At 49.6% G+C, this 279059-nt stretch overlaps 14 protein-coding genes and 3 non-coding genes across 36 annotated transcripts in view; 8 read left to right on the forward strand and 9 right to left on the reverse strand.

Moving 5' to 3' along the window:
- Nucleotides 1-335: 335 nt before the first annotated feature.
- Nucleotides 336-7190, reverse strand: LOC128750914 (SEC14-like protein 1). 3 transcript variants are annotated; one of them, XM_053851547.1, is made up of 16 exons: nt 6992-7190; nt 6825-6895; nt 4336-4485; nt 4089-4220; nt 3736-3864; nt 3497-3677; nt 3321-3430; nt 3071-3260; nt 2916-3004; nt 2745-2815; nt 2512-2683; nt 2316-2450; nt 2110-2244; nt 1803-2045; nt 1586-1740; nt 345-1149 (listed from the first exon to the last, which is right to left on the reverse strand). In XM_053851547.1, exons 2-16 carry the CDS (start codon nt 6885-6887, stop codon nt 1044-1046), a joined length of 2061 nt encoding a protein of 686 aa, XP_053707522.1. In that variant the 5' UTR covers nt 6888-6895; nt 6992-7190; the 3' UTR covers nt 345-1043. The 3 variants fall into 3 exon arrangements, with proteins under 3 accessions (XP_053707521.1, XP_053707520.1, XP_053707522.1); XM_053851546.1 differs by having other exon boundaries at nt 336-1149; nt 3071-3430; XM_053851545.1 differs by having other exon boundaries at nt 337-1149; nt 3321-3677.
- A 3600-nt stretch (nt 7191-10790) lies between these two features.
- LOC128751513 (alpha-1,6-mannosylglycoprotein 6-beta-N-acetylglucosaminyltransferase B-like) lies at nt 10791-35702 on the reverse strand. The gene is made up of 18 exons (XM_053852580.1): nt 35367-35702; nt 33828-33940; nt 27510-27654; nt 24929-25038; nt 24014-24087; nt 23622-23789; nt 23007-23171; nt 21706-21875; nt 16785-16916; nt 15595-15728; nt 14790-14920; nt 14259-14264; nt 14008-14163; nt 13791-13937; nt 13571-13687; nt 12526-12600; nt 11536-11807; nt 10791-11166 (listed from the first exon to the last, which is right to left on the reverse strand). The coding sequence occupies exons 1-18, from the start codon at nt 35429-35431 to the stop codon at nt 10968-10970; spliced, it is 2379 nt and encodes a 792-aa protein (XP_053708555.1). The 5' UTR covers nt 35432-35702; the 3' UTR covers nt 10791-10967.
- A 1859-nt stretch (nt 35703-37561) lies between these two features.
- On the forward strand, nt 37562-39135 carry LOC128751492 (uncharacterized). The gene is made up of 4 exons (XM_053852539.1): nt 37562-37609; nt 37667-37736; nt 37911-38216; nt 38495-39135. Exons 1-4 carry the CDS (start codon nt 37562-37564, stop codon nt 38839-38841), a joined length of 771 nt encoding a protein of 256 aa, XP_053708514.1. The 3' UTR covers nt 38842-39135.
- A 3981-nt stretch (nt 39136-43116) lies between these two features.
- On the forward strand, nt 43117-43728 carry rasd4 (rasd family member 4). Its single transcript, XM_053852325.1, has one exon. It carries the CDS (start codon nt 43117-43119, stop codon nt 43726-43728), a length of 612 nt encoding a protein of 203 aa, XP_053708300.1.
- Nucleotides 43729-44759: 1031 nt separating this feature from the next.
- LOC128751539 (phosphoribosyl pyrophosphate synthase-associated protein 1) lies at nt 44760-50086 on the reverse strand. Of its 3 annotated transcripts, XM_053852627.1 has the most exons (12): nt 49962-50086; nt 49709-49905; nt 49460-49512; nt 49011-49077; nt 48742-48914; nt 48557-48672; nt 48434-48489; nt 48181-48326; nt 47609-47650; nt 46201-46271; nt 45809-45955; nt 44767-45678 (listed from the first exon to the last, which is right to left on the reverse strand). In XM_053852627.1, exons 2-12 carry the CDS (start codon nt 49789-49791, stop codon nt 45520-45522), a joined length of 1113 nt encoding a protein of 370 aa, XP_053708602.1. In that variant the 5' UTR covers nt 49792-49905; nt 49962-50086; the 3' UTR covers nt 44767-45519. The 3 variants fall into 3 exon arrangements, with proteins under 3 accessions (XP_053708604.1, XP_053708602.1, XP_053708603.1); XM_053852628.1 differs by lacking the exon at nt 47609-47650 and having other exon boundaries at nt 44789-45678; XM_053852629.1 differs by lacking the exons at nt 49709-49905; nt 49962-50086 and having other exon boundaries at nt 44760-45678; nt 49007-49077; nt 49460-49511.
- Nucleotides 50087-50988: 902 nt separating this feature from the next.
- On the forward strand, nt 50989-55299 carry LOC128751540 (cytoglobin-1-like). Its single transcript, XM_053852630.1, has 4 exons — nt 50989-51044; nt 51108-51250; nt 53658-53886; nt 54881-55299. Exons 1-4 carry the CDS (start codon nt 51030-51032, stop codon nt 55043-55045), a joined length of 552 nt encoding a protein of 183 aa, XP_053708605.1. The 5' UTR covers nt 50989-51029; the 3' UTR covers nt 55046-55299.
- Nucleotides 55300-57855: 2556 nt separating this feature from the next.
- LOC128751108 (fas-binding factor 1 homolog) lies at nt 57856-65087 on the forward strand. 3 transcript variants are annotated; one of them, XM_053851916.1, is made up of 27 exons: nt 57858-58878; nt 58986-59016; nt 59330-59357; nt 59432-59501; nt 59568-59618; nt 59691-59790; nt 59858-59923; nt 60077-60193; nt 60249-60381; nt 60544-60674; nt 60735-60810; nt 60875-61255; nt 61326-61385; nt 61450-61496; nt 61767-61819; nt 61960-62058; nt 62132-62232; nt 62293-62499; nt 62572-62679; nt 62778-62917; nt 62983-63101; nt 63333-63455; nt 63514-63690; nt 63754-63930; nt 63997-64134; nt 64201-64413; nt 64648-65087. In XM_053851916.1, the coding sequence occupies exons 1-27, from the start codon at nt 58852-58854 to the stop codon at nt 64741-64743; spliced, it is 3069 nt and encodes a 1022-aa protein (XP_053707891.1). In that variant the 5' UTR covers nt 57858-58851; the 3' UTR covers nt 64744-65087. The 3 variants fall into 3 exon arrangements, with proteins under 3 accessions (XP_053707890.1, XP_053707891.1, XP_053707889.1); XM_053851915.1 differs by having other exon boundaries at nt 57856-58878; nt 62983-63455; XM_053851914.1 differs by having other exon boundaries at nt 57861-58878; nt 60541-60674; nt 62983-63455; nt 64648-65085.
- Nucleotides 65088-65251: 164 nt separating this feature from the next.
- Nucleotides 65252-65320, reverse strand: LOC128751712 (small nucleolar RNA R38). Its single transcript, XR_008413289.1, has one exon. It is a non-coding gene; the product is annotated as a small nucleolar RNA R38 (small nucleolar RNA).
- A 150-nt stretch (nt 65321-65470) lies between these two features.
- Nucleotides 65471-65542, reverse strand: LOC128751699 (small nucleolar RNA SNORD49). The gene has a single exon (XR_008413276.1). It is a non-coding gene; the product is annotated as a small nucleolar RNA SNORD49 (small nucleolar RNA).
- Nucleotides 65543-65713: 171 nt separating this feature from the next.
- On the reverse strand, nt 65714-65785 carry LOC128751700 (small nucleolar RNA SNORD49). The gene has a single exon (XR_008413277.1). It is a non-coding gene; the product is annotated as a small nucleolar RNA SNORD49 (small nucleolar RNA).
- Nucleotides 65786-67085: 1300 nt separating this feature from the next.
- LOC128751109 (sphingosine kinase 1-like) lies at nt 67086-75137 on the forward strand. 2 transcript variants are annotated; one of them, XM_053851917.1, is made up of 5 exons: nt 67086-67580; nt 71546-71695; nt 72925-73019; nt 73331-73446; nt 73741-75137. In XM_053851917.1, the coding sequence occupies exons 1-5, from the start codon at nt 67142-67144 to the stop codon at nt 74576-74578; spliced, it is 1638 nt and encodes a 545-aa protein (XP_053707892.1). In that variant the 5' UTR covers nt 67086-67141; the 3' UTR covers nt 74579-75137. The 2 variants fall into 2 exon arrangements, with proteins under 2 accessions (XP_053707892.1, XP_053707893.1); XM_053851918.1 differs by lacking the exon at nt 71546-71695.
- A 4459-nt stretch (nt 75138-79596) lies between these two features.
- Nucleotides 79597-90212, reverse strand: LOC128751653 (protein FAM83G-like). Of its 3 annotated transcripts, XM_053852845.1 has the most exons (6): nt 89421-90211; nt 87324-87491; nt 84417-84541; nt 81643-83908; nt 81506-81538; nt 80707-80837 (listed from the first exon to the last, which is right to left on the reverse strand). In XM_053852845.1, the coding sequence occupies exons 1-5, from the start codon at nt 89871-89873 to the stop codon at nt 81509-81511; spliced, it is 3042 nt and encodes a 1013-aa protein (XP_053708820.1). In that variant the 5' UTR covers nt 89874-90211; the 3' UTR covers nt 80707-80837; nt 81506-81508. The 3 variants fall into 3 exon arrangements, with proteins under 3 accessions (XP_053708818.1, XP_053708819.1, XP_053708820.1); XM_053852843.1 differs by lacking the exon at nt 81506-81538 and having other exon boundaries at nt 79597-80837; nt 89421-90212; XM_053852844.1 differs by having other exon boundaries at nt 80688-81538.
- Nucleotides 90213-91753: 1541 nt separating this feature from the next.
- On the reverse strand, nt 91754-105934 carry grapa (GRB2 related adaptor protein a). Its single transcript, XM_053852731.1, has 5 exons — nt 105619-105934; nt 103198-103295; nt 102010-102129; nt 96501-96669; nt 91754-92561 (listed from the first exon to the last, which is right to left on the reverse strand). Exons 1-5 carry the CDS (start codon nt 105694-105696, stop codon nt 92376-92378), a joined length of 651 nt encoding a protein of 216 aa, XP_053708706.1. The 5' UTR covers nt 105697-105934; the 3' UTR covers nt 91754-92375.
- Nucleotides 105935-108803: 2869 nt separating this feature from the next.
- Nucleotides 108804-122939, forward strand: epn2 (epsin 2). Of its 4 annotated transcripts, none has more exons than XM_053851905.1 (10): nt 108804-108877; nt 115082-115769; nt 116218-116372; nt 118346-118458; nt 118663-118767; nt 118914-119031; nt 119426-119578; nt 119766-119858; nt 120588-120815; nt 121024-122939. In XM_053851905.1, exons 2-10 carry the CDS (start codon nt 115339-115341, stop codon nt 121326-121328), a joined length of 1701 nt encoding a protein of 566 aa, XP_053707880.1. In that variant the 5' UTR covers nt 108804-108877; nt 115082-115338; the 3' UTR covers nt 121329-122939. The 4 variants fall into 4 exon arrangements, with proteins under 4 accessions (XP_053707880.1, XP_053707879.1, XP_053707881.1 ...); XM_053851904.1 differs by lacking the exon at nt 108804-108877 and adding an exon at nt 109839-110020; XM_053851906.1 differs by lacking the exon at nt 108804-108877 and adding an exon at nt 109840-110020 and having other exon boundaries at nt 119766-119795.
- Nucleotides 122940-123063: 124 nt separating this feature from the next.
- Nucleotides 123064-124442, reverse strand: b9d1 (B9 protein domain 1). 2 transcript variants are annotated; one of them, XM_053851909.1, is made up of 7 exons: nt 124221-124441; nt 124079-124147; nt 123877-123988; nt 123711-123807; nt 123568-123630; nt 123421-123488; nt 123064-123321 (listed from the first exon to the last, which is right to left on the reverse strand). In XM_053851909.1, the coding sequence occupies exons 1-7, from the start codon at nt 124281-124283 to the stop codon at nt 123182-123184; spliced, it is 612 nt and encodes a 203-aa protein (XP_053707884.1). In that variant the 5' UTR covers nt 124284-124441; the 3' UTR covers nt 123064-123181. The 2 variants fall into 2 exon arrangements, with proteins under 2 accessions (XP_053707884.1, XP_053707883.1); XM_053851908.1 differs by having other exon boundaries at nt 123711-123988; nt 124221-124442.
- Nucleotides 124443-143333: 18891 nt separating this feature from the next.
- Nucleotides 143334-197560, forward strand: cacna1ha (calcium channel, voltage-dependent, T type, alpha 1H subunit a). Of its 6 annotated transcripts, XM_053852800.1 has the most exons (39): nt 143334-143793; nt 144310-144552; nt 145369-145816; nt 171046-171158; nt 171755-171888; nt 172374-172471; nt 173812-173971; nt 174403-174709; nt 176287-176379; nt 177867-178105; nt 178215-178696; nt 179952-180118; nt 180206-180397; nt 180984-181135; nt 181772-181957; nt 182031-182148; nt 182387-182542; nt 183203-183290; nt 183357-183640; nt 184232-184594; nt 184974-185077; nt 185172-185307; nt 185522-185590; nt 185666-185850; nt 185915-186041; nt 186345-186470; nt 186755-186844; nt 187277-187490; nt 188679-188830; nt 188902-189011; nt 189274-189407; nt 189468-189538; nt 189686-189764; nt 190612-190733; nt 191105-191260; nt 191625-191765; nt 191850-192018; nt 193126-193283; nt 193343-197560. In XM_053852800.1, the coding sequence occupies exons 3-39, from the start codon at nt 145393-145395 to the stop codon at nt 194459-194461; spliced, it is 7218 nt and encodes a 2405-aa protein (XP_053708775.1). In that variant the 5' UTR covers nt 143334-143793; nt 144310-144552; nt 145369-145392; the 3' UTR covers nt 194462-197560. The 6 variants fall into 6 exon arrangements, with proteins under 6 accessions (XP_053708775.1, XP_053708773.1, XP_053708776.1 ...); XM_053852798.1 differs by lacking the exon at nt 144310-144552; XM_053852801.1 differs by lacking the exon at nt 144310-144552 and having other exon boundaries at nt 193129-193283.
- A 4428-nt stretch (nt 197561-201988) lies between these two features.
- Nucleotides 201989-279059, forward strand: part of grin2aa (glutamate receptor, ionotropic, N-methyl D-aspartate 2A, a) — a 92077-nt gene continuing 15006 nt past the window's right edge. The window contains exons 1-11 of one of the 2 annotated variants that reach the window (XM_053850663.1): nt 201989-202333; nt 209893-210378; nt 259675-259841; nt 260960-261388; nt 266889-267003; nt 272144-272346; nt 274477-274648; nt 275459-275612; nt 276220-276345; nt 276427-276656; nt 278270-278430. In XM_053850663.1, coding sequence (XP_053706638.1) covers nt 209896-210378; nt 259675-259841; nt 260960-261388; nt 266889-267003; nt 272144-272346; nt 274477-274648; nt 275459-275612; nt 276220-276345; nt 276427-276656; nt 278270-278430 — 2240 coding nt within the window. In that variant the 5' untranslated portion in view covers nt 201989-202333; nt 209893-209895. Of the gene's footprint in view, nt 202334-209886; nt 210379-259674; nt 259842-260959; nt 261389-266888; nt 267004-272143; nt 272347-274476; nt 274649-275458; nt 275613-276219; nt 276346-276426; nt 276657-278269; nt 278431-279059 lie in introns of those variants that run through there. The other variant, XM_053850662.1, reaches the window with a different exon arrangement.

The following is a 279059-nucleotide window of genomic DNA, read 5'->3' on the forward strand; positions in this document are numbered from 1 at the left end:
GAGCAGCTCGGACCGAGGCGTCAGAGGAAGCTAATGAAACCCTGAAGCAACTGAGGACAAATGGTCTCCTCGAAGCTTCGCTTACACAAAGAATAGGAAACACCGCCGTCATCCCATTCCTCCACCACGTGGGTGGTCCTGCTGAAGCTACTGGTGGCACCATGAGGAGCTGGATTTAGGCTTCCCCCAGGAGCCAGACCTGAACCACATTGGTCTGACCCAGTTACATGCTGAGGCACCGTCAGCAGTTCTCACGGATGTGGTGCAGCTCCGCAGGGGCCATCAAATCCAGTAGACTTCCACAACAGAGATCAACATGGTGAAGTCTCACAAGGAGGTGGGCAGCCACGCTCTCAGATCTCCCACTGAAGAGAGCCATGTCGGCGAGAGGCGGCCTGGAGGGGAGTGGTGACGTGATGACCCGGTGCTGATGCAGCCAGAGGTCAGCGGCATCAGCGGGACGGAGGACTGGGCTGGACCAGACCGAGGACCAGGACTCTGAGCAGAGCTCCACTCTTAGGCTTTCATGACGACCACAGTGCACTGCAATAGTCAAAGCGCTCGGTGCTTCTGGCAAAGCCACCGGGCAGAAACATGCACGGCTCAGGGGAGTTCAACTGCTGCCATTACCACAGAACAGCTCCATGGAAATGGGCTGTTGGTGAGAGTCCCAGTGTCTCCGCTACACTCCAGTCCTCGCGCTCCACCGCGCAAGGAAACAGTCCACAAAGATCCGAGGGACGAGAAGAGTCAGAACACGCTCGAAACCGTTCTTTAATACTTCACCCAACAGGATTCCAGAAACAACAGAGGGAGGACACTGACATCTGGCGGTCAGCTGGTGTAATTACGGCACCGCCCTCAGACGAGCAGTTGATCATCCTGAACATGATTACGGACTAACACGTCACACGCCGTTACTTTGCCGCTGGCACGTCAGATTCACTTGATGCTTCCTGGTCAGAAGGCACGCGGTGCAGCGAGAGGGCGCCCCTTGTGGCCGAGGTGCGTGGTGGCCATTCGGGAAGCCAATTGAGCCGATGCTACCGTGAGATGGTGGAGCTGCTCTGGGAGTGGACGGAGGAGGTGGTGGCCGAGCTGAGTTGGGAGAAGCCGCTGTGACTGGACCCCAGGCTGCTCACCGAGCCCCTGCAAACACACCACAGTCAGCTGCGTGCACTGACCAGAAGCCGGTCCTGCTTCTACAGCTCCCCCCTCACACCGTCACTGCCTTCACCCACTCCACGACCCTCAGCACCGCCGCTTCGCTGGGCCACTCATAACCCTGACTAACTGGTGAGGAGCTGGCAAAGTGAACTCTGTAGAATGTCTGCTCCTCAGCACTAGATGGCACAAGCCAGAGCACTGCGCCCTCACATGGACAGAAGATGTTTGTGTCAGTACACTAGCAGCTTCACACTTGGTGAAACAGTAAAGGTGCACAGGCTCAGTCTAGCTTCCACATGAAGGAAGGAAGAGAGCGGATGCAGGTCTGTGTTAGGAGACCGAGTCTCCTCCGTTGCCATGGTAACGACCCCCCGCTATTGAAAATGAAACACAGGGCAAGAAGGGCAGCAGAACTGACCTGAAGTCATGAGAGGCCAACACCTCGGTGTAGTACATGACCTTGCACTTGTGGAAGGAGGCCTGCAGCGAGGCCAGCACATCATCCAGACCGGAGGCGCAGCTGAAGCTCCACTGGAGGATGTAGAAGCCGGGCCAGCGAGTGACGTGCGAGCCCTGATCCGGGACACAGATTTCAGACGGAGGTGACTGGAGAAGACCGGCTTTCAGAGTGGCACCTGAACGCTCTCGCCGTCCTTGCACGCCAGCGCCCGCTCCACCATGCTGTAGTCCTGGCCCAGCACCCAGCTCCGCTCGATCAGCGGCACGTTGAGGCTCCCCCCGATGGACGCCACCGTCGCCTCTCTCCTGGGAGACTGTGGGGCTCTTCTGGAGTGGTAGATCTTAAACATCACGTCGCCTTTAGACACGTCAAAGTCCCAGGTGATGACAGAGGAGGCTTCTGTGATGTGGATCAGCATCTGCAGGGCAGCAGACCAGCCATAGGGGGGCAGTGTAAGACTCTTAGCGAGGGGCAGGTCTTACCTCAAAAGGGGAGCCCTTGAAGACGCTGGCACTTTTGTAAATGGAGTCAGTCAGCAGGCGGTTCTCCTGGCTCTCCAGCTCCTCAGCTGTCCTGTACTGACACTTGGGAACCGTTCCACCCTCCGGGATGTCGCACTGCAGGGGGCGCCACACCAAGCATCGGTAACTCCAGAGCCATGCTGCGAGCATGAGTGCCGACGCCTCACCATGCTGTCTCCGCCCAGGAAGTCCGGGATGATGGCTCTGTCTATGTAGTTCTCCAGACCTCCAGGACCCTGGTAGTCGTTCCCAGCAAAGACTAGGAACTTCTTGCGGGTGTTCTCGTCGATCAGGGGACTGACCTGGAGAAGGAGAGGTCAACAACATGGCGTCTCTGGCGAGCACCACGTCTGACGGCCTCACCAGGGTCCACAGGACAGGGAAGACCCTCGGTGCCCGCAGGATGAGCAGGCGGCCAAGCGTCTCAGGGTAGTTGGCTTCCACCACCTCTATGATTCTCAGCAGAGCCTTCACCCCCGGTCTCCACAGGTGCCTCATGTTCAGACCCTCCAGGTCCAGCAGGCAGGTCCAACAGCTGCTCACCAGAGAGACGGCACGTCACAGAGGCAACAGGGAGGGGGGATGAGGGGGGCTACCTAATGGGTCGCCCGAAGACTCTGGTGTTTTCTTCACACCGCTGCAGCCCCTCCTCGATGATGGTCAGAACCTGAGCCACAGAAGGAGTCAGGGACTGGGGCTCTGACTATGAGTCTCACACACGCATGCGCATGCGCATGCACACGCACACACACACACACTCACTCCACCTGTCTCAGCAGCACCTCCTCGGTCAGAGCTCGCAGCAAACCCTTGGTGTCCATCTGGCCCAGACGCAGGACGTACAGAGGACGTCCATCTGGAGGCAAACAAACACGGTCAGGACCTGAACTGGAGCTGCAAGCACACAAGCGGCGCCACCTGCCTCGGTCGTGGTGGTGCCAGCCTCCAGAGTAGTAGTCCTGGAGCAGCTGCGGCCGCTCCCAGGAGTCCAGCAGGAAATCCACCTGGTGCTGCTTCCTCCAGGTCAGGGACTGGCACAGGAGCTCCCGGGCCTTGTCCAGGTGGAAATCCCTGGCGCTTAGGAAGCGCAGGACATGCTGATCTTTGGGAATCTGCGGAAGCAGACGGGTGAGAGAGCGCCGACAGGCCACGCCGCACCAGTGCAGCCTGACCTTGCCCTTGTGGGTCTCCTGCAGCCAGAGGCGCAGGCGGATCAGGCAGCTCTCCTGCAGAGGCGTCAGGTCACCCAGGTACCGTCGGATGTAATCCGCATCCAACTTGTCTGCAGAGCGAAACACAGCGATCACACACGGGTGTGTCAGTGAGGAGGGAGAGCACTGACACTGACCGTCGGGGGAACCGGCCAAACCCTCCGGGGTCCCCTCGCCATGGCCCCGAATGGCCGGGACGGCCCTCGCTGCTGTGGGGGCCGGGATGGCCCTCACTGCTGAGGGGGCCGTCCAGCGAGGAAGGTGCGTCACGCCCTCCTCCTCCAGCTCCCTGAGGTAGAACTCGATGATCTCCTTGCCCTGAGGAAAGCAGCTCGGTGACTTCAGGAGCACGAAAGAAGCCGCTGGAGCTGCAAACCTTCTTGATGCTGCTGGCGTACTGCTTCATGGCAATCTTCTCCGCTGTGCTCTCAAAGCCAAAGAAGGACTTGATGTCCAGACTGGCGGTCTGTTCGAAGCAGGTCCAGTCTTCGTTCTCCGGGTGAACCTGCGTCGCAGTCAATACAACCATGGGGATGGTTTCATGATGGAGCAGAGGGTGCAGCGCTGGCAGTGGCCAGTAGCAGAGCAGTACACAGTACACAATACTGCACTCATGTGTCAGCCATCCCAAACCGTGTATCACCTGGCTGAGGTGGCTGCGGACGTGTCACCTGCAGCTACAGACACCTGATTCTTCAGCACACGACGAGCAAGAGGCGACACACTCACCGTGTAGTTGCAGCACTCGTGCACCACCACTCTGCTGGAGAAGGTCTCGTTGCGCACCTCGATGTGCAGCGTCCTGTCGCGTCGGTTGAGCGTGTTCTTCTGGATGAAGTAGAGGTGGTCCACCCCTGCAATCTGCCAGCGTCAACAGCCAACAGCAGTTTCACTTCACATGGAGGAACCAGGACTGAAAGAGCTCCAACGAACTGGTGTGTCACTGTCCCAGCAACAAGTCGCAAAAATGACGCACCCGCTTGAGAAGGCGCGGCGCTTCGATGTCAATGGTGCAGCGCCGCTCCGTCACCAGGGTGGATCCGTCTGGACTCTGCTTCTCACTGATGACCTCACTGTCCACAAACACTGGGATCAAGTGGCACCTGGGGAACCGCCGCACGTAGGCCTGCAACACACGCACACACAACTCAGCTTCTGACTCACTTCATGGGGTGCTGGGGCTAGTCCCAGTTACCCGGGGTACTGGGTGCAAGCAATGATCGGATTGGTGCTCAGTTGTGATGCAGTCTGAGGCAGCCAACGCGTGACGCCCCCCCCGGGCACAGCAGCCGTCTGCTGGGGAAAAGTGATGTGTCAATATCGGCTGAGGCGCTGCAGAGTCTGGGCGACACGCCCGTTGAGCGCGGTTTTAAAAGCATGTCCAACTTATCGAAGCTGAAATCAACACGAAACAGGCTTGTTCTTCAGCTCCACCAGTCAATAAGCCTTTCACATCTTGGTGAACAAGCAGCATCGACTGCGTTTGGACGACAAGCAGCTACTGATTACAGAGAGACACAGAGCGTTCAACGTGCTCCCCTTGGCTCCTGAGGGCCAGGTCCAGAGGGCTGGCTCCAGACCAGCTCCTGATACAGGCTTCGGAGGGCCGGCTACAGAGGACTGGGTCCAGAGGGCTGGGTCCGGAGGGCCGGCTACAGAGGGCCAGATCCAGAGGGTAGGCTCCGGAGGGCCGGGTCCCTACTGAGAATAGCTCAGTGTTCACATCAGACAGAGGGTGGGAGCAGAAAGCCGCAGCTCCAGCGGTGAATAATATTTGGGGATGTTACATCACTGTCAGAATGGTGGCGCTAATGGCATCACCTGCAGGCCAATCCATCACCAGCAGCAGCACTACAGAGACTGGGTTTTCTCCCAGAAAACCCAAGTGGTTTCCAGAGAGTTTTGGTCTTTAACCTGCAGCAGGGACGTTACATAAGACTTTGGGTTTAATGTATAACCCGGCGAGAGACGGCCAACACCCGATGCTGCTTGTGTCAGCAGACTCAGGCATATTTGCTCAGCTTTGGTGCTCCAGCCGCTCCTGCTTCTCAGAGTCCACATTGCAAATCGAAGCACCATAATGGCGTTGACCGAGGACCGTCTGTCGCACCATTTGAAGTGCGTGTGTGTTGGATGAACAGGACAGCGAGAGAGCTTCAGTCTGACAGGAGCCTCACACTGCAACATCACATGGCTTCAGAAGGCCTCCACTCCACACACAGCCTGAGTTTATCCTCCAGCTGCAGCGTCTCACAGATGACGGCACATTCACCTGGACAGAACCCGCTGCACGTGACACCTACATCCATCCACATGTGCAGCTTTAGACGCTCCCGTAATGTCATGGCCCGCTTTAATTTAGTCTGGCGTCTTCCTGTTGTCTCCCTGATTGGGTCATGGCTCCCACCTGTAACCAATGAGCGATGGAGATGGCTGCGGAACAGCCTGCTGTTCCAGGTCCCCTTCGCTGCCATGCTGGTGACTTGGCCTCTCACTGGCTCCTCTTCCTCCTCTGTCTTCTGGTGCTTCAGCTCTTTTCCCTGAGCTGCTTCCACTGTTGTGCGTTTTCTGTCTCTCGTACTCAGCTGTGCATGAGTTGGACCTTTCTATATTATTGCGCTTTGTGTTTGCTAGAGTATTTAGTATTTTCCACGAGCCTGTATCTTTTCTGACTCTCATTTGCATTCTGTTTTCCCATCTCGTCCTTGGTTCGGTGACGCCCGCCGTTCTCCTGTCTTTGTCCGTGTATTTGTGGTATTAATAATCTGGTAAATTGTAACCTTGAGTCCGAGTCTCCTTGTAATCCAGAAATTACCACTTGATTCCTCATAACTTATCAACCAAAGTCTTCATACTTCATGATCCTTCTGCCACAAATACGATGGCAAACAAGGGTTGCTTATAGGTAATGTTTTCCAATAGAAAAAGAATAAACGTATGAGGAACTTTGTTCAGCGTTTGGCTCAAAACAACATGTTGGAAGATGATGACTCTCACTTCCCCGACCCGGTCAGGTGTCGGGGAAACAATGGCCTTTCAGTGCAGAAATAAAAACGCCACAGAAAACCTGCTTTAGATGTCAATAGAAATCTGTCGAAATGACTCACTGACCAGAGTGTCCAGCTCTCATGCAGTAAACATCTGAGTTAGCGCTTGTAGAAGACACTTTCAAAGAGAGATGTAAAAGTAGTGCGTGTTGTGATGATGTGCATTTCTACAGTACATACTTAGATGGTCATTCTACTGCAACGGTACCAGGGAATAGACCGGTACCAAACACTCATAAACACCAGGGAGTCATCATCTTGGTTTACAGTCCAAGTTTTGTTAGTTTGAACTTGAAAGTAGTCGAGTTTATTTGGGAGACGTGCGACTCCATCACCACGCTGTCGATGATCTTAAGAGTGAGTGATGTGACTTGTTTACAGAAGTGATCCCCAAACAAACAAGAAGCAGCGCACTCACCGCCATTATTAACTCAAAGGGCCGCTTGTAGACGCGCACCGGAGACTGGTACTCCTGCACCATGGCGGCCGCTTCAACGGTCGAGGAAACATGCAGAGAAAGAGTAACATCACGCGCTCAGTCGGCCGACAGCAATGACATAACACCGATAGCGGAACCCGACTCACATCGAGTCCAAGGATCTGCGCGAGAAGAGAAAAGGGCCCAATGCAGTTCGCTTCGCTGAGTGGAGAAGTGCACGGCTTCGTTGCCACGGGACCAACGTGTCGCTAAAGCCTTCGCCTGCTGTCCATCCTGACACCAGGGAGAAGAACCAAAAGTTTTCTTCTTGACAACTGTCCAAGAACAGATCAGCTGACGTCTATGTGTGACGTAAGCTCCGCCGCAGTTCTACAAACAGGAAGTGGGTAATTCAACATTAAAGCCTGAGCAAAAACGCCGTTCTCCGTTTGTGTTTATTTATAATTGAATCTTAGACAGAGGTAATCAGTCATTTGCAAACTGGAGTTTGTTTACGTGCTTGTGTTCATCGAGGACAGTTGTTAATATGAGACAGGAAGTGCCACTTTTCAGGCCAACATTTATAACTTTATTGACACATCAGGATTTTCGTGGTTTTATTTCCGCATACGTTCCTGTTCTTCCGTCGTTGCTACAAAAAGCACCATCATTTAAATCAGAAAGAGGTTATTACGCGTTTATTAATCGATTAATTTGGTCGTGTTGAGTAAAGTTTGCGTTGAAAATAGACGAGAGTTTTTTTCTACGTGGCTCAAAACGTCCTAAAAGGACGCGATCTTTATGGTTGGTTTCATTCCTGTATTGCCTGTGATACAAACCGTTTTCTCATTAAGGATCCTCTCAGCACATTCATTTAATCATGTCTCATAACGACTGAAGCCAAATGGATATTTCTCCGCGTGAATGAGGCCCAGGATTCATAATTGCTCCTCAGGCATGATGAAAATGAAAAGCTCTTTGGATCCGTTTCAGGAAAATTACCAGGCCACCATTGATTCACGAGTCATATGAAGCAGCAGAACTCGATCATTTAAATATCATCTTCAACAAGACGGGATATAAAGCTGTGGCGGATCATAACCACGGCCCAACTACTGTCTGCCTTGGCGCAAAATGAAGCTGCTTTTTGGCACATTCTCTGCTCGTCTGTCATAGGTTCTGGTGTCAGAATGATTTTAACGCCCCTGCTATGGATCATCCTGATAAGATAAAAGATAATAACCACCTTCATTGGACATGAAAAAGAATGACGTACGTGTATTGTTCGTGTTTTCCAATACTACTAAAATACGTCACTTTCACTGCGTTTAAAATTTTTCCAAAGTGTCTTAACTAAACTCTCCACACGAGGTCCTCAGTTGACCAAAACCACTGCCTCAAACTCCCGTCGGGTTCCATTGTGCGAATTCAACTCACGATGCAGCTATTTACACACCAGAATCACGAATTAACGGGAGTCATTCATAACCCTCCAGGTTAATCTGAGGGACCAGTCCCATCACGCCACCGTCTGGTGATGGATCAGGTATCAGCCGGGAGAGAGACAGAAGCTTGGGAGGTGTTTGGACCTCTCGGTGAGTGGACTCGGTCCTGTGGGGCCCGTGTCACTGTCCCCGACTGTAGCAAGTACAGACGTGTTCCGCAACTCTGCAGACACACAACTCAAGTGTCGCTCTGTCCGTCACCCACACCCTCTGACGACTCTCCTGCCTCGTAAGACCCGAGTCAGGCGTCCGAGTCTTCCCTGTTATGCCCGCGATCCGTCACTAGAGGGCGCGCTCCAGCGCGTTGAGTGGGTTCGTGGAGTATTTCTGTCTGACGTGTAACAATGAAATAGCCAACAGTGCAAAAGTGGACCGCGCCTGGAAAACAAAAACGTGGAGCCCAAGCAGCTTCCGCGTGGATGATGGAGTTTTCGGGTTTTTTTCGGGACATGCGTCCCGAATCAGCAGCTGCAACTGAGCTCCTCTGATGTCAGAGCCAGACAGAAAATCATGTTTCAGCCCAGAAGCGGGAAAATAATTAGAGCGGAGATAAATAGATTCTGGAGTCGACGTTAAGAGTTGCAGAGCCTGAAGATGATGAAAATCTCTCTCTGCTCTCAGCCTTTGGTCTCAACACACAGCCGCCTGTCGAACATATCCACTTAGACAACGCTGCTTTGATTCCAACCTTCCTTTCATGCGCTCGCACTCTTGAGCCTCTGTTCTCTTGGCCTGTCGACAGAGGGGTGAGACCTGAGGAGGCGCTGCAGCACCAGGACCTGCTGCGACTGCCCTTCGCTCTCAGGCCGAGGCAGAGCGGAGAGCAATGTTGTGCTAGTGGCTACATTAGCCAAATACAGCTTATGACTCATTCTGATTCTTTAAATTGGTTCAGGAACCTTTAAGCAAAGACTCTTCAAACTCTAGTTCCCACGCCCTGGCTTCCCTCAACGCGTCGATGAGTTGGCTAGCACGATAGCATCCACCTCAAAGACCTGATGAGTTCACCAGAACCCGCGACAAGGATCAGTGAGCTAGCTCTGGCTTGATAGCAGCCGCAGGAGCTGGACGCCCCGCTCCAGTGTCTGTCAGCATGCGACATGTTGCTGACCTCCGTTGGCTCTTCCACAGGGACTGTCCGGACTCGCTCTCGTCTCCACCCACCTGCCTCCATGCTCCCTCATTAGTAAGAAAGCAAGTAGCCTCTGTAGTTGCGCCACTAATATCCTGCTGACAAGCCGCACGCCCTGTTCTCTGCCTGAAATAATTGGAGGAATCCTGGAAGCAAATCCCCCTCTTCCCTGTCAGCGTCCGCCGCCGTGCTTGTCTAATTTGAAGACATCAAAGAGCGGCGAGGTCAGCAGACCCAGCACCACAGCTCCACGCTCCAATGAGGCCGGATGAATGAGCAGAACCTCCCGCGCGACGTTCCCACCTGAAGCCCTTCAGAGGAAGACGCTCTTTAGTCAGAGTCCACATCGTCATGACTCAGCAGACCGGGACACGAGACACATGGAGGGGTGAGACTGTCGTCTTCACGTCCGAGTGCTCAGCTTCCACCACTGCACTGCAGCGTGTCGCATGTCTTCTTTTCTCATCTGGACGAAACGATAATTGGATTCTGTCCTGTAATCATCAGCAGCTGCCCGACGTGAAGCTTCATCCAAGTTTGATTATGTCATTCCAGAGGCTGGAGCAAATGGAATTAGACTGAGGAGCTAAAAGCTGATCATGAAGTGGAGCACAGAAAAGTCAAACAAGCTTTTAGCTTTGCTAAGCTTTTAGCACTTCCTCCCGTTCCCAACACACAGGAAGTTCAACGTTAGCTGTAAGAAAAGATGGGAGGGTTGTGACAAGGACCTGGTGGGTGTGATGGCTGGCTCGGCGTGAGCCGTCAGGTCGACCTGCCGTGGCGTTCCCTCCACTTCCCAGGTGCTTGAGAGCGTCCCCTCCTTTGCTCTGTTCGCTGCGATTCCAGGGTCTTGTTTGTGTGAGGACTCACTTCCTGTTAGCTTCGTCTGTCAACACACCCACAGAGGGCGCTAGCACTGCTCCTCGAGTGGACTTCACTGTCCATTCTGGGTTTGTTTGGTATTCTATTTTCTTTTTATGTATTTCTTTGTTCTTTATTTTATTTCAAAATTTGGACTATTTTTCCGTTTCAACAGTGTTGTCCTAGTTTCTACAGTGATGATGAAGTGGTTCCTTTGTCTTTAGTGTTCAATGTTTATCTGTAATATTGAGGGAAGAATAAAGGCGTTGAATTGACCCTGGGGTGGCGCGGCATGTCCGGTGCAGAGTCTGTACCAGGGGGAGCTGAGGCTGTGGAACCCCTTGCTCGCTCCTCGCTCAACGTGAGCACAACGTTGGCTCACTGCTTCGCCCACATTTGAGTCTGGATTCATTTGACAGTTGAGAGCAGCAAACACAGATGGAAGTCGCGTCCTGTCTGAATGTTTTATTAAACAACACTTCTGTACAAGGTTTTCAGGCCAAATATAAACATGGGAACGTTTTGGTATTGGCAGCAACGACAGCGAAACCTTGGAACTCACCCACGAGAGTCATGCAGGTCCCTGAGAGGCGGCCCACCCCAGGAGGCTCTGCAGGGAACGGCCCGTCCAGCAGGCGGCGCTGGTCATAGGCAGTCTCTGCACAGCGCCACCTGGCCTTGGCGATAGTCTCTGCAGGGGCAAAGCCGGCGGTGCCTGGCGCCGGCCCCAGCGCAGCTAAACAGCAGCGGATCTTGCTGTAGGCCACACTCGCTGTGTTCTGCTGAAAAGGCAGGAAAGAGATGATTCATCTCCCACTCCAGCTCTTCACACTGGAAGCTCAGCCTTGGACGCAGAAGAGAGAGAGGAGAGAGAGCAACAGGAAGCTTGAGACAAATTCATCCAGGATCAGCACCAAGGTTGCCTTCACCTCCTCTACTGAATATGAATGATGCACAAGCTCCTTGGACTCTTCCTCAAGTCACGTTAATATTCATGTAGCTGCCTCCCTGAGAGCCCAGTGTGGACCGTCGTGACCCGAGAGAGGTCATGTGACCAGCCCATCTGCCTTGACAAAGCTGTCTGCTCGCCTCTCAACTTTCCTTCACGCTGAGTCTGCTCTTGGTCAGAAGATTTGTCTCCATCTACTCTAGGCCTGAGCTCCATGATGAAGATCCGCGGAGAGGAAAGAGCTGCTGCTGAAAAGCCACTTACACACTGAAGGCTTCTTTCACGTTGATGAATCTGAAGAAGGCGGGTTCACAGATGAGTCCGGCGCTGTGGCACGCCGTCACGCACGACTGGCCCCGGTCGGACGCCAGGAAGTGCAGAGCGCTGAGGGGGGGCCACGAGGGAAGGTGGCTGACATCGGGCGCCCACGTGAGGACGGAGGAGTTGGGCGTCCGGACGAAGGGCCCAGCCGCACCACTCCACCAGCCGCCGGACACGTTGCCCGGAGGAAACGGAGCCTCCGGAGAGCAGAAGTCCTGCAACCAGAGAGACGACATCATCATTGCTGCAGCCGAGAGCAGGTGATGACACAGTTATGAAACAGGCAATATCTGGGCCCGGCGCCGACGTGCTGCCGCACACCACATTAAACAACATGTTGACTCTGGCTTTAATATTGGGATCATAACAGGTTCAGACGGGAGGCAGAACCGAGTCAAGTGTGTCAGGCAGCGGTCGCACGTGGCGGACAGTGGCAGCTCACTCAAAGCTCACACATCTGAAATGTGGGCCTTCCGAGGAGACACGACACCTTCCGTCTCCTTCAGACGCTCCACTCGACTGACCACGTCCATCCAGACGTGGCACTGAGATCCCGATCTCGGTCTGAGTCGGCACATTTCTCCAGACGTCAGCGAGCCATGTTCCCCACATCAGGGACGAAGCTGCACCAGAAGCACAGCCAAGGAAGCAAAGGTCGTCTGGACATTCCCAGGAGCGTCTTGAGTTCCAGCAGGAGATTCACGGGAAATTACATTTTGCTGACTGCGTGCTTTATTTTGGAGGGCAAGCGCTGACTCTGGTGGAAGGGAACTTGTTCTGTGTGACGCCAGGTGAACATTTAGTTTCTCAATGAGAATAAGAGATCAGTCTAACAGGTGGAGAAGTGGAGGCCCTTCTCAATGAGGAGCAAGAAATCTCAAGGGAGGGACGAAGGAGGAGCAGCGGACGAGGATCTGGATCAGGGAGACTCACTTGGTTCTGGATGTAGGCGTGCACTCGCTCCAGCATCCCCTCACAGGTGTACTCGTACGGCAGGAAGGGCTCCACCTGCACACAAACACAGACAGCCACTCAACACTCATGGATGTCGGGTTCTTCTGGTCGAGTAACAGCTCTCATCTGAAGAACCGCCCTCCTGGTCTCAAGTGGATGGAATCACACGCGTGTCACAAAGCCACACTCCAGCTCCTGTCTCGCTGCCAGACACGCACAAATGCTGGCATTGCTATCCCTATGGGGACATTGTGAGGTTTCTCCTAGCCGTCACCCTTTCCCCGCCCTCTCAACCTGAATCTAACCCTCCAAAACGCATGGCTCACCTGAACCAGGACTCTTCATTCTGAAATTGATGTTTGGACCTGTGGGGACCAGGCAAAGACATAAGGTCCCCACAGGGATAGAGTGTTGTCAAGATTTGGTCTCCATGAGGCAGTATAAACAAGCACACAGCGTCACCTGCGGTGCACACAAACAGCCAGCGAGATGAAACAGTGGTGTTCCGTCTTCATGTGACTGTTGTTGCCATGGCGCTGGGAGAAAGTGAGGAGGACCACCACAGACTCCTCACCACCGAGGGAGGAAGCCCTGGACACGTGACGTCAGGACATAAACAGCCCCGCTTCACATTCACTGTCAGCACCACTGGACCACCAGGTTGTGGAGATCAGCAGTCGGCACACGTGAGACCAGCTCAGGAGATGAAGCCTGGCGCATTATGCCAGAGTCAGCAGGAAACCGGAGACCTTGTTAACTGGACTGGCTGGTGGGCGCACAGCAGCGTCTCATCAGAACCAGGTCCGAAGCTGTCAGATTAGCTCGGAGCGGGCCAGAAATATGATGTGCTCAAAGGCTTCTGGGGAGCTGCGTCGCCGGCAGGTGTGAGCACGGCCTGCAATTAGCCGAGCGCCAGCGCAGAGAAAGAGCCAACTCAGCGCTTTGTTAGGAAGGAGTGTGTGATGGAAATGGGTCAAAGCCAAACGTGACGGGACTGGAGAAGTTAGGGGAGAGCGGAACCTACATCGCTCTTCATGATGTGGCGCACGGCGGCTTCAAACTCCTCGCTGTTGTTGTAGTCCACAGTGAGGACGTGCGGCCGGCCGATGTTCAGCTCAGCATAGGGGTGCTGAGAGGACACCTGGGGGCGGAGGAAAGGGACGACATCAACTGTGGAGCAACAGAACGGTGCATGCTCTTCAGCAGCTCCTTCCACAGCCCTGGGCCTGGTGCTTCTCCTTCACCTTCCTGGACGTGGGTTTCCCTCTGAAGAAGTCGTGGTTGAGAGAGCTGCGTGGAGGACTGAACTTGGGCTGCAGGAAGACGCAGCCGTTGGCGATGGCCTCCAGCGGCGCCGGACCCTCGTACGGGAAGCCGAACCCCATGAAGAGCTGGACAGGAGGAGGAGGAGGTTTGAGCCATACAGGATCACAGTAAGAAAACTCTCAGCCCCAGGACGACCTTGGCCTTCCTGAGCAGCTGCTGCAGCTCCTGCTGAGGAAGAAGGCCGTGGTTGTGGACAAAGAGCGGCACCTCCGGAGGCCGGTGGCTCTCGTAGTAGACGGTCCCGTGGATGTCCATGTAGCGGTGAAGGATCTTCAGCAGCTTGTCTTTGTTCTTCAACACAGAAGAGAAGCTTGACATCACAACCACAATTCCAACTGCCGGCTGTGCTGCTTTTCTTTTTCTCAACAGAGGTCAGACTTGTTTACCTGAATCTGTCCTTCCATGTCGTACAAGTAGGTCCACAGGGAGGTCCACAGGTTGAGAGCGAGACAAAGAGGACAACGTGATTCTTTGGTTCATTCATCACATCATGCCTACACATTCACACTGTAATACACATTTCTTTGTCAATTTTAATGCATTGAAGCAGCAGCCCAACTTGAGCAGGAATCCTGTGATAAATGCAGCAGTGCTGGGGCAAGAAAGAAAGAAAGAGCAGCATATTGGTTTCAACACAGTCAAACAATTCTCATCCACAATGTGGAAAAACCAATCCAAAAGATTAATGATAAAAAGAAACCACACATTTCTATTGCACAAACTGTTTAAACAATAACAAATGTCATCATTTCAAATTCCAAATTATGAACCTAAATTCATTACAACAATAATAACTACCTGCAAATCCAGCATGTTCTTGCTGCTCATCCTTTACACGGACCGTTTCATGAGCTCACAGTGAGCTGCTGTGTCTCCAGTGATGGAGTGAAAATGACGGCGAGAGGAGGGGAACCCACCTTCCACATGTTGGCCTCCTTTCCGTACATGACCGCCATGTTGTGGACTTTCTCCCTCTGGATGCTCCGTCTCTCCGTCTCGTTCAGTTCCTCTGCCACGAAGCCCATGAAAGAGTTATCCGGCGTATGAGCTGTCGAGGACACAGACACTTCCAAATGTGACCAGGGTGAACCGGACTGGCTGTCACTGGCAGTGAGAGTGGCCGGCGCTGCCGCAGCATTTGGCGAGTCTCGTTCAGGGACTTGCTCAGCCACAGCAACAGGTCCACCCTGCGCCTTGTGTGGCGCTCATCCTTTGTAGGATTTGAAATAACAATGATAGCAATGAGCTGCAAGGGACAGCAGGTGGCAATAGCGCTCCCAAACGTGGTCGAGATGTTGTTATGAACAGACAGTACACTGGCAGGCCCGGATCACGGCTCCACTTCAGTTCTGTGCGGACATATCTGCTCCACAATGTTGTGATCTCCTTCTTGCTGCAATGTAAGTTTCCCCGAGGAGTTATGCCAAAGATAGATTCCACTTAATCTACAAACGGAGCCGGCATCTCAGCGCCGCGAGTCTCCACCTCCAGCTCCAGCACATAGTCACTTCTGATCACACCACAACAGCACATCTGTTCTGCCTCCATTTGAAGAGCGTTAAGGTAGCCTGGCTGTTCTCCCTCCACCCTCCAAGACCTGCGCCGCGCCAAAACCTGCCATTTTTATGGAGAAGGGACACAGTTTTCCTCCGCACCCCACTTCATACAGGGTGCTCGCTCCGAGTCACATGTCTGGACCAAGAGTGGGAGGGGCGTACTCACGGAACATAGTCATGAACTGCGCGCTGCGAAGGTTCCAGTAGCCCCAGTGGGTTCGGTAGGCATGCAGCGCTGCATACTCCTCGTGGTTGTACGCCGGCTCTGTGCCGAACGTGTCGATGACTCGGATGTGGCACCTGCAGAGGTGATGGAGAACACGTGTCACTGGCCGTGCAGGGACGCGACACAAGGCCAGGGCAACTTGCCTTCATGCAAAGAGGGAGGTTCACGTTCCTTGTGTTCATGCGCAGAGCTGGAGGTCAAACAGAAGCAACATCACGGCGCCAAGTGCTTTATGATGGCAAGTCATTTATCAGCGCAGCACATCTCTCACCAGCAGATGAGAGAGAGACACAGCGCTGTCTCTGCGTCTGACCTTGGATGGATTCTGAATCAAACAGCAGGGAAGGATCTGTGCCTCCTGAAGTTGAATCATGTGCAACGCTTGCTCTCCACGGAGGGAGAAGGGTCAATAGAAACAAGTGGGATCCAGGCTCAAACAAGCAGTGGCTCACCTTTGTCTAGTGCCACTCTGTCTGCCATCACTCAGTCACTCAACACTGACTGGTCTCTGACGTGTCCACATTCTGTATGGACTGCTCCGCGTCACTGCTCTGAGGCTGAGCCCAGAGTGAAGGCTGATGCATCATGCTGCCCTGCCTCCAGACCCTGTTTTCATTGCACACATTGCTCTGAGATGTAAGGCTCTGGAAACACAGCCTGACCTCTGTGGCTCAGACTCGCTGAGATTCACTCGCTGCAGCCCGACACATCGGCCCATTGGCGAGCGGAGGCGTGGAGCTAACGGAGTGCTAGCGCTGTGTAGCATGTGTAGTGCTTGTCAACACACTAGCTAACGCATGCTCGCTAGCATGTCGGACTGTTCTCTGGCGCATGGCTCTTCATTACACAGCTGGAGGATGGCGATTATTGGACGCTTTGTCTCTGACTAACTAGTGAGCATCAGCCAGGTTCAGGTGGAAAAGACACGTGGCCTGGGACCATCTGGGGAGCGGTTAGGAAGGTCCTTGGGTGAAAGGAGCAGGAGATTAGAGGGCGGAGTCAAGAGGAGTGAGGCATCAGTTGGCCCAGCTCACACACACACACCTGCACTGAGGAGTGTGGGACGAACGACTCCAGCCTTGTGTGTTTCAACAAACAACAGCAACAGTTGACAAAGATAAAGTCCTTACTTGTGCTTCTTCATCGACAGCCCCATGTGCTGCTTCATCTGCTGCAGGCCGTGGTAGTCTGTGTAGATCAGGTCAAAGGGCAGAGGTCCTGTCAGAGGGCAGCTTCCTCTTCCTGGAGGGACGCCCAGAAACCTGAAGAGCCGAGGTGCAGGCTGAGGGTCAGTGGCTCAGCACAGAGACATGCAGCCTCCACAGGAGCAGAGACACAGTCACATATTCATGAAACACTTGGCAGATGTTGGAGTGAAGCTCTGGCTGTGAGGGCCGGATCTGGAGGTTGTGTTCTTCAGGCATTAGGTCTTCAGAGAAGCAAAGCCAGGATGGTGCGGCAGCAGCACGGTGCGACGCTGCCAGTGGATGAGGCAGTCACCAGGAAGTGCATCCAGAGGCGGCCCTCTGTGACGGTGCTAGTTCAGCTGTAGTTCAACACAAGGACCTTCTCTGGCGAGGGACGCCACAAACATTGAAGTTGGACTGAAGAGAACAGCCACGGCCCGAATTGATTTAACCAGACGCCGAAACCAAATGGAATAAAAGCCTGTTTGCTGAAGAGACCACTTGTAATCTGCCTGTGTCTCCTGGTGGATGCAGCAGATCACAGTGCCACGTTTGAGGTCAAAACAAATCCACAATGAGATGAGATCAACAAGGCGACTTGTGAACAAGACGGAGCCTCAAGCCGTGCTCTCCAGAGGAAGAACTGTCCAGCGCAGTGGGAGAAAACTCTCCAATGACCTTGGGCCTGACTCAGCTGCGGTCGCAGCTGCTTTCTCTTGTTAGGTGTTGTTAGTTTTCATCCAAGGCTCTGTAAACGTCGTCACTCAGTCTTTGCAAGGTGAAGCTGCTTTTCAACGGTGAGAACTTTGACCAGACTGTCTTTAATCACAGCTTTGTACTCCTTGTATGAAAGGTCCAGCGAAGCCACAGGTTCAATGATCTTGGTGAAGAAGCACGCCGCATGACGGCTTTAAAAGCCCAGTCACTTTTCCAATGATTTCCAGCTCTCATGACCCCGATGAGGAAAGCAGCTTGTGCCCTTTCCTCTAGACCAACCCATCACATTCACGTGAAAGTTTCAGAAGCTTCTGGGTCTAGCTGGAACAGCTGACTGCGCATCCTTTTCTCCTAGAGGGAGTGAGTTCTCTTGCTGGCAGACATGACCTCCTTCAACATGGAGGGAAACCTCCTCATCTGCATGGACAGGTTCTCCAGCATGATCATGCCACACCCACACACACACTGGCACACACAGACCGTCCATGGTGAGGTGGACACAGCATCTAGTCTGCACTACAGGATCGCAGCTGGGCAGCAGGTTCCCCTGCAGTCGGCGGGATAATGAGCACCAGAGCGTCAGACTTTGGGGTCATCAGTCAAACGTGACAGAGGAGGCTATGAAGCCACTCAGAAGAGGATGCAGGTTCACACCCTCCTTCCACGAGACCACAAGAGAGTTTCCCTACTGGCAGGAGCTCGCCTCTTTGGTTGGAATAAGTCAGTTGCTAAGTTTTCACAGACACATGACCCTGGCTTCATGGGGACATCTTCACCCCGGCAGAGGTACACACACACACCCACTCACCTCAGACCCTGGTCTGTTTGCCAAATGGATGGCATGGAGGTGCCGAGCTCCAGCGGAGGCTGGGCAGCAGTCATGAACACTGCTCTGTTACACAGTCATTGCATAGATGGAAATCCAGGCGACTGAAACAGCGCAGCAGATGAGAGCACGCTACGGCGAGTGGGGTGCAGGCGCACACCTCTCTTCTTCCTCCTCACACTCCAGATGAAGGGATAGACTGGCATTATTGAGATTGTCCATCACACAGCAAATCCCTGGGGTGAATTCAGATGAGCGGTTCAGCGCTCGCTGCTCCACTTGACAACATGATAACATGACACGTGCCTTCAGAGCGCTCGGACCGATGCAATAAAGAAGCGTGGCTGTGAACAACAGATTGTTGTTTCTGTTGTTTCAGGTGAAGTGTTGGTCACCTTTGTTCTTAAAAACTGGAACGTGTTCTGCGCTGACACACAGCAGGAGCGCACAAACAGGAGGCTGGAGCTGATCCACCTGAGCTGATCCAGCAGATCATCTGCACCATGGCAAGACCTCCTAGCCTCAGCTCCCGCAGCTCCAACCACGTCTGCATGGGGTGCAGCCACCAGCTCAGGTGGCCGCAGCCTCCACAGCCTTCACAAGACTCCTGGATGGAGACGGAGATTCAGGTTCCTTGTCCCAGGAGAAACACCTCCTGAACAGGTCTCTCTGAAGGCCGACGGTCACATGACTGCCTCCGCACAGCCGCGGGATTCTGCTGCTCTCAGCGTTTGCCAGGCCCCATTCATCAGACTGCTGCCAGCCACGCTGGCCCCGAGAGGCACGTTTGTCTAATCATTTGAGATGTTCTGCAGATGTCACCGACTCCTGATCAAGATCAGCGCCAGGGACTAGGCAACATCACCTGGACACTCATCATTTGCTCTGTCAACTTCCCCACCGAGGCTCACCAGACATAAACAGATCAAAACAAACGCTGGCACACTGCCAGTCAGTCGGCAGGAATGTGATGTGATAGTGTTCCTGAGGAGGTAAATGTTGAGCACGGGGAGAGGGAGGTTGTTATATTAGCAGAGTAGAGCAGCGCCGTCGCAGCACGTTGGTACATGAGGACTTCAGCCTGGTGAGACAAGTCAGGAGCAGCTCATGTGATGCAGCCATGCCACTATGGGAGGGAGGGGCAGCACCAGTGACAGCTCTGGCACCCTGCTGTGACAGGAGTGATGTGACATGGTCCACGGGCCTGACACAGTGACAGGAGACTGCACCTCGCCCCTCGATGCCGCAGCCACACAGTCCCTCGGAAGGGTCCAGCAACAAGCGTCGAGCTGCGGGAGCAAGTCACACTCGGAGGAAGAGCCGGTTATCAGCAAAACTCTGTTTAGCCGGAGGCCAGGTGCACATGGTCCTGTCCCCTGCTCACTCCACTCAAGTCAGCGAGGACATGCTCTGCCTGTACCCATGTTCAGAGGGAGGAAACCAAGGCTCCCACTTGTTCAACTGGACCTTACTCCTCTGTAAATGCAGCTGAACTCCTCATGAAATCACCATGAAACAGAGCTGCTGTTGCTTTTCTATAGTCTCCTCTCCCAGAGTTGACGTGGAGTTCAGCCTCTGCAGGAGGATGCACACAGACACCAGGAGGCGGGAGACGTTCAGGGCCGCTGCTGTGGATTTCACACGCATCATCCACTCAACTGGCTGCGACTGAGCGCATTGACTTTGGAGGGAAAATGATTCCAATACACAAAACAGAATATGGCAATTAAATTAGGGGATGAGCACGTTGGCAGTTCAGAAACAAGGATGTGGCTAATCCGTCCATCGAAAAACCCTCAGGCATCTCAACAAAGCCACAGCAAGCTCTCGCCTGATAAGCTGCTTCCTCAAAACCCTGGGAGGAGGAGTCGCAGATGCAAATAGATACGAGGAGTCTGAGGGAGTCAGAGCAGAGGGAGTCTGGAGGAATCTGAGGTCTGAGGGAGGCAGATCAGAGGGAGTCTGGAGGATTCTGAGGTCTGAGGGAGTCAGAGGTCTGAGGGAGTCTGAGGTCTGAGGGAGTCAGAGAGAGTTGGATGGAGTCTGAGAGAGTCAGAGGGAGCCAGAGAGAGTCTGAGGGAGTCAGAATAAGAGGAAGTCTGACGGAGTCTGAGGGAGTCGGAGGGAATCTGAGCAGGACGTGTGAAACCATCGGTCAATTTAATGGCATGTGGGGAAGTGATGCTGAGGGATGGAGGGATGAGTTTGACTTTTCTATTGTTGTAAAGTCATGAGAAACTGATTTATCTAGGTTCATGGTTCAGGCCATTAAAGGGCCAATTTAAAAATGGCATCGGAGGAAAGGCAGATGCAGCTGAGAGCAAGTGCAGGTCTAATGAATCCACTGGGTTCAACCCCAGAGTCTCATTATATTTTCTATCATGCAGGACATTTCATTTCCCTGCTCACATCATCCAACATCCAGCCCAACAGCATTTTAATGGGCGCCGACGTGTACACGCCGGCAAAGTCTGGGCTCACATCAGTCAGAGCAACTTCCAAACCAGACTGTGGCAGCAGCTCCCCGTCCATGTTGAGCGCCCCGTGCCTGTCACCTGCCAGTGTCCAGTCCTTCATGTTGAGCGCCCCCTGCCTGTCACCAGCCACTGTCCAGTCCTTCATGCTGAGCGCCCCCTACCTGTCATCCGCCACTGTCCCATCCTTCATGTTGAGCACCCCCTACCTGTTACTCGCCACTGTCCAGTCCTTCATGTTGAGCGCCCCCTACCTGTCACCCGCCACTGTCCCTTCCTTCATGCTGTCTTTGGAACAAACTAGCAGATCTGAGTTCAGTTTGTTCTCGACTGCTTAGTATGTCCTGATTCACTTTGACTCTGGTGTTATTCATGGTATCCACTTCCTGTTGCCGTGACTCGGTGAGCTTGGATGGGCCTGCGCTGCCACGCTGTGGCTTTGTTGTGGAGCCCACCAGCTGCTCCCTCTGACTTCCGGAGTAAGAAGGTTTTGTGCAATATAATAAAAGAGAGCAACCTTGCCACATGCCCCAGTGGATTGCTGCTCAATAACTGATCTCTTGTACAATGGAGTCGTCAGGTCTGTGCTGAGCATCCTCCAGCGCCACCCGCTGCTGCTCGCTATGCTGCGCGACAAGCCGCTGACGGCCCAGAACTCAGGGAAGGAGATGCTGTGGAGGCTCCTGGACTGCAGCCGCTCACACTGCTTGCACACACACTGATAAGAACAGCAAAGTGGGAGGCAGGAGTGTGTGGGCAGGAGAGCAGCCTCCAGGTTGTTGGGAACTTGAGAGTGAAGCTCTTCATTTCGGCTCAACATTAAGGAGACTCCAGGCTTTGGACTTACCCATGCAGCTCCTTCAGGGAGACGGAGAATTTCAGGCTGTGTCCCAGCACATAGAGGGCGCTCACGATGTCGGCCCACTGCACCATCTCACCCAAGGGACCACCTTTCAGAACCTTTGGGCTGAAGACATCTCCGGACTCTTCAGTCAGGAAGCCCACGTGGACCAGAATCTGGGAGGGGAAAGACAATCTTTGGCGGAAAGCACAACCCCAGGCCTCCTGATGTCAACTGACTGAAAGATTCTGAAGTCACATTGCTTCAGAATAAAAGTCTGACTTTCTCTGTGCCTCAGGAACACGTCAACTCAAGATAAAAACTTTGTAACGTAATGGCGAGCAGCGAGTCGAACAGTTGCCAGCGTGGCGACAGTGACAGATCACATGACGGAACATGAAATGAATGCACAACAGATGGCTTGATAGGATCATATCATGGCAGCCGCCAAGCGGAGACATCCATCCACTCAGCTGCCAGATGTTCCAGTTAGCACAAGCTTCATCAGAATTGAAGAGCTGTCATTAAAACAAAGCGTCTTGGCGTAACAAGGCTCACTTCTTTCCCTAATGAAAATGGAGGGTGAGATACTGTGCTGCACATGATTCACCCCAAACAAACAAGGAGCCCTTTCCACTGAGCAGCAGGCAGCACTGGGGACGTGGTGTCCAGCTTGTGGCGAGTGAAGCAGGCCTTCAAATCTTAATGTGATCTTCCACTATAAATCAACTCTATCAAGTCTATTTCTGGGGCTCCATCTCACAGCTGCTGGGAGGGAGCACAACAGTAAAAGCAGACTTGTGGGGCTCCCAGGGTCCGGTCCCTCCGCTCAGAGTAGAGTATACGCACAGCGACACAGGCAGTGGAGGGAGCAGGAAGGTAACAGGTGGGCCGGAGAAAAACATCTCTTCTCACCAGGCCTGTGTTCAGCCTGGCGCCCACACTCTGTCATGTGACTCCTCACTCCCGCCTGAGTCAGCACATGCCAGCAGAGCCGTGGTAGCATGCCGATGCTAACAGGAAGTGAGTGTACAGTCTCACAGTGCAGCTGAAGTGAAGACAAATGCTCACAACCCTGAAACCCTGGATGACAAATGCCATCGGATTTCCATCATGCACCGTGTTCTGCTCTCTGCTCTCTGTGTAAATGTCAGTGGAGGAGGTGCAGCGCAGCCAAATCAATGGCAGCTCTCCATCATTATCTCCTCATGTACCGGACTTGAGGGTTCTGAGGGATCCTTGGCAGCACAGTCAGGTCTAACTGACAAGAAACAGGATCATCTGGAGTCGTGCAGAAGTGTCATTACCCTCTTCCTCTCCCTCCAGTGGTCATGGAGCTTGTCGTCCAGGCGCCGCGCCGCCGTGGCCCAGTGGGCCGCCAGCCTGCTGATGCGTCTCGTCATGAAGTTGAGAGATTCCTTCCCAGTTCCCACCTGATCCAGCAGCGGCCCCACGTCCCTACGGAAGGCAGCCTGAGCGGAAGACGGCAGACAGTGGGACACGTGGACTCATGAATAATGTCTTTACTGACTAAAACCACCAGCCGACTCCAGAGGGACCAGCACAGTGGGAAGAGCCCGAGGAAAACACACAGAATCAGCAGCTACTCAAAACACATACTCAATTTGAAACTATCGATTTTCAGCACATGATTTTGTTCCAGTCTGCTTTTACTCTCCAAATGTAGGTTAATCCTGTCTCTCAAGAGAGTCTTTTGTCAACAACTGCAAAGCGCAGGGAGGCCCTGGGATTAGCCTCCACGGAAACACAGGAGACAGAGAGGGAGCAGGCGGGTCACAGAGGTGAGTGACGGGGCACGTGCTGCAGGAGCCTCACAGCCGTTCACAGGTGAGCACCAGCTCCCGGCTAGGCTCCGCTCGCACGGCCCTCCCTGCGAGACACGGAGACACCAACTCTCTTACTTGTTCCTTGGGCGGTGGCCTCACGGTGGGGGCAGCCGTCTGGTTCCTCCAGGGCAGCGGTGGGCAGAACCACTCCACCTCGCTCAGGTAGATCAGGAAGGAGCAGTCTGAGCCGTCCACGCCGTAAAAGGCGTAGCAGGGGTCGGACGTCCAGCGAACACGCATCCACTGTGAAGGATGACACGCCGTTACCAGAGTCCACTGAGCAAGGATGTCCGGGATGAGACGGCGCAACTGGGCTGTCAATCAAGAGCTAAACTCATTGGGACAGGGACTTGATGTAGAGTGACTGGCTTCAGTCCAGTCCAGTCCCGGCCTGGGCTGAGCCTGAAGCCATCGCCCGGCAACGTTGTGGTTCTGCCGTCACATGCTCACCAGGCACAGAGACTTACATTCATCTTACTGGCACAGTCGGGGTAACGAGGATCTTTGGGGGTTTCACACGGCCCCGACGCTCCGTCTCGGACTGTGGAGGGAAGAAAGGAGCACATTTACTGAAGCCAGTGGAGATTTCAGTGACCTCCACTGCTACCATGTATCGTGACGCCATGGTGCAGAGGCAGTGGGGATTTGCCCAAGCAGGAAACATGCCCTCCACATGAGCAGCTGCCTGCAGGTACACACACCTCACAGCCATGTCGAGGAGATTGGCTCGGCCAATTCAAAGACTGTGGTAGAGTCACTTCTGTTTGAAATAATTCAAGGGCCTTTAACGCTGGTGGGACGGTCTCATGCTCTGACTCGTGCTCTGACTGAGCTGCATTCAATGACGCTGCCTGCGAACACGTGCTCCCATCAGTCAAGCGTCCGGAGACGCTGCGGCGTACAGCACAGGTTTCACTCAGAACAAAGCTTTCTTCACTGTGCTGCCCCGCTGACTCTCATCTGTTTTTGAGGCTGGTGAGAGGAGCAGTTGCAGCTCCTCCACCAGCTACCTGCCAAGCCTCGGCACAAGCACAGACCGTCCATCTGATGAGCATCAGAACGACATGATGAAAAGTTTGTGCAGAGTCAAGCCTTCGTCTGCGCCGGTCCATCTTATTGGAACAACAACAGACAGTGACTGGAGCAAGGTTCTTCACGCTGGCAGTTCAACACACACGTGTCTGACCAAGGCTGCGCCCGGCCCGATCTGCCGCCATGACACTAACATGAGCGGCCAATAAGGCGTGTCGTGTTCTGCCTCCTACTGCAGGTCTGACAGGGATCGTGGGATTAAACGGACTGAGAGTAGAGTGTTTGCAAATCCACCAGATTAGAGGACAACGTGAGAAGCGCTCCGGAGAGACTCCCGTTTTTTTCCTCACCTTTGTTGCCGGCGAGTGTGCGCTGCAGAATCTGCTCCACCCTCAGCGCCATGTCCGACATGTTCTGAGCGATAGCCTGGATTCGCTCCACCAGACCCACAGGCTGAATCCTGGAAGAAACAAAACGGGGAGCTGAACAGCTCACAAATCTCTGTTCCCCATGCAGGAGCTCCACCCCAGCGTCTTCTTCACAGCTCCTGTCTGTTAGGCCGTGCACTGGAGGAGCATGAACCTCTCAGGGCTCTACAGGCCTCCTCATGTCTAGTTTTTAAACGCGAGCCTCTCGTTGTTGAGTTGTCACTTTGTGATGGAAAATGCTCTTTAGATGAGAAGGTTGGGGTTGAACGGCTGCGTCCTCTGCTCAGGTGGTGAGGTGCGAGCATGCGATTGGCTTCCCTGGAATTTGTCTGCTGATGGACAACAGGAAGTGGAAGGTCACACTCTCATCTGCCCGCAGAGAGGAACAGAACAGCGACGGAGGCACCATTCCACTCTGCGGTGATATGAATAGCTCTCATTTCCCTGATAGCCTCCACAGTGTTTGTTCCAAACATCTAACTGTCATTGTTTTCAGACTTGGAATGGAAGAAGCTTTTGAACACTGACAGATCATTGATTGGTCGGGATGGAAGAGGTGAGTGCAGATATTAAAGTGGTGCCACGAGGGAGATTCATATAAAAGACCATTAGGTTGTTAAACAAAAGAGTTGACTGCTCTTCTCCTCTGGGGATGAAAGCTGCTGCTGCCAGAGCCCCACCCTCACTCAAGAACATGACTGAGTGGATCATGTTTGAACAATCCACGACTCCGTGTTTTATTCCAAGCACCACTCAGCCAGTCCTGGAGGTGATGAGCAAGGCTGGGGCTGGACATACTGGAGCCCTCACCCGTGGAACCCTCACCCCTGGAGCCCTCACCCGTGGAGCCTTCACTCCTGGAGCCCTCTCACCTGGAACCCTCACCACTGGAACCCTCACCACTGGAACCCTCACCACTGGAGCCCTCACCGCTGGAGCCCTCACCCGTGGAACCCTCACCCCTGGAGCCCTCACTCCTGGAGCCCTCACCCCTGGAGCCCTCACCCCTGGAATCCTCACTTCTGGAGCCCTCACCCCTGGAGCCCTCACCCGTGGAACCGTCACCCCTGGAGCCCTCACTCCTGGAGCCCTCACCCCTGGAGCCCTCACCCCTGGAATCCTCACTTCTGGAGCCCTCACCCCTGGAGCCCTCACCCGTGGAACCGTCACCCCTGGAGCCCTCACCCCTGGAGCCCTCACTCCTGGAGCCCTCACCCCTGGAATCCTCACTTCTGGAGCCCTCACCCCTGGAGCCCTCACCCGTGGAACCGTCGCCCCTGGAGCCCTCACTCCTGGAGCCCTCACCCCTGGAGCCCTCACCCGTGGAACCGTCACCCCTGGAGCTCTCACCCCTGGAGCCCTCACTCCTGGAGCCCTCACTCCTGGAGCCCTCACCCCTGGAATCCTCACTTCTGGAGCCCTCACTCCTGGAGCCCTCACTCTCTACTGCCCCATGGCCTCTCATGGTCCACAACATCTAGCCCAGAACACACAGTGTCAAGGATGTCGTCTTTTGCTTCTCCGTTTTTAGAAAGCAGCATTTTGGAAAGGGTATTTTGGACCAGTGGAAGCAGCGGGGCAGCAGCATCTCACCTTCCCAGGGACTTCTGGAGAGCAGGAGGACAAGATAATTACTTTTTTATCTTATATCATGGGCAGTCTGGCGGGTCAGAATTGATTTTGGCCATTCTCACTTTATTAATCACCTGGGTTAGGTAAAGTGGAAGCTCAGCATGAACGCAGCCGCGGATACGCTGTCTTCGCTCAGATCCTTCAAAACACTTTGGCTACTGGAACATTTCCAACGTCTCTGAGGAGCCAATTAAACGACAAGTTTAGAACTCATGTCCAAGAGAGCCACTTTTTAGTGTGAATAAAAGCGGTGAAAAAACAATCCATGGCGGCGGGTCTCTGGAGAGAGTCAGCTGAGGTGAGGTGAGTCGGCCTTGCTGACTTGGCAGCAGCTTTACAGTGGCCGTGAATATCACAGCGTTATTACTGCTTCATACTGCGAGAGATGACTGTGTTACTTCTATGACAGGGAATGTCCGAAGAGACGCTCACGAGGGTGATGTCCGCAAGGGAAGTGGGCATCAGGCAGAGCAAGCCTCTGATGTGAGGTAAACAGCTGCATCTCCTCCAACCACCTCTGCTCCACTTCCCTTCACCTTTACCCCCACCCAGCCCTCTGGTTCAGAGCCTCTGGTTCGTCCTGACATTTCCCTCCACAGGCTGCCTGAATCTTGACTCCAGTTCCTGATCTCCTGACCCCATCTTTTGCCTGTTTGAAGTGCTCAATTGGACTACTGACTGCGTGGCTTCCATGCATGTCCTTCTAAAGGAGCGCCACTTCATGGAACCTACAAACCTTTCAACTGCTGTGTCGCAGCCTTGCTGAGCGCTTCCACTCGCCCGAGAGCACACTCAGCCCGTCAGGCATGTGGACCTTCCCCTGTTCACCCTGCCCGTCCACACTCCGCCAGTCGCAGCACTCGTCCTGTACCTGTCCAGAGCCGAGCTGAGCTCCTCCAGCTTGTGGGCGTCGCTGGCGTTCCCCAGTCTGGACAGAGCATCCATCCTCTTCATGATGACCTCCAGCATGTCACTTATTTTCCGAAGAACCCCTCGCGATTCTGGTCCACCCATGACTGTGGGGCAATCACCAAGAGAAACAAGTCACAACTGAGGCTGTTCTGTCTGGAGAAGATTCCACGTGTGTCCACAGATGTCCCACAGTGGAACAGACTGCTGACTCCTGCAAACTCAACGGACTCTTAAAGCAGCAGTGGTCACAGCATGAAGAGAATTTGAACCTGCATAAAAGCTCCTCATTGGTGACTATAAGCCACTGCATTCCTCGGGCAGCAGCCTAAACTCATTCCCTCACTGCAGAGAGCTAGGAACCTGCCATTGCGTCTGATAGTATTGGTTTGCCTTGTTGCCCGGCTGCTGCTGCACCCAAACAGAGCTGTTGGAAAACAGGTTCAGCCGAGGTCTTGGATTCTGGCTGTGAGTCGAAGAAGATTGGGATCTTGTTGTTGCTGTTGTTCTGGCAGAAAAATAGGTGTTCCTGTGAAGCAGTGCAGCTGAACCGAGAGGGATCAAATTGGCACACCCCTCCTCCGGCCCAAGACGCTCAGAACTGCTCTGGACCTGCTCTGCTCATGTAGCCCTGACTCCAGAGGACCGGTGGACCCTTGCTCATTATGGAAGCCCCCAGCTCTTCTGCAGGGCGGCCTTTACGCAGAGTCTGCACGACCCGTGGAGCTCTCCAGCGACGAGCACGCACGAGACGCCGCCATTGGAAGACTGTCTCTTGGTTTTCTCGTAGGTGTTTTACACAGTTGGAGCGACTGAAGAATACAGATGGTTTTAATGGCCACCAGAGAGTCGACATCCTGCGTCACCCTGGAACGCAGCCGCCTGGACTCTGGCGGTTCAGAGCGGCACCAACACTGATCAAGCACAGAAGAGGAAGTCGGCCTGCCTGTGCCCAAGCGGAGAGAGCGTCTGCTTCACCTGCAGACCACACAGTGCTGCTCCAGAACCTGGACTGGGGAAGCATCACCGTAAACTCTTGATCAGATTTGATAAGACAAAGGAAACGACTCCAAAAGTGAATTGGATCATGAACAAGCTTAAAATGTCTGACAAATGAAACAGCCTCTTCCAAGGTGAAATACGGTAAAGAGTCCTGACGACAGCTGCAAGGAAGGGTGGAGTTGGAGAGCCATATTGCTTTTCTGTGCCTGCAGAGTTCAGAGGTCACCGCCGCTCAGGATGACGCAGAGCTGCTGGTAGGGCTTGGGAACATGGGCCTCAGACTCGTGCTGCGCTTGGTCTACACTGAGCCTCTGGGCTGTGGTGTGGGAAGAAAACCTCTCAGTTCTTCACAGGAAACACATGGAGCTGGTGAATCACCATGACCGCTGAGGGAGGGCCCTGCCTACACGCCACATTTTTAGAAATGACTTTCATACATGTTTGCAATGGTGCAGAGTCACAAGCTGCATAAGCTGATCTGGGACACCTTGGTTCAGGGGCTCTTCTGAGGACACGCTGTTGAGTGGTCTCACTCGCAACCTGCCGCCACATCTGCTGGCCAATATAGAAAACTATTCTGCAGCAGCTCATCTTTGCTCACGACTCAATGTAGGACCTCTAACAGGGATGGATGTTCAGAGCTCATTCCATCCGGCGGCCTTCTGCCGTGTCACCTCAACAGAAGCACTCTGCCTTTCATGGATGGCTGATCTTCAGTCATCTGGAGTGGCAGTCACAGAGGGGAGTTCCATAACCACTGAGACTCACAGGGCCCAGTCTGTAATGGGCCCCATGAGAGCCAGCTGGGAGTTGAATCCAACACCGATTCAATGTGAAGGAAAAAATAAAACAATCACTCAGCAGTGCTTCCACAGACGATGGATTATTATTGGACATGTGGGAGCTGCAGTCGGTGGTGAACCGGGACTCCGCTAGCTGAGACTGCACTCTTCTCAAAGGTTTGGTTGTGGCCTCAGCCTGCTGCAGCTGTGTGTTTGCTGGCCTCCAGCAAATGAATCTCACCTGGTTCTGCTCCTTATCGTAGCTTCAAGCTCACAAAACCAAATCCCCATCGCTGAGAGTTGAGAGACGCACCCTTAGGATGTGACAGCAAGAGTATAAACGCTAAAACACCACAATCATATTTGACAACTCACACCCACACACGCTCGCGCGACGTGACTGGTGTGCAGTCCTGACCCCACCGCTGTGTCACAAAACACAGCTTGTCCACGTCCCCCCGGTTCCTGCCTTCAGCTAGTCCAGCAGCTCAAGCTGAAGGACGGAAGATGGCTGCCATTGCTCCATGACTCAGCCTCAGATGCACCTGACAGCGCCGCTGAAACCTTAGTTCCTTCAGCCCCTCTAGAACCAGAGCCGAGCATTAACAACTGAGCAACTGACTCCCGACACTGCGGTGTCGTCCTCTTCCTCTTTCTCTCCAGCGCCACCCTCTCTGGCTCCCAGCAGCAGCATCAGCAGCTTGTGAGCTTCTGCTCGCTCTCAGCTCAAACGGGTCTCGGGGGGGTTTATGTCATTTGGAGGCAGTGACTGGACTCACATGCTGCTCTGTGGTGAAATGGTTTCTGTCAGAACAGGCCAAAATCTTTTCATCGCTCAGCTCGTGTTGAGAGCATCAGAAGTCGCCTGTTTCCAGGTGTGCCACGCCCAGCCTCCCCTTCCCTTCCCTGCTGCCTCTCTGCTGCTCCACTGACAGTTTGCTTTAGATGGGACAAGATTGCTTTTCCACCTGTCACGCACCGCCACTCTCCTGCCCGTCACACTCTGTTCACTGCTGAAACAGATCGACTTTCGGAGATAATCTCTTCCTGCATCCCTCAGGAAGACGCCGGAGCCGAGTGTTGACGCAGGAAATGAATGTGTGTAAGTGTCCGTGCAACTGTAACCAGGGCCGCTGCTTTTATTGATCACAGTCTTTATTCTTCATCTCTGCCACTGCCTCCGTTGCTGCCTGCGGCGTGTCGCGGCGCGAGCTGGCCCGGGAACCTCCAGGCATCCTCCCCTCGGAGCGTTTCTGAGTCGGTACCGGGGTCACATGCTCCACCAGACACCTCACCATTTCCTCGCACCTGTGTGGCAGCAGCGCCGGGGTGCAGCACCGTCACCAGCCGCCCAAAGACACTTTGATTCACCATCCAAACCCACAACACAACACACCCTGCCAGACCGAGTTTTCCCGGTGAGAGAGTGCGGTTTCAGACTCCATCTCACCTGTCAGCAGGAGAGACGCTGGCTGCCTCTCAAGCTCAAATATTCATCATGCAGGAAGGAAGCGGCTCTGAGAGGGAGGGGTCCAGGTCCAGGAGTGGAGCTTCTCCTCACCTCTCATGCAGCGCTCACTATGTCTGACAGCCTGTTTGAAAACGTCTTTCCTCACGCACTGGACTGGTACAGGAGGACCAGCCACAGCTGTGGTGCTCCTCCAGGGCTCACTTGCTCCCCCTGCTGACGGCCTGTGACGGTCAACCATACAGCCTTCCATCATCAGCCCAACATGCTGTGGCCTCGTGTGGGTCGAGCCCGACTCTCACACTCCGGACCTCATTAATCCACCGTGTTCTGCTTTGGTTTTGGACTTCCTGTTCCTGGGAGCGTCAGTCACAGCAGATCAACACACCTGCTCTGCTCTTCAGCAGGTCCAGGCCTGGACCTCAGATAAGCTGCATTTCGTCTTTGTTTCAGCCTGATGTTACAGTCTACTGTGCGGTACTCGCTAACCACCTGGTGTTGTGTAAGTGCTTTATAAATGGGCACGACATGGTGAGTCCTGCTCTTGTGCCTGAGGCTCGCCGTGCTGTCTCTGAGAGGGCTTCCTGTTTCTCCCCTGGTGTGTGTTGGACCCGGTGCTCGACCGTTTGCTCTGGCTCTTCAGTTTCTCTTCTCCACCTTCACGTTGTCTCCTGCTCTACTCCTACACTCCTGCTGTGAGCATTGACATGTGTCTGTGAGCAGAGATGTTTTAGATGAGGACCTCCATGGTCAAGAGTCTCCACTGCACCCTAAGGTGTGGTGCTTGTGTGGGCCCCCGACACTGAGGCCTCTGGCCCTGCTTACACTCAGGATGCAGCTTGACTCAGTGAGTCCTCCAAACTTGACCGAAGCATGTGAGTGAGGCAGCAGCAGCATGTCTTCTTGCTTCTCCTCAGCTGCTGCCGCCTGCAGCTTCCATCCTTCCAATCTAGCTGCACAGAACTAATGAGAGAGGCTCTTCAGTGACATTGAATCACTCCTTAAAGCTGCTTTATTAGTTTGGCCGGTTTCTGTGCAGCGATATGCTCCCACCTAAACACGTTACACAGCTCATTTACACAAACGGCTGCAATTAAAGCTGCGGTCGTTTGTTTCCTGCTGAAGTCCCCAGAAGGCAATTTCATCAAAGAGGAAAGCCACGACAACCAAGTGAGAGGAGCAGAGCAGAGCCAGACACTCTCACCCGGGTGGCCTGACTCAGCGCCGGGGGAACGGGTGAACGGTCTTGCTTTTATTTTTGTTTCTGGTTTTTGTGTGTTTCTCTTTCCTGTCTCTTCTCCTGCTGTCTTTGCGCTTGACGTTATGAAGTGTTGTCCCAATTCTGGGCGACATCAATCACGTCACTTTGTCGTAGTGGAGGGCACTTCATAGTGGAGGGTGCTCAGAACCAAGTGCTAGTGTTAGTGGGAGGAGAAGGACACTGCCTTAATTCGCCTGTGTTCTGTTTCCAGGTTTTACCCCACTCTATTCGTGTCTCCTTCGCTCCACGTTTGGTGTCAACTCTTTTGGTTCATTGTTCCTGTTTGTCTATTGTTTATCGTATTTTCATATTAAATCATTGTTAAACCTGCTCTCGCTCTCCAGAGTCATCTGTGAGCCGCCAACAGTTCAGCGACTGGGTCCGATTCTGAGCAGCCACAGGTGAATATTGAGTCCAAAACATCAGCGGCTTATATTAGAACCATGGTGCGACACGGCTCCAGCACTCCATGTTAGCCGATGTCGGTGGTGGCTCTTCTCTGGTGCTCAGGTTACAGTCCAGCAACAGGGACAGCTGCAGGACACTGCTGGGCGGCAAAGTCACCAGCTCCCCTCCTCAGGCTGCGGAGGCAGTTTAGCCCGTGGAATCCTCCCAGTGACATGTTCAACACAGACGGAGTCGTGCTCCCAGTGCTGGTCTTCACACAGCTGATTAGAAAGCTCCAGTGCACCTCTGGAGCCTTTCAGATACCTGGGATCAAACAGCTCCGCCATCCATGCGCTCCGCTCACAGCTTTTCCACATCATTAGTTTCCTGTACCTTCAAGGGGAAGCAATGGTGGAATGCCATGCATTTTAAATCTGACTCCTGGATCCAAATGCAGCCTGATGCTCAGTGACTCTCTGAATGATGCATCCACCACATGATAATCGATCCCTGAAACCAAGAGTAGCCGATAGGGAGCCGCTGCAGCTTGGACAAAAATAAAGTGAGAAGAGAGAGGTGGCGAGAGGAAACCGCCGGCGAGGAGACAAGTCCATGTTGACTGATCTCATGAGGCTCCATCGGCCCCTCGACCTGCACTCACCAGGGCCGGCTCTGTCCCTCACTGAGTCAGCCAGCTCCTGCAGAACGTTCATGTGCTGCACTTGAGTTGCAGCTGCAGCTCAGTCTCCAGGGCAGAGGCCTGAGGCGCCAACAGTCAGCTCCACCAACCGAGCAATGGGGGGAAGTTCCACTCAGCTGCTCAGAAACATCCTCTAAACCTCCACAGCCAGTCGGAGACACAACTTGCTGACTTCCAACTGAAGAAGAGCAAGTGACTTGGTTCAATTCCAAACTTCTGCTCTGGTTCTGGTGTCACCATCACCAGTAACATCCAACCCACAGACACATGTTGGCTGCGCCTCTGGGGATGAAACCCTGGAACAACACTGCGCCCGGGAGCAGTGGAGGAGCAGACAGAAGGTGTTGCGTCTTGATCTATGAGATGATCCGACATTCTGTTTACTTTGGACTGAAATACTATCTGTCACAAATGACTGATGCCAACAATTAATTACAGACTAAATGAAGTGGTGGAAACGAAGCAAGAGTCATGTGTCGTCTGAACCAGGGGTGGCTGCAGAGGTGAGGTGCAGAGGTGACTTTTATGAGTTGAGGTCCAGCTGAGGCTTGTGCACGTCTACAGTGCAGGGATGAGCCAATGAGAAGACTCCTGTGGAGCAGCCCTGCCGGCAGGCCTGCGGCCTGAGGTCCCGCCCCTTCCTGCATGTTCACGATCGGAGTGTGTGGCTGAGGACTCACCTTCTGCATGGACGGTGAACGGCGAGTCGCCTGGCCGCTTGGCGGAGAACTGGCCCCCGAGAGAGGTCATTAGGAAACCCACACTGAAGAAGCCGATCCCCACCACAAACATCCTGCAGCACAGAGACACAGCGTTACAGCGAGCGCGTCCAGCTGTTGCACTCCTGAGCAGCGGCTGAGCTCTGCCCCCGACTGCATCACTGCAAATGAACCCTGCCATGGATCAGGCCGAGCGCACACGCCCCAGGTGAAAGCAAGAACTCTCCGGTAAGTGGTTGCAGTTTGCAGAGCAGCAAACCAAGAACAGACTAAATGGACGAATATATTCAAGCCAGCAGCTGGTAAACAGGCAGCAAGCGCCGGATCAGGACTGAAGTTCAGCGTCTGCACAACAGAGCATTTTCCCACACAGATGGAGCTGAAGGTTTCAAATGGAGATATCTCTCAGCATCAGTGGAATTAAGAGCGTCTGCACGGAGCACTGGGAAGGGAGCGACCATGACTGGCCCATCAAACCCGCTCACACCTGTCGCAGAGACCTCATAAATCCCACCCTCCCGCTCTGTTACGCCTCTGAATCGGCTCTAAAACAGAGAAGCCTTTCACTGAATGATGTTACCAGTCAATGCCAAGCTGCCAGGCATGAGGCGACACACACCATGGGCCACAGTCACACCGTGCCACTCAGTCACAGGCAGCCTGTATACCATTATAAACCGACGCCCTGAAGGAGCCCAACGTCCTGAAGGAAGGCGACACCCTGAAGGAAGTTCGAGGCCCTGAAGGAACCCAACGCCCTGAAGAAGCCCGACACCTTGAAGGAGGTCGACACCCTGAAGGAACCCGACGCCCTGAAGGAACCCGATGCCCTGGAGGAAGTCGACACCCTGAAGAAACCGACACCCTGAAGGAAGCACCCTTAGAACGAGTATCCATCTGGACCGGTGCTGGATCATCTCAGATGTTCGACACCCTGCTGTGATTTGGGTTTGGTGAAAGCATGACCATGCCAGGAGGGGGCGCTGTGCCACTTTGATGAGAGTCTGGTGAAGATCTCTGCGCCCCAAGGTCAACGATGCGACACACTGATGGATGGAATCAGAATATGATTCTAGCTTTTAGACATATTTATTGATTGATTTTGTAATGTCTTCAACATACCGTGGCAAGCGCAGGGACAGCGCCCCCTGTTGACAGCGCCGCCACCAACATGTGGGGTTCAGGTTAGCCGCGGCACATATGAGACAGCGGAACGAAGGCATTGAGGGGACGCTCGTATGTGGCCCCCGAGCCGCTGCTTGCAGGCTCGCAGCTCTGCACACGACTTCACCTTGAACTTAGGTTACATGTTCTTTCTCCAAGAGCACTGGAAACTAGCGCTTTAACCATGATCAGCGCTGATGATTCTCACCAGTCAACTTAGCTGGAGAAGGCACACGGTGAGTTGGCAGAAATATACATTTCCGAAACACTTCCGAAACACACTGCACTATTGACTGGCCACATTAAAGTCAAGAGGCGAGGCTCAGCGTGTCTTACCTGAAGGGTTTGACAGTGAGCAAACATCTCCTCAGCATCGTGGACAGCTCGCCGCTGGTCATCATCACTGCCCGCACCAGTTCAAGCCCGCGCCTCGTCCAAACATCGCGAAGCCAAGCTGGGGGAGACGCATAACTTTCGCGCGAGTCCCGACGGCGTCCACGGGGCTGCGTGGCTTCTCTCCCCGCCGCGCGGCAGCTGTTGGCGGGAGGAGGAGGACGGAAGCCCGTGCAGCTTGTGGATGCGGAGTCAGCGACTTGCTCCGCTGAATATTCCCACCCCAACACCGCTGAGTGCGGAGCCGCAAGAGCAGAAGCCAGGCAACACCTCAGCCTGTAGCAGACTGGCTGCCAGTCCGAGAGCAGTCTTCGCAGAGCGCCATCCAGTGGTGGAAACTCGGTAGTAACAGCAGAGACACGTTCTTATTGTTCTGGGTGTTTATTATTATTATTATTATTATTATTATTATTATTATTATTATTATTATTATTATTATTATTATTATTCGCGTCAGTAAAACCCGCCACAACGCGAGCCGAGCATTCTTTCTTTGCCCCGTCTCGTAGTTAGTGCTGCCAAAATCCGGTGGGAGATTGTTTGATGTTTGGCTTGAACATTAGCAGTGAAGAGGTCATGTCAGTGAGGCGTCCTTCTCCAGCCAGAGTGGGGAAGACAGGGAAGCTTTGTTTCAGCACAATGGACAGCGCAGCCCCGCGGCAGCTCAGCAGCAGCTCCAGCTGGACGAAAAGCAAAGTACAGCTCCGAGTTTGTGCCGCTGATGGAAGGAATGACGGCTCTTCGCCCCGTGGCTGCCACAGACCTCCCTCGTACACCTGCAGGACCCGGAGAGACCTCTCTGGATAAGGGCTCTGGACTGCACCAGAGACAATGCTTCACACCCTCGCAGGAGAGTTGGACCCCACAGGGTCAGGTGATCCGCTGTGGAGCCGCGACGCCCTCTCTAGACCTGCGGACAGTTCTGGGCACCTGTGAGAGAGTGAAGGGGCCCGAGGGACCTGCTGGCTGTGGGGTCTCATGCCTGCTGAAGTTGCAGCACCGGCGAGCGAACGCTCTGTTGCCATGCCAACACAAGACGATCGTTTGATTGACTGATCAGCAGCGTGTGCTGACGCGCAGGTGTGTGTCCCGCCCAGCTCGGTTCTGCTGGCTCAGTCCAGATGAGGCCAGACGTGAGTGAAGGACGCGCACCTCCACTGAGGTCTTGTTCCTCTCCTGTGTCCACCACGTGGTCCCGCCGTTCCTCCCTCTCTGGCTAGGTCTTTCCTCCAGAGTGCTGGCTTCCTCTGCAGCGCCGCTCCCTCCCACCCTCCCTCCCAGTGTTTGGTCTGATTCCCCGAGCTTCAGCAGGATTCACAGGAGAAAATGCCCAAGGACAGAGAGAGAGAACTCTGGAAAGTGATTCCTTGAAAGTGAAGCGCGTTTGAGTCAGACACAGCGACACTCACCTGAGGTGGGCCTGTGTGAGAGCAAGTCCATGATGAAATCACTCTGCAAAACATCTGAGGGGACACGTGCTCTGTGATCAGGTGGCGGGAGACTAGCCTCGATGAACACCTCACTTGTGAAATCCTGTGTTTCAGTCAAGTGTCTGACTCTTCCGCAGCAGAGGACAGAAGGCGGTCGCGGAGGTGTGAAGACGAGGGACGACCAAAGTGACGAGAGTCTGTGGCAGCAGTGCGGAGGAGCCCACGGTGTCATGAAAGAGTGAAAGCATAAAGCTCAAGACAGAGTCATGACACAAGTCGTGAGTCTTTAGACGTGGTGCACAGAATCCCTTTCACATCCATCAGCGCCAATGGCTCCATGAGCCTTTTAAAGCAGGTGAAGCAGCAGATTCTCACTGACTGAGATCTGATACACACCAGTGGCTTCAACTCTTATCTTCCACCTTTGTCAAGAGCATGAAGAACCTTGGCAGGTCCGGTGAACAGCAAAGCATCTCCAGGCCTCTGACTCCATGTTTTTGGGAGCTCAGCCACTTGCACATGTTCCAACAAACAGCGCTCACTGGTTGAGTAAAGGAGAGGAGGCGAGGCCTTGTCTGAACCCACATGTTGGATGAAGTGCTGAGGAGTGAAAGTGCATTTGACCGGCAGGAATGTGCTTCCCCTGGTAGGAAGCAGGTCTGATCTTGTCTGGAGAAACCCCGCCCACACACACAGAAGAGCAGGAGAATGTTTGCGCAACTCTGTCTGCTGACAACACACTGTGGGCTGACGATGGTGAGTGCGGACTAATTCCTGAAGTGTCGACCTCTGATCTGATCCCTGTGTGCACAGATGCGCCCAGGAGAGAGGACACCACGGAGCGGGCTGCTCCTCCTGCTGGCCTGGGCCTTCTCAAGTGCAGGTGAGCAGCATGAGTGATGTCACATGCTCCAGCCAAGCACACGGGTGTGACCAGAGCAGGGCCGGCAGACGGACCTTCTGTCATCCACGCCTTCCTTCCTTACCTTCCCATCATGGAAGACAGCCAGAGCTCCTGGGGTTTGTGACTCACCTCCACCTTCTCTCCGTCTGTCAGTCAGTAAAGAGGTGCAGCTGGACGCCCCCACAGAGGTGGAGGCCAGGTGCGGAGAGAACCTGAAGCTGACATGTAACACCTCCACTGAGGTCAGCGACATGAAGCTGTTCACCTGGTCAGCAAAGGACCAAGTGTCATGTGACCGAGAGAAACAGACTGACGTGTGCCAGATGCGGAGCGACGATGGCCTCCAAACGCTCTCCATGACCATCACCAACATCAGCACCAGTGACTTTGGGAAGTACCTGTGCAAGCTGCACACCCGCTTTGACACCTTGTCCAGGATGACCCAGCTCACGGTCACAGGTGAGACGACCTTCTTCCCCGTCTCTCTGTGGGGCAGGAGGTTGTGAATACCAGGAAGTGCTGAGTGGTTTCCTTCTCTTCAGTCAGAAACACATGGATCTCAATGCTCAAATCTGACATCAGGAAAAAGCTCTTTCATGCTCAGTCAGTTGCATGTATTTATTTAATTTAATTTCCCTCCTTCAGTTCATGTTGCTGTGGGTGTGAGTGAGTGCGGGGCGGACGGGTGCCCCCCGTAGTTGACCTTGGAAGAACTTGATCTCCACTCTGCTCCACAGACTGTGCGGTAAAAAAGCGCTCCCACATCAACGCCACCTTCGCGGTGTGTCAATTCTCAGACGTTAAAATGCACCCCGAGGTCCACTGGTTCGTGGATGGGAAGAACCTGACCGGGTCCGCCAGTGAGGACCTGACGCGCCAGGACAGCGGGTTCTTCGACATCACCAGCTCCATCATGCAGACGCAACTCCGACGGCGCCACAAATGCATGCTGTGGAGCGTCCCGGAGGGGCGCTACCTGGAAGGCCAGACCATGATCCTCGGCTCCTCGTCCGCGGGCGGCAGGGTCACCGCCCACTGGGCCTGGCTGCAGCTGAGCCTCGCGCTGCTGACGCTCCGAGTGTGACGGCTGAACCAGGTTGCAGTACCTGCTGAGGACCAGGCGGGGGCAGTCGTGCCACACTGTTCTTCTGCGAGAGAACGACGACGAGCTGAGAGTTGATGGCTGGACTTGGGACTGAAGCGGAACAGATTGATTTCAAACGCATTTACTGAGAGATCTGCCTGAGGCAGCTTCATTAGGCTCACGGCGCTGTTTTGTTCCTTTATGCTGTGCAGCCTGGTGCAAAAGTCTCATTTGAAAATAATTGCTTGAGACATGAATTCAGATTGTCATATGAGGTTAAACAGTGTATATTATATTTTGATGTGAATAAAGACTGTCTGTTGTTAAGACTTGTTCAGACTCCTGCTTCAGGCGCACTTCACCGTCAGAAGTTGCTTAATGTCAAAAACATTTACCTTGGGCTGTCAGGGATGATGATCCATCAGAGGTTAGCCTGCAGACTTGAGGCAAGTTAGAACACTGTAACCTCACAGGCTTCATCATCGGCTCCACCCCTCCTCCTCCACCATACGGTTGAGTCGCAGAGATTTGACTTGATGCCAAGGACGGACATGCAGAGAAACGTCTCGAGCAGCGTGTCACTGCAGGAGGACTCTTGCTCAACCACCTGAATTCACTTGGGCTTCACTGGTGGTCACAGGTGTCTGAGTGAGTGCACACATCCAGCACAGGAACACATGCAAGATGTCACGTCTCCAAGGTTTTGTAATCTCTGTGCTTGGCTCCTTCAACTCCAGGCGGTGGCAGTTTGCTCTTCTGGGTGAGTTGAAGAAGGCTTCGGTCTGTGGCAGTCAAGAGCCCTCCCTGCAGCCACACACGTCCTGAAGCAGAGACACCTGGACCCAGCTGGCCACCTCAACTCATCTTAATAAGTTGTCCCCGTGTTCAGGCCGCCGTCTCCCTCCTGAGGACCAACCTTGCAGGCAGGATTCATATTTATCAACAAGGCGAAGTAAGGGTGAACAGAGCTGCTCTGCAGATCAAACACTGATGTTTGCGCGGGCGAGCCGCGGCGACCTCAGGAGACCCAGCTGAGAGCAGGTGCACGCCACTGATGAGCGGCCTGATCTGCTCCTGGAGATCTGCGTGCATGATCAATCTCAAATGACAGATGAGCCTTGGTTGCTCCTCTTCAGTGTGAGGAACACGGGACTCACAGCTCTGCTTCTCCTTTCAAAGTAGAACATCTACTGAGCATTAATGGGACCCAAGGTGCGCGAGGGAGGAGGGAAGATGCACCGACAGCAGGAGGTCCGTCCACACGGTGGCTCACAGGAAGTGACATGAGGCCAAGAGGAAACCAAACGGCCTCTGTCCTGGAGCTGCAGACGTGAAGTGGTGCCGGTCAGGGTGTCACCGTGGCAGCATCCAGCACCTGGCATGAGGGTGTGGACAGGATCTCCGATCAGAGGCACGAGACAAGCAGACAGAATCCCTTGTGTTTGAGTGATTCCCAGACTTCAGCCTCTCTGGTTCTCTGGTTCTGCTGCAGGGCGACGCACATGCAGATCTTTAGGCCGGAGTTTGTCGTCCGGTCAGCTGGAACACTTGAGTGGCAACATTAGTTTTATGGCAGCAGGAACAAGTGACACCGAACTTATGTCGGAGACCGCAGCTGCTCCTTCTGTGGCGCTGCCCTCACTTTCTCGGCCTTTGTTTGCCCTGTCTGGCACCATCATGGAGACGCTCTCCACCACGTTTACAGACACGCACGCAAGTCACACCATGCCAACCTTCAGTCCCCTAATCTGCTGGTGACAACAGACACATCAGGTTTCCAGTTTGATTTAATTGCTGTGTTTTGCTTTTCAGGGAGGCAGTGCCAAGTGTTTCCATAGCCTCAACAGATTTCACGTCGTGACTTGAATGACAGGTTCAGATTGCAACATATATTTCAGACTCCGCTGTCCCTGCCTGCCTCGCACACCTTCCTCCTATCTATCAAGCTTGACCTGGAGACGCCACACATCTGGAGCTGCCTTGGTGATGAGTGGCTGATGCACTCGCAGCTTCTCCATCCTCTGGTCGCTCTTTGTTGCTGCTTCAATGATCTGCTCTGATGGAGTCAGACCCTGCTGTCCCGCCGCGTCTCATGTCTTCTCCATGTTTTCTGCCAGGCTTGTGCTGATTTTCTCCCCCTTCCCCGTGTGAGGCTCTCGGACGGTTTTCCACCAGTGTGTGGTTGATCTTCGGTGTGTTGATCATCGGTGCTCCCAACATTCTTGTTTCTCATTTCTGTGGATTTTGCGCCTGAATAGATTGTTAACTCTTGCTGATGGTCACTACAAACACACTCACACACACACACACACATACTGGCCCTCTCTGACAAAGAAGGCGTGTCGGCTGAGCTGCAGTGGAGGAGTGAGACGTGTGACCCTGTGACCCTGCGCTGGCCACGATGGCTGGTCTCCAGTCATCATCTGGACCTGGCGCTAGTGAGCTCTGCTCCCAACAGCACGTGGCGGTCTCTTGGCCATTTATGGAGGCGGAGCTTCGTTTCTCTGTATTGAACCTCTTCAGAGCTGCTGGGATCGTGTTGAGTGAATTGCCATCGATAATAAGGTCAGCTTGAGACTCTGGCGGACTCAGGTCCCTCTTGTGTAAGGAGAGCTGCCACGCCTCTCGCTCTCCAGGACATGATGTTCCAGGGCCCCGCTGGCAGCTGTCATAAATCCTGATGACAAAGGTCCATGTGTGGAGAGAGTGTAGGCACTCGTGTTCCAGCGAAATCTCCTTCCTCGCCTGTTCACCTGGCTGGGACTGGGTTCAGCAGCAGACTCTGAGCTCGTCCCTCCTCTGCAGCCATGATCCTGTGGAGCGCCGTGCTGCTGTGCTGTTTGCTCGCTGCACTCCAGCCCTGCCTGGTCATTTCCCTGAACGGTGCCATAAACACGTCGACGCTCTGACACGGCATCAGATAAGGCCACCTGATCACTGAAAACATGAGGTCACATGACCTTGCTTCTCTGGATGAACCCTGGGATTAGTCAGAGCAAACATTGCCCCCACCCCTCTCTACCTGGCGTGACAACCAGCACCAGATGAAGAGAGTGGCCGGTCATTTGATCATGTTCCCCTTTCCTGGTGACAACAGAGCTGATGCTGACAGAACAGCCTGTTCTTCCATCCTCACACCTCTCACAGGTGGAGCCGAGCGTCAGGTCCGTGTCAAGTCCGAGACAGCGGACTGAACAAGATGATTCCTCATGGGTGTCAGGAACCATGACCTGAAATGCTAAGGTCAACACTGGAAATAAGAAGTGAGTTTTGTTTCTGCTGAGGACGGTGCTGCACTGACATGTTCCTCAGCCAGAGTCAGTGGAAGCTCGCTCCCAGCACCGGAGCTTTCACTTTGACAGGAAGATTTCAGAAGGCAGAAGACGAAGCTTCACCCATCAATCTCTCTTGCGTGAGCTGCTGCTGCGAGCCACATCTGGGATGGATTATGAGTCAGATGATGTCCATGATGAAGCTCATACTGTAAACCAAGACACTGGTCCACTTATAAATCTCCCGTCAGAGGTTCCGCGCAAGTCGTTGGGTGGCAAGGCTGCGACAGCTCCTCTGAACCTCCTGTCTTCCCACTGCCAGCATTGTTTTGCACATCATCTGGGTGTCAGCTCTGAACTGCAACACAATAATGAAGCGGAGATAAATACTGCCATCCATTCCCCACGACTTGTCTGTGATGAGTGGCAGCGACTCCTCCTGGCTGCTGTCTCGGCAACAAGCCGCACATGTTTCTGCTCTTCTTCAAGTCCTCCTGTGAACATGAGGGCTCCTCTGACTGAGATTCACATTTGCCACAGCCAGCGTCTGACCATTCCTGGAGGGAGAATAAAAGCCTGGCTGTGGTCGACCTGAGGCTGTTGGGTCGCTGGAGGACTTCTGTCCCCGATCATGGGGACCAGATCACCATCCACTCTGGCGTCCAAACACTGGGTCTCATTTTAAATTTCTGTCAGCGAGTGAAAGCCTCCTGACTCATGGGCCCCAGGACAGATTCAGACAGGGAGAGGCAAAGCCAGGGTCGGACCTGTAGGCAGTGAGTTGGGAAGAAACAAGCTGGAAAAGTGATGAAGAAAACGCTGGACAAAGCACGGTCTGGCCACCTGGGTCCAGCTGCCTCTGTGCTGCCAGGATGGAACCGCTGTGATTTGTGAGTCCAGAGTGGGAAAAGCAGCCTGGTGATTGGCTGCAAGAGGAAGGGGCAGGGAAGAGTGAGGCCATAAATACAGAGGCAGCAAGTGTCTCCTCCGCCGAGAGCTCAACATGGCTGCTGAAGAGCAGAAGAGAGCAGAGGTCAGGCTGGTGGTCCTAGGAGCGGCCGGAGTGGGGAAGACGGCTCTGATCCAACGTTTCCTCAAGGACACGTTTGAGGCCAAACACCGGCGGACGGTGGAGGAGCTTCACAGGCAGGAGTGCGAGGTGGGCGGCGTAACAGTCACCATCAACATCATGGACACCAGTGGCAGCTACTCCTTCCCCGCCATGAGGAAGCTCTCCATCCAGAACAGCGATGCCTTCGCTCTGGTCTACGCCATCAACGACCCACAGTCCTTGGAGGCGGTGAAGAGTCTGCGCCGGGAGATCCTGGAGGTGAAGGAGGACAAGTTCACACCCATCGTGGTCATCGGGAACAAGATCGACTGCCACAGCGAGCGACAGGTGTCCAGCCAAGACGTGCTGTCGACGGTGGAACGGGACTGGAACCACAGCTTCGTCGAGTCGTCAGCCAAAGACGACATCAACGTGCTGGAAGCCTTCAGCGAGCTTCTCCAGCAGGCCAATCTGCCCGGTCGCCTCAGCCTGGCTCTCGTCCGCCGGCCAGAGAAACACAAGCACCGGCGCATCGGCACAGCCAAGAGCTGCGCAGTCTCCTGACACACCAGACTTGGGTGGGAAAATTCACACGTGCGCACGTGTCGGGGAAGACCCAGGTCGTCCTCTGTTGTCATTCTTGCTCAACTTCGTGTTCATAAGAAAATAAAGGCACTTTTTCTGCTCAGCAAAAGTGTGTTGCCTCCTCAGAAGTGATCAGGGCCTGACTCAAATGCTGAGGTTTCAGATTGCTGAGCCAGTGAATTCGCACATTCTGGAGAGAGGTGGCCGAATAAAACACTTCCCTTTGGCCCTTTACTACTACCTATAGGTCACAAGACGTACTGCAGCAGTATCATTAATGGTTTGATTCCAGGAGAAACGCAATTAAAATTCTGTGTTACACGAATTTTTCCATTAAATATCAAATATAACAGATATATAATCCAAAATTATGTAACATTAGACAATATGTGTCCATATATTAGAAGCAACACATTTTGATATGGTAATAATTTCACAAAATATAACCAAATAAAATATGCTTGATCCATGAAATCATCAAAAGTCACTGATAAAGTCTCACGCCGTATCATCTTTAAACCTCAGCCCTTTATTTGGTCAGTTTGTTATTCCAACTAAACGGTCTTACACGTTGTCTACATGACAAATTGGAGGGTAGTGGAATGTAAAACTACAAGTGCAAGTCTGAACTGTTCTTTGTCAGCAGCGTCGCACGTCGGATGGATCTCGTCCCAGGTGTTACGCTTGGCTCCTGCTGCACCAGGCACTTCTTCCTCTTTTCAGAACCGCTCAGTCAAAGTGTTCAGTTTCCCCACCTCAGACGAGGAAGTGAGCCCAGAGTTCTGGTTCCGCTTTGCACCACCTTAAAACTGGCAGCTGGCCCAGGCTGGCAGCATTACCCGGACCTGTGTGGACCATTGGGCTCCTCCGCACGCTCGGCTCTGCTCCCAGACTTGGTCAAAGCTCCTCAGAGCTGGAAGGAAACCTGAGAAGCCTTGAACAAGTTTTGGAACTGGGACGGAAACCTCCCGCCAGCTCTCGTGTTGGTCGGTGACACGAGCTCACGGCCCGTCAGCAGGGTGGGTTCTTCTGTCCAGGCAAGTGAGCAGCCACGCATTCACTTGTTGATCTGTTCTGCCAAATATATGAAACATGTTTTTCCTTTAAGTGATGTGTCGTGGTGCACACGGTGTTTGGTACATGGTAAAATCCAACTTGAGCGAGGTGGGATCGCCGCCTCACCACCCTTTCCTCGGCCTTCCGAGCTGAGCCAGGCCTCTTCTGTAGACAACAGCAGTGAAGGCCAGACACAGTCGGAGCAGACAGTTTTATTTTGGAACACACAGCGACAGACAGACAGACGGATGGACGGACGCACGGCTGCACTCGCACTCAGCATTTTGCATGTCACTCTGTGCCACAGACATCCAGCATGGTGGTGAGGACAGTGCAGTGGGAGTCGCCACCGTCAGGAAGACGTGGCTTCAACAGGACCTTGGCCTGAGCAGACACACTCACACACTTGGATCTGTCACTCCTGCTACACTTTCACGCTGGCTATTTTGCTTACTTAACAGAGAACAATAGCGATGTACACAACCATGTCACACACCAAACCAAATGTCACCTCAACCTCCAAGAAGATCAGCCAATCAGAGGCCAGCGGCTCATCTGAGCTGCCACCCACATGACCAGGGAGGTGCAGGAGGAGGAAGCAGGAGGTTCCAGCGCATGGCGAGGGGTCTCTCCAAACTAGTCCGGGTGGTCGGGGCGTGCAAAGGGCATTTTCAAAAAGCAAGCAGCTGCCGTCCTGAGGCGGGAGGAGCGCGATCAGTCGTCCACCGTGATGTTGCGGAACAAGTAAGCCATGGATTCTCCGTTGTGGATGCGGCGGATGGCCTCGGCCAGGATCATGCTGACGTCCACCGTCTTGATTTTAGGACACTGGAGCTTCTGCACCTCGTGTGGAACCGTGTTGGTGACCACCACCTGGAGCAGACGGAGACACATGGGCGTCACCATCGCTCTCCACTTCTCTCCAGGTTCCAGCTCAGGCAGAGGGACTGGCGGTCGCCGATAAAACCTTGATAAAACCTTGAAGCCTTGAAAGCGGACTGACCTCGTCGATGGCCGACTCCTCGATGAGGCGCGGGGCGTCGGCCGACAGCAGTCCATGCGTGGCCATGACGTAGATCTTGTAGGCTCCTCGCTCTTTGAGGAGCTCAGCAGCTGCGACAAAGTCCCCCACATCATCGACGATGTCATCCTGGGGATCAAGCACAGGTGTGAGCAACACACGTGGCTCCCTCTTCACCCTCAACACTCTTGGTGCAACACTGTCTCTGCTCTCCCAACTCAGTAACTGGGACTGGCTCTGCCTCCCTGCAGAGCACTACCTCATCAGAAAACAAAGTGGATGCTGCTTCCCTTCACCCTGAATAAACAGTGGCTTCCACGCGAGACGGTCCAGTGAGCACCTTCAGAGGGGAACTACATGGAAAGTCTCCTCACCACAATGATGGCGATCCTCCCGCCCACATCTCCCACCACGGTAATGGGAGGCTTCTCCTTGGCCATCATCACTGCGAGAGCAAAGCAGACCATTAGCAGTCAGCCTCCACTTCACTGCCCCCCCCACCCCACCGAGTGGAAACACCTCAGTAGATTGGGTAAAATGGGTTGAGAAAGAGTTTGGCGTGAGAATGGCAACACTGTCAGTCACTCACGGTCCAATAAGGCGAGGTTTCATTGGATCAACTCCTCCCCCCATTCTACCTCATCTACCACACCAGATTGGATCAGGATGCCAAACAGAGTGGAGAGCACATGCCATGCAACCATCAGAAAGCGGGGCCCAGGATACCCAATCACAGCACTGTCACCGGGGCGGCGGCAGCACATGGCTGTCCGCTTCACACAGGCTGTCCTCGGTCACCGCGGCCTACGTTTACATGCACGCAACCCACACGCCGGGCGGAGAATGGAATAACCTGCACCGTGAGGCGCACGGTGGCGCGCCGTGTCACGTAAAGCACGGGCACAAATGAAGTGAGGAGGTTAAACTGTGCTGGTATTACATTAGATGAGGCTTTATTTCAGTGAAATACCATGGAAATGCCTTTTCTTCTGGGACGTCCTGGAAGCAGAAGCGGCTAAATAAGATGTGAGGGCTGCTACAGCAGATTAGCTTTCCCCTCTGCCCTCCAGTTGAAACAGTGTGCGTGTGTGTGTGTGTGTGTGTGTGTGTGTGGGCGTGTGTGTGTGCGTGTGGGTGCGTGAAAGACGTTGGGCCTGGAGGGGCCTGTGGGACGACGTGGCAGCCGACACTCAGTGGAGAGCCTGGAAGGAATTGCTGTGCATGTAAATGTAGTCATCACACAACCAGCCAAACAAGGCCATTGTGAAGGGAGACAGTTGGAAAGCAGAGAGGAAGCATGCCCAGGACGACGCACCACACCACCAGTGGTACGGCATGGGAAACTCCTGCAGACGTGCTCAGAAGAGCCACACACCAAACCCAGTCTGCCTGAGGAACTACTGTGTTAGTGGTCCTCCATGAGCAGGGTAAGACCGAGGCACCGTAGCGGCCATGATTGCTGAGTCAAAAATGTCTCGTCATGCTTTGTTGCAGAGCTCACATGCAGAAACAGATGCTACATCTGAAGAGCAGGATCAATGCTGGATTGGCAAGATGAGTCCGTCAACACACATCAGAGAGGCGCTTGTATTGTCAAGTCAGGAGACAGGAAACAATAAAGGGCTGAGGTCATGCTGGAGAAACAGCAGTCTGGGAGCAGCACCAGCCTCCAGACTGCTGCGTTCCACACTGCACACAGCCTTTATCCACGCATGCAGCAAAATGGCACCACTGGTTCAGGAGACTTGAGATGTCAGGTGGAGGTTAAGTTTACGCTCGTACTTGGTAGCTCTATGCCGGGGAACGGAGCTTGCTGTTTGCCTGCTATCGCCAACAAATAAACACCACGTTAACACAGATGCACAGGAATTTCACAAACACATGAAGCCCAGACGTGGAAAACCCCCTCCTGGTTCGGCAAGAGGATTTTACAGTCCGGAGTAACGGCACACGCACAAACCTATGCTGGTAAAGCAAAGAGACAAAGGTGAGTCCTGTAAACGCTTGGAGGCCTCGCCGGAGGGTGACTGAGGTTGGAGGCCTCGCCATGGATGACATGGTGACGGTGCAGGGTCCGTCACCATGCACCTTCATTGAGACCGTGGATGAGGCACGAGCGCAGGATAGCAAAACAACTACGGCTAGCAAAAACAAAAAGCGCATTAGCTTGGAGGCACGATTACAAATGAGGCGGTGAGTAACTGAAGCGAAGGAGTAATGGGCAGAAACTTGCTCCCAGGCTGTGGCTGATAAGAGGATGAACTGTGAGTCAGGTCTTACTGCTGTTACGATGCACTTCAGGACCGCTGACTCAAAATGTCACAAGCACAGTGGCCAACGTGAGTTTCTCTTACCAGGCAGCTCCAGTCCCGTGTGTCCCGTTGTGTTTCGCACGCAGGGCGGCGAGTGACGTCCGTCGGCCATGTCCGACTCCGAGCACTGAGCTTCGCCGTGAATCACGGCCAGACCCAGACGCAAGCGCTCGGCGTAGGACTGGGCCCTGAGCAGAGAGGAGTCAGGTCAGCAGCAGCGCTCCGCTCTTTGCCACTCTCACTCGCAACACAACTATTTCCACGGCCACCACAGAAGGAGGTGCGGCGCCATTACCTTTTGGCAGCCGAAGGCGACTTTGCTACAATGATGGCGTTTCGGTAATCTGGAATCTGATTGGACAGAGAGAGAAGATGAGCAACTGTTGCATCTCCAGCTACCCCACCTGCAGTGCAGCACCTCCTCCTGAATGTACTGGATTAAGAACGGGGAGGCGCGAAGGTTGTCCACCGGGAAGCTGAAGAAGCCCTGGATCTCCTTCTGATGCAGGTCCATGGTGATGATATGGGTGAGCCCTTGAGAGCAGGCGACAGATGAGCAGCGTGATGTGGGATGGGGTGGGGTGGGGTGGCAGCGCGCCTCACCTGCTTTAGCGAGCATGGACGCCAGCAGCTTGCTGACGATGGAGCCTCGCTTCCTCATCTTGCACTGCTTGCTGTAGGGGAAGTAGGGAATGACTCCGATGATGTTCTTTGCACACGAGGTCTTGAGGGCGTAGGCCATGACCAGCAGCTCCATGATAGCTGTGTTGACGTCCCTGATGTCAAAGGAAGGAGAGCGCCGCAGCGTTAGCGGCGTGACCAGCCTGACCAGGTGACCTGCGTCTGCAGCTAGCCACACCCATTTCACCTGCCTTGGTATGGTCTGAATGATGAATATGGTTTGCCCACGAACAGACTCTTTCACGTCCACTCTTGTTTCTGAAAAAGCCAAACACATGAGTGACTTGGGGCGGCTTGGATTGCTGAGACAAGTCTGAAAATAAAAAGCATCACTTCTTTTAGGGCTTGGAGGGAGAAAGCTCAGTCTCTGAAACCACCAGATACTTGATCATGTTTACTACAACGCTGCAGCAAAGACTGTTACCTAAGCCAGCAGGATCACTATAGATGAAAAAGGGAAGGAGTAGAGAGTAACTGTGGATGCACTGGAATTACAGGTGAAATGTTGGTTTGAGACTGTTGAGTTTAGACCTTGTCATTCGGAGGGGCTCCAACACAAACCAGCGCTGCCATTGTGGGCGTGTGGTAAACGCTTGTTCAAGGATTAGGAAGCGTTTATCAGGAAGGCACAAGAGCTCACCTCTGTTGGACTCCTGAAACACGACAGACTTGCCCAGCTCTACTCCCAAGCGCCTGCGAGTGGACAAACACAGCAGAATAAAGGGGGGCACAGTTCGATGCGTCAGAACAGAGACGATCGATCAAGTCTCGATGGTGGGATTCTAACGTTAACCCCGTGTTTCAATACGATCCAGGATCGTTCGAGTCCACCATGACGCTGAGATAGTGGGACACTGGTGCAATAACACGATGGAAGGAAGCCACTCACTCCGTTATCCTCTTGGCCAGTTCTGTACACGCTGCGGAGGAATTGGCGGAAAACACCCGGTATCCACTTTTAGCCACGTTCATCGTCGCTGCGTTGGGGATGTTTCTTCGACACAGACAAACCACCTCGATCAGCACGTCTCGTTATGACGACGTCGTTAGCAAACTCGCTCGCTCCCCACACACCGCGACGCTCAGCTGAAAAGAAGCGGCTGTCAGTGTCAGTGTAATCCAAACACCGAGGCGGGAGCTACCTGTCCGGAGGCTGCTCTGTTTTCTTACTGCCGTGGCAACATTTGGAAGTACGGTAATCGGGTAGGCTCAAATTTAAGAGGCGACAGATGTTCTTCTTCTTTGCTTTTTTAAATTCTAACACTACTGCTCCCTATTGGCAAAAATGAGAACTGCAGTGCGTCGATCTCGTTATATTCCAAGTATACGATACATTTTTTTAACGTTGAATGTTGTTAGACAATGGCATTAGCAGATGACTCCTCCCTCATGTGACATACCGTTTGTCAAACTGAAATGACGTATTCACAGGAACAATGTCACACTTTGCTCCACAGGCTCATCGTGTGTTGTTATTGTCCTCTCCTGGTGTAATGCGCTCAAGTGGAGTGCGCGTTACCAGTAACACTACTCCCAGTGTCCGTTAGATGTCGTGGTTTACGTAGCGCTGTGAAGTGCATGGCTGAAGTGGGTTAGAGGTCAAACGCAGTCTTGCCTTCCAAGCGGTTGAACGATGAGTCTCCACAGTTGACCGCCGTGGCCTGGAGCGGTGCAACTGTTTCCACAGCAGGTGAAGGCTTTGGCTTCTTTCGTTCACCCTTGTGAAGTCGTGCTGTTGAGCCTCATTCTGTTCTGTGATTTAATCTGCTTGGAAACAGCTGCATGTCAATGATTAACATGTGGCTCACACCTCTCGGTCACGGCTCCGATATGAGCAACTGTCTGCACTTGCCCAGTAGACCCGTGGCATGAGAATCTTTTCCAGCCACCAGTGACACCTGTCCTGTGTCGGCGGAGGTCGGACGGGCTGATAACACCATGCAGCATGTTCATCCCTGAGCACCCGTCTGGGGCAGAATGTGGAGATAGGTCGGCCTGTTGCACCAGTGACCCTGAGGTGTCAGGTACAGTTGCAGGGGAAAGATCAAACCAGGAGAGAGAGGCGGTGAGAGAGAGAGAGAGAGAGAGGCTCCTCCTCACTTGCTGCGTGTCTGTCTCGTGTTTTTGCAGCCTGGTCTTCACTCACACTCTCTGTGAGCTGAGATTCAGAGGCGGAGAGCGCAGACAGCCACTGGTGGAATCAAGCCGTCATGAGCCAGTCGCAGGTAGCCCTGCCTCTCTTGTTTGGTCTGAGCTTTCTGCACGTGCTTCCTCTCCTGTCCTCCTAGATGGAGACGGTGCCGGGCGAGGGAGAGTTGGAGCACCCGGAGAGACCCGCTCCACTGACCAACTCAGAGAAGCAGCTGATCCAGGACTCCTGGTCAATCGTCCTGCCGGACCATGAGAAGGTCGGAGTGGCCATTCTGATCAGGTGAGACTCCTGCAGCCTCTCGTCTGCTACCCTGGTCCAACGCTCATCATCCATGATGATGGTTGGGCTTGGTCTGGTTCTGTTCAAGGGTTCTGAAGCCAGGGTGACGGAGGGAGGGGTTGAAGGGGCTGTGTGGGCTCCACTGACCCAACTATTGCTCAGCCTGGTCACGGGTGTGGACACACCAAAGAGCACAATGAGTTCCCACTGCCCGCTGAAGAGGTCAGGGCCTCACATCCAGTCTCATCTTGAAGACTTGAATTGGTGCAGAATGGACCAATCGGGCGGTGTGACTCAGGGCAGTGGAACTCAAGGGGCCAAAATGGCTCCTGGGACAGAAAGCCAGAGTGGAAACTGAGGGACATCAGCCTGGGCTTGAACAGGACACAGGAAAGTGAGGACCTGGGGGCGAGGTGGGGGGTGGGGGTGTTGGTGGGGGGTGGGGGGTGGGGGGGAGGACGAGGAGGAGGAGGAGGAGGGGGTGAGGACTGGGACCAGAGTTTCGGTCGTCAGGCCCAAACTTGCCTGCACTAAGTACATGTTTTCAATTCAGAGTTGATTATATGGTTCGCACCTCTCTCAGGGCTATTTACCTGAAGTTGCAGTTTAGATGCCAGGTTTCACAGCTAAAGGTAGTTTTATGATGCAACCAAAGTGTTGGGACTTAAGCAACCGCAATTGTCCTTTGAAGGGTCACGCAAGCCTCCGATGCAACAGCTAATGAAAACACGAGGAGAAGCTCAGGCCTTTCACATGATTGTCCAAACATGACACCAAGCCCGGCATCTGCCTGACCACCAGCGTCACTGACCGCCAGCTGTGGGCCACAGTCAACTTTAGATGTTGCCAGTCAGCGTGGTGCCTTGTGGGTCGGAGCGCGGAGGGTCAGTCCGCCGTGTTTTCATCAGTCCCTTGCAGTCCGCAGCGGAGCCGCTCCATCAAAGTTGTTTTTCTTCCAATCAAAGTGCGTCTCGGAAGTGTTTGATAAATATTTGCCAGTGATGTCTAAACAGTTGACGTACCTCAGCCGGCGCTCTGCGCTGCTCCTCTCACAGTCACTGGCTGCCAGAACCTGACGTCTGTCAGTGAAGCGAGGTGTGAGGTCTCCTCAGTCACGTGTGTGATGTCGAGGAAGTGATGGTGCTGCGTACACATTCCTTCATGCTGCCCCTGTGGCCTTCAGGAATCTGAAGAATGGTGGTGGATCAATAAGCATGAGCGTTCCTGACTCCCCTGCTCTCTCTTGGCTGCTGACTGGCTGCGTCCAGCTGTGTAGCTGACGCAAATGATGAGTCGAAAGACTCGAACGCTTTTTGAGGGGAAGATAAGGTGAGGCTGATCACCAAAGTCAGTCTTAATGAGGCTATTTATATGCAACCATGGGTGATGACAGAGAGGAAGAGCACGGTGGCTCTCAGGGCGCCACCGTCGTTCACAGGCGTGAGTCCCACATGACTCCCCAACATGGTCATTGCTCACAGCTGTTTGGCCTCAGTTAGGGATGACACAGGCGCAGCCAGAGTCAAGACAGAGCCCCAGCTCTTCAACTTTCTGTGTCATTCTTGGGCAGTGACCCTCAGCTCCGGAGCTACGTCTTGATCAACCACAACAAACTCTGGAGACTCTCTGTCTGTCTGAGGCTGGGTCTCCACTCCCAGTCTGTTTCAGGTCATCTCAGGGTCGGCCACGGGCCTATGAAGGAGCCGTCTCAACCTGCCGCTCCTGAAATCCCAGGTTCAGCGTCTGTCTCACAGTCTTGAATGACAGGCGAGGTGGCGACAGTGCTTTGGCTCCACGCCTTGATGTCAGAAGACGGAGCGCTCTACTCTCCACCCCCGCCTCCAAGCACGTCGCGGATGAGCTCGCGAGGCAGGCCACTGGAAACACAGTCTGTCCAGCGGTCAGCCATTTACAGCCAAAGACGGAGGAGGAACCAGAGATGGGGCTTCTCACAGGCCTTGGTCCCCATCCAAGCCAGTGGGTGGGAGCGGTTCTCTCACCTCTCGTATCAAGCAAACATGCTCTACCCTCCGCCGGTGGCCACACACACCATCGCTCTGATGATATGATCCAGATCAGGATCCAGGAACTTCCTGGACGGAGAGGACCAGTTTTGTTTTGGTTTGGAAGGGAGCTGTGCTGGTGGTCTGCCTGCTTTTCCAGATACACCTGGGAATTATTTTCAGTTTTTAAACTCTCAATATAAAAATGTTGCCTCAGAAAAAAAAACTTTTTTGGGAGAAACCAGGAATTTCTGAATTAAAATATTGATTTTATTTACAAAAGTAAAAGTAGATCTTATTGCTTTTGAGACTCAAATATTGTTAGCTGAAAAATATTTTCCGTATGAAAAGATATGGAGTGAATTCATAAAAGAAATACTCTGTCACCCTTCACTTGTCTTCAGGTTCTTTCGCAGCTGCCCTCCATCCAAAAAGTTCTTCCGATTCCAGCATATGGATGATCTGGCGAAGCTGGAGGCCTCCAGCGAGCTTGCCACACACGCAGGCGGAGTCATGAAGGCCATCGACGCGCTGGTGCAGAACATGGACAACGCAGACAAAACGGTGGCCAAGCTGAAGCAGCTGTCCAAGTCCCACGCCCTGAAGCACAAGGTGGACCCGGTCTACTTCAGGGTGAGCCGCCCGTCTCAGCCCGCTGCCAATGTGTGTCAGCGTCACTTACATAAACCTTCATATACATGAGGAGGCACCAACAATGGCTTCACAGCGAGAAAGATAAAAAATAAACCCAGCAAACAAACAAAAACACCCACTCATTGATCCAGAAAGATGCACACTCCCACACACACACACAACTCACATTCACAAATGCTCTCACACATTACGCAAGGAAGTTGGAGAGACAACACGCATCATGTCTCTGCCATGAGTCCAGTGATCACCCCTGGACCACCCTTTTGTCTTGGTAAGAAGTGGCCTGGATGTGGACCCTGTGATGAAGCCGCTGAATATGTCAGTACTAGATGCATTTCTCTTTCTTCAGCTTTCTTCAGTTGAATGTAAAACAATGAAAATAAGACTTCCTGATACCTATTTGAATTACGTGTATATTTCTACCAAGCTGAAGGCCAAATTTATTTAGTAAATTATTTATTTAGTTAATTTATTATTTAGTTTGGAAGCTAAATATATTATTATATTGACTCTAAAACCACTGATCACCATAAATGGCATTAGTTTTTTAACATTAAATTGTTCGAATTTCACCAAAGCCTCTAAAAAATCCTCCAGACTGAAATTGAGAAGCTGGAACAGATGTATTGCATTTATGGAAACAAAAGAAACCTTGAGTGACCTTTAACCTTCCAGGGCTTGTGTTGAAAGGCTCTCATTCCTTACCTATTCAACTCTTCCAGTGTGGGAGCAGCTCATTCTCTAGATACTATCGATGTTGCGTGTGCTTCATGAACCAGTTGTGCAACCTGCAGTAGGGGACATACACGACTGACTCCTGCTCTCCCTCCACATGTGCTCCAGAGTCCTCCTGACTCAGTGGCACAGTGAGCGGGAGAGACGGTGTTTCTCACCCTGCTCCCCAAACAAAGCCTTTCTTCATGTGAGGCCATGGTCCCTGCTCTGGAATCTAAAGGCTGCGTGTGTTTCACAGATCCTCAACGCTGTCATAGTGGAGGTCCTGACTGACAAATGCGGCGAGGCGATGACCCGTGAGGCGGGAGCTGGCTGGACCAAACTCCTGGCCACCGTCTACTTCCATTTGACGGCTTTGTACGAGGAGCTGGGCTGGTCCAAGCTCGCCACCTCCTCTGGCTGAGGCGTGTCTTGGAGGGGACGCCAGCCCAGGGAAACATGCTTGCTGTGCTAGCTAACGGTGACAGTTGCAGACCGCTCCTCATCTTTCTACTGGTGATGATTTACTGGGTGAAAACTGGAACAAGCGGCCACATTTGACACAAATGTGCCTTTAAACCAATGTGTAACTCCTGATTCTACCATGTCTGTGGCTCCTTTTTGAATCAATATCACATGATCAGTCAAGCTGGGACGGGGGACACCTGTACGTTTCTCTCCTCATCGCTCACATTTCTACCTTTTGCAATAAAACATGAACTGGACCTGGTGTGTTTGTGTGTGTGCTTCCTCCGTCAGAGGGACGACGGTCATTTTCCCACAAATCACCTCACATTTGGTTTGCCTTTCCAACCCGCCATCTTTCCTCACACATATTTTGGGTGTGTAAAAGTCTCAGCGTCTGCTGACGATTTCCAGTATTATTCCAATCTTTCAGCCCCACTTGGCTCATGTGGCAGACAAACGTGGATTCATGCAGTGTCATTGCAACTGAATGAAATCCAACCAAATCCAACCATTTCCAGTTCAGTAACGTAACAACTGATGCTGTAACCTGCGTGCGCTGACTCGCTGTGTTAGTGGGATTAAACCTTCTAATCTGCCAAGTGTCCTGCTAATGATGTCCATCGATCGTGGTTTTATTGAGGTCCTCCAGGGGCTTTCACGCACCCCCAATCTCTGCCTTTATTTTGAGAACTAGTCAGCGATGACTTTGATGTGTACAGTGCTCACAGCAGGCTGTGTTTACCAGCCAGAGCCAGCCCTCCTTCTTTATCCCCGCTAATCCCCCAGCTAATCTTCTTCATCATGAGTGGGCTGCAGCAGGAGCCACAGGAACACTCCTCAATGGGAAGAGAGCAGGTCCGGGTGAAGTGACTGCAGGGAGCAGAACCTCGGGCTGGGACCATGTGTACCACCATGATGGTCCTCACCACCTTCGCTCTTCTGCTTCGGCACCGATTTGCCAACAAAATCTGGCCGTGAGTACTGATGCGCGGCGGCCGTGACTAGTGATGCAACCCTCCACAGACCCCTCACCTGTGGGCCGTGGGATGAGGGCAGAGTGGTGTGGACCGGCGGGTAAATGAACAGCAAGGCTCAGGCAGACCCGGCTAGTTAGCCGCCAGGCTCCAAGCTAGCCGGCCTGTGAGGACTTAGCAGCAGCAGAGAAAGGTTTCCTGGTGGACAGCAGAGGTCTGAAGGATTCCTCTGGCTGGAGCCAATGATGCTGTGGTTGTAGTCAGTGGTCAGAACCTTCCCTCCAGGTCTCTGGTTGGAAGGTGGCCTGAGGGGACTGAGGTAACTGACGCTGTCAATGTGGCTCCTCCTCTGTTGATGACAAATGGCGCTGAAATCTTCTCCAAGTCATCTGAAGTTTCGTTGAGATTGACGTGTTGGAATGTGTCGGTACTTTCTCATGCTTATGTTCACAGGCAGAACGAGGCCATCGAAAAAGAGGCCCCAGGGGAGCAGATGTCCCCAAACGACAACGTTCCAGGGTAAGTGCCCTGCCTTGTTTTCTGCTGACATAACTGTCAAAGCATCCCACTGCTGCAGCATGCCAAGTGCACTGCTCTGACTTGATCTGAACCTACAGCAAGTTCAACTCACACAACGACCAGGTGAGAGTGCACTGAGTCAGGAGAGTGGTGGTTAGCAGGGATGACCTTCAGCCCAGGGTCGCCAGGCTTCATGTAACACCTCACGACTTCCTGCAATACAGCCTCCGAGTGGACACGAGACTGCACTTTGAGAAGGTGGTTTCGAGGTTGAGACAGTATCTTGTCAGGGAAACAGACCCAGAGGAAAAGAGGATCTGATTTCCCTGGATCAGGACCAGCCCAATGATGGCACCAGTGGTCGTGGCGAAGGGAAATGTATGTCAGCACGTGTGGGTCTGAGGATGGGGGTGTCTCAGACAAGTGGAGCGATGGAGCATGTTCCAGAGGCACAGATGCATGAAGAGCCTGTCCCACATTCAGCTCTGGAGATGTGGATCTGCTAATGATAAATCATTCAACAATCTATCTCTTCGATGCCTTGTTGTGAATACACCACCTGACTTTGTTGCAGAGACAAACTGCAGTGAGCCAGTGACCGGCCCGAACAACAAGTCAGAGATGAGAAGGTAGGATCACCTGGGGACCCTCAGGTGAGGATGATGGACTGGTGACGTTCCTCAAACACACTCACACAGTTCTCCCGTCTTGTGTCTGCTTCTCAGCTTGATCTTCAATCTTCGTGAAGGAGATTTAAGAGGCCAGCGCTGTGGTGGAGGCCTTTGATCGTGCTGTGGTCGGCTCACTTTGAGACTGCAGACATGGGCTGCAGTGGAAGGTCTCGCTGACTCGTCATTTTATTCTCAATAAAAGTCCATTCGAAGTCACTGAACGCAAGTGCTGGCATCCATCAAACACAGCTGTCAGTGATCCAATATTTTATAAACTTGAAAGTAGCAGTGCCTATTTCTGAGTGAAAACAAAAAACTGTCACAGAAAAATGTAATTCTGTTTTTCATTGAAATAAAAGGCTGAGAAAATGTTGCCGTTCATTTTGAGCGTAGCGTTGAGACAGACACCAAGACACCAAGAGGCCAGTCCGAGGTCCAAGCCCACTCACCTTTGGCCTGCTCGCCTGACTTATCTTGTCACCTGAGGGACCTCAGATTCCAGCCTTTGTAGCTGCAGTGAGCCAAACAGACACGCACACTAGTTTACACAAACACTAGTTTGTGTAAACTAGTGTGGATCTCAGGGTTCTTCCCCGGTACATGAGCCTGACGCCTTGGTGACGTGCACGTTGTCGACATTAGCTTCCGCAACTTTATCCACCCGCACCATGTTGCGAGGTTAGACTCGAGATTTAGAGGAAAGGTCGTGCTGTGAAATAAAACAATGTTCTGACGTGACACGTACAGCTCAGGCCTGGATTAAATTTAGATGAGAGCTTTATAATTCATGGCGCGCAAACATCGCCTTAGAAGCCGACCTGAACTGCCACCTGGCGGTGAGTAGCGGATTCTCCCGCTCAGACACGTGTTCACCGTCCCTGTTGACGCGAGGCGGCTCAACAGGAGCATCGACCCGGGATGGTGAAGCAGCGGGTCCGCAGGTCATCACGCTGCTGTCGGACCCTTGCGCTTGATATGCCAGTACTTGTGTTCAAACCAGTTAATAGCAAGTTTATTGTACGATCTTGAGCGTGAGAATCGCTTTTCCCTCATGTCAGAGTCGTATTCGAAGTGCTGTGTTGCGCCGCACTCGCCAGTCTAACTAGTCATAACTGAGCCGCTGCTTTGGGAATTTGCACCTGTAAAAGGTTGACGGTGTAAACAAGCACAGCTGACACGCCGCAGCGAACGGTTCCATGGCTGTTCGGAACTACTTTACCCACAATGCAATGGATCTCACAAACAGGAAGTACTTGTTTTAAACCCAAGTTGTTCTTGCGAACACAGCTGCTCAGTCGCTCGAAGTCAAACTTTTTCTTCGATTTGTTAGGTGAAACGCGCGAGGCCAAAACCATATTTAGGTGCCTCGACACTGCATTGTTGGCCAATGTAGCTCGTGCTTTCGCGCGGCTTTAAATCAAAATCAGCCATTTTGTAGTTTCATGGAGAAAAGATGCTGAGTAGCTTTCATTGACCATTTTCAGACGCTCGCTCAAATAGGCCGACTCCAACTGAGAGTTCGAGTTGGGATTTGTTTGAACTAACCGGTTACCAATGGAAACGGTGGACGCCTGGTGAGCGCGAGCGTTAGCTACCCGATGCTAACTGTACAAGACTCAGTCATGGTGAGTCAGTCATTCGCGTTTATTTGAAAATATTCACGCCCTTTCAAAGCCCCGTTGTGTACAAATATACCACCGTTATCTGTGACTGTTTCCTTTATTCCGTCCAGGCAACGAAAGTTAAAGGCGCATACACTCGAGGTAAACCAAACCAAACACGAAGAACGTTTCTTGTATTGATATAGTATCGTGTGATTGTTTAACGCTACTCAAATGAAAGACGGCAAGTGAATCATGCTTCCAAGTCACACCTCTTCCCTTCATGTGCTCCTTCATCATGATCCTCACTTGTCCTCCTCCTCCTCTTGTCCTCCTCCTACATTCTTGGTCCAACTCTGTCTCTCTCACCTCCCTCTGACATGTTTACTTTTGCCTGGTGAAATGCAAGTGACATTCTCACGTGATGCATTTGCGACACTTCATGGTCATGGTTTCTCTGTCACTCGCTCCACAGAGCCCCGAGGGAGACGAAGCTTGGACCGGTGAGTGGGTGCCTCCATTGTTGTTCTCATGAAGACAATCTCCATCGGCGTGAGGTGATGAGTTTGTGTTGCAGCACACTGGCCGCTGACAATATCCTCAGCATGCTGGAAGAGGAGCTGAAGCTCGATGGAGGCGACAGTGAAGTGAGTTGGCACAAATGAGTGTCCGGTTGTCAAGTCTTTAACTAAGCATGGTTCATTGGGAATTAGGGCTCTGACATATCGGCGGCAGATCCTGACGCTATCCTGCAGACGCTGAAGGTATCCTGATCAACAAGGTGGGGCCCCGTATTCATCTCTGCTTCACTTCCCACTTCCCTTGTTTTCTGATAGGACATCGACGACATGGACGCAGACCTGTTTGCACCCAAGAAGAGAAGTGTTTTGGTGGCCAGACCAAGACCTCGGTTGAACCAGGACTCTGGAGCGGGAGGTATTCCAGCAGCACTTGGATGATGTTTGTGTGTGAACGGCTGTGTTTGAGCCTTTTCTCTGCTCAGATGAAGCTACATCATTAAAGGAACCTCCAGTCACAGCTCACAACACGGGAAAGAGGACATCCTCAGGTGAGTCTGCAAGAACATTTGAAGTGAGGTGAAATTTCATTACTGCCACCCTGTGGTCGAGAATAAGATTAATAGTGGAAGCACAAATAGCACGACCCTTGTGTCCGACTCTCCATATCCTCTGTATATGATGAGAATGATATTTCTTTGCAGATGAACCTGTGTCTGACCTGCTGAACGATTTAATACCCGATGATTCCAAACCAGAACCTAAGGGAAAGGTGAAGGAACCTTTGGTGACTTCACCGTCACTTTTGAATCCTGAAACGAGTAAGTTTAAACTTTCCTCTTCCGGCTTTCCACCTGCTAAGTCAGACGTTTTCAGACAAACCGAGCCAAAGACGAGCGGAGGTCACATTTGAGGAGGATAAAGACGACCTGATGGATGCGCTCGGGTTTGACAGGGATGAGAAGGAATCAAAGAGGAAAGACATGGTTCTCTGGTCCAATAAACCACGGTGAGTTCTCTCTCCTTCATGTTCAAGTAGTGTCAGTGAAGCGCTGAAAGGCCTTGAGTCCTCAGACGTCTTGTGCGTGTTCACCTCAGGTTTGGCTGGTTTCTAAAACTGGCTTCCTGGTATTTGACTTGTAACGTTTGTCTGTGTTTCGGGGGACAGCAGTCGTGTCCCGCCGCAGAGAGCACGGACAAAAGTGGATGAGATTTTGGACGGTTTGTCTTCATCTCATCTCTCAAGTGAGAGCAAGGACCAGGAAGAGGAGAAGCCCCAGGACAGAGCATCCAGTGTCAGAGGTGAGACTGGATGATGCCACTGAGTTGAACTGAGTTGTCTAACTGGAAACCTGAGCCTAGATGATGCTCTGGGGTCATATCAGCCCACTATTGGATCCGACCTTGAAGGTCGCCAGTCCCGAAGACAGTCAGTCAGGTGTGTGTCAAGCTCTGTCACAACTGGCTTGTGTCATCATCTTAGTACTTGTTGCTTTTGTCAGATTTTCCAGCGAGGACGTCAGTGTGTCCACGCCAGAGAGGAAGCCTAACCAAGCTCCTCGCCCCCGCGGCTCAGCCGACTGGCTTGGCCTCAAGACCAACCACAGCCTTTTACAAGATGATGCCCAAGACAGCAAGTTTTCCATGGACTCTCCATTGTTGGAGAGGAAGTCATCACTGACAAGAGTTCAGGCCACTAATCCTGCTACGAAGATAGAAGCTCCCACGGAGACCGAAGTGCAGGTTCCTAAGACCAGAGAAGATGAGGAGGATGACTGGTTGAGTGGAGCACTGAGCAGGAAGAAAAGTACGCCAAAGGCTGAAGAGCAAGAGGAACAGCCTCCTGACCTGGGAGGCCTGATGGATCTGGAGTCGTTTGAAAGGTTTGTGAGGCGGAGTATTACAAGTTTGTCATTTCTGCTGTTCCTACAACCTTGTGCTGTGCTCTTTCAGTGCAGCAGCTAGCTCCCTCCGCACCAGAGCCGACCCTGGTCCAGCCGCTGGAGAACCAAAGTATGAAGCCTCTTCTCATCTTTTGACATTTCTTAAGGTTGACACTGTCGATCCAATCTCTCAGGAGCGCTGATCTGTCCGCTGCTGTCAGCAGGGCCACAACTGAAGGAGGTGAATTCCATTCTCATTTTTGTTCATCTCATATGGAAATGCAAGCAGCTCATGAACCAACCCCACTGTTGGACTACTGCCAGCAGAGTCCCCACTGGTGGAACTGTAATTACACCTTGCTGCCACAGGGAGTGAGCAAACCCTGAGTTCTGAATAATGAATTATCTGCTGAATGTGCATTATTTAAATTATGTTCTCAGCATGAAAGAGATTCAGTGTTTCACGTTTCACTTGATCATTTCTCTCAACACTGCTTGATGTTTCCTGCAGCGTTTCCTCACCTGAAGCCAGTCCCCACTGGTGCCGCCGCTGCTCAGCAACAGGTATGGCTGCTCATTCATCTGTGTGTCTCCCTCCGAGGCTGCTGCCGGTCTGCAGCAGCAGGTGTGCTGTGTCAGCCGTGCATCTCGCGTGGTTGGGACTTCAGCATGTTAAAGCTGCTGTTGTTCTCACGGCTGCTTAGCTGATCCAGGCCCAGCTGCCGCGGGCCGTGGAGCGACCCAAGGAGGTCCATGGAGATCATCAGGCTTTACAGTCGCGCATCTCACAGCTGGAGGGACATGTAGGTGTTGTGTTGAAGGTGTGGCCTCCTGACGCACTTTGGTGGGTTCAAAGTGGAACGTTGTGTATCCCAGGTGAAGGCGCTGCAGCTGGAGCGAGACCAAAGTTACTCGCTGCTGGAGAGCGTCCAGCTGAGACACCAGCGAGACATCGAGCTGTTGGAAAACGCACACAAGTAGGCCTTTCCCACTCTCCTCTCCTGCAGATGGTGTCTCATCTCTTACTGCTCCTGCAGGGATCGCGTCAAGATACTGGAGGAGTCGGCAGCGCAGAGGGAAACACGACAGCAGGAGGAGTACCAGGACCTCATGGAGCGCATGAGCTCGCTGAAGCAGGCGGCTGAAGAGGAGCGGGCCCAGCTGCAGCTGCTCTACCAACAGAAACTGTCCCAGGCCCAGCAGGAAAGAGACCGCGAGGTGGAGAGGCTCCGAGAGCTTCAGAGGTCACCTCACCTGGGAGTTTGGGGACCTTCCTTCCAAGAGGAACCATTTTGAACGCCCTTCCGTTTCAACAGAAAGTCCATTTTGGAGATGAAGAAAGACCATGAGGACCAAGTGCGAAGGCTGAAGAAGCTGAAAGAAGAAGAGATTGATGCAGTTACTAGTGCAACTTCTCAAACAAGGTGACTTTCCAAATGCATCAGCTTCTGCCGGTTGAATACGAAGCATCAAGGCATGCCTGCTAATTCTGTTATTGCTGAGTGTCACGTCTGGGTTTCAGGTCTTTGACGGCAGTGATCGAGCAGATGGAGCACTTCTCCTTAAAGCTAGGTGAGATCTCCTCGAGGGTGGAGAGCACCCATGAGCACACGGCTCACGACCTGGAGCAGGGAGCGAGACACAGAGACGAGCAGCTGAGAAGTAAAGCCTCCTCACAGACACGATGACGTGAGACATGCATCCAGTCGTTCAAGACTAGTGTCCAGTCATGCAGGACCGAGTGGCCCAGCAGCAGAAGTCCATGACAGAGGAGCGAGCGTATCTGAAGGAGATCATCTCCAGGATGGACACTCAGATCAGTGAGCAACAGAGACAGCTGGAGAAGGTCGGGCTCCTTGGAGTGTCGTCATGTCATCATCTGTCCTCCCTAACTTTGTCTCCAAACTTCTTCACTCCTTCCGGATCCTGTCCTTTCTTCAACATATCTGCATCTCTGACTATTCTGAGGCTCCAGACTCAGGAGTCTCAGACTCCAAACCCGAACTCCACGTCCTTGTTTTCAGTTTTTCGGTCCATGAGTGAAATGCATGATGACTGGCCGGCCTTCTGTCTGCAGGAGCGCTGGAGGGTGAGTGGCGAGCAGGCTAAAGCAGAGTCCACCCTCAGGAGCCTGGAAGAGGAGCGACGCTCGCTCAGCATGCAGATCAACGTGGAGAGGGAAGAGCTGGACAGAGCCAAGGTGAGGCACGACCCACTCCGCAGTAAACCTTTCTTCAGCTGCTGCCTCTCTGGGTCAGAGCGCTCTGCTGGAGGAGCAGAAGTCTGTGATGCAGCAGTGCACTGAAGAGAGGCGGAAGCTGGCAGCGGAGTGGAGCCAGCTTCACGCTCAGGAGAAGGCCAGACAGGAGCGAGCTGAGCGAGCTGTCAGCAGTCTGCTGGAGAAGAGGGAAGACTCCATCATGAGCCTGGCGCAGGTGGGCTGCAGCGCGGCGGGAGAGGGAGCTGAGCAGGAAATCTCACTCTTGAGCTTCTGGCAGGAACAAGCCGAGTGGAAGCTTCGCACTGCTGAGCTGAAGCAGAAGGAGGCGTCAGTCATCCAGGAGAGAGAGCAGCTGGAGAGACTGCGAGAGGAGCTGAACCTGGAGAAGCAGCGGATCAGCAGCAGCGCCTTGAGACTCAACACACGAGTCCAGGAAGTGGAGGCCTTCAGCAAGGTGAGTATGATCCACCCTCAGCAGCGTCCTGGCAAGCCAGCCGTGTTGTAACGTTCCGGTCTGCAGCTGGCGGCCGACAGATATGAGCAGGGAGAACGAGCGCTGCAAGAGGCCACCCAGGTGGAGCAGGAGCACGAGGCCCGGCTGAAGAACATCCACTTCCAAACAGAGAGGCTGCGGCAGCACGAGAAGCGCGTCCTGCAGGTGTGCAGCTCACAGTGCTCGCCATCCTTGTGGCGATGTGACCTTGTGGTGTGCTGCTGCCTTCAGGAGCGGCTGAGCGTCCCACACAGAGAGCAGCAGAAGCAGCCCACCAGGAGGCTTCCCAAGCAAAGTGGGACGTTGCATTGTGACATTTCTGCTTCATACGACGGTTCAGAGTCACTACGCGGCAAACAGACGTCTGCTGCTGTCACCGTGCGGAGCTCTCAGTCCATGGCTCTGGCAGCGACTCTGGCCCTGTGGAAGTACACCGCAGCCAAGGTAGAGAACTAACACGGTTGATGACATGCACCCGTGATGTCAGAAAGAGCTTCATCTTGCCGTTAGTTGGAGCTGGCTGGAAGCATGAGTCCAACCTTGGTCGTCTACTGCGAGTTGATGCTTCATGTGGCATTTCCTGCACATCGCTCTGGATCTATGAGCCTCATTGTTCTGTTTAATGTCTGACTAGTACTGTAGTAGATATCAAATTAATTTTTCCCCCTCAACCCACAGGACCGTGAATATTTAGAAGAGGAGCAGATCTTCTTGGAAAACTTGAAAAAGAAGCCATACAGGTGGACCAATGGTGCTGACAGATGTAATGTCTGAAGCCAAGCCTTCATCAGTGCTTCTCTAGAGCAACGTGTTTGTTAGGTGCCCTGAGAAGCTCCAAGCCACTCCAAAGCAGGTGCCACAGATGAGCGTCCGACTGCCCTGGGCCACTGACACAGCCTCCATGTCATGGTCGGTCAGTACAGGATTGACCTCGATCCAGAAGGATCTAGTGCCAGTGGGAGCAGGATGTTCAGCCCTTGGATTATCAGGAGTCAGAAATGTCTGTTTAAAGATGGAAGTTTGACTGGTGGCTAGTGTTGTGCAGTTACCATGCAATGCCAAGAATAAAAGTCATCCCTACTCCATCACTGAGTCTTAGAAGGTGATTAACCAGGCTTGACGGGTGATTCAGACTTTATTCACATGTTGAGCCTCATGTTTGTACAGCATGATTTTACATGTCAAACATGGACAGGTTTATGGTGTCCTCCCTCTGAAACGACAGACGACTCAGGTGAGACCCTTGACAACATTCAGCTTCACAGCAACGTTGCGTTCCCAGTCAAGCCTCAGGTTACCAGGACTCCACAGAAGGTTCAGACAGGGATAACTTGGCTCATCACTGGCTTGACCTTCTCAGATGCAGCTTGATCCACGTACCTTTTCATCTTAGGTCCATGAGCGTCAGCTTCCCACATGCACCGAGTCAGCCTGCAGATGAAAAGTTCAGAGATGAACACAAGCACCAGAGAAGGACCGATCTAGTACGCAGTGCTTTGTTTCTCAGGAGCGTTGCAATCGTCAGTTCTCGCATCAGACGGCACTTCCTATTGCAGTGGTTTTCATCAGTGACCAGGTTCAATGTGGCAGGAGACGAAGCAGTGACACGTACCTTAACACACGGTGAGCCCCGGTCATGACTCCATGAGGTCTTGCCTTCTCCTTGAAACCTTTAAAGAAGATAGACGCTTCAGTTTGCCATGAAAGTAAGCGGGCATAGTGAGGTTCAAGGTAGCCTCAGAGTTCTCAGCTGTGTTGCAATCGTCAGTTCTCGCATCAGACGGCACTTCCTATTGCAGCAGTTCTAATCACAGATGTCTCCTGGAAGCAAGAGCAAGACTCTGTTCGTGACATACCTTGACGCTCAGGAGTCCAGGTCGCTGTTGACGCCGTTCCATAGTAGATCTGGAGTCTGCTGACCAAATACACCAGTTAGATTCTCTTCAAGACGCCACGTGACGCCACACACCGAACAAACAGGTCAGATATGAACGTCTTCCACAAGGTGTCTTCAGACAGGGATAACAAATCATCATTCACAGAGGAGCTTGTCGGAGAAAATGATCTTAAAGCACTTACCCTTCTCTCCACATGAACCGCTGACGGTGACAAGAAGACACCTGCAACGCAAACCACATCTTACTGAAGCAACACGGTTGAAGCGCTGCTCATCGAGCCGCAACACGTGGTCTCAGACAGCAGCTAGCAGCTAACTTGGCTAGCATCGTGGTAGAAATAAGCTCTGCGTGCTTTACATCTTATCTTACAGGGACGGACGTTCTGACTTACCTTTTTCATGGAGGGTGGTTCATGTTGAGCCAGAGTCGCAGACATGAACGACTAGATTTGGTCGGACTGTGAGAGCGCGCACATCCTTGTGCCATCTCGGCTGGGAAAGTGAGGCAGAAAATCTCGCGTGGTTTCATTATATATGCTGTATGCGTCACCAGTCACGTGGGCACCCATGGGCGTGGTGACGTCGAGCGCGCGTTTCGCTGAACAATGTCATTATGGTTCGTTTACAAGTGACTCATTTCATGAGCATCGCATGACGCGGTTATTGCAGATTTGAAATAACGGCCCACACGTGACGGAAACAAGTGTTTTTCATCGAGAATCCGATAATTCCCCGCAGCGGCTATTTGGGGCTGCAGGCAACTTCGGTCATTTCCCCTCTGGTGAGCTCTTATTTTGAAACCGGATATTCGGCCTGACAAACTCGCAGCGAAATTAAGCTGATAACGATTATCTATGGGATATAACGTCGCTCGTTCGGTTCTTAGAAGGAAAAAACAGCGGCCAAATGGAATTAGAAACCAGGCCGATGTAGTTCCGGAAATTCAGTCAGCTCTGGAGGCAGGAACGCTGCTCCAGATGTTTGGAGGATATTCTCCCCCCTGACAGGCGAACGAGACTCGGGGACGCAGCCGCAACCCTGAACACGGGACCACTGTCCGAATTATGGTTGTTTTCAGCCACCGTCCTTCAGGACAGGCCGCGCCCCACTGTGAAGTCGCGCGTCTCACCGGAGAGCAGCGACTCAGGGCGCAGTACTCCTGTGTGCCACTAGATGGAGACATGGGGCCGACCAGCTGACACCGACAGACTCGCGGGTCCCGGGCCAGACTGGCAGCAGGTTCGGAGTCAGAACCGCACCGTCGCTCCGTCCGGGATGGAGAACGCTGGAGCGGAGGCTCCCCGCGGGCAGCAGCCGCCCAACGGGGTGGCGGGGATGCTGCTGCACGGGGAGTTCAGCGACATGCTCGACGACAAGGTCCGGTTCTCGGTGAGCCTGACGGAGCGCGCGCTGACCATCCGCAGGATCTGCGCGTCCCCCGGAGCCGCCGACGCCGCGGTGCTCTTCAGCCTGACGGACTGTGTCGGCTGCCGCTCGCACCGGGGTCCGGACGGCACGGACGTCGGCGCCTACTTCACCGCCTATTTCTACCCGTTCAAGAGACGCTGGATGAGCGCCGGAGTGTCCCGCCAGCGGGTGGAGCAGTGCTTCCGGGTGGCGCTGGTCCAGGACCCGCTCAGGAACCTGCAGGAGGCTGAGAAGTGGGCTCGCGCCATCAGAGACGCCTGTGCGCGGCAGAAACCCCGGAGAGACGGTGAGCCGCTCCATCCTCCCGCACTCACACTGCAAACTTCCAACTGATCCTACGTTTGTTCGGGGTGCTTCACTTGGCTCTGGGTCACGCGAGGGCAGTCCTGAACAGAGGCCACCGGAGAGTCTTACGTAAAATCCCAGCCCGAAACTGAGGGAAGCTGCTCACATTCCTGTGCCTTCCGAAACCTGCTGGACCTGCTCGCGCTCGCGCCGACTGTTCCAACCGGATTCAGACGGTTTGGTTTCACGTGACGGTGAAAACATGGCACCAGATGCTCGTCTGACCTGACGGTGGGAAGATGAGGCAGACGAGGACTCTGCGTCAGTGTCTGTGAGCTGAGCCAAAAGACAAGCGCGTGATCGACTTGGCCGATCTCCGTAACGCTCTCACCGACGGGCACAGACTCGGGCTCTGGCGTGGTGTCCCGACTCTCCGGAGCGAGAGGGTGAGGAGCTCCGTCACCCGGGAGATGCTCCTCCCCAGGGCGAAGAGCCGGCTGAGGACCACCACGTCTCTCGGTTGACCTGGGAGATGACCTGAGCAGCTGAGCGCGACTGCTTCTCTCTCGCTGCTCAGCCAAGTCCCGCGGCGAGCGGGTTGCTAACGAGCCACAGTGGCATGAAAACAGCACCGGCACTTCTGGATCCTCGGTCTCATTAGACTCCCGCTTCTCGTTAGGATGCAGATGCTTCCTTTGTTTCCTGCTCTCATTAGTGTCTCTGCACATGAATTAACATGAGAACACTCCCGAAGTGTTTACGCAGCTAATCACCCTACCACTCATTAGGGAGCCGGCGATGATGTTGGAGATCAGCGTGTCGTTCTCAGGTGCAGCTTCAGATGCGGCCCTGAGAGGTGTCAGATGTTCAGAGAAGGAGGAGGTGGCCCTCCCTGCCGGTGGCCTCAGGGCGGGCAGCCAGGTCCAGCTCTGCTCTGGTGTGGGCAGAGCCCCCCCCCCACCGCATTCATCAAAGAGCTTTCCAGGGCACAGATGAACCAGTTCAGGGATCCAACACTGGGTACCATCATTTGCTTAACCTGTCTTGGATGCAGCTTCTGAGGGGCGGTGTGATGGTGGGCACCTGCCCAGGGTGGAGTTCAAGCTGTCACTTGAACACACTGGTGAAGCCTGCGTGATCAAAGCGGCGCACTCCTCCCTTCAGCTGGGCTCCAGGGCGCGGAGGGCGTCTGAAAGTCGGCGCTTCACTAATCCTGGCTGGTGTTTAACCACCAAGTTAATTGCATGGCATCTGCAGATGGAAAGGTTGGATTAAAAGTGCAGCGGCGTTGGCGGCGCGCCGTTTCTGTTCAGTCAGATAATGAGTGTGAAAGTGGCAGCTCAACAGCGCAGGCCTCTTGTTTAGATCACTTCAATCTTCCAGTTGCTCCCCATTAGTGGGCAGTTGTTTGGATCTGCTTCAGCTGCTGCGCCGGGCTCCGTCACAGCCCCTGCAGGGCTTGTGTCACGCTGCAACGATGAGGCGGACACGGAACACTGTTAGTCACTGGGTGACTTGCTCTGCTGACTCCATGCAGATTTGAAAGTCCTTCTGAAGGCTCGGATGCTGTGTAATGAGACACTAATGTCTTTGGACTCTTGGAACTTGTGGCTGAGTTGATCTCTCCCGGCTCTTCCGTTCCCTGCCTCTGCAGTCCCAGACGTCACAATCACTACTCCCCAAAACTCGCCATGAGGCTTCAACATGACCTTTGTCTCGCTGAACTTGGAGAGATGGGGTGCTACAGGGCTTGGTCCCCGGACCATCATGAGAAACGCCTGGGAGCTATTTCCTGTGACAGTGGTTTCCTGAGGTCCAGTCACGTGCGACACATGTGGGGAGCAGAGAGGGAAGGTTGGAGCTGAAGGACCTGCTCCTGTTCTTAGATGCCATGGTTGACACCCAGCAGGGAGGATCAGCAGCAGCAGTGGTCTCCTGAAAAGAACTTGCTATTTCATGCTAAAAACACGAGAGTTTCTGGAAGAAGAGTGGAGTTTGTTGCCCAAAGATCAGCAGTTCCCCAGTCTCTCTGGAGGCTTGGCATCAGGCTCTGTGACTCACAGCGGCTCGTGGCCCCAGACTTCCAGCCGTCGCGCCTCAGTGAACAGAGACTGGTGTTTGTTCTCCTTCATCCGCTCGTCTCTTCTGCAAACCACTCAACCCTGGAATCCTGCCTGTTTGCAGATGCAACACCACTGTCTGGAGCTGGTGTGAAACGTTCCCTCACATATCAACAAAGGTTTGCCAGGAGAGGTTTCATCTGTGGGACAGGACGCCCCCTTGAAACCAGCCAAATGAGCCTCAGTGCGGGACTGGCTGTGCTCCCGCGTCAGTCCTGGTGAGGGGCAGAAGCAACACGAATCTGCCTCTCGGCTGAGAGAGTGTGGGAAGCGTGTGGTTCCTGAAGAAGGCCTTGGAAACTGGACTCTAATTTCCAATCGATACGTTCAGGGCCACTCTAGGCTTCACAGGCAGCTGTGACCCGGCTCCTGGGGGGAGTGCCGCTGCACGCCCAGGGCTGGTCTCTGGTCCAGGAGCACCCTTGCAGCCTCACGACCACAATGACAAGGTTAGCCTCTCCAAGTCCACCACTGCATGTCTGCGTGGGCCTGGAGTTTGGCCCGCTCTGTTTGGGTCTAAAGAGAGCTGAAGAGGACTTAGTGAAAGAGTCTGGAAACCAGAGTGTGAGGTCTGTGCCCGGACAGAAGCGGCAGGTTGGTGTAGAAGACTTCATTCTTCATCCTGCGTCGGCCTCTGCAGGTCTGCTCTCCTCTGCTGTCCTCAGCAGGCTGAAGGAGACGGCCACTTGTTTCTTCCTGCCACTGAGTTATTTTTAGCTTCCGTGCTGGGTCATGCTTCATCTTCTTCATGCTAGCGAAGCGTGTCAGCACCTTGTGAACAAAGAGCAGGCAGAAGCTCTGGATTGAGCCTGATTGGTCAGCTTCACACAAGCTTATCAATAGTTGCAGAATCCTCTGGAAGAGCCACACGTGCTCTGCACGACGAAGCTAGCAACCCTGGTGCTTCTGTGTGGGTCAGTGGAGTCACAACTTGTGCTGGCGCCAGAGTGTTGTTGCTATTTTTGACACAGCCCGACGTAGCTGTTGGGAAGAGAGAAGCTAGCGAGGAAGTGTCACGCTCCTCTGACAGCAGTATCACAGCTTCTGAGCAGCCATGACCACGGAATCAGAACCAGGACTAGAATGAGGGAAGTGGGTCGCGAGTTTGAGTGAGATGAGCATGAAAGATGGAACAAACATGGCGGAGGAGCGGAAGTAGGCCAGCATGAAATAATAATAATGGTAATAAACACGTGAGGAGACCAGGATGCTGAGGCTGGCCGGCCACGCCAGCACTACTCGCACATTCCTAGGCCAGTACTACTCTGCAAATGCTTGTGTTCACTCTGTCATGCACTGACGCTGCGGTGGAGCCACGTGCCGGGCGCATCCTGCCATTTGCACCCCAGTCAAGTGCTCCAAGTGGCTCAAGTCCTTATGGTCCAGTCTAGGTTTGTCTGATCCATTTGTAGGTGTGAGCAGCATCTACTCTCAGACCAGTCCTCATCCTTGACACTGAGTCCCATCCCTGTCCCGGCGCTCCAGGGTTGTCGGGTCATGACTCCACGCTTGCTGTCATCAGTCATGGCCTTTAGTTTTGAGACGCTGTGGAAAGATCTGGGGTTTGAAGCTGACACCAGTCCCTTGAAAACAGCGCCATTATCGGCCAGATGATGTGTTGTCACCTGGCCGATAATGTTCTTCGAGATGTTCATGCTGCAGGTTTTCATTCTGGTACGCACCACTTCCTGCTTTCTGCCACTTGACTGACGGCCTTATGTTAGAGCTGCTCTCTCCTGGGATCTTCTCATGGCAGCTCCGTGTATCAGTCCTTCTGAATGTGCCTCACCTGGCAGGGAGTCCCCTCTCCCCTCCTGCTCACCCTCCTCTCCCCTCTGTCTCTCAGGCGTGCTGTACTCCGAGGTGCCCCGCCCCTGCAGAGTCATGATCCTCGTCAATCCAAACAGCGGGCGCGGTCAAGCTCTTCAGCTGTTTACCGGACACATGCAGGCCATGCTGACCGAGGCTGCCGTCCCCTACACGCTGGTCATCACAGGTCAGCAGCTCCTGCTCTTTCCTCCTGCTCATAGCCCTCAGAAGTGAGGCTGACGGCTCAGGGCTTCAGTGGGAAGCTTCCCAAAATAACACTCCATGTTTGACTGACAGGTGATATGCCATCTCTGGGATTTAAATCACTTGCTCGAGTCGCATATTGAAAGTGGAGCAGAGGTGCAACATGAGCATTGTCTCTCAATTGAAGTGAGGAAACAGGAAGGTGTGAGCGAGTGGTGTCTACCTGACGGTCCCACAGGTTTGAAAAGAACAAGAGACTGGAGACGCTGTGCGTTGCGTCGTTGCATGGAACTTAATACTGGACTGTGTTTGAAGTCCTGCCGTGGTCTGCAGTGGTTGGTGTTACAGCGCTCAGCTAAGGAGGTGTGTCGTGGTCGGCCAGAAGGGCCTGGCTGGACTCACCACACTGCTTCTCAAGAAGAGCAGGACCTGAGCATAGCTGGGTTCTTGTCTGGCAGCGAGCCGCCAATAAGGAAGTGGCCGGCAAATAAAGCTTGAGCCCCGGTGGACTCAAAGTGCTGAGTCAGCTTTGCGGTGCAGTGCACTCAGCCTGTCTGTCCATCCCTGCCTCCCCGAGCCGAGGAAGCGGAGAGGCAGAAGACAGGTGCGGTGTGAGTTCCTGGATCGATACTGGACCTGAGGGAAGTCCAGCTTCATCAGGTCTCCACCACTGTGGCTCCACCACTGTCTGAGGCAGCCTCGCTTGCCTGCAGCAGCACCATGCCACACTCGGAAGAGTCCACAGAGACCCCCTGCAGAGGGAGCCCCTCTGGGACCGCAGCATCCAGGCTGGACAAACAGCTCTTTTTTCACTCTGTACACACATACAGACAGGCAGGCAGGGTGGGTGGGTGACAGCGAGTCCCAGCTGTTTGTGCAGCAGCTCAGCTGCCTGGAAGCTGCTAACGTGATGAGCCATTTCAGCCTGATGACTGTGACTCTGCCCCGGAGGCTGCTGACGGAGGGAGCGAGGCTCATCCTTTGACCTTGAGCTCCAGCTGTTCTCTCAGGCTTGCCCTTGAAGTTTTGACTGTGTAACACCCGGTGACATGGGCTGTGCACCTGGAAGGTCGGAGGACGACCTCTGACCTCAACAAACCCATTTTGCATGATTTCCCTTGCAGAAAAACGCAAAATGTAGCCACATGTGTGGAGAGTGATGCGGGCCATGTCTGAGCTGAACCGTAACCTTGCCCCTGTCTCTCTACTCAGAGCACCAGAACCACGCTCGGGACCTGGTGAGGAAGACTGACCTGTCACAGTGGGACGCCCTGGTCATCATGTCCGGAGACGGCCTGTTGTACGAGGTGCTCCCACCTTCACCTCTTTCTCCTGCCACGCCAGGGCCATGATACGCTGGGGCTTCTATTCTGGGAGCTCTTTTAACCATGAATGTTTCATGCCGGATCAGACATGACAAAGATCCTTTTGGCACAAATTCAAAAAGCCTCTGAATTTCATTTATTAAAGTCTTCCGCCTGCGTCAGGTTTTATGTAACACTCACGAGCCGCCCTGCTCATGAATATGTAGCTGCTCCGAGCCACTACACAACAAGCTATCATCTCTTCAGGTGGACTCCAGTTCACACTCTGATTCTCTTTCTTGTTGTTCCCTCAGGTGATAAATGGGCTAATGGAGCGAGAGGACTGGCAGGAGGCTATCCAGATCCCTCTGGGGATCCTGCCCGGAGGCTCGGGCAACGCCCTGGCCGCCTCCGTCCACCACTACTCGCAGTAAGTCCCTCGATGAAAAGACAGAATGACCTGTGTGCCTGATGTGTAGTTATCCCCGCGCCTGAGCTGCCGTCCGTCCTCACAGAGACGCTGAACAAAGGATGGTGCACCCACCGTGCGGAGCCATGTAGGCAACCAGCTGGAGGGTCGGAGGAGTACAGTACAGGACAGGATGAGTGGGGGGGGCGTGACAGAGGGTTGTAGGCGCAGGGTTAGGAAGGTGTGCACGCTGGTGACGGCAGACTGGGATGGATCTGCCACAGGTGCTAACTAACCACCTCCTCTGTGTCTCAGGGCACCTCCTGCGTGGAACGAGGAGCTTCTCTTGAGTTGCGGCTTCCTGCTGTGCAAGGGTCTGGTGGGACCCATGGACCTGGTCTCCATCCACCTTCCGTCCAGACAGCGCCTGTTTTCCTTCCTCTCCCTGGCCTGGGGATTTGTGGCAGACGTGGACATAGAGAGTGAGAAGTACCGGCACGTCGGGGCGATTCGCTTCCTGATGGGGACCCTGGTGCGCCTGGCCTCTCTCCGGGTCTACCAAGGGCGACTGGCCTACCTACCCGTGAAGGAGGCGCTCAAGCCTCTGAAGGGTAGGCCTCATCTCCTGCCATCCACGGCTCAGCGACCGTCGCTTGGCTCCTCGTTGCCATGCCAAAACGCCGTCACCAACTCCTCCGACAACATGGTCACAGGCAAAACGCCCGCACCTCGGCGCGACAGCAGAACTTGCACACTGGTGGATTCTCTGCTGCCGGAACTGGACCAACCCCTCCCAGAGAGCTGGACTGTTGTCAAGGAGGTGGACTTCATCTTGGTTCTGGCTATTTACCAGTCGCACCTGGCAGAGGACCTGTGGACTGTCCCCGGAGCCATGGCGGACGACGGAGTGATTCATCTCTTCTACGTGACGGCAGGCATCTCCAGGCCCGCGCTTCTTCGCCTCTTCCTGGCCATGGAGAAGGGTGCCCACTTGGCCTGCGGGTGCCCTCATCTGGTGTACCAGAAGGTGAAGGCCCTGCGCCTGGAACCAATTTCTCCAGAAGGAATGATAACAGTTGATGGAGAAATGGTGGAGTATGGCCCGGTTCAGGCTCAAATCCACCCGGGGCTGGCCAGACTCATAGGTGGATGAACTCTTTGCAGTGTCTGGGCACCTGTCGCCTGCTGGCGGGACTTGCCTGAGCATCCTTCAACGATGAGGCGATGGACTCTTGGAGGTGAAGCAGACCGGAGCCACTGAGCTTTGGATGAAACCTGTTTGAACCTTAGTCTCATTCTCGCAGCCTCGACCCAGCACACGCAGCCGTAGGTGAGGGCATCAACCAGAATCATGGGGAAAATAAAGAGCTTTGCCTTTTGGTGCGGTAAAGCAAATGGGACATGGATGAAGTCAGATTATCTTAATCTATTTCTGTCGTGGAGAGAGAGCTTTCCAGTTTGGCCTTTTAAACCCTCTTTTTTAATGTGTTTTCAAAAGTGCCAAAGACATTTTTCAGCCTCTACAAAGTCTTCTATTTTTCTATCAAATAGGGAACCAAACAAAAAATGGCCTATTTTTTTTACGTGTCCCCCCCCAACCCCCATCCTCAGTGTCTTCCCTCACAGTGTCTGATTCAGGGTCAGCGCTCTGGATTATTGCTGCAGTTGCTGGCTGGTCCCAGCTTAGACGTGTGCACGAGCTGGAGAGAGAGAGGGGGAGGGAGAGAGGGAGGGAATCAGAGAGGGAGGGAGGCAAGGGGGGAGGGAGGTCTTGGTGTGTGTGCGCTCATTCCAGTGCGCGTTTGTGCATGAGCAGCTTTGGCACATTGCAGTGTAGCACAGTGGCTCTGGAGAGCATCGTGCACTCTGCTGTCGGAGCTCATGAGCAAGGCACACGTGAAGACAGGCACATCTTCCTCCACTCCTGGGGGATTCCGGCCAGAACGCCACGCCCTGGTGTCCCACGCTACGCTAAGCTGTCAATCTTCCTCCCGGGCTGAGGAGTCTTGTCAGTATCAGCTCCTCCGTGGCTCTGTGAGGACCACAAATTCCTATTAATCCCTCCAGGATGTTGACAGAGCTCTCATCTTGGAATGGGTCGAGTCGCGGGAAGCGAAGCTCCCTTTGTTTCTAGTGAGAAAAGTTCCCCGTTTATCAGCGATGCATCTGTAACATGCGCTCACCCTCCCCTCCACACACACACACACACACGCATGAACACAAACACTCTTACATCTCTGCAGCACTTAGTGAGGGGGGAGGGGTTTGGCTGCTCCGATGCACATGATACCCCCAGCCGGCACCGTCTTTCCAGCCCCAGTTGTTTTCTGTCTCTTCACCTCATACACGCCCTTCAAAAGCTCTGTTGGTTGCTCAATGTTTTGATGACAACATTCAGTGCCGAAGCTACAGCAGGCTGTGCAGCAGACTGTAACTGGGAATAAGTCAGGGCTGTCGCTGGCCCGGGAACAATCGGGCCTTTTCTGTCAGTGTGAACACAATCCAAGTGATTCCTGAATCCGCTCTGTCAGACCCAGCCACACGAGAGGCTGCCGTCCCTCTAACAGGGCCGCCATAAACAGTCTTGTCCTCTTTGTGGCTCACAATATTGACAATCGTCGGTGCTGATGCTTTGTTGTGCTTTACCTTAATCTTGAATTGAATTTCGGGCCACATCATTCCCCTGGTGAGACCGAATTTGGCCCCCAGACCTGGGGTTTGATTCCAGCAGTCCAACAATGCACTTGGTGCAGCTCACAGGCAAGGTCACGTTGGTTTTTGCTCACATGCGGAGGAATTCAAATCCAGCGGCCACACAGTAGCGAAGCAGGGGCGGTGCAACAGTCAGAGCCGTATGTAGCAGTATGTCGACCCCGGGGCTGTGGAACACGACGCGTCTGTAAAATCCAGCTTTGTGACCCATCTAATGCAGCAACATCACAGAGTCACTGGGAGTTGAAGCCCCTTTGTTTTATCAGTGTGATGCCACGTTCATGATCAAAGGCTGAGGCTGGGGAGCAGGTCACACATGATCAATGAGGGACACTGTGAGGCTGCTGTGATGGGCCTGAGACCAGTGGAGCAGATGTTTGCAACATCTGGGCTGAAGTCACACTGCAGTACTGGCCACATAGGTCAGCCTGCACCTCTTGTAGGTGGTGATGAACACATGAATTCTTGGTTCCAGATCAGCACTTGTGTGCTTCAAGATGATTCTACTGCTGCAGAAGAAACTTCAAGCCTCTGAAGTATAAGAACAGTGGGAGTGACACCCTGATGCGTCACCTCACTGACCATAGCTGAGTTCATTTATCATTCACATCGTGCTGAAGTGTGACCAAAGCTACTCTGTCAGCATTTAGTTTCATCATCCTCAGCGTCGACTGAATCGGCTGAGCAGCCTCAGCGTGGCTATTCCAGGGGCTGCCCATAAGCCAGTCCTCCCAACCAAAACACACGGACCTCCTTCTGCCCTTCTGTTTACAGCTCTTCTCCTCCAGTCGTGGTGTTTGCACCCGCTCGGGTCAGAGTTACCGTGGTACTTCCGCTGGTGTTGGTGTGAGAGCACACCAGGCTTCTTAGTTCTTTAAGTGCCGTCTACTTCCTGACACTTGATCTTTCATCCAAAAGTCAAGCTCATTCAATCATGATGGCTTTACCTCAGACGCCAAGGACTACTGGACCCCCAGAACCGCTCCTCCTCGAGTGTGAGGACTCCCTCTGCTGGACAACCCATGAACTGCCATGTTGTTGCCCGACTCCTCCTGTACTGGTCCATATACCGGACTGGTTCCTTCCTGACGGGGTCTCCCCATCAAAAATGGTCTTTTAAATGCAGTTGGACGGGTGTTTGTTGGGTACGAATGTATTGTGTGATGATAAAAAGTGCCTTGTAGGCGACGGTGCCGCGTTATTTCCACATATTAGCCCACGGAGATGGTGTTTCTGTCATTGGAAATTCCCCCAGCATGGAGCCGCTGGCGTTGAAGTCTTGGTGGTGGCGTTTATTGGTTGATTCTAATGATGGTCCGGTATGAAGTGATCTAATCTCGAAAATGTGCTGCAAGTGGCTCAAGTTGGTTGAAATAAAATGTTGTTTGAATACATGTCTCATTTTGTGTTTTCATTCTGATATTTTTTATTTATTTATTATTTTATTCATAATAATACTCGCTCTCCGACTATCTGTCTGATCTCTCTCTATAAATATAGCGCAATGTTTGATATGACACGGATTCCAAACAGGGTGAAAACCGTCGTTTTTTTTCATACGAGCACTTGCAGCGGGAAAGGTGCTGTTTTGAACTGGACAAATGACGTCACTTACAATTGAATTTTGGCGTTTCAAAAGTTAGTTTGGGCCTGTTGGATTTCGGCGGGTAAAATAGCCAAAATGTAACGTACTTGGACTAAAAACGATCTTGTTTCGCCCTTTTTTTTATCGACAGAAACCGTCTGAATTGTTGACGGCTTTGAAAGCTGCTTGTAGTATTTCCGGCGCATGAACTCATATGTGTAATGAATCATATGGCCTGCAGGTGGCGACAAATGCTTGGGCCGAAACCGGCCCAACTTATTCCTCTGGTTCAAGATGCGGAGCCAATCACACGCCAACTTCAAACGCCATGACCTCGAGTGGGTTTTGTTGAGATTGTTGTTCTCACGTCATGTACTGGGACTGTCGTGACTCTTCTGACCCAAAACGTTTTTGCCTGGTTTCGGTGAGATGTTGACAAAGCATCTTCTAAATTGTTGCAGGGATCAGAACAGGGGGTGCGCTTGATGACCTTCCTGGCTGTTGTGACACCGGTGACCCCTGACCTCCACACCCATGCTGAATATGAGATCTCTGGAACGTCCCGCACGGCCCCAAGCTGGCTTGTGCTGCAGTTCAGAGCCACCCCTGGAGTGGCTCCCCACGACCCTCAGCTCTGGACAAGAGTGACCGGATAGCAGGTCTGAGTCACGAAAGTGACACTGTGTTTTGTGACCTGAGACTGAAGGAGAGCATGATGGTCCACCAGCCTGTGGAAACCAGTCAGCGCACATGAGCATGATCATTAGACGAGGTGCTTCATTTTGGGTGCTTTGCAAGTTGCGTCATGTTGGAGTTTCAGAAAGTTTCTGCTGGAGCTCCAGAGCAATTTATGGCTTATCGCAGCGCTGCCGCCAGAGTACTGATGACATCTGAAGAAAGATGCTCCTCCTCCAACACATGAGGGTTGGTTGAGTTCCGGGGTCTGCTGAGCCGCGTGGACCCGGGGCCCCTACCTTTGCTGACCTATTCCTTTGGTCTGTCAGACTTGGAGGTGAGCTGGAGTGTGTTGCCCCCTCACCACCTGTGTGTCATCTCGCCGCTCATCTCCATGTGGATGACCTGAGGAGGAGGAGGAGGGCAGGAAGTTCCACACGTTCTTGAGCCTCGCTGGTATTCCAGTCATCCGTCTCACTCAAACCACCTGCCAGACTCCACCCTCCACCACTGGAACATCGACAGCCCTTTCTCCAGCGAAGCGCACAGCACATACGAAGCTCATGTCAGTCTGTTGTTAGAGGGAGAGGAAAGACCTCTGTTCTCACATGTGCTCCTGTCACTGAAGTGTGAATTCCCTCTGCCTCTGAAGGCCCTTCACACCAACTGAACTTCACCTCAACAAATCTCTGGTTTGGTTGTCTGGATCTGTCAAGCTGTGTCATTTTTTTGTGCATGTGTTGATCATTAGCAAAAAAGAAATCAATGATTTCTCTCTTCCGTGTCTTCTTTGCACAAAGTTTGTGGAGCAGACATGTAAGTAATCGAAAAGGAATCTGCACATTTGCATATCTGATCTGCTCTGTCTTCTCATCCTGAGTGTCTTCAGTCAACCACAGCCCTGTCACATTCTCTTTGCTCTCTGGGCTCTTCCTCCTTTGTCTGCCGGTCGGGCTGAGAAACGGCACCACCCTGAGTCCAGCCGGTGGCGCAGGAGCGCCACTCCTGGCTCTCTTTGCTCTGAGGTCTGGACTCACTGTAGACAGCAGGCCTTCACAGTGATGCGCTGGCCTGGATCAGGTCCAACGCTGCCTGCTGCCGCCTGCCTGTGTTTCCCTGTCGTGGTTAAGCCAACGCCTGTGTCTGTGTCTGTTTGTCAAACTCTGCAAACATGAGTCACACTTCAGTTTTTGCTTGTCAATTTAATTGCACAATGACTCTATATACACAGCACCAAAATAAGAAACCCTGACAAAGAGCCACTATAGACAGAGGGGACATTCCTGGCTCCCACTTCCCCCAAAATACTACCAAAATGGTTGTGAGTTTGTATCTCAGTTGTTGGATGTAAAAACCAGACCATGGATTCCATGATTGTCTGCTGAGGGACAGGAGTCGAGTCACATGTCCACAGTCATCTGACTGGTCTGGAGTGGCTGCCAAGCCTGGGCCCCTCAGTGGCACCAGCACACACGTGTGATCCGGTCACACAGGACTGTGAAGAGCACAAGGCCACGAGAGGTGCAGCCAGTATGATGGACCCAAGCTCAGCCCGTGGATGAGGAGGAAAAAGACGTGGCCCCTGTACTCGCATCATTTCTGGAAGGCCACCATAGAAAAACCACTGCATGTAGATCTGTAATGTTTAACACTCATTCAGTCCAAGTGTTGGGTGGCCGGGGATCCCATGAGCACAGTGGACACAAAATACACGGGAAAAGGAACAAAGGTAGAGAGAACTAGCAGCAGCATCGGAGGGAGGAGTTTGGATTTGAGAATTGTAATGAGTAGCAGCAGATTTTTGTCAAACCTTGGACGTCTCTCAAAACAAGGCTGACAATCCACACCTTGATCCGGAACGTGGCGGCTGCTGTTCGCCCTCCATCACCTGCTGAAGCGACCTCATGACCCTGAGCTCTTTGTGCTTCGCCTCCTTCGTCTGCGCTGGTGGTCAGCCGGTGCTTTTGCGAGCTTCTGCAGGAGGACCGCTGCTCTTCTTGCCTTTCTTGTCCTTTAAGCTGGTAATCTTGTGCAGTTTGCCGAGGGTGATGCCGAACGGCAGGCGGCCTTCATCCTGTTTTCGCTCCTCACCTTCTGATTTCATTTGCTTCTGGCTCTTAGCTGAGTGCTGGAGTTGCAAGTTTGCGCGGAGGAATGAGCCGCTGGAGGCTGGGGAGGGCCGTTTCTCCTGCAGCGGTGGAACCCGCAGAAACGCCGGCTGCTGTTGGTTCTGCAGCTCCACCTGGCTTCCTTCTGCACGTGGAGGAGGTGGTCTGGCTGGTGGTGCTCGGGCCGGGTTTTTCAGAAGCATCCGCTCCACTGGATGGTTCTGTGGTTGACCTCCATGAGCGTGAGGAGTGAGTCGGTGGGGTGCTGAGGCGGGCAGAGGAGGCCTGGGCTGCTGAGCTGCTCTGGGACTTGAATCCTGTCCCTGCACTTCCTGTGAAGAGGAACGGCTGCTGTATTCACTGTTGTACACAGACAGAAGTTGCTCATTCACTGTGGTGCGCTGTCCTTCTTCCTAATGGAAGAGAGGAGCCCTCTGGAGCAACAATGACGTCCATTGTGTTGTCACCTCTGTTAATATTACATGACTGAAGTGGGCAGAAGCATCAGCTGCAACACCTCCATCACTTAAGGAAATGAATTTCTGTAAAATGTTACATGACAATCAAGTGATCAATCTTTGAAGGAGGTGTGAATAATGCATGTGTGTGTGTGTTCACGTGCAGGCTCCAGCGGGGCTCGACTGAACGTGGCTCTGTTCTCTTGTTCAGTCATGAACATCTTGGTGATGCACCACTTCAGAACAAGCTTCTCACTGACTGTGAAGCCGCAGCGTGACAATCCAGCCTCAACCTTCCATTACAGCCTGGAGACTGTGTGACACTTTGACATGATAAAGGATTGTTACATGGCTGTACTCAGACCTGCCTCCTCATCAAACCGGGGTCCTGCTTCTAGTGAAGGTTTCACTGCTACCAAGGTTGTAGTGCCGGTGTCAGTCGATCAAGTTGGGCTGAAATCTGGATTCTTTTTTGCTGGTGGGTTTGCCTTCATTTACGTGTATGAAATATGATCTTTGTTCAGAAGTGCTCTGGAACTTACCTGTTAAGTCACTGGTGTACGCTGAACAGAGTACTGCAAAGTTGTTGTAGAAATGATTTGGTTTAGATGAACCAACTCTGTGGTCCGTTGGTGTTGTGAGCAGATAATTTGGAATTAAAAGCTTGAAGTCTTCCTACCTTTTTTCCGTCCGTCTCCTCCAGTTCCGCCACTTTTGGCTTCTCAGCACTGTTTGGAATGAGGACCTGCCACTCTGCACCGAAAGACATTTTTCGAGAGTTCAAGCCCCCTGTGGCCACCTGTGTCTTTGCTTCACCATCGGCAAGTCTCTTTTCGGGTGAACTGTTGGGCAGTCTTTGCCTCTTTGGAACTTGGGCGGGTCTTTGGGTGACCTTTGGTGATGTGTTACCATCATTCTCTGCAGTCGCCTCTGAGTGTCTTTTCCTCTGCTTTTCACAGTCAAATGGTTTCTCTTGCTTCTCAAGTACGGGCGAGGTAGCATCAGTCTGATCCTCTCTAGGAGCATGGCCTCGATATGTGTTTCTGTCGTTGAAGAGTGATTCGCTACATTCGTAGTATTCGTCCGAGGTGGTGGACAGAGTGGAGTCCTCCTTCGACGAGACGTAGCCATCACTGAGCGGTGTGGGTGTTCTGAAGCCAGACTTCAGGGGCCCTGAATCTGGGGTGGGGGTGCGTGAGCCCTCAGGTGTTGAGATACGCCTGAAGGTGTACTGTGACCTGGATGGCTCTGGAGCCAGGGTGGCAGCGGGAGGGAGTTGTCCAGGTGGTCCTGATGCCTCTTCCTGGTTTCCAGAGGTTGTTCTCTGTGTGTCCTCCTCGCAGCTGTGTGTGGCTTCAGCTAATGTGGGGCGACTTTGTCTGGCAGATGGGGAGGTATTGGTGGCCACAGCATGAGATGAATCCATCTCCACGACATGTTCGCCTACATATGAGATCACCTGAGGTTGGCTGGACTTTGCATGATACACTTTAAACATTTCACTGTGCCCTTGCGTGGACACCTCATCAGCAGTTACTCTGGGCCTGAGGTTGGCAGCCTGTCCTGCTGCTGAACTAAGGGACTCAGTCTTTGGGTCACCTTCTCTTGGAATAATAACATCTGGAGTATGTTGATGATCAGCATTAGTTTTGGGCAGTTCCCCCGAATACTCATGGGTTTCTTCTGTGCCATTTAGCCTGATGCTGCCCGGGAGAGACTCCTCCTCTTGTGCCTCTCGTCCTGGATCCAGACTTCCCACGTGGTCATTATTTTTTGGCCTGTCCGTATTGTGTTGCCCAGAATCTTCACCTGTGGAGTTGCTGGCATCTTTTGTTTCTGGCTTCCATTTCAGTCCTGCAACAGCACTTTGCCTTTCCAAGGCTCCATTGAGACACAGGTGCACAGTGCGAGGCTTTGGGGTCGGAGGAGTCCTGAGTGGAGATGGAGTGCTGAGAGGACGGCTGGATCCAGCTTTGTCTGCAGGAACCTTTGCCGTTTCAGAGGGTTGAAGCGGCGAGTCTTGTTCTTCTGCATGGCTGTCAGAGAGCTGCTTGTTGGTGTCGTCATCGGTTGAATCATTGAGCGGGGTTAGAACAACATCCATATTTGGCGTCTCTCTTTGTGCCGTTGGTTGTGCGGAGCCATCTGCGGGTGTTTCACTGTGGCTGGTGGTGGTGGACGGGCAGGCTGAAGCAGGGTGAGCCGGGTCGGTCTTTAGAGGTTTACTTTCTTTGGCAGGGTCAGCTGCGGATGACTGAGCTCCAGCTGTGGACCTTTGGACACTGTCACCTCTCTGTGTCGCGTCTTGGGTCGACTCACATTGACGCGGCTCCTTTGGGTTGCCCGCCTCCGTGTTTCTGGCCTTAGGCTCAGCGAGCGGGCTGCTGAATTTGATGGCTTGACTGACACCGAACCTCTCTGAGCGCTGCAGGTGGACCTGAGCTGGTCTGCTGGTATCTACAATGTTGATGAAACCGATCACGTCACTGGATGGATCAGGCTCCGGCCAGGTTGGCAAGTACTCGACCAGATGGGCCTTCTCAAGGTTTTCAAGTCCAGGATGAAGGGGAGGGGCCTCAGCGATCGCCTCATGTCCTCTCTTCCGCCGCCCCTTTTTAGCTTCAATTTTCTGGGAGTTTGCTCTGTTCTGGGCTTGATCAGCGGGGTGGTTGGTGGACGCTGCAGCAATGGGGCTGGAATTCCCAACCACCAGAGAGTACTTGGGATTGTGTAATTTGCGAGCAATGAGAGCTGAGGGAGGCGGGGCTGGGGCTCGCTGTGGAATGGGCTCGGGTAAGGGCTCTGGTTTGGTGGCAGCCTGCTGCAGATCCACGTGGCTGGACGTCATGTAGAGGCACTGGAAGAGGCGGTCGAAGGTGTCCACTGCCTGGCCTGTCACCACCGTGATGAGGTTTCTGTCCAGCCGCGACGACATCCAGGTGAAACTGTGGAGCACACCGCATCATCAGAGCTGCACTGGGACGTTCACATCATCTCAGTGGCACCAGTTGAGGACGGCAGTTAACTAGCTGAACTCAGCTGGTGGTCGGCTGTGGATGACCGACGGTAACTACCAGGCCGAAGCAGTGGGAGGAACAATAACAATAACATGACAGACATCCATCCCAGGTGGGGCGACACTGTTGTGACAGCACTGCTGTGAAAACAATCCTGTGTTGATCCACACAGCACCATGAGAAAGAAATAACATCACTGCGCCACAAGTGACGCCTAATCCACAGTTGTGAAGGCAATTTTCATAAGTGGGGACAATCATCACGCTACTTTATGACAATCCCTGTTTAAGAATGCATTTTTCAAGTACACCTGATACAACAGCGACCTGTTTGTCGAGCACAAAGGGAAAATAAAACAGAGGTGGAGCATGTGGGAAAACTCTTTGACAGTGTTCTCACACGCTGACTGACAAACATGAAGAGGAAGAATGCAGACCTGTATGACCCCGACACGGCTTTGTCTCCATCGATGAACATGAATCTGTGTCCCAGCCGGCCGCAGACTTTGGTGCAGGAGCGGGTGTAGAACTCCCTCCCTCCCGTGCAGCGCACTCGCAGGTGCTGGAACACATGAGCACAAGGTTCAGTCAGAGAAGCAACACCTCAGTGACTTGAAACCTTAGTTGACACACGCTCTTAACACCCTGGCCACTTCAGTCGAAACACACAAAACAATCCTCCGTGCCCGAATGTTGCATCAGGTCCTGTGCTGACTCGACCACGGCTTCGTGATGATGCCAGTTTAGCCTCCAGCGAGCTCCTCTGCACCTGAGCCTGACTCACAGGGAGGTTACTGTGAACTGACTGATGAAATGCAGTTCTAATAATCATTAGGACGTCACACGAACACAAAAGCCTGACTCAGAAACCTTTTGACATCCATGACTCAGCGGCTCCTCCCATAGTTGCTAACTTCACACTTTCAGCTCTTGGTTTAGTTTGGGCTCATGCGTTTGCATCCAGGGCTGGAGCAGTTCAAAACACATGGCTCATGTTGTAGTGCAGGAGATGCTTCACGCCGCTTCGGTGAATCTTTCAAAATCACATCACCATGACCAACGAAGACTTGCTCTGAAAAGCTGCCACCCATACAGCCATCGCATCACACCGACAGCACGGGGCCAGGAAGGCTCTGCCAGTGCCAAGCAGACAACAGACGTAATGTAGTCAATAATTTACTTCCCTGTCATGGTACAACACAACATTTCAGCTCTTCATTTTCCCAGATTGGAGCCATGATGGCTCAACACTCATGAGTCATTTTCAACGGTCACTCTTTTACATGCAGCCATTTCCATTTGGGGAAGAATAAAGTAAAGCTGTTTCTTAATAAGACAGATGCGCCACTGCTTCTGTGTTCTGCTTCCACTTGGTTCTGGCCCCTCCTCAGTCTTGCTCTTGCACCTTCAAACTCTTGGTCTTGACTCCAGCACAGCAACATTCCTGCCTCACTGGTGGGCAGTGTTGCTCATTATCAGCTGGGATCTCCTGCACGCGTCACAGGAAAAGGCCGATTTAACTAACAAGGAAGTGAAAGCAGAAGGAAGGAGCAGAGACTCAGGACCAAATATGAGGCTAGTTTGGGCTCAGACAACAAACAGCATTGCTCAGCACTTTGGTGGCTTGACAAGAGAATCGTGGCTGAGAAATCATGTGGCTCCTCAGGCCTGGGACCTTCAGCACTCACTTCCCACCCAAGTGTGAAGCAGCTGGAAAAGGGATCAGCATTTTGTGTTACTCAACAGGAAACTATTGCACTGCAGTCTTTCACCTTGAGAGAACTGCTTTGGTTTCAGTGAGGGCACATGATCTGACGCTTCCTTGATACTGGAGACAGTGACAATTTATCAGGTCAAGTGTTTTTCAGGTCCTGGCCAAATAGGAAACAGAGTGAACTTTGGCTTTCTAAGGGTTGCACCAGGCTGCTGGGTGTTTTATGGCAACAATGACTCCCGCTTCTCACTACTCTGTCTTTCACACCGGCTTCCTGGTGACATGAAATGTAGGCACCTATTTCAAGGTGTGGTGTCTTCAGAACTCACAAACCGCAGTAAGACTGAGGAACAACAACCCAATGATTCAAAAAGAAACCTTGACTCATCAGCCACAGAGTGTCCTGGCAACCACCAGCCACCTCGCTCACAGTCTGTGGGGGAAAACGCACCAGGTGTTCGGGAAGCTTCCCTCCAGTTAGACGACTCTGCTCTCCAAATGTGTGACATCTTTCACGCCCCAAACTTCCGATCATAATCTCTGTCCTGTGTCTCTGCAGGTGCTCACATGTTGCTGACTGACGCCACAAAACATTCGCTCCACAGAAATCACAGTGAGGAATCTGAAGGCAAAAGGAGCGATGGGACTTGATCGGGTAGCGATGCTGGACTGAAGCTGCCTCAATCGCTGGTGACAACACCAGGTGCTAAACTGTTTCAGCAGGATCCAGAAGGTAATAATTCCTGTTGTATAGTGCAAAACATTAAGCACGCTGCAAGCGTGGAAGCCAAAACGTAAAAGTTTCTTTACTAGCAAGTTTTGGCTGGCTGCCTATTACGACAAAAAAAAAAATCCATAAAAATTTGCCTTTTCTCTTTCACTTCAGTCACCAACAAACCTCGGACAGACGTCAGTCATTATTTATAAGCAGCACTCTTGACTCAACAGTTTGACAATTCATCCCATCACTGGTTGATCGTCTCTGCGACTTGGTGGAACCTTCCCTTTTGAAAATCTGTTTCATTGCACAAACTTAGAAGCTCAATGAGAGAAGCAGCAGAAGGAAGAGAATGGCACCACACTGCAGTGGCGTGGAGGCTCATTCTACTGCAGAGCGTGGGTCACAGTGGTGTTTCGCTGGGAACTTGCCATCCAATACATTCATCTTATGGACATAATGAAAAATGCTTGACATATAAACAAAACAGAGATTTCAAAGTGGCACAATGAGAGTTTGTTGAGAGTGAAGACTGTTGTGTCAGCGCAGTCAGATGGACGTGTGCTTGGCTCCGGCAACAGAAGGGAAGCATTCTTTCGAGGTTAGCAGCCAGCTAGACGTCAGAGTTAAGGCTGAAACTACATTTCAACTGTCACACTGTTTTTAGAGCGAGTCTGCAGGTGTGTGTGTGTGTGTGTGTTTAAGAGCGTGTTCTTAAACAAAGCCTGCCCGCCACAGTGTTGAGGAGAGGACGGGAGAAAGTCTGCTCCATGTGCTTCCAGTTATCCACATCTCGTGACCCACATTCTTATCTGCTGTTCCCCACGCCACTCCCCGACTGCTCTGGGCTGAGCTCACTGCTGCACCAAACTTCTCACAAGCCCTTCGTCTGCTCTCTGGTTTGTGACTCACCTTCAGGTGTCCCGCGTGCATGTCGGCTCGGTGACACATGGACAGGAAGTGAGGTAGCGTTTTGCGTTCCACCAATATGTAGACAGATACTTTCTTCTTGAAGCTTATATCCAGTAAGTCTCTGAAGATGTCAACGTCAGTGAATACGTCCATGACCACTGCGATCACCTGGGGAGCACAGGAGGGACCTTATCAACATCATTACTAGGAGGATTCGTATCAATGATTATTAATAATAAGCAATGTCTTGCACACAGCATGGCAGGAAACTGGAGAAACCAAAATCATTCTGGTGTAGAAACTGGCTTCTCCAGTGATCAGCTAACTTCACATGGGACTGCGTTTGTGCATGAGGCATGTTCAGAAATAAGAACACGCCTGTATGACTGTGCCATGAGGAGTAAAGGGATACAGCAGAAGATGTGAGGTCCAGCAGAGCAGTTTTCATGATAAAGCACACTCCAAACTCCCACTTCCTCAAAGGATCTCGGTGACAGTTAAGTCAATGGAATGAAACCAGTTAAACACACTAGAGATTCCCTGTTTGCTCAGTCAGTTCACGCCGGCCTCAGCGATGAAGTCGCGCGGGTCGTCAGCTTCAATATTTCACCTTGATTTATTTTGCTCCTCATTTTGTGGCAGGGGAAATGAGTGATTTTCAGGCCACTGTTATGAAATCCAGTCAAATCTACATCATGGTGAAGATGAGAAAGTTTGAACTTCGATCTTGTTTTATTCGAGAAATGCCCACAAGACATGTCAGTCACTACACGTGTCAACAAGCAGCAAAGATCTAAGACTTGTGATGAACTTTTTTTCCCCAGAGGATCCCAGAACAGCTCCAACACACTTGCACGCAACTGCCCTGGGAGGAACTATGCTGCAGCAGTTATCAGGGCCCAGAGAGAAGCGCTTGATCAATCTGCACTTTACTCTTGAGTGAGGTGAGGACTCTGGCCTGGGCTGATAGAAGTGCATTATCTAAGAGTTAATGTTGACCTGCAGTATGAATGGATGAAAGTGATATTCCAAGCCCTTCACTGAGGTGAGACGAATTCACGTTGGCAGCTGTTTTGAAGACACCTCCTCATTGGAAAGTGTTTGGGTTCTTTCAACGACACGTCTGTCGTGACGAATCACTGAACTAAACATTAGAAATAGTAGACAAAAAATGACACAAGAATGAAAATAAAATTCACCAAAACAATATGGGGTGTTAAAGTAAAAATAAAACATGTCTGCCACCACTGTTTCAGTAGTAGAACCATGGCGACTGATACTAAGGCCAGAGTCAAGATGCTCCATTTGTGATTTCTGTTCAGCTCTGCAACATTTAAAGGGATGTCAAGCGACTGATGGAGCGTGCGCAGCGTTCTGCCAGGGTGGGGCTGCCACTGTCGAGGAGGCAGTTAAGGTTTTGGCAACACTGACAGATTCCAGGTGTTGGGCTGGACGGTATGAGAGAGGGCGTGGGGTCAACACATCAGCAGCAGCAGCACAGTTGGCTCTACCTGAAGACGCTGGCAAGAAATCTCCAGGTCGTGTTCCAGAGTCAATACGGCTTTGTAAACACGCTCACGTTGCACGCAGCTCATAAGTAGTTTTCAGCCATCGACGTCACACTCTCCTGTCTTTGCTTTGTCCCGTAGTTTCATTGCTCGTAACTCTGCTTCCGAGCTTCCAGAAGCTGCCGTGTCAGAGGCTTGAAACAGATGGGAGCTGAGCTGAAAGTCTATCATGTCTGTGCCTCTAGAAGCTCTCAGCAAGTTTGTTTGTTCATGGATCCACTTGGTGCTCTCATTTTGCACAACTACTACTGGAATATTTTAGTCTCATATTGAAACATGGAGATTTATATGCAAGAAATGAAATGAAATAAATAAAAATATGAATGACTCTTTCGCAGTTCTTCGCTTGTCTGGGTTAAATCAGATTTTTCACCATGAATCAAAAAATGGAGGATGAAGACATTTGACTTGAAATTATTAAAAGTCAAACTGTGGGGGAAAACTCCAACTACTTCCTCGTCAAACCCATAAATCTGCGACAACACTGACGAGATGTCCCCACAGGTGTTTTGAAGCGGTGCGAGGATACCTTTTGCGCCTGCGCAATCATCTTCCGGACGATCTCCTTGATGTGCGCCTGACCCTCCTGCGGCGGCTGCGAGTACACGGTGGTTCTGGTCACGCCCCGGTACGACTCGCTGTCCGGCCAGCCCAGGTCCATCTGGGGCGTGGACTGGTCGGACAGCTCCGGCCAGTAGTCCTGGGACAGCGGCGGCTCCTTCTCGTCCGCGCCCTCCGGAAAGAGGTCGGCGTCCGGGTCGAAGGGCTCCGTTTCTCTGGTGAGGGTCTCCTGCTCCAGGTCCGACAGAAATCCCCTCAGCCCGCGATCCTCCAGGAACTTGGCGAAGGCCTCGCGACCCTGCGCCAGCAGCGTCTCCAGTCCGAGGCGCTGGTCCTCACAGTACTGGAACTCGGGCTTGGACTCGGTGGTCCGGAGGTTGACGTGATTGTCGTCCAGACACTGGAGTTGGGACAGCGCCATGCTTGTCCAGCTTGAAGCGACGAACTTTCAAACTTTGGTGTCACGGAACGTTCTGCGCCACTTCTTAAAACTCGCGTGTCGTCTGCGGTCGTCTTCCATGGCACGTCGTCAGCCGTCCATCGTGGGTCCGAGCCGAGGACTGGAGCGGAGAAAGTGTGCGGGCAGTGAGCGACAGGTGTGATCTTGACAGTCGCGAGACACCCACTCGCGCGCGCGCGCGCAGACGCGCTCTTGTCATGTGATCCGCGGAGCGTCTGTGTGCGCGCGCTCTGGGAGTCGCGCTGCCCGTCAGGGCGTCGTTAAACCATTAGTGAGCGCAACCCTTCCAGTAAAGACCGCGAAATGATCCGCCGCTCTCTTGTTCCTGTTCGCTCGAGCCTCCGGGCCAGGGTGGGAGGGACCAGGAACCAGCGAAGAAGATGCAAATATCGACGTTTTAATCGTCACGGAAGAGTTGCATCATCGCGTCAGACATTTGGGGGGGAGCCATGTTGTGATAGAAGGGTACTACTCACGGTGACCCCCCCACTCTTTATGAACATGTATTGCCAAGTAAATCAAAACGGGTGTGAATGTGAGGTGCTGGACTCTTCACTCCCTCATGTGGCGGGATGGTGTCCACCTTTACAAGACTGGAACCACAGGTCACATCTGAGGGACAGCTCTGACAGCTCAGGCGCCAGATGAGAGGGGCGAGGGGTCACACCTCAGGGACTCAGCCTGAGGAGTGTGACGCCTGTCATCCGTGGTCAGACCTGTCTGTCTGTCTGTCTGTGTGTGTTATTTACTCAAAGAAAAGCCACCGTCTCACTTTCACATGTGTTTCTATAGTGAGGAGTCTTGAGGAACGTTCCACAGCTCTGCCAGTTTTTTGACTTCACTGGTGACAGAACCTTTGGTTTTTGATGTATTTTCTCAGCTGGGATGCCAAAATACAAAATGAATGAATGAAACTTTAGACATGGCTTCCTTTCAGAAGGACCTGTTTGTGTCGTTCATGTGCTGACCATTCTCAGCCTGAAGAAGCTCAGGCCACTGGTGATGGACAGTGAAAGCAGCTTCTGTCAAATGGGCCTGACACAAGTCCCAGCCGGTCCTTCTCATGTGTGGCTTTCTGTTGTAAACAGGATTGAAATAAGGTCATGGCTGCAGCTCAGCAGACTGGTTGGACTGTGTTTACATCACCTGCTCAACGTCTCTGACGTCACCTGAGTCTTGACTCGCTGTCTGCTCGTCCCCATCGTTCATCAATATCTCTGACACCACCCTCCGCTTCATTCACAGCGCGGGAGAAAGTTTTCCCATCTCTGTGACTCAAACATGCTGTCGGAGTAGTTCTGTCCTGCCAACTTTCAAGTCTCCACACAACAGAGCAGCTCTTGGGTTTGGGAGCCTCAGACAACCGTCACGTGTCTGCTCCGCCGCTCAAGCAACCATGCGTCACCCGATGTGAGATGGTGACTGACAAATGAGAAAAGGTGATTCATGGCTTTCTCAGAGGAACAAAAGATGCAGTTGCACAAAAGGGGTTGTTATTCATGACTCAGTGTCCTGCTGTGCATTTTTACATGGCAGCTTGTCTGCAGGAACACGGCTGCATTCTTTAGATAGCATCAGTCAAGTGACACAGGCATGTCTGCTGTCATCTCTTCTGTCTGGATGAGTGAGAGCTGCACACCTGTTGACTGGAAGGGAAACAGGCCAGTGAGACGCTCCCCTTCAGCTGCAGACTGGGCTGCTGACTCTCTAACCAAGTCAGCTGCTCGACTGGACGTCACCTCACAGCTGGCCTCCGCTGGGGGCTGAGCTACCTGGCCAGCTTCTGCCAGGTGAAGGGCCAGCAGTGAGGCCGCAGATGTTGTACTTCCTGTCTGTCTGATCGTGTGTGGAAAGACTGCCGCTTGGACCTGGGTGCTTTAAAGGGTCTCTTTTATTCCATGATTCGGCTCTGGCCACGGAAGACTCACGCCAACGTTCATCACATCAGTGTTTCAATATAGACACACACAAGGCTGAGCTTTGTCATTGACATTGTACTGTGTATGTAAATAGTTCAACACACAATACAATAATATATATATATATGTGAATTCAAATCAAATAACCAATTTAGTTCTTGAGCTGTGAAAAGCTGGACGTGGATTTCCCTCATCCAACATACGTATGTGAGTGAAAACATGGTTCACTGACGTGTCTTCTCTCAGGACACAAGGGTTTGCTCCGCACGGCCTGCCTCTCTGGTGTTGTGCAGCTCTCCGTGGGTCCTCTCTGGTGTGCAGCGAAGGAAAGTTCTGCTCCCTCTGCTGGCAGCTGGCGGCTGCACGTGACTGCTCCCCGGCAGCAGTGTGCACAAGGAGGTCGAGGACATTGTCAGTGTAGGTTTCAGATGGAGCTTCAGGATGCAAGTGAGACAAAAGTGAAATGAGATCATCAGCCTCAGAGATGTGTAGAGAGGAGCAGCGCCGGGGGTCAGGGGTCAAAACGTCCACGCTGATGGACAGATCACTGGCAGTGGAAGATGGGCTGCACGTACTCCGGAGGGAAGTAGCCCACGTGTCCGTGGCAGCGGCCCTTCCAGCGCAGCGTGTCGGAGCAGTCGATCAGTTCGATGACATCACCGCGCAGGAAGCGCAGCTGGGAGGGATGGTGAGGGGCAAAGTCAAAGAGGGCGTGGGCGTGATTCGGTCGCTGTGGATGAAAAGAGAGGGAGAGAGAAGGCAAAGGTCATCAGAGGTCAAGCACTGAATAGGCTTCTCCACGCCTGTTAATCAGCTGCCCAGGTGCACTTTGCATTTCTACTTTGCTGAAGTTCATCCAGAGACTTCAGACAATTACAAGTCTGTTTGTCTCCAACTATCCTCTGCAAATACTTGCGTTACATATTAGCCGCCGTGTCACGCTTCCTGATGAAACATCTGCCTGGCAAAGTGGCGACTGAAGCCTTGGTTGGAGACAGAAGCAACACACTGGCTGACACTTCAGTTTGCTTCCCTCTGCTGGGATGAAGGAAGAGAAGGATCAAAAGAGTGTTGCTGGAGGGAGTTCAGTCACGTGCTGGCTGGGCGACAGTTTGACCAACGACCTGATGCTAACAGAACAGATGATGTTTGGAGTGGACAATAGATAGCCAAAACAGCTGGGAGGACCAACTTTGACCAGCACGCCAGCTGCAGCGCCTGGTGAGATGTGCAGAGGAAGGTGTGATAACACCTGGCTCCACACTGAGTCTCAAGCAGATGAGCTCACAGTGGCCCAATGTGCCAAAGGAACGATTGTTTCTGGGGACCTTCTTCTCAGCCATTTTCAGCTCACCTCCACCATGTCTCCGTCTCTGAAACGGTTGCGGCTGATGCAAGTCACGCGGTTGCATCTGTGCCTCTGCAGTCAGTCTCACAGGAAGTGGAAAAGAAGAGTCGACTGCCTTCACTCTCTCTGATCAACACTGAGCCCGTTCTGTCTCAGCATCTGAGCAGCACCACAAAAGCTCTGTTCTTTCTTCAACTCAGATCTCAGCAACAAGGCTATTTAAAGACGAGCTCAGCCATCCACCTCCTCCGACTGAGCGGAGTGAACCTGGCAGTGAGCTGGAGCAGTGGGAAGGTCTGCTGCAGTTGGTTCACTCCAGAGGCCAAACAGGATCAGCATCAGGTGAAGACACAGAATAAATGGCTGGGATCAAGATGACCAAGCCTTTTAAAGCCGTAAAGTATGGCGCTTTATGGCGGCGTAATCCCGTCTAGACCGTCTGAAGGTCGGCTGTGCCTGGGTGTGTTTGTGCCATTATTTGGGCTGTTGAGGCTCGTGAAGTGAAAACCTGCCGCAGGTGTTCAGACTGTATTTCTCTGGAGCATAAGGCCAGGCGTCAGTTCTGGTTTGGACCAGCGGCGACCTGGCTCGCTGCTGCTTGCCCAGGCTTGTGCTATTTTCATTGGCATTATTTTATGTATTCTCTATTGAATTCAGCTTGAAACTCCAGTTCAAGAACCCCCAGGTGCTTTGTTATCAGTTTATTGACGCAGCTAGTGCCAACACTTTCCAGCCACCAGCCCTTCGGTGCCTCCACTCTTAACTCACTGAAAAGACCTTTGCATTCACTGAATTTCTGCTTTGAAACAGGGAACTAATCTTCACTGCGCGTTCGCTTCATTTTGTTTGCAGTAGGAAGTAGCAAAAAAGCACGAGCGGTTGAAGTGGTTCTTTCATTTCCTGTGCTGTTATTCTTTGATAAGGAGCAACTGTGTGGCGTGTTTATAAGCTGATCATAAAGGAGGGGATTTTGGAGCACACGTGTGTGTGTGAGGCATCAGTGGAGCTGCGTTTGTCTCAGCTTGGCCCAGACACTCACACTTCTATGGATTCACAGCGGCTGACTCAGTGCTCCATCAATATTGAAGCTGCAGGCAGAGCGTTTACCGCTGCACAAGTGACTAGTGTTTGCTCAAACTTTCCATGAAACTGTTATGTCTGCTCTGCTGCGCTGGCTCTCAGTTGGCAAGAAGCGTCAGGAGTCGTGAGGCTGAAAGAACTGCATGGCGCTGCTGTTCTCAGCCTGAGTCCTGGGGTGCAGAGGAGCTCGTGCTGTTGCGGGACACCGACAACACAGACCTGAACCCGTGACTACAGCAGTTTCTGGAGAATGACAGCACTGTACGACAAGCTTGCTTCAGGAAAACTGCGTGGAGAAAGCTTTGAACTTCCCCAGGGAACACCTGGATTGCATCATCTGATCGACATGAACAGAACCTGACTGACGAGATGATCTCAAATGACGCTCAGCGATCTGTGGCTGGTGTTGCAGGACATTCTCCAGCCAGAGTGATGCTGGAGGACAACAGTTCTGTAGAAGGAACGGCCAGGCCTCTCCTTCCCATTGTTCATGTTGAGGAATAAATGATCTTGGACATGCTCCGTCAGCTTTTCATCCGAGCCACTAGAGTCCAGTTCATGACTCTTGCTGATGCTGTCAACACTGCCTGTTGTGTGGCTTTTCACCAGCTGCTCTGTGCCTGGCCTAGGATGCCAGCTCGGCCCTCAGCTGTGCACTGCGTCTGATTCTTCATGGGAGGTGAAGAGTCGACTGGATGGGCTGCTGTTTCAAATCAGCTGGGCAGTCTTTGAAACAAGTCAGATCTTTCTGCTTTTGAATCAGGTGCACAAGATGAAAGTGAAAGATGAGATCAGACACTGTGGTGTCAGCGTGGTCACAGTGCCGAGGAATGCTAATGATGAAGCTGAGCTCTTCATAAAAGACGCCTGTCAGACCGTCTCCTCACAAGCCTCAGCTCCAGAACGTATTTAGGTCATTCTGTTTTTCATCCCCCCCCGAGACAAGTGTTGTTATTTTCTGTTTAACTTCCACCAAAATAGCCTGCAGCTCAATTCTGAAGCCTGTCTCACTTCATTTGGATGTGTGTTCGCCAGGGGCTCAGTACATACGTGGCGCTGCTGCAGGAGAAACCTGTTGGTGTGAGGCAGATGCCTCCACCGATCTGAGGAACTGTGAAGGGTCAGGACCTCAGCTGGCTTCAGATGGTCGGGTGAGCGTATTGTGACGTGGCAAACACAAATCTGAATGAACGTGAGCAATTAGGATCAAAGGCCGTTGATGAAGTCTGAAGCAACTGAAGACTGACAGCAGCCTGCGCCGTGGCTTGTTGCGGCGTGCAAAGTCTCCCTTCCTGCCTGAAATTCATCGGACATTTCTGACTGCACAGAACCACAGCCTCTGACTGCTCAAGCCAAAAGTCACCTGAGTTTTTTGTAGTCCAGGTGGCGGTCGCCGGACCGTTGCTGTGTGACAGCCAGCGAAGATGTGGTTTTTATTGCCAACCACTCCCTGAATTCCTGCGCTGTCGCGATCAAAGTGTGTTCACAGTTTTCTGGCAGGTGAGGACTTGCTGCTGCTTATTTGAATAGATGTCACGTGATGTTTATGAGTCTAATGATGAATCACCCGCCGTGGTTTCACAGCTCAACTGACTCGATCAACACCTCTGCTCGCTGAGAGAGGCGCCCAGCCTGGAACGTTGCCTTCCGTCCAAGAGCAGAGCTCATGTGGTCCAGTGAGTGGCCTGCGGGGGCACTGCTCCGTCCTGGAGCATGATGTGATGAGTGCTAGCAGGCCACCAGTGTTGGTGAGACGCAGGCGTTCGCTGCTGTCAACTGTGCTGTGGATCAAATGGAAGCATCTCACTGCAGCGCCCCCCTGGGCCGCACCTTCCCAGCTCCTGCCGCTCACCAGTGTGTCTGTATGACGCGTGAACCAAGCTGTGACCCGAGTGATGCTTTGCTTCAATCCAGGCACTGAAGGTGACGACATGAAGTCACTGACACCAAGTGTCTGCGACGTGGAGTCAAGGCTCTCTCAGGTTCAGCCTCCCTGTGGCTCTTCTGCTTCAACTGATCACTGCGAGTGGCGCTTCCAAGTATTGGCTGCGTTTCATGGAGGAAAAGGGGGTGTGGCTTGAAGAGGGTGTGAAAGGCAACACCAGCCGCCGCCAGGCTAGCTGATGTCAGCGGCTGTGTGCTGGGGCCGAGCCACCATTGTGTGGTAGCAATGAAGTTTGTCCTGGTCCAGTGACACGAATGTTTGAAAACAGAGGCAGAAGAAAGGATCGGCCTGCTCACCCTGGCAAAGTGTTCCGGGTCCCTTAGATAGACGTTCCTCTCCTTGGCGATGCTGTTGCTATGGTAGAACTCCACCAGCTCATTCAGCGAGGAGAAGAGTTCGTCCCACACGTAGTACTGAGCGCTGCGGTCCTGCAGGACTTTGAAGTGCTGGACATGGTCTCCATAACTGCACGGAAGGAAGCAGAGACATTCAAGTGACGGAGATGCAAAACTGGAGGCCAGTAAAAGCGTGAGCCTGCTGTCATGGATGTCCCCACCCACTGGCTCACAAGCCTCTGGCTGCGTCCTGAGAGGATTGGGCCAGTCACTGAGGTAATGATGGGTGTGTGGAGTTCCACAGGATTTTCAGGCCCAGCTACCATTGTGATGATGTGCAAAGGGGACCAGAGGCAGAAGAGAAAACCCACCTGCAGCGCTTCATCTGCGCTCAGCACCTCCAGCATTATTCCAAAATCACAATGCCAGAACTTGATCTGGGAAGTGATTATTGTGTTGCTGTCACGTGTTCAAAGTGAAAAGAACCAACGATCCATCTGTATGTGACCTGTCATATCGATAAGTGATTTTATGAAGTTCAGTGCTGCAGTAGGAAGTTGTTCCATTGTGAAAGTGTGAGGACTCCTGTCCTCAGCAGGCGCACCTGCCTCCTTCCTGCTCGCCACTGGTTGCTAAGTAACTTGTCAGTTTATCTTTAGAAATCTGGACATCGTGCCATGATCACGTGGTTATGTAACGTGCAGCGGAAGTCACTGCAACACCCCCATGTTTCTAAACACATCGCAGCGTAGGCGTGTGTGACGCACGTCTTAATGGTCCTTAAACTTTCATTGAAGAAAATGGGAGAGACGTTGTGAGCGATGGGCTGATATTGGACAAGTTTGACCAACAAACCGTGGGATTTGATCTGCTCTCAATAACTCTCAAGCAAACTAGAACCAAAAACCCACCGTCGACCCGACGTCTTCATGTTCCTGTGGAACAAGACCTTCTCACTGGCATCTTGCCTTGATACAGAGAGATGCCCTTGCTGCCATCCTGCACTTAGCCACTGTGGGTGGAGCCTTTGTTCCTCACGACCTCATAGCTGTGTTGTTACCGGTGACAAATGAAGGGGAAGAACATGGAGCTCATGGACTTCAGGTGTCGTGTGTTTCATTTGCAGTGACCCAGGATGCTTCAGGCTCAGGGAACAGGAGACTGCCCTACGGCGCCATGCGGCTGTGCTCATTCATTCTGCATGGCTGCCAGTTAAAGTGACATTAAGGAGAAGCCACCATCGTCCCATGCTGTTATTTCAAGTGACCCTCCCTCCGTCTCAACTCGCCATCAGCGATTGAAATGCACACACTTTTCATTCCGAATGAGAGGCGGAGTCTCTTGAAATCCTCTTTATAATTAAATGTGATTTCATTATAAAAGTTGCCTTCAGGTTTTTCTTCATTTTCCAGGTTCTATTTTGGGAGCAAACCCCTCTACTCTCCCCATTTCCCTTCGCTAGCTCTCGGTTTGGGCTGTTACAAACTGGATGAAATCCACGTCCATACACTGTTGAAGTGAGTGTTTTCAGTCACAGCAGACACAACTGGCCGCAACAGTTGCACCGGAGCATTTCATTTGGTTACCATACAACAAACAGCCATTACATCTTGTTAAAGGAGATTTCTTCAAGCAGATGGTGTGGCAGCAGGGAGTGATTCCGCGACAGACTTGAGTCATAGATGAGCATCAGCATCACGGTGATAAGTTTGAGTGAAAGGTGGAGAGGAACCCAGCCTCTAAATGGCACCCGTAGGGCAGACTCAGCTGTTGGTCTTGTGGTCAGGGACTTGAAAGAGGAGCTTGACAAGACACCAGCTGTGATGGTGAGGTGCCACTGCAGCGGCCAGACAGTTTTCCTGCCGAAGCGGTTCTGTTTGTGTAAACCGCTCTCATCAGAAAACAACCCAGTGGATTGCATGTTTTGTTTTGTTTTCTAAGACTGAATAGAAAAGCATAAAAGGTTTTCTTCCATTTGTTTTGACTTCAGTGTCCTCACCTGAGCCACTTCTGTCTAGTCCTACCTCACCGTGCCAGTCTTCTGCCACTCCTCCTCCACATGCCAACACTAGCTCTTGTTTATGCTGCACCCAAGTGGCAGCTAATGGCTTGAGAGACGTGTGGGTTCTTTCTGTTCTCTAGTACACAACTACATAAACTTTATATACATTCCAGTAAATGGACAGACCTCTGACCAGCAAGGGGTGCTATGACGATGCAGCCTGAATCTGAAACACTTCCATCACTATCATTACAATAATGCTGAAGGGCACATGTGGCCCGCAGACCAGCAGTTGGACAAGCCTGCCTCAGTTTCTCAGCCTGTGATTAGGATGATGATGATGAGGCAGGTGATTCGTGGTATTGATTTATCAGTATCTCAGTCCAAGAAGAAGAAGCTTGTGATCAAGTCCAGATTCTTTACACGGAACCATCTAGATCACGGATCTCAGCCGCAGTGGGCGCAGGTTTTTGTTACGACACATCAAGCACACACAGTTTAACCGATCTCTTTACTTGAACGGCTTCAGCTTCAACTCTAAGTCAGGAACAGATTTAAAGATGATAGCCTGGAGGGAAGGTTTGGAACTTGGAAGGAACTTGCTGCTGAAGTGAGTTCCAGCACCGGCTTGTGAGAACAGCTCCTCCTCTGGTCGCCCCTCCCTCCAGCAGGACATTGCTCAGGAAACACTGAATTCATAACAAGTGCAGTGTGCCTGGGCACCAGAGCCAAGCGGAAACCCTGCCCTCACGCTGTGGTGGGAGTGTTGAGAGTCAGCTGGATCTGGTGTTTCAGATGCTGAAACCCAAACCCTGGCTGTGTGTGAGCACGTGTGAGTGAAGTCAGGACTCAGCTGAATGTCAGGGTAGGTTGGGATTGACTGAGCAGTCCTCGCCATGCCTCTTTCTCTCTCTCTCTTTCTCTCTCAACACACACTGGCTCTCTCTCTCACCCGCTGTAATTAAGGCCCACAGTGATCGAAAGATTAGCAGAACAAGTCTGTGGAAGATGCACAGCGTCTGCTGAGGAGGCAAAGTGAAAGTGACGAAACTTTCCATCTCTGCCAGCACAACAGGAAAATAACGGTGAAGGTCAGGGTGCATGAGACTCCCCTGCTCAGAGGTGTCACTTCCTGTTGTGCTTGTCCCGCCCTCACACTGCCACTGCTACTACAGTACTCCTGAATGTACTCTCTTGATCAGAGCTAACTCAAGCCCCTCAGGATCAGGTGGCGCTGCTTGAGTTGGTTCATGTAGAAATACTGACTGAGCTCTCCACCGTGGAACTGAAGCAACACTCTAAGGGAGGCAGGATTCTTTGTTCCTGACTCCACTTGACTGGGTGGACAGGAACCCAGAGCTGCAGCGCCAATGCCTCATGGTGGACACTGAAGACAAGCGCTGCTGTGGCGTGTCTTCCGTGGAGCCAGAGCCCAAGCCTTGTCTCTGAGCTCCACTGATCACACTTCCCCTTCTCGACTCCACAGAAGATGATTTTCCTCCTTGAAGAAGAGAATATATTTTCTTCGACAGTGTGTCGTTCTGTGTAGTGTATCCCCAAATAGGGAACCAGGCTTTTGAGCTTCTGAACCAAATCTGTCTATTTCATTTTGATGTTCATTTTTCATGTTATCCGTGGTTCACTTTCTGCTGCTGTTGTCTTGGTTTCCGTGTCCTGAAGGTGTGCTCCTGCTGCTGACTAAATACATGACAAACATGCCTCCACTCAGCACGGCTGCTGGGTAGGAGCATCACCGTTGATAACTCATGTCTTCAGATCAAGTTGTGTGGTTTTTGTTTTTTCCCCCAATTGTCTGCCTCTTAACAGTTGCAATGAATCAGGTTAATCGATGGCGCGCCTTCAGCATCTTCCTCTGCTCGTGCAGTGACGGTCAGGTGACTGTGTGCAGCAGCTCTGCCAGTGTCAGATCCAAGTGCTTGGTGCGTCACATGAAGCAATGACATTTTACATCCTAAAGGCCAGTTCCACCATGACATCATGCGACTCACTAATCTCTCCATTTTCCAGCATCTGGGGGGAGCAGGGGAGACGAGCGTGTGATGATTCCTGGTCTCTCCTGCACCACCAATGAGCCTGGAGCTGATCCAACATCAGCCTGTGACTCTGTGACTCGTATTCCAAAGCCGTAAGTCAATAAACAGACTCAGTTCTGAGCGGCCAGACAGGTGAAGGTTCGACCTTGAAACATCGTCTGGCTTGGTCCTCCACCCCCCGCTGAGTTTGAAGACTGAAATAGAAAAGCTAAATAATGCATCATTCTCCATCTGCAACATTCTGACCCCTGGTGTCCATTTTTATCAGGAGTCACTGCTGGCTTCCTTCCTGTCTCCTGTCCTCTCCTTCTTCAAGTGTCTGTCTCCTTCACTCTTCTCAAATGTGGTGGGATCCCTGAAGTGTGGCGTTACATTTGGATTCTGAGCCACCAGGGTTTGCTGCAGGTGAGTAACGGAGTTTTGGTTCATAACTCTGGGGTGGAGGGTTGGTGTCACTCAACCAGGGTCTTGATGAAAGTGAGAGCTTCTCCAGGTGATGCGTGGTTGGTCCAAGACGGACGTGTCGCTGAGCTGGGCCGCCAGCGAGCGACTGGTTCATGAATGTGCTCACACATCACTTCAACACAGATGGGACTTCATTTTCTTAAAGCTTGTTCCCACATGCTGAAGCCACAGAAGCAGAGCGCTCTTCCTATCAGTAGGTACCAGAATCAGTGTGTGTCCGTACCTGTCTCAGAGTTTCTGTTACTGTGACTCAGGCGAGAGTCATGAGGGCAGCTGTGACTCCAGTGGAGTCTCAGTGGTCCGGCTTGGTTACGCCTTACTGGGCTGCTTCCCAGCTCCTCTCTAGAGTTCCTCATGTCCATGCTCACCATGAACCTCATTGGATGTCTTCCTCTCAAGCAGTGGGTCCTCCCTAACATCGTCTCCATACCTGCATCAGAAATATTGCCCTCACCTCTATCCACTGAAACAGTTGGCACAAATGGTGTCAAGAGTAGGATCTGATCCAAGTCTGAACCAGTGAAAGTCCCAAACCCAGACTGGACCGACTGCACGGTTCTGACAGCGAGCGATGAGGTGTGGAAGAATTGGCTCCGCCCCCCCAACCCTTCGCAGCGTTGGCCATAATGTTCCCTGCTGCTGCTGCTCTCTCTGGGCCGCCTGACAAGCGCCTCCTAGATCTGTAGCAGCAGGCTCAGCTGTGAGACAACAAATGGTCCACATCAGCAGCTCCAGATGTCCCAGCGTGCCAGACAAGATTAGTTCACAGTGGCCCAGAGGGGAGCAGAATCTCCCCGTCACCCCATGTGCCCCCACTCTTGCTTGCTTGTCAGATCCCGAGCCACATCACCACAGAGCGCGTTGCAGACGCTTCAGTGAACAAGCGCTGTAGAGGTAACCCCAGCTTCATCCGCGCAAGCAAAGACCAGCGTGGTGTGGTCCCACCTACCTGACAGACATGGAGAACTCTCCCGGAGCGCTCTCGCTCTCTCTGACCAGAAAGGCCCCGCACTCCCGGTGCCGCAGCCGACTCTCTGCCACGCCACGTGCTATCCGACCGGCAAACCACCTGAGGGGAAGAGGAACACTCTTAAAACTCAAGCTTGATGATGACTTCTGTGATGCTTCTTGTCCCGCTGGGACTTGAAGGCAGTGAACGTGACAGACCGCGGTGCAGGTGGCCATTGAAGTCTTCATGATGTGACATAAAAACAAATGCATCAGTAAAATTAGCTCATTTCTGAAGTTATTTTTAAACCTGCTGCCGACGAGTGAGGAGCGGCGGAGCTGAGGTCACGATGGTGGAGACTGCTCTGCAATGTTGTCATGAGTTTCTTCCCTTCACATGTGTGCAGGCGTGTCTGAAAAAACACGTCTCAGGACTCATCAGCATCACCTGACTGTGATTGAGCTCAACATTCCTTTATCTTTTCTTCTCTCGCTCACGATTGTTCATGCCTTCACCTGGAGAGTGACTCAAGCAGGAAGTCAGCAGAGTGGAAGGCGCTGAGCTTTCTGACATGTGCATGAGTGCGCTGCATCACTGCTCACTAACCATGCAGCGCTTGTCTAACTGCTCTGCTGTCAGTGTTTGTCCCTGCACATCCCCTCTGCAGTCGGAACATCTGATGGAGAAACATGGTGTACCGGCCGCCTCACTGTACACACACACACACACACACACGTGCGCAGCTGTACATGTGGCATTACGTAAGCCCGAGTACGAGCGTCCCTTTGGGTAAGTTGCCGTATGCTGCGGTGCAGATGTCCGAGCCGAGGAAGCAAATGCCCAGAGCGGCGTGCAGACTGGAAAGGACCAGCGCTGTATGTGTGAAGTGCATTATTAATGAACTAGTAGGGGAGCCGAATCCACCACCACATCTTCAAACGGCTACAGATTTGATCTTCCGCTCCGGGCAGGACGGACGAGTCACGCTCGCCAAGATGCTGGGCCAAAATTGGGTCACTAAATGATTATGGTGGATGACATCATCAGGCAGCGTTTAACCACCATGGAGTCGGCCAGCGTTATGACATGGGCTCCGGCGTGTGTTGGCCAGTGCGAGGTGGCAGGTCACGGACGTGCCTGAAGGTTTCTGCTGGAGTGTGTGCTCAGTCTCTCAGCGGGTGCACTTACGCGTGCGGCCGTAGGCTGATGTAGTTTTTGGGCACGAATCCTTTTCTGTTGTGGAGCTCAGCTGTGTACCAGTTGGGATCATCCTCCATGTTGGTGATCTGGATGAGAGGGAGCACACACACACACACACATGCAGGTGAGATACAGTGCAGCCCGTCAGCCATCCATCCCTCTGCTGCCTCCTCTCTTCACCGGTTCCACCACAGATGCACTCCATGGTGTACGAGCCATAACCGTGGGATCAAGTGGCATTTGAACATACATTTATCAGAAGCCAACCCGTTACCATGACAGCCCTGATGTTTACTCAGGAAAATGCGGAATTAGACGGAGACTTATTCACCCTCAAGCCAAGTGCTTGACTCCCTCTTATGTCCAGTTCTTGAACTTTCTCTTTTGTGTGCACCAGAAGGTTAGAACGACTCGAGCTGATCCACACAGGGTGCAGGTTTTGGTCCGACCAAACAAGCGGCAGCTGATTCACAGTCTCTGACACCTCATTGGTTGTGCTCTTGCTGGCTTTAAACAGAAGTGTAGAATGTCGTGTGACTTTTGTTGGGACTTGAACTGCTGTATGTTGAGTTAGCTCGCTGCTAACCCCAGAGCCGTCCACAGGAGGATCTGCATGATGCTCGGCCCTTCAGTGGCAGGAAGTAGCCTCTCTCTGAAGGGAAAAGCTCCAGTCCCTTGTCAACCATCCATCAAAACTTGCCCTCTCTGCCTCCACTGAGTTCATTTCATGCTCCAACTACTTTAATGCTGGCGCTGCTTTCTGCAGCGTGATTTACAACTGCCGGCTTCATTATTCACTCACAGACACGAACCCTTTCCCCCCTCCATCAGATGTTCAATTTCAATTCCTCTTTCCATGACCCGCAGGAGGGTTGAAAAAGTCCAGTTTCTGTTTCACCAGAGGTCAGATCAGGATGAGAGTGGACCTGTTAACCAAGCTGCTGAAGTCCATCTCTCCTGGATACCTTGTGATCTGAACATCTGATCCTGATAAACATCCATGACCAAATGAGCGTCTCTGGTTTAACAGCAACTGACTCATCTGTTTCTCATCGATTTACACGACTGGAGCCTTGTGTTGAAGGAGAAGGAGAACAGCAGCAGGTGGATGTGTTCAACAGAAAGTTTGAGAACCTCTCATCAATTATTGATCATTGACTCGTGAACAATGTCATCATAGAAGTTTCCAGTTTGCCATAATGACAGAGGCTGCATACGAGTGATGGGACGTATGTCAGCCAGAAGAAGCAGCCCATGGCCGGTGGTGGAGGAAACTGAGTCTGAACCAGGAGACACGAGTGAGGGTCCGTCGCACGGGTAACCGCACACCACCTCTCTGGGCAGACTCCAGCAGGATGAACACCAGCATTGCTGTGGACAAGTGTTTCAAACCAGACCAAACTAGAGAAGGTCTCCGGGAGCGCACACTTGCCTCCCATCCAGTGGGGATCCATGGCGTCACATGGTACTTGAAGACACCACCAAAATAGTTTGAAAAGTTCTCAGGTCTAGATTCGAGGTCCAGGGTTACTGAGGGTTTCCTCTTGTGGCATTCTATTTTTCTATTTCATGAACTTGAATGTTTCGTCTGATTGAGTAAAAAAACGACTCAGCGAAACGGAAGCAGTCCGTTGGTTCCGCTGTTTCACTTATCACAGAATTTGACTGACTGTTCTGAGGAAGTTCCCCTGGCTGCCTCTCTCTCTATATACACCTCTTCCTTCTAAAGATTTGTGTGGCTGGTGACCCTGGACGTTTCACACCAACAACACAAGGGAACAACAGGGTTCCTGCTACACGTGAACCATGGCGGTGCAACGAGCCGCCACGCCGCCATCTAAGGATGAAATCTCACGGCATCAGACAAAGGGGAAGCATGGAAACAAAGGGACTGCACGTCTCACATCATGGAGCTGGACACGATTACGGGGTTTTCGGGCCATAGAAACCTTGTAACAACTGAAGTCTGTCGCTACCGTCGCTACCGTCGTGCATGATATGAAGCGGTGGACCGCATGAGATCGGCTGCAGGTTTAATTCTCATCACCAGTAAATGTCAACTTTCCCGTCTGCTTCAGCGTTTCTCTGTCATGTCTTCATTGGCTGCGTCCCCTGCCCTGGCCTTGTTTAGCCCCAGCTCTTCTCTGGTGGCTCAGTCAGAAGTCTCAACATAGTCAACGCTCCTGAGGACTGTGGAGTCATGAGTTTCTCAGGAGGAGGGCTTTTCTGGCCCAGATTAACCCAGGCATTGCGCTCAGCCACCAAACTTGAGAGTTGTAAAGAAGCTTTCCTCTCTAATTCGGAGGTTTAAGCGGCCGACTGCTGATGAGCGACACATTTTCCTCCACCACGTCCAGCTGTGACTCAGTCACACTTGCAAACAAGAAAAGATTTCAGAGTGACTTTTACCTTGAGCATGTCTCCCTTGTTGAAGCTGAGTTCATCGCCCTCAGTGGCCCGGAAGGTATAAAGTGCCACAGCCTCCATGCTGGAGCCCCTCGGCACACACTCTCACACACACACGCACATACACCACACTCTGAGAGGACCTCTCTTACTGCTGCGCAGCCATGAGACCCAGGGATGAGTGGAGTAGCGAAGCCAGTGCTGAGGAATGAAGAATCAGAGCGCTGGAGAGAGGATCCACTGAGGATGAGAGTCAAAGCACAAGATGAGTCAGAGCGAGGGGAGAAACAGGACTGGCTGCTGCTCGGCAACAAACTACCATCGGTTACATTCTGAGTGAGCAAGAGGAGGAGAGAGAGACGGCAGTGGCAAGAGAGGGGGCGGCACTTCCTGTCTATATATTTGTCTCTCGCTCTGTGTGAGTGTGGTTTTGGTGGGAGCTTCATGTATGTCAGTTGTCTGTCAGGGTGTGAGAGAGGGAGGAGCTGCTTGACTCCTGAAACCATCTGGGACACTAACCTGCCTGTCAACAGCGCAGAGTTCAGGTCACCCTTCGCTCCTCCACCTCCTCCCCCGCTCTCACCGGCATCACTCGCTAAGTTGCTGTGGACTCCCACCATGACGGCAGTCACACCACAGCAGGTGTTGTTTGTGTCAAAACCTTGAGATTCTTTACGTCCTCTTTAATCATCATCAAATGTTTCCTTCATGTCTCTGCATCTCCACCAAAGATCTTGTCACTTCCCTGTCAGCTTTGCAGTGGCCTGATCCAGCCTGGGCTTGCGTGAGGAGAAGGATCTCGGTGTGGCCAGAGGCAGAGCAGCTGGAGGAGAGCACCAGCGCTGCTCAGGACCCAGTGCAATGTGCCAGTCCTGATGAGGGTTTAGGGATTAAACGACCCAGGCCACGGCCACGCTGTCGGCACTCAAGTGCATCTCCTGAACCTCCAGAGCAGGAGGAACCAGCTCCTTCTGAGAGTTTTGAATCAGAGCCATCATCATGGAACTGGCCTCCAGGGAGCAGCAGTCATGAGCAGGCAGAAGCCGGTCCAGTCAGCTGACCCCTGGACTGGAACAGAAGAGGGAAGCTGAAGCAGCATTTCCTCCTACTGATGTTCTCCCACTTCCCTATCAGTGTATGGAGGTGATGCAGTGGCACAAGCCACGCTGGTCCTCGAGCTCCTGCTGACGACTCCCTTCTGGAGATTTCACGTCAATCCTCTCAGCCTGAACTCACACAGTGATGCGGTCAACAATGTAGCCGGAAGCAGGTCCAGAATAATCCTGCCTTCTAATGAGGTGCAGCTGGAAGCGGGAACTGGTTTGATCCATCTGCTGCAGGTCTGCCAGCGCACTTCTGTTGTGAACTTCCCCATCTAAAGTTTTAAATCCTCATTCTGAGGTTGACAGTTCACAGCCGAGGTGTTGTTGGGGAAGCTGGATCTCAGTGGAGGGTTTTTATTTTCCACCTTTTCCAAGGAAGCAGCAGAGTCTGAAGACAAGCTTTGATCTTCACCTCTTCTTTACATTGACTTATGTCAAGAAAAGTTTCATCTCAAATATTTTTTCCTCATCAACACTTTGTCTTTTGAATAAAACAAATAGGTCCCTCATATTTGTTGTATAACGTCAAGAAAGGAATTTCTTTGCGCCTTCACTGACCCGCAATATCATTTTGTTGAGCCTATTCTGAGAGCGGGCCCTTGCACAGGGCCGACCACAGGAAGAAGATGATTCAGACGCAGGCCTCACGTGAGGCTTCGCTGACGAGGCCTGCTGAAGCAGTGTGGCCTGAGAGAAGCGTCTGCAGTCACATGCTGGGAACCGAATAAAGAAACAGTGAAGAGCAGAGGCTGACAGGATAGTGAGAGAGGAGCCAGCAGGTGCACACGTTCCTTTATTCGCGCCTGGAATCTGGCGGAGAACAGAATGAGCACTGCTGTATTTATGTGGACTATATAGAATTTGAAAATTAAAATGATCTTAAATGTAGCTGTACATTTAAATTTCTTTCATTCATAATCTAATGGCATTTGCTTTTTTTCTTCTTTTTTTTATCAAATTAATTCAGTAAATATGATTCATGGACAAATGTCAGTAACTCATGAGAATCCTCTGATGGACTGGAGACCTGCATCCATTTAAAATATTCTTGGTTTTTGCCGTTCAGATGATCACATGACATTCGCTTGTACTTTAGGAAAATAAGTTACAATGCGTAAATACCTAAAAACCAGCTGAATATTTCCTTATTGGCTGAGGATTTGAGTCACACCTTTCTTGTAGCACTTTATTGTATATGCCTTTTATTTGAATGAGATTTCTACTCACACACTATTATTAGAAATTAAGAGATATTGCAGTCCATCTGTTAAGCGGTATTACACCGAGGTGGTCTTGCAGCGGGTGTTATTTGTCTGAATAGGATAAAAATACGAAATAATAAAATAAATTAAATTATAATAAATTGAATAACACGAAATGTCGCAGATGTTTTTTTATTGTTTGTTTTAGACAGAGCAATACTGATCTCTGGTGGCCAGAAGTCATACTGCAGAACCACGCTCTTCATTTCTGCAGCCGCACTGTTGCGATTTTGATTTGAATAAAATGCTGTTTCTGATTTGCTCAAGTGTGGAGTTCCATCAGCTTTTGCTTCGCCTGTATAGTTCTGGACGAATCGCACTTACTTTGAAAGAAAATCCAGGCGTGAGGACGCGTCTGTTGTTTCGGTCATGCGCGTATGATTCTGTTGCCGAGTCAAACATTTGGACCAGAGATTGCATTGATCCCACTGTCAGAACAATGAGGAAAACTGACGCATTGTGGAAGCTTGCCCTGTTTATCAATCACCGAATCATTTAACATGTCATGAATCAATGAATTTCAATGAATATCATGAAACACATGATATTCATTGAACAGTTGACTATAATTTGCCGAGTGTTTCCGGTCTGCACTGGTCAGTAGATAGAAAAGTGCCATTGGAGCTCAGATTGTCAACAAAGTCTGTGGTCATAATGTTGTGCCGTGTGAGGCTCACAAAGCAGGCGCTTTTGCTGATGTTAAAAATATTTCAGGGCTTTGATTTTGTCGCCTTGACCTCGGACATAAAGACGCAAAAGACAGTCATGACATCGCGACAGCTATAAAGACTACAGTCTTGTGTGTGCCGTCCGAGTGCTGTTGCACGACTCTTTGGTTCGGCATCGCGGCGCTGCTGCTTTGTGTCATCAGGAAAGAGGACTAAAACATATTTTGAGGTAGAACCTTGTCAAGTCTGACTATCAATGACTTTCCTTTTTTAAGACGTCTTTAGTGTAAACAACCAACAGCTCGATTTGTTGATGGAGAAACATAATCGCAAGTTGACCTTTGACCTGATGTCCTGGTCTGATATGACCAATGAGCTGAGCGGTTACATGGCTGCTGTTTTCCAAAAAAAGCACCTTGACTTGGTGTTGTGGAAGGTGATCAGCTGTAGGCCTATTGTGACACACACAAACATCAAGTAGTGCACAGCGCATACAAACACGGCTAAATCAGCTTTGCCAGGGCTTTCACTGGCTGATCCTCTGCTCCCAACTTAGCCACCAGAGTGAGAAACGCCATGGTTCCGTGAGGCCGCTGTTCCTGGGAAGGATGCTGATGGAGGCCATTCAGAATAATGACTGACAGCTATGGATGAATGAGGAGGGAAGGGACGTGGGAGTGTGAAGTGGGCCACTGGCGTCATGTAAAACAGCTCCTCTCCAGCTTCCACACAGACCTGAATGGCAGCAGGACTTGAGCCTGCTGAACATGGCCAGACACATCATCACTCAACTGGGGGGATGTCGTGAATCTGAGTGTCCTCCAGCTCTCACTCACAGCGTCTATTTTAAGCTCTGTCCAACTCATGAAACATTCGTGTTCTATTCTTAGACGTCTGACGCCTAATGAATGAGTCCACCCCTCATGTGGAACAGAACTGTTCCTCGGAATGTGGCGCAGCAGTGTTTCACCGCAGTTCAGCGCTGGATCACATCAACCACTATCTGGCCACATCTGAAACCGTCTAGATGATGAAGCACAAAGTTGTCGTTTCAATGAAAGTGCCCAACTTGTCCGGTGACATTTTTAACGGATCGCAGAGGGAAGGAAGTTTTTTTGTCCGCGGCTGGTATCGCGGCCTGGGTCACACCCTTCCCTCCCGGCCCCCCTCCCTCGCGCCCGCCATGTTCTGGAGGAGGAGATACGTGTAGCTCGCTTAGCATTAGCATCGGGTAGCTAGGCGGAGGCGCAACAAGCCCAGCGCAGCCCCAAAAATAAGTGCAATATCGCGCTTCGTTTGTGGATTCGGTGGACGTCGTTAGTAGTTTTTATCCCCGCGGCGGCACTCTAACTTGGACGAAGTCACAAAACTGGTAAGAGGAAGAGCAAGGCAAGTGAAGGCGAGTTGTTTTGTTTCCAGGTGTCCGGGATGCAGCCTCCCTCCCCGGTGATGTCTCCACCGAGCACCCGTCTGAGCCGAGCGCTGGCTAACTAGCCCGCTCTGCTAGACGGCTAACTTATCTGCTTATAGCGCTGAGCTTATCAGCGTCGTGGCTCCATAAACCGCACGATTGCGTCCTTATCACGACCACAGCGGGTTTTACAGTCATTAAACTCCCGTTTGTTGCGTGTTCTTGAACGAGACGGCTCCACGGTGCTGGCTAGCCCTTCGTTCTCCCCGCTGCCTTTGATCCAACTTTTTACAAACGGCGTCGAAAAACTAAACACAGCGCTGTGTTTAGTTGAGACACGCGAGGGAGTTGGATAAAAGTTGGTGGTTTCCCGCGAGAAGACGGTTATACCCGTCCAACTGCATCAGGGACACCAAGTTCGCTAGCTTCTCGTCTTAGCCGCTTGTTAGAAGTTTGCGCTTCACTTGCTGCCTCTGAAATGACCCGCTAGTCTGACTTTCCGAGCTCTTTTCGTACAAACCCGGGCCAGTAATGCGACTCTCGTGTGACATCGCTTCTCGCTCTTTTGTTGGAAGGTGATCGCTCGACTGAGACGCTGTGATTTGGTTGAATCCAGCTCTCGGAGCACTGTACGTTGCCACTGTGTTCTAGAAGTTGCCCTACTACTTTGACTCTCAGCGTGTCGTCAGGCCTCCGCCTTTATCAAGAAGCCGATCAATGGTTTGACCGGCTACTTGGAACAGCTCTACGTATTTATCGGCTGTCTGGTTCGTTGGTAGTAAAGGGTTTTTGGAGCAAAACCACCTCTAAGAGAGAAGGCGTAGTGCTCGTCTGTTGTCAGGACCGTGTGTCATCAGTCACAGTGGGTGGTAGCTGCTTCGTCACTATCCCTTTATCACACCACAAGGCATTGTCTGTTTGGCATGCCACATCTCAGGGGTTCTTTTCAGTAGGGCATATTTTTATATATATATTACAGTATCACCACACTGACCCCCACCTGTGGCCCCACACTCTAATATTCTGGAATTATATGGTCGATTCTGAAAGATATTTCATTTCTGTTTGATAGTTTCTTAAATGACCCTTTAATATAGCAAAGCTCAGAAGTTATTAAAAACAATTGCAAAATAGTACTGACTACACAGATGGAGAGCTGTCTAGCAACATCCTCGCACATAGTTGCTATTGTCTTGTACATGTTCCCTTTACACAGTGGAGTGCAGGCAGCTCCCACCACTGCACCCAAATCATGGTTGGTTACAAACTAATAATAATGGTCAATAACTCCAGGCTTTTATTTTTGTTTTTTATTTCTTATTTTATTTTTTTGAAGCCAGCAGACGCCATTCTCCTGCTCACATGTGCGTGCTGTGGTCACCTGTATGGCTCTCGTAACGATACAAATGGAGCTCACTAGAACCAGCCCAGTGACTTGCTCTTCCACTATTCAGTATCTCCTCCCACTCTTTCACAACTCACAAATATTCTGTGACACACTCGCCTTCTCGATGGGAAGATAGTTGTTCGTTTGTTTTGTGGGTCTGGCCAGGTAAACCTGTTCTCACCAGTCCTTCCATGCAAGTCACAGGTTATCAATGTTTCCAGTACAGACACTTGTGCTCTCTCGATGGCGACTGTTCTGTGCCTGGGTATGTGACTTAAGCATAGTATCATCATCTTCAGCCTGGTACACAGAGACATGTAGCACTGCTTTGAGATGTGGGAGTGAATATAAGTCACGTCTGCTGCTCAATTTGGCTACAGTGAAGTAGTTGCGTCTCTCATGTTGACGTGTAAATGGTGTACTTTCCTCTTTGAAAAACTGGGCGTGTTTGCAGGCCGATGACTAAATTATAATCTGTTCATGAATTTATGTGGTCAAATGCCTCATTGAGTTGTGAATATTAGGGACCATTGTATATCACTTTAGTAATTATCTATGTAATGTATAATATCACTTCAGTAATTATATAACTATGAGATTTTTATTTGTTGCTTTACCAGCCCAAGAATGTAATATTGCGGGTCCACAGCATGAAATATATATTTTGTTGTTCATGCAATATGTTTTGTATATATTTATATATTTATTTATATATTATGTTCAATATATTTTGCATCCAGTTGAATGTTGTTGTCTTATTTGACAGCTTGATTGTCATTTCACTTTGTTGCATTGTTAAAACATACTGCAAAAAAACGGCGTCACTGTTCTTATCTTCGTATCTTATCATCAGTTCTTCAGGTATGTTTGTTATATTTTCCTTTTCCTTTTACTTTGGCTTGGCAGCAAAGTACTATCTCCGTAAATCGGACTGCATAGAAGCAGTATCTTACTGCAGTAGGCTATGACTCATGTCAATGTCACTAAACCTCCTTGGTGCCTTAATTTCACCAGTGCTGTGAGAATTATCTTTACCTGAATGAGACTTGGCAAAGAATTGTATTAATGGATGTATGTCTGGCCCCAACAACAGTGAGACTTTTCCACCAATGCTGAATGACGTGAGTATTCATGCAAACCACAGAGAAACTGCGCTTTGGTTGCCCCTGAATTTGGACTGGTGATCTCAGCACATGGAGGTGGCGAGGCAGTGTGTTGGGGTGGGGGTTGTTCCGGCCTGTGGAGGGTAAGCAGGAGGGGCGGAGTGGACAAGACAGACTCCTCTCTCTTCCTCCTGTCTGTGGAGGGTGAATAGGTAATTATAGCAGCAGATGTGTCATTAGTTCTGAGCCGTATTCATGGGGATGCAGGATGGCAAGGGAAAGTTTTTTTTTTGGGTGGGGGTTCGGGGTCGATGGGGCTGTTCTGCTTCACAGGAATCACATTTCACTGGGGTTAAGAGAATTTATGGGACCTGCTAAGTTGTTTTCTTACCCCCAATGCACACATGCTTCCACACTCTCTTCCATTCAACTGTTACTGGAAAACGTTCTCAAGTCAGGAGACATTGTTCCCGTATCTGCTGCAGTCATTTCATACTTTCATACTATTGACTGCAGCCTCACCTAACCGTCGTCATTTGTTCATGAAACACTTGGCTGTGGTGCATGTCGCTGCATGCCGGACACTGGGATCAGATTACTCAACAGGACAAGAAGTCGTCGGACTGCAGACGATTTAAAGAGGCTAGTACTATGCCTTTTCAACCTCCGGATTGCTCAATGGTGCTGGGCAATATTGTACTTTACTTCAATTGATGTTCTTCATCTCAGATATGGAACGGGGAAACTTAGATTTTGTTCTCTTGAGATTAGGTTGATTTCCATGTTCGTGCTTGTTACAAGAAATTCTGCCGGTGAATCCGCGCCTGTCGCTGTGGCGTCCAGCATGGACAAGGGAGGGTGCGCGAGTTGGAGTCAGTGGACGTGATGCGTGATTGCGCCACACTTCCTGTTTCTCATGTGTTTCTGACTGTATATGTGATAGATGCGCGGGAGGTGTTGTGACTACTCGGCTCCTGTCCTCCAGAGCTGGTCTAGTAATCCAGCCGGGTGATGCTGGGTGGGACGTGCAGGTAGTTGTTCCCCCCTGCGGTCCTCAGTAGGCACTGCACAGCTTCCTCTCAGTGCCTTAGGTGAAGCATTTTCTGATACATTTGCTGTTGCTAGGCTCAGAATGAGGAAGATTAATCCCAGCGTCTCATTTATCACCTTCAACTTGAGACTTGCTGTCTCCTACAGCAAGGTTTGCCATATAATGGATTTACTTTGACTTTTTGCGCCATGGTGTTTGAGATTGCCCACAAAATTGATATGATGTTGAGAGTGTCACATTTTGAAATATCTATTTTTTTATGTTTACATTGTGAAAGTGTCAATGTGTAGTTGAAGGATATTTGTTTTTGCTATTATTTCTCTGCCGCTCTGACACTGTGATGCAATGTGTTTTTCAAATCTCAGAGGTTTGAAGATCAAAAATGCTCTTCAGCTCCGCAAGACTGCTGTAGAAAATCTGTCAACCTGCTCCACCACTTCAGTAGGGTCTCCGCCGCGTCCCTGCCCACTCTGCTGATATCAAGCAGGAGCGGTTCAACAAAGATGATTTGTCTGACCCAAGTGTCATGTTTGCTTTTTAGAGTTTTTGGGAGCAAGAATATAATTGCAGTTTGCAAACTGTCTACTAGAGCCTTTTGTTTATATTATTAGCCTATCTCCTGTGGCCAAGCGGACCTGTGCCGAGAGGATTCATTGTTTGGAGTTTGTCTACTTTAATGCACTTCTAGTTTTACTTACTACTATGTTTTTTGTCTTGTTTGTTGGCCTCATATAAATGAAAAAGTTTGTTGTGCTTTTTTTTTAAACGGCTACTGGAATATTTCTGAAAACGTATTCGTGTTATTCGGCTTCAGTGACAAATTTTCTTTTGGGTGCTTCCCTAATCTTTTTCCTCTAGAATTTCTTGTTTCGTCATTCTTGAGCATTCTAAGTAAAGCTGCATGACATGTTTATCCATATTTATATGATCCTTCTGTGACTCTCCTTGTTTGCTTCTGTCAGCACTAACACTAGTTCATGTCACTCCTTTATTATAGCTCTCTGTCGCAGTGGTGGAAATGCTGCCTATTCACTTTTTCAACTGCTATTTTTTTATCATAAGTTGAAACAAGATGTGTACACTGCAGAAATAATTTCTGAAATATATCTCCCTTACTGTTTGATTGTATATCATTAAATTGCTATTCATTGTGCTACGAGCTAATGAAATGGTATGCATTATTTTGTCAGTGTGAATTAAATCAGTTTTCTGTATGATGCTCTTGAGGCAATGGTACATTTTGGAATGACTAAATGGAAATGCTGAATGACATGAATATGAAAACTGCAGGTGAACTCACCCCACAACTGTAAACAAAAGCATTGTGTGTATGTGTGGCTTTGGTATCTTTATCCATCTGGTTTAGCGCTCCACAGCACAGGTGTGTGCAGTACGTGTGACTCCGCAGTGGCACACCCCTCACCAGTGGACGGTTGGTTTTCCCCTGCTCACTTTCAGTAACTTGCATTTGTCTGTCCTAGGTGATGGTGCGGTTGTGTTTGCAGCGCAAACCGGCTGTGTGAAGATGGTTTTAAGAGAAGCGGTGCTGGAGGACTCAGGAACACTCCACTGGCCTGCAGCAGACTCATAAACACACCGAAGATTTACACACAGAGCAACGTGCCGTGAGAAAGGACACGCACGGACACTAATCACTGAAAGGTTGACAAAACTTTCAAGGTCCTCCAGTGGTGTGAGATTACTTTTTCTTGCCTGTGACCCCCTCTACATCACCAAAATGCCAAGTTCAACGATTCGACGCCAGATGAAGAACATGGTGAACAATTACTCTGATGCAGAGAAGAAGGTCAGAGAGGCCACTTCCAACGACCCCTGGGGTCCATCCTCTTCCCTCATGTCAGAGATTGCAGATCTTACGTACAACGTGGTGGCCTTTAGCGAAATCATGAGTATGATATGGAAGCGGCTCAACGACCACGGGAAAAACTGGCGTCACGTCTACAAAGCTCTCACTCTACTTGATTACCTGATCAAGACGGGTTCGGAGCGAGTAGCCCTGCAATGCAAGGAGAATATCTTTGCCATCCAGACCCTAAAGGATTTCCAGTACATCGACCGAGATGGAAAGGACCAGGGCATAAACGTGCGGGAGAAGAGCAAGCAGCTTGTCGTTCTCCTCAAAGATGAGGACCGTCTCAAAGGCGAGAGGTATGGAGTTCATGCTGTGCTTGAGTGTGCGTGAGACCTATGAGATGGGAGATGCACACAAGTGACTGCAGAACTAATGCTCATCTTCCAGTTGATGAGGACTAGGGAAAGGATAAACATTGAAACGTACCTCGCATGTACACTTTCATTTGCACATTCTGTCTTCATATCATTGCTTCACCGCTCTGGCAGATTATCTGTGAGCAGATGTTGAGGTGCTGTTACGGTCCACATTCCCTCCAGTGTGAAATTGATTCTGTGAACTCTGTGCTGCATCGGAACATTTGTCTCACTTGGTCGACTTAACATGTTGATTGTGTTCTATATAGAATCCCTGTAGAAGCTCGTTGCCAAACACATGGTTATTTTCTCTAAAATATAATTGTAGAAAGCTTTAGTGAGAGAAGACGCCACAAAGGAAGCAGACTTAATCCATTTGCTTTTTCAGGTCTCAGGCTTTGAAGACAAAGGAGAGAATGGCCCAAGTCTCCACTGGGAGCAGTCAGATGGGTTTTGGACGGGGTTCATCTCAGCCCAACCTTTCTACTTCCTACAGCGAAGAGTATGGCCGCTCAGAGGGGTCTCCTGCATCCTACCATGGCTGTGAGTATCCCTCATTTTCTTCACCAAGGGAAGCATCCATATGCAAGAGGAATCTGCTTGTCTTTATAAGATAACCTCCTTTATTTTGGGAGTGATAATCAGCTGACCTTGTCAGTCTGGCACAAAAAAATGCTTTGTGGAATGTAGCTCCTCTTTCTGCTCCTGGTAAACATGGCTGACATATTCCAGAACATCTGGATTGGCAATCCAATGAACAGTTCAGTGCATCTGCTTTCTCCATTCATAATGTCGGATTCACTTGGTTACAGAGTGAATGATGAGTCAACAGTTTCTCACCTCATTATGTTTTGCTCACTGGTGATCACTGGCTGAGGATGTACAAGTCAATGGAAAGCTGTGAGCTGAATTCAAAAAGGAGCTAGGAAATTAGCTGATGCAGAATGTCAGAGCTCAAAGTACTGAGAGGTGGTCACAACAAAGGCATGAACCTTGGCCTCCTTTTCTTTAACCCTCTGACCCAGAGCCCTGCACGCCAGTTGTCTGTGGGAGTGCTTGCATGTATCTCACAGCGTGGATCTGGCCTGCCTGATCAAGTGGAGTTTATCGATGACATTGTGTGTGGCCTATATTTGTGAGCATGGGCTCCGCATATCTGTGCATCTACCTCAGATGTATCAAGACTTTGCCTTTTTTACATGAGACGCATCCAGCCATAAATGTCAGGCGTAAGATTCTGCTTTTAATGTTGTTGAAGCTCAAAACAAGTCTGGGAAAGCAAATGCCCCATAATGTCCCAACTCCATCGGCAGCGTTGTTTGTTTTTATGTATTGTTCACATAGAATGAGTAGTTCAGTGAGGCGTCAAGGAAAAAAAATGCAAAGAAACTTTTAAATGTCATCTTTTTTGCTTGGAAGCTTGCGAGGAATGCACATGTATTGGAATTGCCCATATGTGGACAGTTCCCACGGTGGAAGGCGGGTACAGTTTGACCTTGACGTGTGTTTATTTGTCTTGGACTTGCTTGTGATCTTGTGCTCCGTTTGATGTTGCACTGCATGTCCAGTCTGGATTTAGTTTTTTTGCATTGTACAAGCTTAGTCACAACACAGTGACTCCACATTCAGCTCAGAGGAGCTGAGAACGAATGATGGGTTTGACTTTGCAACAAAGACGGAGTAGGTCCAAATAACAATGAGAAGTGATCCAGATCCTCGTCTGACAAGTTCCTTTTATTATGCTCTCAGATTGTGACGTGCATGTCGCCTTGCTGTGGTGATGCCTTCCTCTGTGTGACACGTGCGTCTGTGTTGTTTCGCCGCGTGGAACGGTGTAATCCAATCAGCAGAGGACACTCATCCTGAAAAAGATTGTCACCTGGCTGAAATAACAAATAGGAAATGCTGCTTCTTCTGAAGTTATGGCCACTTTGGATGTCTGACATTCTTTTCCCATGAACATTTGCAACACACCTCATTTATGGTGTAAATACCAAGATTGTTCCTGGTTGGTTTGAACACCAGACACCTTCACTGTGGTTGCTACTGCCAAGTAATGTCCACAGTTACCACCGTGGATATGCTTTTTGGCCTGACATCCTCCGCCTGTCAACAGACCGTAACAAGTTCCCATATGTTGATGAAATTGACAGTGGATTTGACAGAAGAGTGATCGTCTGGTATTCGATTTACTGATGTGAGTGCTGTGTATGAGGAACTCGAACCTCCACTCAGATTGATATTTGCTGGGCAGCGAGGAGCCACACACACAAGCGAAGTGAGAGGGCACACAGGTCTTAGAGCTGGAAGATGTACGACTCTACTGAAATCTGCGCCTGTTTGTGTGACCAAGTCAGAATATGGCTCGTAGGACAGCTCACATATGAGAGACTGAAGTGTGAGCTAGCACGCCACGTGGGGCCAATCGGACCACACAAATGTAGCCATTTATCACGTCGTTTTGGTGTAATATTGAAGAGGCTGCTGCATGGAATCACTTCTGCCTTTGCTTTTAGCCACATCTCCCAATGCGGGTTCAGAGCTGGAGCAAGCCAGGCCCCAGACAAGTGGCGAAGAAGAGCTTCAGCTGCAGCTGGCTCTGGCCATGAGCCGGGAAGCTGCAGAGCAGGTGAAGTAACCTTCAAAACATTAAGGTACCTTTATTTGTGTAGATATTAGTTGGAGAAGGTGTGTGTGGCATTCACTTCATCCTGCACAACCCCTGGACACGCCTGGATCAGCTAATGGTGTTAAATGTTATGTAATGTTAAAGTAGACATCAGTTTCTCACATGAATTACTCTTGCTAAACTCATGTATCCATGTGCGTACAGGAGGAGCGTATACGGAGGGGGGATGATCTGCGACTACAAATGGCCTTAGAGGAGAGCAAGAAGGAAGGTCCTGGCTCTGCAAAACTACCCAAGAAGAAGAAAGAGGTAATTCCCAAGGATGAGTTGTCCCATTTATTGTGTGGTTTCATGTCAATGGCGCTGTCACTAAAGCACTCCCACCATAAATGAATGTACCAACATACACAAAAAGATGAAAAAATAACTTGAGTTTCTGTCCAAAATGTTTTCAGCCACAGTCTTCCTTGATGGACCTTATGGATGTTCCTGAGCCAGGTGCCAGTGGAGACCCCTGGGGTGGAGTCAGGCCTGCGCCTGGCGCAGAATCGGTTGATCCCTGGCAGCCATATGGTAAACCCTCTTGCACACCTCTGGCCGGCTTGTACATGCGACCTGCACATGAGCGCATGGGCTTTTTCCAAAGAGCTGGATCCTGCGGTTGCTCCTCAGCACCTGCAGCTTCTAGAACTGTGACCCTTTGTTGAATAGGAATGCTGCTCTGCAGGCCTGACAGCATTTCTGCTCAGAGCGAAGAGGAGGGGGCAGTGGGAGGATGTCACAGGATCATGTTGTGAAGTGAAAGACCTCTGTGGCAAAATGTGGCATCATTCAGTGACACTTGACCAGTGCTTGTCTCAACGTTCACTGAATTCAAGTGGAGCTAACTTGTGTGGTCTTTTATACTTTGCTTTTCCCCCTGATATCGAGGACATGATTGTGATGATCATCCATCTCTCCTGTCTAGTTTCTCAGCCCAAGCCTGCTGCCCCAGTGGACCCGTGGGGAGCCCCTCCCTCTGTACCGCCGATCAAGAGCAGTGATCCCTGGGCGTCAAACTCAGCCCCCGCCTCTGATCCCTGGGGATCTGCCGCCACTCGACCCAAGGCCTCGAACACAGGTGCTCATAAGAACACCGTCTTCCGTTCATCCCTTTCTGCCGTCAGTACTACATAACTGCGTGCTTCTTAATACTGTATTGTCCTTGCCTCAATCCCATGCTCATCGGACTGTATTGTCTGTTTCCACTGTGTGTGTGGCATCTCTGCTTTGTGTGTCAATTTTTGTGTGCGTTGTCCCCCCCACAGGTAGTTTTGACCTGTTCACGTCCTCCAATGGTACGTCTAAAGAGGACTTCTCAGAGTTTGACAGCCTGCGCTCCTCCTCCTCTGTCCCTACTGGTACTCACCCTATCCTCTGGTGTCTTCTACCTCTGATCAATGGGACCTGTGGGGCACATATTCACACGTTGCACCTTCTGTTGGTAGATGTCACCTCACTGGAGCAGAATGACGCTGGTGCTGTGGCAGCCATTTTTAGCCTCTATACAAGAGATCGTTTGCAAATTCAGTCAAAAGCTGCTGGAATAGCTCTCACTGCTCCCTGCTCCAGCCTGGTCCCAGATCTGTGTAGCTTTTATGGGCGTAACAAGAAATGCATACTAACACCAACCCGCCTGGAGAATCCTTGTTTGCGGACGGACAGGAACTTGGGTCAGGAACTGGCTGCGATAGAAGGGACATGTGTCGACCAGGCACAGGGCAAACTGTTGAGGATGTCAGAAACACGTTTGACTTGTGTTAGTCTGAAAGAATTGCTCATTTTAAAGTGACACTTTTACAACTCAAGCAGTGCTGCTGAAATGCTTCAGCATGTGACACCCTCAATTTATGAGACCAGGCGTGTTGCCAGCTGGTCAGATGACTGTCATGTAATTCACCGTGGCTGCCGCCATGACATCCTACTCTGGTGCTCACCTCTAAGCTTGGCCGACACCTTCAGGTGGTCACTGTGGATCATTTACTTGCTTTGATGCTAAGGAGAGGCTGGGACCTAGAGAATGAGAAGCTGCTGACCAGGGTTGTGCAACAAAGAATGCTGTCACATGTCATTGCCTTCCATTTGTCCAGGTGATGGTGGCATTCCTTCTTCCGTTCCATCCCAAGCAAGCCTCGCCAGCAGCGGCAGCCTGGACCTCTTTGACCCGCTGCCCACATCTGCTTCCACCACCACAAACCCAACGAGAAAAACTCCAGAGTCTTTCCTGGGTCCCAACGCTGCCCTGGTCAACCTGGATTCTCTGGTGACCAAACCGGCCCAGCCGGCGCCAGTGGTCAACCCTTTCTTGGCTTCCACAGGTAGGAAGAGTCGTGGAAAATGTTTTGCTCGAGGGGAAGGGGTTTCAGGTGTCTGATGAATCGGTGGAGCCTGTTGCTTAGTTTTCATTTGAGAGAATCAAGATCAAGAGTGGGACGTGTTTTCCATGACAGTTCACACCTTTCGGCAGAGTCCAAAGTGGAAATGGGAGCAGTGGTAAGACTCATCTTGTTCCTCTGTCTCCACCAGGTGGCGTCGCTCCAGCTCCAGCCGCTCATGCCAATCCATTCCAGGTGAGCCAGCCGGCGCCCCCCACCCTCAACCAGATGAGGGTGAGCCCCATGCCGTCTGGCTTCGCCATGGGGGAGCCCATGCCCCTGGCCACCATGGCGGCCCAGCCCATCGCCATGGTCCCCTTGGCAGGGATGGCTCCCATGGGGCACCTGGTGCCCGGGATGGGCGCGGCCTCCATGTCCATGCCTCAGCCGCTGATGAGCATGCCCCCCACGGCCGGGCAGCAGGCCAGCGGAACCACCAACCCCTTCCTTTTGTGAGGGCTGCTGGGCCTCTCTTCCAGACCAAAAGGTGTGTCCACCTTAACCCCGTGACCCCGCCCGACCAGCCCGTCTCCGACGCTACAAGCTGCCTATCCTGTGTGATGATTGTACCAGCAGAGATGCTGCAGTGACGGGACTGACAGTACTAACGCCAGGATCTTATCTCTCTCTTCACTAGAGCTAATCTTTTTTAAGCCCTTTTAGCAAGCGTGTGTGTGAGAGCGTGTGTGTGTGTTAGTCCTTTTACACTGTGTCTGTTCCAGTGGAGTGAAGCGCCCACTGTGGATGCTAGGTGTGTTTCCACTCCACTGCCTGTGTGCGTGTTACTAAGCAGGGATTTTGCACATGACTTGGGCTTCTTCTCTCTCTGTTGGGCTCACCGTGACACCTTAGCGCAGGGGAGGACTGATGGTGCTGCAGCCACCCTCAGCACCACAAACCCAACGTCTGACCTGTTGTCAGACCAGCGTGACTCTTCTCTGACGGCATCAGTATTGTGATACAGTGTTGTCTGCGTCAGGGGTCAAAGGGAAGGTCAGGAAAGGGCCAAATTAAAGCAACACTCATTGATCATCTAGAATCTCTAAATCTCATCCCCACCCCACGTGAGCGCTGTCACACTCCTGGACTGGTTCCAGTCCCACCAGTGGAACAAACAGCTGCAACCTTTGTTTTTGTTTTTCATTATTTACTCGTTGTATGTAAATCCATAGCCGTTCTGAAGGCGTGTGCTAGTGAACCCACGTGTCACCTTGACCCTACTTTGTGTCTTAGGTTCACCGAAGTCCTGGCAATTTGCTCATCTGTTCTTATCGCTCTGGGACTCTGTGTTACTTTTAAAGTGTATCTTTCATAGCTATGTTTTGTTCCTGGAGCGGAAGTGGAGCAGTTACATCTGGTGGCGCTGGCGTTTGAGAGACTCTACCCAGCAGCACGGGACGTTTCTCACTCAGCTGCTCCACACACACATGTTCATGAACCCAATTGGAACCATCTAAAATTGACAGGACAAAATGAAACCTCACATGGAATATACTTGCTCTGGAGCTGCTGAGGTGACCTCACATGGCAGACGCCCGTTTGTTCATTCATGTACTAGAGCTCTCAAGCTGATGAAGCTCCTTGCGAGGCAGTGGCAACTTGTGGCGAGCAAACGGGCTTTCTCCCCACTAGAAATATGCAACTGACTGTAAGTGTTGAACAAGGAACAACGTATTGTTACTTCAGACATCACCTGCCTTGATCGTAGCTGAAGCATTTAAAGAACAAACCCTGAGCTGTTGTGCTTCTTTGTATCGCTTTTATCACCAGAACTAACTCTGTACATCCTTCTGGGAGCAGGCTGCTTTTTTTTTTAAAATCAGAGACCATCTGTTGGCATTATAACTGTATAAAATAATTTATCATTTGTACTATTGTAACATACTGTTCTTCTGTATACCTTTTGTTATCTGTGTAATGGGTTGTTTTGTAGGCAAAGTCACCGTGGTATTTTAATGGCATCTTTTAACAAATGGAACGCGGCAGGACACCCCCTGCTGGAGGACAAGTGTAGCTGCATTTGGTTCTAAATAAAAGTTATCACTACAGCTGAGGCTCGTGGTCCTTGGATTTGATTCCATTGGTGTTACAGTTGCGCAGACACTCAGGAGCATGTTTGGATGAAGGTCAAAGGAAGATCAGCCTGTTGCAGTACACTATGGGACTTGTCTTCAATAATGTTGTCATTACGTTTTAAATGTAGTTTTCGTGTATCCTTTTGGGACAGACAAATGCAAGTGCATGTTTATTAAAAAAAAACAAAAAAACAAAAAACAGCCAATCAGAACCAAGACTGCAAGATGACTGAATCAGGAAGCGGGCTCTTCTGACGACAGAGAAGCATGTGAGTGTGTGTTGGTCGGCCCCGTGTCGTAGCCTAGCTTCTTCATGTCTTTGGTCATGATGTGGAAGGAGGCAGTGACGAACCCTTGCGAGCGAACGCGGGTCACTGCAAGTCAAACACAGCGAGACTCGAGGTCAAGGGTTGATCGTGCAGGCACCGCATGGGCACCCCTCACTTGGTGAGTCAAGTTGCAGCAACACCCACCTTCTCTGCCTTCACCCTGCGCGACGACCTTTGGGTCTGTGTACTCTGGCCGGCGACCCAGCAACCAGCTGTGGAAGACAGACAACACAGCAGTGAGGAGCATGAGGTAGAGCGCCACCTGATGGACACTGTCCAGTCCTGACTCACCTGGTGAACTTCTGAAGTCTCCAGGTGGGCTCGGGAACAAACATGGGGAGGGTCCGTGTGTGTCTGGCGGGCGCACAACAAGGGCGGAGAATTAAGGATTGTTTCTTCCCTCTCCAACAGGCTGCAGGTGAAAGCAAACTCACTGTCCTGGAGAGAAGGGGACGTGCGTCGCGCCATATCCTCTCACCACGTCGTTGCCAAACACATCCGGACCGTAGACGCTCAGCACCAGCTGCGGCCCTGCGTGACACCCAAAACACACACACACTGGGGTGATGGTGGCTGGACACGGGTGAGATAGATACGTACACCCAGAGGGGTTGGTGCTCTTGAAGGTGATCTCTAGTGGAAAGTTCCAGATCAGTGTGTGAGAGGTCTGGCTGCCTTTGCATGTGATTTGGGTGATGCCTTCCTCTAAACCCTGCAGACAGAAACAAAACACACGGTCTCACACAGTCCTGTGAGACGGACGGTCCATCGGAGCCAGATCTGTTCCACGTCCTGCACTCACCGAAGTTGGAGCCCAGTCATGGCCGTAAACGAAGCAGTACTTGCAGTACAGCTCGTCGTAGTCAGGAAACTACAGGCAATAGCACAAGTCAACAACATCTCACTGGCAACTGCTAAGGCTGCTAGCTACAGCGCTAACTCACGTTCGCTCCTTCAATCTGTCCGTTTACCGTGAGAAGAAACACCGACGGATTCACCGCAGACATCGCAGTCTCGTTTAAAAGTCATGCGGTTGGTTGCCGCCGCTTTAATGGATCCAGCTGACGAGAGGCTTGAGCTATTAACGTTAGCTAACGTAGCGAGCCACAGCGCTGCTGGTCCTGGTTGCTAAGGAGACGCTTTCCATCTCTACGGAAGCCGGCGAGGATAAAAAAAAAACCTCTCGGAGCTACCGCGGATAGCCACAAGATGGAGGCGTCACACATGCTATCTGCAGCGGAAGTTGTTGAAGGTGTGTAGAACGTCCGAGTTTGTTTTAAATGATACAATATGTATCTGTTTTAATGGAGACTGTAGCAAATGCCTCAATATTGTGCGCCATATGTGCGATATGGCCGAAGGCTAGCGGACCGTGTTTGACGCAGCAGAAAAGCCAAACGTTTCCCAGAGTTGCCTCAGGAACACTGTAGGTCCCAATGCTGACTATTGAGCCGGGTTTCTTTTGGTGGCAGAGACCACGCTGCTGGGCTGCGGCTCGGTTCTCCCTGTCCATCTGGGAGTGTGTGGGTGTGGCTGTGTGTGGGTCAGAAGGGTGACTGGTTGTATTCCTTTCTTATTAGATGACAATGGAAATCCTGTAATCCTTCTTTCAATCCTCTTAGTTTGTCTTGAACATCTTCAGCTTCTGGTGGAACAACAGTCCAGTCCAGACGTGGCCCTTGGCCTGGATTAATGTGGCCCTCCCGACTCATTCATTTCTGTTGATATTCCAATTGTTACTCAGAAAAACCAGCATGGTTCTGCTTTCTCCTTGTAGTCACAAAGTTCGAGTCCTTCTGACTGTGGAATCCTGGGAAACTGGATTGCCACCCTGGGCTGGTCCTTGACAAGTGACCAAGGACATGAGGGACCTCCTGATCCTCGCGCTCCTGCTCTGCTTGGAGTCTTCCGATCTTTCCTGTTGGAGCCTTTCATCTTCTTCTCGTCGTCCTCTCATCCACGTGCCGCAGTTGTTCCTCCACTCCTCTTCCTCCAGTGCTCTCACTCCATCTTCCCGCATGGCCTGGTTTGCTTCCCTCCTGACTGTCTTCTATTTTCCCCGCTCTCTTCTCGAATGATGTAATTCCCCTTTGATGGCTGCAGTCGTCCTCTGTCCCTCCTCACTTTGTTGCGGTCAACATTTGTGACGGGTGATTATTGAGGTCGTATTTACAAATGAAGCAAGAATGTTTGACTGACACACGGACACTGGTGGGGTCCTCTGCTCCAAGTCTGGGGGCGCAGACCTCTTAACTTGCTTAGAAAGACCTGTCAACCAGAGGAACACGCTTGAGTTGACTGTGAAAAAACAGATTGTTGAGAACGAAGCTAGTCTCAACTCAGTTTCTCACTCAATTTTGTTCGTATTATCTGCTACAATGACAATAAAGGCTATTCTATTCTATTCTATTCTCATGCCGAGCAGCGACTGTGGAAGAATCAAACGCCTGTGCACTTCGATGATTGAGCCTGTCAAATCAACTGTGACTCAAGACGTTGCTCAAGATGCTTCAGGCCACGGAAAAGATGGCAGATTACTACGGAGTAAGAGGAGGTGAAGAAGAGAGTGAAGGCAGAGGTGAACTCACGGGCAGAGGAGGAGTGAGGTCAGAGGGACTCGAGGAGATGGAGGAGGTTCTTGGTGGCTGATGAGGAGCCAGAACACTGCCCTCTGCTGGGGTCACGGGGCAGATGATGTCACGCTCCGGGGGGGTGAGGTCACCAAAGTGGTGTGACTCATGAGTGTGGTCACATGATCTCGCGCGGCCGCTTCCTGCTGGTCACTGATGTGGCACCACGTCACTCTGAGGACCATCTGCTCATGAGATGGTGGTGGCTGTTGAGCTCACTGGTGTTCCGACCGGAGCCACTCCGTGCCGTTTGAACGTCGATGGCCTGAGACGCAGTGTTCGGTCGGGCCTTGATGAACCAACAAAAGCTGCATGAGCCGCACCTTGTCAGGGTGACGCACCCGAGAGGTCCTTCTTCAGCTAGACGCTGTGGCTCCAGAGAAAGATGTTGGAGGGAAAGAAACATTCGGCGGAGGAGCGAGGAGCAAGTCCAGCAGCTGATGAGGGTGAGACAGAGAAGAGACAGATTGAGGGAGTGAGGACAGGAGGGAGCAGATATTCTTTGCTGAAGTGAGTGTCATGTTGCAGTCAGCTGCGGGTGAGGAACCAGGCCAGAAGCCTCCTGTCGGCTCAGCCCCTCTCCTCATCACAGTATGTCTTTCATCCCAAGGTTCTGTCTGTCGGCCACTCCGGTTTCCTCCCTCAGTCCAAGAGCACAGAGAGGACCATTCGTGACTCTCGATGCTTGGGTTTGCTTGGGGCCTGCCTGTCGCCCTAGGCAGCTGAGATGCACTTGGTTTTTCCTGAGAAGCCTGTTAACTTCCATGTTTCTTTGATGCAGGTCTGCGACCGGATCTGCGTCAAGCTCTCGCCCTCCACACCACAGAGCTGCCACCCAGAGGTGAGTCCTAACCAGTCACACCTTGAACTGAATGGAGAACTTGCGCCTCCTTCAGACCATCTCAGAAATGCACCTTCCTCACCCTCCCGTCCATTTGCCACCTCTTTTCTTGTCCCTCTGAGTCCCACCTCGTGCCGACTCATGGGCCCAGTGACTCGTGATCTTCCCGGGCAGAACCATGAAGCGTGATGTTGATGGCCCGCCCCTCTGACACGTCCTCGCAGGCAACCTGTGGGCACCTCATACCTGGCTGCTGTCGCTCAGCTGGCAGAACCACTCTTTAGTGAATCAGCAAACCCCTGGAGTTTGGCTGAGACTGGTGCCAGCGGTGGAGTGACTGGACGCGTTCCAAACACTTTTGTTTTTCGTTTCTGCATGGAAATGGTATTCAGTCCAGTCCAGTGAAACAAGGCAAGTCCCTATCTTCTGGAACAATAATGCCATGGTTGCTAGCGCCTGGTTGCTTGTGAACCAGTCTCACTGGGAGAAACCATTTCCTCTCCGTCTCATTGTGGATCTGTAGATGGTCGCTTCGTTCACCTCTGTGTTTGGGGGTGAAAGAGGGCGCTGCTGAGCAGGAGAAGAAGCCGGTGCTATAGAAACCTGGCGGGTGTGTGTCTGGCAGCCGTGAGGCCAAGCGTCAGTGGTGTAGGCTCGGCCGGCGGCCGGGGAGGGGCCGAGGCGCGTGGCTGCGGCTCCTCCATTAGCCTGAGTGCTTCCGTGACAACATAATGGCCATCACCCAGACAACAGGGTCACCGTCGTCATGAACACACCCAGGAACCGCTGATGTCAATGAAGCAAAGTAGGTCCCACTTCCTCCAAAACACACACACTCCGCTGGGGAAGGGCAACTCTTGGGGAGGGGAGATCTCAACTCATCAATAATGGAGGACGGCGTGACGGGAAAGCAAAGAAAGATCCAGCCGAGTGCGCTCCACGTGGGGCGAGAGGAGGGCGGACGGTGGTCCCACGAGAGCCAACCCTCACTCTGCTCACTTCCAATGAAGTTAGGAAGCCATTTTCTCCAAAAGCATCTGGTGGTAAGATAATCCACTCCATTATCTTCTGATGGAGCGAGATGAGCTGCAGACGCTGTGGTTCACATCATCTCCACCGCAACTGTGGTCAACATGAATTCTGGACATGAGCTCATCGAAGATGATGCTTTGGCTTTTGCCATTTAATGTTTAGGCCAGGGATCAGCGAAGCCCCTCCCCTTCCTGCTGAGTCAGGTGACCCCCGCTATCTCTCAAGTCGTTCTGCGGACGTGATGAACTACTGAACGGCCAAATGGTTTTGCAGCAATTCGTAGTGAAAACACCCAGCTCTGAAGAAAGATAGAGGCCAGACACCAAGGTTTGCCCATAAAAGGAAGACATGACCGTTGTGCTAGCACATCAAAGCTCACTAGGTCGCAACTCGACACGCTCACTCCGTGGAGGCAAAGCATGTTCAAGCTCTGCTGTCAGGTCACCAGAGAGTGAAGCATGAGCAGGTGATGCTGTGGAATCAGTGCTCCAGTCCCGCTGCCATCTTTCTGCAACTGAGTGAGTCATCTCCCAGGCATTACCGTCTCCTGGACCCTCCCAAGGACCCTCAGGCCCCCGCCTGTCTCAGAGCGTTGGCCTTCAAAGCAGAAGTCCACAGCGGCTCTTGCTGTATAGATCTGCTAGCGCCTGCATGCTCCTCTGCTCTGGCTCTGGCTCTGGCTCTTCAACCCGCCATCCTTTCTCACCATGTTAGGAAGCCACTGGCTCCCCAGGTCTGAGAGACTCGGCAACACAGAGCGCATCAGTCCAGTTCCAATGAGCTGTTGTGGTCAGCAGCGCAGCGGTAAACCTGGAAGAGATCCCACCAGACAGACGAAAGGATGGACAGGAGTGATCACATGATCGAGGTTATTCATGCTGCTGGATCTCTGGCTCCGGAGTGTGGCAGGTTGACAGTGCCGTGTCAGTGATGTTTGGTTTGATGTGTGTCATGCGGCTGCAGTGTTGAAGGACGAGGCTGGAAATGTGGACGAGGGGGAGCGTTTGTGGAACAGCTCCTCGGGGTGGTCCCAAACGGGAAGCGTATGGCAGCCATGGCAGCTGAGGATCTGACGGGCGATGGCGATTGAAGGCGCGTGCACGACTAGGGCCTCGGCTTCTGCCCATGTGGAGCCCCTGTGTTTGCGTGGGTGCAGCAGAGTTGTGTGAGCACAGGCGTGAGTGGATGCTCTCACACGGCACAGTCTGGTTGCCTAGCAACAACGTCACCCCACGAGCCTCCATCCTTTCTTCTTCCTCCACTGCGAGCGTTTGAACTCCGGTGTGTCAGGAAGCTGCACTTCCACACGCTGGCCTTGCTTAACTGACACCTCATGCAGCGCTTATGTGCGTCTGCTTTCACCGGCTGTTTATCCATGGATTCCGCTGAGTGCCAGGAGAACTTCTCCTCCTCCTGTGCAGCATCACCAGCAGGGAGAGAATCCAGCTCACATTCCTGCTTCTGGATGAATATTGATGTTTTGCCTCTCAATATCAGCCAGTGCTTTTAAGTTCTGCTCTGCAGTAGATGACTTTTTCATCTTTTCCTCCCCTCTTCCTCACACAACCTCAAACAGAAGGAAATCTGCATGTTTTCACAAAAACATCTCCCCCACCCAACCTGCCTGCCCCCCTCATCCACCCCATGGCCTAGTTACAACAATGTGCTTTGCATTTATTGCTGCAGAAAAAAAACAAAAAAGGGAAAAAGATTGTATATTGATACTCCTGAGGACCGGATGTGCCCCCTGCCCTGGGGTTCAGAAGCGTTTTTTGTTTTTTGGCTGATACAACTCGAGTCAGCGAGGTGTTTGACTTGAAGCGAGCGCATGACAGCAGGGATGGAAAGTGGGCAGCGTCAGAGGTGAATCCTGCCCATGCTCAGTTGGGTGCGCTCGGTTACATCACGAGCGGGTCAGCTGATTCACTGGAGCATCACTCGCTCGCGTTCACGGCGGCGTGGCCCTTGTCATACATGCGTGTGATCTGTGTGAGCCAGGCTTATTTCCCTTCCAGGGGAATCCAACTTCCTCTCTCTAACAAGGAAAGGAACCAAGGCGAGGAAATGCGAATGACGTGGGGCCGTATCGTCTCCATCTTGGCTGCTCTTAGAGGCATTGCTGAAATGACAGCACCCCGTGTTGCTGTGATGTTGCAGTCATGTGACACCCGCCGTGTTCAGCCCTGTGACCCCAGCATGCCGGGTTAGCACGGGCCTGACCCTGGGGGGGGGCGGTCTCAGGCCCTTAGACAGGGAGGGGTTCAGGGCTGTCCTTGACCCCAGGTTCCCCCTGAGTTGTTGTTGTTACAGTATAGTCAGTGACTCTTGTGAGTGGTCATGTTGTTCCACATTAAAGTGTTAAAGAACCTTAAGAGAGCAGTTGAGGTCCACGACTCGATCAACCTCATTGAAAGGTTCCACTCACTCATGAGTCCATCATCTTGATGTGATGCAAGTCATCATCACCCTCAGATGGGGAAGGGTGAAGGAGACACAGTTGGTCAGGATGGCGCGACGCCCCGTCGCAGGCTCAGACCTAGGACCAACGCAGGAAATCTTGGATCTTGGATATCAGATTTCCATCAGACAGAGGTGATAGAAATTCAAATTCGAAGAGAAGAAAGCTCATTGGACCAATCAGTGCTGCTCGCAGCGGTGCGTGCGTGTGTGTACGTGCGAGCAGCTGGTTGCATATTCATCACACTCTGCAATGGAACTTCATGAATGAAACATGAGAAGAAAGAAGCTTGTTCAAGGAAAGTCTGAGCTGTTGCACATCAACCACTTCAACCAAGTCATCCTTCGCTCTTCATTCATTGAGGGTAAAATCACAACACCGTTCATGTCTTTGACCAGTCTCATGAGAGGAATCGTGTCTCCCGTCACCAGGTTCCTTTGGCTCGCAGTGGTGTGTGGATCAAATCTGGAAGTCATGGCGTGAGACCCAGCAGTATCCAGAGCTGAAGGAGATGCAATACATGGAGTGGGTCAAACCTCTGTCTCTCAAGTCCCTGTAGATCGGCAGTCCAGGTGAAGCGTGCATGGCAGGTCCCTGTGCTCGGCACCGCGGACGCTCTCCTGGCCGTGGATTAGAGATGCGTGTTGGAGTACGTGAACTGTTGAGCCAGGAGGCGACACAAATGTCTGCGCAAGGCTCAAACCAGCCTTTTTCGGATGCTGAGTGGCGCTAGTTAGCTTAGCCAGGTCGAACTGTCGGCTTAAACCATGTATGAAAGTCACGCCGCTGGAAAGTTTGATCAATTCCAGGAATCTTTGTTTTGTTTGTTTGACATCTTGGAAGAAAACAATCAAGAGATACACTCGACATTCCTGTGGTTGCTGTCATTTCCTGTTGTGAATTGTGGCGTTATTGATCGAGCTAAGTGCCCCGCTAATGTTGATATTGTTGTGATAAACGGGCCGAGAGACTGCTAATGCACACGCCGCAGCCTCTAACCAGCAGGCCTCTCTCTGGGCTCCCGCTCCCGCTGCTGCTTTGACTCGGTCACCATCAACCTGCTGATCGTGCACCTGACTCAGGGTCTAATCCTTCATGTCTTCAGTGGCGTATCGACGGCCGCGAGCCAGACTGAACCGCTGCAGGAGGCGCCCTGCCAGTGAGGCGCTGGGGTTACGGTCCAGGTGGACGCCAAACTGCTGGCGTGCCTCTGGGTTCTACACGACGTCACTCTCCGCCTGCGCTGGAGAGAAGAGCTCAAAGAAGTGATGGAGCAGATGTGCCTTGCTGTGCTTGTGCGCCTTCTGCTTCACGCATCAATCGCCCTGTTGTGCTCTGAATTGGGAGCAGCCGCTGGGACGGCTCCATCTCTCGCTCCCTCTCCCTCCGCTCCTTCTCTTGGCTCATCCCTTCCTCTCAGTAATGGAGCAGTGAGAGGTCCCGACCACAGCGGGCGTGAGGGAGACTCACTCTGGATCTGATGCACAGATGAAAGTAACAGGCCGCTCCCTCTTCACCTGACGCTCTCCACCTCTGAGTGGTTATTTTTGACTTGGATGTGCAGCTGTGCTCGTTGGTTCACCTAGTCAAAATCGCTTATTACTGACTGAAAATATTATCTATATTATCTATAATATAATAATATCTGAGGGGGGGAGCAGCATGTGCGAGTGACAGTGGTCCTCATGAGTGTCAGCCCGTGCTCCAGACGTGGGCAGGTCAGCATGGCAGAGCACGGCGTCCTGCTGTGTGAGGACTGCACTTGGTCAGGATGGAAGCCAACAGGCAGCGCTTCACAGCTACACCGGACCTCATATGTTTATGGAAGGAGTGGTTATGTAACACGTGTCACACTCGGCAGGAAGAACAAAGACCAGATTTCCTGGTCCTGAACTGACGTGACAGAGAAATATGCAGCGTTCATGCCATTAATCGCCAAAGCCTTTAAAACAGCCGCCCAGCAGAGAGGTTCTGTCCTCACCTTGCTCAACCTGGACCCACGGCTCTCTTCACCACAGCGCACCGCAGACACTGCATTACGTTGGCACGTGATTTCCCTGAGGTTTGCCAGTGTTTTGTCCCGGCAGCTGCCGTGTGCTAGAGGACCCCGTAAGGGTTTGGGACGGCCGGTACAACACGCCGCCTGATGTTGTCGGTGCTGCAGTGTGGAGCCGCCAAGGCGACTGCTGTGATTCATGTGGCAGTTTAATGCTTTAGCAGCCACAGGACACGCCTTGGCTCTCAGAGCCTCTCTGGTTCCATCAGTGGCAGAGAGACACTATGCTGGGTTTGCCTTCAAATCCCATGCAGAACTCCTTAAAACTTCACCAAAACCTGGATCATGTTGGTTTCATGATGCCGTGCTGGACAGCCAGATGCCGTCAGCTGATGCTGAGCAGCGGGAACCCCGAGCTGAGTGGGAGGCACTGCTGAAACTCTTCAGTATGAGACGATGCTACACTGCACTCAGAAACCCCTCCTGATCTTGACAGGGAGGTGGGGGGTTGCACAGGGCTTTTACTGTCCCACTGAGCTGAGGGCGGCTTCCCACACTCACCATCCACCTCTCAACTTAATTAACCAAGCCATAAAACGGCGCCTCTAATCTCACTGACAGCGCACACACACACCCGCACCCTGTTTGTTACGCTTCATTTATTATTACCATGTGAGTGACCGGGGAGACCAACCCCTGTGACGTCGGGTCTCGTACGCCAAGCTATGTTCCTGTGAAGCTCTGCCTCCTGTGGCTCAGCTGGCGTCAGGTGTGGTGAGGCGGCTCCCTTGGCCGTAAAGTGCCGAGTCAGGATGTTTCCATCAGTAAAATGGTAGAATGGGACGTGAGCTGGAGCGCCGGATCAAAGCAGCTAAAGCGCAGCATCACTGGGGGGCTGTCGAGGACATGTCTGCATATTGAGGAAATATCTAACAGCCGTGGGTCTGGTCGAGTGCAGTGAGTCGGCTGAGTTGCTGGGTCATCAGTTCTAGTGCTTGTTCCTGTATGTTGTTATTAACGTACCAGACTGGCTCGCGATGTGTCGTCTGGAAACCTGGACCACTGTTTCAGCACCTCCAAAACTGCTGATGTCATGGGTTTGTATCTTCTGCTCAGAAGCAATGAAGATTGCTCACTCATCACCACATCCTCGGGAAATGTCTTTCCCCCACCACAGAGGCCTAATCCTCAGACGGCAGCCCAGCGCGGCGCCACCTGTGGACGGTGGAGGACTGGGGCTCAGACGGCAACAGCAGGAAATGAACAACTGTCTGGTGATGTGGTTTTCTGGCTTTTTGTCGTGTTCTCCAGCTTCTCTGCTGCAGGTTGGTCTCAACTCATCCTGGTATGTCGGAGCAGGAGGACTTTCGTGGTGCTGCTTCCACGTTTGCAGGAAGTCCACTCTGAAGTGTGACTTGTTCACTCACAGCATGACTCATCATGATGAAAGGCTTCCAAAATATGAAGAACTATCCTGAGAGCCAAGTGGTTTTGACGTGTTGGTCTTCCAGTCCCTGAGGTTTCATGTTTGAGGCCAAACAGACCCAGAGCTGGGGTGAACCCGGCCAGCTGGTGACTGTCGGTTCATCTAGCAGATGGCACATACTCAGCTAATATTTGAAGCACAGGGGCATATTCCCGTGTGACAGTGCGCATGTTGAGTGTGTGGGTATCCGTCACTTGGTGGCAGAAGTGGCTTGACTTGTTGAAAAATGACCGTCGTGTTCAACCATGATGCTGGATCTGCCAGTCAGTTGTTTCCTGAAAGCTACTTTGACTGTGAGGTGAAGCTCCAACAGAATAACGTCATAGACGCTTTTTGAACATTGGGAATCACGAAGAGCAGGACACACAACACAGGAGGTCAACAGCCCCATAAACTTGGACCAAGGAGCACGTCCGACTCCAGTCTGCTTTTCTTCTCTTGTCTTCAACTAACTTTGAATTCACTCGCCCCTGATGTATTCCTGCTTCCACTCTGCACATTAGGGAGTCCAGTCCAAAGGGAGCGGCTCAGTAAAAACCCATTAAGCAAACGCTGTGACCTTACTCTGAATTTCATTTGTCTCTCTCTCTCTCTCTCAGTGGAGGCCCTTCGTGCTCTCTTGGCTGAAGCAGAACTCGGTGCTTCTCAAAAATAAGACACACACAACTTGTGTCTTGAACAGGAATAAAGAACACACCACTAATGCTGTCTGGTGAAGTCACCTGTGGAAGGATAGTGTCGGACATAACGTCCTTCTCTGGACTGTCACCAGCTGATGCTTTGGGTTGACCTCTGAGAGGAGCAACAGTCCCAGCAGGTCTTCAATCCTCGCCTTGTGTTTTCAACGCTGCATGAGTGTATTTGTTTCCTTGTCACCTCTGTGTGGCCTAAAAACACCAGTTTTCACCAGAGTCATGTGGCGGTGACTCACGGCTACGATGACAGTAGTATGTGTCTTGTTGATGTCGGGGACAATGCTGGTAAGATAGAAACATCTCTGAACGTATCAGTGAAGAGAAGACTAACAGCAGGTGTGTTGGGACTACAGTTGCGTCCTCATGCCTCATTCCGTCCCTCGTGTTGAGCTGAAGAACATGAGCATCCAAATGCAGGAAGTGTGGGAGACCTCCAGAAGTCCTGTCCAGCAGGGTGTGTTAGCAAGGTCAGGCTCAGAGGACCACACTTCTGACCACTGCTCCTGATAGTGAAGCGAAATACCGGCGCTGATTTAGGTGCAGGACTCAGCTGCTGCTCAAGTGGCTGGATCCCAGCTGACACGAGAGCACTGTGAGTTCTGGCGCCATCTGGGAGGGCGTCTGCTCTCTGGCTGCCCGCACACCAATTGGATTACAGTGAGCCAGAGAGCCTCGTTCGCTAAATCAGATGATAATAATCGTCTTTGTGACCATCACAATTTATGGTTCAATTTGGAGGAAGTTAGGACGAGGACTGTCTTCAGAGACTGGTGTGTTGAGCAAAAGAAGGAAGGAAGAAGGAAGTCTTCCGTCACACAATCTCTCTGGGACTTAGCACGGAAGTGAGCCTCATTCGGACACTGTTGTGATCCTGCAGAGGGCAGGAGGCAGCAGACATCTTGGACGGTCTCTTGTGGTTCTCGTAGACACAGGTCTCCACAGGACGTGGTGCTGGCGTCTGAGAAGCCAGTTAGCTCCCACCACAACCCTTCATTCAGTCCTGAGTCTGTGTCCGCTGTGCCTGAGCCCAGAGTCTGCTGCGTCCTGATCCCCTGTGATGGTCAGGGTGACAGCAGCTGCAGCGTTTCAGCCGCCTGTAAATCACCACACGAGTGTTGGCTGCTCAAACACACGTCTGAGCTCACGCTCCAAGTTAATAAAGTCGTGTGTGGAGGAAGGTGTGTCATCTGGTGTGTGTGCTCCGGCGTGGCTCAGGTGGCGCAGTGGAGCCATTTATAGTTCGGGTCGGAGATGAACGCGCTGCTTTACGTTTATTGAGCACAGATGCTGGAGTCAACGTAAACATGACTTTTCTCTTTGGTGTTGCAGATCACTTTCTAGATGATGGAACTGTCTCCCCACACATATGTTCAGCTTCTCCCAAGTTAGAGCGACCTTTCACCCTGCATAGGCTTTAGTTAGTTGGATTTTTACTTCCCAAAGTCGAATAAAATGCTGTGTGTTGTTGCGCGTCCACGCCTCAGCCTTGGCTGAAGAACATCATGTCAAACAAGCGGACGGTGGTTGAGCGTGCTCTTCCAGTGGCGAGGTGGAAAAACAACCGCAGAGCAGAGAAGAAATCAGAGCTCAACTCAGATTACCGAGCTATAGGCCATCTGTTCTAGGAAGGCCTCTGTGATTGGTGGGATGCATGAGATGGCGATCACTGGGTGATGTGTAGGTCAAGCCATCAAGCTCTGCCAACCTCTGCTGGTCAGGCGTGGGCGCGTGTCAGAGCACAGCGGAGAGTTCTGTGAAAACTGACTCCGATTAGTTCACACCACTGGCCACTAATCCGCCTCTGATGAGCATACGCTTTAATCTGGCGCCCGCCGCATGTAGACTCACGGCCACATGCGTCGCATGAGAAGCCAGCCAGGCCTCACCTCAGCGGGCTGAGAGTCTGCCACCCAGTCACGGTGTCTCAGTCGTGAGAGCAGGTCCAGACTGGGACCGCCCCCTCGGGAAGACTAGAGTCCATCACCCTCAGTCATCGGCGAACGTGGTCGCTAGGCTCTGATGTTCACCCTTCCACCACTGCTGAAAAAAACGTCTGACTCGAGTCAAGCTCAGCCAAGTCAGACTGGTTAAACACAGATGAATCATTGAGCAAACGGCCACCACAGCTAAAGAAGGTAAAGCCTCAGTCAGGGGACGACCGGAGACGTGTCCCACGTGAGCACTCCAAAACAAGCTCCGTCACTACCTGCAGCTCTGTCTGATGCCGAGTGGCTCAGCGGGGTCACAGGAGCCAGTTGGAAGCTGACGGGATGAGGTCTGTCCAGATGGTTCCCAAGCAGAAGGTATTAGTGGAGTGTCGTCGGTGGAGGAGAGAACCTTCACTGCTGAGGGGGTGGAAGGGTTAAATCGCTTTGATTGGAATGTGCAGCTGTGCTTATTCGCCTGCACACACACACGCACACGCACGCACGCACCCAGACCCAGACAAACGTCCACACACGCACATGCTTCTGATCACACAGCTGAGAATGTGAGATGCACAGAGAGTCAGAGAGACTGACTCAGCACGGCCTGGCATTTACCTCTCTTTTTATTGGCTCCAACTGTTGAACGTATCTTTGGCGCTGGTGCAAAATTGAAAATGGGTGTTTAAAAACTACTTTGAATACACGCATTAAGAGGAAGTCGAATCATGATGGAACAGAATCAGATGAAAATAATTTGCTTGAGTTTGATATTTAGCAAAAAGGATTTGGAAATATGTACTTATATCTTTTCTCTTCTTGATTGTTTTATGGTGCCAGTTAACTTTGTGTTACATTTGTATTTTGTAAGATTAAGGTGATGTGCAAATGAAGTTCACAGTAAATGGAAGCATGAATTAAGCTGAAAGCTACTTTTTCAGTGGAGATTTTATCTCAGCATGTTGCCGTGTTCCAAAAAGGTCGTAGTCGCTGCAGAGAAGCTCTTCCAAACATGTATGACTCAAGTGAGTGTAAAAATGTCACAGATTTGAATTCAGATTTGGCGGTTGGCGTTAGCGACGGCGCTCTGCTTCCTGCTTCGTCACCTCTCACACTCGTCCCTCGCTCCTCCGTTTGGACTTTGAAGTCTGCCAGCAGGAGTGCACGTGGGGGCCGACTCTCTGTGACCTCTTTGTAACTGGAATGAGTTTTGTATTTTGCAAGAGCATGGAGCAGCATGGAGCCAGCGCCTCTGTGCTCTCAGCTTTTTTATTTTGCACCGATGAAAGCCGGTCGGGCTCAGACACAACCTCGCTTCACTGCTGCATGGTGTATTGATTCACGGTGATATGCAGGGTTGATGTGAACAGGTGTGACGTGTCATGACACTTGCATTGGGGGTGCACGTGTTGGTGGAGTGAGAGGAGCTGAGTGTGATCAGCTATCACTGATGCCAGCGGGCTTCAGTCGTCCAACACCGCTGCCACCGTTCCCCAGCCAGTCCTGGGGAGCAAGCCAAACAAGAACCACCATGTTTGGCTTCCAAGCCCATCACTGGTCCGGTTGTCAGCGCCCGCCGCCAGTCTGAGGTCCTGGTCTGTACATGGGAACAGGGTGGACCTGGAGATGTCTTCCTGTCCGGGTGCACCAGCCCTAATGTGATGGGATCCTGCTCTTTCCTGTGTAGCAGTCTGAAGTTTGAAGTTGAAGTGGAGTACACAGTCAAACCTGCCTGGTGTGTTGCGGCTGCGCTTCCTTATTAAGACTGCGTTTCCTACAAGTGTGTTGCTTGAAGGAGGGAGAGAAACAACAGTTGTTATCAGATGAACCTCTTGAACTGCAGCAGAAGGATCAAAGTGCCGACAGTCATCAGGAGGAATGAGGCCTGGCTTTGACCGGCACACACACTCGCTCACACACACACACTGCTGACTCCAGATGACACCCGCCTCAGCCCCTCTTCTGTGCCTGGAAGCCGCGGCGCTACAGGTGTCGTCCGCCGCGCCGAGCGCGCTCAAGCATGACAGATTGCACTGGAACGCCGTCCATGACTCTGAGCCGTTACGCAACCGCTCCTCCGTCCTTGTTTTGTTTACGATGGCAGAGATTTATAAGCGCTTCCCTCTCGGGAGCCTAATTAGAAGAATTGCTTCGCTATGCGAACGTTTTCCAAACAACTTGGAACAGTTTCCTTTCAGGAGGATTTTGCCACTGAGCAAAAAAGTTTCCAATTCCTTCTGTTTGTATTTTCTGCTGCGACCATTGTCATCGTGTGTCTTCAACGGTTCAGGCTGTGTCTGGAACCTGCGACCATGTTCATCTCACACCTTCCCAGTTAGCCAGGGTTTCCAGTCGTCCTTTTGTGTCTGATTTACTGGCTCATGGTTCCCTGAATGTGTGCTTTCTTCATCTGCCTGCGGTGCTCGGAACGAGTGCTCTGTTTGTGAACCTGAAACACTTTGAGGTTTGTAACGGAGGAGGACATGAGGGGGGAGGGAGGACGCTGATATGGGTGCAATGACTGATCAACACTACAGCCATGTTGTTGGCACCAGCCTGCTTCAAGCCTGACACCACGTCTCTATTTCCCTCCTTGTGTCTCTGGAGTTTCACTTGGTTGAATAAAACATGGCGCATCTTCCAGCCTCTCTGTACAAAAACGTGACGGACTTCATGCACATGTGCTGCGCAGCTCAGGGAAGCCCCGTGAGTGAAGACGTGTGGGTCTCCCCCTCCTCACCTACGTCACTGGCGCAGTCAGAACAAGGGCTGCGATGTGAGGAGGAAGGATGGAAGGGAGGGAGGAAGGAGAAGCTTTCAAGCGCCTTCTTGTCCTTCTTCCTGCACGTCTTGAAGACGTGTCAATCAAACATCGCAGGCAAAAGGTTACGCAACACGCAAGGCAAACCTTCCGCCAACAAGTTCTTTCAGTCGTCTTTAATTTGCGTCACTTAAATGTGTGTGACACCAACTGCCATCAAATGTACACCAGATTTAAAAAAAGAGATAGAAGAGAGCGATCCTTCATCTGTGATCGTCTTTCATTGTGAGAGTATCATGAACCATGCCGCTCCAAGCTCCTGCGCTGGTCTCGTAGCTGTGTAGGTTTTTAGGCAGTGAGTTCGATTTTAACGTTTTTCTCGGTAAGATAAGATTTGTTTCCGGCGTTTCAGAACTGAATCTTTCACGGCTGCAGCCTCTGTTGCTGGTGCTGAAGTTTGCTTCTCTTCTCTGACTGTGCATAACTCCACCGTGTGGCTTGGCCTGACAGAGGGACGATCAGTGGTGGAGCAGCGAGGAGAGAAGCAGGGAGCAGGGCCGGATGACCAAGGCGTGGGAGTGATGGGGGATGTGGCGGGGGGATGGGGAAGCGGCCTGGGCTGAGGAATGAAGGAGTGAGATGCCGTATTGATTATCTGATGGATGCATGTTTGATTTACGCTGGCGGGTCCAGTGTGTCCAGGGATTCCAGAGGGGCACTTTTAACATGGATATTTGGGTGAATCTCAGAGTGACTTCAGTGAGTCAGTTCAAGCCTGTGAGACTGGAGCCTCCTGGGGGGGACGCATGATGGCGGGTCAGCCAGACAGGTGGGAGGGCGAGACAGGTGTCCGCGCCTGTGTCGGGTGTCACAGCTGAGAATGAGTGCGCACACTCGACAACTGCTCCCACAAACAGCTCCACCACAGGAGTCCTGCAAAGGCTTCTGCAGTCTGTGCTCTGCGAACAGTGCTCAGTCGGCCTCAGCACGAGATGCTAATGACCCTCAGCTTTTATGAGGCAAACCTCTCACTGTGGTATCAGATCACTCCTTAACTGGCTCTCAGAGAGCGGCTCAGCTGCTGCCAGCAGAACACCATGATTCTTTATCAGCGTGAGTGTCGGGCGGGACGTTTGGAGACGGCTTCCAAGTGCTCCAGCGAGGCACCGATGTTGGGCGAGACCCAGGAACGAATCATTGAGTTCAACTGCTCTCTGAAGGAACAAGTGTGAAAGTGAGTTTTATTCAGCTCCGGCAAAGAAAATACATTATTTACAGGAATGTGTGATGGAGAGTGCTACATGCTACTGCTAGGAGCTAAACACATGCTTGTGCTTAAATCCAGCAGATGAAATGTTCAAGAATATTCTATTCTCATGAAGCCATCATCTGAGGTGACACAGATTCAAGCTGAAGGCCAACAAGCTTGTGTTGCTCATTGGGTTTTATTTCATCTTGCCTTCATGGATTTGACGACGACGACGATTTTTGTTGCGTTTATTGTCACTATATTCACAGTAGGCCACTTGTTGGCGCTCAAGCAAAGCCAAAGTGACGGCAGGATGTTGGTGCCTGGTAACGCCGCAGCGTGGTGTGTCAGCTGGGATGAGCTGTCAAAACTGAGCGACCCGGCGAGCCAGTCAGAAAAACAGGGCGAGCGTGTTTGTCCAGCTCATCACATCACTTCTGCTGTGGACTGGACCCACCACTGTGGAACATCAACACAGTGGACACTGGTCTCAGAGTAGACCTCCATACTCTGGTGCCAGGAGTTACAGCCGTCCTCGCTCCTCAGAGCTGCGTGTGTTATGTTCAAAACCGAACTGGTGCGGCTGAATCCTGGCTGCGAGGCTGGGGTTTGCACTCAGACCAGACTCCATCGCTCCATCCACCACTCGTCCTCTGTCTCGTCCTACTTAAATGCTCTTAATTAAATATCGTGAATATATTTGTGATCGACCACCCTGGCAGCCCCTATAAAGACGTTGATGTACGGCAGAAGCAGCCTCGGAGCAGGGCCAACAGGAGAGGAGATGGACGGCCAGGTCCATTATGAAGCATGAGTGAGGTTTTTCTCTTGAATCAAACACAGCAGATTTGTCGACTGGTTCCAGCAATTGTACATTGTGATTAGAAGATGAAGCACTGAAAAAGTATTCTCTGAGTGTCCGGGTCCAGGTTCACTGAAAATGGACCTGGAAATGAGCTTCAACTTCAAGTCATCAGAAGTGCCAGCTGAACTTTAGGATTTTTCTGTTTTAGTCGTGTGGTTGCTGGATAACATCATCAAAAAGACAATTCTCGTGATGTTGCATTGCTGTGAATGGACACTTTTTTCTGGGCTTCATCTCCACAAAGGAATGGGTTTTCTTTGTGACCGATGGACACATGCTGTAGGTCCAGATGAATTTGAGACGTCCTCCCTCTCAGTGTCAGCCAGTGTCCCTGGACTTATGTGCTAATCTCTTTTAGTGCAATAACCATACTGATATTGTATTATAGCCTGGAATTCTTTTTAATGTGTATACTGTCATGATTCTGCTCTCATTTTGTCCCTTGAGTCGTGTTTTGTTTCTCCCGCCTTCCTTCCTGTTTGTGTGGCACACGGCTGGAGCCAATCAACCCCTGATCACCTGAGTATAAGAGCACCTGGACTCCAGCAACGTTTGCCAGATCAACTTCTATTGTTTCTCTGTGATTGCTCCTCTCGTTCCTGTGGTCAATTCCTCTAGTTCCCTGTGTTAGTTCTCCCGGTTCTGTGACTCTTTCTGTTGGACTCTTATTCAGTTCCCTGTGGTAAATTGGCTCTCCTCGTTCATTCTCTCGTTCTGTGTTCTAGCTAGCTCATTTTGATTATTTTGTCTTAAACCCTGGTGCCTGAGTTAGTGTTCTGTTTCTTCCTGTCTACGTGTGTTTCCTGGTTTCTTTTGTCTATCTCTGTTCTTGTGCTTTTGTCAATCTGTTCCCAGATTTGACTTAGTTTCTCCCGGTTCGGTGACACTTTCTGTTGTGATTTTGTTGTTTAATGATTAAATCATTTTTGCCTCGCTCCTGCCTCCTGCGACTTTCACCACTGTGCTTGGGTCCCGCTCCACGTCCTTGACCCGTGACATATACACTGTAAATATGTTCAGATGGTTCTTATATTCTATCCTATTCTATTGTGATCTTAGCGCTTGGTGTATATTAGTTTATTCCTTTTCTTTAGCATGTTTTTTTTTTTTTTAGTAACATTTTATATTCCCTTTATTTCTTTATTTTTTGTCTCGAGTAGGAGTTTGTAACGAAAAGCAATTTCCCCTATAATAAAATCACTAGTGGTGGGACTTTAACAAGTCAATTATGATTAATTACAACATTATTTTAATTAATTACAACAAAAAATAATCATTTTAATTGAACAGTTTGCTCTCCAAACAACAGGGAACCTTTGTAAGTGCAGGAGTTCCTGGTCCACTGATCACACTGATGCACGAGACACATCGCAGCCAGGATGATAACAACAACAAACATGGAGGAATACCTGAGCAAAAGCATCTGTTTGCTTTTGTTCAGTTTTTCACTACACAATGGCCAGGGTTTCCACCACTCTGAATGTACTTGAAATTCTTATGAAATTGAAATTCTTATACAAATATTTTCAAAACATTGAATGAGCTTCAGTTTAAATAAGATGATATAAATGCTTGAATATAGCCACCATCGTGACTTATTGTGCTGTTGTCAGACTGATGCAAAACAAACAATATTTTGTTTAAACGTATGTATGGGTCGATCATTTGATTCAGTAATGTACCAAATTCATTCAAATTGAAAAATGTGGCTTATAGTGGCTTAAAATGCGATTTATTTTATTTTTTTATTGAATCCCACCCCTAAAAAACAAAAGTAATTCTGATTCTGAATGGACATGGGAGCTGCCTTTGTTTCCCAATGCAGTTTTGATATTTAACTGAATAAACCCGATTAACACAAGTGAAAATAAGTAAAAAAGCAAAAGTGGAATCCTGCGATCAGAAGACATTTCTAGTATGTGGCCGATCTGGGGGAGGAAAACTTGAGGGAATAACTTTAGAAGAGCTGGTGACGCATCGTCAAGAAAGTCGGAATCGAAATATTCACCTATTTTCTTTTTTCGCTGCGCAGCTCAATAATGTGATTTCAAGCGCGCGGCCGGTGTCTTTGGGAGTCGGTCGGTTTCAGTGTTGGGAGTCTTCGCTCTCGCACCGTCTCCCAGCTGATGTATTTTTCATGCTGGCTCCATTATGATGATGCGTGATTACGCGCCCTCAGCTCCACTGGGCGTGTGGCTCTCCTACTCCATATCTCCATATCCCGGCATCGCGTCACATGTCAGGGCTCCCAAGTTTTTTTTCCCTTCTCGGAGTCGGATCATCCTCGGAGCTCCAGCCCACACAGCCAAGAGTCTCCAGCGCGCGTCTCCGCTCCACGCAGCGTAACCCACCTCCGCCACCATGGACGCGGACAGATGCTCAACTCTCAGTTAGAGCCAAGTGGCGACTCGACTGGACGCTCAACGCAAGCAGGTTTGGATTTGGCTTCCGGTGGAGCGAACGCCAGGATCATTTTGGGACAAAAGCGGCTGAGGAAGAGCGAAGCAGCTCCGGGTGCTGGCAGAGGCTGCAAAGTCGCGGATCATGCTTATGGGAACTTTTGGTTGCATCTCGATGAGGTTGGTTTACGGCATTTTTTTCCCCATCATTTACATGTTTGACGTCGAGCGACTTACTTTAAATGGTAAAGGCGCAGGTGAAAGGCGCAGCGCACTCGCCTCTCCAACTCCCTCCTTCGCGGTATTTACGGTACATGATCATTCACCGAGTTGTTGGCTGATCTTAAAGTGACGAATCCCGCCTGTTATTGTGCGCCAGCAGCACGTGTCGTGTGTTTGCCGAGGGTTTTTGCGCATTCTCCGCCTGCCATTGCGCCGTGTGGGCTAAAATCCTCGAGTGGAGCGGAGAGCGAGCGGCCCATCTGTTCCATCACATAGCAACAGGAAGAGAGGGGGAGCCAGAGAGCGTCAGAGATCCCGCTGCTCCCCATGTAACCGCTCCGGCGGCCGTTCACTTGCCTGGTTCTCTGTTTAAAAGAAGCCAAGTGTCAATATTCAGAGACAATATGCAGAGACAGGAGACTTGCGAGGAACCTGTGAAGTCACAATCCGCTCATCATGGCTGCTGTTTTGCAGATGATGTTCCAAAATGTCTTCAGACTGAATGACTCATGGGATTGATCCAAATCTTATGGATGATGAGCTGAGCCAGAGGGTGAAGCAAGTGCCGAAGATGAGCTGTGTCGTCCGTTTCAGACCGTAGGAGAAGTCTGCACTGCTGGCCATTGGTTCGGAGTTGGACTGGATTCAGCGTCCTTCAGTCACGACAACAATCGAGCTTGAATGTGGAAGAGAGAGATGCTTTAAGCCACTGACTTGGTGCGTCATTAAACACCTTACTGTTTACATTCGCCTTCAAATTCAGGGCTGGACTGCGCTCTGCTGGAAAACATACTCTGAATAACCCGGTCGATTCATCGACCTCTTTAAACGCAGCACTACACCAGTGCAGCCGATGGCAGTACACGACTTGACTTCAAAGTAAAACATACAAAATCAAATTGGGTTGGCTTGTGATGGAACACTCTGACTCTCTTTGGTTCAGTGGCCTTGTGGTGCGGGTGAAACCGGCTCCTCTAAATCTGAGACCCTAGCTCTCGGTCGGACATGTCTCGCCCAGGCTAGAGAAGGTCGGCTGTCGTAGATAGGATGAGGATGCTGGGTGTGCGTGAACGTGTCTGTCTAAAGTTTGTGTGGTGGTGAAAGCTTGTGTGTGAATGTTCCTGTACTCCATCCAATCTTTCTCTCCAGTGGCAGCCTGGGCTCACTCCGCCGCTTGCATCCCTCTCCAGCTCCTGATGAGCACAGGAAGATAAGCCGCCATATATTCTCTAATGCTCCAGTTCCACATGAAGCCGTTGAAATTCATCCTCCACAGACTGAAAGATGTTCCATGCTAAATGTTTCTGAGAGTCTGTTTGTGGTGGGATCAGCCCGATTCCTCTGCAGCTGAGGGATGCGATGGTGATGCAGCCTGTTTGTTTGGCTGACTGTGTGACTTGGCCTCAGTTGGAATCTGTGGATCACCATCCAGCTCTCACCATCTCTGTCCGCTTCTCTCACCCTTATCTTTGCCTCGCAACGCTTTCTCACACGTCCCACTTATAACCTCTTTCCCTCTGACCTGCTTTCCAGAGTGGCTCTGCCTGATGCTCTATCATGACTGATGGCGAGGGGAGAGTGCGCTTTCACAATGTCGAGTGCCAGGAGGGACCAGAGAAGGAGCCGGAGGAGGTGCTGGAGGAGGTGAGGCTTGCTATTCCAAGGTCTTCCCGGAGGGACCGCGATGCTGACCCCGGGGGAGGAGCGGGAAGCGATGACGAAGATCGGCCAGACCTGGAGGAGGCGGGGCAGGACTCCGGTGGACAGGCGGACCAGTGGAATTCCCAGGTTCCAGAAGCAGATCTGGAAGTGGAAGTTGCACCGACACTGGGAGTTCGCATCACCGCTCCTATCCGGGACCCGGACTGTGTTTCTGAGGAGGAGGAGCAGCAGCCCTACCCGGCCCTGGCCCCCGTGGCCTTCTTCTGCTTGAAGCAAACCACCAGGCCTCGCAACTGGTGTCTTCGCGTCGTCTGCAACCCATATCCTTTCACTGGCATCACGCGGCTGCCTCAACCTGGTAGGACAGAGTTGCTCTGGAGTTGTGGACACACAACGTGTCGGAGAAATCCCTCTCAGGTGTGTGCGCTGCTGTTCTGTCCATGGTTTCCTCAGCACCGTGCAGTCAGGGTCGGTGGGTGTGAGCTGAAGGGAAGTCTGGGTCTGGAGCGAGCCTGCCTCTGTTCTTCCCAGGGTTTCTCCGGGCATCCAGAACATGTAGAAGTTGTAGACTCTTTCCTTGTTGCCGTCTACAAACAGTATTTAACGCCTGTCTAGAGTAGTAGTGTTGCTGTGGAGACTTCAATTGTCCCTCGTAAGTTTCACTAGTTTGTAAGACGCTCATTGTTGCTGTTGCTATAGAGACAGGCCCCTGGTGTTGTGCTGCCGGCAGAAGACTTTTCCTTCACAGGCATCGATGTTATGGGAGGCATTAATCCAAGTATTAAAATCCCGACGACCATTTATGAGTTCAAACGCTTCCATTCATTCCTCCGAAGATGAATAACCCAAATCATCTTGTTGCTGCTCGTGTCTGCTTTCTCATTATCCAGCCTCAACTGAACATCCTGCAAGGATCATTTTTATCTGGTTGAGCAGCAGCGGAAAGAACATCACTCGTGCCCAAATCCGCTCTATTAAAAGAACCTGAAGCTGAACCGTTGCTGATGCAGCTAAGTGGGTGGTGTGCAGACCCAAAATTGGGACCTCAGTCACACTGCTTTGTCAGGTGCAACTTCCCGCCTACCTGGGCTGGAGCCTGGGTTTCGGGAGATCGTAGAAAGGCAGTTGAACGCCCTCCGTTTACATCAGAAGGTGTGGGCATCTAGTCAGGATGCAGAGGTGTGGGAGGAGGTCCTGGGCGGAACAGATGAGGATCTCAGGTGACCTGGCAGTTTCTGGGGAGGTTGGTTTTGCTTTGGTTGCTGAGCTTTACAACTAATTTTGCCTCCATCATCCATCAGACTCTCCCCGGACAGATAGAAAAAGACACTATTGACCAAGCTAATTTGGGAAACACACTGTGGAGCGTCAGCTCTGTGACTGCACGGGGCCAATAACAGCAGATTAACTACCCTGCCGGACGCCAAGGCAGCAGAGAGCTCCTGGTTCCTTCGTGTGATATTCAACAGTCAACAGTCAGAGTGCCTGAGCTCCACTGCAACTGGCTGTGGCCAGGTTCTGACTCAGCCTCCGTGGTTTCCGCGTTACATTCGTGGAAGCTCTCTCCATTTCCTGATTCAGATTGTGAGTGAATCCCACATCTGTTCAACCTTCGTACAGCAACGTCTCTGGTCACAGACGGGCGTCCCCAGTAGTGTCCAGGGAACACGACGTCGGAGCAGCAGAAATGCTTTCACAGTCCAGATGTGAAACAGCGTGGTGATCCAGGAGACAGAGCTCCCTGATAATATCCTTATTTCTATGGAGAAATACGTCGGACGCTGCTTGCCTCTGAAGTTAAGAGCAACAATGGTTCGGGTCGGTGAGTGTGTGTCCGTTGGCATTGCTGGAGTGTTTTGCCCAAGATCTTTTCATTCATTTGGAGGCCACAGCGTTGAGTGTTCTTTAGCTTTGCTCGAGGAGAAAAGAGGGCAGGAGTGTCCTAACTCTGATGATGTGAGGTGGTCGGTGTTGGACCTGCTCTTCCTGAGCGTGAAGAAAACCAGACTTCCAGGAAGCTGAATCAGCATGAAAAGACGGGAGGATCAGTGGCAGGTGGCAACAGTGGAACACTGTGGTGCTTCATGGAGTGTAAAACAGGTTTCCGTATTCAGGAACTGGCTTCGGCTCAGTCCATTTGACTGACAGGCTCTTCTCCTGCTGATGCTGGAAATGTGTTGCTTTTACAACAGCAATTCATCAAATGCTGTCCATGTCAATGTTGTCCATTCCCTGCACGGAACTGGATTCTGACAGTGTCACTAGGCTGCTGTACACTTTGGACTATGATTTTCTTCCACCGGCAGTAGAGGTTTGTTCTCCATTGGTTTGGTTCCCATTCATGTTTTCAAGTATAGTCCGAGGAAGCAGCCACTGATGTAGCAAACTGACTCGCAGCGCTGAGTTCAGCAAGTGCTATGTTTGTCATGTTGCAGGAGCAGTTGCTCATTGACATGCATGAGAAGGTCTGTGTGAAGGTGTGCCTCTTTATTTTCCACTGAACTGCACTCGCATCTAAAACCATCACATGTCCTCCAATGTGAACCATGGCCAAGTTGCTATGTGGCGGTGAGCCCTTGCGAGTGCAGCATGAGTAAGCACTGCCGGCTTGGTGGTCCCTCCTGTGTAAATATTATTCACAGAACCAGCGCCACTCGTCACTCAGGCATGAAAAGCATGCGATGGCTGAGCTCTTGTTTAGAACAGAAGCGACAAAAGGACAAATGCTCCAGACGCCGTCAAAACACAGGCGGACTGCAGGTGGCGGCGAGGAGGGTCCAGAAACAACCTCCACGTTTGAAACCACGAGAGTTGTTCACAGCGCGGCGGCCTTGCTCCTTCATCAGGTTTATGACGCTCATCTTTATTGATCTTGCGTCCGGTTGGTACGGCACGTCTGATGATTTCAAGCTGGAGTCGCCGCGGCCGGCCATTAAATTTAGAGGCTCGTGAATCAGACGCTTCTGGGCACTGAAACAAAGCTGAAGCACTTTCATTGATTTGTTTTAAAATTTGATTCAAAGGCTTCGCTCAGTGCGTCCCGCGGGTCAAGTGCTGCCTTTCTCTCTGGAAAATTATTCGGTGGCGTCCAGAGTGACGGATGATCGGGATGGAACCTAAATAGAAACCAATTGATTCGCGTGCCGTTTTGTACCGTTGCAGTCTTGGTGATAACGTGAAATGGCCACGTCTCCGTTCATGACAAGTCAGTAAAACACAGTGCCTCTCCTGTGACGACAAGTCCCGTAATGCACTGCAACAGTTGAAGCTCTGATCTCAGCTCTTTTACCACCACAGCAACCGTTGATGACCCCCTGTGTTATGTGGTCTTAATAAGCTTTTTTATGACGTAAAACACTTTCTTTGTTTGTTTATGTCGGGCTTCTCTAGTTCTCAGTTGCCTGCAGTAGCAGCCATATTGGTTTGTTTATTCATTTCACCTGTTTCAACCAACAGAGAAGCAACAATGAGAAAATATGTTCTAAGTAAATGAAGCTGTGACATGATAACAAGGCGAGCCCGGCTGATGGGATCAGATGGGGAGGCAGACATGGTTAATCCATTACAGATGAGTGGCTTCATCTCCATCAGTCACCCTGGACTGTAAACATGTGGAGAGGGTGTTTTCCCTCAGTAGATGAATAGAGAAACCCCAGTCACTGCGGGCAGACTGTTGAGTGAAGTTTAACTATCTCTGTCTCTCGGGTTAAATAGGAATCTGACCATGAAGGATGTTTGTTTCTACTGAGCAACTTTGTTTGTGCTCCCAGACACAGGGAAGAAGTGTCTAGTTTAAGGTTATGACGCTGACTCTCATGAAGCTGTGAGGAGGGAAGTCATGACTCGTCATCATGACAGCGAGGCTCCTCATCAGCGATGGAGTCGAGACGTTTGAATCATCCCAGTTGTTTAGAGGCTTCATTCTTTTTTGCTCTCGTGTTTGCCTCGCTCTTTAACTGACTTCCCTTCTGGCCGCGTGACAGATAGCGCTGGTCCCGTTGCCAGCAGGTTGTGAATGTGTGTGTCTGCGTCTTGACGCTCCATTGAGTTCACTGTCGAGTGTTTATGAAAGCGGAGCTAACAATCTGCTAGTCACTTGGACATGGCAGGACGTTTGTGCAGCTTCATTTCCAGCTTTCCTGCTGAACTTGAAGCCAAATGTGTCTGACATGCTAATGTTGCTGCCCCCTGCGACCCCTGCCTTACACAGAAATAAGTGACCTTCAGCCTTTACTAAGCATTTTAACGTTGTCTTTTTATTAATGCATGTTAGCTAACTAACTACCCTCAGGTGTTTCGACGTGTGTTATTAAAGTACACTCGTCCCCAGGCTCCCTGTTTACAGGCGACTTTGCAAAATGATCTGGAACTAATGGCAGTGACTTTCATGAGTACAATGGCAGGATGTGTGTGTGTGTGTGTCGAGAAGCTCCTCTTCATGTGATAGACAAGAGAATTGGACGGTTACTGAAGCGTCTTGTATCCAGGAAAGACAACGTTCAGGTTTTCCTGCTTCGCCTCTGATTCAGGATGAATCGTGGTCCTAAACGTGGACCCCGCCTCGGGGCACACTAGTCACCTCACTGGGACTTGAACCCGCAGCGTAGCAGTTGTTGCTAGCCACCGTTACTTGTCAGGGAACCTGTGTTGGCTTCTCCATTTTCAGGTCAACGCTAGCATGGAGCTGCAGGTTTAGGAGCTGGATTAAAAACACATGCCTCCTCTATTGTCCTGACGTTGACATTCCCTGTTAGTGTCATTTGAGTGCAGCCTCACAAAGCCATTGACTGTTTTTGAGATGTCTTTCATGGAGTTTGTCAACCATCATGAGACTCTTCCAGTGAAACCGGAGTCAAACAGAGCTCCGTCCTGATTGGCTGATTGTTGACTGTGGGAGGATCATGGAGCGGTTGTTTCCATAGTTACGCCTGATGTTGATGTCAGTTATGTGTGAGGTGATATCTGTCTGCATGTATTGTTCAGTGATGAAGGAGGAGACAAAAGTGGGGGATTATTCTGAGGAGACATGTCTGGGTGAGGAGGTGATGAGAGATGAGCACCAGGGCTCCAGAGAGGAACACACATTTGAATAATGCAGATGTGATCTGATCCGCTGGAGCAGCAGGGGCCCAACACGCAGCCAATCACAAGTTGCCCTGGACTCCTTTGTGTTTGTGATGTTGCGTGATTGTTGCTGCAGTGAAGATGCAGCGAATTTTTCATCCTCAAGAAACAACTCTCCTCCCCTTCTCGCCCGCCCTCCCAACATCTCTCGCTCGCTCTCTCTTCCTCTGGCTCTCCAAAAAGGCTGCAGCTGAATAATGTGCGCTCTCTTTGTTCCGCTCCCTCGTGTCTGTGCTGCAGTTTGACTCCTCGCTGCAAAGCCCAGACACTTGTGGATTGTTGTTTCTGCTATTTTAGTGGATTTTCGTGTCGCTGGCTCAGAGGAGGAGCTCCGTCAGCATGGTTTCCAAATAGTGCAGAATGAAATATGGATTTTGAAGCTCAGATAAACACAAATAACTAAAGAGTGTTAGTCATAATGGAGCAGGACACTCAGTCATTGGTCAACGACTGGCTATCTGTTGCTCTAGAGGAATGATTTACTAAGTTTAATTTAGTTTTGCTTGTTTTTGTCAAAATAAAGACAACATTGTCATTCAAAACTAAAATGATCAAAAATAAACAAATGGATCGGAGCATCAGAGTTTGAGAAGATGAAAGGAAGAATCAATTTCTTCAACAGTTGTTTCTGAAGTTGTGACCTCGCAAACTGCTTGACACAACCGTTGACTCATCCTGTCTCACCTCAAACAGTGGAGACACAAACGTTTGTGCACGCGCACACGTGTTGAACTGGTGACCCCCCATCCCCAATGCTCCAGCTTTCAACAAGGTCTTTAACATTCAGTGATGTTTTTGGGTCACACTGCCTCTGTGCAGCCCTGCCATCGTTGATGAGCCTTTGTGTGTTTGTAGGTGGTAGGTTTTGTGTGTGTGTGTGTGCTGCTGATGTTTCCCCTCAGTCAAGCCTCACATGAATAACGCAGCAGCCCTCGCCCTTCTGCTGATCACATTACTGTCTGAGAATGACAGAAACACTCGGCTCCAGCCAGGGCGGCCTGTTTGCTATGGACGGCCTTTTATTCCACACATTGTCCTGGGAGTCTTTCCACTTGCTGACAACGGTCGGCGTGAACCCCACACACACACACACACACACGGTTTCTCCGGCCGGAGCTCAGGAATGAGAGCCTGAGGAAGAAGTGTGTCTCCTCACATCTGTGTGTGCACGTCTGCTTGCATGAAAAAGCCTTGGATGGATAGATGAAAGAATTTGGAAAGCCATCTCCATCCAGCCCTCGGTTGTCATGGCGATGTAGACAGCACAGCGCAGTGCAAGTATGAGAGTATGCGTGAGGGCTCAGACAAATGCAGTGGTTTAGCGTGTGTCTGTAACTTTGTTCCAGCACAGAGCCTCTGAATTTCTGGAAGGATTGGATTCTCTCTCAGCCTCTGTGACTGAGGTGAAGTCAAGCAGTCGCTGCATTCATGTGGTGGCCACAGTGGCTCGACCTGCGGGTGTTTGCTGTGGCCTCATGGTCAGTGGTAGGGGGATCTCTGGTGGTGACAGTGGGTTAGCTTCCGCTGACCTGACACTTTGCTGAGATTACAGGCTGGTGTTGGTGTGTGAGGCAAGGAACCATTGTAGATCTAGTGCTTTGGTCCTGACGCTGGAGCCAGGCCTGTCGAAGCTCAGCATCGCTCTAGTGATCAGTGATCACTAGCTGTGCAGGATCGACTCAGTGTGCCGACCTTCATGGAGGGAGGAGATAGAAATAGTTGGCTGTTTGTCGGTCTGAGAGGCTTTTATGGAAGAAGCCCACCACTTGGCTGTGTTTCCTCTGAGACCTGGAAACGGCAGCTTCTCTAGTGCACGTGTCTCTTCTTTGTCCGTGAAATGGTCTGCAGCGCAGAAGTGAGAGTGGAGTGAAGGCAGCCTACTTCTGCAGCCACGCAGGGTTGCTGGTGCAGCAGAGTCCAGGTGATTTCACCATGTTCTGTGCCTGTGCTTTTGAGGCTCGTGTGTAGCACTCAGTTGTGAGAGAGCTGGTGGAAAGAGAAGGATGGTGGCTGTCTCTCTGTGAAGAGGAGCCAGAAGCTCTACCTGGTTACTAGGCAACAGCACATCGTAGCATCCAGTGTTTAAGGGGGGTTAACCTGACTGCTGAGTCGAGGACTGTGTCATTTGTCAGTATTTTGGTTGAGTTTGGTGGGAGCCAGAAGTGAGCGAGAGGAAGGTTTAGTGACGGCACACGTCTGGCGTAACAACCACGATCGTGACACCAAAGCAGGGAAGTCTGCCTCCTGTGGTTGGTGAGGAGTAAAGCAGTGACACCGAGGTCAGGGCCACTCGCTCACTCTGTTGGAGGCCAGAGCTACAGCTGTTTGTCATGTTAATCCTGCCCACCTCCATCAAACCAACGCACTCATCGCTCAGGCGCAGCAGGTCCTGACTTTGGGTCGCAACTCTCGTGTGCTGGAGCTGATGTTTGTGTCACTTTCACTTGATATGGCTGGTTGTACTTGAGATGAACAGTGATAACAGTGTTGAACTGCAGGTTCGGTGGAGTAAACTCTCAGTGTCCCTCATGATCCCAAAAGAGGAATTGAATCTGACTCTTTTGGGCGACTGGTGTGATGGTTGCAACATCCATCACACTGACGCTGATTTGACAGAGCAGCGCCGGCGACCAGACAACATGTCAGCGCTGTTTGTTTCCCGGCCTGACTGAAGTGAACTGACACACTGTAATTCCCCTGCATTTCCTTTATTCAATGTGATTTCAGGGGCGCAGAAAACGAACAAACGAACATTTTGACCGTGGGACCGTGGATTTGCACCCGAGCTAGAGGGAAAGCCAAAGCTGCTGTTGGAGAATATAGAGCTGTCACAGTTGTAAATGATCCATTGTTGCCTGGATGGAGCTTGGCATTGTTTCCGCGGAGACACACACAATGTTAAATACAGAAACGCTCCCATCAGACGAGAGGTCAGTCTGGAGCCATTTGTCTTGTGCGTGCGGACCACATGAGCATTAGCCGTCCGGAGGCACGGCTGGTTATGGCCTGTCAAGTCAGTTCACAGGGACGCTGCGCCACAACCGCCCCACTTCAGGCCAGATGAAAGCTGGTCTGAAGCATCTAGCCAGGGTCTGTGCTGGGAAGAGCTCAAATGGCCTGCAGAGTAAACACGGCCAGTGCTTGATCACAGTTCAACTCCAGAGTGAGATTGATTCCTCAGCGCTGACTGGCGGACGCCAGGACGTCTGCACTCACAGGAGATGAACCATTGTGTCTTTCCGAAAACCATCGACATGTTTTTGTCAACACTGGCGCCTGAGCTACATTAGCCGTCACTATACATCCAGACCATGAGCTCCAATTTTCCAAAGATCCTGGAACCACTTTGATCCGCATGTGACTGTAAAACTCGGCCTTCAAATCCCTCTACAGCCATTCAGTTTCCCTGTGTGATACATGAGCAGAGGTCAGAGGTCGCCGATTCAAACCTCTGGCCTTTTCTTTCATGAGAAGCTGCGATGCTGGTTTTCTACACTGTGAGTCTGACCATGTTGATGCCTGAAGGTTTGCCAGTCGCTGGCGTCACTTGTCTGTGCTTTGTTCCGGTTTGCAGCCTTGTGTCCACAGTCTGAGCTCTTGGTTGGCCCAGGCTAAAGAGACGCTGAACTAACAAGGAGCTCAGGGAGCGACGCTCTGGCCAGAGCTGTGTGTGCGTGGCTAAGCTGCAGAGCGCGAGGATGTTTGCTGACACACCTGTCCATCTTCCACTAGGCAGTGACAGTGGCACATTTAATGCCCAGTTTGCTTTAAATGTAAATGCACAGAACCAGACCAAGGTTGTTGGAGTCTGCTCTGCTGCTGTCGACGCCCATGGCAGTGCAATGAAATAGAGGGAACCAGTCTTTGGAAGTGGTTAAAGACAACCGTGTCAAAGACTTCAAAGAGCAAAGATTTCACAGCGAACTGTGATCTCCAAAGGGTTTGTGCTCTGTTAAGCCAGCTCAACATCAGCAGCTGATTTTTACAGTCACACCGCCATCTTGGTGAAATCCTGTTCTTAAATGAACTCTGCATGCTGGCGAGGAGTTGGACATGGCTCATTGTATGAAGAGCATGAGGAGGGATGGTGTGTCCAGTCGCACTGCTGACTCAGCTTGTACTCTTGTGACGGTCTTGTTTCAGTCCTGGCACCTTTCCAGCTCAGTAAAACCTCTGCGCTGGTTCAAGTGGTCACCAAATGTACTGAGTGACTGGAGTCAGTCCAACAGCTGGATGTTTTTGGTTCCTCGTGGATTTCAGACATTTGTTTGCCCAGTGTGTTTGTGCTACCTTGCATGTGTGGCCTGGTTTGCTTGCTGGCACGGTGTTTGCCTCAAAGATTTTCTGAATGATTACTATCAGGTAGCCTGGGCGCTGTGGGAGAGTGTCTTAACACGTCTGGGGGTGTTGTTAATGGAGCCTCGGCTGCTTCCTGTGCTACAGCACAGCGAGGTGAAGCGGTAAAAAACATAAAGCCATCTGGGAGTGGGCGGGAAGACTTGTGGAAGAAGTGACACGAGGAGAAAAATCACACAATGCCTTTTTTCCTTTTTCAAATAAAGGGCTCCGATGAGAGATGTGGGCCTCCAGTGTGAGTGGCGAGTGAGTTAGCGTAGCAGGCTGTGACCTCCACCTCAGTCGCCTGCCTTGCTACTGCATTTGATGCTAACACACTGAGATGGATCAGACATTGTTGTCCCGTGGGTGGAGACGTGGCATTAAAAAGCTCAGCGTCTGCCGCTAATTTTACCCACCTCCAGTCATGTTTGCTCGTGTTAGAAGAGCACCGGTCTCAGAGAAGGTCCAGGGCTCAAGGAAATGTGAAATTAGAATCACAAGTAGAAACACAAACTCAGTGAGAGCGCTGAACGACACGAGAAATGACGCTGCCGATGCCCATATAGTGCAGGAAACCACAGGAAACTCATTGGAACTGAAGCAATGTCGTTGAAGATACTGAGGCGAAATCTTCCTACTTGGATTTTCAGTTCAACCACAACCTTCTCTCTTTATCCTCAGTGTCTTTACAGTCGTACTGAGCAAAGTGTTATGGTCCTGCAGAAATCAGGCTAACTTGCACCCTGCCCGCCATGTCCTTTCTCTGGGGTTATCCTGGCAGCGCTCAGGCCCACAGCACATGAGGAGCCCTCAGTCAGTTTGACTCTCCTGCCGAGTCTGACGTGTCTTCTCCCTCTTCATGACTTGTCATGTGAGAAGCTCATGCTAAAGGCTAGGTGCCCAGGCTCCGCGAATCCCAGGAGCCTTTGTCTGAGCTTCTAGAATGAAGCGCAGGAGAAGAGCATATTGCTCAGGACGCCTTCTGCTCATCCTCTCTTACCTGCAGTTCAAATAGTTTGGTCGAAAAGCTCTTCTGTTTGTTTCTTGGGGGTCACCCTCGACAGGTGGCCCGCATGCAAGCGCTCACACCGACAGAGGATTTAGAGTCATCATGGCTTCTCACTGGCTTCCACTGACATGTTTATTTAAGCATCCGTCTGTCTAGTACTCTCCATACTTCCTCTCAGATTCTGGTCTGCTTTGTTGGGCTTTTATTAGTGTTTGGCAAGGTTGGCGTTTCCACTTAAACTGGGAGTCACTGGTTCATTTGGAACCCATTCAGACCCTTGGCCGGGCTCACAGCCAGCTGAAGGACCAGCAGAGTCCCTCATGAAATGGTGATTAGATCCAGTTCATCCAAACAGTTTGGAAGACACATACACACCGCACGTACGTGGTCAGCTTCAGTGAAGGCTGACCTGTGTCCCTCTGTGAGCTGCTTCTGCAGAACATCTCCATGGATGCCTCGCTCCTTTGTTGTCAGATAACACAAGACACCAGGTGCCTTTTGGCGCTGCTGAAGTGGGATAAGTGGTTAACCATTTCTGAGGTAGAATCTGGTGTCAGAACTGCAGTAGAAATGTTTCTGACTGTTAAGCTGTGAAGACAAAAACAGAGGCTGTGGGAGCTTTTACTTTCCTGCAGTGGAGTCAGACTGAGGCCAAACCAGCACGGCCTCAGCTGAGCATGGCTATGAGACTTTTCGGGTGATAAAAATAACTGCTTTGCAAGTTTCTTGGCAACACGTTGATGTCATCCTGTTTTTCCACCACTGAGCTGCAGATCCTGGCGGATCCCCATGGATGGAGGACTTTGTTCCATGGATTTTTGAAGTAAAACTAAGGTCGTAAAAGCAAATGAATGAGGGCGCCACATTCTTCTTCACTTCACCCCCCCATTATTATTTTTGATTTATTTATCTATTTTTTGCTGCGAGCGGCTTCTCAGTGTTTCCCAGAAACTTTATCACAGAATATTTTAAAGATTTTCAAGCAGCTGTGTAAAGCAATGTGCTGTAATAATGACAGTTCATGCTTCCAATCTACATGTTGCCTTAGGGCTTTACTCCTTGACGCAGCCTAAGTGTTGCGCTGTGACTATTTTCATGTCTCGGAAAGTTCCGTGGGCTTCCCTGGTAAATGAAGCAGGCATTGTTTACCGCGCCTCTGGGATTGAATGGCTTTTCCAATCGGTATTGATCTGAGCCCAATTGAAAACAACAATAGTCAGATTGTTCCCTGTCGTGAAACATTTGGCCTCCTGGTGAAGGAAGGCACAGAGTGAAGTGTGTGGATGAGAAGTGGTCCGGTGGCCAGCTGCCGACCCGCCTGCTCCGGCCTCCCACCACCCTGCTTCAGGGAATCACAGAAAGTCCCAAAGTGCCTTCTTTCTAACACATCAATATGGAAATTGCTCATGCTAATTTGCAGCACATTGACTTGAGTGGAAATTGTAAATTCATTGTTATTGGATAAAATAAAAGGCCTCAACCTCTGAATTATTTAAGTCCATTTTAATTGTTTATGCTGAGTTAGTTCAAGAGAATTGATCTGAAACTCGCGCGCACACACACGCACGCACGACCCATGCAGCCCATTCCCGGCAGGAAGATAAACAGGAACATAAAAATGCCACCAGTGAGTGAGTCACACACAAGCAGAGATCGGGAGACAGATAGAGGAAGGGTCATGCTGGGAAGGGAAGGAGGCCACGAGCCACAGGCCAGACGTAAATTAAGACCGTTGTAAATAACCTTTGAAGCTCGATGTCGATAGAAGAATCTCAAAACGCAGGAAGCTCAACTTAAAGAGTCGTCAAACTTTACATATCAAGTTTCACATAACTGTATCAAACCATCATGCATCACCTTTACAGTCGATTTTAGACTCACTTCACTGTCAAGCTAGTGAGTTCAGAAGACACAATATTAAGCCTAGACAAAAGAGCAGGTGAGCCATAAACGGTGCTGCTCCTCAAACGCCAAAACCCTTTAGATGAATGAAAAGACCTTTCAAGAACAGAGTTTTGGATTTGGAATAGGATCCTCTGTGATGGTCTACCTTAAAAGACAAGTCTTGCTCCTCTGACGGTGAAGGGGTGCTGATGTGGCGAGTCACTCTTCACTACAGAACAATCTCAAGGACACCAAGACTGGTGTGGGTTCGAGCCTCCACTCGGAGAATGCGCATGTCATGTCATGTAGCAGCCCAAACGCTTGTGGGAAGAGCAGGGAGGCAAAGTGAGGGAGAAAGTTCTGAGGCTTTAAACAGTTTGGCGGCTGAGGAGCAGTTGGCGGACTCCCGCATGGCATCATTTTTATTCTTTCATTAGATAATCTGGAGTTCAAACCTATTGTTCATGGAAACTCCTTCTTCAATTTTGAGATATGACAGGAAGAAGACATTGTTTCAACAACGTTGCTTCTTCAGTGCAGGGCTGCATGTGCTCAGGTGTCTCTCTCAGCGACACGCATTGGCAGCTAAGTGGGTTTTGCTCACTCGCCTGAGTGGACAGAGTTGGATTTGATTTAAAGATGATGAGCAACATTCAGAAGCAGGGAGCGGAAGCACAAGTTGACAGTAACGATGATGAATCACAATCCCTCAAAGAAAAAAAATAAATATTGACCCATGTTGAGTCATATGTTGACTTGCAGTTGCTTCTCCAGAATCCCTCAATTTTGACTCTCATTTGAATGAATTTAGCTTTTGTCAAAAGACAGTGTGATGTCACTGTGACATGGCACGATGTGCACTGGGACTGGCACCAGTCAAACCCTCTTTTGTTGAGGTCTTTGTATGGTGAGATCCAAGTATATTTAACCCATGGTAAGTGCACACAAAAACATGGAGAATTTGTTGGACGCGAAAGAAAGACCATGATGATGATCATGATGACTCTGTGAAGCAGCAGGCTAACAGGATAGATGGCCCAACGGGCGAGCGTGGAGACGTCAACACTCCACTGTGACTGGCTCTTCCAGAAACAGCTGTGGTGAGAGTTCAAGAGGAAGCATAGGGCAGGTACCATGGAGGGAGAGGAGTCTGGTCAATGACATCGGGAAGTCCATGAGGGATATCCATCTCTTCCACAGCCCTTAAGAACATGGAATCATAGCCCAACACCGTTCTGGATGCGCAGAGCCATGATTGTATTTTCAGTTCCATTCGCAGCTCCTGGGGAGCGCGGACCTCCCTCTCGCTGTGATGGAATAGAAACTACACTTTTGCCTCTCTTCTATAATGAGGTGGCGCGGAGCTGAGGACAGATCTGGAATGGATTTGTAAAACACAGTTGCCAACCACATGTCACTGACCAGAGGCTGCACTTGAGATTTAGACCTGAGCTCAGGTGAGGAAGTGACGCCTCCTGGACGATGGCCTGAGCAACGCTCCCTGGCTGAATGAGTTTCGACAACAGACGCCGGTCACTGTGTGTTATGATGCATGTGTTTTTGCATCCAGCTGAACACAGTGATCTGATGGGAGCTGATTTATCTCCGCAGCAGTGGCAGGTCTGACCTTTCACTTCACTAGCGGGATAGAGGAGGAGGGTGGGAGTGGTGAGGTGCAGAGAGGCACGGCTGCTACCTGCTTCTTCAAATGTCTCCAGACTAGTATTAAGGACACGGGTGGACTCAGAGCTGCAGAGTCCGTGGGAGCTGGGTCTCTTGCATCTAAACACGTACATGTGGATCCTCATTCATCTCCTGTTGACGTCCTTTATTTAGTTTTTAAATTCAAATAATTTGACAAGAATGATGAGCCTTTACATAGAGCTAATATGGTATCATTGCTAAGACCATATTACGTGGTCATTACCGAAGGAATATCCAAAATCTGTCTTGACACATGCACGAGGGACGTCTGGATGGAGCTGGGGCTCGATGCGAGGCAGGTGGAGGGAGTGTGTTCCTGTGGCTGCTGGCGCTGAACTAAAGAGTGTGTGTGAGGCCTTACTGCTAATCCTCTTGTAGTCAGCTGGATCAAAGTTACTTTCTAAACCGCTTTGGTAAAAAGTGTGATTAGGCTAATGGAGAAGACTTAACTGTGTCTGGCTCCAGCGTCTTCTCGTACCAACGCTGATTCAGGGATTTGATTCTGCTCCATCGTCCTCCTTTGTTTATGAATGCAGAGAGCAAGATTCACAGTTTTTCTTTTTGTTTTATGAGCAGGAGAAGCGACTTCCTCGTCTCTCTTCTTCTGGCTCTGTTGCCTGCTGCTGCTGCAGCAGCCTGATTGTTTCAAGGTTTCTGCCTCCTCCTCTTGCTGTCAGTTCGTCAGGTCATTGTGTTGGGGGTAGACTGAAGCTGCTTGGCGGAGGTTCTCTGCTCTTCACTAGTTTCCCTGATAGCCAAGGTCCTGGCTGACATCATGAGTTTGGTGCTGTCGCAGCTGATGTTCATTGATGCAGAAGCATTTTCCAAACCTCAGACTCAAATGTGAGTGTCAGCCCTCACGCTGTTCTCCTCCTCATCCCCTGTGCCTGACTGAGCGGCGGGAAGCAAACGTGGTCCTGCATTATTGCTCTCCATTTCCTCCTCATCCATATCTCTTATCCAATTTAGTCACTTTTCTTGTTCTCATCGTCTTCCACTGCTGCCTCCCCGGCAGGCTCCTCACTCTCCGCCGTCTCTCCCTCCACCATCCATCCTTATCTCCCACTTCCTGTCTGGGAGCTGTCACATGCTTGAGGAGGCTGAGCAGAAGACTGTGGCCTGTGCTTGACAGCCTCCTGCTGTACATGTGGACATGGGCATCAGGGTGTTTATGGATGTGAGATTGCTGTGTACAGCCAAGCATCATGGTAGACTGGCTCCCCACCGGCAGATGAACAATTCTGTTTGTGATTCTGCTTCATGGGGGAACACAAACCACGTCACGAGCACCACTGCGGCGCTTTCTCATGTCTCTCTTACGGACGTGGCTTTGCCGCTTGGACACTTTGACTCCTCAGCACCTACAAATGAAGGAGGCCAAGGCGGTGGTGTTATGGAGGACTAGCATGCAGAGTGAAGGTGGCAGGATCTGACAGAGGAAAGTGAAATCCATCTTCCTCCCAGTTCATCGCTGATGATGCTGGTCTCCATATGGCAGATCACGGTAATGAGGCTTTGTGATGCTGACATTGCAAGTCGATGACCGGATGCTCGGTCACGTCCTCTGGTCCGTCCAACCGTCGACAAGGGAAACACTTCTCCTCACTCACTTTCTCTGAGGCCAGAAACGTCCTGTGCTGCTGTGGCTGCATGAATCAAACATGAGGACATGGATGTGACAGGACTGCTCTGCCCATGGATGGTTCCCAGCTCAGTCCGTGACAAGAAGGACTTATACCCTAGGAAGAGATGTTTCCAGGCTCTGGTTCTGAACATGCCTACCCCCTGGCTCATCCAAGTGCTTCACTGAAGCAAAGTGATTCCACCTCTGGTCTTTGTGGAGACCAGGTGACCAGACAGGTTGTATCAAATTCAGGCCTCCCCTGCTGTCGCTCAGCCTGCTACTAGCATCCTGCCTCTGACACCATTTGTTGCTCACGAGAAAAGCTCTTCTTGTTGTGTTTAAAAGGCAATTCGGCAAAAACATCTGTGTGCTGAGGCAAGAAGGTGAAGGGAAGCTGTGTATTTGGGCGTCTCTAGGTCTGAAGAAAGATTCTGCTGTAGTGTCTGTGCTGGTGCTGCCGAGGCTGCCAAACACATTTGTATTTATTCAGCTAATCACAAACGATTGCTCCGCTTCTCCGGCAGAACATAATTGTAATTTAATTTCATCTCACTCTGCGCTGATGCTGCTATTTTTTCCCTTCTGCCAATTACCCAAGTCAAACGTGGAGCTTCGATGGAGCCTGGAACATGAAAACATGCTTTTAGAGGCAGCATAAATATTCAAGATCAGCCGACGACGTCTGAAGAATTTATGACTGCATGTCCGTGTCCCTTCGCTGTTCTTCTTGCAGAACATGAGACCGGTTGCCATGGTAACATTCTGCATAAGGTGTGTTTGCTGATTCAGTGGTCTGTGGACGGACGCTCTCTACGTGTTGATGCTAGTTAATATTAACCATCTGTGTGTTTGGGCGGTTGTTGTCATGGTGGTTTTATCGACTCCTGAGGCTTTTACTGCGTCTCTGCCACATGCTGATCTTCCTGTTGTGGCACCACTGGACAGCGGTGGATGCTGTGGTGAATCAAGCTGCCTCCTCATCCACAAATCTGGTGCTAAGCTAGTTCCTCAGCGTGGCGGAGGAATGCAACATCACTTCCTCCTGTACGCTCTTTGTCTTGGCAGTTGTGTTGTTGTTAATGCCAGTTGCACATGAACGTCTGCAGGACGGGACTCACAATGACCAGTCAACCGGGAACGACTGATGTTGTTTCTGAGCTTCTGATCCTTGTTTGTGGACAGTCGTCCGGGACTTCCTGTCCAACACGCACTTCTCTCTGTCTCACACACACACCACACCACACCAACCTTCCACAGAACAATCGTGCTCTTGCAGGATGGACAGGTAATGGAACACAGGGGGAAGCTGGGGACTTAATTGTGTTAACTGGCCCTGATAAATCACAGTTACAGGAGCCTCTGCACTCTCCTCTCCAGCAGCGTCTGTGTGTGCGCGTCCTCATTCAATTCTTCAACGATCAATTCTTGGAAACACACCTCCTTGTGGGGTCCTGAAGGGTCAGCCTCAATTTTAGGGTGAAGACTTCAAAATAACTGGATTCCAGTCTGGTTCAGAGTCCTGGTTCAGGTGAGCCATGTGTTTTGGAGGGTTAGCTTCAGGGGGAGAACCTGGGGGGAGGGTGATGGCCAGGAGAGGTCCCCACAAAGATAGTGCTGCAAACCGGTGTGTGTGTGTGACTGAGGCAGCAAATGTGTGCTGAAGGATATGCAGCAAGTAAATGTGGTTTCTATGGCAACACTGTCTGAAAATATGGACAAATTCAATTGCTCTTTTCAGCTGGGTTCCATTCTCCTGCCTATTGGCCAGTGCCTGGTAAATGCAGGTGATTTGGAGAAAAGCTAGTGGAGGATATTTGGCTAAAGTCGAGCAAATTCCACCAATCTGTCGATTATCAGATCTTGGCTGCCGGTGCGTGTGTGGGTGTGTTTACACTTGTGTCTGGGCTCTACATGAATGAGTCCAGCAGTTCCGAGGCTGGAAGCTTGTGGTCCCTCTGCCAAATGATGCTCTGGATTGTGTGTGTGCGTGTGTGAAACAAATCCTTCGCTGGATTCCTTCGTCCTTGTGTTGTGGATACTTGGCCTAATGTTTCAGTGAGAGAGGCCTAATACCTGGGAGCTAAAGTCCTGATATCTGTGGCTGGAGGGGCAGTGATGCTGGACAGCAGCCTGGCTGCTGAGTGCTGAGACTGTTCCCTCATAATCCGATGGTCTATAATGCTCAAAGTGTCAAGACCAGTATCTTTGACCGACCCTGTTTGCAGTGCTTGGCGACACTGATCCTTCCATTTGCAAACCTGCTGAAAGTGAAGATTCCTTTTGAACATAGAAAGGGCCAGCTGTGGATTATTCTCTCAAGTCTCACGTGCAGAGACAGTGGAAATATCTATTGTACATCTGACGATAATACAAGCTTAGCGACAGAAAGTCCCTCTTAAAGTTTAACAAGGAGCAAGGTTTTTGACTCTGACTCTTTTGACTCTGTTATCCGTGACGTGTGCTGACTTTAGTCAGTCTGTCCTGCACAGGGACTGTCCCACCAAATGTTTGGGCCAGGCCGTTTGACTCATCAGGGATGGCAGCATGGATGGGAGCAGTCGTGTTAACCTTCATCTTAACTCCTTGTGCCTGCTGGAGAAGGTTGGACAACAGTGAGGCTTATGTAACATCCTGATTGTAATGCATCGCAGCGTCAGGTGAGCTCAGACAACGCTGCCAGGTGCCACTGCTCACACATGGCTACACACACACACGTGCTCACACTGAGGAGACGCACGCTGGGTCCACACAGAGGACTCACATGGACCAAAGCCACACACACAAGGTTCCACTGTAGAGTTTAAATGGAGCAAACACAGGCTCCTGCCATAGTGTGTGTTTGCCTTGTATAGCTTGCTGGAAACACACCTACTTGTGAGGACATTTTGCTTCATGGGGACCTTTTGGCTGGTCCCCACTAGGTTCAACCTCATTGTGGGGATGAAAACATCAAAATACCTGGGTTTCAGTTTGGTAAACGTTTTGGATGGTTAGGTTTAGGGGGAGAGGCTTGAGAAAGGGTCCCCACAAGGATAAAGATGTGAACGTGTCTGTGTGCGTGTATGCATGTGTTCTGCTCCTGATTTGGTCCCAGTCCAGAGGGCCATCTGGTGGACAGCAGAAAGACAAGTGAAAAAGCTCTCCACCTGTGTTTTGCGCCAACCCGACCCTCCCACAGAGAAAACTGCTGTCTGTCGATGTCTTTGAAATGTTGCTGTGCACTCGTGTCATGGTCATACACTCGTGTGAGTGTTGAGAGGGTGCTAGCCTTGCTGCTGCGACTCTGCTATTGGTGACGTTCTGGTGTTGGCAGGCAGCATCTTGTAGCGCTGCCCAAACTGGGTTAGGGTTAGAACTTTACATAGGTTCTGATGTCTTATATCAATGATAAAAATACTCTTTTGGGTTGCGTCACTGTTGCAGCTAACAGTTAATGCTCATGATTCGTGTTGGGAACGTGTCGGATGAAATGACTTCAGCGGACTGCGTCCTTCCTCCATGGATACACACGAGTGCAGTTCCATGTCTTGCTGTGATCACCACCACGTGCACATCTGACTAACTATTGAAGGGGGCTTGTTTTGGTCCGGTGTTGTTGCTCCTCTCACTGCCAGTTGGTCATCCACACGGTGGTTTTGTAGCCGGCTATCATTGTGGGCCCAGCACTACAGCAAAACTGACTCCTGCTGCCCATTAGCTGGAGGACTGCCAGGGCTCCGAGTGGGGCTACAGTGCAGACCGAGCGCTTCATTCCGCCATGATGGCAGGTGGAACACACGTGTTCTGTGAAGAGATGTATATATGATATGAATATGCATGTGTTGTTCGCAGATTTACTTGGTAATGACACAGATCAGAGGGGACTTAGCTTTAGATGTATTGGAGAGGAGGTGGAAACAGAAGGGAGGCGAGTTTTTGTTTTCGGCTTCTCCCCTGACAGTTGGTTTTGGGAGCAGGAAGGAGGAGCGAGCCACTGCGAGGGAGCAGAGAAAACAGGCACATGCAAGCACAGAGCTTGCTACTTGAGTTGGAGCACTCAAAAAGAAATCTCCTCCTTCGTTGTTCCCAACTCTTCGCTCCTCTGCGTGGACAGTTTGGACCGTGGCTGGTTACTTAGCAACCAGATTCCTGCTGAAACTGTGTCAGACGGAGAGCAAGCTGCGTGTTCAGAGTGCCTCTTCTCATAGCTGCGATCACTCACGGCGCTTAAGTCCGATCTACCTCGACTGTATGTCTAAATAAGAACCATGTCGACATTAACACTGTTCCTGCAAAGAGGAGGCCTCAATTTAAGCGTATGATTTAAAACAGTGATGATTTGGAGACAAAAGATAATTGGTATTATAGTACTGACAAATACCTTCAACAGTATGAGTGATATATTTACCATTTTACGATTGCTGCACTTTGGCTGAGTGTTTAGAGCTGCGAGATATTCCAGTTTTTATAACATGATGTAGCAACATTGGAACATAAAAATGTGCAACAAAACTGCACATTTTGTCTTTGGATTATTAGATTATTATTATTATTCCCATTGTGTTCCAAGGCGCTTTCTATGAGCGAGAAAACAACATGTAAACAGATCGCATGAGAGAAGTTGACCATGTTGTGAAGTACTGACCAACTACTCAATGAAGCAGAGCCTTATAGAAGAGTGTTACTAAAGGAGATCACTGTCTTTCAGAGGTCAAAATAACAAGCAGGTGCAGTGGTGTTTACCAGCGAGACTCACCTGCCAAATAGCTGCTAACGCTGTGCTATGTTGTGGTAGGAACCGTGTCATGAGCCTTGGTGTGGAGGTGCCAGTGGCTCAGAGGGACTCCCTGGCCCGGGAATGAGACGAGATTGTGCTTGTGTGCGAGCAGTTGAGCCTCACAGGTTTTCAGCTCAAGGTCGAGCGTGTGGGGGGGGGGGCGAACCCCTCCAGATGTGGCCGCTCTATTTCCAGCTCTTTGCTGTTCCCCCCCGACTCGTCCTTTTCTTTCCTCTGTTTGACATTCTGTGACATACACACGTGCACATGTTGGTGTGGCATGAATATGAGCCCCACCTTGGAGTGTCATTGATCCAGAAGATAGTTTTGACTCCGATGTCTTCATCAAGGACACATTTTCAGAAACACGGGCAATGAAATCATGGAGAAAATGGATCAATGATTGAGACTGTTGGAGCTCTCATTAGCTCAGTGATGGATCGCTTCAGTTTGTCGTGTCAGCCAGCTGCTCGCCTGACTGGGGTCCTCACAGTCATCAGCAACTCTCGTCATGCTGAAAACTAAATGTTTCCAAGGCTAAGAACATTCTTGATCTTCGGGTCCATGTGAAACCGGGATGCATCAACACAGCAGATTGAAACGGCTGTGGAAAACAAGTGGGAGATGAAGCACTGGCAGTAATGGAGTGAGAGAGAGAGGGAATCCTGGTGTAACTGCGTCACTGGTGCCTCCTCCCGGGAGCGTTGGAGGCGCAAGGATGGAGGGATGCAGAGAGAGGAGTGATGAAAGAGAGAAGAAGCAGTTCAGGGACAGGCTGATTTATGAGTTTCTGTTTCTGACTCGTGCTGTCTTTGGGGACTTCTCTGAGTTGAGGCGAGCAGGAGACACGCACACACACACACACACACATTCTGCTGGCTCCAACCTTCAGTGGAGAAGGCAGCAGGAGGTGTGTTTGAGGTGCTTCTTTCCCTGTGGCAGATGGTGAGATAAATGAACAATCGTCCCAATCAAACCACTCCAAAATCTGCCGTGGAAGCCTTCCACTGGCGACTGAGCGAGAAGCAGCCAAAATGGAGGAGATTTAGAAATACAGTTGAAGTCGGTGAGAGTAGAACAGACAGCTCATTAGCAGGAGAGAAGTGATGGAGGGAGGAGGACAAACACTCGGGGTGCCAGAACTGACACCAGGATGGGAGCAGGAGGAGCCGTTCTCGCCAGCCAGAGTTACACGTGCTTACACGAGAAGAAAGAATGGAGGCAGGGGAGAAGAGCACCGTCCCTCTTCACCTGTGCTCACCAGAGTTGGCCGAGTGTCTCTGTTATCCAGGAGAGAGTCAGACTGCTCCATGCTAACAAAATCACCTCGTGTGCCTGGTCATGGAGTCACACCTGTGATTCCAGATCTGCTGGCTCCGAGCTCACCTTCTGCCTCTGTCCAGACAGTTCCCTCCTCATTCCTTCCCATTCATTGTCACGTCTAAAGGCAATGGTGGCATCTACAACTCTGGCACTTCCTGCTCCTCTTCCTGTCTCTTTGTCAGCAGCAGTGTCGCCCTGCCATCACGGCACCTTCAAACCTGCCTTCCTTCAGCTTCTGCCACCGCTCAAGCTACTGAATAGATGCAAGTGAGTGGACTACTGACAGTCACGTGGCCTCGCCTCCTCCCACTGGACCCTTGCACATGCACCTTGGTAGGAATGAAGTGAAGGATTCATGTGTTGTTGTTTAAAACTTCATGCTTAGAACTCTAGACACTTGAGTCACTCATTCATTCACCACAGACTCAGAGTAGAGCGTCTTGCACGCGCAGAAACTCACTGCCAGAGGTGGAGAGCATGAGAAGCCAGGAGAGGCTGACCTTCATGTTGAGTGAGTGTGTGGACTGAATGAGTGAAACAAACTTGTATGTTCCTCAACAGCATCATGTTCATCAGAACTGGTTTCTCCCGAAACAGATTCTGATTCTGTTCATCAGGAGCAGCTGTTCCTGAGCCACTCAGCACTTCTGCTTCCGTGTCTCTGGCTCCCTCCCTGTGTGCTCCATGCAGCTGTGGCGTCCAGCGTCAGGCCGGCGACACACGCCTCAATAAATTGTGACTGGCGGTGACCAATGGCGTCCTCACAGATCGTATTTCACGTCTACATTCCTCGGTGTCGACTGCTCCGGCTCGGCACCAAATAAAAAGCCCACCATCATTTAACTTCACTCACGGCACAGCGGCGCTTTTATCACGAGAGCCTTTGCCTTCACATTTGACTGCTCCAGATTTGTGTGAGCCTTTGTGTCGTCACACTGTGCTCTGGTTGTGCGATGACTGAAATTGTAGCTTTTATTGAAAAGAGGAGAATCTAAGCCCATGGAACAGATGGAAACAGGTTCTGCTCAGGAGGCGAGAGAGAATGGTGTGGTGAACAGATGAGAGACTGGAAGGAGACAAGGCCACATGTTGTCAGTGCTACGCTGCAACACATTCTCCATTCCAAGGCGTCAAATAGCGACTGTCTCCCAGTGACCGTTGCATCCTATGGTGAAGCTTTGAATGGAAACCCACCCCTTTTACTGTGTAGTCTGAAGCCTCTCACACTGTGTTTCAGTCACGTTGACATGCTCCGTCAGTGACAGCCACATCAGGTGACGTCTTGAAGTGGTTCTCAAGCGCACTTGACCATGGAGCAGCACATGGGTCCAGGTGCAAGTACGGTGTGTCCGGGGGAGGACCTGATAGGTGTTATCACACTTACATGAGGTGTCAGACTTGCTGCTAATGACTGCTGAGCGCTGCACGGTGCGATCACACCGCCATAATAACAAAGATGTCATGTCCATTCAGTCAGTGGAGCCACTGTAATCCCGCCAAACACGACATTCAGATCGACCCGCTGTTCCCACTGTCGAGCTCTGAGCCAAACCGCTTTCAGCAGACGATGGATCCTCGTGTTGCACGTGTCGTTTTGCCGTCCAGCCTCTGACCGACTGTGACATGACCCTGAAGTCATGTGATTTGCTCCGATTGCTGAGGCACAAAATGACCTTAGCAAGTGAGACCGGGAGCGTGGTGTGCCAGGCCTGGGTTGGTCTGGGCCAGCGGGCCTGGCTCGTGTTTGGTCCAGGCGCCGCTGCAGACCAGGAAAATGTACATTTCACTGGTGTCGCTTCCCTCACAGCACCAGCGTGTGCCAGTGTGTTTGTGAAGCGTAAGGAAGCTGCGGAGGTGTTGAGTGGAGATTAGGAGAGAAGGAGGCTCAGAGCAACGCTCAGCAATTCCTTGAATATTCAAATCTCTCTTTTTTTAATTCTGCTGCAGATTACAGATCCTCTCATCTGTGACTGGAATCCTCCACCTGCCTGTTCGCCGTCACATTGGCTGACGGAAGTGGCCTGCGGCTCTTTCTTCACGTTGGTTCTACTTCTCCTTCGGGGGGATTAGACAAACAACACAACAGTATCAGTAACTCCCGGTCGGTGCTGTGAAAAGTGATGCTCTGTCTGAACACGCCCCTTTTACTCTTGACTGTCGGGATTTATGTCGACAACTGTGACGCTGAAGCTGGAGCACCTTTTGAGCCGCCACTGTGTCGCTAATCCCTCCTTCCCTTCCGCCAACATTGCCATCTCCTCAGACCTTCAGATGGACCATGTTTCTACCTTGCTAACTTGTCACCTTCGGTTGTTGCTCTGTCTTCCTCCCCAAGCTTCTTTACCTTGTCAGGGGTGCAGAAAGGCCCCCAAGAGTCTCAGTTCTGGGAATCTGAACGTGATATGGAATCATATGTTTTAAACTAAGAGTTGTCTTTGGGTCGCTCTGGACAGAAAGGTTCACCAGCCTCATGTGAGTCAGTGCTTCTTTAATCTGTTGCTTCTTTGCTCATCAAGCTGAGAAGTGAGTTCTCTATTATCTAGTTTCAAATCCTAAAATCAAATGTAGCTTGGCCTGGTGGGTTGTTGAAGCACACTCAAGGACCCTATGAAAGGGTCAGTGTTTTCTCTCACAGAGGCCTTTGCATGACCTCACTCGCTCTGTGGCTCACTCACAGCCGAGGTGAGATAGCTGACCTCTCGACCTTTTGCTTGGGGAAAAGAAGGCGGCCTTCATTCGAGGTACTGATACATGTTCAGATTTTCAGAAAGTCTTTGACTGAACTCTCTGCAGCAGTTAAGAGAGTTATGTAAAAGCCAGATATTTTTAGAAACTAAAACATTTTTTTTGCTCATGTTGGTTTTTATCTGGGCCTCAGTCACCGCAGTGCGTCCCAGTCCTCAGCGTGTTTGAAGCTCCTGGTCCATTGGTGTATCTGCATGTTAGCAGGATGAGTCATGCTCAGCGGTCACAACTGCTTTGTGTCTTTACGTTTCATCACGACAGAGGGAACCACAGGGAACATTCCCGGACCTCAGAACAGCACAAGCATGCAAGCGAGTCTCCTCTGTCAGTGTCTTTTCATTTTAAATACTCAAGCCCACATCCACGGATTCTGTCTTCCTGCTCGCTGAGTTTGAGAATATGGCTGCAAGTAATTCATCTGACCACCTGTTCTACAGTATTTCACATTATTCATATTGCGCCTTTGTGCTTAGATTATCGAAGGCTGTTGCACTTCTGAATTCCTATCTGGCTTGAATGCAGCATCACTTTCATTATTCACTTTCACAATTCCTGGTGTGTGGACACCAGACCCAAGACCTGCTTCATCAGGCCCATGGTCTCCAACTGGGGATTGGTTGGACTCAGACGATACAAAAAGCAGGACAGAAGCTTCTGCAGTGGTGCCACTGTTGGACCCAGACCCGCTCCTCGGCGCCATGACGGCGTCACAGTTGTGTGACAATGTTGTTGGCCAGGACCAAGCTGTCCCTTGTTGCCGATTACTTTGCTGTGACTCAGATGAAAAGTCAGTTAGGTGATCTTTTCATTCCTTTTGACCCCTGTCATGTGAAAAGGCTGCTGGCTTGGCTCTCAGCTGCGACTGAAACCTCTGCCATGCCACACAGGAAAAGGAAAGCACATTTCAGTCAAACCACAGGGTGCTGGGTTTTTGGTGGGACATACTTCCTTATGAGACTCTGCTCTAGCAGGTGATTCAAGTGTTTGAGTTCAGATGCCAACTAATCCGCTGTCATGTCAGTGACCTTGACCTTTGCCTCACATGGTTCGAGCACGTGTCCATGCTGGTGATTCTGCTCAACTGTGTCACTCTGGGGATGTTCCAGCCTTGTGAGGACGTCGCCTGTCAGTCAGAGTGGTGTCGTGTCCTGCAGGTGAGTGTGGCTCCACCTCCTTCCGATCCCGGCCATTTTGCCAAGCACCAGTTGCCGTGTTTAGAAATAGTGTTCTGCACGACTGTTTCCAGTGCAGGCTTCCCCTTTTAAAATCACATTGTCTCTTCGACGATGACATGACTCACAAGCGCTGGTGTTCACCCCACATTTCCACATTTTCAGATCAAACTGAACCAAAAAACAGGGTCAGTATTGACATGTTGTGTGTCTAATCATTCATAAACAGAATAATCTGCCAGTGAATTCATTTGACATTAGTGCCACAAGCTGCTGAGTTGATAGTGCATGCAAGCTTCTTCCTCATGTCCCATATGGATCAGTATTCTAAACTCTGCTGTGAAGATGTGTCGTCTTCAGAATGCAGTGCGCGTCTGTTACTCCCTTCAAAAAGCCAAATGTCTCTGAAGTTGTCATTGTTTTTGTGATGTTGTCATGTAGCCCTGTTGCAACAAAGGTGTTGCGCTGAGGCTGCAGCCATGGGTGTAGACCTTATTACCTGCTGAGACTCTAGTGAGCAATGAAGTCATGAGTCAGAAAAGACACGTGCAGAATGATGCGGATTTGATCCCTACCAGGTGCTGGACGACTGCATCTTTGCATTCTTCGCTGTGGAGATGGTGATCAAGATGGTGGCCTTGGGAATTTTCGGCTCCAACTGTTACCTTGGTGACAAGTGGAATCAGCTTGACTTTGTCATCGTCATGGCAGGGTGAGTCTCCCTCCGTCCTCGGCTGGTATTTTTCTGCTGCACACATTGTTCAGTTCTACACCTCCAGATAAAAGCCATCACCTTGGAATACAACAGCACTTCATTTCCTGTCGTGTCACTCGGACGGTGGGCAAACGTGCGCTCCCACAGACACATGGCCAATTTCCTGTCTGAGTCAATACCGCGGTGTTCTTGATGCGGTCTGTCTCCTTTTATCAACTTTGAACCCAGATGACATAATGCCGTAGCTGCTGGACAAATAACAAGCTGGGACACGTGAAAGAAGCGGGGGGGACATTTGCTTGTGATGATGTTACACATGAAATAACACCAAGAAAGTTTGGAGATGACACTGTGTCCAGACTTCTGTAGTGCGGGACGTAGCACAAGGAGAGTGACCTCGGACCACCGCCTGTAGCTGGTCTTCACACCGGAGCAGTCGCTAGCCATGTCAGCCTCATCCCTTGCTCTGTGTGTCTCTTCAGGGTGATGGAGTACTCTCTGGACGGCCACAACGCCAGCCTGTCAGCCATCCGTACGGTCCGAGTGCTCCGACCTCTGCGGGCCATCAACAGGGTGCCAAGTGAGTCCCACTGCTGCCGCCAAAATTCATATATATATATATATATATATATATAGTCATTTTCAATGAATAACTTTACATTTACCACTCGACATTCAACATGACTACTGCATGAGTTTTAACTGTAAGGTCAGAAAAAAACTTTATGACAACTTAGAAAAGTTATACTTAAAGTAAGGTCATAAAAAGCTGACAAGAATCTGCACCGTAATGCTCTGAATAGACAGGCAAGATGGTTTGGTCAGACAGGGGATTTAAATTTAACATCTGAGCTTAAACCTAAATGTCACTCAGACAATCTTCAGTGTTGCCGCGGTTATACAGATGAAATATCACCATCATAGTCAGGATTAACTGGGACTTGAACCCATGGCTTGGTGCTCTTCAGATTGCACGAACATAAGTCATCAGGCTGAGGACTGGACACATCTGTCTTCCCTCCTCTGGACAGGAAGTGACTTGGAGAGGTGTTCTGGTCAGACTTACCTCCTGATCATGAGGCAGATGTTCCATATGTTCTGCTGCCTGGTTACCAACCGCAGCAGGCCTGTTTGGTTGGTGTTTCAGCTTGTGGAAGCTCCTACTTGCCGTCATCTACGTTTCCAAGACGGAGAGGGAGACACTTTGTTCTGTCATAAGACCAGATCGGTGCCAGATGAATTGCTATGCTAAAGTTGCTTCCTCATCAAGCTTCCAACTAAAATGGTAGATGTATTTTAGAAACTGTCAGTAACTTACTTTCTTCATTAAACGGTAAATATGAAACAATGTGACCAGAAAAACTCATACAGAAATACCATATATATCTATTTATCTATTTCTCAGTATGGGGAAAGCGAAATGTCAAATGTGTCTCCAGCAGTGTGAAATAGATCAGCAAGCCACAAGCGCTCTCCTGTGACGGGACTGTTCAAACTCTCTTGGGTCACAGTGACCGTAGTTTGACTCACTTCTCACTTCTGTGGCGCTAAATCTATCAAGAACACTGGTAAATTGTTTCCACAGTGTTGAGCGTGAAACTTTCAGTGGAGAAAGAGGAGCCAGTTCAAGTGTTGGACTTGTGCTCCGTGGCTTCGCTGCTGCTGTGTGTTTCTCTGAGCGAGGGGCTTGTTGTGAAGAACACATGAATGCTTCTTCAGCCTCTGATGAGGTGAACCCTTCTGACAAGTGGCGCTGTCTTCTGAACACATGTGGTTAGATAACACAGCGCGCTGTGGTCCCAGAGGATGAGGTCATGTGACACTGCCACTTCCAGTGTCATCTTCTCCTGATGACATGGCCTGGAACACTGAAGTCATGAGCCGTGGCTGAGACTGGGTCATTTCTGCTGTCCTCCTCAGGTATGCGGATCTTGGTGACGCTGCTCCTGGATACTCTGCCCATGTTGGGAAACGTCCTCCTTCTCTGTTTCTTTGTCTTTTTCATCTTCGGCATAGTCGGGGTGCAACTGTGGGCGGGGCTGCTGAGAAACCGATGCTTCCTTGGAGAAGACATCAACACGTAAGGAGCGAATCGTCCTATTACTCTCAAGCAAGACAACAATCTTTCTCTACTTTTCACAGCCATGAAGCGCAATGAAAGTTGAATAAGGTGTAGACTTTGAGTGTTTATGAAACCGGTACCCGGGTGACTGTCCTCTGCAGATTAGAAGTGAGTGGCTGGAAGGAAATGATGAGTGAGGCTGATGGTGGATCAAGGTGGAGCCACCAGTCGATGCGCCATCTACTGGTTGACCTCTGCACCCAAAACACGAGGATCTAAGGACTGTTTTAATGCTCGAGGAAAGGAACTGAGGGACTCTTTCTGACTCAGTGACCTCAAAAGGCTGGATTAGATCAGACTTTCCAACGCTGAAATTAGGATTACTAACATCTAAATAAAGAGATTAAAGGCTGTTTGGCTTGCTGATGTCTGCCCTCTCTTTTCTACAGCATGTACAACTTGTCTCTGAGTCCATACTATCAGTCAGATGAGGGCGAGGACAGTCCCTTCATCTGCTCTGTTGCGCGGGACAATGGGATGCAGCGCTGCAACGAGGTGCCACTGTACACTGAGGACCACACGGAGTGCAGGCTTCCTGCCCCCCACCTCGCCTTGCTTCCTCCTGAGGGGGCCAGCGTTAATGGATGTGTCAATTGGAACCAGTACTATAACAAGTGCGAGGCTGGGGATTTGAACCCTCACAAAGGAGCAGTCAACTTTGACAACATCGGCTATGCTTGGATCGCTATATTCCAGGTAGGACACATGGTGAGATGAGACTGTAAATGTGTGGAAGATGACTTGAAAGTGGAGCTCATCCAAAGCAGCTTCCATCTGTGGCACAGTGGCTTGTCTGCTGCCAAGCAGCTCCTTTGGGCAGGTGTGCGTTTCCTTGCTGCTCTGGCTGACTGCGGCGCTGCAGGAGATCTGGACTCCACCGTCACAGCCTGCGGGTCCTCACTGACTGTGCAGTTATGAAATCAATTCTAATAGTTCTGCCCCAGACTGTCTAATGGACGCTCTCTGCGTCCAACTGCCTGTGATTTGTGAGTCTTGCTGTCGTGGAAACCTTGTGAGGAGCACTGTAGTCGCTCACTGAGACCCCGCCCGAGAGTCCGGAGTTTGGTCTGGGCTACATGTTCCCTGAGAATGTCTTCTGAATGGTTGAAGGGAACTCATCCGTCCCGCCGTGTGTGGCATGAAAATGCTCCTCAGGTTGGGTCACTCTCATTTGGATTTTGGTCCCAGTGAATTTGGAACCTTTATTCCTGTAAGATATTGTGGAAATGAATGACTTTGCATAAGAAAGCTTCGAAAGCGTGTGCACTTCCCTTGTCTCCTTCCGGGGCGGAAATTATTCCAATTCCAAAAGCTTTTCATCATCTTTAATAACTGTGTGACAGGAACAAGTGACCACAAAGACCCTCAGATTCGCAGAGTGGGAACGCCTCTGCAAACCAACCATCAGACCTTATTATGGAGCAATTAGAAACAGAAGGAATGAGCTGCAGAAAAAGCTTTTTTCGAGTCCCGAGCTTGTGTTTGAATCTCGGCTGACCCTGACCCTCCAGTCTCCTCCACTTGCATGGAATTATTTCATGACCAGAGGCCTCATTGTTTTATCCTCAGATGGATCTGAAGCCGAAAGGGAAGGTGATGTCTTTCCGTTTCCCCAATGTCATCGATGGAGCACTTTTCATCGCAGCATACTTTTAATTGAGTTTTACTGCACAAGGATTTATTGCAAGATTGTGACCTTGATGAAATGTTCCTTGAGAAAACCATCTCTACTGGTCTTTTAGCCCTGAGCTGAGCATGTAATAGGCCCAAGGTTCTGGCTGACCCACTTGTTTAAGTGAGCTCTGACTGAAGATTCTGGAGCCAAACGTTGACGTTACTCTGAGGAGCCATGTACGGCAGCAGCTTCACATGAAAAGAGAAGACGGGTCCATCACCACCTGCTCATTGGAGGTCGGGTCACGGCGCCAAAGAGACAGAGACTTGCAGTGAAGTGTCTCTCACCTTGATTCGAGCGCGTCGTCCCCTGAAGTCCTTGTTACGATCGACGACGATAGTCTAAGAGGCCAGCGAGGGACAAATGAAGCTGCTTCACTCTGTGTTCATGTGTTCACTGGATTCCTTCATGTTGGCTGAGGTGTTAGCAACTGCTGGAGCTGAGCTGCCATCTTCATGTCTCAGCATCCTCTGTGCGCAGTATCACCGCGACGGCATGAAGGAGTCCGTCACTTTGGCACACATCAACGGTCATTTAGGGAAACCAGTGCTTCTTGGCTGTTTGTCTCTAACATGCTCTTCTTTCTCTCCATGTGCAGGTCATAACACTGGAGGGATGGGTGGATATCATGTACTATGTCATGGATGCTCACTCCTTCTACAATTTTATATATTTTATACTGCTCATTATTGTAAGTACCCTGTGCTTTCTACACTCAAACCTCTTGTCTCCATGCTGACATTATTTTGGTGACGTGAAGTGCCGAGTTCAGGTTCATGAATGAGCGTGGTTTTTCTTTGTAAGGATTCATTTCAAAGATCTTACAACTTCTTTGTGAGGATTGGACTCTATTCCAGTAATTTGATTATTTTGATGAAATATTGATAAGAAACTTAGTTATATATTTACTTTTATAAATGTGGAAATATTTTTTCATCTTCTTTTCCTCTAAAATTCTTTAGCTGACTGGATTGATTTTGTTGTTGTCTCTTCAAGGACAAATCAAAAGAACATTCAGTGTGACAGTAGACAGTACGTGGTGAAGTTTATGGCAAAGTTTACTTTTTTAATCATCATATCAAGTAATACATCTTTTTGTGATGATGTGAGATTTTCATTCAGCAATGTTTAATGAATTACACGTAGGTATTTCATCATTAGAACTTACCAGAAGTCTGGCAAGTTTATCCGGTATTTTTTTGTGAGGGAAAGAGGACGTGGATTAAGGATGTAGTTGAAAAAGAAATGAAAGAAAATTGGACAAATCTCATTAAAAAGAAAAATGAGAAGTGGGTTTTTCGCATGGCAGAGACTTTAATTTCCTGTCTTGATGAGATGTGTGTGATTTTTAAATGCAGACTTTAAATGACTTTTTCCCATTATGCCGTCTTCATTATCTCCACACTGAACACAGATATAACGTTTTATTACGTTAAATAAGGAGAAAATATTGTTCACTAAGATGCGTTCGACATAGAAAACTTCTCTTGTCTCCACTGAGCTGAAGGTTCTCACCTGATCCCTCTTTGTGACCCAGCACCCTCCCAACATGATGAACTGACACCCAAATCAGGAAACAAAGTCGACTTTGTTCATCTGGTGAGGAAAGTAGTTAAAAACACCTGATTTCCTCCCACGACCCAAGCAGTGTGTCGACCTTCAGCCACCAGTTAAAAAGTTGAGATGTATTTGAACTGTTGCACCCTGAAAACTCCTCCTAGTTTGGAGTGGTTTTCATGTCATATAAATGTACTCCATTTTTGGTATATAAAAATAATTCAGTTTTTCTTGTCTGTTTCATTTGAATATTCCTTTTTCTTGTTGTTGTGCATTCTTTTTTTAGAATTCACATTGTGATTTTATTCCTGCCATGTGGTAGTAACCCTGACCATATTCCTGAAAATAAATAAATGTCAACACATGGAAATAAATGATAGTTTGCTTATTAACGGATTCATGGAAAGACAAGTTTATCAGTGTTATTTGTGTCTTAGTTTTAAGTACTTTGTATACTTTGTATCTAGTCATAAAAAATATTTTTTTCTCTTTTTTGTTTCTTTATATCTATTTTTGTTTTTGTCTTTACTTTCTTTGACCCCACAATAATCACTTAACAAATGTCCCTTTTACTTCTCACATCCTGTCTCTTTATTGTTCCCCCCCCTCTTGCTCACTCAGGTGGGCTCCTTCTTCATGATCAACTTGTGCCTCGTGGTCATCGCCACCCAGTTCTCTGAGACCAAGCAGCGGGAGAATGCGCTCATGAGGGAGCAGCGAGCGCGCTACATGTCCAACGACTCCACGCTGGCCAGCTACAGCGAGCCCGGCTCCTGCTACGAGGAAATGCTACGCTACATCTCTCACCTGTATCGGAAGTTCACGCGCCGGCTACAGAGAATGTACTCTGGGTGGCACAGGTCAGTCACCGTGATGGAGCCTTCACCTTTAGGACGGTCACGCGTCCTTAGTCATCACATTCATGTGCAGTAACTCTCCACTCATCCTACTTTCCTCTCTCTGCTCCAGTAAACGGCGTAAAAAGGTGAACCCCAACAGCGGAGGGGCCAACAACGGCGGGGGGAACGGACACGGGTCAAGCAGAAGCTGCGGCGGGCCGAGCAGCACGCTGTGGCTCAGACCCATCCACAACCTCCTGCAGCACCATCAGTACCAGCACTGCCGCCTCTCTAACGGAGGTCAGCACTCGCTCGGGCCAGGGCAACTGGAAGGAGGAGACGGTGGGGCTGGCGGAGAGGTGGAGCTGGAGATGAAGACCATTCCAGTCAGGAGAGGGAGCACCAACGTGACCTCGGGTGTGGGGGCGCTCCTGGGCAGACTGAACGGAGGAATGAACTATCCCACCATCCTGCCGTCCTTCGTGAGCAGCTACAGCAGCAAGACGCCACCACCGCACGCTCAGCAGAGTCCGGAGCTGCAGGCCACGCGCCCGCCGCCCTCGGAACACGCCGAGACTCTCAGCAAGCTCTACCAGCTGATGGGCCAACACAGTAAGACTCGCCCGCACACCAACACTCCCTCGCTTTCTTCCTGAACTCATGGACATCATTTAGCTTTTTGCCTGTTTTGTTCTGGAACAAACACAAGCATATATGCAGCGGTGGAGAAGGTTTTGGGACCCCGCCCCCGGAACCTTGCACTGTCTGTTGATATCGACAATATTGAGAACTGACATAAGACATAACACTGTCAAGTTTAGTTCTGTCACATGTCTGTGCATGTGCAGGCTACTGAAAAACAACATAGATTTTCCCTCAAAGATGAGAACTTCAGGTGCTGTCTCGCCAGATGAACCTGCTTTTTCTTCACTGTACCTTCAAATGAAAGAAAACAGTCATTAATAATAATTGGCCATCAATGAAATCAAATCACTGTTGAGCGATGTTTAGTCTTCAGTCGACTTGTTTGTGGCGCTTGTGTCGCTATATTACAAAAGGGAAATGAGCAGCTTTATTAGCTGGTCATAATCGTCTGAATTATGTGTGAAATTGCTTTCTTCATTTGCTGTGCTTTGGCTGTGCAAAGTGGCACTTTGTTCTTGCCATGGACGACGCGGAGAAGCTTCAGGGAGCGTTTGTTGTGTTTGTGTCTGGCGCTGACAGGAAATCCATGCTGCAATTACACCTGCAGCAGAGGATCTGGGGGTCACAGCTCGAAGCCTGCGCAGCGTAAAGTGACTCACACAACGCTTTGCTTCCCTCAAAAATATCAGTTCCCGTGATACGAAGAATGAAGAGGAGTGGGGAGGGTTGTTTAGGGAGTGGGGTGAGGTGAGCGGGGAGTGCGGGGGGAGAAGTGAGAGGAGATGACATGCTTCAGTTTGAAGGATTTCTTTGGCCAAAACTATGAACAGACTGGGTTTGAATTGTGTTTTCAGCTTCTCAGTCACAAATCTTAGACCACTGTATTGCCTGTGGACTGTGGGAGTCAAACTGAGGGCCAATAAAGTTCCCTGTTCCAGTCCGGAGGTATCATGTTGCAACAGCCAACCAACTGTTTTTTTGTTTTGTAAAATGACCCACGAACCCTGTGAAAACTGTGAAACTACCAAAACCCACATTTGTGATGAGCCATGGCTCAACAGAGGAGGCGCAGCAGCCCAAGAGGCTCAACAACAGGGCAGTGCAGACAGTGACTGGATCTTCTCCCATCTCATGAAGACATCTTCAGACTGTCGTTTTTGGGCAGGAAAGTGTGAAGGTGGTGTCATGGGATGATCCCTATCCTTACGCTCTTATCTCTCAGGTCGCCAGCGGTTATTGCACCAGTTGGCCGGCGTGGTTCCGACTCCTCTGCTGCTCGAGCTCCTGAGCTGCCCTATGTGTGCCCGAAGTCTGGAGACCTTAGACTTGGAAATGGGGGACCTGGAGGGAGGACGAGGAGAAGCCGATGCCCTGCACGACTTCTGCCAGGTCAGTGCTGTCGGCCACTCTTCTGCATCTGTGCGTGTGGTTCCAAAGTTTTATTCTTTCTCAAACTGCTGCTCGTTTTGGCCTCAGGGGGAGCCGCGGGGGGGCCGGGGTCGTGGCCGGCGGCGGGGGGTGACGGAGTTCAGGAACGGAGCGCTCCGAGCGTGGATGAGCTTCAGGGAGAAGCTCAAGAGAATCGTGGAGAGCAAATACTTCAACAGAGGAATCATGATTGCTATTCTGGTCAACACTCTCAGCATGGGCATCGAGTACCACCAGCAGGTAGGAGAAGCACGCCGCCGTCTTTTCCTCTGGCTTTATTGGCCGCTGAGATCAGAGGTTATCTAGATGGTCTGTTATGGAACCGCCGGGAGCCAGAATGAGAGACAGGACGGAGTGGCCATCATTTTCACGCTTGTTATCCTCGTGCTGGCTCCTGAAACTGCTCAATAACACATTTGAGTCCTTGGGTGATTCTTTACATTTCTCCGACATCGTAGCTGTTCCAGTCGACAACATGTATCACTGCCTTTACGACATCTCAAATGCAACTTATGTCTGGAGTGGAAGAATGTTCCCCTTCATTCCATCTTCTCCATCAATATTTGCTTCATGAGCTGCTCAGTTGCAGGGTTAGTGATCAGCTGCCTCACTGGCTGTGACTGTGAGGTAAGTGGAGTAGATCGGCGCTGGTGGACCCGTTTGATGGATTGGGGCTGACTGTGCTGGTGATTGATCACGACCGCACTCATGCCACAAATGGGGTTTTACAGCGGAGGAGTCCCTAAGACGATGCAAAGTGACTTACTGCTCCTTCCATTTAGCATAAATTGATCTCTCCCCGCTCGCTCTGCTCCCGTCTCTGCAGCCGGAGGAGCTGACAGACGTGCTGGAGATCAGTAACATCGTTTTCACCAGCATGTTTGTCCTGGAGATGGCTTTCATGCTGCTGGCTTTCGGCTTGTTTGGATACATCAAGAACCCGTACAACATCTTCGACAGCATCATCGTCATCATCAGGTAATCCTCTCCTGCGTGCTGCCAAACACTGACTTTCTCTGAGACAATGACTCACATGGAGTTGTCACGCAGAACCGAGCCCTCGAGCTTGTAGCCTCCTTCCGCTCATGTCTTCTGATGAAGGATCCAGTGTTTCAAACCTTGGTTGAACGAAGGATTGGGGGCTTGGAGTCATGGTGGTCTTGTGAGAGATTAGTGCTCCTGCAGCAAGTTTTTGGTTTGCACTCTACCAACCATCCTGGACTGTAACTGTTCACTCCAAGCACTCAGACCAGATCTATCAAGACATACTGCAACAAAGGAGCTTCATGAAAAATGGGCCACTGCTTCTGAGACTGGATGTTGGGTGGGTTAACAGGTCAGAGGTCAAGAACCCCTGTAGCCATAACTCACTGCCACAGCATTCTTTAGTCTCCAGAGAACTCCTAATCTGGCGTGTCTGCAACAAAGGGTGAGAGCGGAGTTGAGCTTCAGTTGTGGGTTCTTCTGGGAGAAATGTGAATTTCAGCCTTCTCTGGACAAATGTCGCCCAAGTCTGAACCTGGTTCATGTGAATTTTCTAATCTAAGTGTGCAAGTGCAATTTCTGCCTTTCACGTGTTGTGTTCTTCAGCTCCAGTGTGTCTGTGATCCTCAGTGTGTGGGAGATCATCGGCCAGGCAGATGGCGGCCTGTCAGTGCTACGTACCTTCCGTCTCCTCCGAGTTCTGAAGCTGGTCCGCTTCCTTCCTGCCCTGAGGCGACAGCTGGTGGTGCTGATGAAGACCATGGATAATGTGGCCACCTTCTGCATGCTGCTGATGCTCTTCATCTTCACTTTCAGGTGAGTGGCTGGACCCTTTGCGTCCGCCCGCCGGCCACTCACGCCACATGTCCTGCTCCTGACCTCTCTGCAGTATCTTGGGCATGCATCTGTTTGGTTGTAAGTTCAGCCTTCGGACAGAGAACAACGACACCATTCCAGACCGTAAGAACTTTGACTCTCTGCTCTGGGCTATAGTCACGGTGTTCCAGGTGAGCTTGCACTCTCTGCACGTGTTTTTGGCCTCTTTGTTTATTAATGCCATCAATGAGACGTGTCAGAACTATGTCTTTAAAAAAGGATGGGATAAGGGATGATGTTGTTGAGAGGAGAGACACACACACACTTGCATGGAGACCTTACCTGTCATCCCATGTTTTTGCTATTGAAACCTGCTGTAACCAGGGAACATTTTTCTTTTTAAACAACCCCCTGAATGACTTCCTCCAGATCCTCACCCAGGAAGACTGGAACGTGGTGTTGTACAACGGCATGGCCTCCACCTCACCGTGGGCAGCGCTCTACTTTGTGGCGCTGATGACTTTTGGCAACTATGTGCTTTTCAACTTGCTGGTGGCCATTTTGGTAGAAGGTTTCCAGGCAGAGGTTAGTTTCTGCTTCAAATTCATACGTTTTGCTTCTTAGATTCTCAAGTGAACATGAGAGTTCTTCAGTGTGTGGTCCTCCCCCGTCATCTCCCCTTTTAAAACTGCTTTTTTTTCATCCAAGCACACATCGCCTTCCCTGACGTAGATGTTTTTGTGGTTATATTGTATTTATTTAACATTTTTAACTCAAGAGAATGCCCCATGAAAATAAGGATATGGAGAAAAACTCAACTGATTCAAGAAAGAAATTGGCATAAACTGAAAACCCAGATGAAAAGATGAATTAAGTGGCTATAACTCAGAGGCTGGACGCCAAACTGACTGAGAATAGTGAGCCACGTGAGCCATTGTTCCTGTCATGTCAGGTGTTCTGTCTTCAGTGGAGTCGTGTCATGTTAGTCCTGACATCACTCATCCGCCACTGAGGGTTGGAGGCATTGCAGTGCACTTTAATTCACTCCCGCAAGAGCCATTAAGGGGCGGCGGGAATGCACTATGGCATCAGGAGGAAATGTGTGGCTTGTCTCCGTCAACAATAGTCATTCTTCTTCACTTAAGCCGGTGGTGAACATGGCTGCAACTCATCGTCAGGACACGCCATTCATTAGCTGTTGAAGTGCGATGACCTTGCAATGTAGAGACCTTGCTTGTGTTTCAGGGTGATGCTAATCGGTCAGAGTCAGACGATGAGAAGAAGTCGGACAACTTTGAGGAGGACGAGAAGGTTGAGGAGCTCCGGGACGCCGGTAGATGAAAAACCTTAAATCAGATGTTGTTTCAGAAACCAATGAAATATGTCGTCTTCTTGACAGAGCTGAAGATGTATTCGCTCATGTTGACCGCCAATGGTCACGTGGACCAGCGAGGACCGATGGCTCCTCCCATCATCATGCGCACGGCAGCCACGCCTATGCCCACCCCGAAAAGCTCTTTGGGACCTGATTCCGTCCTAGGGGACGAGCTCTTATACCGAGAGGCCGTGCCACGGTGCACTGAGGGAGCACTTGCATTTTCAGAGCCGGGAATGAACCGTGCAGAGTCTCGTCGGGGAAGCTCCGCCTCCATGGAGCCTGTAGCCTTTGACCAGCGATCGATTGTGAGTATCAATTGTCAATCTATGAGACCTAGACCTGGGGGGGGGCAGTGTGTGGGGTGCCAGCCATTTGGCGGGCCTCAGTGGACGGTCCAGTGTGCCAGATTTGGCCCTCCGGCCTTGAGTCTGATACGTGCTAGATGAACACAGGTCAACACCCGTGACTTGCTGACCTCCCGTCCACATGCTGGGAAACATTTGATGTAGACGGCTTCACGAAAGATGACCTCACATGTGAAAAAGTCACCAAATACTGAGATGCCAAATCTACCATGAGACAAACCCCTTGCGTCCAGGGTTTTTTTTGGTAATGCTCTTTCTTGGTTTCACACTTGGACAGCGCTCTCTCTGTCACGGTCTCCGTGTGATCCAGGTCCCAGTTTGACTATCCTGCATCCTTTATTGCCTGTGAACTGAAATGTTGAGTGTCTCCATTGTAATCTGGCATCGCTTAGTCTTCAGCAGGACTCTGGGGACACTGCAAACCTCACTCCATATTAAAAGCTGCATGTACATGTACTGCAACAGTCAAAGACTAGTCGTGTGGAAGTGAGGAGTCAAACCTGAAGCCCTGTCACCATGACCGTCCTGCAGAGCCACTCGAGTCCGGGCCGCCGCTCCCCTCTTCCGCCACGTGGCTCCTGCAGCTCCTGGGGAAGCCGGCGCTCCAGTTGGAACAGTCTGGGTCGAGCACCGAGCCTGAAAAGGCGAGACACCAGCGGAGAAAGGGAGAGTCTGTTATCTGGAGAGGGTGGCGAGGAAGAGGGTGGGGAGGAGGATGGAGAAGGATACGACCGGCTTCGGCCGGCCACACTGGAGCTGCTGCAGGCCTCCACTCTCTGCCCTGCGATCGTAGCAGAGTACGGGGACTGCAATGGCCGCAGCCTGACCTACGAGCCGGAGCTGACCACTGACAGCAAGGACGACTTGTCGCCAGAAGATGACCTGGACGATGACGTAAGTGGTCCTGAGTCACTGCTTCCTCAAGTCACGTCTGCAACACTGTTGTTGGAGCATCCAAGATCATTTTCATTCACATACATTCACATACATTCACCCCTGTTGCCTTCAATACGCTGGAAACACCAACAGAAACAGACACAAGATCAGGTTTGAGTAAGCGTGTCCTTTCACATCTGTTGACCCACTGAAATTTGGAACAGTGATTTTTAACATTGTAAATGTCACAGTACTGAGACAGAAGAAAGGTGCTGCATGCATCACGTCTCCATGGTGCTCTGGGACCCGGCTAGAACCTGTCACTGGGCTGTGTTGGGCCCTTTTCTACATATCAGTCTGTGATAAGCTTTTTCCTTGTTTTAAATTTGAATTTCAGAGTTCCTTCTGCTACTGGGTGAAAAAAGAGCTCTACGAACTGAAGCCTCGCTGGTGCAAAGAGCACGAAGACTGGACACTGTACTTGTTCTCCCCAGAGAGTCGGTGAGCTCCTTCAGTTTGGGCTGGACTTCATGGTTCAGCTGATCTTTGTCCACAGTTTCATCACAATGTTCCTGGTCATGTTTCTTTGGTCTAGAATTCGCGTGTGGTGCCAGAGTGTGATCTCTCATAAGATATTTGACCATGTGGTTCTGGTCTTCATCTTCCTCAACTGCATCACCATCGCCTTGGAGAGGCCCGATATAGAAAACCGCACCCAAGTTTCAAAAGAGGTGGGAGGAGAGAAGTTTGGAAGTGTGTCACGATGATGTCGATGGCTTGAGTTATAAGTGAGAACAAGAGAAGTGGCGGGTATTGGCTTCCATCACTACTGAACAAGTCACTTCACTGGCTTAAAAACAGTGACGGGGGACGTTTTTACATTTTTATTTCCACTTTCCAAAACACTTTCAGCAGCTAAATGTGGTGTGTTTGTTGTGGATCCAGGAACGAGTGTTTCTTCGTGTCTCCAACTACGTCTTCACCGCCATCTTCCTGGCAGAAATGGCCATCAAAGTAATGTTAATTCACTGGTACTGAGAGTTGACGGGACAGAGTGGTTTGAATCCGTTTCATGTGGCTCTCTTTCAGGTGATCGCTCTGGGTTTCTGTTTCGGGAAGCAGACCTATCTTCAGTCCAGCTGGAACGTTCTGGACGGTTTGCTGGTGTTTGTGTCCATGGTGGACATTTTGGTTTCTCTGGCGTACAGCAATGGCAACAGGATCCTGGGAATTCTCCGAGTCCTACGTCTGCTGCGAACGCTGCGCCCCCTGAGGTTGGTGCTGTTGCTGAGTGCTTGGTGTGAGCTGAGACGCTCAGCACCGATGCCTGTGTTCCAGGGTGATCAGCCGAGCGCCAGGACTCAAGCTCGTCGTGGAAACGCTCATCACCTCCCTCAGACCCATCGGCAACATCGTGCTGATTTGCTGCGCCTTCTTCATCGTCTTTGGAATCTTAGGAGTTCAGGTAGTTGGATGAAGTCTGCCAGCTCCAGCGCTGAGCTCTGGCACAAACTCACCCTGAATTCTTTCTTTGCCTCTTTGTCGGTGAGTGAATCCTGGTGGACAGTGTTGTCAGTTGAATAGTTCCACTGCGCTGTTTCACTCCCAGACACAGCGTAGCTCGTGGTGTGTTCACCCTCCTGTCCTCAGCTTTAGCAGCTGGATTATTCACACTCACCAGCATCCGTGGAATGCAAATGTTTATTGGGCAGCGAAACATCTCTCTTACTCTCTGTCTCTCTCTCTCACTCCTTCTTCGACGCTTTAGCTCTTCAAAGGGAAATTCTACCACTGTCAGGGCCTGGACACGACGAACATACACAACAAGTCGGACTGTCTGCAGGCCAAGTACAACTGGATCCGCCGGAAGTACAACTTTGACAACCTGATTCAGGTAAGCACAGTTTCCCAATGAATTTATACTGAGACACTGGAGGAGCGCCACCTGCTGTGATGGATGATTGGAATGTCGTGGGGACCTGTCATTCAAAAGGTGTGTGTGGTCGCTGCTGGGCTCCTGTTCAGTGGCAGCAGGGTCCGAATTAGCTTGTAGCACCAGCCGCCTGGGTGGGGTCCTGGTGGGGTTGACCCGCCGGAGCCGAAGGTTGTGAAGCTGGGATTCATGCTGTTTGCACATGGAGATGGGGCGAGCCACTAATGTGCTGTCTTCTGCCTCAGGCTCTGATGTCCTTGTTCGTGCTGTCCTGTAAAGACGGCTGGGTCAACATCATGTATGATGGTCTGGACGCCGTCGGAGTGGACCAGCAGGTAACCTCCAGCTGTGGTGTGGTGACTGGGTTCAGGCTGGAAGCAGAGCATGATCACTTTTAGCTCGGACCTTCTGGACCCACTTGCTGCTGATAGATCTTCAGAAATGTCACTTGAATTCACATTCTTTGGTTTGCCAAGCATGTGAGGCTTAGTGAAATCATGAACAATGTCCGTTCAGCTTGTACTTGGTGATATAGAAGGAGCAGAGTGGAGGAGAGGATGTAAGTCACAATGAAAAGTTGTGTTAGCAGATTTATTGTTAACTTCTGGGGAAAGAAAAACCACAACTTTATCTGACATTTCAGTTACAGCTTTTCCTTCTGTGACAATGATGTCCAGACAAGTTTCTCAAGGCATTTTTTAAGTTGTTGCTGTGCCTGCTGAATGAGCAGATGGTGATGTTCACTGGTGCTTGTCTTCTGCTCACAGCCCGTGAGAAACCACAACCCGTGGATGCTGCTTTACTTCATCTCCTTCCTGCTCATCGTCAGCTTCTTCGTCCTCAACATGTTTGTCGGCGTGGTGGTGGAGAACTTCCACAAGTGCCGGCAGGACCAGGAGGAGGAGGAGGCTCGCTTACGGGAGGAGAAGAGGCTCAAGTTGATAGAGAAAAAGCGCAGGAGTAAGGAGAATGGAGGGGCTGGTCGGTAGTCTATTTTTCTGAGCACTGCCTGCTTTCAGAGCCTGAAAAAGTGAGAAGGAATGACAGAGAGCCGAGGGAAAACGTTCTGAGAGACAATAGAAAGTCGGGCGGAATGGCGAGCTCACACACACACAGTGATTGATCGCTGACAGCAGGCGTGGGCTCCTCCATTCTGATGCATGTAACCGCATGATTGCAGCCCCCCGCGACTCTCCCCTGACTCATGCATGCAAACTTTGGCAAGCCAACATCGCTACCATGAAAACAACCAGCGCTTTTCTGTTCAACCATAGCTTAACTCCTGTTCACCAGCCAAACCTTCCCCCCTCCCTCGCTGCATGAGACGCTACGGTATAGAAGGAGGCGCTCTGGCTGGCAGACGTCGCTGCGACACCTGCTGACCTCATGGCTTCACGCTTTTCGGCAAGAGACCTTTGAGCGTGACGGTGGTGCTGGACGGCAGCTCGACTTTCAGGCTCAGACGACTGAAACAGTTTTTAGGAGGTGAAAGTGATGAGTTTATGGACGAGGCACAGCGCCACGTACAAACTTTTTGCAACGTTACCATGTCTTTGAAAGAGAAAAGAAAACAGGAAATGCTCTGTAGTTCAGACGTAGAGCTCAACTCTATGGCAGGCACAGCTGGAGACTCACTGGCACCAGGGCCAGGCGACACCATTGAACCCCAGCTAGGAAGCAGGCATGATGCAGCAACCCAGTCAAAAATGTAGCTTGGTGCTGAAGTAAACCAAGATTGTGATTTCTTGTTTTGATATCCACAGTGTTAACATCACATTTCAAGCTGCATACTGAGAGAGAAAGCCATTAACAGTCAGTTTTGAGGTGCAGCTTGTGCTAGGTGATAGCAGCGCTGCTGTGCACGCATCATGATCATGAACATGGATGGGCATTAGCATTAGCATTAGCATCACGGGCATGTCAGCATGTCGTGGACAGAAGGAGCATGGGGTCTGTTTTGGAAGCTGCAACATGCTTCCACACTCCAGTCATTCCCACTGAGCTGATTCTATCTCCATGTGTTGACTGTTGGAGCTAATTCTCTTCAAATCAAAGTCATGATTCAAAACCATTCCAAGTGCTGAGCCACTTGTGCACTGGTGATGCAGACAGAGAGTTCTGTCTTCTCATCCACCCTTCAACTGCTTTGTGCCTATTTCTGTGCTGCAGAGGCCAAGCAGAGGCCGTACTACGCCGACTACTCTCCTCTGCGCCTCACCATCCACACGCTGTGCACTAGTCACTACCTGGACCTCTTCATCACCTTCATCATCTGCGTCAATGTCTTCACCATGAGCATCGAGCACTACAAGCAGCCTCAGGTAAGATCCAAGCTCGCGCCTCTTTCAGGGCCGTTGACATGTACTGACCCAGTGTGTGTTTGTATTTTCAGTATTTGGAGGAAGTCCTGAAATACTGCAACTATGTGTTCACCTGTATCTTCGTCATCGAGGCGCTGCTCAAACTGGTGGCGTTCGGTATCCACAGGTTCTTCAAAGACAGGTGACGTCATGGCGTTTCAGAGCTATGATCTGGTGTTGTGTCATAGAAACCAAGACTCATGTCACGTGTGCATCAGAATTGGTTTCATGGTCAACTCATGAGCACTTTCAAGGTTGATTCAACAGCGTCTTTTTGTCATCTTGGTGTCAATGATTTGAGTGGTTACATTGGCTTAGATGGACTTCTCTGCCATGAAGCCATACTTGTGGCAGAATCTTTTCATCTCATGTGTAATGAAGGAGCTCCTGTTTGTGTGGTGCAGGTGGAACCAGCTGGACATTGCGATTGTGGCATTGTCCATCATGGGCATCACGCTGGAGGAGCTGAAAATGAACAAAGCACTTCCCATCAATCCGACCATCATCAGAATCATGAGGGTGCTGAGGATCGCGCGAGGTAAACTCTGGAGTGACGCACGCTCCCCCGTCCACCTTCCTCACCTGTGGCTCTCTGCAGTGCTCAAGCTTCTGAAAATGGCCACAGGGATGAGATCGCTGCTGGACACCGTCATGCAGGCGCTGCCACAGGTGAGCACCAGTCCTGTCCCTTCTGACTCCTCTCTTCCTCTATTGAAGGACTGTTTAGTTCAAAGGTGTCCATAAAACCACTTCTTCTAGCAACAGTATCAGAAGCGCTTGCGCGTGTAGCTTTGTTGAACCTGCTGTCTTCTTTAGGTTGGAAATCTCGGGCTCCTCTTCATGCTGCTCTTCTTCATCTACGCAGCACTTGGAGTGGAACTTTTCGGCAGACTTGGTGAGTCCCAGCTCTGACCTTCAGCTGGCTGGTGCTGTGGCTCTCACCAGCAGCAAGTGAAAGCACTCGCTCCGATCTTATTATTGACTGTTCACACAGCCATCAAGTCCAATGGTTTTCACCTTCCTCTTTGCTGTTAGATTTGCTTCGTCCCATGGCTGATGACAGGACGTCTAGATTTCAATGTTCTCCCTGAGTTACTGGACTGTGAAGAGCTTGAACTTGCTCCCACGTTTTTCGTGGGAAAACGATCTCTGAATTCTAGTTATTGTTTTTGTGGCTTGCCTGAATCTCTTGAAAAAAAATTAGAAAAGTCTCTTTCTCCTTGTTATAGTGTGTAAGTGAGAAGTAAGTTTATTAAGAGAGAAACTCGAGCCTTAAACCAGTGAAAAGAGGCCGTCCTGCGCATGAGTGCGATGAAAGTGGCATGTGCTACTGTTAGCATTTTACAATCAGTAGGCCGAGGTTTGCACCGTCACTGTGTTCTCTACAGTAGTGATATGGATGGTTCAGACTCATGAGACGCGGAGGGAAGTTTGGAGCCTAAGTTAGTGATCAGTGAAGTCTTCCCACCCACAGCTTTCTGTCTGTGTGACTCATGTCTGCAGCAGTTGGGGAGAAAGTGTTTGGATGGTGGATCGTCACTATTCCGTGCCTTCTGTGGAGACAGACGTCTATTTGGGGAGAAGTCTTTATTGACGAGTCAGATTGTGTTCTTTGGTAGGACCAGCGATCGACACTCTTGTCGTCAGCTCAACTGCTCTCCTGCTTGTGTCTGCTTCCTGAGCAGCTGGAGTCAGTTTTACTGACGACCGCCATCTCATCTCTTCCACACTGTCTCACCTAGAATGCAGTGAGAAGAATCCCTGCGAGGGCCTCAGCCGTCACGCTACCTTTGAAAATTTTGGGATGGCCTTCCTCACACTCTTCCGCGTGTCCACTGGAGACAACTGGAATGGAATCATGAAGGTATGAATTCAGAACAGAAAACCTTCTTTTGTTCTTGGAGCTGTTGAACAGCAAGAGAAAATTCACTGGGAGCAAGTTTCTAAAATTCACAAGTTGGATTTTGGCTCCAGTTTGACCACAGTCACCCAGGTTTGCGATTCTCTCGATGAAAGTGGGTGGATTAAGTATTAAATACGTATTAACTTTAAACAATAAGCTGCTTCTGACAGTGTAACAACAGTTACAGTCATATAATGCATTGACGTCAAGCAATGAGGATCGTTCAACATTGCTGATGCTGCTGGTGTGCAGGTGACCATGTGGAACAATTCCTGTTGCCCCAGTGAAAGCTGAGCCTGTTTCAGTTCAGAGTGGCTGGTCTGTCTCCCCAGGACACGCTGAGAGAGTGCCATGACGACAGCAACTGCCTGGCCTACCTGCCCTGGGTCTCCCCCCTCTATTTCGTCACCTTCGTGCTCATGGCCCAGTTCGTGCTGGTCAACGTGGTGGTGGCTGTTCTAATGAAACATCTGGAGGAAAGCAATAAGGTACCACCGACAACCCTTTCCACCCATAGTGGCAGAATCTGAATCTTGGTGTGAATGTGAACTTGGGTGGCACTTGGCCACAATTCCTTTCCAGCTGATGGATGGCAGTTACACTTCAAACAGCAGTGCATTGTTGGTGCACACTGAGCTGTGAGCCGATGTTCTGTTTAAACTTCAGAGCAGCACTTGCAGGACAGCACACAGAAGTTTACATCGTGGATATGAATAGAGGTCGAACCCGAGTTTGGCTTGATGAAGTAGTTTGTGATTCCATTCAGTATCACAACAGTGGCACAGTTTTATTCGTGTGTATTGCATAAGTGCTTCTTCCCAAAATAATAATGGTGGTTTGTCCTGGTTGCAGGAGGCCAAAGAGGATGCAGAGATGGATGCTGAGATTGCCATGGAAATTGCTTTGGAACGCCAACGTAAACTAAGCACAACCTCAAGCAATAGCTCAGGAGACGGCACCTTCGTCGGCCCATGCCCAAACTCACCAGGAGAGGTAATTTCTTCTGTTGAAAAATGACGTGTTGGTGTCGGAGCGGCTTCTGTGCTGACGCACTGTGGTCTCTGTCTCCCCCTGGAGGACGAAGAGGAGCAGTGCGACGACCATGATGTCCAGTCACCACTCAGAATGTCTGTGTCTCGGATGCACTCACTGCCCAATGACAGCTATATGTTCAGACCTGTGCGGCCCGCCAGCGCCCCCTACCCTTTGGAAGAGGTGGACACAAATCCTCCAGACAGAAATTCAGGTACCCTTTTGCATCTGCCACCTTTCATGTGATGGACATGGTGGTGAATGTTTCCTAAACGGTCCGCGCACGTACAGTGCGTGACTGCTTTCGCAAGCGGCGTTTCAACAGATGATTTTCCGTACAGTCTGTTTTGTTTGATGTTTCCAAGGATTCAGCGCGGATGCATTCAGTTGTAGCTCACTTTTGGCCAAGACTGTACTCACCACCAACGTTCTCTGATTGAAACTGACCAAGCTGTTTTATCTGCAGTCAAATTCTAGTGTTGTGGCTGGGCTGTGGACCAGCTCTGTCCAAAGGTACTGGCTGCAGCAGCTGAACCTGGCTCCTCTGCTCAGCTCCTGAATGACCCCCTCTCTCTCGCTCTCTAACTCGAATGACCTTCTGACTTCATCGCCAAGCTGCAAAGTCAAGAATAAAGCACATGTTGATCAAGCCAGTGAGAGAAGTGTTTCCTCCTGGATATTGACTTCACAGCTTGGACTGAAAAATGATGACTATTCTGATGCTGCTGCAATAATTTCAAGTTTCTTTTTATAGCTGCAGTTTCCTCATGTATAGAGTTTGAGCTCTTCAGATCCTTGTTACGCATGTTCTGCTTTCCTTGGAGCCTTTGCTATTCCGCTGACTCAGAGCACATGACAAATCAAACCTTTTCCACCTCATGACTGAAGCGCTCCTCTGCATTAACATATTCAGATATAGTTTGGATAAAAGATGGTTTCCTCTCGTGGGCCACTCTTCTCTGCTGGGTCCAGTGTAACCAGGATCTACTCACCCTGCCTGTGAGACTGATGCACCAATTCAAATGCTGCTCTCCTGTCATTGAATCCACATTTCACTCTGCTCATTCATGAGCGACATTTTGAATTTGTGCATCAGCGATGCTAAACTCTTTTGTCACAGGACACTTTATTTGAGTTTTGCTGGAAGAAGCAAGTGATAATCCAAGTGCATCTTGCTATAAAATGAAGTGTCCTGTTAGGACCGTTGCATATGGAGGAGTGCAGGAGGAGATGTGCATGAGAGCCTCTTGCCTCTGCATGTGTGTGCCGAGTGTGTGTGTGTGTGTGCTTCACTGGGTGACTCCACTTGTTGCTGCACCAGCAGGATCACTGACGTCGGTCAACTCCCAACCATGCGAGGGTCGCACTCTGCTGCAGGTCCCTGACGTGTCCCCCAGCCACCCCCGACAACGCTCTCTTCATTTGCCCTGCATCGCCCCACCCACGAGCAGCCCCTCCCCCCGGGCTCTGCGGAGACAGGTGAGCGCGTCCCGCCACTCGCGGACCTCTTTGGGATTGACTGGGTCTATGTGTTGCAGGTGGCAGTCAAGGTGGACTCTGTGGAGTCTCAAAGTTGTGAGCAACAGGAGAGACCAAACTCCGCCCACCCGCCGCCCCGGTCGCCGTTTCTAGCCGGGCCACCGTCGCCTTCTTTACTGTCTTCCCCCGGGTCCCTCTCTCCTCAGCCATCTTCGCCTTCCATTCTGCTTCCTCCGCCTCCCTCTCCACGTCTCCCCTTGCGACCTGCGAGCCTTCGCAGACCGAGACCGCCATCAGCTGTGTCTTTCTGTGACCCGGCGGACGAGGAGGTTTGTCACATCACCACCTCGGCCCACCAGAGGAGTCAAAGCAGAGGGGAGGAGGAGCGCGTGAGGGAGAACCGCAGTCACTCCCTCTCACCGTACACCTCTCCACTGCTTCCTGCTCTGTCGTCCTCCTCCTCCCAGAGCACCCTCAGTTTACTGGGGGCGGGGCTCAAAGAACGAAAGGGCTTTGGCGGGGAAGTGCCCCAGCAGCCTGCGCTCTTGTCTGCTGGATACCCTGATGACCAGCGCCGTCACTCCATCGAGGTTTGCCTTCCCCAGGGTCCAACGTTGGGCAGCGGCCGGCAGGAGGAGCCTCCGCCTGAGAAAGGCGGGTTTCCAATGAGGGTGCAGTCCTTCGGCGGTGGCCACAGGAAGAAGAAGATGAGCCCCCCTTGCATATCTATTCACCCCCCCTGCGAGAAGGAGCCGCCCCAGGTGTCCTCTCCTCCCACACTGGCTGATTCCAGCACCATGCTGCGACGCAGGACGCCGTCGTATGACTTAACCCCACACACACAAGACGCCTTCGCCGAAGCGCCGGTACTGCACGCGCTGCTGCCGTCACGCGGGTCCACGCCCACCCATGCCCCCACGCCCACACGCCCTCACATCCCCATCAGCCCAAACGTCTTCATTCAGCCTCATGCGCCTCTTGTCCCGACCACTATGCCTTTCTCAGCGTCGGCCTCGCCTGTCGCCGGCCGCTACATCCCCCTCCCGCAGTTCACCTTCAACCATCCACAGTCCAGACACATGTCGGAGACGGAAGTAGCCACGTGTTCTTCCCCTTTTGACAGCAACCTGGGAGGCGGCGCTGGATTCCACGCCAAAAATCGAAGGACTGCACAGTGACATCCAGATGGGATGGAGTAAGAGAAATTTGAGGAAGATGGATTTTTATTTTTGTATTGACTCTTGTGTGAGTGCGGCCCAGTCCCGGGGTGGAAGAGTGGACGACCCCAACTGGGCCCGCTGCACATGGTGTGTGTCGGCGGACCAACAACACACCCGGACTAAAGCCACCTAACTCTGTAGCCAAAGTTTTTTCGACACATTGACCCCACCCGGGCGAGCCAATCAGGAAGCAGCGTCTGGCTGAAAGTGTGAAGTGCGAGCGGGGTGGGGACTGTGGGATATGCAACTTCAGGTTCTCCACAGAAGTTCTCGCTTGCCCCTCCTCCTCTGCTCCTTGATCACATTGATCCGAGCAGAAGCGTGTGCGTGTTTGAGTGTGCGCGTGTTGTCGGACACCGTCCAAGTCGTTGTCTCGGGATGTCGTTCTTACACTTGACCACCGAGAGGGGGAGCAGTGCAGAGCTGGAGTCTGTCTTTATCTCTGTGTAAATACATGGAAAATGCTGTACTTGTGAGATTGAAATAGCTCTATCAATATGCACATATTTTTATAGAGATCTGAAATGTTTTTTTGCACACACATTTGACGTTGCTTTTCTCCCTTTGTTGTCCTCTTGTGAATGTACAATTTCTTTGGAAGAAACCAAGTCTCCTCTCGAAAGAGGTGGGGCAGGAGGTGGGCTGGGATTTTTCTATTTTGGAAGAGAGGACAGGGGTGTGTGTCTCTGTAGCTTCGTCCGTGTTTATGGTGTCAGAGTAACAGCTGAGGGAGGTGGGCTCAGTGACGCAGAGGAACACGCATGTTTGACCTGAATTCAAGCAGCAGTTTGTTCATCACGAAGTCCTTTTGGAACTCTGTTGACCCCCAAGGTCGTCATGGCCTCATTCTCCTCCATGCTGTTCATGATTATTAAAAGATAAAATGTTGGGTGTGGTCGAGCTCCAAGCAGCTGTCGTATTGCAAAGCAAGCGCACCTTGAAGCCAAAGCGGCTTCTGTAGAGAGAAAGTGGCCATCAGTCCATTCAAGGGGATTTCCTCAGACGTTCTGGCCTCTTCTGGCGAACCTAGCCGTGAACGGTTGAACCACTGGAGAGCGATTGTGTTGCCTTGAATCAGGCTTCAACTGTGAGCGACTTCATGAAAAAAATGTCTTCTGGACTCTGACCTGATGAAGCCCAGATGAACGGAGGCAGCATGTATCCAACCATCACCTTTACTCTCTGATGGAGTCCACGTCTTCCAAGTGTCACTGAGCCTGTTTTCTCTCTTGTTTTGGACCTCTGAAACCACTAAGTGTGTCTGTCCATCTGAATACAACCAAACATGTGTAGCCAGAGTGCAATAATAATGATCATAATAATAATACTGAATCGTGATGTTACATGTGGAGACGGCTGACGTCCACTGGAGCAGCCCACTCTTGACTACTTGACGTGATATTCCACCATTTTACTCCGATGTTAGACGGCTGCGTCTCCTTGTGATGATGCAGCTGCTACAGGTTTTCGGGGCGCAGGTGTCGGTGAGGTCATATGCTGTAGACTACTTTGAAGCTCAGGCCCACTCATGAAGGTCTGTGTGTTGCACACAATAAGCTCTCCATCATCACTTGATGACATTATCTCATGAGGTCCTTCTGGGGTGTGAAGAAGAAGCATGCTTGTGTGTGACTGCAGACGACAGCATGCTTGCACAAGTGAGAAAAGACAGCGCAGTATTTACAGCCCATTCAAGATGGAGTGCTTTGGATCATCGACCTGATCCTCCAGTATCAGTCTGGTGTTGAGGGAAGGACCTTCCTTCTGGCAACGCGTTGCTCTTTTACTGTCACACAAGGCATTTCTATTTTAAATCCGCCAAATTGATTCCAACTGTGTCAATAAATGCCTCGTCGTAATTCCGCTGCGAGAACCTCTGAGTCGTTTTATTTAGCCGTACAATAATACCTGTGTTCGTACGAATACGTTTTTTTTTCTCAATCGATCACAACATTGAATCAAAATCACTCCGATAAAGCACATTCATAGCACTTTTCTTTTCTTTGCTGTTGCTCTCTGTTGCACTTTTGCAGCGCCTCATTGATTAGCACGTGACAGCTAACATTCACTTCAGTGACTTGAAAGACGGACTGGCTGGTTAACATCAGTAAAGGAAGGAAAAGAATTGAATGAAAGATCCACCATTTTTTTTTTTTTTTTTCAAAGGATTGTTTTTTTTTCATGTTGCCATTGCTCATCATCATTGTCAAAGGTTTGGCCGCCACAGAGCTAACTGTTAGCATCACAAGCTAGCCCTCTCATGTCATGACACAGAAGCACACAGGCGTTTCTAAAAGCTGTCGGTTTGAGATGCTTTGATGTTTTTACGCGTTCACTTCTTCTTGCTGCGGCAAGTATTTCGTCGCGCGATGACCTTCTTAACCCTCACAGCTTGGCGACTGCATTTCTCTTCTTGATCTTCAAACCTCTTACATCCTGTTTTCCAGGAAACAGTTTTACACTACTGCATGATTTAGAGCAAAACGGTCTGGGAACGAAGCCGATGCTTTCGAGATTTTTGCATTTGTAGATGGCACTGGGCTCTGAATAGCTGGTCCAGTACTGATCCGATACTGACCCGAGTCTTTCTTGTCCCATGCAGCAGCGGCTGGATGGTTTATCGGCTCTCGGTGATACAGTTTTATTTCGGTAGCTGGCTCCGTTTGGCTCAGAGCCAGTGACGCTCACGTCACGCTGAATCTAATTAACCGATGTATATTTGAAGTAGGAGTAGAATCAGCCCTGATGTTCAAGAAACTGAACAAGCTGTGGTTTATTTTCGGGTCTGACACTGAACTGTCGGTGAACTGTGAGGAGACTTCAGTGTTGGGCTCCCCCTGAGCCCCTCCACGGCCTTATACGGTGGGGCGGGAGGCGTTTGCTGTCCAGAGAGTCCAGATGTCTGCAATAATACGAGCCCCTTTAAGTGCCCTCGCCGGGGGCCGGGGGCCGGGGGGGCGACCGGTGACCGGACACACCACTGGACTTTGGATTGTTGCTGGTGATTGTGTGACGCCAAGCCGTTGTCCTGCAGGATGTTTCCCTGTCTATTTAAGAATAAAAAGACATTTTATATATAAATCAGAGTCTTTATTTTCTGTGAGTCTCAGATATTGCCCCACATTTTACAGAGCGGTTGCTTCATAGTCTTCATCGGGGGCAGCTGTGGGATGATGACCTGCAGCTGGTCGGAGGACTGCAATGGCTGAGACAGAGGAGCTCACTGAGGACCAGCCATGTCCAGTTCCACCGGCGACCCAACACCACGGGAGGACGTGGTGGGACCATGGCAATGAGGCTCGTGCAGGCCAGGAGGGCGAAGGGCAAGGCGAGGAACCGTCCAGAGCAGGACCCCAGGCCGTCTCATGGCAGGCCTTCCACCGCGGCTGCATCAGGTGAGTCGCTCTCTAGGTCTCACTTCTGCTCCTCTGCTTGTTAGATGAAGCACGTGAATTGCTTGGGCTGAAGCTTTCATCTCACAGTCATTTTTTTCATTGTCCACGTTGACTTTTGTTTTTTCTTTTGCAATGCTTTCTGTTTCCTACACTGACACACTTATTCATCTATTGCTGTCTGCTTTGTTTTGCTCTCTGCACTCGCCATCTCAGCGAATCCATCTAGTACTGGTTCATTTGAAGTCGCACAGAACCAGCACAGAACAACGTGTCACATGACTGCACCAAACTGCAGATGTACTCACGTGCTCGACCGCTAGATGGTGCTGCAGCTCAACCTCGTAAATTGCGGACGCGCGTGTTGCTGCTGTGATTCGCTCTTCGCCAAAAGACGAGCGCGGTGGTGACGTCACAACACCGTCTCTCTTGTGTCCTGAGGCTTCACGGCTGCAGACTCGGTTCGTTTTCAGCTGACGTGCGAGGAAGACAGCGGTGCGTTTGGTGGCGATTGTGTTGACAAGTTGAATGAAGCTGCTGAACACTTTTTTATGAAAAGCAGGAATCTGAGATAGTGGGTCCCTCCCAGGAAAACACCCAAACCTTAGTGGCGATTATTCACCAGTGTGTCGTGGCAGCGTCTTGAAGTGACAGCGAATGTTTGACAGGGATGTCCACAGTTCTGCATCCACATCAGCCTCACTGGTCCATGTCCCAAAGCACTTGTCCATCAGCTCTCATGGAGCTCAGTGAGCACTTTCGAGGAGCGACGTGGGCCTGACTGGAAAACTGTCACTCCTGATGGAGGGTGAAGAGCTGACTGAATTCAACTGAAGCCAAGTGGGACAGACAGGTGAGCGGCTTCGCCTCACACACACCAGCTCCTGACCAAGTCAGTCAAGGGCTTCCGCTTCCAGAGACGTTTCATGTTTGGCGGAACAGAATCAGTGTCACATTTGAACTATCAGCAATGTCGCTGTGGAGCACGTTGGGCCTCCCTGGGGGCAAGTTTCTCAGGAGCCTGCGTCACAAGGCTGGTGGGGACCTGGTGGAAAACTGGGGCCCAAGACAGAAAGGCAGTCTGGGACTGGATTGCCTTGTTGGGCCACAGTAGAAGGCACAGGAGCTGATTCACTGGTGACATGAGAGGAGCCTTTTGAGGAATCAGAGTCCTGATGGAGGAAGGATTGGCCAGTGGATGGTGTGGTGGACTGCTCTGTGTGATTGTGCCACACTCGTCTGTGTGTGTGTGTGTGTGTGTGTGTGTGAGGGAGGGAGGCGGGGGAGTGACGGGGAGTTGATGTGGGTGTGCTGTTCACCCCTTGCGGCCATGCAGTCTCCCAGACAGCTGTTTGGTGACCTGGTAAAACCTCACACACATACACACACTGGCATGTCAGCCAACCCCGGTGTCCCCAAGCTGACACACACCAGCACTCACTCACACACACAAACACACACACCTACTCCACCTCTCCAAACACAATGTTGCACAATATTAGTGGCTAAAAGAAGCTACCTCAGTCCCATAATGCTCTGCAACAGTTGAAGTTATCAGAGCAATGAGGCCAACGTGACCACAAGCGCCCTCTAGAGGCCAGCGTTCATATGTGTTAATATGTGCCCCTGCTTCTGGGAACGGGCCCCGAGAGTGACGGTTAAGACGCCTTCCTCTACCGTTTCAGTCAGTCAGTGGGAAACAGCTGCACTGCGTTGTGCGACTGACATTCCTCCTTTGTTTACATGGTTTCAGGTGGTTGATGAGGTTTCAGGTTGGCTGTCAGGGAGTGCGGGACTTGGATGTCCACCAGCATCATCTGGTCCTTGGCTCTCCCTCAAAGTGTTCCTGGGTCAGACGGTCGTACGGCTCACCACAGCTGAGGACGGATGATGTTGAAGGGAGCAGGAAAGCAAAGTGTCATCACTTCAGCTCTTCCTCAACCAACTGGCCTTGGTGAAACTCAGGCCCAGTAGAGGTTCTATCCCTCCATGACAGGAGAATTGAGTTCCAAGGAGGTTTCAAAGCCTCGGGCAAGACTTGTGGTGGAGACGCACCGCTGGATGATGAGAGATTTGGCTGTTTGGCTTGAATATGCTGATTCTAAAGTGCTGAGAAGGTATGGACTGATCAAACCCACCATGATTCCCCTGGGTAGTCTACATGAATCTCTCTCCCCGAGTGACAACGCATGACCCAGTACCATCACACATACCTCAAGGCCAAGGTCAAGGCCATGGAGCCCTTACTGCCTAAGGTTGTAGTTGCAGGGCTTGGGTTTCCTGTGGATAAAGCACAATGTTACCAGGGCTCCGACTGGATCTGGCAGATTGGAGGTTGAACATTGTAGTCCTGACCTTCACTCTGGAGCACAGGCCTCCATCTTCCTTCAACTCTCTTGACTTACATTCACTGACTAACAAGCTCCGCTGCAGTTTCGACCTCTGGCAGAGATGAGGCTGCCCGATTTGGTCCCCCGGCCTTGAGTTTGACCACATCAGCCATCACCTCTAATGCATTCCACTCGCCACCAGTTCTCCGCTGTCCACAGAAAGGGCAGGCTGTGAATGGGATTCCTCTTCTGTGGGTGATATTCGGATGCTCTGCTCTTGGTTTGCTGTGACCCATCAACCTGGTGCAGCCAGTGATCTGTGCCCCCTGCAGCTCAAGCAACTACAAACAACAGAATATCGGGGTCAAACCCTGGTCATTTCATCTCCATTTGTGTGGCAAATCAATACTGAAAGAGGTCACCGTCGACTTTTGTGGCAAATGTTGCTGCTGAGTTCAACGTAATCACATGCTGCACTCTGCAGCGGCACTTGATCCAGCCTGCGTTCACTCCTCACACTCCTCACTGGCGTCTGACACAACAGCATGTGTTGGACCAGCAGCAGGAGCCGACAGTCACATATCACATGTTTATCACCGCCGTGCTTCTTACAGGTGCACGCCGTTGTTTAATGGTTATGGCTTGTGTTGTGTGCAACACACGCCGACACCTTGGAATCTGATATTCCTTGCTGGTTTATTATGGCGAATGATCACTGGGAGGTGAGGAAAGTGTCTGTCTCCTTCCTTCCTCTTATTTTTTGCCTGTTTGTCAGACTTGAACTCAAGCGTTGGTGGAGCATCTTCGTCTCACGCTGGCGTTTGAACTCGGCCACGTTTGCCTCTTGCTGAGGGTGGAGTCCTGAACATTCACCTTCACCCAGGCGAGCGAGGATTGCACTTGTTAGTGCTTTGTTGTGAGTCTTGGATCCATCCTGAACATTTCCATGTTCCCTCCATGCGTGGCCCATGGTTTTCACCATGGCTCGCTGATCTGACAGATTAAGAACTGGTTGGCTTCGGGACCTTCTGACTTCCTGTCAGACTTGCTCCTGAAGCTCTATGGAGTTGGGCTTTTGTGCATCTTTTCTTTGACTGCTCCCACTCACTGACCTCTTGACTGAGAACTGGTGTGATGGTGCTCCGGCCTGGTGAGGCGTCAGTCTCACAACCAATGTTTTGGTTGAAAACTATATCTCTGTAACTGTTAAGTGCGGACACTGTCTTTGTGTGAGTGAAAAAAATAAAATGAAGTTTTAAAAGGGGGGGTCATCTCAGTTGGAAACTCAACAAAGTTCAGGTGCTGTGTTCTTCACACCCAAGAACAGACCACATTCTAGAATTCTTGATAGAAGTAGTGATCTGTTGTTTCACTTTGGGGCTATGCGTTTGCTTCTAGGCATAAGTGGTGAATGCTCCACCATATTCATGGGGAATTTTTAGCACAAACGAGTCCGATCTTAAAAGACAACTTGATCTAAGAAAACGAGTGCATGTGCACTTTCGTGTGTGTGTGTTGCGTTTTCCTTCCGTACCCCCGGTTCTCTGCTGGAGTGACGTGGTGGAAGGGTTTGATCCACGTGAATGTGGGAATCTTTTCCACTGAATGGACATGCTTTTTGTTTGGGGGGTAGGGAGGGGGTGTTTAGCGCAGACGAGCGTCGCACCGGCGGTCCGTCCATCCATCCAGCTGCTTCTGCCTCTGCAGAACTCTCTCTCTCACGCACGCACACACACACGCAGACGCGGGAGGGAGCGCGCGACGTGGGTCCCACACACGGTTCTGCTGTAGAAGTCATCGGCGTCTCCTCCTCGAAGCTCCGCGCCTCTCCTCACCCGGGACAGGAATAACGGGATCCCGGGAGAAGTGATGAGCGGGTCCAGCAGAGATTGGCTCGAGACTGGATTACAGTGATTCTGTGACTCTAGTAGGAGCGCGGGAGGATTTCTGAGCTCTTCTTCTGTGCACAGTGGGAATTATCCGCCGCCAGATCCAGGGGTTTCTTTCCTGCGCTGTTGGCGAGTGGGGCTCCGTCGGTGCCGGAGACGGGGGGCTGTTGCAATGTCATCTCCCACCACCGCTGTGGGTCTCCGTGGAAGGAAGACGCTGTGAGTAGACGCAGTTCTGCTGAATTTCTCTCCTCCTCATGGGTGCAATCGTCACCATCCCCGCTCGTCGCCTTCGTGCGCTCTGCGGCTTTTTGCCTCGAGCCGTCCAAAAATGTACCTCCAAATGCCGAGTGATGCCTGGAATAATGGGACTCGCACTGCACCAGTCGGCAAGAGAAAATAAAGAATTGCAGTTCTTTCATTTCACACGTCAGGAGTAATAAATTCATAATTCATAGAGCTGGCGCAGAGAGAGGAGCGCGGGGCGCTTCAAAGCGCACGCCACGTCTGGCTAAACGCATTACAGTCCGATCCCGAATCTGGAGCTGATATGGCAACACACACGCGGCCGACTAAGACTTATTCATCACATTTTCTGCGCATTAAGATGGAGCCGCTCTGAGGCGCAAACGTAAAGAAGGGCTTGGAACACGCTGCGTCGCTGGATGACTCCGGCAACTTCCACTCCCACGAGCGACAGCGGTGCATTTCGGGGTTTGTTTCACAGACGAAATGAGGTCAAAACATCGGACTGGCACTTCCTCATAGGTGTTTCAAAGTGAAGCCCCCCACCTCCCTCCCGACACATGCGTACGCGCGCAGTAGTAGACGGTGGTCGAAGAAGCAGGGTCGTGTTCCACCAGTAGGGGGAGCAGTTGCATTGTGTTGGCCGACATAGAAAAGGGGGGAGATCCGAATGAATTCACATCTCGACTGACGGGATGGAGTCACGTTGTTGAAGCGCACTTCTCCCGTCACACACACACACACACACACGCACAAGCGCGCGCGCTCTCTCTCCTGCCCGTCCATTGCAAAGGCGTCAGCGGCAGCGCGTGGAGGGCGATCCATATTTTTTGACAGCAAAAAGAAATGTATTAACCTGCTCCCACCCCCATGCAGATGACAAAAACACAGCGTTCAGGCGCTGAGGGTGAGGCGGCCAGTGATGCGGTGCAATGACGACAACGCGTCTGAACTCTCCGACTGATATTTGGATCCATGATTACACGCGATTAAAACAATCCAATTGGGCGGTAAAGTGAATTTTCCTGCGTCAGCATATTTCCTGCCTGAGCGCATCTGTGTCCTCGCGCCTCAAATAAAAGACAACAGAACACGATTATAAAAAAAAAGTGCAAATCTACACATCAAGAAAGGAATTATTTTTCTTCTTTTTTTAAAAGAAATCCTCAGTTTGTTCTTTTGCCTTTGAAGTCTTCACATTCATCTGAACCACATGATAACCTACTTTAACTGAGCATCCCAACACTAGCAATGATGTCATCACTCATGCTGGGGAGGGGGTCTCACTGAAGACACCATCATTGGTGCATAACATGCCTGTATCTTATCCAGTTCAAGAGGCATCATGTAGCGCTCAACACAGTCCAGGACTTCAACCGACCATATTGACAGAGGTAGACATGTTGCTTTTCAATGTTAACAAAGATTTGTTAAGAGGTGTCGTAATGTCATGCGGTTCCACTCTCTAGGGTCATGGTCAGAGCCTGTCTTCCGTCCCATTCAGCTCTCATTTCCCTCGCCATGCGGTCAGTTCACTCAGGGATTCTCCAATGATGAATCACTTCTCATTCATTGGACCTCAACTTGTGCTGCCCCCAAATTCTGACACTACAAAGAGCCATTTTGGAGGGAAAACTGGACTTGAGTGTGTTTGCACAGAACTAAGTGGAGTGGTGTAGAGCGAAGAGTGACTCACGCGGTGCACAAAAAGCCTCCTCTTTCACGATGGTAGGTTTGTGGTTCCAGTTAATATGGGGAGTGGGTACCTCCTGAAGGGAGTGGTCACACCTGCCTGTACCTGTCTGTAGACCAGCAGTGCCAATGTTCGCTTCAGTTCTATGGTCTAACGCTGTCAAGAGGCACAGTGTGTAGACCTTGTGTTCAACATAGTGGGAAGCAAACGGAGTGCATTCAGTCATGTAAGCTCTCGACGAGGTGCTTTGGAAATAAACGTTGCACAACTCATGAGACACTGCAGAGCCAAGTTTGAATATAGCACATCAGCAGTAGGTGTGTGTGGGGTGTCGCGGAAGGAGCGATGCATGGCCAAGAAAGGGAGAGGGCAACATTGTGCATCCATTATATAAGACAGCACGAGTGATCCCACTGCCTCCTTTGTTTGCAGGGAGCTATGTGGAGGTATGTGCAGTGGGCAGACAACATGTTGAAGCCTGAGTGGCAACAGACCATTACTTCCACTGGGCTTCTCCTGGGTGCTGATGCACACGTCAGGGCACACACAGCAGATGGCCTGGGCCAGAGACTGGCAGAGTGGAAGGGGGCCTGAGAGGATGTCTGCTCTGGCGGCATGTGTTTTTTAAGGGGCGATTTGATGAAAAGGTACCCAAGTGATTTAGTCTTGTACTTTCTGTGTCCGTTAATAATGGATGAGTGAAAAGTGCTCCTGGAGCCAAAGATAGATGTTGACATTGGGTCAACTGTTATTCCACGGCAAGATGCTCCAGAACCCCCCAGCTTACTGTACTGGGGGTTGTCCTCTGCATCATTTCTGACCCTTCAAAGTCAGGTGGAGGAAGTGGATTCTCTTTAGCAGGTCACTCCAACAGATTCCCAGAGAATGGCTTCTTCTCGACATCTTCTCTCTGTTGGGATCAATCTGGGACTCTAGCCGGACTTTAGGTGGTTTCCAGACCCCTCCAGCTGGGTGGTGAACACAGGGCAGGGACCAGGTGGAGAGAGTCCATCTCCACTATGACATCCTTGAGTCTTAGCTGGCCTTGGTCAACAGGAAGAAGTACAACTAGAAGTGCCAGGTTAATCGTTGTGCAAACCATTGTCACGATCTCATTTGTGCCATTAGTTTTCAAAACTTGTATATTGTTTGCTTACAAGCCCCTGAACCACTGAGATGAGTCAAGAATGTTGGACCTGAAGGTGACGTCCAGTGAGAGCCATGATGAAAGTGTAACTACAGCAGGTGTCTGAAGACCGAAGTGGGTTGAGGATCAGGATGGTGTCGTTCGTTGGCATGAGGATGACGGGAGAGATGAGAACTTGCCGTGGATGGCAACAGAAGTGTCAACAGCCGAGGTCTTGAATGTGCTTTGCTGCCACCATGGCGTCTAACGCTTTTAGCTCTGCTAAAAAAGCTCCTTTTCATGCAGTGAGCTTTCATGGAGCCCTTGGTCTGATCTCAACTAGGAACTAACATGCAGCTCCATCTGTTCAGATGAGAATATAATACAAAGTTAAATCAGAATTCAGACCTGACAACCAGACTGGGCCATCTTAGGACAGCCCAGGTCAAACGGTCAATGTTGTCATTGAGAACAAACACCGCTGTATCTGCAGATGCTGAAAGTATTTCCTTCTGTTTGACACATCTGCCATTGTCATGTGACCTGCTGGGAGTGTCTAACCAACGGTGGTGTACTCTGAGTCGCGCTTCTGTTGCTGAGACTGTATCATGCCTTCCGACCGAGTAGCACCGTGCGCACGTTGAAAGGTTGGTCCTCAAAGTGCAGAGTAATGGAGGATCCAGATGGGACTGAATAGGTCATGCAATATTTAGGCTCCTGTGCTGCAACCCAGAGAGTATATGTGTACACATCCACACGTGTCCCCCAGGTTGTTGCATCCTCGTCTTCAACAATTCTTACCCAGACTGACTGAATAAATCATATCGCTGTGGCTGTATGCTAATCTAATTTTAATGCCATTTGAAGAGAGAGAAGGGGAAAAAGATTATGAGTGCAGCGGTAGATGAAATCATATTAGTGCGAGTGCGATGAGAATGCAGCTAAATTATTGACCTGTGTGAAACCCAGGTTGGACCTTTTGTGAGGGTGGCAGCAGCAGTTAGCATGCATGTTCCTGAGGAGAGTGGAGTGCGAGTCATGGATGTGTGGCCACATGTGTGCGTGGGATAGACTCTTGCCTGGTCAGAGACCCCGACACGCTCTGAATCAGTGTCTTGGTTTCAAGTTCTTTGGTGCTGTCCAAAATATCTGGCAGCATTTCTGTGGTCTGCACGTCTTCTCTTCAGTTCTGATCATTGGAGAAGCATGTTCCTGGCAGCAACTACGTAAACCACTTCATGTCGTCCATCGACCTCTTCTGCTTTTAACTGGCACAAAGAGCCTTTATAAAGAGGTCTCACTCCAAGTTGAGGCAAAGATGGGAGACAATCATCTGACTTAGTTATGGAGCTGAAATGAATGGAACGCTGTAAGAACTTTTGTGTGTAGTCAGGTAAATGAAGGGTTACTGTTGCAGCTACGTGTTCCATGTCGATCCCTTATGCGTCACGTGAACAGGCTTGTGCGTGATGCCTTCAGACTCCACTGTGTGTTACCAGCATTTCATTCCTGAAGTCTTCTTCTTCTGACAGCAGAAGTGTTAGTTGTGTTGCAGGAGCTGGATGACTGGCAGAGTTTCTTTGGGCGTTGTTTCCTGCTTTTGAGCTTTCTGTGGTCACTTCCTTCATCACAAATCCTCAACAATTGGTAACTGGGCCTCGGCGGCTGCATCTCAACATGGTTGTCTGTTCGACAGACTTAGGGTGGGCGGTTTTATTCAATTAACCAAGGTGAATCCATTCGACTAAGGGAGCAACCCCTGACGCTCCTGCAGACGCAGTAAGATGACAGCGTCTTGACAGAGACACTAAGGATCCATGAGACATCCGTGCTGGCGCAGCACTGGATAGACGGAGATTTGGGTGATTCATCCCCAGGTCTGCTCTGAATTTGTGCTCAGGGGTGACACGCATTCCTTTGACACACACGTGCATAATTCAGCGGCTGTTACTCTTCTTTTCCACACAAAGTGTGACTAATCACGTTTGGCAGGAAATTATCTAAAAGTCTCTTCATTCTTGGGAATGAAAACAGTGGGAGTTTATTTCCGATTCTCTCTGCAGACAGGCTTTGGCAGTGGTGCCAAGTATGATGTGGAGAATCCTCTTCTACTTGACTTAATGTGCGTGTCCTTTTGGTGTCTGCACTCCACATGCAGGACTGTTTGGCAACCACTCTGTCAGCGTTGCTCCACTGTGCTCTCGTGTGAGTTCGGTGCAGTTAACAACTCGACCGCTGCGTTGAACACAAGCCCTCCCTTCATGAACCGCAACGGCCGACACGCTTAAAACCCTTGAATCTTAAATCTCAACACAAAGTGAAATCTGAATTGGATCAGTCTACCAACTGTACCTCAACCTTCTCTGCTTGGCCTTGTGTGTGAGGGAGAAACCTGGAAAAGATCCATTTCAGTCACTTTGGAAAACCTAGCAGAAACTCAACCAAATCTATTGCAGCTCTTCCAGATGCTTTCTCAGGACTCTAAACACCAGTTGGAGTTCCAGTGTGATACTGAACTGCTCTGCCTTCATTGTTCCAGTAGAATTCTGTTGGCAGTAGTGCGACACAGCTCCTGGTTCTGCATGACGAAACTCAGGACTGGCACCAGCCCGACGACAAAACACACTTCTTATTAAACATCAGAAGTCTGGATTCAGCTGGGTCATCTGTGCTGGTTAGGATACTGTAGTTTTCCTCTGGGGAACATGAGTTTCTGTATTTGTTATTAGAAGCATGGCAGCTCAGAGCCAGTGTCTTCTTCATCAACTCTACACTGTCTGCCATCTTCAACTGCAAATACTAGAGTGGATATCACCACACTCATTGGTCCAACATCTACTTGTGTTGGTTGTGTAACCTGGAAGTACTATCTTGATGAGGTACTCTGAGAACAATGGCAGAAAGATCCTTTTAAAATAATTAATTTTTAAATAATTTTTTAAATCCTTTTAAATAAAGAGGCAAGGCATGATTCCGATAAAGAGGCATGATTCCGCTTTTATTTTGTTTTCTCACTCCTTCCTTCCTGTGTTTGTGACACGGCCAGATCGACTCCTTCGCTCCGACTCCACTCTGCCGTCGTACATTTATCCGTCGTTTAGATGATCTTCTCTTCAGCTATTTCTTAATCCTGGTGCTCTGAGTTTTGGTATTTTGACTCCCTTTGTTCTCCCTGCTCCACGTGGCTTCTTGGTTTTCCTTCTCGGTTTCTGTTACTTCCTACCCGTGCGTTCGTTTTGACGCCCTCGATAGTGCATTTTGTGTTTTATTGCTCATTGTGTGTGTGTGTTCTCATGTTGCAGACTCTTCTTGCATTCTTTCTCCCAGTTCCGGTGACGCTCTTTGTTTGGACTCATTGCGTTGTGGACTCTTCCCGGTTTTCAGTGACGCCTTTTGTTATATATTTTTGTTTTTTCTTATTAAACCATTGTATTTGACTAGCTCCAGTCTCCTGTGACTTTGATCACAGCACTTGGGTCCCTCCCCGCGTCTTGAACCGTAGCAGGTTGCCAATGGCCCTTGGCATGACACACTTTATTGACAAGTTGATCCTGAATGCTGCTAAGGTCTTGATAGATGAGTCGATCCACAAATGGGCTTCTGGGAAACACGGAGATGAGCAGTTGCGTTGCCACTTCCATGAGTCATTTTAGCGTGGATTGACACACCTGTGGCAGCATGTTCAATGAATCTCTGGTTTGTCACAATTCAGCAGTCCAAAAGCATATTTTACACCTGATGTGTGCTGGTCCAGATCTGGACATCAGCACCCTCAGTGTCACTCTGTATTACATTACACTGGAAGACAAGCAAATGCTCCATAGGAATGGGCTGCTCCCACATAAAATGCGATTGGAGTCTGTGATGTCCTCACCTTGTGGACAGGTTAGAGAGAACAACCTTAATTCAGCTGAAGCCAGACCAGAGGCTCCCCCTGGAAGACCATGCACACACCTCACAGGAGCAGGCTGGGCCAGTGTGTCGGCCCACACGCACGCTGTTCTGGTCCAGGTGCACCTCTGGGCATTTGTTGCCACCTCAAATGTCCTGGAAGAAATTCAGGTGCTTCTGAAAGACAATGGCCCACATGCTCACGGGTGCATCCTGGGACACAGGAACAATCCTAATAAGAATAAAGCTGTTTTATACACCCGACTTGAGAACCCTGTTCACCACGGGCTTGACAGACTATAGGACGGAGGACGACAGGAGGGTCAAGGCTCACTGTGGTGGGACTCAGTAGTGGCTTCCAATAAAACATTTGGTGCGTCATTATCTTCAACCTGTGACCCAATACGCCGTGTCCCGGTGCTCTGCAGATAAAATCCAACTTTCGTCTGTTTGGTTCCATTTCAGCGATACTAGAACTGAAGAGCAGCACTCACTAATTGGGATTCCTGTTCATGAAAGCCTGGCGGCTCCTCGATCAGCGCACCACATCTTCCCTCTGTTTTGCTCAGTCTCTGCAGTCGTGACCAAAAAGTGTGCACTTGTTAGTCATCATCCATTTTCCACACCCTCTGCGCAGCTACCTCTCAAGGCCGTCTCCCTCCCCTCCAGTTTGTGTGTTTAATAATGCTACAATGGAAGACGAGTGAACTCAGCAGAATGTGTGGGCTTTGTGAAGCTGTGAAGTCATTTGTCCTCATGTTTGATTTCACTTTGCTCCATCTCTTTCTCTCTTCTCACGTTGTTCACTCTGTCTTCATGCAGGGAATGAAGTGGCTTGGCAGCATGCCCCTCATCAACAAAAGAAATAAGAGGAGAAGGAGCTGCAGTGGCCTGGGCAGCGGCGTGCTGCTCTCCGTGGCCCTCCTGATGCTGGTGACCCTGGTGGGGGAGCCGGTGTCTGCTCAGAAGCAGCGGGCCGGCGCAGCGTCCGATAAAGTTCCAGTGCTGAACATTGCGGTGATACTGGGACGCACCCGCTACATCTCGGACCGGGACATCCGGGCGCTGTGGAGCAAGGACGAACCCATTGACGTGAACATAGTCTCCCTGCTGGTCAACGAGACGGACCCAAAGAGCATCATCACGCACATGTGCGACCTGATGTCCGGCACAAAGATCCACGGAGTGGTGTTTGGGGATGGCACAGACCAAGAGGCCATCGCCCAGATTTTGGATTTTATTTCCTCGCAGACGCTTATACCGATCCTGGGGATCCATGGCGGCTCATCTATGATCATGGCTGATAAGGTACGTGAAAGTAGGGGTGAATCTTTCATGGTCTGGCTTCAAAGTGCGAGGAGAGCAGGACGTCTTATGAGCCTTCTGGAGAGACACTCTGGCCTGGTGTCCTACTCCAACACAGCTGCTTGCTTTCTCACCAGGTTATTTTAGCCATCATTTGCCAAGAGTATTGTGAGAAGGAGATCAAATCAAATGCAGTGTCTGATGTGATGAACCCGAGACCATAAAATCACATAACAGGTAGACGACAGATGAACATACTTGCTAGCTTGTCTGCAGCACTGTCCACTGTAAAGGTGCGTCAGTGGTATTGCACTGCAACTGGATCTGGACCAAGCTTCTGGATCGTGTGGAAGAGAAAACTGCTCCTGTCTGTGCGCTTCACAATGCTTTTGCGAGCTTAAGTAGGCCAGTTCCACCAGCTTTTTGGCCCAGCTGGACACTCTTGTTGCAGGTCTGCTCAACTGGCCCAGAGCAATTTCTGGCTCTCTGAGCGTCTTCTCAAGCTGGTACCGAATAAAAACCTGCTCAGACCAGCCTGAACCAGGCCAAGCCCTGCGTGTCGTGTGGAAAGGTTGAAACATGATGTGCATACTTTATTTTCTATTATCAAATAATTAGAAATGATTACAAAAATTACTAGACGTTTACTTGTCCAGACTGAAAATGATCTACAAAAACACATTGATCTTTGGGCTTTATACGTGTACTGAGATGTCATTGATATTTAGAGGTGAAACTCCATGGGCTTCAGGCACATCACATCCAGCTTCAGGGCCACTAGCCATCCTTGACTTGAATCCCATGCGACCCATGACCCCTCCTTCTTTGTGGCCTGTCGCCACGGTCAAGCACAAATGTAATTAATCTGTATTATGTTCCTGATCATGTGCAAGTTATCTGCAATCTCATTTTCATTTTCACATCTCGACTGCTAAATGTGAAGAGATGTTCTGAATCCAAAACAGCGCTTGGCCTTGCTTTGCTTGACTCTCACCGCAGACTGCAGGAGACACCTGAGGGGAGGATGCTAGGGTTTGTTTAGAGGCTGCGTCATATTTGGTGCCTAGCAAAAGGTAGAGGAGAGCGAAGCCGAGGATGAGCAGAGGCCCCTGCGCAGGAATGAGCTGTCGTCTTTATTGTGTGGTTATTTCCTCCATGAATCATGATTGGCCATCACGTTCACAAAGGAAGTGCCCTTTATCTGACAGTGATTCCTAAGTGTGAATGGGAGTGAGAGCGTGCGATAACGTGGATCCGATGCCACGCGAGGCAGCGCTCGGCTCTGGGGGACTCATCAGATGCACAATGGGATTATCAGTGTTATTTCACCCCCAGATCAAAGCCAACACATCAGGCCATGTGTTATCCAGGCTCAAGTTAAAGATGCATGAAAGGCTTTGGAGCATCAGCAGGTGCTGGGGCTGCACTCGCACAATTCTGAGACAATGATGGGACATGCTGCATCGAAACAGTGAATGCAGTGCTGCCAGCTTCTCCAGTTTCCACCCGCAGTCCAGACACATTCACTGGTTCATGACAGCGAGTGGAATTGAATGGCTTCCCAAACCTGTTAGTTCTCTCCGCCTGTGTAAGGTCGGCGGCGGTTGGAAGGGATCAGCACAGAACTGTACAGTTGTGGAGGTCGATGCAAGCTGTGGCTGGTTAGGTTTACTGCGATAATATCGTCATACTTGAATGAGGACGGGCCCTTTCCGTGACCCCAGTTCATTTGGGGTTGACTTTCTGCCGACACTCAAATGGAATCCCTCAAGATTAGACTCTGTTTGTTGACACGACCTGAGTAGTTGTGAAAACTCAAACTCAATGTGTGATCTGCTTGATTCCAAAACTCAATGTCACTGAAGCTGTTCAGCTGGTCGGGCAAGTCGTGTGTCGGCAGTAAGCAACGTGGACCAAAGCCATTTCCTCGCTGCTCCCTTCCAACCCTTTTTCAATGATTTCAGTGTTAACCATCCTTTATTGACGTCCTACAATCTCTCTGCAATAATCCCACGTGATAGTGGTCTGCAAGCGTCCGGCGAGATCACGTATTGATTTTTCTCCGCTACATATAGGACGATTCTGAAATATGTGGAAACAGGGCTGGTGAGAAGATGCAAGAGGGAAGCGGAGGCTCATGGGAGCTGATAGATGATGTGTGAGACCAAGCAGAGAAATGAAGGGCTGAGGGATAATCCCAGAGTTTGGCCAGGGGTGCGGCCGAGCGGAGCGGAATTACAGAATTCTCTTGTGATTGGCACCTGGCACACCGGAAGATGCAGACTGAGCCTCATATGAGTGTCACTGCAATAGCTGCCACTTGACTGAGTAATCCACTCTCATAATCCCGAACCAAAATATGTTTGTTTTGATTTGACATGACCGTCTTCTCAGCGTCACTCTGAATTAGCATCTCACCGCCCCACTGTGCAGCCAATGAAACTGTTTCTTGCTAAATCACCGGGTCACTGGAAACAGCACTCCCAGTGTGAGTGACTGATACTATAGCGACGGGGTCGTTCATTGTGTTCAGTCACCAGATGAGAAGTAACAGTTTATACAACAGAAGTGTTAAATCTCCTCACCGAGTGTTTCTACAGCTGTAATGTGGATTAGCAGTCTTGTGGCGCACTTGATCCTCACCCGTTTTCATAGACTCCCACCCTACTTAAACTTTACACAGTCCTGTGTAAGTAGATGTTTATACAGTTGCCATCTAAGGCGTAAGAAGTGGAGCCTTGCTGGCGCCTTGTTCCTCGCAGATTTCCTCTAATCCTCCTGTGAAGAGACGCTTCGATGATTATGCCTCGAGTGCATTTGACTTCATGATATTGCCCTCATTTGTACTGTCAGCGCTCAGGGTTTTTTTCCCTTCTGCATTCATGGGAGTCAATGTTCATGCATCCTCCTGGAGTATTTACTTTTAGGCCCAAAGCTGTTCATCTCAACTGATCCGACTCATGAATGCCGCCCTTCTTCCTGCTGCTGTCCCTTTTGCTAATGAAGTAAAAATCGCCTGCTCTTCCCTTCCAACTTTTATTGTACTTTTTTTTTTACAATTCCACCGAAAGTTTCCACTGAGCGATTTAATAGCGACACGCTTGTACTGCTTCCGTCTGGTGTTGACCATCAACAGAAAAGACAGTGTGATCTTAGCCACCTGACTTGTCATGTGACCTGCTCTTTGTTTAACTTGTGTTCGATCAAATGGCAATAGCTGTGAGCAGAGGCACCTGACCTCCAGCGGCAGCTGTGGCTGATGCGCCAATTCAACAGCTGCACCCGGCTTTAATTGGAATCGACCCTCGAAGCAGAGGTATCTCCAAATTTCCTCTTCTTCTTCTTCTTCTTCTTCTTTTTTTCTTGAAGTGAAACATTTGAAGTGGGGTATCATGGGCCTGCTTCTGTCCTGGCAGTGTGTCAGGATGACCTCACCCTGTCATTTGTGAGTAACTGAAGCCCCTGGTCATGTTTAGGCTGCTGAAAAGGGGAAACCCGCTGTCGACCTCCCTAGCACGATGTTCCCATTTAACCCATTAAACCAGCACACACATACACACAAGCCGGTGGACAGCAAGTGTATTTATGTAATGCATCGATTGATAATGGAACAGCTGGTCGATAAAATCCCAGTGTAATGACCAGTGTATTCTGCTCAGCGTATTGATGAACACTGGCACTGTAGTGGCATGCTTCTGTGTGAGCTAACTCTTGTGGCCACGCTGGTGCTGATCTGCTGAGGGCCACGTCTTTTTAGAGGAAGGGATACCTTGGAAAAGGAGGTGGCCTCTCCACGATCTAGTAACCAACCAATGACCTGTCCTGGCTCTCAGACAGAGGCTCCAAAACCAATCATTTAGCATTGAGAACGTGAAGGAGTGGAGGTCGACCGCTGCTTTGAGCCTCATCTATACGAGTCCTCAGAAGGCATTTTAGTTTGACAGTTATACATCCATCCACCGATGACACAAGTGACAACAAAGTTTTGTCAGCCGCAGTGGAATTACTATGAACCCTGTTCCAAACTGCATGACTTCATTCAGGACACTTTCAGGAAACGCCATAACTGTAACGAGTCAAGAGATGAGGGAGCTAGAGCCACGTATAGAGGACGTGGAGACTGGACCCAAACGCGAGTGGTGAAAGTCACACTGAGGCAGGAGCGAGTTATAATAATATTTAATAATTAAACAAACAAGAAAACACACAACGGAAAGCGTCACCGAACCGGGAGAAACAGAGCAAACACAGAATGAAAAAACAGAGTAACCAAACTAACAAAGTCCAAACCGAAAGTGTCACCGAACCGGGAGTTAAATGAGCTAGCTAGCACACAATACAACAAGCCGAACAGAGAGGGAGAGACACGAGAACCAGCTAGCTAGCATGAGAGACCGAAACAATGAGAACCGGGAGTTAAATGAGCTAGCTGGCACAAAACACAAGAAGCCGAACAGAGAAGAGCCACGAGAATCGGGAGTTACCACGGGGAAAACAAGGAGTCCAAAATCCCAGGAAAGGGAAACAACGGGTGAGTCCATGGAACTGGAAGTGACGATCATGGGGAACAGACAGAAGGTGTGTCGATCTGGCCCCTGTTGCTAGAGTCCAGGTGCTTAGGTATTCAGTTGATTAGGGGTTAATCGGCTCCAGCCGTGTGCCAAAGGAACAGAGGGGAAAAAAGCAAAACCAGGACTCAGAGCCTGGAAGCGGAGCCATGACAATAACTCTCAGGTTTGGTCTTGCACTCTGGTAAATCCACGTGATGATAAACAGTAAAACCAGTTTGAGCTTTATTAAATAAAGGGAGAAACAATCCAAGTCAAACAGTGAGATGCCCTAGTGGCAGGAAGCTCGTGGGTGAACAAGTTTTGTTGTTCCAACTGAGGGCATAAACTCCATGTAGGAGCCGGCAGGCCTGTAGTAACTACGTGTGTGTGTGGTGGTGGTGTGTGATCAAAGGACATTATTCATCCATCCCTGTTGCTGCCTTCCCTCGGGTGGTATAATCATGCATGCTCACACACTCTGATGTTTGCAGCTTCCTGTATGTGTCAAAAAGCAAAACACTGAGCGGAAAGCAGTGGGAAGAGGAAAATTTTTTTCAAGATTTTCACCAATCACTTGCCCGAGTCAGTAGTGTGTACGTTTGAGCACATGCTTCCGGTGCATCATGGCTGGAGTTATGGCTTCAATAGTTGGTTGTTGGTACCAGTGTTTGCAGGCCTGGACTACGATATTGACATCACTGCAGTTTCTTTTTTTTTTGGGGGGGGAAATGTTGAATTCAGCAGCCAAAAATGATGCTTGAGAAATATGCCGGCGACAGCCAGGACACTGAAGCGGCGTTTGTACTCTCCTACCTACATACAAGGCTTTGTATTAAATAGATAATTGACTGCCTCGGTTTGCAAACCAACAGCGGTGCCTTGTGCACGGCCCCCAACACAGAATCAACTCCTCATTGAACGGTGTCTGATGTTCCGAGGCGCATCATTTCAGGCTTATTGCAAGGCTGTTTCCAGCTCCCTGAGGATGTTGATACAATTTTTTTTTATCGTCCTTAATTAAAAACAACAAAAAAAACCTTCATTTCAAATCCAATCTACTGAAATAATAGTCTTCCCAATCCACCAGCGCACAGCCGCTCATGTGTTCACCAAAAGATACCAAGGTCTGACTGACACGACAAAGGCCATCTGCTGGACGCGAGTCACATTTTCTGAATAGTTGATGCCATGACAGAGTTACGACGTATTCCAAAGGATTTTGAGGATGTTTGTAGCTTTGGTGACACTTCCCCTGATACCATTTGTTTCAGCGAGGCAGGCGCCGTCTCAACTTTATCTGATGAGAACATAAACACTTCAGCGCTTATTGGGGAGAAACTGTGTGGGTGTTTGTGTGTGAGATTCAGCGATGAAAAAAAATACATAGCCTGTTTTATTCATTTGATTTCCTTCATTTAAATGAGAAAACCGTACAATAGCGTCTCTCTCTTGTTCCCAGGTTCTTGGGTGTCAGGGCTCGTGCCCCTGGCTGGGAAACATGAGAAACGTGTGTTTGAATTCAAACATATGCCATGTGACGTACTGCAGTGCTACTGCAGGAAGCAATGTTTCGGCTTTTCTGTGAGGTCTTCTCCCAGATTTTAATGATCAAGTGGAGTGAAGTGGAGTGCAAACTAATTACGGTGTTTGGCTTCTGCGCCACTGTCATCAAACAATGTTTTCCCGTCTGAACGTGTGTCTGATTCGTCCCTTTGTAGAGCTAAAACAAGCACCAACAAACAGCAGTCTGGCCAACACCAGACTAATCCTCTTGACTCTTTGTGTTTTCTCTTGTTTTGACGATTGGTTGTCAGCATCTTCTGGCCCTGTGCTCCTGTGCTACTTTCTCATTAACCCAAGTGGTAAATTGAATTTGTGATCTGCTTGATTCCACGGGCGTCAGCAGCCATAAGCTGAGACTGACACCCCACAATGCCCATACTGTGCACCAGCCGCGGCACTGCAGAGAGAACAGCACAGCATGGAGGGGCAGATTCACCAATGTACAGATGAAGAAGACGTGTGTGAAGTTGCCAGCTGTGCATCGATCCATTCATCTTCTTTGCATTTGTGTGGGGATGACAAACCTTTGAGGCTGCCATACAGTACGTGGTGCCTGCAGACGGCTTCATTAGGAGCGACAGCCAGTTATTAGCTGGACACTGCTTGTTGCCAGTGAGTGAGAGGTAGATTTCTCAGACCGCTTGAGTCTGACTGCTGCTGTCACCGGTGGAAGGCAAACAGATAAACATCAATATCTGCATGCGCGGCGTTGCCCTCCGCCGTCAGGGAAGAGCTTGTGGAGAGCCGAGAGTCTGCTCAACAGGTTGTGTTTGGTCAGTAATCCCATGCTTATCACACTGCCACTGCCCATAGATCACCAAGGCATCCGACCAGGGACCTGGGTGTGGCTCTTTGGACTCGCTGGAAACGACCGATTCTTGACAAAGCACTCCCTTGTGCGGACCTTCTGCCCTCCTAGGGACCTCTTGCCAGTCCCCACAGGTCCACATCTCAATTTGATGATGAAGATTTCTAAATAACTGGGACATTATAATTGGCTTTCAGTTTGGTTCAGAGTCATGGTTCAGGTGAGCCATGTCTTCAGCAGTGATGCTAGTAACGCGTTACCTAGTAACGCCTTGCTCTTATATCACAACGTTTTTTCAGTAAGGAGTTATATAAGTTAGTTATATAAGTCACCGTGCGTTACTACTGTTGCCATTGTCGGGAAGCGAAATATTACAATTCGCTTTCTACAACTGTGTCATGACGTCATGTGTGGGACACGCCAGTCACGTTTTCAACACGCGGGCAGCTCACATGTCAAGCTGCCGGTGTAGGTACCAAATGTGTCCGCTTACCAAATGTGCCCCACCTGCCGCCGAGTTATGACGTCACATCCGGCATATACGATATCTTTTTTTTAAATGTTGTAATGAGCCAGAGGAAATTGAAGTAAAGGATTTCAAGGCGATTTCGACCACATGCTTAGCATTTAATTCCACAAAATACGATGTTTGTCATGTTTGTTGAATTGTTTGAATTGCGAAGTTTATGTCCGTTGAGCTCCGCAGTCTACGGAACAACGCGTCGTGATTTGCTGTCATGTCCGAAGCTTTGTTTTTCTTTGATATCGTGCAAGAGTCTCCGCAGTAGGCACTTATACACATCCAGATGCATTTTTATTCATTTGCCAGGGGAAATATGCATCTATGAAGGAGTTTTCTTCCCTATCAAATCGGCCCTACCACTTCTGCGTTAGCTGAAAGATGCGTCGTGATTAGCTGACATGTGTGGGGCATTGTTTTAATTTATATTATTTATATTTTATTTCTATGTACCAGTTTTTTAAAAATCCTCTTAATAGGTCACGTTAAATGACACTGATGATAGATTTTTAGACTATCTTTAGTGCAGTAAGAAACAGGACTGATGTTGCATTTACTCTCGAAAATCAGAAATAAAATGATCCTCCGGCGCGACGGAGCGTAGAGGCGAGTAACAGCAGCCACTTAAGTGCAACTACTGGCTCCAGGTGGCCAACAGGAGACGTGACTTACTTAATAAACTTCTGCCTTGTAGTTTAAAAAAAAAGTAAAACAATAATAAAAAAAATAATGGGCCATTCCCTACATTTTATTATATAAATGACAATATATGACTTTGGTTTGTTTTCATACTTGTTTTTTGTGAGTGGTTTTCGCTCCAATGGGTTCGAGTGTGTCAAAGCAAAACAGGGTGAGAGGCTGGGGATAGGGTAATGGCGATTAGAAACCTCACAGTGTCCCCACAAGGATAGAAAAACAAACGTGTGTGTGGCCAACAAAATAAACCAGAGGTAGAAAGGAGCAATACCTCTCGCGACTGTAATGCACCAGTTTGAGGATGATGAATTGTGCTAGCTGTGAGGTGATGATAAAAGTGGCTGCTAGAAAATGGAGAGGCTACTGTAAAACCTGTTTTTTAAAGTACGTCGACTACTCTTTGCAGTGATGGAAATAGGCGTACGGTGTCAAGGATGCTAACAGTCCTGAAGCAGTTTACAAAGTTTAGCCAATAATGATTCAAACTTTGTTTTTTCTGTTTTACCCTTCAGTTGATGCGGGTCACCTTATTGTGTGCAGTTGCTATGGTAACTGTGCTGGACTTTTAAATGGTGGCCAATGCTCTGCAGTGATGCAGCATGCCAACTCAGTCAGTTCCGAATGTGTTTTTTTTTCCACTAACCTCTGCAGCCTGGAGATAGTCGGGAGTCATGCTGGTGAGTGCGCACCTGATGCAGCACTCGTGCTTCTCAAAACACTTGTTCTGGTACCAATGTAGAAGGGATAGATGGCTGGGATGATTCTGAAGCAGATTTAGAGCAGGAATTAAAAGCATAGATCCTTGACATTTCCATGGTCAGAATCATGTACGTTTGTGACTGACTACGTTTTGGACCACCAAAGCGCCCCTTCTTTGTTCACACTTTATTTGACTGCACTAGCTGTGCGGCACAAACTGTAAAACAGCTACTGCGTGGTGCCCACTAAACAAATAAAACGCTTCATTTTGAGAAAGCTGGCTTCTGCTCTCTACATTCCCTTCTGTGATTATCGATTCGCTCTCTCCTCCACGACTGTGAACAGGTTTAGTGAAGCGCTGCATTTTATTTTCGATGTCTGCTAAGATTTGTACTTTAGTTCTGAGTCTGAATGTTTCTGAAAGTCTTGGTCTAAATGACAAACTGGAACTTGGAGGAAAGATTTTTGTTTGGCAGACATGAGACATCACCGTCAAGCAGGGGGAAACACCTGCTAGTGACTTCTGACCTTTGTGGTTACTTGGGGCAATCTTTGTTAGTGTCTAAATTGTTGGGTAATAAATATTGAAATGATGAAAATGGTGTTTATTCCCATTCAGGAATTGTAATATCCCAGCACCCATGTGAATGACAATATCCCTAACTTACTGGGAATAGTAAAAACAGCCCCCTGGGTTTGTCAAGGCTTGAAGAGTGAACTCAGCCCCTTCTCTGGCTTGGGAAGGTTGGTGGGTAGCTCAGCTTGGTCAGGCTGATATGACGGGGAGGGAACTCTAACTCATCCCTTCTGGCTTTGCTGTGCCTCGCCAGTAGCAGAGTTATTCTATGGAAAGAAATAGAATTTTAGATTGATTTCCTCTGATTTCTTCCCAGCGGTCAAAGATACTCGGGCAACTGCTTGCTCTGAGGCGTGTGAGTGTTGGCTTCAGTGACTCATGGCAATGGAATGCAAGGATTGTACCTGAAACAGGATGCATTTAAATCCAACATACATTCAAATGGACACGTTGTCTCTCACCCTACTACCACTTCTTCCTCTCTGCTCACAGCTACTGCGTGGTGCCCACTAAGCAAATAAAACGCTTCATTTTGAGAAAGCTGGCTTCTGCTCTCCCTTCGGTGTATTACATTCCCTTCTGTGATTATCGATTCGCTCTCTCCTCCACGACTGCGAACAGGTTTAGTGAAGTGCTGCATTTTGTTTTCGATGTCTGCTAAGATTTGTACTTTAGTTCTGAGTTGACAATGTTTCTGAAAGTCTTGGTCTAAATGACAAACTGGAACTTGGGTGGAGGAAATATTTTTGTTTGGCAGACATGAGACATCACCGTCAAGCAGGGGGAAACACCTGTTAGGGACTGATCTGCCTCTGATCTGCCTTTCTCCTCTCACCTGGAACACTTCTCCCTTCTCTCCATCATTCCCTCGCTGACCTTCTGTGAAGCAACCCTGTGCTCACATCTTACACTAATGCCACACATTTGTCTTTCATCTATATTTAACATTAAGTAAATAAAGTTTCCACATGTACAAATGCTGCTGCCGCATGAAAACAGTGGGCTTGTTGGAGCAGAGCTGGCTGGCTCCTCGAGCGTCCCCTCCCCTCCTTGCTGCAGCAGTGCAACACATTCCCATTAAAAATAGTCTGTGGTTTTTCCCTGGGCCTTGTGCAGTGCTGCTCCATGTGGGAGGCAGTGAGCTGTGCTAAAGGACATGCATGTAGTGAAAGTGACATGAATTAAATATTCCTCCTATGAGCCTCTTTCACTCGTCTTTCCATTATGATGGAAAGTTCTGTGGAGCATGAAGTCAGCCGTAATTGTTGTGAAGTGCTGTGCTGGATGGGCGTCATGCTGGATGGATGGAGTAGCGAGGAGGGGGTGACTTGTCCCCGGGTGCGGAGCAGTGAACAAGCTGCGAGCGCCGCAGGGGGCTCTCAGGGAAATGGCATTATTCATGTTTTATTGGTTTCTCTCCTTTACTTTCCCCCATTGCGTTGAACGCGGAGCCGACCGGCTCTGTTCACAGAAAATGATGCAGCGTAATACGCGTTTACATGAAAGACAACTTAACAAAGCGTGTGGAGCCGTTGTGTCTGGCTGAGGTTTAAAAACAGCTACATGCTGTGGTACACGAACCTGTGGACGTATATCACAGTGACTGGGAAGGCCAAGATCGGAAACTCCTATATCAGAGGGACATGCACCAAAGTTAGGGAGGACAGGTGGTTTGGACATGTGGAGAGGAGAAGACAGCGTTGGACCAGGTTGGCGATGGAGGCCAGAGTGGGTCGGAGAGGACTTCCGTCCTTTTTATTCACTGGTACCAGGTCCCAGAGTGGACAAGACGTGTCACGTCTTTGTTGGTATGATGTTTTTTTTTTGTTTTTTTTTTTTAAATAATGTCACAGCCCTGTTTCTCTAGTCTTTCAACCTGAAAGTCATCCCTGCAAAACTAGGACCAGAGAGTCATGCTTATTCAAGATAAACAATGAGGTTCATGGATGCGGTAACAGAGGAGGAAGGTGATCCAATAGGACAAACCAGGGAAGTGCTGTTGCCCCATCAAGCTGAAAGCAAAAGAACAAATGTCCCAGATGAAGTATGCTGAAGAAAAATAGCAACTGCAAGCTCAGTTGTCCGTGGAGGACTTGAGTCGTGTGGCCAACTCCAGTGTAGTTACAATATTAAATGCTGATGCTAAACACCGATGCAGTGGCGACTCGAGCAGTGATCCGACTGACTGGTCCAAGACAGCTGCGTCCAGGAAAGAGCCCCTAAACCTCCGATTTGTCTTTGTGTGCCTGCTGAGTTAAGTAAATGCAGCAAACAAGATTTCGAGGCAACTATTTTTAGTTATCAGGTCATTCGCAATTTGCTCAGCACTCTGGGTTCCTCTAACTGCAGTCTCTCTAATACGTAGCCCCTGAAGTGTCACATCATGTAACTGGCGCGGTGCAGTGAGCGCTTTGCTTTTAAATTTGAGTGTTGTGGAACTCAAGGATGGGGGAGGAACAAGGGGATGGTGAAGGAAGAAAAGAGTGACTCAACAGCTTTCTCCCAGAAAAGTCAACAAAGTGGAAGGAAAAAGGGAACGAGGGAGACGGAGCTGAGGGGCTTTCAGAGCAGCTCTTTATAATTAAGTTCCTAGTGTGTGGTTGTTAGTGATAAGGAGTCGCTGATGCATCCCATTCACTCTCCCACTCCACTGTAATTACTGTATGCTCCGTGTGACCCTCTAATCCACCGTGGTTGGGGTTAACAACTGGCATGTTGTTGCAGTAACATCATGGTCAGTGTTTTTGTTACTGGAGTGGTGAGCAGATCATTTCCAGAATGTTGCATGGTCCAACGCTGTCCTAAACAACTAACAATTCTAACCTCTGATTCTAGAGCAGAATGCTCCGAGTGCGGTGCCCAGGGCCTTGCTGAAGGTTCCACACGTGTCACCCGACTTGGAGTTTACCCCCTTAACGTCAGGCGTCGTAGTCCTTGTTGCCAGTCATTCACCAGCACTGACACACACTTGCAGGTTTCAGTCTTTGAGTCGACACTTCACTGCTATATATTTTTGTACTGTGGAAACCTACATGACCAGAAGATTCCCAAAGAGAGAGAATGAACCAACCAGAGTAGAACCCAAACCTAGAGCAGCCTCAATTTCCCGAGCAATAACCGCCATCACGACCACACCGTTGAAGAAGGTATCGATGGCAGGTTACTCAACATTTGGGATCCACTGTGATGGTGGTTTGCTTTAGAGAGGTTTGTAACGGCAAATCCTACCTGTGACACTGCTTTAAACCCGAAAGTCGGGGAACGACTCACCTGTTGGAAGCAGCACAGACCTTGTTTTCATCTAGAGACAGGTCGGACTGAAGACACCAAGTTGCACGATCTGAAATGTCTAGTTTGAAAATTCAATAAAACTTTCCCACGGATGCTGACTCACCATCACCCAGAAGTAGTTACAATGTCACTTCAAACTAGTATTATACTATAGTCCGCAAGTACAATATATGAATTAAACACTATACAAAAGTGTGCCATCAACCAAAGGGGGAGGGAGAAAAGAACGGAAGTAAAAGAGAATCATGACAGTTCAACTGCTACTATATGTCACTCTATGCTGACTCTAGTGAGGACATGTTCCAAGACTGCTACCTTGGACTCAACCCTCTGCGAACTCTTGAGTGAATTAAAGAGGTCCAGAATCTTTTCAAAACATAGCGGCTAGCTTCAACAGGTTTGCGTGGATCTGTTCAAAGTCAGACTTATCAATGCCCGACGACTGACAGCTCTGTTTCTGTTCGGTGGAACAGAAGCTCACCAGCTAAGCTCAATGATACATGACCAGGCCGGCGAAGAGAAGTTCAATTTTTCTGCCATTGTTGAACGAAGGTGTTTGTCTTTCATTCCAGCCACCGCAGTGAAGCAACACATTTTTAACTCCAAATGTGTCATGATTATCACCTTACTCTAATTCCTCCTTTGTGGAATGTCGTACGGAAGCATTGGCCCCATTGTTATGGGTTCTGATTTCATCACTGGACACAAAAGTCCATGTCCTCTATCTGCCTTGCCTGTTTCTGTCCATCTCCTGTGGCCATAGGTGATTCTACAGTGTGCTCAGAAGGACGGACAAACAGAGGTGGATTTAAAAATAGAAGAGGTTCCAGGGAAACGGAGAATGGGCCAAGGGAGACAATGGATGAAGCCAGATGGAAAGAGGGAGAAATTCAGGGTCAGCGTTGACAAATGGGTCTGCGGAGCACCGAGGGCTCAGGGGATCGCCGACTGTTAGGTCAGCATTCCCTGAAGGGAAGAGGGAAATGGGCTTTTTACCTGGCGGAACACCTGAGAGAGCGAGAGAGAGAGAAGTAAAGGAGCCAAAACAAATCAAGCTGAGCAGAAAACCCATAGTCTTCGGAGGCAGCCAGGGAACAAAACCCTGCTTATTTAAGGATTGACAACTGCATGGTTGTCAGTCAACATCAAGCATTAAAATGAAGCATTCCACAGAATGAGGTTTTTAAATGTGTCATCTGCCATATGGATAACTGGGGCCAGAGCCAACCAGCGTTAGTGTTCAACACCTAGTGAAAGGCTTCACCTCTGTTTCCTTGGCCTGCTATCATCTGGCGTCTACAGCTGAGGGTTGGCCTCCCAAACACCCAGCCCTTCATCTTGAAACGGTTTTGTTGAGCTGACTCAGCACTTGCGTGCGACAGATCAAAGTTTGCGTGTGGACGCCTCGGCATCACTTACAATAAACTTCATCTCCAGGTAAAACACCACTTCGTCAGCGCAGATGAGACGTCCTTGAGAGAAGCATGTCTTTCTTCTCTTTGCCGCAGCAAGCCCACGCGCTGCCTGGCCCTGGCTTTCTCTGCTCAAACACTGATCTTGCATGAATTGAATCAGACTCCTACTGTATAGTTCGTCACAACACCGGAGGCGGAGTCAGGATGGGGTGATCATGACGTAGCCTTCTTTTGCGCCGTCTTTTGCCCTAAATGACTTATGCGAAGCGAAAAGCTTGTGGTGAACAACCACGACGCATGTCATGTATCTACGTCCAAGAATGTTACCCAGGCTTTTTATTTTATTCCTCAGCTTCACTGCTGCCTTTTGTCTGTAAGTACCTGAATTATTTAGCACATCTTAAAGAATGATGTTAAATCCCAATGTCAGTGTAACATCTGAGGCAGGCTCCTGTACGAGTCGTGAGTGCGCTACCAACTCCACGTGGGCTGGTTGAGCGAGTGCTTCAGACTGAAGCTCAACTCTCTCCCTCTTCACCCTGCGCTCCTCTGCATGGCGTTGGAACGTTCTGGAGCGCCGTTCCATTCATTCCCCGGCAGGACATGAGCGAGCGTTTACTCCGACAACAAGTCAGTGGATCCTAGTTCCGTGGTGAGTGTGGGAGAAGCCTCCTCTCCAGCTGCCTGCGTCTGACGTGCTGCGCGACCGGTCCACCTTCCACAGCGTTAGGGTTTTGCATGGTGTGGCCCCAGCACTGGGACGGAGATCAATTCCGCTGCGTCGCGAGCTGCAGGGATAATGAGGCTTTTTCATTGATTAGAATTTAATTGAGAGCCAGCGTTGGGCTGAGGGAGAGCAGAGAGGCTATTGAAGTCACTCTGTGTTGTGAGACTCCCAGACACACGTCCTTTCATCCCTTCAATCTTCTCCACTGCTTTGCTCCCGACGTGCCCCCCATCCTCGCCACTCTGGTATCGATGCTGTAGAAACACAATGGAATTAGGCCTGTCGCTGGTCCTCGCTGGATCAAGCTGCCGGGGGACGATGCAGCTGAATGATCAGCAAGTCTCACAAGCTTCCCACTTAAAACTGAATTCAGCTCATAGCCTGTGTGACACTTGGACGGAGAGAGACCAGGCAATACGTGCCTTCACTCAAACTTTAACCGGTGTCACTTTTCCCACCGGTTCTGCATTAGTCATCAGATAACCTTTTACGTTTGGGTTAACCTGACCTTGCCTTCGTGGCCACCCACGCCATGCTTCGGTGGCACCTGGCCCTGCACAATAGACGTCACACAGTGTCCAAGTCACATGGCAGCTCAGCTGTGTTGAGAGAGGAAAGTAAAGCCATGACACTTGCTATTTCAGTTTAGTTTTGCGCACCTTTCTGGAAATATCTGGTTGACTTAAGATGGTGATACATTGAACCTGGACCCAGTGAGCGGGGATATCATGCTTCACTTATAAACCCACTCTTGACATGTGAGGACCTCATTCTTATTTCTTTTATGATGAGATCACTGTAATAGCTGCAGCTCTCAAGCAGCAGTTTTCCTTCAGTGAGATCCAGATGTGCTGGAGCCGTCGCCTGCACAGCCTGTAATCCACCTTGTCTCTCCTCGGAGTGTGCGTAAGATTGACCCTCAGAGGTCGCGCTCCTCAGGTAATGGTCCTATTATGAAGACAGAGTGCTGCCCGAGTCTCAAAGACCACCCTTTGTGTCACAGACGCGTCTCTGGCTCCATCATCTCGCTCCTGTTTATGTCCTCTGCCCCTCCATCTGATCGCACGCACGATCAATTGGTCACAGAACGTAACAAGTGGAGTCATGTTTTACAGGTTGGTACGTGGGTTTCAACAGCCCAGGTTAACTTGTCATTAACCCTCTCACCCTCCACTCATTATCCCTCCCACCATGGTCCCTCTCAGCCAGAGTAGCTGCTTATCCATGCTCAACATTGATCTGATGAGTCAGCGCGAGTCTGTTTCAATTTCAGAACCGCTGTTAAATTGAGATGAGCGGGGATCTTTGCTTCCCAGTGGTTTCCCATGCTCAGGGATTTACAGCAGGATATTGTGTCACCACGTTTCACACGTGGAGACCATGAGCTCAGCAGCAGAAAATCATAAATGCAACTCAGATCTTGAACCACTTTCTTTTGTATGACAATTCACTCCCCGCGCTCCTTCCAAGACAAACGTCACAATTGTCTTGAGAATCCTTGCTGAACGTGCATGCGACCATCTTTGCCTCCATGCGTGCCTTGTCCACCATAATCCCCCTTTGAAATTCTTCAGGACTTGGTGGGGAAAAGATACTGATAATCATTGAAAGTCCTTCACTAATCAGATCTCCCATTCGAGAAGTTTTGCGTCAACACTTCTCATCTTGTAAAAGTCACCAGAATGGCTGCCTTGCTCAAAATACGGCTGTAATTCATAACATCCTTGTCTGTAAAATTGTGCGAGTCTGTCATGTGGAGTCTCTCATGAATGTGATGCAAATTCATATCGCAGCAGTTTCTGTTGTTTTGTCTAGTTCAGTCTGGCTTTTGTCTGTGTTTAAATGAAGGCAGTTCACTTCACTCCACCATATTTAATGTCCTCTAATGTCAGATATTATAAGCCTTCATGACTCATTTCCATGTTGTTGCACCCCAGTAAAACAACACCATCCATCATCTGTATCTCCACTTTGGGGCACACGTCCTCACTGGTGGGATGTAGCGCAACTTCAAGAGCCGCCAGATCAGCATCAGCTGATTTCATTGCAGGTTTCCATTCATGGATTTTTAGTACAGCTCCACGTCCGAGCCCAGCAGAATGAGATGGCACCGTAAGGATCGCCCCACTCTCAACCTGCGCCACCATTTTGTCTGCATGGAGCAACTGTTCCTCACTCCACTCCGCTTCAATCTCTGTGAAACGTCAGAGGAAATATTGACTGTGCGTAATGTAGCAGTAGTGCGGCCCTGTTACCTGGACATGCAAACGTCATTTGTCATGTCAGCTACTTACGTCAGGGGAGAGTGGATGGCTTCCTTCTATCCTGAAGACTGGAACAAGAAGAGACATTTTCAACCCAGCAGAATCGACGGGCTAATGATTCATCGATGCATAATGTTCTCCACTTGGCCTGAATAAATAACCACAGCTGCTGGAAATTATACACTTTCACAAGTGGGTCTCCCGCCTTCCCACGATATCATTCCCAAGGAGGGATTGTATTTTTATTTAGCAATTAGATCCATGTTTGTTGTTTCTTCAGGCTCAACAGAGACCAAACATGAGCGCACACTTCATGCTTGTGCTTGGCGTTAGAGGGCAGAGAGGAGTTAGTCAGAGGAAGTGAGTAAGATGGCTGAAGAGGAGTCGTGTGTGTGTGTGTGTGAGTGCGTGCACGCGCCTGCTCCACATCACCCCAGCTGCCAGCTCAGACAGTTGTGCTGACTCCTCATTCTAAGTATGGTATATTTGACGTCTGCGTCAGTGCTGTGGGTGAATGGAAAGAGAGGAAAAAGAGCTGCTTTCCTGTAGATATTTGTGCACGTCTGTCTGTCTGTGACTCTGTGGATTGAGACCGTTTCTGTCCGAGGGGTGTGGTTGACGTCACGCAGCCGCTGGGAGGCCCACTTTGTGCCGCACACTTGAAGAGTGGTGCGTGTGATGTGAATGAGAGCAGCGATGACGCCATCGCGGTCAGTTCATCCCAGCTTTGTCTCATACCGTTTTCTCATTGAAGCTTTTGTTGTCAAAGGTTTTCTTCAGATCATATTCCAGCCCCCCTCACCTTCTGCGCCTCGTCCGAGCCTCTCGTGGACAGCGAAGCCCCTCACCTCTCAGGGGGTTTTCGGTCTTTGCCTGAGGCTCATGACTATGGAAACGATGTTCAATGGAGAGGCTTCAGCTCTGTGCCTCCTCATGCTCTGTCCTTCCCTTACTTAAGAACAAGTTGTCCCAGAGCTGCTTCACACTGGTCTGGCAACCCTGACTGGGACAGTAGGAGGGTCATCAATGCCATGCAGAGAAATGAAACAGTTGAACTTATGACCATCAAATGCAACCATACATGTGTGAGCAGTACGAACAGCAGCTGAGGAGATACAGCTTCACATCCCAACAGTAGCAAATGCAAATGGTAATGTCTCGCACAACACAAGGTCTAAAGGTCAAAATAAAGGGACTAGATTAGCTTAGCTGGCTACAGAGCTCCACCGCTGCTTGCAGTGAGATGGATGGTGCTGAAGATGGGAATCAACGCTGGGTAATGCACAAGAGCAGAATTGGGAGGTGGAATGTTGATGCCATCTAATAACATCTAATCTCTCGTTCAATTCTCTTTGTCTCTTGATTCGTAGCGGTGACTTACTTTTACATGTTTGTTTGAGTGCAGGTCGTAATATGTTTGGCACAGAGCTCTTGCAATGATATTTAACCAGGGGAAATAAAAATGTGGCGGCAGTTTCTCTGATCGTGTGTTTTTGTAATGCAGTCGTGCACACACAAAGTCATGTCCACACCTTCATCCCCCTGTTGCATATAGTCAGCCCATGACGTGTGTGTTGAGGTACTTCTTGCAAGATCATTCTAAATCTTTATCACACACTACTGTTCCAGTTGCTCTTTTCTTTCAAAGTTTCATCTGAGTTGTTAAGTGTTGTTATAGTCTCTTGACGTGGCCATATGAAAAACTGTTAAACACTTGATGCAAAAATGCACATTTCTCACCAGTTTTCATGTTGCTGCTGGTAGTGTCTTATTTGGAGAGATTGAAAATGATCCAGGTTGGAAAGATTTATTTATTAAGTTTATGATGAAGTTGTCTTCTATTAGAAACTCCAACAAATCAACTTCTACTGCGAACCCTTCCTCGTCCACCTCTGGAATCCTCTTTTATGTATCTGGATTTCCGAGCAGAATGTGGTGGAGTGAAGCTGTGTGGCCTCTGGTTTACTCCCACCAGCTAAACACATCCTGAGGTTCAGTGGCTGAAGGTGTGCATGTGAGTCTGGAGATGTCCTGGTGGCTGGCAAGACATCCAGATGAATGGATGTATCTCAGTTGAGCATGTGCTGTTTTTCCTCATGAGGCAGCTTCACGATCTTGTGGTGAGAACATGAAGCCCAAATAAACATGGAGCCAAAGCTCTGTCGCACCTCTGGGGGTGATGACACACGCCGTAGCAAACAATCGCAACCAAACACGGACACTCTACTGTACACTCATTTGAGTCATGAAGATGATGACGCACATCACACCGTATATCTTGGAGGCTTTTTGATCCACGCACACAAATCCAGAGCAAAAAGTAGGTTGTGTTATGTCATCAGGAGGCTGAATGCAGATGGGAAATAGATGGTGTTGTCACCATCACAGCCAATGAGACTCAAGAGGAGGAATCACTTCTGTCACCAGACACTTGCGTGCACACAATATTTGACTTCTTGAGTGTGACACAGCTTCATTTGGCCTGACAGCGCCATTGTTGGCTTGTTTTTCATCAGCACAGTTGCAAACCTCATGCCATGCTTCCACAAATACGGTCAGAAGTCTGCAGCCTTTTGTGATTTATCCAGCGCAGCGGAGAGTTAAAGCTCAGACTGTCACTCGCTGACACAGTTGAGGAAGGATGAGATCAGCAATGGCGATGGATAAACACTTCCTGCCTCAAAAATAGCAGTGAATGCCTGAACATATACATAGATAAACACAAGACAAACATTTGGTTCATTTGTTTCCCTCTGAATTCAAAGCATGACCCGTGTCATTTGATTTTCTTGTCACTTTACTGTCATTGACAGTGACTCCTATTTTTCTTTTAGCGGTGGATTGTATTTCCACAGCTGTGGGGAGCCTGATTACTCAAACAACTCTGGAAATCAGTGAAGCAATCTTGTCACGAGAAGAGCAAGCTGCTGAACATGGCTGATGTGGGTCAGTGCGTTGTTGGCAAAAAACAAACACATTTACAGAGGCCCAGGAGAGCAATACTGACAGATGACTTCATTCAAAATGTGCCAAACGCGTCACACTTTCAGTTCACGAACCAGCGCATCAACAGTTTTAAAGTTATAAAAAAGTATGTGTGTGTATATATATATATATATATATATATATATATATATATATATATATATATATATATATATGTGTATATATACCGAGGTACCACTGTATATATACAGGCTTAGGTTCCAAGCCTTAAAACAGGCTTTTGTAGGAGTGAATGTAGAGTGTCTGCTGCAGGTGCGCTGTTCGTCTATGTGTGTGGTCGCTGCATGTGGGAGGGGTTGCCGAGTGAGTGACGTCTCTCCAGAAGGGAAGAGGTGCCCGGTGCGTGTCCAGCTCTGAATGTGCGCTTCTGTGCAGTTTGGCTGTGACAAAGTCATAAACCAAGTAACGCTCTGTCCCAGACTCGCCTCATCCCTGTCCCAGCTCCAGCCCACAACAGGACATCAAACCCTGGAGTGCGTGCTCCAGCCTCGGAGGTGTGGAGAGCGAGCGCCTCCCCTGTGACACTCTACCACGGTCCAGTGTGGAGACAGGAAAGGTTTTACACCTCAATATGAAGAAAAAACAGTCAATAAATGTAGCTCACAGGACACGTCTGCATACAGAGGCTGCGTTATACACAATAACAAAGCGCGCCGTGGGTCAGCTCATTGGTCCACACTTTTTTCGGGGGCGTTCGAGTTCTGGTTTTTCGTTCGAAATTCGAAGCAAAAAAATCTCGAAATTTTTGTTCGAATTCCGATTTGTTCGAATTCCGGGACGTTCGAAAACCGAAGTACCACTGTATATATATGTAAAGTAGATCGTCTATATACTACTATATTGAGATCTACTTTATATATATATAGTAGATCTCTTAAAATGTCTGAACACATTTTCGATGATATACTGAGGATGGTTATCCACGGCCTGGCCAGGACATGAGAGTCTTGTCTGTCCCAACATTCAGCACAGTGGACAGCTCCCTCCCCAGCAGCCCTGCCCATGGTACTGAACACTTAGTGGTTTGCTACATCTGCTCCCCAGATGATCAGTTCATATTAGTACAATGAGCACATCTACGTACAGTGCTGTTCTTCCTGTTGTAAATATGAATCTTGGCAACAATGAGCACACACAAATGAGGGAAGTTCACTGGATCAATGCGGAGCTGGGGGCTACTTAATTTATTCATCAGATATCAGTGCACCATAGCCAGGGGTCCAGGTGTCATCCGATCTATTGGCAGCTGGTGGATTTAAAGTGCAGTGGAGTCAGCACTCCTCCCTCCTCGGCCTCCTGCATGAACAGGCATCATGCTAAATCAAGAGCTCTGGAAAAGCTCTCGTCCTTTCACCCCACAGAGACAGAGTCGCACTGAACTGCTCTGGGGGCTGTGAACACAGGCGTATTTTTTGAAATGTGCGATGTTTAGTGACAAAAACAAAGGAAATGACTTGGCACAAGGGTTAGTGAGGGACGTGAAAGACGCCTCTTCATTTCTGTCTCTTCCTCAACTATGGCCTTGGATTGTCTTGGGAGTGGTCACCATTTGAACTGTAACAAGTACTGTAACAAGTGAATGAGTTTAAATCCTGTTTGAAGGAAATGTGCAGGCATGCATATCTTTCTTGGATTTCACTTTGCATAAATATGTTTATGGTTGGTAAAATGTGCCACATTTCTAGATTGAGCATTGTTCAGTGCCGCACGTAAAAGCTGCTGCAGTGGAAAGCAACACTCGTGCTCGACAGCGGTGCTCCGTCTGTCGCCAGTGTTAATGGATTCACAGACGGAGACCGTGAGTCCATGATGTCAGCAGGTGTGTGAATGTGTTTGTGTGTGAACGCTGTTGGGTGGAGGGAATCACGATGTGAGCACTTTCATCAATGCAAACCAGCGGGAGTGAGAATGAGAGCGGGGAGTGATTAAAACCAAAGAGGCTGCAGAAGGACCTGAAAAGGCCTAATGAGGATGTGAAGTGGGGACACAGACATCCCAAGGCAGAAAAGGTGCCGGAGAGTGCAAATGAAATATTAAAGCGGAAGATGAAAGCGACAGGTTCACAATACGACAAAAAGAATGAGGTGTCGAAGCATGGCTCGGATGACGGGAGCGTGAAAGAGTGGATGTGAAGGCACACACTGCGTAGCGGCAGCGACACAGTCTAATCGCTGGCTGTGCCTCTGAGTTGAAGGTGGAAAAAGATCAGGCCAAGGGAGATTGAAGAATGAGATCTTGCGCCAGTAAGATGAAGGTGTGAGTGTCATGAACAAATGATGGTGATGGGGAGTGATGTCTGGCCCCTCCCTTCCCCTGCCTGCTCGACAACACCAGCGGCTGCAGAGAGGAGTCAAGGAGGGATGAGTGCTATCAAGCCTGAGATAAACTGGAATTAGATGGTTTTCCTTTGCTTGCTGGTTAGATCTGGATGGGGGCTTCATCAAAGGGTCCAGAGAGGATTCAGTGTGGGATTCTCATCCTCCACCTGCCAAGGTCTTTGCTGGAATGTTTACCAGAATGTGGACAGCATGTAAAAACCAAGACTGATTTGATCCAATATATCCATGTTCCAGTGTGACACCATTTAATTTGCCAAGACTTTGTTTAAAGATTGACTATTATCCACAAGTCAGTGGCAATATATATGGGGAGACGTGGAGGTTAACTGCATGTGAGGAATAGTCCACAGCTGAACACACAAATGCAAACTGTCTGCCCCATACTGAGGCATGACCACACACCCCCGGTCTGAAGGGGAAGACCAGTCATGTTAGGAACATCTGTCTGTTTGCCTGTGAGGTGGCTGTGTATGGGCAACAAGTGAAGTTTCAATCTCAAAATCCCTTGCAATAGATTCCTGTCTGAATTTCAGTCTAAATTTCAGTTGTGACATTATGAGTTAGTGCCGTCAAAGATGAAGAGGCCAGTGAAATGACATGCCTCCTCACAATAGAGATCTCATGTGTAATGATGTTTTCACTCTTGTTAGTCACTTGAAGGCTGATGTAAATAGAAGTAGACCATCTGCTCTGCTTATACTGTACGTATTTATTAACATGTCTCTGTCGCTGCACAGCTTTCTATTCTTCCTGAAATGGAAATGAAACTGTGGTTTCTTTGCATTTCCAACTCCTGTATCTCATTTCCTGTCGAGTGGGTTATGAAAGTGTTGCATGCTGAGTTGTTTGCAGCATTGCCCAGCGCAGAGTTGCGGGCAGCGGCTCCAGCGGCTCCAGTGGCTCCGTCCCGTTCTTCCACATGTAGTCGCTAGGAATGACACTTCCCTGGGTTGTGTTTACACGCGTGCTGGATATGATGATGGGATGTGATGTCTGTGCGAGAAGAGGCAGTGTTCAACCAGAACGGGGGATGTGTGGCAGCGACAACCCACAACAGAGAGGTCTTCAGACAGACTCACCAGACCTGGGGTTTCTTTGAACTTCCAATGATGCAGCGTCTCTTTTTCAGGTGAAGTTTGGAAATCAGCCATTGGCCCTGTTGCTGTCACAGCCATCTCTCGTGAAATAAAACATTCAAGTCTGAGGTTGCCTTGTTCATTTGTGAATCTGTCAGGGCAGGTTAGAGGCAGGCCGACTTGGTGCTCTGCTGCTTTGGTCAGAACCTCCAGAGAGGCTCACCCATGCACAAAGCCTCTGTTCAGGAGGAACTGTACATTTAGAGGCTGTCGTCACACCTAGCAGTAAAATGTTACTGCTGTCAACAATGCTCTGTATCCAATCAGATTGCTCGGTTTACCATGGGGGTCTTCTGCGCCCTGCGCTCCTCAAATGTGACTGCAGAGTCGCCACGCCATGAAGACTTGTCCAGAGCAGACAAAGATGACGCCCGCAGTCAGAGTCGATAAAAGCACCTTATATTGCTGCGAGGCGCGGCGTGGAGGTAGTGTGAGTGTGAGGCGAGCTCAGCCTCAGCCACAGTGTACATGCACCTTTATTACCAGAGGATGACAAATGTGTACACGGGACAATGAAAAGGCTGCGTCTCTGCTCGTGCTCCAGCGAGGCCTGTCCAGTTGCACCATCTATCACTGCGATCTTGAGTCTCCCAGAAAACACATTAACCAACTGCAGCGTCTGAGAGGTACATAATGCCGTGATGCATCGTCGTTGGAACAAACACAAGGAGGCTGTTTCCCTGAATGTCCCTTTGTGTCGGTTATTACGTCACCCAGCTTCTTGCTGCTGCAAGTGAGGCATCAATTTCTTTTCAAAAGGGAGAGAGAGAGTCATCTTGCTTTCTGAGGGTTTTCTCTCTTATCTCCCATTGGCCTCCAAATCTCTGCCCGCTGCTAAATGTATCTGCTCATGACGTGAACAATGTGTGAACAATCCGTTTCACTGAGGAGCAACAGTTGTCTTTTCAAATGTGTCCATCATTAATTCCAATGTGGAGCCAGTCAGGGGAGCATCTGCCTCCTCTCTTAAATGGCCACGTGAGTGTCCCCCAGCTCAACACACTGGTGGGTACCGTCGAGGGGAACAGGCGACTATTACGGGCCGGTGGTCGACTGGTGTGTGCGGAGCAGTGGATTGTCACGTTTCTCATCTCCCTCCTGGTTTTGTTGAAGGGCCCAAACAAAGGAGCTTTACTTGCCTCTCTCTGTGTTGATATCATTGGCTTCGTCGCAGCATGCGAGCTGCTCGTTCACACCGTGCGGCTATCACACTGCCTTCATGCCGTGCTGTGTTATTCTAGTTTCTCAACATCTCACTTTTGTAGAGCAGCGCAGAGGTGCTGCAGTGCATTTGGTGACGACCGCAAATGTCTGTCTGATGTAAGATGAGGGAAATTTCCGGGTGGGAGTGACAAGTGCCGTGTGGTAAGTGGTAAATGGAGGTTTGGGGAATGTGGTTTCCAGGGTTTGTGGGAATGAAAAGTGTCTTTCCACAAAAGCATTTTATGGTGCATGAACAATTCTCCCATGAGATGTTGGTTAAAGTTTAAAGTTAAGTTAAAATGTGTCATTCCAAAAGTAGTTTAGTGAAAACCACAGAGAGGAAAAAAAGCATTCTGAGGAAGAGCCATCCACAGTCTCACTGCATGATACTGGAGAGCTGAACTAGTTGGCGTTACCCTGCGAGCAGAAGGGTCACATGGAAGGTTCATGAAAACCAAGGGTTCGAAACCTGTTTAAACATCATGGAAATGAACACTGAACCAAGCACAACATGGATTTCTCAACCTGGACATTATTTTAGAAGGAAAGGAAAGAAGTCAGTCCACACTCACGAGGGTGCGGTGACGTCATTATCACAGCACCTCTCTCTGTGGTCACCTTCAGCTGTGGTATGAAGCATCCTCAAGAACCCAAGGCTGTGCTATTTCTGATCATTTTATCGTCACACTTCTGCTCAGTTTTTCTCCTCATCGGCGTGTGAGAAGTTGAAAACCAGTTTTCACTGGTTAGTCTGTCAGAAAGCATAAACGGAGAACATTTCAATTCACAGCTGGAGTCACATGTAGCTCAGCACAACTGCTGCTGTGTTGCGGTTTGCGTTACAGTTTTGTTGTTTCCGCGCCTACTTGAAGCATGTGTCTCATGTAGAGCACATACGAGCCAAGAGCGGAGCTGCAGCACTTTCACTCAGCCCTCTGCAAACTGGACAATGGGGAGATTTCATGAGCCTCTGTAAACCACATGACAGTTTAACTGTCTCTCAGTACATCAATCCTCCTGTTGCCTGCGCCCCTTCCTCCCCTTCCTCCCCTTCCTCCTCCCAGACGACTCATTTGTCTTCATTCTAAGTTAATTACCTCAGAGTCGGTCCTGGTGGCGCTGTGTTTTTTTCTGCATTTGTGTGTCACTGTGTTTACATTGCGGGTGTGACACCAAATCAGCTGAATGTTCCAGTGATGCCAGATGTCCACAGCTTGTTGTGATGACTACTGTGCAACAAGTCAAACAACCAGGACTTGTGTACATTTGTGCACTAACTCTGTGTGTGTGGGCGTGTTTAGCCATACTTGTGAGTACCAAGTCTGACCTGGTAAAGATCAGCCATGTGTTACGGATGGTTTAGTTCAGGGTGAGAGGAATTGGAGGAAAGCATCATGGCAATGAGAGGTCCTCATAAGGACAGAGATACCAGTAGGTGTGCATGCACGTGTGTGTGTTGAATGGAAGTGACATCTGCTGCTAATCCATATTCCAATGAGGGCCAAATACACTATCTACTTATTGATCCAGCAAGTCAACATATGTTGATGCAAAAATAAACGTTCGATTGGCTTGTAAACATTTGAACTCTTTACAGCACCAGTGAAGTGTAGGTCGCCGGCCGTTCACTAAATAAATTACATATGTTAAAGCTGTTTTTTTCTCCTCAAATGATTGACTTATTTTGATTTTCTTTTAACTCCCAAAATTTCAAAACTGAAACTGTGCCCTCCTTCTCAATTCCCCCACCACCTGCCTTGTTTTTTTACATGTTCATGTAGGTGCAACTTCTGTTTCTATGTCAGATATGTTTTGTCATTACAAGTGAGCATTTGTCCCCTTCTGGTTCTGGTGGTACAGCCCAAGTCCATCCTCTTCTGTTCCTCCTCATGGAGTAAACTTCTTTATTGAATTTTTGGCTCTTTACATGGGTTATGTCTCAGCTGGTTTTAGTTCTCCTCCGGTCTGTTTGTGTGCTCTGCAGTCATCCTGCTATGATACTGAGAGCTCTTTGGTGTCGTAGCAGAGCAGGTGTTTGGTCGTGTCTGAGGAGCCCAGTGTTCTCTTTCGTTCAAATACAATGTGTTCGTAATGAATAATTGACTCAATATTTTCCTTCTGTTTCTTATGTACTTTTTCCGAGTGAGCTGCACATTTATAGTCAAACCTAGAAATGTCACCTGACGCCCGATGTAGTGGTGTATTCTCCCCCCCGCCCCCAGGGTTCGGTTTAACTTCTGTTATGGCTCACTGTTGCTGGGCTTCACCGAGAGACTGAGCAGGTGGAACTCACATCACCTCTGGCTCGTCCCATTGGAACATGACACGTCAAGACCTGGATGATGACTTAAGTGCTGCCACTGCATCAAATTCAGCCAAAGGTACTTTCTCAATGGGGAGGTCTTAGAAGACCTGGCTCAGTGGCTAATATAAGATAATTCATCACAATAGCTGACTTATTTAGTCATTTCTATTTCATAAACCTTCTTCCTCTTGCCGTGCTAGGAATAATGATCCTGGTCCCAGCTCCCAGTAGCTGCTGTTCAATTCACCGCAACAGTCTGAATGTGTTCCAAATGAAATTGCCGGAGCAGTAAGATATCCATCAAGGCTCAGCAGCCTTACAGGAGTAAAGAGAGCTTCTTATTAAATCACATTAGCTCCATCGATTCAACTGTTGGCTCGCTCCTCGTTTTGTCTCTTTCACCAAATGAGCTTTTAACTCCTGGCTCGCCGCAGCATTGCTGACTGTATTGCTAGACAATAATGCTGCTGTTCTGTCGAGCAGGATTGCCAGTGGATTTGGACCACGTACCTTTCGTGTGATCTCCGGGTTTTTCGTTCTGTCTCATTTCTTTGTCTCAAGCTTGTGGTTTGAACTTGGGGGAGGATTTTCATCATGGTGTCTGGTGTGTTTTAATTAGTTTTCTACATATGTAACGTTGTTGTTGCACGTGATACGTCTTGCTTTTGCTCTATCGCTAACTTCTACACAGTCATCTTGCCGTGACGCATCATGTTCATGTGCCACATGACATAAACAGTGCAGTTTGGTCAATTCAGCTGCTGCGACTTGATCTGAGCGTTTAAACGCTTCACTAGAAATAACTGCCAGTGTGCATGAGCGGCCTCTTAGTGGCCCCCGGGGGTCACGGCTTTACTCTGCCTGAGTGAATCATCGATGGGCTAATGTTGATATTTGGGTTAAATGATGTTCTGAGGACTTTAACTTGCCACCGTCTCCCTGCGTGGCTCGTACGTGTGCCTTTCCAAATGTGTCCGCCCATGTTTTCATTCTCAATGTGCTGATATCGGTCTTTGTGTGGCAGCCGATGACAGATGTGCAGGTCCTCCTCCATTGTCAGGTACATCTCCGGACAACCTGTCTGCACCGCTCCCAATCATGCAGAAATCGAAGGCTTTGTAATCGATCCGTGTTCCCTATTGACAAACCAGTCCAGCCGTCCCCGGCTGACCCATATGAACCGATGTCAGCTCGACCAGTCAGAGCTGCCCAGAAAATGCACAGCATTTCAATTTCGTGAGTCTTTTAACATGATCACTTTTGGGATGGAATCTTCACAGTTTATGTAATAAGCCTCTACGGAGGCACGTCCTCCTTTTCAGCGGCAGACTCTGTTCACCGTGTGCTTGCTGGCAGCTGTTGGTGAGAGAGTCAGGAGTAAGTGATGCGAAGGTCCGTTTGCAGGCTGTGGATGGACACCATGTCCAGCATCTCACTGAACCTTGGTAAGCAAGCTACGATAGGAAGCAATGCTTGAGTGACGACTCAGCAGGAGCGACTGCAAAGGACAAGATGAGAAGTTTGGAGACATGACGTGGAGGTGTGACTGGAGGATGATGAAGGTGGGGAACCTTCTGTGTTGAGCCCAGATAGGAAATGCTAGACGAGGCTGAAGAGCCTTGCATGTGCCAGCAAGAAAAAAACAATCAAACACTGACCAAAACGCAGTTCCTTCATGTTTGGTTTGTATGTTTTGTGTTTGGCTTATCTCGTTGTGCGTACTGTAAACTTCATTGTGACCTTGTGAATGAGCCAGTAACTGGACAGCTCTCTTCAATCCAACAAGGCTGAAATGTGATTGAAAAGGTGTGCACTTCTTCAGGTGCACTCGACTGTGGGTGAGAGCCACTCACGAGCTGAGGGTGGATGGTCTTATGCAATGACTACACGTGGCTCCTCAGCGCATCGTTGGCAATAATTCAGAGCTTGTAGCTCAGCATTTACATAGCAAGCCATTACATTCACATGCCGCTGAATGTCGGCTGGCCTCGTGTGCACATGCACCACTTGCTCGGATCATGGCATCGATGTTGGGGAGGAAAATGCAAGCAGAGCTTGTACTTCCAGTGACACATATATGTCCAGTGGTTGGATCATGGAGAACAACCGAGTCCACAGCACCGGCAGCCACACACCCCCGGTGCCTGGTCTTTGCTGCATTACCCTCCCCCCCCCCGCTTCCTTCTCTTTCCAGATCTCGTGTCGTTTTCTTCCCCCTTCATTTGATCGCCTTCTCTCTGCTCATCGCTATCGTTATCTGGCTCTTTCCTCACGAACATCCCCCCACTCCCCCATTTCCATGCCTGGTTACCCCTCCCCCCATTCTCCCTCCCAGTCCTAACTTTACCTGACCTGCCATCTGTCTTCTCTTCCCTTCTGGGTAGCAAAATTGGGGGAATGGGCGAGAAGAGGGTGCAGAGCAGAGCAGGTGAGAGCAGACCCCGATCAAGATGGCCGAGCCTTTTCCACGACGTTCAGTTTTAAATTCAGGACGTTTGAATGTCTTGACGGAATTGGGTCAAATGTTTTGCATGCATCTCCTGAAGAGTGATGCGCAGGAGACTTTCAAACCTTTTGTGCCTTGACATTCAATACAAAAAAATGAGTGGTAAAACGTTGTGTCATGCTGCAGAATGTGTTACATGAGGAAGTGGAGCCACTGTAAAGTTAAAGACCTACTCCAGTGAATGAATGTTTATTGTAATCTTCAGTAACAGTTGACATTTCTCTTACATCATGTTACTTGGCATTGCTTTACATATACATATATGATAAGCATCATTTCTTCAGAGAGAATGTAAAAGAGCAGAGACAGAACATAGTCAATTTCTAACCTCATTTATTGCGTTTTTTAACCAGTGGATCTGCGTGCGACTGAATAATTATCATTGTGGCTGAATTTATGGGGGAATACGTCTCTTCATGAATAATGACGTCCACCCATTTACATCCACTTATCAGGGTTAAGCAGCTCTCCAGGGGAGATACAGCGGTTCTGGGGTCAAATGGGACAAAACAGTATCTCTGTTTTTTCCTTTCTGGCGTGGAGAAGCCAGAGGATCAGTTCTGACTGCACTCCTTCAGCTAATCCCCAGTGTGGTCAGGACAGTCCATTCGTAATTTCATTCAACAATTCTCTACTACAGAGTAAATCGCGTTTTCATATGGACATGATAAAAACTCGAAACCTGATGACACATAAACATTGCATTGAAGGACTGGAGCAACGGGTGAAACGCAATTGCCTGAAGATTGAAGACCGGATCACTGACAGAATGGGACCACTCCAACAGACAGACGAGAGGCTGGGACAAACCACGGGGAGAACAGTGGGGGAGAGTGTACACAGGCACTAGCGGAGCTCATGCTAAAACAAAGGAGCAGTTTGTTGGATGAAATCACCTATGAAATCCATGTAAAATGGTGCAGATATATGATGATAAAGGAAGAACAGACGGCCACATTAAAGAAGTAAACAATGGGAGGCGGTTCCCTAGACCCCAAAAGATTGGAAGCCAAGCCAAGGATCATGATGATCTGCTCGGCTCCAGAAGAAATGGAAAATAAGATCATCTCTGACTCCAAACCTAGTCAGAGATGAGGAGAGGCACAAAGAGGAGTTTGTCGTGCTCACAGTCCTAGATGGCGCCGACTGATGCCACACCACCTGAGCTCAAACTCTTCTGTGTCTGTCTCCATGTTACTACTGTGACAGTGCCATTTTCAACAACAAACATGCCTCAGGTGAAACACTGAATGGCAATGATGATAAGAAATCCAGAGAAGCATCTCCCTGCTCTTTATAGTTGCGCTTCATTTTTTATGGCTTGGTGCTAAATTCCTACCTCGGAAAATGAGGCTACCTGCTCACAGACCAACAGTCTGCCACCTCAGACTCTGCGCTCCATTGTTCTGCCATCAAACGCTGGCCCATTTTTCTTCACTCTGATGACAATGGAAAGATCCCCCTTGTTTTCTGTTATAAATAGGCCACGGATATTTTTGTAATTCCACATTACCATCACAAAAACTGACTTGTATAGAAAAAAAAGGTTGACACATGGAAGCTGTGTGGGAGGGCGTGTGGAGGGGGGAGTTTGTGGGTTAAAACCTCAGTAAAAGTAGCTTGGTTTAGAGTTCCAGGTCCTCACAAAAATAGGGAAACGTGACTCTGTGTGTGTCTGTCCTGAAGGGGTGGACTGCACCAGACTCTCTGATACTATGAACACTGTGGATACCCAGTAAACAGGGTAATTTAAGCAGGAAATCAAAGTTGTGCTTTTGATGTACCTAAAGATACAAGTCTTTCTGGTGTCCATCGGCCATTGAGGGTCTACCTAGGTGCCATCTTCAGTCTGGGCACTCCAGTTTCCTCCCACAGCCTTCAATTATAGAGAAGTTAAGTGATGACTCTCCATTGTACGTCGGCGTGAGTGTGTACGTGTGTGTGTGAGTGGTGTCATGTGATGGACTGGCTAGCTGTCCAGGGTGTCCCTCGCCTATCACCTCTAGTAGCTGTGATGGACGCCAGCTCCTTGTGACCCCTTTAAGATGAGAGGAAGAAGAGGAAAAACCTGTGCATATAAATGTCTTTTTAACAGTGAATTCAAAGAAACACTTGGTGTGAAGATGGAGCTTTGATGGTCAGATAAATTCATCATCGAAGGGAAAAGCTCTTGTTTAACCACTTTATCGGTTAACTATTGTGAAAAGACTAGAAACTCGATATTCAAGACCATCTGTCTAATTTACATATCCAAATGTAATGACGATAGAGTTGCGAGGTTGCAGTGTTATTAGCAGTGCACACTTCACCTGATACTCAAGTCTGGTGTGACTCTCTCTAAATCTAACTTAATTCACAGATGAATTGGATTTGCAATGAGATGGGAGTGAAATGGAGGAGGGGAAGACAACTCATGACATCCATGGATGTGATGAAGGAGGACATGAAGAGACTAGATGGGACGGGAGGCTGTTGAGCTGGTGGACTTGCTGTGGTGGATTTCGCCGGGCTCTTTGCCTCTTGTCCCTCTTGTCTGGTGTTACATTTGCCTGACTGCTGCGAAGAAGACAGATTTCCACCAGGTGACTCCCCCTTCATTGCTCGCTCACTCACTGACTTTTTCAAATAGTGGTGGCTTCATTGCATCAGCAGATTTGGTTGTTTGATCACAGATACTGTCCTGATTCTAATAACTGCATAATAAGTGGCATGCGCCCTTCTTTGTTTTGTTTTTACCTCCTCGCTCTTGCCTTGACACAATTGCACAAGTAAGATATATTTCCACTCAGAAGTTCATCACGTGTCCTTGGCCCTCAGGTGTGGCCCAAGCGTGCTGAGCTTGCCCTGGGCCTGAGCCTTTTTCAATCACTTCCTAGCTCACGCAAATGTGTCATGTTTGGTTGGCAGCTTTGCCGACCCACTCTCCCCCCTGCAGCATTACTGCCTGTGTTCTGCAGTGGCCAGTACTCATAGACATGAACGTTGTGTGTGTGTGTGTCAAGGCCTGCCTTTGTTGGCATGTGTAAACCACCATGTCCATAACCACACAGCGCCGGATCAACTGCACATTCAACTGTAGAGCAGCGAATCCTCCGAATATGCCTGTGGTTGCTGGCAGTATCTGCAGTGCTCCTTTAGGTCGGGGGCAGCATCATGCACCATGTGGAGTTTTTCTTTTTTGAAAGAGAGATTTATCTGATGACTTGTGTGCAAGCTAGATGCGATAATGTCGGCGCTGCGGGCTCCTCCTGGCAGGACTCGACATGTCTCCGGCTTGTATGTGGAGGCTAGTCTGTGAGAGGAACAGCGAGATTGTGGGAGCCGCCGCGCTCATTGTGCTGCTCTCTGCCGCTGTGCTTGGAATGCTGATGTGTCACGCTGCAGCACTGCCCCACTTATCCATCTAACCTCTCTCCCTCCCTCCTGCTCCCGTCTTTCCTTCATCATCCCTTCTTCTTTGCTTTACCTCGCTCCTTATCCTCCCTCTTTTGTCCAGTCTCTCCAAAAATAGCGTTATTTCCTGGTGTGCTTGGCCAGATTTGTAGATCATGATGAGCGGATCGAAAAGTTCACACACTCGTTCCTTATAGACCAATCACATTGAGCCCATCCGCTCACATCAGCTTGCAGTGAGAAGAGCGACTGCCTGTGACAGCCGCAGCCCCCGGCCACGCACATATGCCCATGCCAGAGAGAGAAGGCTCGTGCTCCAAAGCTGTCTCTGTGTTGGCAGCATCTGTCCTTCTGCTGAGCAAAGCCAGGTCTCTGATAATGAAATCTGACCACACCAAGCCTGATGTAAGTACACAAAAATAACCTGATCATGAGGATTATGCCCTACACTGGCTGATTTGTGTGGAGATCTTGTCATGCAGCGTCTGCCCCTGGTCACACAGGCAGCGGCTTGGATAATGACCATTTGATGGAAGTCAGACGGGGAGTCGCTGACCTTTGGATTGCAAAGTCTGAGACCAACAACTCATAATAAAATGGTTTATTCCCTTTTTTCCCCACAGTGTATATGTTTTTCATGGACTCTATATCAGAATAATTCATACAAATAAATAAGTGGAAGCACATTGGGGCTCCACTGTTGCTGGTGAGGAGCGTTGGCGTTGAGAGATTCAGGATGAGGATTTGGAAAACCTGACCAAAGTCAATGTACGCATGACGGATGAGCATCATAAATTGTGTAATATAGTGTAACAGTATGCTTTTTATGTCACAACCTCATCAGAACTCGCATGCTGGCAGGCGTTCGCATACTGTCATAACCCATTTTAACTCTCATCTCCTGAAATAAAAACTAAAGCCCGTGCTGGAAAAATCAAGAATATCTCTTCAAGACAGCAAATACATCAAGCGGCCTGGTGTGTCTCCACGATGAGATTATATGAGATCCATCTCTTAACTGCTCCCTCGAGGCCACTGTGGGGAATAATTGACATCAGTTACCTTTGCCAATTCCACACAGCATAGTGGACATTGAAATGGAAGTGAGTTTAGTAAAGGTCACTTCAGGCATGGGGCCAGCTCCACTCCAGCCTCGTAGAATGCAGCCATTTACATTTAAACCTTTGCTCCATCTTTGAATATCAGTATGATTATTGTTATTCTCAATTACAGTGGGCTCACTTTTGAGGTCCGTTTCAGCAGTTCAGCAGTTGGGTTTGATCCAACCATCACATCTCTGTACCTCCATGGATCAGTATCATTTCGACAGCATGTTGAAAGCGTGTTTTGTGGAGACCAAACAGACCAGTTCAAGCCTCCGATTCCTTTTCTTTCGGGATTAATGACACAAACCCATCTGTCTAAGGAAAGCGAATTGGAATGCAGCATAGTGGCACTTTATCATGCAGTGCACACTTTTGATCCATCAAAGATTCTTTTTGAGCTTTGGGATGTTGTGTTTCTCTTTCATCTCTTTTCACTTCCAGCCGCATCTCGACGTCGCTCCACCAAGAGTCACCCTGGCGCCGCGAGGCTGCATTACTGCGCATCATAGTCTCAGAGATAAGGGAGTTAGATTTGCCTCCGAGTGCAAGTGTGTCGTCGCCAAAGTAGAACACGGGTTGAATGCTGGAACATTCAAAGTTGAAAGAGCAGCAGTTATGAACCATCAGCCACACACGTGAACACATGCATGAACAAAGAGTGGCGCTGCCTTGTGCTCCTTCCTGGTGGCGGCAGCAGTGGGACGCTGTTTTGCATCCACCAGGGAGAAGGTGTGTTTGTCCTTCCACTGTGTAGAAGAACCATTCATATCTTCTGCTCCGGGACTTGTGTGACTACATCTTTTGCCGTAGACACATTGCCTGCTTGGCCAGTCGCTCGAAGAGTCCTGGTTAGGTCCTAGACTGAGCTGCGTGGGTTGATCCAATGGCTGGACCATGGGGGTTGTTGATTCTCGTTCTCCTGTCACCATGGAGAAGGTGAGAAAGAACCCCATTGAGTGAGTTTCAGCCCCACCTGCTTCAGATGGCCGTACCCCCTTTTTCTGATTTTGTCTTCTGCCTGGTGGGGGCAGCAGCAACATTTGTCAGCACGCTTGTCCTCACAGGATTGTCAAGTCCACTTCCTGTGCTCACCATGAAAGGTAGAAGTTGAAGGTGGGAGAATATGGCTGGGCTTGTCTGTGCAACTCTGCTTAGTGGGGCCAACTGGGATGATCTGCCTTCAGGCCAAGTGTCCAAGGTTGCTCTGCTGCAACACTCCTGCGTTTAACCCACATTATAGTGGTAGCATATAAACACAAGAGCAGCTCCCTGAATACATTTAGCTGCAGTTTTTCCTTTTGAAAAAGTGTCCCGGCACCATCGCCGTTTCTCGAGACCAGATAAGCGATAAGACTAACCTTAATCTGGTCCATCCAGAGTAATGACAAGCTCTTCCTCCTCTTCACCTCCTCTCCCGCTCCCCTGCCCCTGGCTCTTCTCAGCCCAAGACCAATTAGTCCATTGCAGCTAACCAACGTGTGAGTGTGGGTGCAACAAGCATGAAACAAGATTTGGCCATCCAGCATATCAGCTCCAGCCGAGCCTCTGCCCTAGTCGACCAGAAATAAAGGGTCAGAGATGAGCGTGGTACATAACAAAGGAATCAGGTCTGGGTTTACGTTCAGTCCTGCAGTTGCAGGGGATATGTCACGAGCAACTAGGACTGAGTAAGGTGGCAAATAATAATAATATTATTTTTATTTTTCGCTCCATCTCAAGATTCGTTTTTTTTAGATGCCACAATTTGATGCATCTGTAATGCAAACTGTAGAAACTGCATTTCTTGTGACGGTGACATTTAACAAAGCAAATGAAATGTAAAAATTATGGAAACAATGCATAGCAAATAACACATGAACAATCTACACACTGCAGTTGTGGAACACTAACAGAGCAGGCTTTAATAACAAAGCACTAAAGTAAATATAAATACACTCTCAACTTGGTACATTGGTGGAGTCGGAACTGACACTGTGCTGTGTTGGAACTGGTCAGCTTGGCAGATAAAACACCAACTCAAGGCCAGTCGAACACTCTACTCAATTTTAGTGTCCGACTTTCGATTAGAGCTCACACACACGCACTGTATTTCAGTTTCATCTGTCCAATTCAGAACACGGCGTTGTCCAACCCAGTCAAAAGACGTTTGTCCACTGCGCAGAAGGTAGCCATTGGACCGAAACCCCTCATAAGCCGCCACCTATGTACGTGTTATTTCTCAATAGCGTTGTGAAGGGCATGCCTTTGGTCACGTGACTGACAGGCTTCTCCTCTGATGGTGGACGGGGAGATCCGGTGCATCCAAGTCGCCACAGAGTCCGGCTTCGATGACGGCCAGTTATTGAGATCGCTCAGCCCTGCGAGCAACTTCTGAAAAGTTCAGGTGATTTATCAGCCAGACATCTCACAGTTTAATGCTGGCTTTTGATGTTTCATGGCACAAGTCATGGGATTTTAAGGAGGAGAAACGTAGTAAATCAAGAAGAGCTTTCTCAGTGGATGTTCTGTCTCTCTGATTTATGACACGAGGCTGAGGGAAGGGAGGATGTGAGAAGGAGTGGGAAGAACTCATTATTGGAAGAGTTTAAGTGCAATGATGAGGAGCAGTCGAATGAAGCTGGAGGGAAGGACTGACAGAGATAAGGCAGGATTTGGAGAGAGAGGAGGGGCGGGCCTCACCTTAAACAGCCGACAGTGCTGAGAAAAGTCACCTCTGAGGCTTCAATATTGACCTAAAATGTTCAATGAACTTAAGACACGATTCAGGATTTTATTCGATTTGCTTAATCAGATTATTATTATTATTATTATTGGACTAAACACTGTTTCTTCAATAATAATGATATTACTAAAAACAAAAAACTAACATGTACTAACTAAACTAAGCTTGAATTGAGGCGGGAATCGAAACATATTGAATCATACAGCACATTAACAAACACTTTAAACTCCTTTAAAAATAACTTCAACAAGTTATTAAGAATTTCATTCACTGCACTGTTTTGCCATCGCCTTCAGCCATTGACCCGAGCGTCATATTTCCGTTTCATTTGAAGCTTGTGCTTTGTACACGTCTCTGTGACTGGGATTCACTTGCCACTCGCTGCCTGAGGATTTTTGAGACACAAATCTCATCAAAATCCACTTGTAGAATGAGTCTGGTTGTTGGTGTGCGAGCTGATGTCGAGCTGCAGGATTTAACAGCCTGGATGTTATAAAAAGCTAACATGAATCATCAATGGTCCAACATGGCAGCGGCGCTATGATTTGCCATTGAGGTTGTGGGTTCAGTCTCTTCAGTCCAGCTCCCAACTGATATCCAAAAACAGAGCGACGGGAGGGATGAGCCTGCCAAGGATCGATATGACAGGCCGATCACTGTACAACAGCCCCACTGGCAGCCACCGGCTGCAAACAAACATGCACTCAACGTGATGGCTCCCATTCCACATCTGGGCTCTCCTTGTTGATGCAAGACCATTCCACTGTGACTGCAAGGTGGCGATCATTCTCTCAACCAGACTTCATGACAATGTGAGGTCAATGGGGGGGCGCTGTTGTCTGTGCACGTGTAGCAGATTGACTCCATTATGTCTCCTCTACCTCCCTCCTCTTCATAAGCCAATTCATCCTCATCACTTTGCTAGTAAGCAGCTTTGCCTGGCTGCTGGGACTGGAGGTGTTTGAGGAGCAGAGGCGAGTGGTGGATGAGTGTGAGCGTCCTTCCTCCTTCAATGTGCTGCCACATCTGTTCTTAATCCAGCATTGTTTCTCGGTTGATCGAGATGCTTGTATACGTATGCACATATTAACATAAGTTATCACGAATGTTGCCACAGTTACTTTGAAAAAGTAATCTGACTACCGGTTACTCCCTCGAAAAGTAATGTAGGTACTTTACCGATTACTTGAATTTAAAAGTAACTAGATTAGATTACAAGTTACTTGTCAAGTTACATTTGGCAGCCGACTACAGCTCTCATTGCCTAAACAATATCTTTTATGTCAATTTTGAGGTTGTAGTTCTTTTTCCATGAGGTTGTAGTTCTTTTTCCATGTTTGGGGTCATTTTTTTAGCACAGTCTCAGTTGTATGAATGGACAGTCAATGTTTCGCTTTGACACACTCGAACCCATTGGAGCGAAAACCACTCACAAAAAACAAGTATGAAAACAAAACAAAGTGATATATTGTATGTATTGTATTATATATTGTCATTTCTATAATAAAATGTAGAGAATGCCCCATTATTTTATTATTATTTTGCTCTTTTGCTTTTTTTTAACTACAAGGCAGAAGTTTATTAAGTCTCAGTGTGTCACGTCTCCTGTTGGCCACCTGGAGCCAGTAGTTACACTTAAGTGGCTGTTACTCGTCACTACGCTGATCTTGCCATTTCTTCATGCACTAAAGAAAAAATAATAAAAGTCTAAAAATGTAACGTGTCCTTTAACTTGACCTATCAGGAGGTTTTAAAGAAGCTGCTACATAGTTTTTTGAGTCCACACTTTCGACACAGTCACGAGGCTACTTTGTTTCGCTCTGTTTAACCAGTGATTCCTGCAGGGTTATTACCGTCATCTATAGCAGACACTGACAAGTAGTGGCTATGTTTTCAGCTAGAAACGTGCATCTCTCTCCTCACGCCTGTTATTTACTGCCGTGTAGCCGGTGTAGGTACCAAATGTGTCCGCTTACCAAATGTGCCCCACCTGCCGCGGAGTGATGACGTCACATCCGGAATATATATCTTTTTTTATGTTTTAATGAGCCAGAGGAAATTGAAATAAAGGATTTCAAGGTGATTTCTACCACAGGCGTAGCAGTTATTTCCACAAAATACGATGTTTGTCATCGAATTATTTGCGAAGTTTATGTCCGTTCTTCTCCGCGGTCGTAATAAAACCGTGACTGGCGTGTCCCGCACATGATGTCATGACACAGTTGTAGAAAGCGAATGGTTTCGCTTCCAGACAATGGCAACAATAGTAACGCACGGTGACTTAGATAACTAACTTATATAACTCCTTACTGAAAAAGGTTGTGATGTAAGAGTAAGGCGTTACTAAGTAACACGTTACTGGCATCACTGGTTATCACAACACATTATTTGTTCAACAAGGCATATCACCTTTTTTACGGGATTGTAAACCCCCATAATATGCAGAGAGCATGGGTCAGAGTTCAACTTTAGCAGTGAAGTGGTTTGAGAGAAACTGCAACACAGGCTTTGAGTTTGTAAAATACAAAACACTGAACACGTTCTAATAAGGGGAATCACAGAGTGAAACACTTGTTTGGCATCACAGCGTGAAAGAGGCATCTTTCATCCTGAGGTCAGTTAGCAGCAAGTGTTGATTAAGTCCCACAATTCTCATTTCACTGTGTAATTGATACTGTGCAATGCGAATCATTGTTTGTGCCGTGTCATTGTTTTAATTAATTTAGACAGAACACTTCCTGCTGCATATTCATGACACGATTGTGAATAAACATTTGACTTGTTTCCTCTCATCCTTCCCTGCAGTCATCCTTCATACTCTCCATCTAAGATACAGTTTCCCCAGTTGCGTGTAGTCTTCTGTTTCAACCACTCCAGTGTCGTCAGGGAGTGTGTGTGTGTGTATGTGCGTGTTTTGGTGGGGTCAGGTTCACAAGAGGCCCAGCAGCAATCAATAAGTATTTGGGCAGCGGCTCAACATAATTATAGGGGGATACAGAGAATCCTGCTGGTTGTGTGTGTGCGTCAATGTTCAAACCCTCTGGCTTGCTGTTTCCTGCAGGCAGCTGTGCTCAACACTTCTCCCGTTCCATTGCAAAGTTGGCACATGATATATAAATATCTGGAAGCTCACTGCAGACAAAAACTGGAGCAACGTGTTTCAACCCATTCTCACTCCTATGGCTTCATATATTGACGGTGGGAAAAAGTGTGGATCACATGTAGCGTCGGGAGACGATACTGAGAGGTACAGCCCACTGTGTCCCTCACATTAAGATCACACTCATTCAAGGATTGTCTTCTGAAGTATAGATTTGAGAGGCGTATGATGAAACCAGAAGGAAGTTGACAGATTGAATGAAGAGGGAAGAATGCAGGAAAGGCAGAGGGAGGGAGGGAGGGCAAGTGTGTGAAGCTTAGTAAAAGCCGCCCTCATCTGTGAATGGTGTGATGGAAGGTGATACTCTAATAGGATAGAAGATGGACAGATAAAGAGATCAGCGCTCTCTACCCGGGCACTCACCAGCAGACCATCAAGTCCCCATGCACTTCTTGTCAAATAAGATATATTCAGAGTCTTTCCCATCAGCACTGACTGATTCCAGGCTGAACCACCTTGAGCAGCAGCCATGGGAGGTTGGGAATGTAGCTGTAGACATGTGGACCTCAGCCTCTGTCGTCTTGTTCTGGAGGCTTGTAATGATAGTGGACTGTTGTAACCAACATTTACATTCAGCCCTTCTTTTGCTGGGACGTCCTCACTAGCTGCACCTGGATTAAGGAGAGTGTCAGTGTTGAGTCCGAACTCTAACATGGGTCGATAAAGTTCCACATACTCCTTAAGCAAAGACACAAAAACTAAAGGAAAACTGTCTAATGCTTTGCTATTCAAACCTTTGAATAACTCTGAGAGAGCGACTTGTTTTATTGCATCGCATTACCGAGCTACGAATGTCGGCATGCATTGTACAGCTACTTGAATCTTTGTGAGATTCCCTTCTAATATCCATCCTCATTTTCAGTCCAAGAGTTTTAGAGTTTCCGTGGTTTAAGCAGCATCTAACAGTTAACACCAGCTCCACGTAGGCGTTTGTGTAAAATGCCACAGTTTGGCCAGGAGTCTTTGGCAAAACTAAAAGGGAAGTTGAAAACACAAGAATGTTAATCTTAAAACAGGAAATCTGGGGCAAGACAAAAGTAGAAGCGACTGAAATGAGCAGTAAAATTGGTGTGATTAAAAGAAAAACAACAACAAAAAGCTGTATTCATTGTAGAGTGAAAAGAGGTTGAGCAACGACTGGAGGGTGAAGCAGAGAGGGGGCGGGAGGACTGCGATGCTAAGTAATGTATCCTGCCAGTTTTCATTGTGTCTACAACTGAGACTGCACCGCAGAAGCAAGTCGGCTGTAATAGGATAAAGACTGTGCTGCAGAGGGAGAGCAAGGAGGAAGAGGAAGGGTGCAAAGTGGGAAAAGTGAAAAGGGGAAGACGGAGAGGAAGGAGCAAATGGCAGAGCAGACACGCTTGAACACAAATAGAAAGAAATCAATTATTGGTTGTGCAACCGGGCTTTAACACTCCACTGATCATTGGTGTGACCAGTACAGCTGGCTGTAATTCCACAACGGTCACAAAGATCTTTTCCTCTTATTATAACACTGCTGGAAGCTGTCGGGTTTGGTTAGACTGAAGGAAGCGATGTGGCAGTCTGGAGCTGGAGACTTTTCCTGGTGTAGTTCGCCACACTATTTGGCACCAAGTGAATCCCACTGACCAACGCGTGACATCCAGCAGCAGGCACAGCTCTAGTGGCTGTTATCAGCTTTTCCTTTCCTGCTCCAGACAGTGGGGAGCTTTGTTTTTTTTTATTATATACAGTTAAGTCACTTCACAATAAAACGGACAGGACAGTATCTTCCTGGAAGCACATGATGTTGAACATATAGAGAAACCTGTATAAAAAGGTAGGTCAGTAAAATAGCAATGCTTCATGTGGGGATGTTAAATGAAAGCTCTGATGTCATCAGTCCAAATTTTGGAGATGCGCAGAAGTCGGAGCTGCCGTAAGAGCTACATGTTACATGGTGACATGTATGTGAGAGGTTTCCGCTGAAAAGACAAAGAAGTTAAAGAAGTGTACACTTTGCTCACCCGCTGTGGCCTTTTTGATTGAATACTTTGGTGTTTGCAGCTCAACTGGTGGCCACTATCTCTCTCGTGTTTCCTCCTTCCTTGGTGCACCTCACAAAGGTGGCATGCAGGAGACTTCCTGACTATTACTTCAGGAGGTGGGGCTTGGAGCTTCTCCTGGATGGTGCTGCGAATGACCATGAGTTACTGTTTGACTGAGTCATATCATCTGGAGCTGAGGTGTACTGACTGTGTGAAAAGTGTAAAGATGGGGTGATGCCAGTTTCAAGCACATATGAGGTGATGTAGGCGTGGAACTTTGAAAAAGCCAAAAGGAAAGGGGGAGAGTGGAGAGACAGTTCCCCTTTGGCTCTTTTATCTCTAAATTTTCCACTTGTAATTTCTTAGTTGCAAATTAATGCTGTTTATTTTCACACACAGCAGCTCTTCACCCTCAAGTTCTCTCATGTTTTCCCCCCCAACACTTTGAATCATGGCGCGTGTGCCTGCAACCCTGATCATTAATATCATCGCAGCAGTGGGTCCGATGAGAAGTGGAGGCTCCTCATCTAGTGTCGTCTTATCATACGCTGTATCACGAACAAACAAAACTCCGCGAGAGAAAGTGGTGATAATAAGAGAGCATTACCAGCCAAAACCTGAGGTGAGCGACGACAACAAGCCGCTAAACTGGAGCAGAAGAAACGCTGAGATGAAGGACAAATCAAGGTAGAGCGATGAAGACTGAAATAGAACGTGTCAAACGTGTGTTGCCGTGCCGCTCTCAGAGTTGGTGGACACACAAAAACTAATGTGATGTTAAGTAAAAAGCAGCAGTTGCTTTATTATTCATTGTATTCCGGGTCACTGAGATTGTGTCGGTGTGTGCGCAGGCAACTTCTCTGCATGTGTGTCTTCTTAGTTTCTTGGCCACTGCTCGCTGTATAAAGAGGATTTGAAACTTTGAGAGCTACAAAGTGGGTCAGCAACTTTGTCTTCTCTGATCTTCTGTTACTGATGGAGAATAACTGAGTCTTTAATTTGACTGTAATTAATTCGGGGGAATTTGTACACAACCCATGTGTGCGTGTGCAGGGCTGTGGATGTGTGCCATGAGACATTTATACCCTCCTGTCGCCCTATTTAGCTGTGATGGCTCCACAGCCAGGATGAATCAACACGCCTGCCTCTGTCCAGTGGGATGAATGATGCTTTGCTTGTGTAGAGTCATTTTTCACTCTTTCACATTTATTAAACACTCGGTCTGTCTTTTACTGGGAGCAAGTGTCTAAACAGCAAGCAGTAAAGGTCTCCCTTTTAGTGAAAAAAACATAACTCCTCCGTCACCTCAAACTCTGCCTTGCGACTGTACAGCGCCACCTTTCAATCTTCAGCCAAACCTGAACACTGCCATCTTTTTTGGTTCTATTTATACATTGGGACCCAATTTTGCTTCACTTTACTTCAGAGTCGAGGTGTCTACCACTGTTTCTGTTACAGGCGAGGGCTGTTGGAAGAATGTATACAGAGACTAACACTGCCACTCATGTTCACACACACACACACACACACACACACACACACACACACACACACACACACACACACACACACACACACACACACACACACACACACACACAGAGCCACTGATGAAAAAACATCATAAGAACTGCTCTTCACTCTGCTCCTTTTTAATCTCTGCATCAAGAAGAATTATTGACAGAATTGTATGCAGTGCATCAATAAAGACGCTGTGTGATATAATAGTTGCAAAGCATAACAAGTCAAGTAACGTTGGAAATGCCTCATGAGTCAGACAGTTAAAATAAACATTCATTCAGTCACTAAATAGTTGCTTGAACAGATCTCTGTCAGTCATCAGGCGTCTCAGTTTTGTTCCGTGTACTATGTGTCGATGTGGACAATACTTTCATGTAATCTGAATGAGCTCAGCCAAGTCTGACGTCTCACGTGCCGACAGAGCAGCGACGGCTTGCTCAGAGTAAAAAGCCTTGTTTTTGGCAGTCTGGCAGTACACTCATGTTTGTGACCCAGTTGAGTCTGTCCGACTCTTTTGTGAGAGTGATGATCCACAGATGCTCCTCTCAACTCACAAATCAAGTCAGATATTATTACTGTCCTGAAGCCGTATGAGAGTCCACAGTCAGGCCACGTCCAGACGACCCTCATACTCCAAGATGTTTGTTATTGCAACCAACCCCACGTCACCAGTGACTCAGTTTGGGCTGGCTCTATTCATCGTGGAAGTCATTTAGAGGTCAGAAAAATAACCATTTCTGCCCTAAATTTGCTTGTGACAATAACTTCAAGCAGCATTTTGGCTTCAAGCGTCTTCATTCTTTTCAGCTTGAATGGCTGTGTGGATTTGAGAAACGTGGCAAAAGCAGCGGGGCGATGTCCTCAGGGAGTTGCTCGCGGACAAAGTGAAGAACTGACCTGCAGTTTGAACTCCACAGCTGATGTTAACTGGTGGTATGTGAGGAAGTATAACTGGCAGACCAGAGCACCAAATTCACACCGCTAAATTTGAACCCCTTCACCCAACCGCTAAGCTAACAGGCCCTAAAATGATGCTATCAATGATTCATAAACATGTGGTTGTGAAAACTGCAGCACGGAGCTACAGAGGACCACGACGTGAACATATTTCACTCCAAATGAAGCTCAAGACTGAACCAAGGATGTCCTTTCTCGAAAGGGTTGCTACTGAGACACCAGGTATTTTCAATACTGCTTAAGACAATAGACAGTACATACTGTTAAAACCGCAGCTACGGTGTACATTTTAGGACGTGCAGAGTAAGGTCACCTCATACCTTACTCTGAGACCAGATGGGACCCTGTGGATCTCACTATATCTTTTCAATATATATTTCTCTATATATTGAAAAGTGAGTGCTTATATGTGACATTGGAGCTCATCACATGCTTCTTCACATGCCTTCCTTCTCTGGCCCGTTTTCCCCCTCCACGTATATTTGCTGACATTGCTTTAGTCATCCTTCCTCTGTGCTCACCCATCATTGTTTGGTTCTCATCAAACTGTCTCACTCTTGCTGTCAGTGTCTGTCGGTCGGGGCCAGCAGTGGTGAGTCACTGGTCCAGCCACCATAGTTAGTGCTGTCCACAAGAGCTGACTGATGTGTCCCTGTGGAGGGAACTATCGGCACATTATGCAGTATTGATTTGCTCCACGTCCTTGTGAGTCCGACTCGGGTGAAAATGATGGAGAGTGACTTGTCTATTGTGATGTTATGCGTCTTAATGTTGAACTGAAACCTCAAATAAAAATAAGCTTGGATAGAAAAAAAGAATGGAAGAATGATAAGTCTTCTCAATCTCAATGATTTCTTGGTAACAGTATAAAACAAAGTTGACTGAAGTTGTCAGGTAAAGAATGCCCTCAGTAACTGTGGTCCATCATTATATGGATGTTGGAAAAGTGGACTTTTGCATCCTTTGGCGTCAGCATTGGACATCGATATGCAGCATGATGCCACGGGAGGCATAGGTTGCTGCTGCCCTGTTTCCTGACTGCACTGGGCTCAAGGCAGGAGGCACCATGGACAGATGGAAAGTCTTTTGTGCCACTTCACTCACACTGCCAGTCAGAGATGAAGGTACTGAGGTCGTCCTTGGGAGTGACTAGAAAGGACAAGGTCAGAAACAGCAGCAGCAGCAGTTCCCTCACTGCACCTGGATTTGGTTCGAACTCCCAACAGCACCAGGTGTGTTCGACTTCACCTGCTTCTACTTCATATTTAACCGTTGTGCCTGCTCTGTTTAGTGGCCACACTGGAGGTGCAGGCATCATTCTGCATGATGTGGACTGCGCCCCCTGTACATTGCACACAAACAAAGCCATCTGTGCTGAGCCCAACTGGGTCACCCTGTGAGCACAGCGCTCACTCAGCGTCGGGGCTTTGTGGGACGTCACATCACCCTGTGTTAAGTTTTTAGAGCAAGGAAGCCATTTGGCAAACTTCACCTTGCAAACCTGAAGCTCCTCTATTACTGAGGAAGAAAGACACCATCTGAATTCTCCAATAAACATGACGCTCTTTAAAAGGTATGTGTCGCGCTGTGTGAAAGAATGAAGGCGGTGCAAAGAGTGGACTTTAAAACAAAGCAAACAAACAAAGCAAGTGTGACGTTAGTTCCCACAGGAGTGTGGCAGAATATTGGCCTTATTAGAAGAGATAGCGAGTGGGTGGGAGAGGGCGAGATGGATCGAGGGAGAAAAGACAGAGCCCCTGGACAGAACGTTAACACAAAGAAAGGAAGACTCATAGAGGAAGTTATTGGACTTATTAAAGAAGAGAGTGAGTGGGAGAAGAGGGCTGACACACACACACACACACACACACACACAGAAAGAGAGAGAGAGAGAGAGAGAGAGACGTGATGTTATTCTGTCAGCGTTTCCCCTGTGGGGGCTCGAGTGCTTGTTAAAAAGTCCTGACAGAGAAACCACAGTGCACACACACACACACACACACAGAGCTGACCCTGCACCAGTGTGATTAACTTGAATAGGATGCTTCCTTCCTCCTCCTGTGTTTGTGTTCACCCCAAAAAATCAACTTTGTTCATGTCAAAGATGTTGCAGCAGAAGTGCAAATGCAGGTTTGTTTGTTGACAGCTATTGTTTTGGGTATAATTACCCTTCAGAATATGAAAGGAATCCCCATTCCTTCCTGTTAGCTTTTAGCCGGCAAAACCCAGAACATCACTCGGTCTTATCGTTGCTCTAAAGCCACGTCATTGAACAGGACCTTTTCCTGTGAAACATCCATGCAACTCTAATATGAACAAGAGTTTAAACATGCAATGATTCTTTGTTTTTTATGATTATTATTGTTGTTGTTAGAGTCAAGGTGTGATGAAGGTGAGGGAAAGTTAGGGAGGTTCAGGGAGGTTTTTCCAGACTGTTCAGCCCAAAGACGAAGCTCATGACTGACCGGTCGATCTACTCATACCTGTGGCCAAAATAAGTCTTCTCTTCAGGGTCACTGCTCTTTCCCTGTGAAAGCAGGTGAGGAGACCCTCTAAGAACACCACAATTGAATCCATGGAATTGTCTAATCCCCCTCAAGGTCAAACTAAATCATCATATCATGATTGTCAATACAGAGGCTTGTTGAACTGAACCACAGCGATTACTGTTTGTTTTTTTTCATGGCTCCAATTGTATCATGTGATGGGAAACAAATCTCTTTCTAGGTCAAATGTTGCTGACTCTAGTAAAACATTTTTCACTCTCTGCTCATTATTAAATGAATCCTGGTCAGAGAATTGTCATGTGTTTTTGCTCACTGTGCTGTTGACTTGGCTTGTGTCCGTAGACGTTTCCCTCTTCTTTTGTTTTGGTGCAGCTATTTTTATGCCTGTCCTTTTATATTTAGCAAGTGGCGTGGAGGGAGTTTGGTGGTTTCACGGCGCTTCTCTGCTGCGGACATGCAGAGCCAGCTGATAACAGGCGGCTGGTTTAAGATTGGCCACATTTCATTGTCTCCTTTCAACCAAATTATTTTGAAAGGTGAGCCCAGATAAGGGCCGATACGAATGTCTCTGATATCTGAGAGTGTGTTTCTGTCACCACATCACACACTGCATGATTGCATCAGCACCAACGGTTATGAAGACGGCTATTTATATCTGGGCTTTGATCCGCCGTCCTGTCCTGTGAGGCAGGTGTGTGTTTCTTCAGACCTAAATTTTAAAGTCCAAGACTGTGAATGTGAGGAGCGTGAGTGGGAGCGCTTTGTGTGTGGAGCCACAGTTACTTTGAAAAAGTAATCCGACTACTGGTTACTCCCTCAAAAAGTAACTTAGTTACTTGATTTGAGTTTAAAAGTAACTAAGTTAGATTACAAGTTACTTGTCAAGTTACATTTGGCAGCCGACTACAGCTCTCATTGCCTAAACAATATCTTTTATGTCAATTCTGAGGTTGGAGTTCTTGGGATCCAGTGTTTTTCCATGTTTGGGGTTATTTTTAGCACAATCTGTGTGGCAGGTGAGGCAGGGTTGGGCTGGAACTGGTCCAGCCACTCATCTTTTTCATGACTTTTGAAAAGCACTTCCAAAAGTCAGGTCATCAGTAGTTAATGGTAATAAACAAGTTCTTCATATCTGGGCACTCTGTGGTAAAATATATATCAATGAAGAGACAGGGATTAGTGTGCAATATAACCATGTGCAATATACAATATAACACCATGAAACAATTATAAGGAAAAAAAATAATTTGACAAAAATGAAATTAAATGGAAAATAAAATAAAAGGAAGAGGAGAAATGCAGTTGAACCATGAAATGGTACACCAAACGGATAGTATACCATGCAAATAGGCATTCAAGACATGACTTTGTTTTTAGTACCAAGCATGATGAGGCGACTTTTTCATCGGCAACACTCAGCACATGCATCCGCTGCCCGTATCTCAGCTCAGTGAGTTGTGTTGAGTGTGGGAGTATCAGCCGCCACTGTGATGAAGACGGGGAGTGACATGTCTTGTAGCATGACCTCCCGCCTGTCCCACCATGCACTGGCATCACATCACTTCCCATCCCATTAACACACATGGGCTCCCTCTCTCTCTCTCTCTCTATTGCGTGGACACACATGATTTTATTTTGATGTTGTGTGTGTGTGTGTGTGTGCCTGCTTTGAAACATGGCTTTCTGTGATGGGGTGACAAAGCTCAACGTCACATAAAGCAGCATGTTTTTGTTTAACACTACCTTGTGCATCCGCAGCAGGTGTGTGTGAGTCAGGGAGACTTGTGTGTGTGTGTGTGTGTAAAAGCACTGTGATCTTACAAAGCGACACCTCTCACATCTCTTTTTCTTCATTTGTCTCTTGTCATTGCTGTAACCTTTTGCTTGGTGTCTAGCTGCTCCCCTGTGTGTTTGTTCCTGGCTGGTGGATTCACACACTCTGACGCACAACTCTATCATAATTCCAATGCCAAAGACATGTGGTGTCAAGACAAACGTGTGAACTGCCTGACCTTTCAAAGGAGCAGAAGAGTGAAGCACATTCAACGTATTTGTCTCATTCAAAATCATGCAGATTCAAACAACATATATGAATTAAAACTCCGCCCTCATTTGGTTCCCTACTGTCCTCTACGCCAGGATTAGCCTCATTCGACAATCTAGAGTTGGGTTTAATGCAATGAGTCAAAGAGTCCAGACTTTATTGCACCTTTTGTCGTGTGTCTCACCCATAGATTCATTCGCTCCAGTGCCGCTGCTGGCTTCAGGACTGATGACCAGACATGCTGGATTAATCTCCCCTTTTTTTGTCCCCAGGATGTGAAGTCCACGTTCTTCCAGTTTGGGGCTTCTATCCAGCAGGAGGCGCTGCTCATGCTCAATATCATGGAGGAATACGACTGGCACATCTTCTCGATTGTGACGTCAAAGTTCCCTGGCTACCAGGAGTTCATCAACATACTGAAAACCACTGTAGACAACAGGTACTTTTATCACTGCCCTTCTTAGAAGTTCTTAGCTGCGTCGCTGAGGCAGTCTCGACGAGACCCTTCCTGTCACCATCTCAGAGAGCGCAGACCTCAGTGTTTTAGCCTCCAATATGTTATTGACCCATTATCGTTTTGGGGTCCGACATGTACAAGACACGTCGGAGCTAGGATGAAAACAACAACAGCAAACATGGAGGAATCCCTGAACAAAAGCAATAAATGTTCAGGGATGTTTTTCACTACACAATGGCCAGGGGTTCCACAACTATGAATGTACTTGAAATTCTGATAAAATTGAAATTCTTATACAAATATTTTCAAGACATTAAAAGAGCTTTAAATAAGGTGATATAAAACCTTGAATATAGCTACCATCGCGATTTATTGCGCTTATATATATATATATATATATATATATATATATATATATATACACACACACACACTACTGCGGTATATATTGCAGTACAGAAATGAACAAGAATTGCTTGAATCTCACAAATAGATCGCAAACAAACCAACAAGTTCATGTTGTTCAAACCTAAAGTCCAGAAGTTTTTATTCACCAAACCCAATGATGCTTATTCCAAAAGGTAATGGTGCCATAAAGAAAAAAAAAAGCCCCACAGTGAAGTAGCTTGAAGAACAGCTGTGCACTCAGGAGCACCATAAATACGTCAGCTGTTGCATGTGAGGCAGAGCAAAGCAGAGCATGTTTCCGTACCACCCTCAGGACCATCCAGGTGTGTTTGTGTGCCAACAACCCGCAGATTTAAGCAGTCACCTGCGTGATCCTGAATGCAACCGAGTCTCCTTTGTTTCTCTTTCACCCCAGTTTTTGTTGTGCGACAGAGCGCTGAAGGGAACCGTTAATTATAAATCAGCATCACATAATTGGTTAATATTTTATTCAACACAGTAGGGTGTAAAGTTGGTAAAGTCAACATCTGCACTGTGTGGTTTGGGAAGATATTTGTTGATTTTAGAAAGCTCTCCTAATAATACTACTCAAGGTGGCCTCTTTTTTTTTTTACGCTCGTGTGTTCTCTCCACTTCCAGGCGAAACTTTTGTGACTATCCCCAAGAAATCATGTCTTCTTTCCTTCTTTCAGTTTTGTGGGCTGGGACCTACAGAACATCATCACTCTGGATGCGGTGGAGGAGGACAGTCGATCTCAGATCATGCTGAAGAAGGTCCAGTCCCCAGTGGTTCTGCTCTACTGTTCCAAGGATGAGGCGGTTTACATCTTGGAGGAGGCTCGCTCTCTTGGACTGACAGGGTTTGGATACATATGGATTGTTCCGTCCGTCACCACGGGAAACCCAGAAATTACTCCCGAGGAGTTCCCTTCAGGAATGATATCGGTGTCGTACGACGACTGGGACTACCCCCTGGAAGCTCGGGTTCGGGATGGTCTGGGGATCATAACATCAGCAGCCGCCGCTATGTTGGATGAGTATGGTGACATTCCTGAAGCCAAGACGTCCTGCTACGGTCCATTTGAGAAGACTTCCAAGCTGCCACCCAGTGCCCTGCACAAGTAAGGCTCTCTTGATGTTTGGTTATTTATAGCATGAATGTCACCAGACATTGTTTGTGTTTGTGTGAGATTGTACTGTTTGATGGGTGGAGTCCTGCGGGTTACTTTTAAAATGATACAAAGTCAAGCAACCCAAATTTTACGGTAGTGCATCAAAAATTCAAACCAATCAAGTCAATAGAATTAGAACTGATTTAATTTTATTATATTTTATTAGACTTGTTCATCATAGTAAATAAAAGAAGAATGTTCATACAAAAAAGAACTGAGGAAATAGAGTTGGAGTTGCAGCCACACATTCTCCTGGATCAGATTTATTTACAGTATCAGCTTTATTGCCATGGTCAGTGGGGATCCCACCAACTAGGCAAGTGCTTTGGAATAACATGCAGTCAAAAACATAATAATAATCATAACCATTAAAATAAAATACACAGTAATAATAGAAAGAACTAGAATCCGAATCTGAATCAAATGTATTGCCATGGTCAGTGGGGATTCCACCAACTAGAACTAAAATTAAATTAAATTAAATTAAATTAAATTAAATTAAATTAAATTAAATTAAATTAAATTAAATTAAATTAAATTAAATTAAATTAAATAACAAAGGCTTCAACAGTCTGATAGCCGAGGGGAAGAAGCTGTTCCTGTGATTCTGGTCTGGATCGACCGCAGCCTCCTGCCAGAGGGAAGATGACCATGACATATCTTTGAGACAGGAAAAGTCCTATTGCGTGGTAATTTCTCTCAGAAATTGTAAAAAAAAATTGTTCATAATTGTGCTCCAGTCAGCCAGCAATGCTGAAGGGCCTCGTGTTGTGTGGCAGCCGTTTGTGCGCCCTACACTTACTGTGGAGCTACCACCATGCTCATGAGAAGCATCTGACTTTGACTCAGACGGAAGCCTAACCACACAGACGCTCACATTTGCCCGGTGCCTTTTGCATGCCAGAGCTGTTCAGTCATGAACGAGGTGAACAGGAGTCAGAGGGGAAACAAGCGAAAATCGCACATCTCCATAATTGAAGAGCCACTTGACAAGCCCTGCTGTTCCTCATTTCATTTTGTCATCCATTTTCATCCGCACGTTTTCTGATCTTTTTCTGTTCACACTGCAACAGCCAGAGGGAAGGAGCTGCTGGTCTTGCCAGTTCTGCCTGGCACATTTTCTGCGTTCACCACACTGATGCAGTGTCAAATGACACTTTATCGCATTCAAGTGACTGAATGAAGTGCAAACACAGTTTTATGAAGAGCTGATATGTCTCCAGTCGCTTGCCTGATACTCCTTTGTGCAGTATTCACAATCTATTTGAGGTATTTCAACATGACACAGGTGCAAAGGTTTCAATTGACTTAGTTGAAAGTGAGTTTGAACCTGGACGTCGAGAATTCTGCTGCTTTGTAGGATGGAGAGACTTTGGAGTGAAGCTCAATGTGATCATTGTAGCGCTTTGTCTCCTTTTCTACAAAATATGCTTCTGCATGCAGAGAGATGAGGCGAAGGCTGCTGCCAGCATCAGCGCTCGCCACTGCCTCGGGTTGTTACCCAGGTGATGATGTAGCACAGATGGCATTATTGTGGGTGAGAGAGCTCGGCCAATAGGGCTGCAGCACTCGGCCGTGAGAGACACCATTGGTCAACATTGGCTCAGGGTGGTGGCCTGGGGGCTGTTGCCCCCTCATGTTAGGAGGAGTGGTTGTGAAAAAGAAATTCTAGCTCAACACACACAGTGACTGTTTCAAGGGTTGGAAACACATCACAACAAGGCTTTGACAGCGGATGATGAATCAGCACTTGCTCATTTCCCATAAATGTGTCCCGTAAAGCTAAAAAAAAAAAACTCAAAATGAGATGAAATAAGGAGTCAGAAGACCGAAGCGGTCAGTGCAGCAGGTGACACACTTTAGTCTGAATGAAATATGGCATGTGTAGAGAGATGGCATGCTAACACACCCAGTGCTCACCTTGCAGCGTAAAAAGACTTTGGCACTTGTTTGACACTGTGTGTGGGCGCACATGCCGATGTGAGAGTAAGAGACAAGGTGGTGGTAGGTCGTCCTGACGGGTGATTTTAGACTCTGGACGTGATGCATGAGGGTTGGCACTCACAACACATAGTCCGACGCAAACACAACGGTTAGTCGCTTGCTAAAAATACATGATGATGCTCCTTAAAAGCCTTTTCTCAAGCTAAATCTTCTGGGACAAGTGCATTTTAAAATCCACACCATGTACACTGACCTGCAGGAATGTGCTTTCTCACTGAGGGCACAAATCTCTGTTAGTATTTTCTGGATCATTTCATCTGATGGGCTCCCAATGAGACACCATGCAGACATTTGTTTCACGTTCTTCCCTTTCCTTCCTTAGTCACTCTAATCCATAGATTTCTTATCATGCATGCCATGATAAGAAATCTGACTGGTGAAAAGGAGTCCCCTTGTTTGGTTGGAAGAAAAACCTGCACCAGTCCGACCCTTTGAGGACCGGATCTACACTGCTCTATACTGATGCTGTAGGCTGCCTGCCACAGGGCCTGGGCTGCGGAGTGATGCCATAGGCTGGAACTTCTCCACACGGGAGGGGAAACACTGTTGCCACAGCAAATACTCACTATATGATGCCTTGGAAGTGAATGTGTGAGAATCAGAATCGCAATAAAATGTATTACCATGGTCATTAGGGATCCCACCAACTAGGAAAGAGCTTCGGAATTAAGTGTTGTCAAAATAAAATAAAATAAAATAACTAAGGCTGATCACCAATTCAACAGTCTGATGGCTGAGGGGAAAAGGGTGAGAAGGGTCGGCTCTAAACCTGGAGACATACAGGTCATGAAGAGGTGGCAGGTTGCAACCGATCACCTTCTCAGCAGAACACATGATGCGCTGCAGTCTGCTCTGGTCCCTGGAGGTGACGCTGTTGTACCAGACAGTGATAGAGGAGGTGAGGATGGAATGGATGATGGCCGTGTAGAACTCCACCAGCAACTTCGTTGGCAGTCATAGTTTTCGTAGCTGCCTCAAGAAGAACATTCTCTGCTGGACCTTCCTGATGAGGGACCTGATGGTTGGCTCCCATTTGATGTCCTCAGTGATGGTGGTTCCTAGGAAGCAGAAGGAGTCTACAATAGGAATGGGTGAACCAGCCAACATGAGAGGGGACAGAGAAACTGAGAAACTCTCCTGAAGTCTATGATCATCTCCACTTCTGGGCGTTGAGCTCCAGGTTGTTGTGGCTGCACCAGGACACCAGCCACCTACAGGTGCTAAGGTTAAGCTGAGACTTCTGACTGGTAAAAAGAGTCAACAAGTCAGACCAAATTCTATTGTAATTCAGCAGCTTGAGACCTGGAAACACAAGAAATCTATACTATAGTATGTAAAACTCTGTGTCAACAGTCATGATTAGTATCTAGCAGTAATCTTAGTGTATATGTTGCATTAAGTATTTAAAAACGTGGGTATTTCTGGAGATGGCGCTTATTAACCATCAGCAAAGCAGTGACTTGTTTATCTCCTCTTCAGTGATGTGGGTGCAGTGAAGAGTCAACCTTTGAAATACAGTCTTACCCAGACGCTAGTCAGTACTACTGGTTTATTTACTGCTCATACATGTATAAATAAGCTGTTTATTCATGGAGTAGCATGCGTTCCTTGATCTAATTTGGGTGTAGTACGTTATCAGGAAAACAGTGTAATGTCATTGATGTTGACACAAAAGGCGCCAGGGAGGCTGCAGCTGTGGACACAACTGCCTCAAGTTACAGATGTTGCATTGTGTGCAAAGTTTTTTTTGCCTGCTTATTTTCAACTATTTGTGAAGTGAAACCAGAAGTGAAAGGGAGACAAACCAAGAGAGTGAAAGCAGCAGATTGGATTGACGGTGCTGGATCAGTGAAACCTGCCAGTGTGTGTGTGTGTGTGTGTGTGTGTGTGATCACATTAGCAGTGGTAAAGTTCAGCCTGTCGTTCAGCTGTTCACTTAGTTTGATTTAAAGACACTTGGATCCAGGATGGTTACCAGGCCACTCACTCCTGGTTAAGACATCACCGGGTGTGATCCAGCTGCTTTTGAACGTCTCTGTTGATGAACATGCAACCAGGAATGGGAGTGTAGAGTTGGCATTTACGCTCTCATGCGGCGCTTGCTCTAATTTGCTTTCTGCAGTGTGTGTAAGTTGTCGACCAACTCTGGCGCAGTACCCCGCCCCTACTTCCCCATTTTTGCTCCAAAAATAAGAGAGGAAAAAATAACGCAGAAGATATTTCGGTACTATCTCCAGGGCTTACTCGCCTGTCTCTGGTTTCCCCACAATCTCATTATTCACTAGCATCAGTTGGTTGGGGTGCGTCAGAACCTCTCACCCCCCAAATGAATAGAGAGATTACTGATATAATAGAGGGAGGAAAGTCGGAGCTATGGGGATCTGTGATCTCACTGCTACAGGGGGGAGAGAATAATAGTGGAGGATTGTCGTGGTGGACAATGTAATTGTACTTTGTGCAGGGACGTTCCCTCACTCATGGCTGTTGAGGGTCATTTTTCCAGTCTGTGTCAGTCTCCTAGCAACATGCTCCCAGGTCCACCTGGTTCATGGGCGTCAGCCCAAAGAGCACACACAGTTTAGCCTGAGAGAGCCTTCATTTCCAGCTGGACAGCGGCTGGCGCACACTTCCTGCACCTCTATAATGATGAGCGTGTCAATGTAAGGTTGATAAGCGTGGAGAAGTTGAGGTCAAGCGTTCAATGAAATTACATTTCAGATTAATCATTTTTTACAGCCTGAAGAAATTGTCTAAACGGTAATTGCTGCTAAAAGCCAATTACATTCTAACAACTAACTTGGATGTGGCTCTGGAGACCTGAAGTCCTCGGCATTCTTCTTCATTATTCTGTGCAGGAAATAATGGAACCAAAGCACAGGGTATGACAAATGGAACTGAGTGTAGTTGGCACAAGCGTCACTTCACCTGGGTTTATGTTGGACTAGAAATCCAGGGTGGTGGGAGCAACAGTTGAGCGACCCAGAGCCTGCTAGTTCCTGCAGAAATATCCTCTGAAATCAGACGGCTTCCTCAGTAAGACATGCTATGAAAAGCAGCCATATTTGTAGGACTCGCTGAGCTAACTGGCCAGGGCCGTTGACCTCAGGAGGACAGCAGAAATGGGCTGGTCAGCCATTCCTTTAGATCGGTCGTGTCTTCACCATGAGAGACCAACACAGAGTCCTCACGACTGAGGGGTTGCCACTTATTTGACCGGCTCATTTCATGTGCCTCACTGGGGAACAAGCTGATCTTCACACACTGTTCAGATGACAGCATCACCTCCTTCATATTTAATGTGTGAACCAAGCCTCAATCCACCCCTGTCTTTTCTCAGTTCAAGTGTGTTTTAGCCCACATCTTCACAAGTCCTGACATGACATTGGTTGTATCGCTGGCTTCACTTTTTATTTATATTTTTTAATCCATCTCCTCTCTGTTCCAGATACATGATGAATGTGACGTGGGAAGGCCGAGACTTGTCGTTCACTGAGGATGGCTACCAAGAATTCCCCAAACTGGTGGTTATTGTGCTGAACAAAGAAAGAGAGTGGGAAAAGGTAAGAGGAGTGGATTCAGTCTATTAATAAGAGAAGAACTTGGTTTTATGGTCATAGAATTATATTCGTAGTAGCTCTCTGTGTTGGGATGTTTCATGTATTTAATCTGCATCTCACATTTGCAACGATTCAAAGTAAACTGCAGTTCAAATAAATAAAGTGAAATGACACAGTAACGGTCTAAAGATCACAACAAAGCCAAAGATCATGTGCAGACGGAAGCCGCCACCTTGCTCTTGCACATGCTCAGCACCTGATGACTAAATATACCGGAAATAAAGATCACTTTTTTTTACCAAGTTACAAGACTAGACTAGAATGAAGAAGGAATGAAAAGGAAGAGATGAAAAAAACTGAAACCAAAGGGCCACGACTTGGACAGTGTCTTGCATTTGAGCTCAGTTGAGATCAACTCTCAGATGAGTATCTGAAATCTGTTCATTTTTCTTTGCTTTACCTTCTTTAGATGTTCTTCTTTCTCCTTTACTTGGCGTCCCTCACGCCGCAGCCATTTTGACTTTTTTCTTGGCTAAAATATCCGTGCTGTTTTTCACTGCCACTTTACCACTGCTCATCAAAACGTGTCACCTGGCGAGCTCGCTCTTCCTCACAGGAAGATCTTTTTGGATATTCCCTCTGTGGTCACATCATGGGCATAGTTTAACCCAAATAAAGGGATCTGCAAGTCCACTTTTTCAGCTCGTGAGCTACCTATGAATGACCAGTGGAGATTTCCAATTCCTCCATAATCCTCAAACCCAGCCACAGCCCACAGAGCCAAGAGAAATGAGGCACCCCTTAAATCAGATACGTCCTCAGTCTGTGGGGGGCAGCATTGCGCAAGTTCACTAAATCACACTTTGCAGTGAGGAGTCGCCATGACGACGGGGGGACGTACAGTAGCGCAGGTAGAAGTACACAGTCACGTGGCTTCTATTAACTGAAGCCAAGAAGCACAGTGGGTGGGGGTGAGTGATGAATTGACTGCGCAAATGTGGAAGTGTGGAAGTATATTTCATAGTTCTAGGGTCATTTAATCACTGGCTTCTGACTTAGGTGTGTTTGGGATCCTGATGAAACCACTAGCAATGCTGCAAGCTAACAAGATGGAGCATGTGCCAGAGCGTTTGAGTGCAGGATTCAGTGTAAAATTTTCATTTACACTTTAGATTGACGCCTATGTCTTATAATGTATGGTGCTGGAAGAAAACATGACGTGCGCGGACCTATCAGCTGACCCACAACGCGTTTTGTTATTGTGTATAACGCAGCCTCTGTATGGAGATGTGTCCCATTAGCTACATTTACTGACTGATTTTTCTTCACATTGAGGTGTAAAACCTTTCCTGTCTCCGCACTAGACCGTGGAGGCTGGAGCGTAACACTCCAGGGTTTGATGTCCTGTTGTCAGCTGGAGCTGGGACAGGGATGAGGCGAGTCTCGGACAGAGCGTTACTTGGTTTATGACTTTGTCACAGCCAAACTGCACAGAAGCGCACATTCAGAGCTGGACACGCACCGGGCACCTCTTCACTTCTGGAGAGACGTCACTCACTCGGCAACCCCTCCCACATGCAGCGGCCACACACATAGAGGAACAGCGCACCTGCAGCAGACACTCTACATTCACTCCTACAAAAGCCTATTTTAAGGCTTGGAACGCATTATTTCTTTTTCCATTCATTGTAATGGGAAAAATCCATTCAGATTTCGAACAATCGCTTCTCGAACGGATTGTGTATATATATATATATATATATATATATATATATATATATATATATATGAGCTGGATTGCAAAGGTTCATTTTATTGCCATATATCAGATCCTTGGTGTTAGTTTTGGTGGGGCTGCAAGTGGCTTGTTCGTATTTTGGTGGTAAACAGTCCTGCACTTGCACAGACTGACAGTGTTGGAGTATGTTGCTGTAAACAGTGTCTACCCTGTGAAATTGATCAGTGCTACTTCACTGTTGTGCAGTAAAAGAGAGGGAAGGCGAGAGAGAGAGAGAGCCAAAGATGAAGCCTAATTGGAAGCAGCTCTCCCCCTCCCAGCTGAGCGCACACACGGAGACACTCAGACATGAGTTTTGTGATGAAGAAAAGAAATCCAGGAGCAGTGCAAAAGTGTTCTAAAAATACAAAAAGTCTCCCCTTCAGGCAGCGGAGCTTGGGCCAGGGATGCACAGTGCAGCTTGCTGGGGACAGATGGGCTGAGAAAGAGGGAGCAAATGTGCACTGGATGGTGAAGAGGAAAGGAAATTGAAAAAACACATTATCATTACCTGTGTAACTCGTCCTGCCCACTGAAATTCATAATGTGTCTTCATCGTTCTAATAATTCCCCATCATTCTCTGCCAGAACCTCATAAATGGAATGTGTGTGTATGGATGTCTTTCACGTCATGTTTTCTCCAGCCTCTCACTTTAAACCTAAACATCAAAAACACATGGCTTACCAGGACTCTTAACCAAACTTCAACTTTATATATACTATATTCATATTATTATATATACATCATCCTCAAATTGACGGCTTAACGTTATTGGACCTGACTGGGATAGATATGCCTAAACACACACACACACAGTCAAAAGACAGAGGGGGAGAACTCCAGCTAAATCCATTTTCCTGACGTAATTTTGCCTGACAGGAGTGACAGATACTGCTTTATGAGCGAGTGGTTTCATCCGTGCTATTCGGAGCTCCTCCTCCCTCAATGCAACTTGCCAGAGCGATAAGTCTCTGAATGGCGCAGAGAAGGTGCTCATTGTAAAAGCTGCGACCTCTGTTCTCCACCCCTATATCATCTCCTCTCACCTGTCCTGCTGTGGTGAGCCTGACTGGCTGTGGAGGAACTTTTGAGAGGCTTGCAGTTGTGCTAGATCCTTTTGCTGAGCCTGTTTCTGAACTTTCAGTCACCGTCCCTCATCCTGTTTATGATGCTCAGGTGAGTATCCTCCACTTCTTCTAGAGTTTGAACTCTGAGCTTCAAACGCAAGAGAATGTGTCCACCGAAACATTATTTCATCTGTTTTTTTGTCTGTGAAGCCATAAAATAACAACAAAAAATCATTTTGTATCTTTAAGAATCTGACTCTGTCTATGAAACAACAAGCAAAATCCATGGCAAATCATGAACTTGTCTTGGATTAAAAGTCAGCAGGCCTGGTGCACAGTTTGATTTAATATGGTCCACCACTCTTACTACATGGCCCGCAGTGTATTCAACAATCAAAGAACAACTATAGGAGTGAAGTATTCATATCAAATGAACAACACAAATTCACATGAATTCAGGTTCATGAACTGAACTAGCCAGTCTATAGTACTTTTTTGTGTGTTTCAACTCATGTCGTATACATTTGATTTCTTTTCTTTTTCTTTTTTTTTTCTTTGCTTTATCTTAGCTATCGCTAGATTTTTTTTTTTTTTTATTGCCACCTCGCTCCTCTCAAGGAATTCATTGACAAGCCTTCTTTCTCTGTGCACAAGAGAAAATGAGAGGAAGAACTGAGGTCCTGACGCTGACTTCTCTTGGTTTGTCAATTCGTCCCAAGAGAGACGGCTGCTTTTAATGAGGAGGAGGATGAGAAAGATCTGGGCCTGGACCGTTTGCCGGGTTTTCAAGAGGGTGTCAAACCTGCGCAGTTTGGTTGATATGGCGCGCTGCAACAAGGCAGAAGTGCAGGAGCAGGAAGCCGCACAGATGCTGCTCCCTCCATCGTAATGAAGAAGAGCGCTGTTTCTCTGAGAGACGGCTCTTTCCACATGAGAAAGATGTGTCAGGGAGACACGCCGCATCCCTGTTCTAATCATTAGTCTTCAGCTAAGCTCCCTTCGCCAAGTGCTTTCTTTGATGAAGCTTTTTTGGTGATGGCTTCAGCGGCTGCGCTAACTTCAGTTAGTGCTTTGCATCTTGCCGTGTAGGTTCTCCTGCCCTCTTACTGTGGGCGAGTCTGAATTTATATTGATATTGTATTATAATTTATAGAATTCATACCACTTTTATCTTTGTAGTCCATGAACTGGCAAGAAAGTGAAACTAAATCTGAGAAATGCAAAAGAGCTGTTTGAAGACAAACCCTGGTGGCACACAACAAACACACCACCTTCCTCAACACACCCACAAACAGCTGACAACTTTGGTGCTGGCTACGTTCTTAATCCCTGGCCGAGGAAAAGTACTGGAATCTAAACAATTAAAATGCAAATTTCTTCTTTCAAGGCCAGTTAATGACTTTGCCAGGAATCTGTGTCTGCGCGTGTGTAACAACCTCAGTCCTACGGCTGCTTGGGTGAGAGAGGTGAAAGATTAGCGCCATTCTAATAAGCTTCCACTCTGTTCATGGAGAGATTTTACATTTGCATGAGAAGCATTTTCCTTCAAGGGTCACTGGCAGGTTAACGTTAACACGTGAAAAAAGCAACTTTGCAGCCTGTGTTGGATTCAAGTGACCAAGAGACACGCAACAATGTTGTCATAGTCTGTTTTCCTTGAGATAAACTCTGTCATGAAGCATTTCAAAAAACAAAATGCAAGTTAGGGTCAAGCGAAGGACTTTGAATGGCTCTCAAATGTCGAGTGTTTCTGCAGCATGAAACCCCGCGCGAGTCATAATCCTCAACGGTGCTGAAATGATCAGCCACGTCAGCAGAGCAGTGTGATCTGGGAGCACCGTGCAGACCACTGAGTCCTGCCCACATGTCTCCAGTGTGACAACTTTCTAAAGGGAGCTACATGCACAAAACAAGCTTTGTGCTTTGCTGCCTCCCAACATTAATAATTGAAACACATTGCTGCTTGCTGCTTTTCCATCCAGCTCCCAGGACTGACACTTACATGAGTAAATAAGGTGCACACACACACACATGCACGCTCACCAGACAAGTGGTAGGTGGATGGATACAAGCTATAGGGGGAATGTGACATTGCAGTCAAGAAAACTTTCTGAATTATTTACGTGGCTGCAGTGTGTTCACTGGGTTGCGCTCCAGCCCAGTGAACAGTTCCATCTTGTGCACTATTCTCTTCTACTTATCAGGCTTTTACCTTCAGCAATGGGAACTGTGAGTTGGTTTTGCATCAGCTTTGTGACATCAAGCTTCGTTGACCTCCCTTGACTCTTTTTGCCACAGATGGGCAAACTGGAGAACCGCAGTCTGAGCCTGAAGTACCCCGTGTGGCCACGGTTCAACTCCTTCGGTGACGCAGAGCTGGACGACAACCATCTGTCCATTGTCACCTTGGAGGAGAAGCCGTTTGTTATCGTGGAGGATGTGGAGCGGCTGACAGGGACTTGCATGAGGAACTCTGTGCCCTGCAGGAAGCACATTAAAGAGTAAGTTTGTTAATCCTCTCCCTATTATTTCTTGCCGTCGTCTTGCCTGGACATTGTAAGGTTACCAGTTTATCTGATGCATTTGAGTGAAATCTAAATCACTGAAGAAAAAAGGACAAAACATGCAAATATGAGCTGGGGGGACTCTTTTTTTTTTACCCTGACTTCCAATTTGTTTTGACAAACACGGTCAAAAAGGACAAATGGAATGAGTCCTAAAGTCCCATCGTTTCATCTTGTTATATTTGGAGTCGGAAACCTTTCTACATAATCAGTTTCAAACTTTAAATCTTGCCACATGACTGCCTTGTAAATGCCGTCAAGGGGCCGCCAGTTCACACTCTTCTTCACTTTCACCACCCCCATCATTTCCTTTGAATGACTTTCATTCATCTTCTCTTTAACTCACAGATTGACTGACAGGCTGTTTTCAAATGTCACGACTTAAATATAGCTGACATGGAAATCGACTGGGTCAGCGGTTTTGTTTCTTCTTGTTCACGTGCCATTAACTGTTTCCCTGGCCTCATTTTAGAGAGGAATTTACACACTGGGTGAAGCGTTCAATGACATACCACAGAAAATGATTTTGTGAGTGAAAATCATTTTAGCGGGGTATTTTTTGTGACCCATCCTATAAGTATTATCGTGCTGTCTAAATTCTTTGTTGTCTGCAGTAATAATTTTACAGCATACTTTTTTTATTTATACAATTAGTTTATGATTCCTCACTGTAGAAAAGTGCTTTGGAAACGAGGTTCGAGGCACTTTCCTGTGCAAAAGTTGAGATGCCTACATTGTCTAGTCGGGTGCCGGATGACTAATCTGGAAGGAGAAACGCATACACACAAGCTCACACGTTGTGTGCAACCACCACCACTGCCCTACAGAGCCATCCCTGCTCATGCATTCGTAGTGTCCATTTGCAAAGAAGAGTGGAGGGGAGGAGGGAAGGGATGAGGCTTGGCCTGTTCATGCATCTAGAAACACAAGTTTACTCATCCAAGCTGGGCCAGGAACAACTCTCACACGCTGTCCTCTCCAGAGGACAGGACTCCCTCAGGCCCCTATAGTGGCTCTATTTTTCCTGAACAAACAGCCATTCCATGTAGCTGCAGTGCTTAAATGGGAACGCCATGTTCATAAATGCTGTTAATAACATTTTGGCCTAGAAGCTGCACACTCTGCCACAGAGGATCCTGCCAGAAACTTGACTTGCAAGTCCTTGAATGACTGTAAATTAGCCCATGTTTTGCTTATTCATGACCCTCACCCACATCTAGTCCATTGCACTGGACTGTTTTCATCACAATGTATGGCCCCATCTTTGTCTGACAGTGTCTTCGCACAATAACCAGGGGCTGGAGCAAACGCCATCATGCGCTCACCGAACAGATTTGTAGTTTCTATCGATCATATTGTCCGAACCGCTTTGCTTTTGTGCGTTGTGAGATTTGTTTGACAGGTGGATGGTGTCGAGCGCGTGTGGTCTGCGCTTCAGAAGTTGCCGTTGTGTCCTTCGCCATCAAGTTTGCATTCAAGTGCTGGTTAAAATAAAGGACAAGGTTATCTTGTCCTAATTATCACACATCTGAAAGGCAAATGAGGAATCCCAGGTGGCGATGAACAGTGTGTCTGAATTGTTTTGCTCTCAAATGCAGTTATACAGATGGTGGGAAGCTCAAGGATAGAACACTGTCTTAAACTCTGGGACAAAGTTATCAAAGGAGAGGAGGAGCTTTTTTGAAGGTGTGGCGACACCTCTCAAAGAAATGATATCAACATTGTGCAGGTTCTACACCAATTGATGTCCTGCATAAGATTTTCATAGTGTAGCGGACCACGTTTGAAACAACATCTGAAGCCATCAGACATGTTTGACTTTTTACCACTAGTCCTGGTTTAATCATCTATTTTGCAATATTTGTTGGTGGAGCACAGAGGACGTACATGCTCCCATCTGCACTAAAAATTGTGTGTTTCAGATAGCAGTAATGTTTCTGCTTTCTTCAACTTGTTCAGATTTCCTTGCCATTGATTCTGTGGTTGTACCATGAGGAGATGCTTGTACATCACATTGCAACTTGGTCGTGGTGACTGAGGTCTAATGAAAGCATCTTTGTTTCACAGCAACACCACAGAGGGTGGTGGAACTACCATCAAGAAATGCTGCAAAGGATTCTGCATTGACATTCTGAAGAAGATAGCCAAGTATGTGAAGTTCACCTATGACCTGTACCTGGTAACCAATGGCAAACATGGAAAGAAGATAAACAATGTCTGGAATGGGATGGTGGGAGAGGTAAGAGGAGCATTTGCCTCAAGTATGTTCATGATTCTAAAGTTGGGTGTACCTTGCCATATGCGTGACAAAGGCCTGGAGAATCAAACTTAGTCAAGCAAAAATGAATGTCAGGACAGATTCTTGGAGCAATGCTGGTGGGACGCAACAAAGCCAAAACAACAAGCTAATCCCTGGACGTGCACTGGAAAGCACACATGATGAATCATTTGTTACGCCTTAGTCTTTTCCAGTAAAGCTGCAACCAGATGAAAACAACTGCTGTTCAAGGGTGTCTATTGTCCTTTATTTATCATCGGATGAACACCTGATTCTGAGTGAAGACTAAGGTCTTACAAAGTGTTACTTTCAAATTTCAAGTTAAACCTATTAATGATTCCTGTTCGTGTTTCAGTTGGTCTCGAGATCTATCTGCACCAATGTCACATCATCATAAACTCTGGCAAACTCAGTGTTTGACGTGCTTTTAATCCATTTTTCTTAAATGGATTCTCCATTAAAACTATTCTTTTGATTACTTTTTAAATTGCATTTCTTGAATTATGACTTTATACATATGTACATTTAGATTTTAGTTTTAAATATTCATATTGATCAGTGAGTTATTTTTCAGTGGTAGCGTTGGTGAACTTGGCTGTTCTAATACAAGGTGGTCATAATGTCATGGTTGATATCAGGCATATTGTGGCCTGGTTTTTGTGATATATTATAATGTATATTGCATTTCTTTCCTTCCTCCATTCCTTTGTTGTGTATTTTCCTTTTTTTTATTTTTCCAATCCCTCTTCATTCCATCTGCACTTCCTCCAGGTGGTCTATAAGAAAGCCGTCATGGCCGTCGGATCTCTGACGATCAATGAGGAGCGTTCTGAGGTCATCGATTTCTCCGTCCCGTTCGTAGAAACAGGGATCAGCGTCATGGTCTCCCGTAGTAATGGAACCGTGTCCCCATCAGCTTTTCTTGGTGACTATCCCTCCTTACACTTTTCATTTGGTAACGCTCTCACTTGATTGTGTCTTGTTGGGAGTTTGTGCGTCACAATTCAGGCTGGACACCCAGCTGTCAGTACTTGAAGGATTTAAATAATATCCCGATCCACGATGTTACGATGCTCACTTGACCTCGGGGTTGAAAGCACAATGGTGCTCTGTGTTCAGACCACATTGAAGTACATGCACCACGATCAGCATGTCTCCAGCACATCACAATGAACGTGACAATTAGAAGAGCTTAGCAGGAAAACCCTGGTAATAGCTGCTCGCCAACACACACGCACACACACACACACACACACACACACTGCGGCCAAATGCCAGCAGCGCTCTCCCATACATTAGTGGTGAGTGGAATCTCTGCAGTAGTCTTGTGAGCTCAGAGGGAGGACAGAACTGCTGACACCACTATGCTTGTGCACCTCCTCATACTGTAAAACAGGCCAGTATTCGCAAGTACCTCTGCCTAACACTGTGTTGGGATGGTGCAAATATTGTCTGTCGGAGTGAAGAAATACATGAGTTAATAAAGTCTGATTTTAAAGTGCCACTAAGTCGGTATGTCTTTTCCTCATCAGAGCCATTCAGCGCATCAGTGTGGGTGATGATGTTTGTGATGCTCCTACTGGTGACTGCAATGGCTGTTTTCATGTTTGAGTACATCAGTCCTCTTGGCTTCAACCGAAATTTGGCACAAGGGAAAGGTAAGATCCGGAGCACGCCCGCTCTCACGGTGAGTGTAGTCTTACTAACCTTGTATTCAAACCATTTTCCAACTGTCTTAGACCCCCACGGGCCTTCTTTTACCATGGGCAAAGCGGTTTGGCTCCTTTGGGGTCTGGTCTTCAACAACTCTGTTCCGGTGCAAAATCCAAAAGGAACCACCAGTAAGTTCATCGTGTCAGTGTGGGCCTTCTTCGCTGTCATCTTCCTGGCCTCCTACACTGCCAACCTAGCTGCCTTCATGATCCAGGAAGAGTTTGTTGACCAAGTAACTGGACTTTCTGACAACAAGGTAAGTGGGATTTTCATCTCAGAAAAAAAACAAAATCAATAACAATCCAAATACAGCGTTTAGTCACTCTTCCTGTCCTAGTTCTTTGCTCTTTGCTGATACATCCCAGACATGGTTTTATCCGAGACAGAAAAGATGAGTATAAATGAGATGGGGGTTGTGAAAACAGGCTGGCCCACATAAATGGGTGATGTGTTCTATTGAAACTGCAACTCAGTGGAATGAATACATCCGTATTGGGTGAAACAGAGGAGATTATGCTTTTAGAATCTGTCATACAGGGTGATTGACAAAGATTAAAAGATGTGAAGAGAAGAGTGGACGAGACAGTCAGGTGTGATCTGTGACAGAAGAGTGGCAGAGTGAAAGAGAAGCTCTGTTGGACAGTAGCAGAACCTCCCACGGTTTATGGTTAAGAGACAGTAGCACTTGCATGAAGACAAAAGGCAAAGTTAGCAACTGGTGTCAGTTCCCAAAAAGACAGTCCAGTGTAACAAGCAGGACGGACAACATACGGGGGACAACTGACATAGCGCTGCCTGTGAAATAGCACGAGGCCAGGACACTCAAGATGGTACAAGACAGTTGACGGCTGAGGTAAGGGGAAACGAAGGGCAGGATAGAGGGAGGGTGAATGAGAAAGACAGAGGGTCATCCGGGAAAAGAGGGTAAATGGCTGTTTAGACAGATGTGCTGAAGGGACACTCGCTGGTCTTTGGTCAGCAGATTGTTTTTTTTTTTTTTTCTGTTGTTGTTGTTATTCCTTACGCGTTAAAATATCTAAGAGATACTGTATCTGGCTGATATTGATATTAATATTTTTGTCGCCGACAAACCCAATTTTAATGATGTAATTTTGATTAAATTAAAAAATGCACATACATATACATATTCGTTTTAACCTGAATATTCCCCCACATTCTAAATGTTTCATATCCCAAAGCCTACTGTGAGGGATGGAAAGAATCGGACCATGTTGGTCAAAAAAGCATATTTTTAATTCTCCACTTCAATGAAATTCCAATTGTTGTGATGGTCATATTGTTATCAACCAGCATCTGTCTGACCGTCTCACCAAAATAATAATTTTGTGAATTGAAAGCTAGTACTCAAGTTGTCATGGTGCATTCACAATAGTACAAAGGAACCCCAATGAAAATGATCCACCTCCACAGTGTGAGCAAAAATCTGCTAATTTTTACAGTTGTTGCATTGTGTAACACAGCACTGAATGAGGAGTCGATTTAAGCATTGTATTTCAACAGAACCAACACGTTTACGCATTCTTCCAGAACGTACTGCTGACACTTGGTAGGGACCAGTGTTGGGCAAGTAACTTTAGCTTCGGAACTTGGTTACAGTTACTAGTTACCACTTTCAAAAGTACCTTTGTTACTTCAAGTTACTCATTACTTTCAAAGTAACTAGTTACTTGCGAAAGTAACTTTTTTAAAACAGCTGAAACATAATCATCTTCATCATTCCTATATGGCGTTACTCAATAAAAAAGTTAGTCCCCACACTGGTAGGGACTGGACTGGACTGGGGTTGGGTTTTGGAACATTATTTTCAACTGAGACTTGTGCTTTGTGCTTGATGTTTTCTCTCCACAGTTCCAAAATCCATATGCGTACTCACCACCATTCCGTTTCGGGACAGTTCCCAATGGATCAACGGAGAGGAACATTAGGAAGAACTACCCAGCCATGCACCAGTATATGGTCAAGTATCACCAAACCGGAGTCCAGGACGCACTTGTCAGCCTAAAAACAGGGTATGGACATGTGTTCGCACACACTTGCTTTTAGGTTTGGATATTTGAAGTTGCTGTCTTCCAAAGGAAAACGAAAAACCAAATCATCATTGTGGAGTTGTGGATGTTTGTGTGTGTCTGTGCATGTGTGTTTGACAGCTCCACTGAGACTTGGGGGTGAGAGAGGGAGAGAGAGAGAGAGTGTGCAGTGGAGGGATGTTAAGGTGATAAAACCGCTAACCAAGGGCACACTGCTGGAGTGAAACCTTTCAAGGTGGTTAAATGGATTGAAAAGAGTGTGAAGGGATGATGGAAATAAAAGGAAAGAGGTGAGTCCAACTTAAAGTCACACTGGGAAAAGAGGAAATGGAGCGGGCTAATTATCCAAGGGCGAGTGTGTGTTGGAGAATACGGGGAGGGACTTTTGGCGAGCAGGTCACGGCTGAGGGACATTGAGGAGAAACGCCAAACGTGAATAGAGTCAAACAGGAAGAAATGTAATGTTGGTCCTCACATTGTCATTGCAATTTAAATATTTCTTGACGGATAAATATCCAAGTCATGCTGTGACCACTGCAATAAGGTTGGGGTTAGGCAAGCCGTGGGACCGGGCTAATTTCATTGGACATATGACCGTGTGTCAGTTGCTA

The sequence above is a fragment of the Synchiropus splendidus genome, chromosome 19, assembly GCF_027744825.2.
Source record: "Synchiropus splendidus isolate RoL2022-P1 chromosome 19, RoL_Sspl_1.0, whole genome shotgun sequence".
In the NCBI taxonomy this organism is placed as follows: Eukaryota; Metazoa; Chordata; class Actinopteri; order Syngnathiformes; family Callionymidae; genus Synchiropus; species Synchiropus splendidus.

Bases quoted from the DNA above. Each gene is read 5' to 3' on its own strand.
- LOC128750914 (XM_053851545.1), bottom strand. From the start codon at position 6,887: ATGGTGCAGGAGTACCAGTCTCCGGTGCGCGTCTACAAGCGGCCCTTT. The intron at 4,486-6,824 runs GTGAGTGCGCTG...CGTGTGTTGCAG, and splicing joins CCTTTGAGTTAATAATGGCG to GCCTACGTGCGGCGGTTCCC. The intron at 2,245-2,315 runs GTGAGGCGTCGG...CGCCCCCTGCAG, and splicing joins TCCTGGGCGGAGACAGCATG to TGCGACATCCCGGAGGGTGG.
- LOC128751513 (XM_053852580.1), bottom strand. From the start codon at position 35,431: ATGATGACCAGCGGCGAGCTGTCCACGATGCTGAGGAGATGTTTGCTC. The intron at 16,917-21,705 runs GTAAGTCCAAAG...TCGGCTCTTCAG, and splicing joins TCCCTGAAGGAGCTGCATGG to GTTTCTGGGCGTCCCTCCAG. The intron at 12,601-13,570 runs GTAGGTTCCGCT...GTTTGTGTGCAG, and splicing joins GCCACATCATGAAGAGCGAT to GTGGAGCCCTTCCTGCCGTA.
- LOC128751492 (XM_053852539.1), top strand. From the start codon at position 37,562: ATGTTTGCGCAACTCTGTCTGCTGACAACACACTGTGGGCTGACGATG. The intron at 37,610-37,666 runs GTGAGTGCGGAC...CTGTGTGCACAG, and splicing joins CACACTGTGGGCTGACGATG to ATGCGCCCAGGAGAGAGGAC. The intron at 38,217-38,494 runs GTGAGACGACCT...TCTGCTCCACAG, and splicing joins GACCCAGCTCACGGTCACAG to ACTGTGCGGTAAAAAAGCGC.
- rasd4 (XM_053852325.1), top strand. From the start codon at position 43,117: ATGGCTGCTGAAGAGCAGAAGAGAGCAGAGGTCAGGCTGGTGGTCCTA.
- LOC128751539 (XM_053852627.1), bottom strand. From the start codon at position 49,791: ATGAACGTGGCTAAAAGTGGATACCGGGTGTTTTCCGCCAATTCCTCC. The intron at 49,513-49,708 runs GTGAGTGGCTTC...GTCCACTCGCAG, and splicing joins CTGGCCAAGAGGATAACGGA to GCGCTTGGGAGTAGAGCTGG. The intron at 48,673-48,741 runs GTGAGGCGCGCT...CCTGCTCTCAAG, and splicing joins GTCCATGCTCGCTAAAGCAG to GGCTCACCCATATCATCACC.
- LOC128751540 (XM_053852630.1), top strand. The intron at 51,251-53,657 runs GTGAGACTCCTG...ACTTGTCTTCAG, and splicing joins GGAGTGGCCATTCTGATCAG to GTTCTTTCGCAGCTGCCCTC. The intron at 53,887-54,880 runs GTGAGCCGCCCG...TGTGTTTCACAG, and splicing joins TGGACCCGGTCTACTTCAGG to ATCCTCAACGCTGTCATAGT.
- LOC128751108 (XM_053851914.1), top strand. From the start codon at position 58,852: ATGCTAACTGTACAAGACTCAGTCATG. The intron at 59,502-59,567 runs GTGAGTTGGCAC...ATTGGGAATTAG, and splicing joins TCGATGGAGGCGACAGTGAA to GGCTCTGACATATCGGCGGC. The intron at 61,497-61,766 runs GTGAATTCCATT...TGTTTCCTGCAG, and splicing joins CAGGGCCACAACTGAAGGAG to CGTTTCCTCACCTGAAGCCA.
- LOC128751109 (XM_053851917.1), top strand. From the start codon at position 67,142: ATGGAGAACGCTGGAGCGGAGGCTCCCCGCGGGCAGCAGCCGCCCAAC. The intron at 67,581-71,545 runs GTGAGCCGCTCC...TCTGTCTCTCAG, and splicing joins GCAGAAACCCCGGAGAGACG to GCGTGCTGTACTCCGAGGTG. The intron at 73,020-73,330 runs GTGCTCCCACCT...TTGTTCCCTCAG, and splicing joins GAGACGGCCTGTTGTACGAG to GTGATAAATGGGCTAATGGA.
- LOC128751653 (XM_053852843.1), bottom strand. From the start codon at position 89,873: ATGGCGCTGTCCCAACTCCAGTGTCTGGACGACAATCACGTCAACCTC. The intron at 83,909-84,416 runs GTCTGCATTCTT...TGTGCTCCACAG, and splicing joins GCCGTGTCGGGGTCATACAG to TTTCACCTGGATGTCGTCGC. The intron at 80,838-81,642 runs GTAGGAAGACTT...TCCTCTTCACAG, and splicing joins AGGAGACGGACGGAAAAAAG to GAAGTGCAGGGACAGGATTC.
- grapa (XM_053852731.1), bottom strand. From the start codon at position 105,696: ATGGAGGCTGTGGCACTTTATACCTTCCGGGCCACTGAGGGCGATGAA. The intron at 102,130-103,197 runs GTAAGTGCACCC...TCTTCCCCTCAG, and splicing joins ATCAGCCTACGGCCGCACGC to GTGGTTTGCCGGTCGGATAG. The intron at 96,670-102,009 runs GTAGGTGGGACC...CCTTCCGTGCAG, and splicing joins GAGTTCTCCATGTCTGTCAG to TTATGGAGACCATGTCCAGC.
- epn2 (XM_053851905.1), top strand. From the start codon at position 115,339: ATGCCAAGTTCAACGATTCGACGCCAGATGAAGAACATGGTGAACAAT. The intron at 115,770-116,217 runs GTATGGAGTTCA...TTGCTTTTTCAG, and splicing joins GACCGTCTCAAAGGCGAGAG to GTCTCAGGCTTTGAAGACAA. The intron at 118,768-118,913 runs GTAATTCCCAAG...AAATGTTTTCAG, and splicing joins TACCCAAGAAGAAGAAAGAG to CCACAGTCTTCCTTGATGGA.
- b9d1 (XM_053851908.1), bottom strand. From the start codon at position 124,283: ATGTCTGCGGTGAATCCGTCGGTGTTTCTTCTCACGGTAAACGGACAG. The intron at 123,989-124,078 runs GTGAGTGCAGGA...TTCTGTCTGCAG, and splicing joins ATGACTGGGCTCCAACTTCG to GGTTTAGAGGAAGGCATCAC. The intron at 123,489-123,567 runs GTGAGTCAGGAC...TGTCTTCCACAG, and splicing joins AGACTTCAGAAGTTCACCAG to CTGGTTGCTGGGTCGCCGGC.
- cacna1ha (XM_053852800.1), top strand. From the start codon at position 145,393: ATGACTGATGGCGAGGGGAGAGTGCGCTTTCACAATGTCGAGTGCCAG. The intron at 176,380-177,866 runs GTAAGTACCCTG...TTGCTCACTCAG, and splicing joins ATTTTATACTGCTCATTATT to GTGGGCTCCTTCTTCATGAT. The intron at 180,398-180,983 runs GTAGGAGAAGCA...CCGTCTCTGCAG, and splicing joins GCATCGAGTACCACCAGCAG to CCGGAGGAGCTGACAGACGT.